Below are 281,840 nucleotides of genomic sequence, written 5' to 3'. Positions count from 1 at the left end.
TTCAAATTTCAGATCACTGAAATATGGCATTTCAAGATAACAATGAATATGAGGATTTGCTTCTAAGTATCTAAAAGGAATTCTGAGGGTTTCACTGGCAATAAAAATTAATGTGAGAGCCAAACCAAAGCCAATAGCTAATAGCAGATCTATTTGACAGCTACTGCTGTTTATATAGTGGTACAGTAAAAATTCAAGGTAATTTATTACACAGATGGGTTCATGCTGAATGCCAGAAAGGCAACTCTTCCAAACAGCACAGCAATTGGTACCCCCAGATAGACACTGACTGCCATTTACTACCATACTGAGTGAGAACGGGAATCAGAAGGAATGTGCCCTTAGCTTAGCTTGCTGTGTGCCATGGAGACAGAGACACGCTGGCAAAATAGAGTTGAGAAGGACTGAACTGATTCAGCCTGCACTCCAGCTGTTATCACCTCCAAGACTCCCCACTTACTGCTTACCGTGTTAAAAAGATGACTGTGAGAACAGCTTTCCTCAGGATCCTACAACACAGAATTTGACTGCATATGGTTGATCAGAAGTGATTAATGTTAAACCACAACCATGTGATTGCTCTTCTGAAACAATGCTGTACTCTGGAAGCTATGTCCTGAAAGTAGCATGACTTTCACTCCATCATGTCCATGGTATTGAGCAACTATTACTCTTTCCTTTATCTAATTCAAATATTGAGTCTTTTATTCCAAACTTAAGGATTTTCTTGATTACTATTTGGCAATCAAGCTGAATGCTTGATACTTACTTCCATTTTCTCATCCCCTTTTTCTCAAGGGAAAAAAAATCATTCTAGAGAATAAAAGCTTTGTAGATGGAAGAACTGTAAAGGTAGGGATCATCATCTTGGAGAAACTAGTCTTAAGAGACAGAGGTCATAAGAATCACAAGTGTTCTGGAGGGAATGCCTAGGGATCCATTGTTGGCTCTGTCAGTACAAAAGCATCAAATGGTACTGGCAGATAGCAGGTTCAGATAAAAGGTGAGGTTTCAGACAAAACCACACAACATGTTGTTACACTGAGCAACTCTTTGCCATGGCATGTCTTGGATTCAAGAAGTTCACGGGGGTTCAAGGGGAGACCAGCAAGTGCATGAAGGGGAACCAGCAAGGGTTACTAAATAAACAGACACTATCCCTGCCTTGGAAAGTCCCTCTAGATGGTTGGAAAATGGGAGAGGATTCAGGGAGTGTACCATTAAAGGATCTCTCTAATCTGAATACCTTGGGTATCCCCCCTTTGGCCACATTTGGAGACGCAGCATTGGATAAGACGGGCTCCGTGTCTGACCCAGCGGACGCGGTCATACATTTTCACGTTCTCTGTGTTCCAGTGCTTGCATTACACCTTTGAACGTTTCATGTGTGCCCACAAAGTCCTTCCCTAATGAAAGGGACCAACTCTGAGTCTTGTAATACATAGTGGGATATTATTCTCCCATAGTATTAACAAACAAAGAGAAGTATTTTGAAAAATTTGAGAATGCAGACTTTTAATGTGTGGCATACACAAAATCCACCTTTTATCTGTTATTTCAACAAAGAATAAACTCACCTAATGATTTTTAGAGGTGTGGATACCAGAACGAAACTTTTCCAACTCTTTTAATGAGCAACTTTAAAAAAATGCCTTCCCACAAAGAGTAGGGGAATTCCAAGATGTTGAAAGGCAAAAAGAGCATACATTCACGAGTTTAAATTTGGGGAATTTCCCTTTGCACTGGACACCGACAAAAAGTCTTTTAAACATCGCATTATAACGCAGCTGCGGCAACAACTACCTATGAATATCTCAAACAAGTTTTTTTAAGTATTCGCTTTAAAGTCAATCTCATTGAAGAGGACAGGTGGAGATACTTAGTTTGGAACTTAAGGAGGGGTTTTGTTTTCTTTTATCCAGTGTTGATGGATGCCGCGATGATACTTTTATTCCGTTTCCTGCTGTTTCCGTGCGCATTTCCTGAGGCACGTCCGACGGGCTTTCAGGTTTCCATGAATCAGAAGCACCCGCGGAGCCGGACAGCCGCACTCGCTGCTGACCCAGCTCCGCACTGCGCCCGCCACGGGCGGGCCGGGCCGCGACGCGGCGGCGCTCGGGCATGCGCAGCGCCGGGGCCGGAGCGTGACGGTGCGGAAGCGGCGCGCGCCTCCGCGCCTGCGCGGGGTGGGCGCGTGACCCGGAAGCGCTCCGGCGGTGCCTGCGGCTGCGGCGGGGCCCTGCACGCGGACAGCTCCCCCCGGCCGCGCGCCGCTCTCGCGCCGCTCCCGCGCCGCTCCCGCCATGTCCCGCGGCTCCAGCGCCGGGTTCGACCGGCACATCACCATCTTCTCGCCCGAGGGCCGCCTCTACCAAGTCGGTGCGTGTCCGGGCCCGCGGGGCCGCCGCCGAATTGCCCCGTCACGGGCCCGGCCTGCCCGCGCCCCGGCCCGCGCCCCCGCCGCTCCCCGCCGAGCGGGGCTGTGGCCAGCTCGGGAAAGCTCCGCCGAGCCCGGCAGCCTGTGTGGAGGGGGGAGACGCGGCGCCTCCCGTGGCTCGGGAGTCTCGGTTCCCACCTGGCCTGGTCCCGCGGTGTGTGGGAGAAGCCTGGTGGGAGCGTGGAGCAGCGGCGGTCCCGGTCGTGCCGGCGTGGGGCCCGGGGAAGGGGTCCTCGCATGAGATAAGGAAAACTTAGAGCCGTGGTGGGCTCCCTCAAGTGTCCCCCGCCACGGGGAGCGACCTCCTCTGAGTCCTCGGTGTTTGATTTCAGATGCTTGGAGACCAAACTTGCAGCTATCCAGAGGCGTTTATTCCCCCTTACGTGTTTCTTTCAGTGAATCTTGCCAGGCCTCGGAGCGCTGTGTTTTGGGATCTGGGAACTATGATAGCGGTTTGAAATGGGATTTGAACTGCCTCAAACCCTGCATGCCAGAGTGACAAAGTCAGTTCTTGGATGTAACTCATGCGCTTTCTTGTTAGACCTGAATGCCGTGTCTTCTGTGCACTGTGGCCTGTGAGATAGCAGCAAGCATCCTTTGTTTTCAGGTTCCTTGGAAAAATCTGAAGCCAAGCTTCAGCTCCTTCTGTAGGCCTCTGTTATTCCTGTTTTTGCAGTGCACCAGGTTGTACGGAAGCACATCCTGGTGCTCCTTGTGTAGAATGCTTGATGACAGCACAGTTCAGCTCACAGTCTGGCAGGACAGTAGTTTGAGAGTGTTTCTGGAGGATCCTCACAACAGGGACAGATGAACTGTTTTGCAGCATCATCCAGATGCTGTCTTCCCCAGCTGCAGTGGCTTCACTGCACATCCACTGCATGCTATGTCCTTACATCTGTTTGTTCTCCAGGAAAGGAGAGATCTTTTTTGCTGGGACCGGATTGCATGAATTGCCCGTGGCAGCCATATAGTTTTTCTGTGACTGCCCTTGAGTTTTTCTCAGGAAGAAGCCTGTGTGGATTAGGCCTCGTGGACAGGTGGCCCAGTCTTGAGCAGTCCTTTCTGCAAGGAAGAATTAGGAAAGTGCCTTTGTGTAGGTGTCTGTACACAGACAGAAAGTTACCTTTACTAGATACCTGCATATGGGTGCTGTCATATATCTGGAGCATGTATAATGCTTGCAAGCAGCTTGCATGGTGAGCCTTATACATAGGGGTGGTAGGGACAGCCCTTGCTCACACAGGGTGTCAGTGGTTCTGTCACAGAAGAGGCCAGGTCTCCAACCTTTCGCTGCCATTAAAACAGGCTGGTTGGTCTGCATCACTTTTCGCTGTCTCTGTCACTGTACTACTCGTTGGGAATGGTTTCTGCATTCTGTAGCAGAGAGGAAACCAAGCCTTGGTTTTCTACCTCTGGGATATATTTAGCCATTAGGTTAATGTATGAGAAGTGTGTAGTACCTCCATACCTCTTAATAGTGTCGTAGAAACAAGTGTCTGCATGTGTATTTGAGAGCTTCTGCACACAGTCTGAAGCTGTCTTAAAGCTATTTTAAGTACCTATGTGCTATAGGAAGAAAAATATGTAGATGTGCATAGTCAACTTCAAGCAAGAATGAGCTCACTTTGCCTGCAGCCAGGCTGGTAACTCGGACGTGGTGCCACATGGGTGTTGCTGTTTCCCAGCATCTAGCCTCAGGCAGAAATCTCATGTTTGCTTGCAGTCAAATGTCCAGGTCTAGGTGGTTTTGTTTTATCTTTGTCCCTGTGCTGGATTAAGATTAGCTGGGGGCTCTCAAGGATGAGCATGGACATGTGCTGCTTTAAGACTGCCTTAAAACTTGAGGCAATTCTGGAATTTCTGGAATTTGGCAGTATGGGAACAGAGATTTCCAGCATAGTGATATTGGACTGAAATGCCTATACTTTGTCTTAGGTCTGTCTTCTGCTTTCAAAGCTCAGAAAACTCATGTGCCTTTGAAGTGATCTCATATTAGAAAACTTAACAGTTATTTCACATTACTGTGGTTAAAATCCCTCAGAGCATCAGTGTTCTCCTGCTACCTGTTAGTTTCTATTTTCAAAGGTGATGTTTCTTCTAAGTGGAGTTTTGGGAGGTGAAGAAAATTACTGCAGTCAAATTTCTGACTGTTGTGATGTATTCAGGGAACTGCAAGGGGCTGCTGTTTTGAGAGAGATTGTCTGCAGTGCTACTGAAATACTTACAGAGCAGTAAACAGACTTAAAACAGCAGTAGCAACTTGGACTTGTTACATTGTAAGAGCCACTTCACCTTTTGGCATGTTTCTTTGAAAACGAGGTGATAATAGTACCTAATGGCCAGAAGGGACTGCAGTTTAGCAAGCCTGGTGGTTGATAGTTGTGAGCAAAAACTAGTTTGTGAGGGCACCTATTCCTGCTGCCACCTAAGTGTCACAGAACCACAGAATGGCTGAGATTAGGACGGACCTCTGGAGATTAGCAGGCCCCAAGCCCCTGCCCAAGGAGGGCCACCCAGAGCTGGATGCCCAGGACTGCATCCAGATGGGTTGTGAGTAGTACAGGCAACCTGTGCCAGTGCTCAGTCACCATCACAGTAAAAACATATTTTCAGGTGTTTAGGTGGACCCTCCTGTGTTGCAGTTTGTTCCAATCGCCTCTGAATCGGTCCTGTCACTGGGCATCACTGAAAAAAGGCTGACTCTGTCCATGTGCTTTACACCCTCCTTTCAGGTGTTTGTGCAGACAAATAGACAAGTGTTGCAAAGCCCGGGCTTGGGGCTTCAAGCATGACCAGTTTGTGGGCAGTGCTGGCTCATGCCTCACTGGGTTTTGTGCTTTGCTGTAGTCTGGCACTGATCATCCCAGGTTAGCAGAGTTTTACAGAGGGAAAGGGAGACCATCCTTTATGGCACGTTTGGGTAACCAGTAAATGCTCTGATGTCTGAGAGTAGTAAATACTGTGCCATAAATACAGAACAATGAGCCCTTCCTTAACACTGACTCAGCAGATTGAATATTAAGATGAAAGATTTGACTTTTTTTCATCTTCAGATTATTACTCTTCTGTTGTGCAATCCCTTCCATAGATCTGAGTGCAGCTTTGAAAACAGACAAGTTTCTTGCTCCCATTATTTTAAGATAGTTTTAGCAATTTGCTATGCTGTTTGTAGACATGTTCTAAATTCTGGGTTCACATGCATAGCTAACAAAAAAATTCACCTACTTTTAGCTGCTGTCTGAAACTTGCCACTCACTTAGGAAGTTCTGAATGTTTATCAAATATCGCCAGACAAACAGTTTTTAAAGTTGTTGTTCCTAAGGCTTTTGAAATCATTAATCAAGGGAAATTTTTTTCATGGATCATTTCATGATCATTACCTCAGTGTTTGCTTCTTAATCCATTGTATTTACATGAATAAAACACTGTTTAGTTGGCATCTGTGTAGCTTTCATTATAAAAAGCAAATAAAAGCATTGTAGTGTTTGAATGTCAAGTCAGAAAATATGCTAGTAAGGTTAAAACCTGTCTCCTTTGCCTCCTGTGTCATCATATCAGTTTCCATCTATATCAGTAGATTAGAAGAGAAGTTTATATCCTTTAAAATACTAAACCCCATGTCAAAAATTCTGTAAGAATTTATGCTTACTGTACATTAAGATTGGACAATTTTGATCAAGTTCAGAATAGCCTTTTTGTTCTAAAAGTTATTCTGTTATTGTTAAGCTTGAACTGAACAAAAAATCAAATTTTAAGAAACATTTGAAGGAAGCAGTGGCAGTGGTTTTGTGAAGAGAGTCAATGCACATTGTACTAAAGACCGTAAGGATACAAAGTATTGCACAAGTATTAAAGTATTAAAAAGGCCATAAGTTGGCGAGATTCATGTGTTGCGGGAAGGTGTGTCAGAGTTTATTATACTAGGGTCTCTGACACAAGTTTTTTACTAACATTTATATATTTTTCTAGAATATGCGTTTAAGGCCATAAACCAAGGTGGACTTACATCTGTAGCTGTTCGTGGGAAAGATTCTGCAGTAATTGTAACACAGAAGAAAGTACCTGTAAGTAGTCTGTTTTTGAGGGGAAGTCTGGAAGGAGAAGAAAAAAAAGGTGGGGGTGAGACTCAGCAATACTGATATTATACTTATTAGCACTGACATATATAGCTGTTTGAACTGAATATCTAATTATCATTCTGCTTTTTACGAGTTCTAGCTCCATGTAGTGCTCAACTGTACATTTTCTCACGAAGTACTGCAATATTGCTTTTCTCTGTAGTTGTTGAAGGGGTAAAGCTAAAATAGAAGTTGCTCCTGCTGAATTGAGCGTGCATTCATTGCTCTGGCTTGTAAGCGCTGAGCTGTCCATAACCAGTTCCCTGATTTCTTTAATTCCTGCTGAGAAAATGTTATACCAATAGCATGTAGAACAGGTTTTAATGAGTGTTTCAGCTCAGTGATGATGTACTGTTGATAAAGTGGGGAAATTCTTTTATGTTTGAAGGCCAGCATGCAATAAGAGAGCAAGCTTTTGTATGTGGGTTCTCAAAGTTTCTTCAGAGAGAAGAGGACTGTGCTGTTGATCATGTTCTTGATCTTATCCTTCTCCAGATACTGTGGTTTTAATCTTCCCCGTTCTCCAATGTCTTCCTTCTCATGCCTACAGCAGTAAAAAGTGGAAAGCCTGAAAGACAGTTTTTAGCTGCTATGGGTCCTTTTTGGCCTTTCTGTAAAAAACAGAGCATTCAGAGTTTGTCTTGGTGTTTTTTTTCTTTTTTTTTTTTCTTTTTTGTCTTTTTTCTTTTTACTTCAAGGACAGTGTTTGCTATTACATTATTTCTGTTTCCTCTTTAGGACAAGTTATTGGATTCCAGCACAGTGACTCATTTATTCAAGATTACTGAAAATATTGGCTGTGTGATGACAGGAATGACAGGTATTTAATTCACCATCTTTTTTAAGTATCTAAAATATGTCAGATTTTTTATGTAGTTTACCAGTGTTACATCATATAAAATAAATAAGTGCTCTAGGAGATTTGTTCCACTCAGTCTGGTTTTGGAGAACTTACCTACTTCTAATGGATATATTTAAAGACAATGTAAAGTTGGACCTGGAATTTATATTCTCAGGCAATGCTAGAAATAAACATGGTACATGTTCAGTGAAATTAATATTAGTTCTTTCTGTCTAGCTGACAGCAGATCCCAGGTGCAGAGAGCCCGCTATGAGGCTGCTAACTGGAAGTACAAGTATGGATATGACATCCCTGTGGATATGCTGTGTAAAAGGATTGCAGATATTTCTCAGGTCTATACACAGAATGCTGAAATGAGGCCCCTTGGTTGCTGTAAGTATAGTGTATGAAAATCATCTTTTCTGTTTCTTGTCTAAGTTTGCAAATTTGTATATAAGAAATTCTCACCCATTTTCAAAATGAATAACTGAGGGAGTAAGAGGGCTGAACAGGTGAATGAGAAAGCAGTGTTTTAAGTCTTGAATTGGAGCAATGATGTTACCATTGACTCAGCATTTGAGATGATGTAGCCTCTCTGACACTATTTCACATTAGTCTTTGGGGACTGATCTGTTCACACTGCAGTGATGTCTGTGAGCGGGAGATGATCTTTATAACCCTGTCTGTTTGTGGTGGTTTGACTCTGGATGGATGCCAAGTGTCTGCCAAAGCCTCTCCATCGCTCTCTTCCTCAGCTGGACATGGAAGAGAAAAAATACCATGAAAGGCTTGTGGGTCAAGATAAGGGCAGGGAGGGATCACTCACCAATTACCACCATGGGCGAAACAGACTTGCCTTGGGGAAATTAATTGCATTTATTAACAAGCAAATAAAAATAGAATACTGAGCAGTAAAACCAGATCTTCAAAACAACTTCCTGCTGCCTCCTTCACAGGTTTAACTTTTTTCCTGATTGTCTAGCTCTCCCACAGTAGCACAGGGAGATGGGGATGGGGTCTGTGGTCAGTTTGTAGCACATTGTTTCTGCTGCTACTTCCTCCTCAGAGGGAGGACTCCTCACACTCTTCCCCTGCTCCAATGTGTCTCCCACGGGAGACAGTCCTCCATGAATTTCTCCAAAGTGAGTCCTTCCCATAGGCTGCCAGTTGTGTTTTCAGACTGCTCCAGGAAGGAGTCCACCTTACGTGGGGTGCAGTCCTTCAGGAACAGGCTGCTCCAATGTGGGCTCCTTTCTCCACAGCACCACACAGGTTTCACATGGGGCCACAGCCTCCTTCAGGCATCCACGTGCTCCAGCATGGGCTCCTCCAGGGGCTGCAGGTGGATGTATCTCCACCATGGATGTCTATAGGCTTCAGGGGCAGAGCTGCCTCACCATGGTCTTCTCCACAGGCTGCAGGGGAATCTCAGCTCTGGCGGTTCCTTCCCTCCTTCATTTGCCTCAGTGTCTGCAGAGTTGTTCCTTTCACATGTTCTCACTCCTCTCTTCTTTGTCTGCAATCTCCTTTTTTATTTCTTAAATACATTATCCCGGAGGCACTACCACCATTGTGGATGTGCTTAGCCTCAGCCAGCAGCAGGTTGGCCTTGGAGCCAGCTGGCTTTGGCTCCTTTGGACATAGGGGAAGCTTCTGGCAGCTTCTCACAGAAGCCAGCCCTGTAGTCCTCTCACTACCAAGACCTTGCCATGCAAGCCCAATACATTGGGTAAACATCACTGTTAAAAGAGAGATGCAGAGTGCAATTATCCTTCTGCAGGTTTTGTGGCTTTTTTATCTAAGTAGTATGTATAGGACAGATCTGCATAATTTTTGATCCTAACTTAGCCATCATATATATAATGTAGAGAAAAAGTGCCTAAAAATATTTCCCTTGCAAATATTTCTGCATGTCTTGTTTTATAGCAAGCTTAAAAAAAAGTTGTGTGTTGAGTCATTTTTTGTAGATATTCCTGGTCATCTGTGTGTTCTGCGGTTGGTTCTGAGTTGTTTTTTCTCTTATGTTTGGCTGTAAGCAAATTATAACTGTGCTGTTAGGCTGTTCAGGAACTGAGGTAAAAGACTTAACAGGTTTCCTCAATTACTTTTTCATTAAACATTCTGTCTGGGTTTCTTTTTGGTTGGTTGGATTTTGGTGATTTTTTTTTTTCCTTTTAAGGAGAATAGTTTCAGAATTGATGAATCACTTCTTGTAATCATAGTAGGCCCTAAGACTTGTGACTAAAGAAGCAACATTCAGGGTTGCACCACAGTTTCCATGATGGGGCAATTTTCCTATGCTTGTGTGCTTGTAGTTTTCAGGAAGGATTGTTTTTTTCTTCCCTTGGCATTTCCCATGCCTTGATACTACTGGAAATTTCTTTTTTAAAATACATGAATAAAAATATATTTTTCTTAACTTCCCTTAGCCTTTTTTGAAAATATGAGGGGATTTTTTTTCTATTGTATTGCTGCTCAGAAGTTTATCAGCTCTAACTACTAGTTAAAAGTTACACAAGTGTAAATAATTGAAAACCATTACTTTGTTCTGTTTTGGGTTTTCATTGCAAGTATTGCTTTTGACTTATTTTTTTAATATACATATTGAGACAATGCAGCTGTAAATCAAGAAGTGAGGGTGAACATAGGTGCATCTCAGTGACGTGGTCAGTTTGTGTTACTTGAAAACTATCCAGCTTCCAAGCACTTAGTCAGATGGTCTTCGAAGACTCAGTTATGTCCTGATGTTTCCAGTTTTCATTTCAGATTTTTTTTAATTTAAAGAGGAAAAGGTATGCAATGCAGTGTTTTTCAGGATTACAAACAAGAAAGATAAATTTGGTCTTTTAATATTTCTATTAGTTTCAGCATGTTTGTGAAGTTGCTTTCTAGAAAAAGACATGGTAATAGAACTATTGTTTACACTTCTGTGTCATATAACACAATGTGATGTGAGCTGTGGCTGGGTAAACTTTGTATCAGGATTAAACTGTTGTATTTCCTGACTTTGTGGTTCTCTACACACTGAGCATGGCAAAAACATTTGTATGTTTAGTGAATAGCCTTCTTTGGGAATGACGGAAACACAGTGTCTGCTAAAAGGAGTTGCACACCTGGTAATGTGATGTTGGTAAGAAATGGCAAATTAGGGATAAAAAGGAAATCACAGCTCCAGGTATGGGACTGATTCCCAAAGATGAACTGCTGTGCCTGCATGTTTTTTCGCAGAGAGTGGTATCCATTCTGTTCTTCAGTTGAATTAAATTGCTAAAGTTGGGGAAATAAATAAATTAACAAATTTTCTCTTCAAGGTATGATTTTGATTGGTATTGATGAAGAACACGGCCCTCAGGTATACAAGTGTGATCCAGCAGGTTACTATTGTGGATTCAAGGCCACAGCTGCAGGAGTTAAACAGACAGAGTCAACCAGCTTTCTTGAAAAGAAAGTAAAGAAGAAATTTGACTGGACATATGAACAAACAGTAGAGGTAGGCCAGCAGAAGGAAATGAAAATTTGTTAAAAGTATTTTTAATGAATATGCTTCATGTAGGCTTGCAATGTAGAGAAATGCAGTTAGGCATTTCCTCTTTTCCTACAGTTCTGTATTGCTGCCAGAGCAAATATAGCTATTCCGACCAGAAAATCGCTTGAAAGTATTCTCCAAGTGTTTGAATAGTCATCTAATCTGCTTTTTTTGCTTTAGGTTAGCTGAAGCAGATTCTATAATTGTAGCACTCCCACTATAGCTAGTGTTTGGTTACTACAGTGCTTGATTTTGAGGATACCAGTATGACTTAACTTTTAGTAACATTTAAAACAATCTTCGTATTAGAAGGCATTTCAGACAGTATCTTTGCATGATAAAATGATTTGGTTTCGTTGTGTTTTTTCTGCTATGAAAACATGTCCCTTTGCTTTTTGTAGATTGGGCCTTTTAGGGAAATGGCTGGAGAGGGACTGTATTCTGTAGCAAGGGGAAACTATTTGGAACTTCTAAGCTGAGATTTTGAAGTGAAAGGAAATAACTTTAAACCAGAAGGAAGGGTAGTTGTTAATGCTATGTCTATTAAGAAAAAAAAGCCTTAGTGCTTTCTTTTTAATGATAGGGGGTTTTGTCATCTTTCAGACAGCAATAACATGCCTGTCTACTGTACTATCCATTGATTTCAAGCCTTCAGAAATAGAAGTTGGTGTAGTCACAGTGGAAAATCCTAAGTTCAGGTAAGTGGTCAGTGTTGATAAAATTTGGTGTGTTTCTCTGGTTATGTGCAATTAGTTTTACCTTCTTGTGTAACTGTAAATTGAGAAAAAGAGATAAATTTCAGAGGTTGAAATTTTGAAGGGTTTTTCACTTGTAACTCTTCAAAATGTGTAGGGGTGGAAAACATTGTCTAAAAAAAACCCCCACAGTTTTAAAATGTGTGACATGGGTAAAGGATTTAGTAGAGAAAAGTGTTCTCTTTCATTTCTTAAAAGGATATTGTTTCCTCTGGTGATTGAAATGTAGTTACATCTGGTGTAGAAGTGTTTTCATGCTTAGAAGCATAAAAATTGTTTGTAGTATTGGTATCTGGAGTCCACTCCCAAATCATAGTAATGCTAACTAATGCAGTAAAGTCTGGTTTATATTATGGAATATTTACAAGTCACTTAAATTCTTTAATCCTTTTCTAAATCGAATCTTTAAAGTATTCTTGCTCATCTTTTAATTGCTAGCATTTCTGAACATCTAAAATGTAGTCAGTAGATCATGGATTTGTATGGTTTGAAATACTGTATTTAAATTTGGTAAGATTAAAAGATCATGGATTTAAAAAATCACTAGTGATTTGAAAATGGCTGAACTATTTACTTTCTGAGTATGCTGCATTCCCATCTAGCATGAAAGCAAGGCACCTGCTATTTCTTCCCTCCTCCATTATTGCCTGCAGTGCACTGTGTGCACCAAAATTGCTTTGTCAGTGTATCAAGATACCTGGAAGGCTTCCTGCTGAGGGCAGGAAGGCTTCACATGGGATACAGTGTACTTGGCAGCCTTCTCACAACACAGTCTATAGCTGCAGAAGTATGAATTAAATGTGGGAGAAAAAGTTTGGGGGATTTTTTATAATGCAAAAGAACCCTCCAAGTTTGGCTTACCTAAAGTTTAGGTAAGTCTGGCTTGCTGCAGAGGGATTCAGTTATTTCTGCTTTAGTCTTTTATTGTTTGTTTTTTTTTTTTTTTTTTTAAAGAAAGAGAGGAACAGTTAAATGGGGGACAGAGTCCTCTGTTAGTGTAGTCTAACTACTTGGTAAGTGGGGATGGAAGAGAGGCTTCAAGCATTTGAGGTCCACAGGTTCAGTGGTGATGGCTGGTTTTGCATTTGGTGGTGTGTGCTGAGGACAACAGAACAGCTCAGTGTTTGTGAGAAAGCACACAGGAGCTGCATGACCCCTTTCCTCCTGCCACTCAAGGGTCAAGTGCTACCTTCTCACTAGGTCTCAACTTGCAAATGCATTACTCACAAAGAATTATTTGTTCATTTTCTATCATTTGTTACCTCCTTAATCTCTAGTGCCTTTGATTCTTCCTTTATTTTTCAAAAGAATTGGAATGTCAGCCTGTGGCCCTGGCAGCAGGGCTTTAAAGGGCAGAAAGATGCATTGCTCTAAAACTTATTTGTATAGATATTAGGTTGTAATATTGGAGCTTAAGGGAAAGAATCATTTAAGCTATTCAAGATTTCTTTTTGTTCTTTCAGGATCCTTACAGAAGCAGAGATTGATGTGCACCTTGTAGCTCTGGCAGAGAGAGACTAATTAGCGTTCCTGTTTCCATTGTCTGTGCTTCTGGCCAGGATGTTTGGTGAAAAGAAAACATTTAATAATGGTTTTAGATTATGGGTGGAAAACAGTGTTCGCTATATGATGTATTTTACTCTGTACAAATAAAACAGAGGTTTTTGAAATTCTTGGTGTCTTCTTTTAATGTTATTTTTTAAACTTCCAATTCTATGAAATTGTCATAAAAATGCTTGATGACTTTTAGTGTTTCTGCGATACTTGCTTGCCTTTTAATTGTATTTTTAAAGAAATTTTATACTCTGATCTGTATTTTTCATCTGAGCTATTTGGCTCCTCATGTAGAATTAATATCAGGTTTTGTGGTGTGTGTGTCTTGAGGTAATTCTTACATTCACATTCATTCTCTCCATGGCCTGATGTTGAAAGCCTTACAACATTACTGGTTTAATTGTGGGGAGGTTAGGAAGACCTTACTTGCTCAGGTTTATATGAGGATATAGTGCAAAAGCTGAAGGAAAAAGCTTGAGCTGTGAGTCCCAGTCCTTTGGACTAATTTATTGGGAGTGCATGTAGTGCATTTAAGAGATGTCTTCTATAATTAAACAGCTCTAACCTGACATTTATTTAGGGAAAATATTCTATATGTAGTGTACTTTGGGATTTTGGCTGTTAGTCACCTACCAGGTTTTGAGGCTTTGGGCAGTGCCAGAAACAATGTTTGGGCTAGATGGGGCCAAGACAAAGTCCATCAATGGCAGTGTTGATGCTGGGAAGCAACTCCCCTTGCTCCTGCAGAGGTTTTGGGTTTGGAGATGAGACTGCAAAAACTGCAGTGAAGAAAAATGCCTTTTTGTTTTGCTTCAGTTGAAGAGGTTCCAGCCTCAGCAGTAAATAGGGAGATGATGAAGTTGTGAGGGAGGAGGCACTGAGGAGAAGGGGAAGATTACCAGGTAGTTTTAGCTGTTGCACACGAGTCTCCTTGAAAGAATGCCAAGCTAATGTAACTTCTTACCTTCATTCCTCTGCTGTGCGTTTCCCATATTGGCTTTAATTATTCCAAAATTCTCTGATTTTTTTCAATGCATTTGGGAAAGGCCTTGTAAGTTGTCAGAAACTGGTTAATTTTTTTCTTTGTGCTTTACAGTTAAAGCCCCTTGAAAGTGTATTTTTCAAGTTCATTGTAGCAAAGAAGATGCAATTCTGTGTTTGGTGGCTTTAATAAAAGATAATGGTAACCTTATGTGATAACTGAGTTGAGGAGATTTGGATGTATAGTGGATTGTTGACTTCACAAAGCTACTTGGGTTTCTATTCGTGCCTCCAAATTTCATCTTCCCTCATGTCAGATAGTGTAGTGTAGATGGTAAGATAAGCACCCCTGCTTCTGGTTTTGGGTTGGTTATCTGAGAATTCTGTGTGGGTTTGTGCAACAGTTGGCACATTTGTGCAACTAATGGCACATTCAGAAAGATCTGTGTTGTTTCAGCTGCCAGTGATGGCTGTGTTTCTGAAAACCTGTAGGGCCTTTCTTCCTAATACTCCAGTTGTATAACAACCTGGAACTTGAGTAGGCTTAGGTCGTGGTTTAGTCTGCCACAAAATACCATCCACTGGTAGTTTGTTCTTGATCAGCTTTAATAACATATAGAATACTTCACTAATGACTTCTTGAACAAAAATTAAAGGGAAGATGGTAATCGGTGATCCATATGACTAGAGCATATTTGCATAGTATTCAGTATCAAAATTCCCTGCAAGTCCTTTAATTCTAAATTTTGGAGCTTGTATGGGGTTGTATAACACAAGTGGTGGTTCTGAGAGCAGTGAGTGTTTGTTCATACCTTGCCTGTTTTGCAACGCAGAACATCCTGTCTTGAGTTCAGAGATGATGAAATAAGGTGTCTACAATATATTGATGGTGAACGTTGCCTTTTTTTATAAGGAAAGTTAAAGTCACAGCAATTGAAATGGCATTTTTGCTAGTATTTTGCCCTGTAGAGAAAATTCATGGTTCTCTTTTCATATTAAGAATGGAGAAAAGTCAAAGCTTTTTGTTACTGAAGAGAAGGCTGCAATGCAGCTGGGCATACCTGACTGAATGGGAAACCCCCGTGTATCACACATAACACATAATTACATTCTTCACTCCCTGGAGCAGATATCACCTGCAACCAAGCTGTACAGCTGTGGCCGGTGCTGAGCTGTACCTGGTATCACCTGCTGTTCCAAACCTGGCACTTCCAAAGAAACTGGAGTATGTGTGGTATGGTCATGGTGCTTCTAGTTTGGGTAGAGCTTATCAAGAGGGATACCAGACTTGGGATTGCTCCAGGTATTTGTGGTTTGTTGTGCCAGTGCGGAAAACTGACAGATGCAGTTCCAGTGTGAACGCACAAGTGAGTAGTTAAACAGGAATAGGATCAAGTTTTATTTGCATACCAGACCCACGTCAGTGTTACCTGTACTAAATTTGAACTGGCTCTGCACAGCCTGGTAACTGTCCACATTACAATACCAGTGTTCTTTATCTGTGGTGTAGTGTAAACATGCAAATGCCAGGTACATGCAGTCAGCTTAGGTAAATCAGTATTTACTGAACTCTGAAAATCATCTGGATTTCTTATGAGTATCCTCCCTCCCCCCACGCAAGTGGGGCCTCAAAGACAGTAATGGTATGTATTATAAACAGAAGTAGCTCAATGGGGAGCCAGCTGCTCACCCATCCCAGGATATGTTTGTCCAGCTGTGTGCTGGACATTTTGTCCAGAAGGATCCTGTGACAGGCAGTATCGAAAGCTTTACTGAAATCCAAAAGAATTATATCACCTGGCTTCCCCTGATCAACTGGGTGAGTCACCTTGTCATAAAAGGAAATCAGGTGTGACAAGCAGGACTTTCCTCTCATGAGGCTGTGTTGGCTGTGACCAGTGACTGTGTCCTTTAGGTGTTCAAAAGCGTTTTCCCAGGGGACCTTGCTAACTAGTTTTCTGAGCAGCCTGACATCTGCTCTCCTCATGTCTAGAGTTTAAGTTTGCTGGCACTTCTCCTCATGTCAACACAGATTTTAGACTCTGTTGCTTCATGGTCACTGTGGCCAATCTCCACTCATAAGACCCTCTCTTAACACACAACAATCCTGTTAAGGCAGGCAGTAGTGAACCTCTGTGGGATTTCAGATATGTCTTAAGAGCATATGTGGTCCTGTGTAATGCACAATGTTTTGCCGTATCTTTTCACTGTAAAGCTGATGACAGTCTAAGGACGGGTAGATGGGGAGTTCAGATGGAGCTAGTACATATAGATAAAACAATTTTAATGACATGGAATAATATGCAGCATTCTTCTCTACCTTCTCTGTCCTGTTTTGCATTAAATCAATGTCCAGGTTTATCAAATAAGAAATATTTTGGTTCAGCACACATTGTTGAAAGTAAGATGAAAGAACTAGGTCTGTCATTTTCTAGCATCTGAAGAAAAAAGTACAAAACTTTCTCATGTTTTTCCCCTGACACAGAAGCAAAGCCTGCTATTTTGAGTTCTGTAAAACAGCAGCCTTACTGGGTCATGAGACCAAGTTTTGTAAAGCATATTCATGACAGTATTCATGTTTTCTTCTAGGAAAAAGGCTACACTATCAGGGTAGTAATGGTAGGGGCATTGTTTTTCATTTTGTAATCAGTGGATTTTTGCTTTTTCAGATGGGAATTTTTACTTGTTCCAGCCAGTTCTTGCTAGTAACAATTTGTTCTGTTCTGTTGTTTTGCTGTAACCCAAACAACTTGGAAACAATGCAAGACATCCTGTGGTTCAGGATCTGTTGGAACAGAGAAGCTCTCATGCCCAAACTAAAACAAGTATCATCACATGCTTATGCAAAGCTGTTTAAAATAGTCTGGACTTTGTTTGTTTATTGTGGTTCTCATATTTTAGAAAACCCCATGAAACATTTTAACCTGTCCTTTGTAGTATATCTATATAGATAAACTTGCATTTTTAAGTGACTGTCAAAACCCTCAGTTATTAGCAGTATTTGCTGCTCTTCACTCGGATTTTCTTAGCAGTCATCTTTTCTGTAGTGATAGTCTTACCCATGTCACCATCTTCTATGAAAATTCTGTGCTGCAATGTTAAAAATGGCAGCTCTAATGTACTTCGCTATAAACCTAATGAATAAATAGAGCCAGCATATCACTAAGTCAAAATCCAGCTAACTGCTTGGCAGAATTGAGTCATCTTCCAAGTAGTGTGTGCTTCCACTTTTTGGGGTTAGTGCTTTTCTCCTGGTTCTTTTTAGAACCTGCCAGCCCTGGCTGATCTTCCTGGCACTGCAGATGCACTACATGGCCATCTTCTACCTGTCATTGTGGCTTAGCTGATGCGTTCATTGAACCACAAGCCTCTGGAATGAAGTTTTCTATCTGAGTCTTTAGCAGCATCGTATGCAGTGCAGATTAGCATACGCAAGCCAAGACTTCATTTTTTTTGCCAGCGAATTGTGTTTGTTTCCTCTTCCAGAAAACTGACTCTTGTGACACCCAGTGGCATAGAGAGTTGTGAACATAAGGTATTAATCCTTTATGAGATTCCTTAGACTAGAAGGCAAGCCTCTCTCAAGTTAGAGAGTCAAATTTGCTAGCTGATGGAGAAAAATGGCATGAATGTGCATGGACTGGGATTGCATGAGCATGAATAGGGATGCCATTCAGTGGCGTCTCATGTTGCTGTGATGCTTGCAGGTGTGCTCAATCTCCCGGTTGTTTGTTTTTTTTTTCCCAGCTCTTCCTTCAGCAAGCACTGGTGCTTATTTACATTTGTAAAGAGCCATTCTCTTTACTTAATTGATGGGAAACATTGGGTATTTTCGTTCAATTCTCTGTTGCATAAGTGACCTGAATCGTCTTGCTCTGGGATCAAATTGGCTGTAGTGCAGGTGTAAAAGAGGGAAGAGGGAAATGGGATTGCACTGCCTCTGTGTTAAGCCACTGAGAAACCACAGCCTGCACCACCAAAGGAACAGGAGTTTCCATAGCTCGTAATCCCCCTGGCTAGTCTTTGACTTAAACCTATATGATGACACCTGGCTCACCAGAGTTGTGTTTGCCTCTGTCAGCAGGTGACTCGAGCCTTCACTTGGGCAGCATCAAGACTACTCCCATTTCCTCTGAGGAAGGTTTCTCTGGGGACAGTGCTGTTACAGCAGCTCCTTCTCAGTTCCTCTGTTTCTGTAACAACTGTGTAGCCCAGAAATTTCCAGGGTTACCCAGGGAACCTGATATGGAAACAAGCTCATGTTTAAAAGAAACAAAACAACAAAACTGAGCCGGAGCAATAGCTCAGTGTGGACACTGATTTAACCTTAATACTGGTCCTGCAATAATAGTACCAGCACAGGGGGCAGTGCAGCACAGGATCCATAAGCAGGGTCTGGTTAAAATGGTGGCACACCTGGTAGGAGTGACAGTCAAAATTCTGCCTTGTAAGTAAATATTTTCTTCGGGGAAAGATGGGATATTAGTTCTCGGAATCCATAGAAACCTCCTTCATGAAATCTAACTGGAAGCTGAGATGGTTGGCTAGGCAGGGGTTCTCTCTGGGCAGTGCACCATTAGGTCATTTAGGGAGCCAGAACTTTCAACAAGGTATCAAGAAAACCTGCAGCAAGCTGGCTGCCAGAGGGGACAGCAGCTGCCTTGCATTGGGTTTTAGCACAAATGGGAAGGGCAGCCTTTCTTTATTTTCCTTTTCTGTCGCTGTCCCTTAAACCACTTGTAGCCTTGCATACCTTTAGGGCATTGTGAAGAAATGTATTTGGATTGAATGTTAGCCTAGTTTCAGTTAACAGTATTTGAAAATGCCTGCTGACAGAAAAAAAAACCAAAAAATGTTTCTCATCTAAGGATGTGGTGAACCTTGAAAATAGGCTACCACGTTAGCTTAGTTATTCACTGCCCCTGAAGGTAACAGGAAGCAGGCTGAGGATTGCTGAAGTCAAAGCTGTTAGCAGAAAGGATGGGAGAGAAGGGAGGATTTTCAGTGATGATCAGGAAGGCTGCCTGACTTGCCACAAGGTAGTGGCAAGTTGCCTGAAACCTCAATCTCCAGTGGATATTTTTCAGCCTGCAGCTCCAGGTTGCTGCACCTGGTGGGTGTCTGCATGCATGAAATGTTTGTTGAATGCTTATTAAAAGATTAGGTGATGATGTTCCCCATTTCTGTCTCCAGGAGAAGTTTCTATTACTAACCTCGCTTACCTAGTAACCAAGCAAGTAAATAAAGTACAAAATAGTGTAGAATTGGCTTTGGAGGTGCAAAAATAGTTATATCCCATGGGTGACAAGAGTACTTACCAGGAAGTAATTTTTTAAACTTTTTTTCCTACTTAGAGTACCTTGCACTGACACCTACATCTTTCTCACTCCAATGCAGGAAACAGACCTGGGCTCTTGTGTAGGTAGGTAGTTCATCAGGGGACATCTGTATGAAGTGCCTTAATGCTCTGCAAGTTCAAAGTCAGGAGTTACAGAGGTGGGCTGCAAAGTAAGTCTGGATGGGGAAGAAAAAAACCAAACCCAGATGGTGTGAATGTCCTGGTATGCAGGTAAGGAAAAGAGAACAAGGTTGTTGAAAAAAGGAAGATAACAAAAGAAATTAATGATAAGTAGCATTACAAGTGGTCTGTATTACATGAATGAAGTAGCAAAGGCCAATTTCAAGAGGGGAATTTAGTTACTAATAGAGAAAAAGAGAATAGAATGGATTTTTCTGCTCACTGATGCTGGACATATTGATAAATAAAAGCATGTGCAATGCATCAGCAGGGCAATTGAGAAACTGCTTCTGTTGATGGAGTACATATTTGCAAAATGATGTTACACTCTTTATTTCAAATGCAGATAATAACGAGTGTGTGATGCTTTCCCACTTTGGTAGCAAATCAAAACACATACCACAACATTACACGGACACTTGTGCTTTGTAACAAGAATCAACATGTGTGGATAGATACCTGCTGTAATCCAGCTCTGCTGGGAACATGGAGCTTTCAAAGGTGCTGGAAAGACCAAGATGTGCTGCAAGTGCAGAGTGGGCAAAGAGCCTTGTTTGAGCTTCTAGGCTCAGGTGCATGACATTAGGCTCTTGGTGTGAGCAGGGCACAGGTCCACAGAGTCAGAAACAGCTGCCTTCAGCCGCTGCTTGGTCCCACACTGCCTTTGTGCTAGCACTGGCATCCATGTGAATGCAAGCTGACACTGCTCAGGAGGCCCTTCTGGGCCAGTACTCATCCCTTTGCTGCAGGATTAATTTTTGTCTCAGCTCAGCTCACTGGCTCATCACACAGTTGCATGGGCTCCAGTGCTTTTAGAACAGAGAGGGATAAGATCTTGAGGAAACAGGGAGGGTAGGACCCAGTTAGCACAGGCTGCTGTTTTATCATCCTGTCAGAGTACAAAAAGCACACCCCTCGATCTGGTTGTGCCACATACTGTGGGTTGCTACAGTTATATTGTGTTGGTATTTGAAATATTTTCAGATGGATTGTTTCCTAGGAGAATAAACAATTGCTTTTTGCCAACATCACGCACATCACTAGCTCAGGGCACTCTCCAGCACTAAAGCACAACCCTCCAGATGGTCCTTCAGCCACTCTGTAGGTGCCGCCCCATTCACAGCCATACAAAGGGCGTGAAACTCCTTATGCATATGCTTCGTTCAGTTTGCGAAAAACCGGTGTTTTGAAAGGGCTGCATTTAAGAGCTGTGGTTGCTGCCTGGAATTGCTCCAGCTGGTGAAAGTCTCCAGCTCCCTCCCTTTGGTCTTGACAAATACTGTGGAGCTGCTGAGACAGGTTAGTTGTGCTGCCTAGTGTGTTGTTTTCTGCTCTCCCATAATGTTCTGATTCGGATGTACCTTAAGGTCTGTTGAAAATAAATAAATGAAATACAGCAAAACTGTATTGTATTGTATTGTACATCTATGCTGAAAGATAGGCATCTAACACAACTAGTATTTACAATAACTGAACAAAACCTGGGCACTCAGTTTTGCACATCTCTTGGTTTCTAGAGCTGGGAAAGAAAATAGCATTGTCCTCAGTAAGCAGGGTCATGTGAGGATAGCTGAGCTAGAAAGGAAGCCAACCCAAGCACTGCTGTGCTCTCACAAGCCTTCTGCCACGGGCTGTGGGAGAGGATTCAGAACAGCATTAAATATAGTTGCAGCAGAACCTGCCTGGCTAGTTTCTCCTGGATTTGTGCTTTGAAATTTTCATTGAAAATGTCCTTGCATGGTGCAGTCTCACCAATAATAGCAGTGGGGTGGACATGTCTCCACCAGCCCCTGAGTCCTGGCTGCTCACCCTGGGGCAGGTGGGTCCACAGGACTTGGTGGTTTGTTAACTCCCCTACAGCTACAGCCTCTCATCTCTGCTGGTTTCTGAAGACCTTCTGCCACTGTTAACAGTGAGAAATATTGCTACCCTTCATTCTTTTCTCTTCTTAATTTTAAATTATGATTATTCCAACCATTTTTTAACATGTTTAGGGAGTGGACTCTGCAAACTGGCCAACTTCTATAAACAATTTTCAGTTGTCTTTAAAAACCTTTCATGCTCGGGTCACAGGCATGTTTTAAGATCTGAGAGAACGGATCAGTTCTCTTTTCTGGAGACAAAAATGATGAGATGTTCTGCTGGAAGTAAATCACAAAAACCAGGATAAGGATAATTTGAAATTTGTTAAATCACTGCTAGTCCTAATCCTGTCCCCTCCAACTTCCATATACTTAGCAGTTAATTACTCCTCTACCAACCTGGGGAGAAACATTTTAAGGTAATTTTCCCCACCCCCAGTTGCTCTGAGGCCCACCCTGAAAGAAGCAGGGAGAACCTGGGCTTGTTTTTATTCGTACACACCTACGGCACCAGGCTCCACCCTGGAGGGAATTCCCACGCTTGGTAATTGCACTTCGCAGCATGCCAGCAAACATTCAACTAGCTCCGGGTTGAGCTTGATTCCAGATCCTGTAAATACAGTGGAAATCTCCACGAACATGCATGGCCTTTTCAGAATCCTTCCCCCTCTGAAGATTTTCTGTGCTGGTGCCTGTGACTCTCCTGCAGCCCAGCCAAGCTGTATCTGCTCAGCACAGAGAACTACCATGGCCTTTGCGGCTGCCTTGGGACAGTGTGGTTTCCTTGGTTTTTTTTCCCTTCCATACAGTGAATAATGGGGTTTCCTCTGATAGGACTAGACTGGTCTGGTCTATGCTTTTACCTCTTGTGGGCAGATGGGCAGTGACATCTTTCCATCTGTAGCTCAAACCTAATTGCATTTCAAATACCACAGTGCAGATAATGGCAAAATTCCCTGCAGATGATATGAGTGGCCCAGAAGCAAATGAGGCAGGAGATGGTTTGTGTGCCTCTTGCAGCTTACAGGATCCCACCTGGCTTGTGAGGGCCTGCCCGGTGATTGCCGTGGGCTGCCCGCGGTGGGGACGTGGCCACAGCCTCAACTGGGATCTCAACTACTGGCTCAGCAAGGAGAAGTAAAGGTACCAAAACCCCCTCCTGGTTTCCCTGTTCCCAGACTTCTCCTCCATTCAAAAGTACCGTGTTTAAAGGCAGTGTCATAGGCTGGGAACCCCCTGTCTTGCACAGTTTCCTTCCGCTTTTCTTCTTCCTGAAATGCAGTGCCTTTGTCATCTCACAACCACACAGTGTCCTCTGAGCAACAAAAAGAGAGAGCACTCGGTGTGGCTCCATTCACGATAGCCTCTGCAGACTCGCCTCCCCGGGAGACCCTTCTGGTATGAAGAGGAGGGAGAAATCCTCCTTTTATCCTCCACCACTCTGTCAGGACAACAGACAGTGCCTCTGGGCACAAGCATCTTGTAAAACCCACAAAATTTCAAACTTTTTGGCCCAAAATGTTCTTGGTTTTAGGCAGATAAGGAGCAAGGGAAAACAAACTCAGCATGTAAATGGAGAAGAGGTGCTGTACAACCAGCACTTAACAGCATTTTAAACTTTAGTAGAAATATTATTTTCACAAAGAGGAAAATCCCTTTAAATACCACAAAACCCCTCAAACCTGATTAGTCATCTGCGGGATCTGGAGAATTAGGACTAGAATCCTTGGTTCTCCTCCCCCTGCTTTCAGCAGGACAGGGACAAGGTGTTACTGTGGACTGTGTGAAATAGTTCATTCTAGCAAAGTGCATTTGCCCCTCTTCTAGAGGTCAGGGATTATTTGCTCACTGCTGAAGGCATCTGCTTTAGCCACAGTGCCGATTACCTTCCTCTAGAAATCCCCCTGAGGAGAAGCTGAGTAAGCTGAACCAGTGGATGCTGAGGCCGTGGCAATACTTTCCTCCTAAAGCAGCTGTTGCCACATACAACCAATCAGAAGAAAAAAAGGACAAAAAAAAGATTTAAAAAAAGGAAGGGAGGAGAAACATGCCCAGGGAAATGTTATGTTACCAAGGTCTCTTGCTGTGTTCAGCTGCAAGGCAAAGCTGGCTGAAAAAATGGGAGGAATGTGCCTTGTTTTCACATAAGGACTGCAGACCATCCATCCTATAGTTCCCATGGGATTGGTTTTCATCCTTTTTTCCTAAATAACCAATCCAACTTACAGATGTGTGTGTTTTCCACCCAGGTCCTGCAGGCTTGTTGGAAACATCCTCAAATGCTTCCTCCTCCAGGCAAATGAGTGGGGGAGATCCCAACTGACACTTGGACTAGGGGAAGACAGCTCAGCTCAGCTCATAGACCAAACCTTCTGCTTCTGCAGTGCTTCAGAGCAGCAGAGTGCTACAGGGGTGTTAAAGGGGACTAGGATGGGGAGCACAGCTGATTGTCACTGACCTTCCAATCAGCATGTGGCCCTCTGAGGCTGTACACTCAGTAGAACTCAGGCCCCAACAGTGTTTTCCACTTTAATCACTATGAAAGTGGGTGAGAATAGCCTTAGAGAAGTTCATATGAACCAGAAAATGGCATAAGGCACTTTATGTACCCTATTAAGCTGTGAGTGATTTTCCCCTCACCCACCTGGAGACACCTCAGTGCAGTGGGCATGGGAGAATCCTCCTCCTGGCCAGGCAGCTTGGTCCCAGCTTGGACTGAGAGCAGTGGAGGACACTGCCTGCTTGCACTAGGGAAGTGAGAAACTCTTCAATAAGAGCCATCAGGTGCACTGTGTTTTCTTTGGTCTGGATGATTCCCCAGAAAACCACAGTCCAGGCCAAATGAGTGGCTTGGCGCCGGCTCTGGCACGGCTCTGCTGCTGTAGTCTTCCATGGGAGCTGCAACAGCAGCTCTCCCAGCTCCTGCAGCAGCCAGGCACACACAAAGCAAAAAAAAAAGAAAAAGAGAGTGAGGTCAGAAATTCTCCCCAGTCTCTTCCTTCCAAACCCAGGAACAGGAGTTTTTCATTGCAAGTTACCATGAGAAACACTCCACTTTCTGAGAAAAAAAACCAAACACCTAAAAGCAAGCAAACAAACAAAAAACTTTAAAAAAAAATTTAATTATCTGTGTGGCACACCCATTTACACTGAAATACAGTACATCCAGGTAGAAATTGCATCAGCTTGATCCAGGTGTAATTTTGCTGTGATGATAGTTATTTCAGGCAAAGTCTTCGTCTGTCCCTCTCTGCCCTGATCTTCTTTGGCTGCCTGACAATTGCCTTTCCCCATGTTCAGTTTCTGTGTTTCTGCCCCCAACCCTGACCCTCACTGAGAAGCTTTTCTGTGTTCTCATAGCTGTTGTGGGCAATGTCATGTAGTAAATTTCAAAACCAGGTTTTGTCTGGCTGCTTCATGGCAACTCCACACTGGCATTTGATTTGGTCCTTCAAAGTGGGATCCTTTCCCATTTCAGTATTTGGATCTTTCTCCTCATAGCTCTTCTGCTGTGCCTGTGTTCAGTGCAGCACGTTACCAGTTACAGCGACTTCATGGCAAATCCACCCCGTAGCTCTCTGCATTCAAAGGAAATGGAATAAAGAAGGGACTGTCCGCTCAGATGTGACATAAAGCATCCATGAAGCAGAGAAGAACAATCAGCTCAAACACTTCCCTTGCTGGCTTAGATAGAGTGGAAGTGGTGAAGCTCTCCTTGATGAGCAGCAACAGGTCATGAGAGCTGAGTCACCAAGATACCTACCTGTCAGCAGGTGATTTGGGACATGTCAGCTGTCTCTCAGAGGGCCCACGTGGGATGGCACGTGCTGCTCACATTGCAAAGATTTAACTGTGCACAAGTTACTGAGGAAATGGAAGGTGGCTGTCACACCACAGTTAACATAAGAAGTGAAGGGAGCCCTGCATATAATGCAGGACAGGTACTTTTACTTTCAGCACTGGTTTTGTTTATACAGCCTGGGTGGAGGCAGGAACCCCACCAAAACAAGCTTGCAAAAGGAACATTTCATTTGTGGAAGGAACATGGAATTTCCCAAGGTAAGAGCAGCAGGTTTAAGTGACTGCATTTCCGTCAAGCAGCTGGCATCCTTTCCAGTGCCCCACCTCCTCCTCTCCAGCCTTGCTTCCTTGCAGGCTGAGGGCAGCTGTGGCTCCTCTGGCTCACAGCCAGCCCTGGAGCTCAGTGCCTGCCTACCTGGAGCCAGGCCTGTTTCCAAGGTGAGCCCTTGTATGTGAGTAGGGGTAACACCTGTGCACTGAGACAGCTGTGCTGCTCCTCCCCTCTCCTCTCCTCCCTGATGCTGGGTGGCCCCAGGGCCTGCAGGGGGCTGAAAATTGATTCTTCCATTTGCCATGGTAAAGCACTGAGAGGCAGCAGACTCTTCTCATTCTTTTGATTTTCTGTATTTCAATAGGACATACACTTGGTAGTGCAAGTTGCCATTTTCCCTTACAGTTTCTCATGGCAGCCCCATGTCCCAGCATGGGCAACATCTATTTCCCTGGTGTCCTCCTGACCTTGATTGCTCACTGGAGGGGGCCCCTCTCCTACCTCCAACCTGCTCTGTGCTCCCAAGTAATCCTACTGGCTTCTCTTGCTCATTCCCATGATAAGCCTTCAAGGCCCTCTCGGTCTTTTTAGATCGAAATTGCACAAACTCTACCTCTCCTTTCCTCTAGGCTCAGCAAAAGCCTCTTTGCCTGCTGCTAGGAAGACTTGCTGCTCCTGCCTGCCCTGGCAATTCGGTGGATTTCTGGGAGGGTTTTCTTTCATGGTTTGGGCCACAAGGACTTTTATTCTTCTAGACCCAGCTCTGGAAGAGGTTTTCAGTCTCCCTGCTCTCACTTACCCCTCCCACTGGAGGTTGATCCCCCTCAGATGGCTGGTGGAGTAATTAGAGTGAAATTCCCTGTGCTTGCTTTGGGCAAAATTATATAGGTTAATTTAAATTAAGGCGCCCTGGCTGGTTCTGTCTGAACCGAACTAGGGGAAAGCTCATGCAATCCTCTCTGCCAGCTGTGATATGAGTGCTGTGGCAGCCAGGCAGACCAGGGTTGTCAGCTCTTCCACCTGCAAAGCTGGGGCTGAGCAAGCCATGTCCTGTGTTGCACTTCTCCAAACGGGGCCAAAACCAGCCCAGCTCTGTGCTAAGCAGAGGTGCTCAGCTGGTTAGCTAAGGAGGTTGGCTGGAAGCACTAGCCACAGGTTCTGCTAAAATATCTGCCTATCCTAACATCCAGACTCCTGAGTCAGCTGGAGCTGGCTGTTTCCTCAGGTCTGGTGTGAACAGCACTGGCTTTCACAGCCTTCCTCTTTTCCTCCTGAAATATGCCAAAGGTAACACTCTGCCAGGTGAACGTAATAAATTTCCAGCTAGGGAATCCACACGAGAAAGGGGTTTTTCTTGTCCTGCAGTGCAAAGGCTGCCAGGCACATTTCCATGCAAATGAGGCCTGACCCCCAGACAGGAGAGTGGGAAGAGGGGCCATGCAGTCTCCTTTTCTTCTCTAATGCCAGAGATTCAGGACAGTGGCACAGGGTCAGGGACAGAGTGCAAGAGTGTGGGATTAAGTTGCTTGGCCAGGAGGGAATAAAGATCCAGCAGTCCTTGAGTGGGCCTATTGAAAGGTCCTGCCCTTGGGTGAGACATGCATCCACGCAGATCCCTGGCTGTTCAGGGGCTTCCAAGCCAAGAGAGAAGCCACTAGTGAGTTGTACACACTGCAGGAGCTATGGAGCTGCTGAGCACAGGCTTTCCAGGTGCTGGCTTTGGATACAGGCTTTGGATAGAGGCTTTCACAGCCTATCAGCATCCCAATGTAGGGTTTTAAACCTCTCTTGGGATCCATGCTCAAGTGCTGATTTCCACTACTGGACAGAAAGTAATTCTTCTTGAAGCTGGGATGAAATAGCTGCTGTATTCCTGTGGCACTTTAGAATGCACTTCTGGAGGCCCTGCAGCATGAGCCCTGGCTGGGACTGGATTATATTGTTCCTAGTTCTCCTGCTGTTGGGTAGTTAAGATAGACACCAACATGGGCAGAAGCATCACCCTGCACAGGCCTGAACTACTAGTTGCCTAAGAGCCCAAGCGATGGTGAGGTTATTTATATCCCTGCCTTTCCAGCACTGGTCATGGCTGAAGACAACACACCAGCCTGGAAAGACCTCTGGGCTGGTGATTGGGGTGGCCTTACTAAGTGTCAAACTCAGCCTGTTGCTCAGTGAGTTGTTTTCTTCATGTAACCCTGACACAGCTTGCAATAGCCTGTCTGGCAAATCGATTGCAGCACAGAGAGCAATGTGAGCAGCTCCTTCAGTGGCTCCATGTGGGCCCAAGGTTGATCATTCCTGGCATTAATTATGGGTTTGCTCAACTCTGAGGATGAGGCCTCTGTTTTGCAGTATAATCACAGGAGCTCAGATGGCCACAAGCACAGCTTTGATTCTCACATTGAGCAAGCATTCAGAGAACATGTGCAGCTGCTGCAGTGCCTGACAGGTAAACGTGCTGGGGCTGATGGAGGTGAGCGACCTTGGAATCTGTCACCACATCCTGGATGCTGAGGATGTTGTAATATCTCCTGCCAGGGGCTTCCCTGCTTGTGTAACTCCTGGCAGCCCCTTCCTGCAGAGCGGTCTCTGGTGGCCAGTAGAGGCTGCCAGCTCCTGAGGCAAGGCTTCTAGGAACAGACCAGTTTATCACCTCCAAGTTGTTAAATTTAATCAAACAAAACACAAGAGTTCAGTGAGCTGAGAAACCTACTTTGCACAGGAACTTGTGTGATCAGAGTGCCAGCTGTCAGAAGGCTGGGAGAAAGAGGGAGATCACTGGGACTGAAACAGCAAAAGCATACCCTGGGAGCTGTGTCTCCTTCTAGGTAACTCCGCAGGCTGGATGGATGCCTGTCTCCAAGCATTACTGTGTGGCTGGAGTGTGTCCCTATAGGTGTTCCAAGAGCTGTAACTAGCCCGACAGTCTGTGGTGTAGGGAGGAGGTGACTTTATTCTGGTGATAGAAAGGTTCAGGGGCAGGGGAATTCCCAGCTTTTCATGTCATTTGAGTTTGGATGGCTGCAAATTTTTGACAACAAAGAAAGCTGTGCCAAAGTTAATGACAAGCTATTCCACACACAGACCACCCTGCTGAATTAGTCGAAAGTTTCTATCCAAACCAGGGCTCAGTCCATCCTTGGCAGGCTATGTGCAGGGGAGGATTCCTCTGACCTTTTCCCTGGACGAGATCCACTGAGCACAGACCAGTAACCCTGAGCTGACATTGAGCAACCCCAGCAAAACAGCAGCTGTGTCCAGTCACCTGAGTGTTTGGAAATCCTGGACTCTTGATTGCAGAAAGTGCAGCGGATGTGCCCTGGCTGTACTGGGCAGACTGTCCCCTCATGTGCTGGAGGTCCCAAGACTGTAACCTGCCAAGCTTACCACATGCATGCAGCTTCTCCCAGCATGGCAACCTTTCTGTCAGGCCAGGAAACCCCAAACAGAAATAGGGCAACCCCTGCCTGCCCAAGCACCTTGCTGGGATTTCTCCCTAGCAATGCACTGTGGGCTTTTTGCAACAAACTATGACCCAGTCACATGCTTCGCCTGGCCGCAGAGCCCGAGCCTTGTACTCGATCCACCTTTTCAGGCAGCGTGCAGAGGCAGGCCCAGCAGCATGCCTGGCTGCCAGCTGCGGGGGCAAGGGCTGCAGCTCCCGGATGCTTTGGCAGGGAGCCATGGCTGACATGCTGGGCAGCCTGCCCTAGAAGATCTTCACGTTTAGTCAGGCAGGAGCAGGCTGAAGTGGTGGGGGGAGTGTTAGTGTAGAGTTCAACTCCAGCTCTTCATGCCAGTGTCACCTAAGCCTTGCTCAAAGCACATCTAGATTAAAAATGCTGGATTCTTCTAGCAAGATATCTATTCCTCTCCTAAGGGGCTGCATGCATGGAGAGTTGTGGTTATGCATTTTCTAGTAGATGAGAGAGGGTCAAAATATTCCAGCTGCTTCCCCCTGCTCTCTGTCCTTCTATGCAGTATGGGTTTCTGCTCCCTGTATTACAGTACCTTGGAGCAAGCCTTGCTCAGTTATTCTGTTACGGGAAAGGGACAGTCTGCTGTCCTAGGGTGTGCTTCTTTCTGCGTGCCTCAGATCAGGGGGACAAAAGCAGAGGCCACGGAAAACATTCTTCACAGAACAGATCTGTCATGACCTCTGATCCTGAGTAACCTCCTTTGCCCTGCTGTGCTGGCCAGCCTGAGGCTGGATGTGCACCTCTGGCCTTGACATTTCCCTTTGCTTGTGTGGCAGCCCCTTGCTCTATATTCTGGGCAGCAGATGTGCTCAGTGGACTCCTGCAAGCTGGCAGGTACACAAAAGTGAGGTGATGCAATGCTTATCATTGCCATGCTTACACCTTTCCAAGGAGCTGGTCTTTTATCACCCAGCTCAACATCCCATTGCCCTTTTGCCTCTGTACACACAGAGAAGTTCTCTGTAAGGAGGAACTGGATTGTCTGGAAAATATCCTGCGATTCACTCTGCCAGCTGGTTCTGGACAACTGCTCTGTGTGGCTCTGCACTTGCTAGGATGTGGTAAACAAATCTCCAAGGAGTAGCTTGAAAGAGAGGTGGGCTTTTTCAGTAGATATAGCTAAGTGCAGGGAAGGAGAGCACAGCAGGGACCTGAGATGGAAAGGAAACAGGAAGACCTGTCACTGCTTTATGTGTTTCACTCTCAGAGCAGCAGTCTTCTGTACTTCCCTTAAAAGAAAGAAAAGGCAAAGATGATTCACGTCCCATTCCCCAGCTCAGCCTTGAAGCAGCATCAGTGTGACTAAGGTCCTTGCTGCATCATTTCTTTCTCCATCTGATGCCGAGAAGGTTGTAGCAGGGCAGATTGTGATTAAGTGGAATTTCTCAATGTTGAAAGACATTCGAGATTTGTCCCGGTGATTAATAAAATTACTTGGGGGGCCATAGGAAAATTTGATCCTATACATTTTTTTCTGAAGAGCATGAACCCTTTGAAAGTCCCATGTGTGAAAGCTTCGAGAACAGCATTTGCATGGGGTGCCTCTGCCAGCAAAGCTGAGCAAAGGTGAAACCTGTCATACCGCAGGGCCCCTGCCAGCAAGAAATCCTCCTGAGTTTCCACATACCTCTGGTTACTGGAGTCCACAGCCTTTTACCTTACCTTACTGCACACCACTGGAGGAAGTCTGCTAATTTAGTAGAGCCTAAAGCATGTGAGGGAGGCCCAGTGCACAGACAACAGCCCAAATCTTGCCAGTCCCAGCAAAAGTCAGAGTGGGTATGTTTGCAGCTGCTTTAACACTGTAGCTGATGGCTTTACCAGCTCATATTCCTCATGGCTCTGCAGAGGAGAGGACAGGCAGCGCATATGCTCCAGGCAGCATCTGCCCTGGGGAGCACCTGCTCTGCAAACACCTATTTAAAGGCAGTCCCTGCCCTGGGGAGCTTGCAGCCCAAAGCTTGGGCAGAGAAGCTGCAGGCCAGAAGCTTGTGTGGGCTGTGACTCCATGTCCTACAGCAACATTCTGTGTCTGCTGGTTTGTGGTGCCCCAAGGTGCACATGTAGCCTGCCTGGGTGAGGAGCAGCCGAGCTGGATGGGGTGGCAGTGGCTTTACACAGTCACACACACGATGAACAGCAGAGATGGAGCCAGACCCTGTCTGTGCCACTTGTTACTAGAAGGTGCTTTGGAGAAAAGGTGATATTTTACTTTCTCATTGTCCTCAGTGCTTTTAAGGAGCAGACAGAGTCCTCCTATGCTGCAGCATAAATCACCGACTAGCTGTACCTCATTTTTCCCATTGGAGACTTAGAACATTTGTACTGTGAGTATTTTAAATGGCTAACACCACATTCGGTCAGACTCTGCTGTTATTGCAATTCCTAATTTACATTACTGGCTGTTTGCTAGCAAAAACATTTCTTTCCCTCTCCCTCATTCCTTTGGTATTGATCAGCCTGATCTGTCCTGGCTTCTCAAAGGGAGGTTTTCTCTCAAGACATCTGCAGCCCCAGTTGGCAGATGCTGGAAGCATACAGCTCTCGCGGAGGCCCCTTCTGGGGACTCTCAAAACTGTGCCAGCAGCGTGTCTGGCATTGTACATGAGTTCTGTGAGGTGCTGCCTACAGACAGAGGGCCCAGCAGGTTGCCAGTTAGCAAAAGGGAGATGCTCTGGATTTATGCAGGAGCAAGTTCATTAGGGATATGATTACAGCTCTGCAAGAAATGATTTAGCTATCAGCTGGAAGAGGGAGAGAGATACTGATGTAGCTGCTGCACTGCATAGGAGAAGAATCATACCATCTGCAGCTTGATGCAGCCCATGCCACAGACACACAGTTCAAACAATTTCCTCTTCCTTCTGCACTTCTTGTAAGGCAGCCATGTGTGTCAAGCTCTCACTTTCAAGGGCAGATCTTCAGTACGTATTTTGATCCTGTCTGAGCAGGAGTCAAAAAAAAGCCAGCTAGCGTTGATGGGATAAAGGTACTTCACTTTGCAGCCAGGGGAGCAGTCAGCCATTGCAGCAAAATTCACATCAATCATAAGTCATAACCATACATTTCAGGGACCACAGGGCTAAGCAGGTTCCCTGCTGAAGCTTTGATGCCTTGCAGATATTTGCATGTATCACCACTGCTTCTTTTTCTAACCTCTGCTTCATAAAAAAAGTTAAAATGAAATTCCATGCAAAGCAGCCCCATCACTATGCCAGCTTGCACTTTCCTTTCTGAAGAGCTCTTGGAGGCTCAGTTCAGGGGAGGTGAGCTGCTCCATTCACTGGAGATTAAAAGCAGGAGGAGTCTCTCTGCTTTAACCCTTTAAAGGGGACATTTTGCAGTGCTTGCTCTCATTTTGAAGCTTGCTTGCTTCTGAATGTCATGACTGCTTACATCCACTATGTGGGTCGTGCCCTGAAATCTGGATTTCCACCCTCCAGTGACAGACTGATGAGGTTCATTGGGACCATACTCTACACATTTCACGGATCTCACACATCTTGTCTTTGACTTCCTACTGTGGTTTACTGAGGCCACTCCTCTATGGCTAGTGGAATACAGCTTGGAGTGCCAGGTACTGGAGGGGACTGCCTGCCCTGACCACGGGCTTTGATGTCAGGAGCACTTGTATCCAATGGCTGGTCCTGTATGCAGACTCAGCTGCCACCAGGAGCAAACAGCAACTGGGCCCAGCTGCAAATTCAGTGAAGCATGTGTCATAGCACTGCTCTTTGGGCTAAGTAGTTACTGAAATGTGATAAAAACTCTGTCCTGTCATTAGGGCATATTTGCTTTTCATTTCACCCTGAAAATACCTCTTTGTGACGGCATGCAGCAGTATGCATCCATTCTCTCCTCTGGCTGGGCCAGGTCCAGACCCAGCCTGGGTTAAAAGCCCTCCATCTCCCTGCAGCACCAACAGGCAGGCATGGGGGAAGGAGGGGACACTGAGAGGCAGGATCATTTGTGCCATTGCCAGCACCCTGCCCAGCAGCAGCATCCTCACTTACTCACCTGCACACCTCAGCTCAGGCAGAAGGCCAGCCATGGCCTAAAGGGAGGCTGCTCCCAAGTTGTTTTCTTGGTGTCTTCGGAGACAGGACTCAGAACCTCTGGGGACTGGAGATGAAGATGATACTTCATGTGCCATTTAGCAAAATTATTCATAAGTCTACACAGACCTGCCTTTATCCTGTGCTTACAAGGAACATGCAATTTCTATTGACAGCATTCAAGGGCCCAGCCATAAATTCAGTGAAGCAGAATAGCTACAGAGACAACATTTTTCTTACAGTGATGTTGAGAAGCCATCTGTGGTGGTGTTTCATGACGAATGTGCTTACAACACCAGGGACTTGCCTCCAGGAAGAGGACACACTGAGCTGCACATGCTTTGTTGCTGAATGAAAGCATCCACATGGGAAATACCTAACACTCCCTAGGTGATGTACATTGGCATCACACCATCGGTCTCCAGATATGGTCTGTCATGGGCAAAATATCTGGCGGCAGGACACTGGTTGGTGTCAGAATCAGCATCAGTTTACCATCCAAAGTCTGTACACTTGACACAGATTGCTTTGCAGCCCCAAAACCTTCAGCATAAAAGTGTCCTCAGGATCAATTTTGAAAATATCACCTCCAATGAGCTGAGTTTTCTTCCTGGTATATTTAGAGCAGCCAAAAGGTAGAGTCAATGGTTAGAGGGAATAGGATGAACATGTGTGAAGGGGGCTAGATGCTGTGAGGGTGAGAGAAAGCAGAGCCAAGCAGACCTGATGGAAGGCTGCTAGCTCTAAGGCGAAATGAAGATCTGCCCCATTGCAAGCATGAGGAGTTTAATAGCTATTATGCAGATGGTAATTGGATGCAAATTTGAGGGTTGGCTTTTCAGAGATGGCATGGTAAGCCCTAGGATGGAGGTATGCCCAGTTCACATGACTCAGGAAAAGAGTGGGAGAGGACGGAAATTCTGCTATGTCACAATCGCAAAAGCTTAGGAGAAAACATTTTTCAGGTGAGTGAGAAAACAAACATCTGAAGTTTCCAATGAGTAAGGAAAAAAAAATGAAATAAATTCTTGTTTTCTGAGTGTAAAGAAGTAATCTCTTTCACTTTACAAGTTCTCAATATGGTTTTAGTCTTACATATTTTTTAAAAAATTCATTGTTTCTAACTGAAACAAAGAGCAAAACATCTGACAGGAGGAAAAGTGCCAGCAAAACCTCAACATGAGGAGAGCAGACTTCAGGCTGGTCAGAGAATTAGCAAGCAAGGTCCCCATGGAAAATGTTTTTGCAGGTGCTGGGGTCCATCAGTGCTGGTCACTTTTTAAGCACTACCTCCTAAGGGCACAGGGGCAGGCAATAGCAGAAGTTAAGGAGGTAAGGCAGAAGTCCAGCTTGGCTGAACAGGAATCTTCCCTTGGAAATAAGGGAAAAAAAGGAAGGTGAATGCCCAGTGGAAGCAAGGTCAAGTGACATGGGAAGAATACAGAGATATTGCTTGCCACCATAGGGAGAAAATTCATGCAGCCAAAGCTCAACTGGAGTTGAAGCCAGAACTGTGGGGGACAATAAAAACAGATTTTCAAATATGATAATGGCAAAAGCAGCACTGGAACAGGCTCCCCAGGGCAGTGGTCACAGCACCAAGCCTGATAGAGTTCAAGAAGTGTTTGGACAACAGTGTGACTCTTGGGGATGTTCCTGTACAGGGCCAGGAGTTGATGATCCTTATGGGTCCCTTCCAATTCAGCATATTCTGTGGTTCTGTGATTTCCTTTGCAAAACAGAATAAAAAAAGGCTATTTTGAATCATTCTACTTGTTCTTCTGATTTTGAGCAGAAAATCTGGAGATATTGACACTCGTTCCCAGGATTCAGCTGCGCTCGCATCTTCTACACATACACACACGTCTTTGGAAGAAATGTCTATGGTCCTACTTGTGGCATGGAGCTGCCATGTGCTCTAAAGAGATGCTCTAATTTTGTATGGTGCGTGGATGCAGCTCAGTCCTCAGCCTTCTGCCCCTCAGTACAGCTGTTTTTAGGGAGAGGCTTCCCAGAGCACCATGTCTAGGTAGGCTTGCTTGGTCATGCCACCATATGCCTGGAACTGCTCATGGAAGGAACCCAACTGCCAAGTAAATGGCCTGGTTTCCCTCTTCTGCTTTGTGTGGACTTCTCTGAAAAAGGAAACAGAATTATCGGTTCCTTACTTTATGAGTCCCTCAGATACAGGAGTGTCTTGTGGAGGGAAGTGGGTGATCTGGTCACCTTGGCAGTCCAGCTGTGTGGAGAAGAGAAACTGGCTTTTTGTGTCATCACCCAGGGCAGGAAGGCAGTCCTGGAGTCCTGGCCTTCCCTGGACCAGCTCACCTCCCTTCCTCTGGGACAGAGTAAGAGGAGAGGATGCTGTGGGGAAACCTTTGAGGCCATGATGACGTTTTGCCTTTTCTTTTATACCCCTTTTATATACCTTTTTATAATTTTTTATATTCTTAGTGGGTTTTAGCCTACATTCTTAGACTTATTTGTCCAGCTAGGAGACTAAACATCTTAGAAGCCTTGTAGTTAGGGATCAGAAAGCCCCAGATACCAAGGTCCTCTCCAGAACACATTTTGTAAACTAAGATAGAACCATCCAGGGGAAGGTTCCTCGGGGAGGGGGGCTCACTGGAGCCTCTCACTGGGGAATCTTTGATAGATATGCTAATTAATAAGACCTATAAGGTTCTACCCGATCTATCGGGTGTGTGCATTGCAGGGTGCATTTCGGTGCATTCCACCCGGGCGTGGTGCACCTAAGGATCCTTAAAATAAATACCAAGGTAAAATCCCTTTTACCCTTCTAACCGTGTTTGATTCTTGATTTTAAGATCAAGAAAAGGCATCACCTGAAGCATTTCTGCATGAAAAGTGCTATGGTTGATCCAGGCTGTGAAGGGAATGAGACTGCCTCAACAGTGGACCTTATCTGCTGTTGCTGGTGGTGTCCCACCTAGCTTTTGCACCCTGGTGGCACTGCTGCCTTCTTGCCATTTTAGTTGCTGAACATGCCCTTGTTTTGTTTGATTGCCTGTTTGAACCTGGCTGACTGCAGGTGAAGCCTACCAGCCTTCCACACAGCTATAGGGCTAACCCTGTTTCCACCTCGTTATTCCAGTTTCCATAGGTCTGAGTGCTGTCTGCAAGAGTGGTTATCAAGGCAGGAGACATGGCGGTTTGAGAGCTATCCCCTCCCATGGTGGGGTAGTCCAGCAGACCAGCACCAGGTGCTTCAGCTTGCTACTGCACAGGCAGGAGCATGAAGAGGTCTGGCGTGGATGGACAGACAGAAGGTGTTGGGTACTCTACTGATTTTCTGTTTTATTCTAGCAGCCTAGTTCATAGACTGTTAGAGAAGAGGTGGAGATCAAGTGTGCTCAAGGGTCAGAGGGCGTTTGAATCCCCTGCCTTGGGAGTGTTTTCCCCAAGCTATGCTTGGCACAGCCTGGGGTAAGGAGCCTCCATGCAGCTTGGGGGAGGGCTTGTTTGTTTGTTTGCTAGGGTAAAACGTCTCAGAGAAGGTGCTGCCAGGGGTCAGATCTAAGTTTTTGGAAGAAATCCAGAAACATCAGCCTTGACGCACACTGGAATGGAAACCCATTCACTTAGAAAAAAAGGAAAGAAAAGAGTGCTTTCATTCTGTGTGCTGCACAGGCTGGGCAGCCATCCTTACCGACTTTCAGTCCTCCTCAGCTCACTATGCATGTAGAGCTTTGACTGAGACGTGGTGTGTCCTTCGCCGAAGCAGAGAGGAAAAACACCACACGGGTCCTCCCAGGCTGCAGGAGCAAACACCATGGCCCGGCTCTCTTTTCCCACTGGTCCGTGCTCCTCGGGGGGGCTGCCTCTCACTTGACCCCGGGCACTCCCTGATGAGAACAAAGCGTTGCTGAAGCAGAGCAGCAGCACTCAGAGTCTTCTGTAGGGCCTTGGGAAACTCCCTCCTTCAAGCTACTGAAATCCAGGAGTAATAATTAACCAAGCTAAGTGTTGCACTGTAATTGTAGCTGTGTGCCCTTCAAGGTGTGCATGCATGTTAAAAAATATTTGTGTTTTAAGGCTCTTTCTTGAACCATACATGTGCTCACATTGTGCTTTCAGCTGGAGAGATGACAAGCTTCCCTTGAAAGATGCACAGGAAAATTAATCTGAAGTAGCTAAAACTGTGAATGGGAAAAGGATTTAATTTAAAGGGGTGCAGGCTTGTTCCTTCAGAGCAAGGAAGCCCCTGGGGCTGGTGGTGGTCAGGTAAGAGGCTGCATTTCTGCAGCTGGAGAGGCAGTGGAGCCCGGTGCTGTGGTTCATGGCCACTGTAACAGGGGAAAACTGCAGAAAGGAGTGAACGGGGAAAATCCCAGCTCTCTTCTGACAGGACTGGAAAGTCCTGTTTGGAAAATTGGATGAGGAGACAGTCCTGGGAAAATTTGAGCACTGGATCATGGCAAGGGCAGGCAATCAAACCTCCAGTGTATCAGGGGGAGTTTCTGTTTCAATCTCTCTGGACTTAAACTTCTTGCATTATGGCCTGATAAATGTGTCAGTATTTAAAGGAAACCTTTTGTTCCTGTTAATGCTTCAAAGAAGGGACAAGGAGGTGAGTGATGCCAGAGCTGTGACAGGCAGTTGCTGGAGAAGGGAAGAGGCTGTGCAGCAGCTGTCCAGCTCACATTTTCTGTCCCAGCTGGCATGAGGGGACAGGACTTTCCTGTTCCCTCATCTCTCGGGATATTGTGCAGTTGCCACTCTTCAGCAAAGCGCTGGTGCTGGGAGCACAGCAATGCTGGAAAAAGCCCTTCCTCCACCCCCCTGAAGTGAGGGTAGCCATTTGTCCGGGGAGAGATTCTTTCCTGCCACACCTGCACTCTCTTCTTTTGCAATTCTCACTTCTAGGAACAACCAGATGCTTAATTATTTTCACAGTTCAGCTTCCAAAGAAAAATATGTGATTCTTGATATGTGCTGGGCCTCTGCCTGGCCCAGAGTCCATCATCATTGAAGATTTCCCATTAAAACAAATCACAAATGATACTTGTCCTCCCCCCTGGAGATCACAGTGTCTTTCCTTGGTTTTTTCTTCTGGATTCACCTTTTCCTTTACTCACCCAACCATTTTGCACGCCCAAATCTGAATGGAAGCTGTGGGACAAAGTCAGCAGCAGTGAGGCTGCCACTCTTAGGCATAAGCTAAGGGTCCTGGTGGCCTCACTGCCTTCTGGTGCATCAGGTCCTTGCAGGAAGACAGTTAGATGTCTCCACCAGCTGCATGCAGGACACATGGTTGATAAACACTGTCTGTTGGCCCCTGCCTTAACCTATAGTTCTTGGTGTGTAAAATGCTAAGCAGTCAATAGGGACCCCTTCCTAATGTCAAAAGGCTGAAGGAGGAGGAGAAGACAGTAAGGCTAAGGCCTCTAAGTTAGACCTCTCTCTGTTTAGGGAGCAGACACACCAACGTCTACACGTCAAACAGCTCACACAGCCCAAGCTGGGTGCAAGGAGCGTGCTGCACTATAACCCTAGAGTGGCAGAACAAGCAGGTGGGAAAGGATGGTGAAAGGGGTCTGCTCATGACTGCAGATAGGCTGGTGCTGGAGCCAGCACGAAGCCTCCCTAGGTGTGGGGTTGCCTTTTGCCCTCGCTTTTTACACTTTCCAAAGCTGCAGGGAATGGAAGAGAAAGGCTCCAAATTACTGGGGGAAAAATCAGGCCTTGGGCTCTGCTGTCCAACATCACCACCCTGGCAGTCCATATTTTATCTGTCACCACCATAAGGTTCTTGACAAGTCCAGGGCTGATGCTGAGAAGGTTGAAAGGCATGGAAGGTGGCATCTTGGTTGTGGTTTGGATGAGAAAGGCCTTCAGTGAGCAGGAATGCAAGGAGGAAGAGGAGGGTGTGGGAGGAAATGAGGAGTTTTGTTCTTTGTCTGTAATACAAGGAAGTATGGGAATATCCCTGTGGGATTATCAAAGAGATTTACAAGAATGGGCAGCAGGGAAAGGCTGGAAAAAAAATGTAACTTCATGCTGTGTAATGTAATGACGGGTGAATGAGCTGGTGTTGCAGGTGAAAAGGGTGGGGGGGGGCATGCGGAAAGGGAGGAAGGGAAAAAAGAACAGGCAGAGGCAGATATGAGTGCCAAAGGCAATAAAAGCAGAGGACACAGGCATGGCATGGGCTGACAAAAGTGAGGAGGCTAATGGAGAGAGGGCCAGTTAGGAAACTAAATCTGAACTTCACAGGACCTCGATCTGCAGCAGCATGGATGCTCTTGAAGCTTGCAGAGCCACACAGGGCACATGGCAAAGGTGCTGAATGTGAATTTTGAACCCTGGACCAGTGTGAGGAGGCACTGGTAGAAACAAGAACAAGCTAGTGGGCTCTGCAAATAGGAGCCATGCTGAATAAGGAAAAAGTGATACTGGAAGAACAAATGCATAAGGAGCTCTTGCTCTGTCTCCTACAAATGAGACCATGCAACGTATCTGCCAGAATGCCAAGAAGACAGTATGAAGGCAGGTCATCACCAAAACCACTCTCAGAAGATCTTTCTAAAGGCATGGGTGTGGAAAGGGCAGAGGCAGGGTGGACATGCAGCAGTTAAGGGCACATGTTCAAAAGTGGGGGTGCCAGGGGGCTGTCCTAAAGTGGACAGTAGTCCCATATCATCTAGTGGACAGGCAAAGCTCTCCAATGAGTAATCCTGCATTAGCAATGCACAAATACACAACATGTCCCAACCTATTTTGCTAGCAAACACACGTTCTCACATTGATCTCTGTCCTACTTGCTCTGCTCATGTTCCTCTGCGGTATGTTACATGGTTACTTTTGCATGACGGGTGGAGGCAAACAGTAGCAAAACCAGCATGTGGTATTTCGGCAATGATTTGTTTAGCTGCAAACTTCCTCGTACAGTAGAACATTTGCTTAATTTATTAAGTCATTGCAGAATTCTTGTAAGATTATAGCAGTGCCTTTCTAGATACTTTGTCTAAATACTGCAATGGGCAGCAGAGAATGTACCACTGCCTCTGAAACTACTCAGCCAGCCTGGTACTACTGATAACTGCATTTTTCTCCATCCCTCTGGCCTTCAAATGAGAAGTATTTGCCTTCAGATGGTATCTATTTAAATATTTGCATACCTGGTCCAGTTGTGTACCCAAGGACTTTTAGACCACTGATAGCTATAGCTGGTGAATGCCTCTGCAGGGCCTTGACAGCATTTCCAGCTCTTGTTCTGCAAGGGGAAACTGAAATGTAGCAAGGCGAACACTGCAGTTTCTATTTCCAGCCGTGGAAGCACTTTGTATTCTTTGCTGGTGAAAAACCTGTAGCAGCAAGTGAGCAAACTCCCACAGTCACTTCTCCCAGCTCAGGTTTAATGGTTGGTCAGAGTGCAAGGTGAGTTCCCAACAAGAAAAAAGCTTTGGCAGATTCTCATCCAGCCCCACACCTGGAAAATGCAGGTTTGCAATGCACATGTGGCCAAGTCTGCCAGAAGGAAGTTTCAGTGCATATACCTGGGGTATGCTCATGCAATGAGAGTGGAAGTGAAATAAAAATTACTCAGGATGACAATTTTATATAATCCTGTCCACAGTGGCTTTTGGCTCCCATGCAAATTAGGAAACACACAGGCAGCTGGGGTGTTCTTCCTCATACCAGCAAACCCTCCTTAGAGCAGGTTGTGTGCCAAGAGCCCCTTGGGAGGAGCAGGACAGAAAAAGGAATGGGTGTCCCTGTGCAACCTGGGGCCACAGTGTTCTCCAACAGCCTGAGCTGGGCCAGGTGCCAGCAGCACAGAATTCCCCTGGCCAACACTCCTGGCAGAGCTCCATCATCCTGCGTCAGCAGCTTTGCTGCTCCCTGTCTCCATCCAGGAGGTATGGCACACACAGGGCATGGTCATCTTTTACACAACCCACCCTTTACACAGACACAGAACAGGCTAAAAAGTCTGTGGCTAAAAGTAGTCCAGCACTGTGATGCACTGCCACCAGATAATGAGGTGGAGCAGAGGATTTGGGCAAAGTGATTCTGTTTGCCTGAATGCTGGAGAGAAACTTGACGAGTAACTGAAGCAGTTAAAGCCACACCTTCATTGCTATGAACTGGACAAGAGCTGTAGCTCCTGCAGTGGGGACACCCCCCCGCCTAAATTTCAGGGGTTCGAGGCAGCAGCACGTTTTCACAGGACGTGTTCCCTCTTCTCACAGAAATCCCCTCTGGAAATTCCAAAGGAGTCAGAGTTCAAACCAAAGCTGGGCCAGGTGATGAACAAGAAGTGAGCAGACACAGGGCTGTGCTGCAAGCCTCCAACCTCCCCCAGCAAGAGTTGTGAAGTATTGGAGCTGGAACAAAAGGTGCCATGAGGGCAGGTGGGTGGGTGCTGCCAAAAACAGCCTAAAACCCCCTCTCTAGTGGGTGGCCAGCCTGGTGCTGGAAGAGAGGGGGAATCCCAGCCCCACGATCCCCCTGCTGCAACGGGTGCAGGAAACACCACCTACGTCTGCTTCCAAAATTAGCTGCAGCAGAAGGGCTGAGAGCTACAAGCTGCTTAGGTGTCTTACCACTGCTAAAGTGAATCACCTAAAACCCCTGAGACTGTGATCCCAATTGGCTACTAGGTGTTAAACGTTTCTTAAAAAGCAAACCAGATAGATTCCCACAATCTCAGGGAGGTAGGCAATGAACCATTTCACAGACTAGGTATGGTAATCTGACTTTTTTTTAATAAATACATATCTCACATGTACCAAAATAATTATAAACAAAAAATGTACAGTATTTACACAATATACAGTTGCTAAAAAGTGTAGCAATTATGACACACATGGTGTGAAACACACTTTTCCAATGCCCACAGTTAACATTATTGCTACTTTTGCCTAAGAGCCAAGAGGACATCAGTCCCTTGGTCTGACTCCTCCACCTGGGATGGCCCACTGAGAGCAGCTGAGGTCAGTCAGAAAGGACAGGGACTGCCACCAGCCCAATGCAAATGAATGCAGTCTCTGAAAAGGGGTGTTGGCATGAGTCCACCTTGCCATGAAAGGACACTTGCTCCATGTAGTACTTAATGCCACAAGAGAGCCTCCTGTAATGAGCAGGTTGGATGTGTAGTCTGTTACCTTCACAGGGCTGAGAAGATTGGCTATGTGGCTCTTTATCAGGTGGTGTGAATAATCACAGGTCTGTACTGATGTTACACATCCCACTCCTCTATTTAAACACAAGGCAGATCCTGGAACTGTCCTGTTAGAATCATGTGCTCCTTCTCCTCGCTGGGCAGCGTAGTACTTCCCTCCTCTTTTTTCTCTCCACATTGTGACTTTCTTTTTAAATGAAGAAAGTCAGTTCTTCTTCTATACATATACATGTATACAGTCACTTCTTTTCAGAGACAGCTCTGCTTTAAAATGTCAGCTGTCGTCCTCCAATAAGGCAATCATCATATATAAGCTGCAAAAAAAAACCCCAAAACACTGTTAATGCAAAAATATTACTTAAAGTATCATATCCACTCTGGGATAACAGCCAAATTCTGCATGCCCAGACTTCAGCAGTGTATAAAATTTCTACACCAAAATGGTTACATATGCCATTTAATGCAGAACTCAGAAAAACAAATTCTAGGGAGGAGAAAACCACCCACTAACTTGAATTTTCTCTGATGAATTTCTGTGTCAGCCACAGAATGGTGTCCAGAGAACCATGTCGCATGAAGTTAACTCCATTCCCTCATGTTATTTTTTACATTTTATTCCTACTCTGTTTATATGCTTGCTCCATCTGCCATTTTGCTGATTGTTGATAGCATAATCTTTTGTATACCTGTCTGTTATACAGCCAGAGGGGCGTGCTATCAGAGTGACACCAAAAAATACCCTGCACAGGACAAGATTTTCCCATTCTCTTGTAAAGATGAGAACTGCTACTTACTTCATCCTCTGTGAACTCCGGCTCCGATTCACTGCTCTCTTCATCCTCGCTTTCTGGCAACATCTGCAGGTCAGCTGTGGTCAGCTGCTTCAGCTGTTCCTGTATGCTTGAGTTGTCTCTTCCCCATGTGAGTTGATAGGGGGAATAGCCCTGATAGGTCACTTTGTTCACATCTGCCCCATGTTTCACCAAAAGCGACACTAGGTCTGAATTCTGCAGATCGACTGCCAAATGTAGTGCTGTTCTGCCATTGCATGGCTCCTGTGTGAAAATAGCGTAAGGTTCAGCATGTTAGGAGAGGCAGAGCCATTGTCAGATCATCATTGATTCTTAAGACTACAAAGCACCACTCAGTTAAATTCATGGTAAAAGTTACATACCTGTGCATTTACATCGGCTCCCAAGGACAGCAGATACTCAACAATACCCAAGTATCCTTGAATAGATGCCAAATGAAGACATGTATGTCCTGAAACACAAAGGGAAAACTTCAGTAACTCTAACTCAATGCCTCATCAGTATTTAAAAGTCAAGATGATAGGCCAGGATGGTATCTAAATTTGCAATTCATTCACAGCAAAAGGGTGTTTTCCAGAAGAACTTTCCAGCTTCCAGTATGAATAAAAGGGCTGGATTTTGAGAAGATTTCTTGAAGGCTTTATTCCAGTGTTTGAGTGCAACTTATTACAACCAAAAAAAGGAGGAGCAGGGCAAAGGCACTCACTAAAAATGCAAAATTTAAAGCCATGAGAGACTATGATCAACAGTGAGAAGGCCTACAAGACAATGGCATTTTAGAAGAGTCAGACACTGCTGTATGCTTTGGGCTCCTCAACTCTCAAATGGGGCATAATAATCCTTCTCCACCTCTCCAGGGACCTTTGAGATCTACCAGAGACCAACCCTATCCTCAGCACAGCACACCAAGATGAACTGTTCAGGAGTGTGCCCATACCGTTGTAGTTGGTTGCCTGCAGGACAGCGAGGAGGTGGTGTGGCTGGCAGTACTGCGTGAGCACGCTGACGCTCCTGAGGGAGCCCTGCTGGCAGGCAATGTGCAGGGGGGTGTTTCCTCGGAAGTCCCTGATTTCCAGGTCGCATCCGGCCTTCAGAAGATGCTCAGCAATTTCAGGCTGATCAGTTATCACTGCCAGGTGAAGAGGAGTCTGCAAGCGTAAGAGCAAAAGCAGACTGTAAGTTACACCACGAACTTGGCAGCAACATCTAGACAGCACACCTCTTGACCACTTGGTGATTTGTGCCAAATCACGAAAGCACGCCCCATAATCTCAGTTCTTTGTGCTTCCCAAGCTGTTGTATAGTTGCCCATTCATCTGGAAGTGATGCACTTTGGGCTCTCTGGATAAACCAACAGTCAATTGGTATGAAGGGTATCATTAACATCTCCATAAAGAGGGATGCAACCCATTGCATCATATTTGAAAAATGTGGGCGTTAAATGCCACTCTCTTGGGGGAGAGGAAGCATTGTACCAACACCGGCTGGAGCCAGCTGGGGACTTTCCTGAACGCAGGCTTTGATTCAATTGATTCCATCAATAAAACAAAAAAAAAAAATTAAAGGGACTTTTTGGGGGGAATTCCCCAGAGGGACTGGGTGGGTGTGGCAGGGGCTGATCCGGATTTGGGGCTACCGAGGTGAAAGTACCTGGCTGAGGTTATTCTGGAAGTTCAGGAAAGCCCGGTCACCGGCTGCCTGCTGGATCACCTCCAGGCTCAGGGCTTTTTCCTCGTGAATAATGGCCAAGTGGAGAAAACTGCAGGGGGAAGAAAAGGAGTAATGAAGCGACACGCGTTAACCCCCCCGACGCTGCGTTCAGCCCCGCGCGCGGCGGGCCGGGCCGGGTCACGCGCGGCTGTCGCAAGCCGGGGCTTTCGGCGCGGCCGGGGCTTTCCGCGGCCGCGGGAGCCGCCTCTGCCTGGCGCCGCTCCAGGGACTTTCCGCACCCCCTCCCTTCCCTCCCGGCGCGGCCCAGCCCGGCGCCGCCCCGCCGGCAGCACATCCTGTCCCGGACTGGTCGTGCCGAGTTCCCAACCGTGTCCAAGCCACCCGTGCCCCGTCTTCGACCCTCACTTACGTGTCCCCGTCCTCCGTCAGCTGCTGTGCCCAGGCGGGCGGCTCGCGGGGCTGCAGCCGTATGTCCTCCAGCTCCTTCACCAGCTGCCGGTACTCCTCCTCCTTCATGGAGTCCAGGCCACTGTCGTGGCGGTCGTCGAGTGGGAAGGCGCCCTGACGCTCCTTCTCGGGGTGCTCGTAGCCGTCCATGGCGGGCGGCTCGGCGGCGCGGCGAGCGCTGATCATGGCGGCGGAGCGGCGGGCACTGCGAGTGAGCGGCGGCGGCGGCGGCGCCTCGCATATACAGCGCGGCCGGGGGATTTCTGCGGGGGAGGAGCCGCCGAGGACGGGAATTTCCAGCCAGTCAAAGCCCGACCGACGGGTCTAGTCCTGCTCGGCGCCGAGGGCGCTGGCAGGGAGGGCGGAGCGGCTCGGGCCGCCCAGAAGGGGCGTCGGAGGGGCGGGAAGAGGTCAGGCCGGGAGAGAACTTGGCGTTTTTCCAGGCGGGAAGTACTCGCTTCCCCGGCGTGCCCGTCGGTACTTCCCTGCCGCGCCCCGGGGGGTTTTCCCTGCCCTGCCCGGTCCTGGGGCTCCCGATGCCTTCTCCCCGGCGGGGTCCCACTCCACCTCGGGTCCTTGCGCGCTGCGGGGCCCCTCGAAGGCAGAGGAGCGCCTCAGTGCTGGGCACTGCTGGCCCTGATTGCACCCTGCATTCCCCCGACATTCTGTCAATTTCGTAAGAGGGGCTGCAGGATCACAGAATCAGAATAATTTGGGTTGGAAGGGTCCTATAAAGAAGATTTTTTTTCCTGTCTTGCAACTGTTTCTGGCCTCACTGAGTGTCTGCGCGTTTTTCCTGCTTTGGTCATTTTCCCATGGGATGGCATTCCTTTGAACAAGAATTTAGGAGAAAATAAAGGCCCGTCTAGACCAACCAGCCTGCCATGAGCAGGGACATCTTCAACTGGATGCCCCATCCAACCTGACCTTTAATTTTTCCAGGGATGGGGCATCCACCACCTTTCTGGGCAATCTGTAACAGTGTTTCACCACCCTCGTTGTAAAAAATCTTCTTTCTTATATCTAATCTAAATTGACCTTCCTTCTGATTGAAACCCTTGTCTTATGGCAACAGGCCCAGCTACAAAGCCTGTCCCCATCTGTTTTTATAGACTGCTTTCAAGCACTGCAAGGCCCCAGTATGGTCCTCACAGGTGTCTCTGGCCAGAGGGCCAGGCCGTAAGCATTAACACTCTTAGAAGCTTCATCACCCACGAGGTGCAGTGTAGCACACCACCTCTTTCTTCCACAATCTGCACAATGACAGATCCCTGAGCTTGTGAGGATCATTTTGAAGTCTGATGAGAGGGACCACCTTAGGAGTCATTAAGCAGCGCTCATTAGAAACAAGCTTTATAACAAGCCCAGGGCAGCGAAGTCCTTCTAAAATGTCAGGGAATCAAATACCACCAGAGCGAAGCTGAGGCTGCTACTGCATCAGTACACTGCGTCTGCCCTGCTTGGCGGGGAGTGTCACTTGGAGAGATTCAGGCAGTATTGCACATGATGGATGTTACGCTGCCACAACGCCTGCAAGTGTACAGGTGTTGCCTGAGCATTTAGAGGATTTTGCATCTCTGGTGTGTAAGTTTTCGCGCTGTTTCAGTGCTGTGGGACCAGTACTGTGAGAATTCTGAGCCACTCCTGTATATCCAGTTCTGGTCCAGGACTGGACAAGCCTCTTTCAAAGGGTACATATCTGTAACAGAACAAATGTTTTAAAGAAGAAATTACATCTTCAGCCATTATTCTTACTTTCTCTGGCCGTTCCTAGTGACGCTTCTCTGCCTTTTTTTTTACTGCTGTCATGCCATCTGTGGGAAATAAAGACTGGATAAATGCAGGATCCCACATGGATAAAAGGCATTGTCTGTCTGCAGGGCTGACAGCACTGAATTTTTTCCTGGTGAATTTTTGCTTCTGCTTCTCAGATGTAGGGGATTCCCAGGAAGAATTTTTCTTCTCTTGCAACTATTGCTGGCCTCGCTGAGTAACAGTGTCTGTGCTTTTTTTCCTTTTGTCATTTTCCCATGGGATGGCATCCCTTTGAACAAGAACTTATGAGAAAATCCAAAGATGAAAGGAAGAGCCAGAGGAGAGGAAGAATGCCTGGCTTTCTGTGAGCAGATGTTTCTAATTTTCAGCCCAGCTGTGCCATTCCTGGGCTTCTTTTCAGTGTTCATCACTTGGCCTGGGACAACCCAGTGGTGCTTTTGGGCAGTTTTAGAAAAAAGCCATACAAGTCTTTCTTTTTTAAGTTAAAGGTTATGAAAGTTTTGTAAGCTTTTTGAAACAGTTCCCCGTTTTTAATGTAAATTGGCAGGGGAAATTTAATTAACAAATTAATCTCCTCCTATCTGCTTCTCTGCAAAAAAGGACGATGTGAGTTGAAAAGCAAGCTCCTGCTCTGCCTAGCAGGGGAATGAGCCCAGCAAGGACCTTGCTGTCTGCAGTTGGGATTTTGCTAGAACCACACAGACGTTGAACTTGGAAACTTCTGTCCTAGCTGTGATGGCTGGAAATTGAGTTCAGCAAAAGGTATTCTTTGCCTCCTTCTATAAGTGACCTCCAGCTGCTCTCACAGGCCATCACAGGACTATTTTTAGCAAGCATTTGCCAGCAGCAGCCTCTTTTCAGAGGCACATGAGATGCTTTTATTTTGTGTGTGTTTTAACTTGGCAGTACTGCAGCCAGTTGTAGGTGGCAGAAAGGTGATGGAAAATGTTTTCTGGATGGAAAGTCATGCTGAGGCCAGCCCACTTCCTGCCCCAGGGAGATGCTGTTGCTCTGCAGCCTGGCCCTAGGCATCATGGGGGGGCCAAGACATGGGCCAGTAACCCTGGGTGTTAGGAAGCCAAAAGCACAGCTCAAGAAGGGATTTAGCCCTAAAACCATAAGTAAAGCAGCAGCCAGCTGCAGATGCAGGGGCAAATGGAGCCCTCATAATGATAAAGCAAATAAAGCTGCTGTCTTCTCTGCAACTCCTCATAGTTAGCATAGTCGTTGTACAATATTTGCCTGAAGGTATGACGTATAGAAGACAGCATAAAGCAAAGGTTTTGGAGTGGTGAAGGTCATCGGTGCTGCTTTGCGCTGTTGAAGTACTGTCCTTTTTCTTTTTTTTTTTGAAAACCATCACATTCTAGCAGTTTTTCTGTACAATTTTCTATATGGTCCACAAGAGGAAAAAATAGAAAGAAACAAACCCAGATTTTGGGATATAGGGTGGAGCCTATCACAACCCTAGTTTCCTGTGTGGCCTCTCACCTAAGTGTTGCAGTTCTGGGAAGCTCAGACATGCCTCCCAGGGCATGGAGCAGCTGTACCTATCCAGGGACAGGGGTTGGCCCTGCTGAAACAGGAGCAAAATTTCATGAACACTGCAGTCATCTGTGCCAACCTGAACCTTCTTTGTCTGCTTGTGTATTCTGGTTTAATACCTCTGCTATGTCTGCATTAATTTCACAAGAGTGTTTTCTGTGCTTACCATCTTGAGAGGAGATTATCATTCTCTGCATTTTTAATTTGGGATTATGTTAACAGTCTCTGCTGCCTGGTCCAGCAGGCACTTCAAGGCCAATGGACTACCTAAAAGTTACTTTAACAATGTAAAAGACTGTAACCATGGGAGGTGGTTTTGCACCTGATACCTAAGAGCTAGGTTTTGCAAAAGTCTCCTCCACTTTAAGTCCTTGAGCACTCAATTGGCAAGGCTGTGCTGCTGCAGGGATGTCATGTTTGTTTTTATTCTACCTTGCAGAAAGCAACTGGCAGGGCTCCTAGAAGCAGCCTCAAGTGTCTGAATACTGAAAATGGGCAGTAGGGTTTTAATCAGTTTTAAAAGTACGTGAAGAATTCTTGTGCTGCTTCCTCCAGCAAACACATTAAATTGTAATTTTCTGATTGCCACGCTAATCATGACAACTGTCTAGTGCTGTTGATTTACCAGAGTTGGTCCCTCAACTTCATCCTTTCGTGATTGCTGCTGCAGATACCCATTAACTGTTTCCTCTCATTTAATCTCGAAGATTGTACATGGCTCCCAGTAAATGTACCAGGGAAACAGCATCCAGCAAGATCTTGGCCCAGGATGTTAAAGCCAAAAGCAAAGCAAATCAGTGAAGTAGACCTGCTGTCTGTACATGCATGTGCACATGCAGATACGCCTTGGAATAAGACTCTGGTTTGTTGCTTCAAAAGTCTATGGACTCTGCTAGTGCAAGGGAAGCCAGGGGACACTTGACATTGTCATTCTGATAATATTTTGCAGTTAAAATCCACATATCTCAGTTTCCCATTTACAGCTGCTACAGTCAGCTCCAAACAATTAGTCTGGTGGTAAATAAGGAAAATGTATTTTCCTCCTGCTTTCGAATAGTAATATAAGTAACTAATTTGAAAGCTTTAAAAAAACCAGTCAAATGAGAGAACAGAAAGTTATGCAAAGTCCATTTTTGTCAGCCAGGATGAGGGCCAAAGGTAGCCACATGTGCCATGTGGCCTGTATCCCTACCTCCCCAAACCTTTTTATCAGAGGTTATTATGGGATGGTCATATACTCCAAAGAACAGAATGGTGGATGCAGTAGGAAGCATTTCTGCACCTTATTTAAGCTGATATAATATCCAAGCAAATAGTGCACAGGGTAATTTTTGGCCCGTAAAGCCAAGGTCCAAATTAGGGCATTTAAAGTCCTACCCATGTGCCACGGACACAAAAATAGAGTTAGCTGCAGTGTCCTGACCGGAGTCTAATGGATCTAGAGTTCTGGTTGTCTACACTAGTCTGTTTTTATTTTTTAGCTGCAGCTTATTTTTGGCATGTCTTAAACTGACATATTGCATCCTTGGGAAGGTCTGTATTTCTCTGTGTGAACTGTGGGCTGTTTGCTTATCAGTTGGCATTTCTGGGGATACTTAGGGATGTGATATACTATATCAATTTAAACTGCTTTTGTTGTTATGCCTTAAGGGTAAATATAAGTCAAGTAATTTGAAATTTGCTACCACTTGGAAGACAAGTTTTCTCTGGCATCATTCCCATTTTTCATGCGGAAGCTTTGTTAAAGCATGTTGCTCAAAAAGCTTTAAGCCGATGCTCACTGCCTGATGCAGCAAAGCTTGCTGCCGCACGTGTTTCATGTAGGAGAAAAGAATCTTGGGGAGGGAGAAGAGAAGTAAAGGCAGGTCTCTTGGGCTTGTTTTACTACTTCCCCTCCAGCAATAACATTGCTCCCCATCAGTACAGCTCCCTATGTGGTTTGCAGACAGAGTGGAAGTACCTGATGTGGAAAATATGAACTGGGACCATGCTAATAATTAAAAAGGGACTTTCCCTCTGCAGACAGCTGTGACATTTGGTAATGTTACAGTCTCTAGTTCTTCCCAGAAAGTGGGGACATTGCAAAGGTGGAGAGGGCAGAACAGTGGGACCATGCAGAAAACTGAGCTGGTGAGCATTTGGGAGGGATAGCTAAGTGGCACTCACCTGGCAGAGTGGTCAAGGTTGTGCAGAGGGGAGAGCTACTTTCCTTTCTGTTTGGATTACAGAGAAAGTCAAAACCGGATCTGGATATAAATTTCTCTGTGGTACTAGATGGTATTTTGAGCAAACTAGGGACCTTAACAGAGTTACTCCAGGACTGTCAGAGCCTGGCTGCGTGTGGGCAGTGAGAGCTGTCTGTTTCAGCATGTGGTTTGCTCTGAACCCCTAATGCTCCTGTGCAGCCTCTGTGCCTAAAGTTGGTGGGTGCAAATAATCCTGGATAAACATAAAAAGCCAGCACACTGCTCCTCTGTGCACAGTGGGAGCCCAGTGCAGCAGACGGGCACACGGCAAGCCTCAATTAGAAGCTGAACTGCATGTGGGCCCAGGGATTTCCCTGGGGACGGATGTGGCAAACACAGGGGCTAATGAACTGAGTGCTGTAGCTGTGTGTCTGAGCTAGCAGGGGAGCTGCCAGGAGAGGAAGCAGGAAACACTAGACAATACTAACGGCATAACCCTGAGAGGAAAAACCCACAACAACAGAAGATGAACTTTGGGCTGTGTGCTTCCTGAAAAAGCCCAGGGACTGCCAGCCAAGGGACTGTCGAGGTCAGCTCCTCCTGTGCACACCCTCTTTGGAGGAAGGCAGGCTTTTTGCTCTCTCTGCCTTCTGTTGGTGAAAGTCCTCTGGAGTCGCACAGCCTGGCAGACTGCATGGCTCCGGGTGTGGTATCCCCAATCTACCATCCACGAATTGCCTGAGGCTGGCAAGGGGTGTCGGCAGCAGCTGCTGCTGAGATAGCTCTTAAGAGGGGCTTGGCTGTTAGATATCTCAGTGCAAAACACCCATCTGGGTGTTCTGGTGCTCTGCTCGGGAAGTTCCCAAGGTTTTAACCTAAGTTTTTTCTGGCATAGTTGTGAGCTGTGCTCAGAGCTGGATCATTGGCTGTGTCATCAGGGAGCATGCAGCATTGTCCAAGGGCTGGATGTGCTTCTGGTGCCATGTCCTGGTCCAGTCCATCCTTCTTCTAGGCGAACAAATGGCTGTTGAAGAGAGTGGGACTGCAGCACGCGGGGTATCAGAGCTATTCTTTGCAGGAGAGCAAGCTGGGAGAAAATCTTCAAAGGAGAGCAAAGAGCTAGACTGCATTTAAAGAAGTGTTAGGTGGTCTGATTTACACACAGAGAGGCTAAAGGCAGGCTGAGAGAGGTTAAATATGTCCCATGTTCTGCATGCTCCGAGTATTGCCTGCAGTCCCAGGACAGAGGTTCTCTAAACCAGGTTATAAAAAAATCCTAATTTTCTTGCACAGCTCTTGTTCCCTCTCATTTTCATGCAGCCAACTGTTTACTCTGAGCATGACCTCTCCCAGGGCAGGTGATGACTGGCAGCAATTTCGGGGCCACCATCACATGTGGGAGCCAGGAAATGAGCTGTGCCATCCTGTGGTACTGCTTCACTTCTGCTGCCCAGGCAGTGGTCAGAAGGTGGCTGTTTCTGCCGGTCCTGTGGTACCCGAGCTGCATGTAGAAAAGGGGAACTGGAAGTAACACTGCATCTTACAGAGTGGGCTGGGATCAGTGGTTCATTATTGAAGCTGTATTGGGAAGAGGGAGCAGATGGAGATTGCAATGCAGATTTTCTAGCCTCTAAGGAGTTTAAATTTATCTCTCTCCAAGGCCATATCCATTTCTGGGGTAACTTTTAATTTAGCATATGCCTTTTAGGGCTCTGATTTCTTTGGATTTCATGGAAGTTATTTACTAACTTATGGTTGTAGTATTTCCCAGACAGAAATATCTCTCCAGGATAAGCTCCTGCCTTTCTTGGAAAGATAGTTCATGCATTGCAGTAAAGTCAGTTCTTCTATTAATCCCCCATCCTGTGCGCATGTTGTGGTGACATCTGGAGGGCCTGCCCATGGCATAGCCCTGAGGGCACATGGTGCTGGCCATCCCTAGATGTTCAGCAATCCTGTATAAATGGTGGAAACTAGTCCTCGAGCTCTTCCCGGACCAAATGACTGAGCAGGCAAAAATACAACTTGCTTGGGAAAACACTGACCTCTGGTAACAGGCTTAGGGTCATGGGCTTGGTTTTATGCTTAAGTCAGGAAGAGTTGTGGAGGCTCTGAAACACATTTGTGGGAAAGTCAGCAAGGGAAGTGAGGTGGGAGGGAGTGATTTTCCCCAGAGCACTAAAGAAAATCTCCATCAGTCTCTCTTTGAAACAACTGTTTGACTGTCACACTCTTTAATTCTTCTTCCTGACCTCACAGACGCAAACCCTTTTCTTGTCTGCATCCTCTGCCTCCCAAAGCCCAGCATCCCACTATTGCACCTACCAGCTGGCAGTTCTTTGGCCCTGCAGACCTGGGAGATAGAAATCATCACAGTCAAAGTGCCCTTGGGTCCCAGGAGCCTGCAGGAACTCTTGCTGCTGGAACAGTGGTCTGCCCATTTGGGCTTTTCCAGAGAGCTCCAGGTGGGAAAACTTTAACATCAGTTCTGATCTCTCTACATTGTCATGGTGCTGTACAGGCAGAACCTTACCTGTGACCTTCTGAATGTGGTGAAGGACACTGTGGGAAGACACCCATGATCAAGCCCAGAGCTTCACCACTGCATGAGCCCTCCCACGTAGGCAGGCACTGTTGCAGGGCAGGGGCTCAGCCTGGCTTTGGGGGAGTGGGGTGAGCCTCTCTGTGGAGGAGGGGCAGGAGGGTAGCATGAGCAGGGTCTTAGCTCATGGGGCAAGGGTGGAGTGTGCTTAAGAGGGTGGAGTAGGAAATAGCTTACTGGGCTGTTGCACTGCTGCCCTCACAAGGTGGCACCCACTCAAGTGGAGTTTGGAAGGAACCCCTTTCAGCTCAGTTTAGCTCAGGTTTTTTTAATCCTTTTGGGGTGAGCTGCTGTGAGAAATCACACCACATATGATCAAGCATGCATTGGCAGAGGCAGGAACATTTCCCAAATGGTGTCTTCCCTAAGGACCATCCAGAGGCACCAAAATGCATTGTCTTACAGGAAGGATGGAGCCCCTGGGAGGTGGATTGGGCAGATAAAAGCCTTCTCCTTGGGAGCCCAACTGCACATTAGTTTCAGCTGCATCATCAAAGTGAGTCATTCAATAAAAACAATTAGCTGAGGAAATATCACTAAACAGTAATAATTATCCAAACGTCCTAGCATTGACCATTTCAATGACTAAATCAACACAATCAATTGTGTTAATGAATGCTAATTCAAATCTAATAACTTTCTGGTTTATTTGATTATGTATAAAGAATTGACCTGCAGTGTTTGGACAGGATAGGGTAGCAGACCAGCCAGATGCTTGGTCACCTGTCTGCCCTGTGGACTCTGTGAATGTGTGATCCCCAACCTGGCAACAGCACATAGCAGTGTCCCCTGCTTAGTCTGCAGAGCAGTAGAAGAGTGCTTAGATGATGTCTAGGTACATCATCTGGGCAGGCAGCTTTCTTGGACTTCAGAGAGACTTATGCCCACACAGAAATGTGGTGAAGCCTCTCAGGAGAGGCTACATTCTCCTTTCTGCCTCCTTGCCTTAAGGGTCTCACAGGGGTCTGAATTTCCTAAACTGGGTGACTGGACAAAGTCACACAACCACCAGATATCCATGTTGTCTGCCTGGGAACAAAGGGGTATGGAGGGAACTCATGCTTAAAAATGACAATTACAGTTTCAGTCAAGAACTTGTAATTCATGTTGGAAACTGACCCTCTGGCTCAGGTTTTTACTCTCTCCTCCTGACCTCGTCACTGGTACCTAGGCTCTGGAGGCACACAGGTCTTCCCTGAAGTGCTTCATGTTCTGGATGGACCGTGATCATTTTATTATGCATAGATGTTGTTTTGTTGTGTCTAGACATTGGTATGATGCTTGCCACCGCAGTATCTAGAAATTATGGATGTTATAGATCCAGTGGGATTCAGCTTGGTGCTGGAATTGCCCTCACGCTTCCCTTAAAGGTGCAGTGAGCTCCTCCATCCCCACTGCCAGCACACCAACCCTTCTTAGTCCATACTTGTAAGTTCTTGGAAGAGATTCATTCAGAAAAGTTTGCTCTTTATTAGTATTTCAAGAACGAAATCAGCAAAGGTACCAAGAAAGCAGCCTGCCCTGAAAACTGATGCCTGTTATACTATTTTCACATGGCTGTAGAAATTGTTACGTTTAGCTGTCCTGCTCTGCAAAGGCAGGAAGGAGTGAGTGTGTCTGGCATAGGGATCAGTGATGCACTTTTGCAACATGGTGGCTAAAACCCAGCACCTCTGAGGTGGGCAGCTGTCAGGCTGTGCTCATGCCCCTCACGCTGATGCTCTGTCCACTGAACCACACTTTTGCCTCAGGTGAAAAGCAGTGCAGGCACCAACAAGGTGAATTTCTCCTGCTGCCTGCTATCTGTTCTCACTCTGGCATTGAAGGGTTTTCTAAGTGGGGCTAACAGGCAGGTGAATCACTACAATGTGCTGCAGCAGGTTTGGCTCTGTCCCTCTTGCACTCACCATCCACAGGTCTAGCAGTGGGAACAGGAGCCATTCCAGGGAGCTGGGAACCTTTGCCATCAGCTGAGGGAGTCTGGCTATGCTGTTTTTAGGAGCAGCCCTTGTACCACAAGGACAGGGCTTCTTGGCTTGTTTGCTAGTATTAACATTCATTTGCTCTCTGAAACAGTCTTGGTTAATTTTTTTTTTTAGGTCATTCTGTGTAACATAATCATATTGGAGTAGAATTCTTCTGCCTAATCAAATGAAACTTCATGTAGTTAGTTTGTCCTTAGCATTTACTAATGAATGTGATTGTGAGGATTTGGTTTCTCACATGGTTAATAGGAAGGCATTTAGATAATTACAGCTGTCTAGTGTCTTTCCACTGCTAATCGCTTTTACTGCCTGGCTCATTTCCAGACCAGCAAGTGAAACGCTGGCACACATTTGTGCAGGGAAACTGGCCCTGTGGTTATATATTGCTGTATTCCTGGTATGATGGTTTGTAGGTGTGAAGTCAGTTCCCAGCTCCAACCTAAATTTCATATGAGCTTCAGAAAATCGCAGCCATGCTGTGATCCTGCTTTCCCGCTTGTCTACACCATGCTAGGTCACGTAGTCCAGCGCTCCCTCCCCGACACTGGCCAACTGAAGACACTCAGAGAAGAAAAATATAAGAAAATATGTAATGGTCCCAGTCCTGGACTGTGCATCTAGCTTCCAGAGCTTTAGGAGCTTTCCATATACCTTTGTTTAGAAGCTGCAGTGAATTTCTCTAATCCCTTGCTGGACTTTGCCACATCTTTGATCTCCATGACATCCTGTGACAATGATGCTGAACAGAAAACTGCACCAAAAATCCTTGGTGTTTGTTTTAAAACTAGTAGGTGGTATTTTAATTGAGAAAATTCAATACTTCAGTGAAACAGGGAATGAGATTTTGTTCATCACCTTTTTAGGGCACCTGTGATGTGACTGAGCTGTCACCACCCTCTGCTGTCTCCTTTCCAAGCTTCAGCTTGTCCTGCTTCTATCCTGGTTATTTTTTTCTCAGATGAGAACATTTCCATACCTAGTTACCTTTTACAGACCCTTTTTTTTTTTTTTTCTGGCTATCATTTTAATACAGAGTGCAAACTGTAGTTAAGAAGGATTTACAGAAAGCTAAAGCGATGTTTTCTGTTTTTTTCTCTGTTTAGTCATATTAATTCTGGTAATTCTTTCTGGTGTTTTGCCCACTATGGAGCCTTCATCTCAGGTATCTGTCATGGCTCTGAAATTAATTTCCTAGTGAAACCAGTTCATTTAAAGTCTGTGGCACATATAGATTTTCCCCCTCAGGTTTTGTATAGTGTATTTGTTCATGTGGAATTTAATGCAAAATCTAACTTCTTATTTCTGTGCTACATGACATTATGAAATGTCTGTACTTTTCAGCTGTAGTTTAATCTTTTCTGAATAATTCTGTATCAACTGCAGCCTTTGCTGCTTTGCCCTTCTCTTCTTTTACTTAGATCATTTATGGATGTGGTAAACGACTTAGCATTGTTTTCTTTAAAGACAAGATCTGGGGGAGGAAACATGCTGTTACATAAGCTAAGTGAAGTGTGTTACAGTGATGATTACGGTAGTGATAATTCTCATAACCTTATTTGTCACTGCTCTGTCCTTTGATAGTTATCTTGTTGCTAGCAAACAGTTCAGTAGCTGTTTGGAACAGTACTACCTTCTTAGGAGCTAAATGTGTCAAGGGGTTTCTGCCAGCAGGAGAGGTTTCTGTACTGGTAAGATGAAGAGAACCAGGAGGAAGCCATTTTTGGCCAATATTAAATTAAAATTAGGAGCTGTGACTACTGGTCTGGGAGAGATGAGGGACCCTCAGAAACTCTAGCATCCCTCCCAGCATCCACTCCTCAGTTTATTATGACGGCATTTAATTTTAATTAACACATTTTCGTTTCTTTTCGTTTCGTTTCGGTTAGTTTAGTTTAGTTTAGTTTATCATTACTTCCCCCTCGTCCTTTCCTGGTTACTCCCCCAGGGTTTTAGTGCAGGACCCCTCTCCGTCCCGCTCCTCCCCCGGTGGCGGAGTGGGGGAAAAGAGGAAGGCGAAGGGGAAGGGGAAAAGGGAAAGGGGCAGGAGAAGGGGAAAGCGCCTCCCCCCCGCCGCCGCAGCCCGGCGGGAGGAGCTCGTCCGGCCGGCGCAGCGCTGCTCTCGCCGCCGCTGTCCCCGCCGCTCGCCCCTTCCCTTGCGAAGCTCAGGGGAGGGCTGAGGGCGGTGCTGGGTTTCCCTCTAGTGGTGCCTGAGCTCTGCAGAGGGATGCAGTGTCCCTTCCAAGAGGCCGTCGCTGCTTGGCAGGAGTGGCCGGGTTAGGAGCTCGCCGAGCTCACCTTTCCAGAGGTACCCGATCCATGAAGATGGGGATATGTCTTCAGGCGAACAGCTCTGGCTTTATAGCAAAAACGGTACAGCCGTGTTTCCTCCATTAAGCTCCCAAGGTATGTCTTTACGAAAGACGCTTCTTCTCTCCTTGACCATGTAAAGTCAGCGTTCTTGTTGCTTTCTTGTTCGATAACGACACTGTTTGGTGCAGTCCAAGTCTGCTGGCATTTGGCGCAGCATTCATGGCACAGCTAAAAAGCTTGTTTCCAGGAATCTGTATCCGGATGAGTTAGGATGCTGAAGCATCAAGCTTGTTCCTGGTCACCTGATGCCTCTTTGGGGAAGTCCCTGTCAGGTTGTGTGACTCTCTCAGTGATTTGCTGCTATCTGGTATTACAAGCAACAGGCAGAAATTGGTAAAAATAACAGTAGAATTGTTGAAAATAACCACACTTTAAGTCTTCAGAAAACAAAGCATTAAACATATGAGAACTGAGGTAAAAAGCCTTGTATGGACAGGAAACTCTTCAGAGATACTCACAGTTTATCACAGAATATTCTGAGTTGGAAGTGACCCACAAGGATCGTTGAGTCCAACTCTTAATCTCTAGCCACTGCATAAACATACAGTAATCTCCTTCTCCACAGCTACTTGCAGGGCCTTCAAGTTTTCTCAAGATGTTCTGGGTAAGGGATTTTCATATTCTTTGAAAAATATCCCATGTCTCAAGGCAGTTGCAGGTGGATAGCTAAATCCTCCAGCTCCTCGTAGATCTAATATAAATGGCATCAGTGAGTGAATTGCAGAGATCCTGAATGGCAACAGCTCAGAGCAATACAGAGCATGCTGGCTTGAGCCCAAGGGTGGGGTGTCCTGCCTGCAGGGTGTCCTGCCCAAGGATGGGGTACCCTATGCCCACCTTCCTGAGAAGTTTGGAGTTACTCTGAGCAAACACCATGCCTGCTCCTCACTGCCTATTCACTGGGAATGCTAGAAAGCTCAATGCAGATATTTTTAACTTGTCCTGTTCACCATTAACCAAACCAAACACTTGGGAGGAGCAAGGTGCAGGACCTGCTGACCCAAGCCTTCAGGTGTGTCTGCATTGCATCATTACCTTGTGCCTCTATGTCACTGTGTTTCAGAGTAAACCTCTCTCCCCTTGCTCAGTCTGACCACATTCTCTTCTGAGACAGGCAAGACTGTTGAGGCAATGCCACCTGTTGTTGACCCTCATTTGACCATCTTGGCACCTGCATACTGGCAATACCACTTGCATTCTCCAGCACGGCCGTTGGCCTTGCTTGCTGCTTGTATTTCCTGCTAACCTGTTATTTTCCTCCCTCTCAGTCCCTTCAGCAGCAGCTGCTAGAAGCCATTACAGGGCTGCACTCTTCTCATCGTAAGTGGGTCTTGTAATGAGAAAAGGAAACGTTGTTTTGTTCCTTGACATCTGGTAGAGGAAACAGGTGATTCTTCTGATTATTGCCCTTAAAATGAATAAGCTTATATTAAGGATGCTTTAAAATGTTATTAGTGTGTTCAAGTAGCAATGTTAATAGTTAATTCATAATATTAATATCAATAATATTATGCCTTTTAAATATTATTATGATTATTGTATTGTCTTGTAGGAACAGCTTTAAAGGTTCTTCATTGGCTTTTAGTTAAGGCAAAGCACTAGCACTGGGAACGGAAGAGCAGTGACTGTGGATGTGCATCCAGCTCTGGGTGGGATACAATCATGGGGCTTGGGCAGGACTCAGACACTTCAGTTCAAAGCTGTGATGATGAAAGCTGCCCCACAATGATTATCTGACCCCGGCCTGAAGTCTGTGAATGCTACACTTCCATGTGGTGAGGAACTTCAGCTGCAGTGTGTCCAGTGTTTCAGCCCCCATGCAGACCCATGGTTCTGGGGATCTTCAGCCCATTATCCTACAGGGCCTGGCTGGAGTGGGCTTGGTATACTGGTGATTTCCTTGGAAACAACCTCTGCTCTCCTTTTCTCAGCAGGTCAGTGGCTATCGCACTGAGGACCTGGGTTGCATCCCTCCCTTCCAATGTGTCTTGGAAGCAGCTAGGCCAGTGAGCCGCTCATCACACACCTTTGGCAAGGTGCTGCTTCGTGTAGGCTCTTCAAAGTTTCTTTTGTTGTGGAAAAAGGAGCAACTGGGGAAAGATTTATGCAGAAGAAGTGGTGTCAGCTCCAGTCCCTGGACACAGCTACTCAGTGGCTATTTCATGGGAAAGATAAACTTTCATTGGAGCTTGGCCTGAAGCCCTGGATGTCCTGCTCTCCAGGCGAGCACTCCTATTTCTTCACCGTCTTTCACAATCTCCTGAAGATGCTGAATGTTTGCAAGAGTTCAAAAGTGAATGAATAGAAAGGCCAATATATTAAATCTATTAAATAAAATGACACCACTCAGGAATTGCCTGAGCCAAAGAGGGCTGTTGAGAGAACATTTAGAGACAGTACCACTTTATGCTCTCCTGTTTCTATATTTTTCTCCAAGCAGCTGTTTTTGGCCACTGTAGGAGACAAAATACAAGATTAGATTGACTTTCAACAAGTAAAAAGGATATTTTTATAAAAATATACATCTATGAAATATTAATTATAAAATATAAAATGCATGTATATTTACAAAGGTACACAGGCCTTTTCTGTGCTGTCTTGATAGCATTTTATAAAATCACAAGTTTTTTGTGAATGAGTTTTGGGCACTGACTCCAGTTGTATGAGAAAGCTTAAAATTAACCAGTAATAAAGTAATGAAAATGAGAATAACATTAAGGTTGCAAAGTTAAGCACTTAGAAGGAAGAAAGTGCCAAAACAAAGGGACTTGTACTCTTAGGATTGTAATTCTTTGAAAATTCCCAGTGTGAGGCCCTGCTGTGTGTATTCGGAGATAGACTTGCTTTACACAGTAATACTCTATTTTTATTAGGCTTCCTCCCTGGTTTATATCACAGTGTGGAGGGTGACTAGCATTGAATAAGAGCACAGAGTGAAGGAGAGAGTAGCATGCAGAGTCCTACCTCCTCCTTCTGCCTGCAAGAGCTCATGGGCAGAGAGAGGAGCTGCTGGTGAACACTGACAATGGTCACCAAGTGCCATGAGATGGTCACCCAGTGCCCCTGAGGGCGTGCCAGTGTGATGTTGGATGTCTTCAGTGAAATCACATTTTTCAACAGAGGGTTTACATGGCTGCTTGTTCTGGGTGCTGACTGAGGGCACTTGGTGCTTAGCTGTAGAAATGTTTGTCCCACCTCACCTCCGGTGAGCTAAAGCTGTGCATGTCTGACAGCCCCACTTATTACTGGTGAAATTTCTATGTCAGGGCCTAGTTCTAAATTTTCTTTTCACCAGAAGCAGGATTAGCTCATAGTATACATAGGTACATACTTCAAAGAATGTATTTTTTTTATGGCAGTGTCCATGCAGACATTTGTAGTTAGGTACTTTACTATAAAAATAACATGAGAACAAGTGTTTTGATACCAACAGCACCAATAACCAGGAAGTTATCTGATGCTTTACATGCAAGTACACGTAAAGGGTGAAAATTGGATGTTTTAGTATAAGAATTTTTCTGCTGTGATCAGATATGCATATACAGATAGCTTGTCATGCTGGTAACCTGATAAACCTGAGCAGACAACAACTGATACAAAGATGGTCTGTCCTCTAACAAATGAGCAGTATTTGTGGTGTGTAATACTGCAACAATGAGCAGTGATGGGTAATCCCTCTGCCCAGGACCTCCCTGGCCTGCTGGGCAGATGCTCTTGCAGACTTAGGCACTTGAAAGTGGAATCTGCTCTTCCTTAACCCCCAAATTTTCATGAGCCACAATGTTTTTTTCTTCCTGTTATCTCTCATAATTTTTTCAGTTCTTTCTTTGACTCTGGTAACGCTTCCACTTGCCTTAGCAGTTGCCTTTCTGCCTCAAATGTAACTTTTTTTCTATTGATCATGTTTGTCAGCATTTCCCATCTCCATTTCTTCTGCTCAGGTCGCATTTCCTCACTAGTGGCACTGTTGTTCTTTGGGGTGATGTTAGGGCTTAGGGCTGTGTTAGGAATGCCAAATGTCACTATGCCTGTACAGAATTCTTGGCCCGCAGTAAAACTAGGAGTTTCCTTAGGGACACTGATGATGTGGAAAAAATCAGAGACTAAGGATGGGTTTGTCCTGCTTGGGCTGAGTTGTTCAAGGGCCACAGAGAGACCAAAAAAAGCTGTCCAAAATGTCTCCAGGCTGTGGTGAATTGCCCCTGAAAGTTATTGTCACATGAAAGGTGCTTTTTTCCCCAAAAAACTCCAAGCAACAAAAACCTAACTGTTTTCATAACCTATTAAAGGATGACTGAGAGTTAAGGAAAAGACTGTATTTTTCTAACACATTGTCACAGTTGTGCCTTGCCTGAGAACACCAATCTGTGAAAAAATACACCTGCAACTCAGCCTGAAAATTGCCTCCCAACAGTTAATGAAAGTATCACTTTCCTCCGGGATGCAGTTAAAATATAATTAAGGTTATGTCACTTTGGAGGAGTTCATTGGTGACATGGTGGGTAAAGGGAGGCAAGGCTGTGGAGATGAAATGTGCTGGAAATTAGCATGAGGTATTATGTACTTATATCAGTCTTTAGTGTGTCCTGGCAGTTTGTCATGAGAAAAGATATTGAAGGAGGTGATGCTTTGACTGTGATACACAGCGTGAAAATGTGCAATGAACAGGAGGGCAGGTATGATGGGGAATTTTCTAGAGTATTTGGTCTAAACTTAATATAAACAGATTATTAGGGGTGGGGGGAAATGTGACTAAATAACTGTTGGCATCCTTTATCGGTGTGGAAGCATGAGAGAACTTCCCCTTGAAGTGAAAAGAGATATTTCTAAAGTAACAGCATCTGAAGTGTAATCTGCTCAGATTTTGTTACTTCCCAACATGTCTAGAGGTTACAGTAGAGACTGCATCAAAAAGAGTAGTCTTTTACTCTTCATTTTTATTGTCCATTTTTATAATTAAAATTGGAAACTGTCATTTAGCAGCAAATTTAAAATAAAAAGAATGTAACTTTCACAAAGTCCTCAAAGAAAACAAAAAATCGTATAGGTGTTGACACATCCTATCATCAGGTTTAGAAGGTAAATACCAGAAAAACGATTGTTATCAGGTGTGAATTAACATACAGTGAGTTTTCTCACAACTGAAGAAGGTGACAGATATAACATATGCATTAATAAAAGTCCAAATGGAAGGTATGGCCATAATTAGAAATGGTACTTGAAGAAATGCTATTGATTCCAGGAATTGAATTTAATTTGATGGCTTTTACTGTAATTAACACAATTGTTTGTATCAGCATAGATCTCTTAACGTTATTATCTAAGTTGACAAATTATAAAATTAAATGTTCATTTAAGATGTAATTCAAAACTTTTAAACGTTTTCTTGAGTCAATGGATCTCAGTTAATTTCCTTAAAGCTAAAGGACCTATTTTTTTTTTTTTCTGCCAGTTTTCTGCAAATGAAGCTACTCCTGATTTATATCAATGCTGCAATGAAAGCAACATATACAAAGGAAACATTCACAGGTTCTGATGAGCTCTTGACAGCCCCTATTGCGTATACTTTGCAAGCTTGAAAGGTATTTTTTTCGTAGCATTAGATTTTAATGGTACTGAATGTAACGTGCACATATAATAACAATAATTCACTTTTCTTGTGTTTTCCCATTTACCTTGTCATATGTCTGCTAGATGCAGGGTCTGGTTCTCTTCTGTTTTACACCTGTTTTACCCAAGGGCTGTTTATTTTGATGCAGTTACTCCTGATTTAGACCTGTGTATATGAATCTGTTATCTGCAAGAGGTAAATTAATGCTTTTAATCAAGACCACTCTTCTGCCTACTCATCAACATCAAAGCCTAGACATGCTATTAGTTATTGAGAAAGGAAGCATAGTGTGAGTAAGCAGCCCTCAGCTATCTCTGGATCCCCATTACCAGAATTTTAGCACCATTACCTCAAAACCATGAATACTTTTATCCTCACAGTCACTTGGAAAGGCTATATATCCCCATTTTACAGACCAAAGCTACAAAAGGACGCAGAATTTGGACAGAAATAAGGTGCCTAAATCCCAATGTAATCCTTAAGACCATTTTGAGCAGCTGCTACTTAAAGTCTCCCTACTTTGAAGGTAGCTCTCTTGTGGATCCCACATACCCGAAGATTTTTTTTTGCCCATACATTGATGGACCCTGATCTTGTCAGGTCATAGCAGCTACCTGTTCTAAGCTTTGCTCTGTCAGAAAGTGGCCTCAGCAGGATTCTCTCCACAGCAGGCTGAATCTGCCACCATGTACTTAGAGTGCGCTGAAATCCTCAAGACAGATTTCACATTCAACACCACTGGTGTCACTTTTTTTTTCTTTCTCTTTAGTCAGATACAGAAAGCTCTGGCAGCCTTATCACTGGGCTTATTTGGTCATTGAATGAATAGATCCGTCATGCAGGATGTAGGTGAGAGAGCAGCAGGCCATTTGGGAGGATTCAGGTCTGTCTGTGCATGCTTTCAGTTAAGTCCCCATGCCAAGAGCTAAAAAGTAGGACTTCCCAGTTTACTAAGATCCGTTAATTTCACTGAGGCCTGGTGAAGATGCAGTGCATCACCTGTTTCCACATGCCATCCACTTTGGTGGAATCAAGCCACTCTGCTGAGCTTGTTTCCTCAGAGATGGGTAAGAAATGTGGGGCTTCATGCTAGATTCCTTGTAGTCTGGGTAAAATATTCCTGTAGGCAGCCAAGCTGTAGGGTACTGTACAGAACAACTGTTGAATGAAGTTGTATGAGCCATTCTTGGAGCAGGGACTGGAACAGGTGGTTAGATTTTCCTCTGGTTGTCTTAGACACCAGGCAACAAAGCTGATCACTCTCTTCCCTCTTCTCTGTGAGTATTTTAATAATTCAAGAGCAGTGACTTCTTTCATACAGAAGGATTGGAGAGTGCCCCAATACAACTAACTCTCATCAGATGGTGAGGGACACTTAGAAAGGGGATGTGTGGACACTCCTTGGACAGATAAAAGAATTGGGTCTGCTTTTCTGTGTCTTGGGTGCATGTGATAAACTGTTGTATGAGGGTGTAAAATATGGTGTAATGCATTACAGAAGCTCATAATCCCTTTTTTGTTTTTCCAAGTACATGGCTAACAAGCCTAGCTTAAGAAGAGGACGTAGGTCTCTGAATCAAAAGTGAGCAATGGCACTTACGTGCAACGCAGTGCCAGCATGCCCAAGTCCTAAGGAAGGTTGGAGGTTACCATGTAGCAGCTACTACAATGTTCATTGGCCCCCTTAGGTGTGTCCCTGCTCCCTGTGACAGCAGCTGTGAACCCAGCCGCGAATAGTCCTCGGCTCTGCAGGTGATGCTGGGCGCTCAGGTGAGGGCTGTGGCACCTGCCAGGGAAAGCTGGCGCCTGTGGGCTGGGCACTGCAGCGGGCAGCCTGCACGGTGGTGGCACCAGCAGTTCCCGGGTGCGCCGGGATTAATTAAGAAGCACATTCAAAAGTCATTTCGGCACTGCAAGATACAGATCGCGTATATCTAGCGGGATGGCGGGCCCACCCGTCGGGTCTGCCCCGCTCTCCAGCGCTCTGGTCATCTCCTTCCCTCTGGAGGGGGAATAGCCAGGGCAGTGGGACCCGCGCCGCCGGCCTTGGTGGGATGGCGAGAGGAACTCGGGGAAGGGCGGCGGAGCAGGGCGGGGAGGGACGGGGGTGGCTGGGCCGATGGCGATGGCGATGGCGATGGCGATGGCGATGCCGGAGCGGGGCCGCTGCCGTGTCCGAGTCAGGGGCGGAGGCGGCGGCGCAGCCCGCGGCTGCCCGGTGGAGCTGTCCCGCCCCGCGGTGCTGAAACACTCGCAAAGGCCTCAGTGCCGGCTCATCCCGGGCCGGCCCCTGCCCTGCTCACCACGGCTCCCCAGCAGGAACCAGCAAGTACTCGGGACGTGATGAACAAGGGCCAAGTAACTTTTTAAAATACACCGTCACACGTGTAGACTGCAGTCTCTTTTTATTTGCCGGCTGATTATAGCTGTAATTGCTTTGCTATTTATCTGTGAAGCATCTTGTTCCATATTGAGGATAACAACATTAGGAATCGTTGTGAAGAATTCTAATTAGTTAAACCCAAAACTTTAAATTTCCATCCAGGCTGAGCAGTGAAATGCTCTGAGGCAATTATACATGCTAAGCTGCTGCCCTGAACAATATTCCTTACCAATGGCAACAGTAGAAGAGAAAATGTGGGAACAAATTGATAAGCAATTCAGCTATAGAATTATTTTAAGAAGATACCTAGAAAAGTGCACATTTTTCAAAACAAAGATCGTGGTCCAATACTGTTGTAATGTGAATTAACGAAAAATTAGCAGTAGTTTAAGAGAAAGCCAAAAGAGAAATAATTCTCTAAGTGTAAAAACGAAAAGCTGAACCCTAGCTTTACTTCTGCACGTGTGATTTTTCAGAGAAGTAATGAATAGAATTATAATTAATAATAATAAAGAGAATAACAAATTTCTATTAATGCCTATAAACACATCTTCCTTAATCAGATAATGACTAATAGAAGCATTCAGAAAGTAGTTAAGAGATATATTTTTTTTAAACCAAGTGGCTAAGAAATATAATCCTACTGTACCTTCGTAATTGTTAAAGGAAGGACCCATTATCATAATTATGTTTCTGGAACAAACATTATTTCAATGTGATAAAGGATGACATGACACTAAAGGTAAAGCCACAGCAGATGTTACATGAGTAACAAGACAATATGCCCACATTCTGGTAATTTCTCCCCCTCCCAGCCATGTTCTCATTAATCTGTGATTAATAGGATTTGAGTATAGTAAATGATGTTGATCTATTGTCTGTCTTTGTCCCACACCATAGAGAGAGCAATTTGTCAGCTCAGCTTTTGTGTGACTATTTAATAGCAAAGAGGGGGAGAGAAAAGACGCTAATCTTCTAATTGGCATCTATAGAGAAAGGTCTAAGAACACTGCCTGCCTGGAAATAGCTGTGTGCAATTCCTATGCCTGCGAGGCTGAGGCAGACAGAGAGCTGCACCAGCCTGGGTACCCATGGAAAAGGAACAGAGTGTACCCATCACACAATGAGCCGCTGGCCAAAGGGAGAGTGGAGAGCAAGGTGCACCGTAGAACAAGGTGCAATTGCTAACTCTTCCAAGTCTGTTATGTTGCAGCGTGTTATGTCAAGGGAGTACTTCTTGACTGGTATGACTGTATTAAAGACAGAAAGCTTCCTCCTTCCCAGAGCAGAAAGCAGAATGAGGCAGGGGAAAAACGGGGCAATGATGAAGACCAGAACAGTCCTCTCACCAGCAAAACTGGAATCAATGGAGAGAACACGAAGTGCCCAAACACCTTTCGAGATGTCAGGTGAACAATGGCTTTTTGCTAATATAGTGCCACTTCTAACCTAGCTGTCTTCCTCAGGTGCTAAGGTTACCTTATGAAATTACTGTCTTCAAATACAAATAATTTCACAATTAAGTCACTGGTCCCAATTCAACAAAACATGGAAGCTACTGCTTAAAACTAGTCATGAGGACAAGTACTTTGTCTTTCCCCCATCCTCAAGTATCTATTTTATGCCCTTCAAAAGGTCAGAATGAAGACTTGGGGTTTGGGTGCAGTTGAGGACTGGATCCCTCTGGCACATTTACATTGCATCAAAATGTGTAATGATTTCTTAAGTGGTGAACATAGACGAAGAGTTCCTTGTTCAGTTTAACCATCTGAGCCATTCTGACAGTACAATATTTAAGATAATACAATAACTCTCTAAAAATATCATTTTTGAGACCTATGTAGTTTTTGTTTGTTTGTTTGTTTTTACAGGAGCAATTTAATGCACATTTCTTTTAGTAGTTTTGTCATTCCAGTGGATGAAACCAGTGAATTGCATCATGAAGGGTGGGACTACCTTAAATCAGCTTTATCACTTGGAAATTGTTCTGTGGACCTGCACATGAAGTTGTTTCCACCTATGTAACTCTTCAATGGATATAGCATAGAAATAGCATAGCATATAGCATGACTCTTTAATGCCAGTGCATAGAGTCAGGATTTAATGGAAACTGATGAAGGATAAAGATTGGATAAATAAATGTTTTGCTAAAGGAAAAATAAAACCACAGATAGAATTGAATTTGATTTAAAATGGAGAAGAGTGGAGGAAAAGCAGTTGACAACACTGAGGTTAAAAAAAGGCTCTCGAAAGTGTGTGTTTAAGTTAACAGTATTTACTGCCAAATTACAAACAATCACATCTCTATTCAAAGCCACCAGAACCCACTGCTCAGGTGTATGAACAGCACTTTGGCATGTACTGCAGACATTGTGTTGACTGGTCTCTGCAGTGAAAACTGCTGCGATTTGGAGATCAGATGTGAGTGTGGGCAGGGACAAAGCAGGTGGGGCAATTTGTACCATCTTGTGTATGAATTTGCAAACCCAGAGCACTTCCCTGCTGCTTGGTGATGTTACTTGGCATGCTGAGCACAATTATCACCAAGCACAGAGTGTAACCCTTTTTCTGCCTTTGGGGGCGAGCACTGACATTTGTCCCCATTTCAGGCATTGCAGAGAGCATGCATCCAAACTATCCCTGTGGAAACACCCCAAAATTTTGCAGTGGAAAGAACTTCTTCAGTAGAGATGGTGGGGCTGTCCTGGATCTATTAATCCCACACTGGGGAGTACAGTGCCAAATCTGCCTGAGCCAGGGCCATATGACTCAGCTGAAGTGCAGTAGTATAGCTGTATCAGCATGAGTCTGTGCTCTAACTTGTCTTTCAGGGAGAGGAAAATGTCCATTTTGCTTCTGAACATGAACAAAATACCAGCCTGTCATGCAATGTAGATTTAAGGTCTGAAGCTTGGGGTCTCTCTGCCTTGTGCTCTGGTCTAGGTGAACCCTGATGTGACACTTGCTCTTTTTAACTGCTTTGATCAAGCAAGAGATTTCATAATTCAGACCTGGAAGGTCTTGGGGCATGCCAAGACATATTCTGGACTAGCTGGTTGACTCCACCACCCTTCTCAATTCCCTTCACAGAGGAGAGAGGAGTCCTGCAGCCTGGTGGGACTCTACTCAACCAGTCTGTTTCCATACAAGTTTTCATAGATTTCCCTATAGTGATCACTGGGAGAAGAGGGGCAGAATGCACCCACCTTAACTCCAGCCTTCTGCCACCATTTGAAGATTTTCTTGGTGTCAGGACATAGTTCCACAAAAAAGCCCTCCAAGACTGCACACAACTCTCTGTGTGCAGGAATTGTGCAGGGACAGAGAAACCACGGGTAGCAAAAAAATGTAACTATTAGTTATACATTCCTTTTTAGAAGTTAGGGTGCTTTATCCTGCTCAAGATACAGTGAAAAATGTTCCAGCTCCTGGGAGTTTCAGTCTAAATCCACACGCTTAGGGTAAGGTCAAACCTTATGTAACACTTTTGTACAAGTATACATTGTGGCCAGGTTCAAATACTGCAAGCTTCAGTTCTTTTTTAAAAATGACATTAGTTTTTGTTTTCTAAAGGCTCAGAGCTGTGAGAATGGGGAGGTTTGTTGATCTTGTAAGCAAATAAATAAGCAAAATGCCCCCAAATGCTTACTCTGAGTAAACTTGGAGGTGTTGGAAGGCTGCAGGTGGCCATCTGTGATCTGGGCTTCATCTGACAAAGCCCTCTGCATCAAGGCATGAATTATTGCATCTGTCCATCACCACAGCTCATTATACGGAACATCAACTGTCACATATTTTCCAACATATTAATCTCTATCTAGGACATGAAGTTGTTGTGAGTGCTATTTGTTATTTGATATTTGATGCTCTCAGCCTGTTCAAAAAGCTGCTTAGTTAAGAAAGATCAAAATTCAGAGTGACATTTCTCTTTAAAAAAACCATTATTATAGAGACACCTGGACTGTTTAAATGCAAGAATACCATGATAGTAACAAGTGTTATAAAATGTTATTTTAAAGCATGACCTGCTTCCTGCTCATCTCTTAATATCACTGTGCTTAGAGGAGGGAAAAGGCTGTATTTGAAACAGTTATCTCCTAGGCAGGCAATAGCGTCTGGTGATATTAAAATGTCATCAAATGAAAATATATGCAACAGCGTCCACTCATTTGAATATGAAATGCAAAGACAATCCAAGGCAGACAACTGCTTGTTTAGAGTGATATCTGGATACAAAGGCTGGATCATCAATAATAGATAAAGGTTTTTGCTTGTTGTAAATTAGAGGTAGGATGGGCATTGTAGTTTTGTGTTTTAATTATTTATCACATTAGCAAGGCTGGCTTTTACAAAGCACCATGCAGAGTAAAAATGTAAAATACAAAGTGAGAAGAATTAATTTTATAATCTGACACTAGAATAAAGCATCCAAGCCCTCTATCAACTACTCTGAAAATTAGATAGTAACATTCTGGTAGTTCTGTCAAAGTCAAATACAGAAGCAATTGTTAAGTGTTGATAGGCAGTGGATAGAAGGTGTAATCCACTGGGAAGGTTTTGATCCAAAATGAAACAGTTTTCTACCCCTGCTACTCAGGCAGAAATCTAATTACTCTCTTTTGATCTCTATGGAGAGGTAAACCAAAGAGTTATAGGTTATGGACAGTTTTATTGATTTTTACCTCAGAAATCAACAAGTGCAGGCTTTACACTTTACACATACTTGCTTAGCTGGTGATAGGATCAAATATTTCAAACTGGCTTTCCCTGCTACCAAGTCAATAAGCCTTTTAGTTGTATTGTTCAAGTTGCACTGTAGATGTTAATATTACAGAACTTTTTTGCACTTAAATGCTTTGGGGGAAAAGATTGCCAGGTTTATATTTGGGCATTTTAAACAAAAATTGAAGCATTTTTTTTCCATCTTCTTATTTCTCTCTTGCAAGACTGCATTGTTGTATTACGGCTGTAACTGGACAAGCAGTTGTATTTTTAGCTCTGCATGTGAGAAAAGGATCTTAATTATAGAGGCAGCAGAACCACAGTCTAAACAGAAGTGACTGCCAGTTTCTGGAGATTTAGGATCCCTTCCATTGACAAGGTAGAAAAGGACAACAGCAATTCAGCTGGTAACAGCAGCTAAAACCATTTCTGGAGTGCTCACAGGACATTTCTAAGGTGGTCTTGGAGTGCAAAGGAGGAGAAGGCTTTCTGTTTCTGGAATCTCCAGTGCACCTTTGAGAAATCAGATACAAACTTCTCGGTTTGTATTCTAGCATTGACATATACCTTGGTCCTTTGTCCTGTCTCTGTGGGTGCAAACATTTCCACAAATGCCAACTCTCATCAACTACAGCTTATGGAAACATTTAATCTTCAAAAATGCTAGCCCTTCTTCTCCAAGCTACTTCCTGTAAATCCTAGGCAATTTTGCAGGATGACTTCAGACATGGGCTGAAATGATGAAGGAGAGAGAATTCCTTGTTTTTTGTGAAGACCCTCTTATGGGCCTTTTTGATTAAGTGTAAATGTGTGTGAAAGATTCCACAGATAGTCTTACCTAAAACTTTGGCATGCAGTCATATCCTCAATCCAGCCAACAGGAGTTGTGCTATTAAGCTAAAAGATGTCAAGATTTCATGCCACCTTTTTGGAGGTATCATTAGTTGTGGTCTGTTGTTAATTCTACATATTCATGGAATCTAATCAGTCTCCAAGAATGTGCATCAAGTCAGGGTCTGCTTGTTCATATACATGAAAAAGCCAGTTGTTCTCATTTAACTCCAGTGTCAGAGCCGCAGGCACAGACACAGAGCCTGGGATGAGTGTAGCTTTGTGATTATTTTGATAGCTTCTCTTCTTCGTGTCCTGGGAGATAAGGCTGTTTCTCCCACAGCTGCACTTTTTCCTGAATGACTGACAACCCCTTTAGAGGAGATCACCCCCTTTTTGTGCCCTTTCACTCACTCGGAGGTTATCAGCTAAAACTGCACTCAGCATTCAATCACATGTTTCCCCTGTGGCTGTAACTCCTGTTAACACAATTAACCTTCTGATGGGAACATAAAATGAATCTAGGGAGGGAAAAAGAGCAGAAATACATTCCCATGTTAAGGATTAAATGGCCTTAGTGCTTATAGCAGTGTTTTTTCACCTCTCTCTCTTCCACAACATTGTGTGTAAGGGGCTATTAGCAGGAAGCTGCCTGTCACAAAATTCTTCCTAGTAATCCCAGCAGCTCTTATTTTATCAGTGGGTTCTTTGGTTTTTTTGTTGTTCTAATTTTAAGGTTAATGGAAAGTATTATGGAACACAAAAATACATACACAAATAAATACAAATTTGTATTTATTTGTGTTTTGGTTTGCTTACCTGCCTTGCCCTCTCCCCCCCCCCCCAAAAAAAAAGTCAAAATCGAAATCTGAAAGATTGTTTGTCAGCCAACACTCCCCTTTTCTTTGGCAGAGGGGAATGCTGGGGACAAATAATACCTGTCTTCTTTTGGGTGCCTTTTTCTATGGCAGCATTTTAAAATGATAAACAAACCCATTGTATATTCATGTTTGTTCTCGTTTCCTGGCTGTTTCTGTGCTGAGCTCTGTATAACCCTGTATGTGTCCCCCAGGTTTGCATAAACACAATAAGTGGCCAAGGCTAGCTGTTAAGGTGTGCCTGCACTCCTCCTCTGTTGGTTGAATGAGTTTTATGCAATGGCTCTGGTGACAGATCTAGGGGACTTTCATCATTGCAGTATCATGTATTTATCATGCAAGTGCCAGATTTGTATTTTCAGCACCATTCTCAGAGGCAGAAGTAATTGCTTAAACAGTAACTAAAGCAGGCAGAGAAAGACAACAAGCCACTCCTTAATCTGTAATTCTTACAGATTTTTGTACATTGTGATGCAATGGATAATATTATATGCACATTATAGAAAGAAATGGACAAGGCAAGATAATTATATTTTTGGGACAGACTTCAATAATGTCCAGTCTGGCTTGTATGTTGTTATATTCCCAAGTTTCTTCCTCAGTTCCTTGTTACAATCCTGTTCCCCAAGTAGGGGGTTAGGGGATGATCCATGTGTGTGTGGACTTTACAGGGTTGCTACTGTAGGTTTGTAAAAGCATCATGAGGCTAAACCTTATGTTGAAAACACCACAGTTAATAATGTTGAAATGTGTCCCCGGCAAAATAACAGAAAGTCTTTGCAGCTAGACACAAGTGCCTTGTGCTGCTGAACAAGAGCCAAGGGAACGCTGTGGAACTGCCAGTTTGCAGGTGAAGCTGCTATAGGGCTTGCAAAAGAAAAGCAAGGAAACACAGCTGATGGGAAAAGGAAAATGCAAGGATACCAGCTGAAAACTAAAGACTGGGCTAAATTTCACTGTAGTTTTTTATCTCTGTTTCATACCTTTTTTCCCTTTTCGGTTCAGATGCGTTAGTTGCTCACCTATCCTTGTCCTGACAATTGATTGTTGCATCCATGGGAGATTGCTGGCATGAAGAAAACACTCAGAGTAATTAAAGCGAGGAAGGCTGATGTCAGGATTGCTTCTCCCTTTCAAAAGAACTACAAAGTTCACCAGAAAACAGTTTTGTTTGAAAGCAAATTTCATTCCAGTGGATGCAGTATCCAACTGACCCAACTGAAACACAGCTTATTGTAGTCCTGTAGCAATGGAGCAGAACTGTGGAGCTCTGTGGTGATCACCCTTAAGGTAAGGATACAGCACAAGAATTGCAAATAGAAAGACCAAAAGGGTGAGGCAAGGTTAATAACATTGTGTGCCTGGCTCACACCAGGATGCTGTGGCTCGCTTTTCACGAGATACCAGTTAGCCATTGTCCTTCCCCACACAACTGCCCCAGTCCTCATCTTCTTACACGTTTCTGCTGCTGTATCTTCAGAGGACACAGAACCTGTGTGTGGTTGGGGGGGGGGTTGCCAACAAGTTGCATTGTGTGACAGGGCAAGGGCTGCACCCAGGATACGGGATGCAGAAATGCTTTCTGCTGGGCTGAGCCAGCTGGGAAGCCCATAACCAGCATGGTGGTGGGTCGAGGGCAATGTCATCAGCTTGGGCTTTCTCACTGGGGAGAGAGACATGGATGTAAACTGAATGGCTGTACAAATGTGAATGCAGGACATACCAAGCAGCTCTTATCCTCCCAAAAGACGTGTGCTGGGGTGTTATGTAAATCTTGAAAGGATATAGCCTCCAGCTCATCCCATTGTTGAAAAGGATTAAGCCTCTGCAAGTGCTGGGCACTTAGGGATTATGGTTCAGCATCCAGAGAGGGATGCACCCGGACTGACTCGCGGTGTTTAAGGGCTTTATGCCTTCACTGAACACCTACAGCTGTTAGGATTTCTTTTCACAGAATTCACAGAATGTCTGGGTTGGAAGAGACGTTCAAGATCATCGAGTCCAACCCATGCCCTAGTACCTCAACTAGATCATGGCATCGAGTGCCATATCCAGTCTTTTTTTAAACACATCCAGGGATGGTGATTCCACCACCTCCCCAGGCAGTCCATTTCAGCACTTTATCACCCTTTCTGTAAAAAACTTTTTCCTAGTATCCAACCTATATTTCCCTTGACGCAGCTTGAGACTGTGCCCTCTCGTTCTTCCTGGTTTCTGGAAATGTCAGGACAGATACTCTTAATTTCCCCATATCCTGTTGAAATGCAGATCATCATGAACTCTCTTTCCCTGGATCCACACAGAGGTGTGCTCCTAAAAAGCAGTATTTGAGACATGGCATCATGTCTTCTCTGCTAAACTTGGTCACCTTTATGCAGAGCAGCTACCATCTGTGTTCTCCTTCACTGCCTGAGACCCACAGCTATACCAGGTAGATGTGTCACCAATCCTCTCCCAGAACAGCCTCACTGTATTTTACAGTCCACAGCACTTCAGGTTCCTTCTTCATATAAAAGTTCAGTGTTGTGGCCCAGCCCTTGGGAATTAGTGTCTGAGCAGGCTCTGCACTGCAGGGGTGATGGGGTTATCAGTCCTTCTGATGGGGCTGGAGCAGTCACTGACTGGTGGGAGGGCTTGTGCATCCCTACATAATACATCAAACCTCTGGTGTGGCAGCTTCTTAGAAGAGGAGATAAATTTTTCAGTGCCCCATGTGCCTCTGTGCAGGGCTCTGTCATTCCACACACCAGGGGTCTGCTTACCAGCATCAGGGGACTCAAGCAACGGTGGAGAAGGTTAGGCTTGGTTATTCTGAAACATGTGATCTGCTTAACACAACTGTAGGCTTTTGTAAAGGAGTCTTCTCATAAAGACCTTGGAGAAAAAAAAAAAAAGAAGAGCTTAACTGGGAAATTAACTGAAACAGTTCTGTAATATAGATTATTTCCTCTTTCTCATCTTCTTCAGGTGGAAGTCGTGGGACAACCTCCTGCACCAGTGACTACGAGAAAGTTATACCTTCACTTCATCTTCTTTTTCATTGAGATGAACTTGTTCCGTTCCATCTCCAGAGTGTAACTGAGGCTGTATGATTTAGGCTGTCCACTGCTGTCTTACACTCTGCATTCAACAGCTCAGAGTCACAGTGGACATCAGCGACAAGTGGTGTCTCTCAAGGGTCTGTATTGGGACCAGTGTTATTTAATATCTTCATTAATGACAGAGATGACGGGTTCAAGTGCACCCTCAGCCAATCCACAGATGTGTGTTATTAACAATTAACAGCTGAGTGCTGCTGTTAAAGCACCTGAAGGATGGGATGCCATCCAGAGGGACCTGGACAAACTCAAGAAGCGAATCTCAGGGGAGATCTCATAAGGTTTAACAAGAGCAAGTGCAAGGTGCTGTGCCTGGGTTGGGGCAACCCCTGGTATCAGCACAGGCTGGGGATGAACAGATGGAGAGCAGCCCTGCCCAGAAGGACTTGGGGGTGCTGCTGGGTGAGAGGCTGGACATGACCCAGCCATGGGCACTGGCAGCCCAGAGAGCCAAGTGTGTCCTGGGCTGCATCCAGAGCAGCGTGGGCAGCAGGGCAAGGGACGGGATTCTGCCCCTCTGCTCTGCTCTGGTGAGACCCCACCTGCAGTGCTGCATCCAGCTCTGGGGTCCCAGCACAGGAAGGACATGGACCTGCTGCAGCAAGTCCAGAGAAGGCCACCAAGACGATTTCAGGGATGGAACACCTCTCCTATTAATGAAAGTCTGAGAGAATTGGAATTGTTCAGCCAGGAAAAGAGAAGGCTTTGGGGTGACCTAACTGTGGCCTTCCAGTACCTGAAGGGAGCCTACAAGAAAGATGGAGAGAGACTTTGTACAAGGGCATGTGATGACAGGGCAAGAAGGAATGACCTCAAACTAAAAGAGAGTGGATTTAGATTAGACATTAGGAATAATTCTGTACTGTGAGAGTGGTGAGGCACTGGAACACATTGCCCAAAGAAATAGTGGGTGCCCCATCTTTGGAAGTGTTCAAGGCCAGGTTGGATGGAGCTCTGAGCAACCTGGTGCAGTGGAAGGTGTCCCTGCCTGTGGCACGGGGTTTGCAACGAGGTGATATTTAAGGTCATTTCCAACCCAGGCCATTCTAGGACTCCATGATTATCTAGTTTTGCTCATCTGAGCTGAAGCTCAGAAAACAATAGAGAAAACAAGGGAAGATGCTACTAGTGTTGAAACTGCTGTTTCAAAACATCTGCTGTTCTCCATTTTTCTTGGCTTCTGCTTCCCACCCCTTTCATTCCAGAATCTCTTGACAAAACAGAAGTAAAATCCACTGGTCTGTATTTCAGAAAGTAGTCTTTAAACTTTCAAGCATGGTAGACATTTTCACCTGTATTTTCCATGCACAAAAACTGCAGTGGAAAAATATCAGAGCAAAATTAGCAGTGTGTGCCTGGAGGTCCCTTTGAAAAAAATGGATCCATTCAAAACTATATTTCACCCTTAGTCCTAAATAACTGGTTTATGTTCCAGGTGAATTTCTGCAGCAATTTGCAGTTCTACTTTTTCAATTATCCATTTTCCCCCTATTGAGATCTTATTCATTTCCATTTACTTCTGCAAAGTCTTTTTTCCTGTTCGCGGTGCCATTATGCCTTTCCTGACTATTTCTTTGAAATTAAGTGCTTGGTGCTTTATCTTTTCATCATTAATTACTGATGTCTTTTTGACCTCTGCTTTGTAAGTGGCCATGTCATATTTCTATTTCCTATCTTTTAGGCTTGTTTAAGACATTTTTTTTTTTTCTTTAACAACCTGCTCTGAATAGCTTTGTTCTTGTTTTTCAGTCATTTCCCAGAATGGCCACATAGCCGAACCTTTGCCCTCCTCTCTTGTTTTTCATCTTGTCTCTACTCTATCAATGGCCTAGTTAAAAATGTATTTTACAGCTCACTGAGGCCAAACTTCACTCCATTTTTAGAATTATGCTGATTATAATCTCAAAACCCTTTTGCTATGACTGTGCGCCAGTTAGAACCTCTCTTTTGAGGGGCAGATGTAGTTAGATGTGAACAGAAGGGGGTGCTGCTTTTAGACTTGGGGTTTGGTTTAGAAGAACACGAACAGAAGCCATGAATGTTGGATTAGTGAAATGTTAGTTTAAATGGCTGAGGACTTCCTCCTCTGTAAAGGTTGTGAACCCTTTTTTTTTTGCAAGCTCTTCAGTGAGATGGGTGATACTTTGGTACTTCAGGAAGACTCAAACCTGTCGTTAGGTATCAAAATTATTTCTTGGACTGGTTCCACATATACCATTTCACCATGCCTTATAGTGGCATTTTCATTTGCTTCCTCCTTCTTAATCATTCTCCAAGGTTTGTTTTTTTTTTTTTTATTTTATAATTGGAAATATTCAAATAGTTCATAAATTATTTTCCTGTCTTTGCCAAATCTCCCATTAGCGTCAGTGGAATCTCATTAAGCAGGCAAGGTTAGACTCTACCATCGCCTCTCAGTATTCCTTTCTCGAGGAGTGATGGCAAGGAAGGAAGGCCATCTGTTTTTTTCAAAACTGTAAGAGTGCTGGGCCTTGTTGCTGAAATATATGTAATATATGTGTAAGGGGAGACATGATACATGCAGGCATTTGCTGTCATTTTGTTCTTTTAAATAAATAACTGAGTATAATGAGTCTCAGCCACAGAATGAATATAATGAACCTCCAAAAAAGATGTTGTCTGAGAGCAATATTTACCACTGACGAAGGGATTGTTACAGAAACGAGAATTGTTTAGACGTTAGTGGGTGAGGTAAGAATCTATTAAAGGAATTAAAAGTAAAGATGACTCATCACACATTTCTGCTTATTTGTAAGAGACACATGAAAGGCAGGGATTTCAAAACATTTGTATTAGAAAAACATCCATAACAAAGCCCCCAATTTAATTTTTCAGTCTCACGGGCTTCAAAAGAAGATGTGACTTTTCCACATTTGCCTTGAAAAACACACAGCACTGGAAACTAGAAAAGGCTTGCTTTACTCTGCTACATTTCATTTTTAGACTGGTCACCTATAGGTGATATTTACACAATTTTTTTCTCTGCAAAAATCTAGAAACTGTTTTTGTTGCTTTGAGAGTGAGGTTTCTGATATGTCTCAAAGGGGAAAGTGCTTCTCCTGCAGCTGTGCCGAGGCTCCTGCAGCTTGCCGAGGAAAGCCCGCCTCACCTCCTGCTCACCACTCGCTCCCACGGACGCTCCACTTCTCCAGACAACCCAGTGCTCTCCCTGCTAAGAAAATCCAGCTGGAACAGGCATCTAGGAAGTCAATCAGCTCTCTGTGTTTTGCTTTCCCTGTCGTGGGCAGGAGATCCTTGCAATGGGGTAGTGTAACGATTTAGGCACAATACAACAGGGCCAGGCTTTTATAAGATTATGTGGGTACTGGAGCAAAGTCTCACAGCACAGCTGTGGTACAAAATCGGTCTTAAAGTGTTTTTCATAGCAAGATACAGATAATATTGATAATATAATATAATATAATATAATATAATATAATATAATTACAGAATTTTTATGGGTACCTTTGCTATAGGAGGATAATAGACAACACAGGAACAAAAGCAAGAAAGAGTGAAAGAAGTGAAAGCATAGGAGAATGTGTACCTAAAGAAGCAAGCTGTTGGCCAGTGCAGTGACTATGTTGGGAAAAAAAGGAGTTACAGTTCAGCAGGTCTCAATCCCTTTCATTGTACAACTTAAGTTCTGCTAAACAATATTATTTCAGATGTCTCCGGCAAATCCATCATCTATTACAACAGCCCTTGAGAAGGAACTGGCTAGTACGAGCTCCTGCTATTTTGACAGGGCAGTCAGTAAAGTCCTGACGTGGTGCAAAGTGGCAATAATTTGCCTAGCACGGGAGAGGTACCTCAAGGACCAAACACACTTGTAAGGCTGTGCAGCAGTTGAGAAAGAGGGAGCCAGGGAGGAGAAGGAAGAGTGTGACCTGGCTGCTCCCCAGGTGAGACGGAGCCACTTGACCGAGCACTGCTGGGGAGAGTGGCAACACTGCTGCAGTGCTGCAGCTCCTCTCCCTTCCTCAGTTCCTGACTTGGCAGAGCCTGGTGAAACTGAGCAGCAATGGGCAGAGCCCTGCAGCTCTCGGACTTGGAGGAGCAGTGCCACACATCCAGGAAAATTAAGCTGTGCTGAGCTCAGGGCCGCAGGGTCAGTGTCAAACTCCTGCCAGACTTCTCCAGTCTGCCCAATGGGCTCATTCCTGAGGATGAGAAGGGTAGGCAGGGGGAGAGAGGACAAAAGGGGCAAGAAGGTTCTGAGATCTCACATCCTTCTTTGAAAGATGCTCTTGGATCTAGCAAGGTCAGCAGAAAGTGAAGGGAGCTACTTCGGGTTGTGGAAGCATCCTCCCCATGCCGTGAAACAGCACCATGTCCTGCATGGGCTGGGTACAGTAGGCACTAAAACACCAACTGGCTTCTGGGGACTTTGCTTTTTAGGAAAGGGTGATCCCTTTCTGATGTGTAACTTCATGGGGAAAAAAAAGAAAATAATTCTCATTTTGAGAATTAAGAAAAACTGTTTATTTTAATGACACTTTTTCTCTTTACTGCATACCACTTAAAAATGCCAAACTACATTTTTCCTCCCACTTAAAGGTACAATAGGCCATATAAGCATAAACCGGACATAGGACATTTCAACCCAGGAACCAACTGTTTTCAGATTCATCATGCTCTAAGAAAAATGCCTTTATCCTAAGAAATACCACCTAGCCATGGGAGTCGCTGCCATGTTTGTTACAACACACAATACTTATTTTATAAGTCCTAACTCTGACATTCTTTGTTTAGATTTTCATTTCTGATACAGTTCTGTTTGTCTCTTTCAACTGAACATATCATGCTTCTGTTTAACTGTCTATTTATAGTCGTAAGAGGAATAAACATAAAATAAATGCATCTTGATGCATAGCTGTGCAGCAGTACAGATGTTTTATTAATGAAAATGAATCCAGCTTTTTGTAAGTCATGGCAGCAATATAACGTATCATTGTTTGCTTCTCTGCTAGATGGTCCCTGCTGTTTTTACATAGAAATTCCTGTAATACTTAAAGGACATCTGGAAGAATTCAGCCAATTAATCGAATTCACGCAGGAGCTAGGCTAATGGCTGTCTGAAAGGCAGATTACATTAAATCAAACTTGCAATATGAATGAAAGTACTTAATCATACATGCAACATTCATTGGACGTGGCACAGCAAGTGTTTTGATTACTTTAATGAAAGATCAGGTAAAGTGCATCAACTAAACAGATTGAAGAGACAGCATGCTTACAAATGTTTGATTATGTTGACTATCAACAGAAACAGTGCCAGTAATTTATAGCAAAACATATTTGGAGGAGGAGGAGGAGAATAGAGCTGGTGAACTTGGGAGGCAAAGTGAAATTTAGGCCTTGCCTCCAAGCACTTTAATTAATATTTAGGATAGAAAGACTTTAATCAAATGTCACAAAAGAAGCACAACAAATGTAAGTGGAGAATCCTGCATGGCAGCTGCTAGGGATCATTATGTTAGCGGTACTTGGAGCCTGATGCTGGTTTTAAGTCCCCTCTCCTGGCTTTGGAGTAAAGAGGGCTAAGTCCTAAATGGAAAAAATATTTTCAAAACAATGAGATACATGCTCGATGATTTTGGCTTGGTGCTGCTTTTCCCCTGGGTTCTGCTGGAGACATCCTCCAGTCACCACTGCCCTTGCCTTCTATGCAGGCACTGGCACCCAGAGAGGGGAGGGAAGCTGAAGAGGAGCTTTGGCTGTGGATCATCCTGAAGCAGTGATGCATTTTCCCTTTTCCTACCTCATCAGCCAGCAGAGCATTTTGTCATTGCCCTGCAGGGTTGCCCATGGGTGTTCACCCACAAAAAACAAAAGGGGAGAGTCTCCATCCTGACACACCTGCCAAGAGCCAGCGCTGCAACCTTGCCTCTCTGAACCTTCGTGCACAGTGGGCATTTGCCAGGTCTCATTTGTGGATGAACAAGGTGGCTGGGCTCACAAGCTGGAGGTGCCCTGTCAGGAAAGGGCAGCAGGTCTCTGGCTCAGTGCTGCCTTTCCTTTGCCCTTCTCTGTCACAATCCCTGCAAAGAGATGGATTGCTATTTCCTTTTGGGAGCTATCATCCTCCTTGTTGCTTTTCTGAGATGCAGGCACCCAGCTCAGATGTGGTTTATTTCCCTGTAATGCAATTTTCCAGCTTGCTTCTTCTGGGTGCTGCTCTGCCCAGCTGTTTCTAGGCAGCTTTCTTTGTTGGTTTGCTTGTCTTCTCCCACCCCCGCCACTGGTTTTCTCTATCAGCATCTCCCATGCTCCATCTGCCCCTTGGCAACTGTTGCTGGCAGTGGTGGCTCCTGCACTGCCATCTATCTGCTTTGCAGTGGCCAGGCCATACCTGCATCGTATTCCACAACAAATCCTGCCATTCCTTTGCATAGGCAAGCAAAGACGCAGTAGCATACTTCTGTCAGGAAGTGCCTCCACTTCTGGCAGGAAAAGGACCTGGGAATTTGGTGTGACTGAAGAAAATGGAGGGAGAAATAGGGTATCATGGAGTAGGGATGGCAGAAAACTCTGGGGAATTGCCTGTTGCACCTCTGAGTCAGAGGAACTTTATTGAATAAGGGGGCCTTAGAGCAGGGGCATGAAAGAATTATTGGGGTTGGGGGGGAAAGAAAAAAAGGTAAATATTTTCCTGAGGGCTCAGCTCCCTGCACCACATCCCTGCAGAACTAAATATGCTCCAGTGCTAGAACAAGAGCAGGATGAAGTGTGACCGTAACAAAATTAAGTATTTGTGGCTGTGATTCATCTGGTGCTGATCTCTGCTCTCTGAAAGCTTCCTAGATTGAGCCCTTTTGGGAAATTAGGCAACCAGCATGTTTCTCTGTCCTGCCTAAACTTTACTGGAGGCAGGCATGGAGTTTCCCAGCCCAGCATGCAGCAGAGGCATCCCTCAGAAACTTCATTTCTCCCACCCTCCTGCTGTCTTGTCTTCTGGTCTCTTCAGTTGTTGCTCTCTTTGCCTACAGAACCATCCACCTGTCAGCACACACACCTGCACCGAGCGCAGCTGGGACTCGGCCTCCCTGAAAGCCACTACTGATATCCACGTAATTAATAACCACTGCTTTCTGGACGAGGAGATCTTTTTTTCAATGAGTTGCAACATATAATGATGCTTGTAGGGAACAGACTGCTGAGCATCTCATGCCAAAAGAAGCCAAATCTTCCTATTTATGACATGGTCAGATCAATACGTAACTCCATTGCAGGCAAATTTGGCAAATGGCGAATGGCTTCAGCCTGTGGGGTATGAGCTGAAATGAGCTGAAATCTGTAATGAAGTAACAGAAGTCATAATGGTCCCATCGAGTCTCCTGTAACTTTTATAGGTTTGGGACTGTCAATCTGCTCCCTGGAGAGGACCTGGTTTCCCTGCAATGGGCTAATGCAGGTGGAGGTGGGGAAGAACCAAACCATGAGATTGTTCCTTTGGCCCTTACGCAGCTGCTCACTTACGGAGTAGGGACAGGAGCTGTGGCACCACTGTCCTCCCAGTATCACCGTAGTGATGGGTGATGTGATGTGACCAGTTCACAGCAGCACTTCATTTGTGGAAAAAGAGGAAGGTTAAATGTTTTCATAGTGTCTTCAAAACCCTTCAAATCCCTCTAACCCAAGTACCTTCACAGAACAGTGTTTTCTACTTTCCCTTACAGAAAGGTTTTTGTTAATATTTGAGCAATGAAGAAAACATAGCAGCTGTTAGCATCATTTTCCTCTTGAAGCAGATTGTCCTTAGGTAAAACAAAACACAATTAAGATACTAGCAAGGTCAGTTATATTAGACAATCCATATCCTCATAATGCAGGTATTTCCTTCAACGTCTGTCACCAGCATCAAATCTCCAACCACAGCAAGATAATTGGCAGCCTTGTTCTAGGGGGAAGATGAAATGACTTGTGTTGCCACCAAAACCAGCCTGGATTTTGTTTAAGTGCTGGAGCCTGGGGGTGGTATCGCTCATCTAGCTGTATTGCTGGAGAGTCATGTATCAAGGACAGGCTTCTGAGGCAGCTTCTGTCTCTCTCCTATTTACTGCTCCATTAATTACAAACCAGATGTCAGGGCAAGATTTAAAAGTCAACTTTATTTGAAATCCTGCAATATAAAAACTCAACCACAACCATTTCTTTTTGTGGTGGGGAGAGGAAACATGAAGGAGAGAAATGCTCTTTAATCCTTTGCTTATAGTTCTTTTCTATTTTATTTTTAACTCTTATTTAAGTTGTGGTTATTTTTTTCTTTTACTAAGTGGCAAAAGGGATTTCTCTTTTTCTTTCTGTCAGCTCAGCCCCCAGAAGAGTTTTTAGGGTTTTCTCTGAGAACCAGACCTCACCCAAGACCTTCTCTCTGCCAGCTGGCATTTCTGTCATACATTCCTCTTGCTGTTTATGCCCCAAGACTGTTCAGAAACATAAATGCAGCTGCCCACTTGCTTGACAATGTGTCATTCGTGGACCATTGAGGTGCAGACCTCCTCTTCAGTGTCTGCACTCCAGGTGTCCAGGAGCTGCTGGAGACATGGCTGGGGCTGAAAGCAATGGGATCCCTGCCTCACAGGTAGAAATGTCAGTCCCTGGACAGCTGGGATGTACAAGGACCTGGGCGATGAGCTTCTAGTGCCAAACTCTGGAGCATCCTGGGCAATCAGATGGAGCATCCTCCAGAGTCACACAATCATGGAATTGATTATGTTGAAAAAGACCTTTAAGAGTTCAACCATTAACCCAGCACTGACAAGCCCACCACTAAACCATGTCCCTAAAAGAAGGCACCAACAGGGAAAGGTATCTAGAGGAATCTGAAGATTGTCCTCACTTTGGAAGGTCCCCAAGAGGTTGGCCCAGCCATCACTGATTCTGATTGCTGAATCTTGACAAGGTTGAATGGGGCCCTCAGGCTTATTTCAGCAGCAAAGTTATGAATAAGGTGCAAGTCCCTTCACACAAAATGAGAAACTTTGGCAGAAAGTGGGGCAGAGCAGTGGTGCTGTACTACTCTTGCTTCCATTCCCTAGCACACCAACATTCAGCCTCATCCAGAGAGGAGGGAATGGACTGAGGAAGCAAAAGATGTCAGAGGAGGAACTGGCTCCTTTCGTTTTCACCCTGCCAGTTCCCCACCAGCTACTGCATTTTTCCACTAGAAGTTTGATTTCCTATTTACTGTGGGATTAACCCTTTGGTTAATCTCAGGTCATACAAGGATGACTCTCATGTAAGCAGCCAACGCTGAATCAAGGCCAACCTGATTTTAGCAGACTGTGGAGAACACAGCGTAAGGACAGAAGCAACAACATCGTTCAGCTCCTTGCTTAGAAAAGCTTTGACCTTAAATAAAGTTCCCCTGTAGTATCATGTCCAGGAGGGTGAGGTGCTGTACTCTCAGCTATGTGATGGGACTAATGGAATGTAATAAGAGAGAGTAAAAAAAAAATCCAGCAAATTTACAGAGGATTTGGGGGTGTGTCCACAAAACTGTTAGCTATTCTTATAAATTATCTGAATTTTCTAATTGTAAAATTTCTGGTAGGAGTAAAGAATGATGGCAAGAAGATAAACCCATGTAACAGTTTGGAAAGCTTAGAAGCTGTGAGAGTCAGGTGTAATGCCAGTCACTACGGTTACATTCTCTTGTAAATGTGGGATGGAGGGGAAATAATCCGTAATCACAGAATAATGACCCTTCCGAGTGGGAGCCAGGGCACTGGGAGTCAGCACTGGCACAGAGACAGCCTGGGAGAACCAGTATGTTTATTGAGAGAAATGAGTCACAAGGTGGCTGAACTGACTTGAATCCACCAATTTTGCTGGGGTTTTTTGTCTGACATCTGTGGGCACTGGCACATGCTGCAGCAAGACCAAGCATGGAATGATGGGTTCTACAGCTAGGTCCCACCTTAGAAACCGATCATAAACTAGAGGCAAGTTTAGAAAGCTACAAGAGGGCTGTGCTGGAGGGCACTGTGAGCAAAGGGGAGGCACAGACGGGCCCCAAATCACAGGGAAGAGCCAAGAAGGGACAGCAGGAGGGACAGCAGCTGAGGAGATGGAGCAGCAATTCCATGTCTGTGACTGTAGGCTACTCCCCAAGCCTTCCCATGATGTCTGGGCCACGTCAGATGATGACACTGGGGGCCTGGAGAAACTCCCTGATGCAACTCCAGCCTACGGCTTTTACTGGAAAAATGTTTGGAGTTTCAGCACTCAGTACACCTGCTTTCCAACTGGCACTCTACCTCCCACTACTCCTGTGTAGGAAAAGGCATTGTTGGATTCCTCACCTCCTAGGACTAGGAACTGAACTGGACATTCCAGAACCGGACATTCCTACTACAAACTCTTTTTGCAATGTGGCAAAAGCAAATGAAAGGTTAATGGGAACATTACAAGGGGAAACTGAAAGAACTATTTCCATATTGCTTTGAGGAACAGTTGATCTGTAACGAGAGATCCAGTTATTCAGTGAGAAATGTAGCTGGGAAGTCCAGCTACAAAGGTAAAAAATGTTGGGCAAAAATCAAGCAGCCAGTGGAGTGACCTAACTGCATGAAAGCATGGCTCATTGGTCCCAATTACAGTGGTTTGTACTAACAAAAGGTGATCTCTAGCCTGCAGAGTCTATAATCTAATCTGAGATTCAGTGCAACCATGAAAATGGAGGAAAATGGGAGAGTAATGTAAAACATGATTAAGACTTTGCTAAGCAAATATAATCAGAGCACTTACACAGAGAAGTGGTTGAGTGTTTTGAGCAGGTGGGGCGAGTTCTGGTCTTGCATGAGGGCTTCATACCTTTCTTCCACTTCTGGAAAGCCCCTCGAACCAGAGGTGCTGTTTCTCCCTTTCTCCTGGTGCTGTCTACTTCCTCCGGCCAGGCGATGTTTCCAGCAGGGTGAGTCCGACCGTCCCACTGTGGCAAGGGCTGTCTGTCCCTGGGCAGGAATGGAGCGAGCCTTTAGCGCGGTCATTTCCAATGGCACGCCATCCCGTGTGCACCGCGGGCAGCAGGTCTGCGGGCGGGACAGCACCGTCCTGCCCCCAAACCCAGGCTCGGGCTCATGGGCGGTCCAACAGGAGATGCTGGTACCGCGCCGTGGGGCCGGAGGGGCTGTTGAGACCCCGCTGCTAGCGCGCTTCATTCTCCTAAAAAGGCGATCAGTGCTTTAGCAAACACGACTGCTGCCGTGCTCCAGGGGCGCACCAGCTGCCACCAGGCTCATGGCACCCTTGAACGGGCCGGGAGGTGCATCGGGGCGGGGTGAGGGGAGGCTCGGGCGCTTTTGCAGTTTGCTGTACCACACCTCAGTCTTGCCTCCCCCGGGCTCGGGAGGCTGCCCGCGGGTGAGGCTGCCGAGGAACCAGTCATGGCCACTACGCAGAGCCGTGATTTAGCATTTTATGCGGCGGTGGCAGCCCTGATCTTGCATTGGGAGCGCGCCGCAATATCGGAGTTTTCTGGCTACTTCTGGGAAAACTCCTGATGTGGCTGTGCAGAAGGACGGGGCCAGTTCCCAGCTCTGGCTCCCTTCAGCAGAAGGGCGTGCGGGGCGGTCCGTGCGGCTCCGGCGGCGGATGAAGGCACCGGCACGAACACCCACGACAGACGCTCCTGCCCGAGCCCCGTCCGGCGCCTCGGCCGACGGGCAGAGCCCGTGACCCAGCTCGGGGTCTCCCCCATCTCGGAGCCATTCCCGGCCCCACATCTCACCCAGTCCCGCAGGGCGTCGCGGTGTGCACTCTCCGAGACACCCCGCCCGTCCCCGCAGCCCGAGCGCGGCCGCCCCGGCGGCGGAACCCCGGCCCGCTCCGGCCACCGCCCCCCGCCGCCAGCGCCGGCCCCAACTCCTCATTGGCCGCGGCCGCCGGAGGGCGGATGACGCCCGGGCGGGAGCGGGTGCCGGGGGTATAAAGGCCGGGCGGGCTGGCGGTGCCGTGCTCCCGCTGCCCCGCGATGCCGCGCGGCTTCCTCGTCAAGCGCAGCCGGCGCCCCGGCGGCTCCTACCGGGCGCGCCCGAGGGAGCGGGACCGGGACCCTCCGCCCGCCCCGCCGCCCCCGCCGCCCGCTGGCGGGGACAGCCCCGCCGCTAGACAGGTAGAGGAGGAGAAGGGAGCCGTCGCCGCTTGCCCCGCGACGTGGCCCCCCGGCGGCGGCTGTGGCAGCTCCGGGCTTACCCCGCCGGAGGGTCCGGCCGCCTGGGGGGCGACGGGGCCGTGCAGCGCGGCGGGGCCGCGGGCGGCTCTCTTCGAGCGGTGTCTCAGCTCCCCCGCCTCCGCCGAGTCCTTCCCCCTGGCCGCGTCCTTCCCGCCCGCCGAGAAGCTGCTGCTGCAGCCGCGGACGCCGCTGCCCGCCCCGCTTCTGCCGTCGGTGCCCGCGCTGAAGCGGCCGTCTCGGGCCAAGGCGCCGGCCAAGAAGGGCAAGGCCACGCGGAAGCTGAGCTTCGCCGACGAGGTGACCACCTCGCCTGTGCTGGGGCTGCGCATCAAAGAGGAGGGGCCCGAGGGCCGGCCGGGGCCGCCGCCGGGGCGCACGCCGCTGGGCGAGTTCATCTGCCAGCTGTGCAAGGAGCAGTACGCGGACCCGCTGGCGCTGGCCCAGCACCGCTGCTCCCGCATCGTGCGCGTCGAGTACCGCTGTCCCGAGTGCCACAAGATCTTCAGTTGTCCCGCCAACCTGGCCTCGCACCGCCGCTGGCACAAGCCACGTCCCGGCCCCAGCACCGAAGGCGCCGCCTCCGCCCCGCCGGGCAAGGAGAACAGCCCCGAGCGGCGGCCCCGCGGCCCCGCCGCACCCCAGCCACCGCCGCCGACTCGTCAGCACCGCGGCGGCGCGGACAGCGCCGGCGGCGCTCCGGCCGCCCCCGGCTCCGGCCCCGGCCTAGCTCACCGCGGTGCTCCCGGTCCGGGTGGCGGCCCCGGCGGGGAGGCGTTCGCCTGCCCCTGCTGCCAAAAGCGGTTCCGGCGGCAGGCTTACCTCCGCAAGCACCTGGGCACCCACGGGGCAGCGCGGCCTGCCGCCTTCGGCCCGCCGGAGCGCGGGCCCCTCACCTTCGCCTGCCACCTCTGCGGCGCCCGCTTTCCCTCGGCGGACATCAGGGACAAGCACCGGCTGTGGCACGCCGTGCGGGAGGAGCTGCTGCTGCCGCCGCCGCCCGCCGGGGTGCCCGAGAGCGGCGCGGCGGGCGGCGAGCGGCAGGGCTTCCCTTGCAAGCACTGCCCCGCCACCTTCTTCAGCGCGCCCGGGCTGGCGCGGCACGCCAGCAAGTGCCACCCGCCGGAGAGCAGGCAGGTCCTGCTGCTCCAGGTGCCCGTCCGGCCGGGCTGCTAGGCCCGCGGCCGCCCCGGTGGGACTGCTCCGAGAGCCCGGGCTAGCCGAGCGAGCCCTGGCCACGCTGTAATTCGTATGGAAAGTCGCGGCTCTCACGGCTACGACGTCGGAGGAGCCGCCCGGTGACTCCCGCCCGCCTTCCCCGGCCGGTGGGTAGCGACGCGGGCACGGCGGCGTGTTCAGCCCACGGGCGGCACTGCCGGCAGCGCTCTCGCCGAGCCCCGCGATGGAGGGAGCGCCGCGCAGCCCCCCTGACACCGGGGCGGCCGCCGGCACGGCCCCGGGCTGGCGGCAGCAGGCGAGGAGCCCCGCCAGCGTCTGCCGGGAGGCGAGCAATGCCGAGGCGTCGGGTGGCGGTCCACCGCCAGTACATCTTCCGTAGCGACGGGTAGAAGTTCAGCTGTATATAGGGTATCTAAAGAGAGGAATTATTTTTCGTGAGAAAAGGAGCCTGATCTAGTGACCTTGTTTTAATAGCCTTAGCCCCCGAGCTTCAACATTCGTGAGGTGTTTTGTTTGCTGTACTCTGTACTAAGATAGCCGAGAAGGTAAATGTTCATACTGTCAGTGTCAAGTCATATAATAGCTAGCAAAACGTATGGGAAATTAATCGTGCTGTCTGCTTAATTGAAATACGAGGTGTTAATCTTCTATGGCTTCTCCTGCTTACTCTGTGTCTCTGTACTCTAGCAACCGTGAGGTAGGCAAAACACACATCTCTGGCAGCTGGCCGTTCCAAAAGCTGCTCCGCTCTGTTAGTGGCTTGTTAGTGCGGCACCGACAGTAGCCAGAAGGGCAGTTCAGTCTCACCAGGCTGGGCAGCGTGTGGCTCTGCCAGCCCCTGCATCGCAGGCAGGCGAAAAGGACCCTGTGTGCGGCTCGCCTTTTCAGCCGACCTCCAACCCCTCGCCTGTGAGCTGCGCTTTCGATGTGAGCTCCTCCGAGTCTTGTGAACAGCTCAAATTAGGACATGAAGCAGTCTTTAGACATGTTCCTAAAGCGCAGGTGACAGGCTACCTTCCTTCTCCCTAATGACACCTACTTTTAGCAAAGCGACCCGCGGTGTGTATTCTCCTGGCTTTGACAGTGCTCTGGCCAAATGCTTTGAAATGCTTTGAATTTACCAGCTACTGACACCTCAGCCAGTATTTGTTTGTTTATTTATTTACTTATTTAATTTCTCCATGAGTGCTTGTTTCTAAATGTGATTGCAGATGAGGCTAAAAATAAGGGCAAGAAAATTCAATAAAAGATTTAAAACAAAGCTCATACCTTTCTTGAATTCAGCAGGGCAAAGTGGGTCAGCTGGTGATTTCTGAAGAACCAAATTGATCCCAGTCGTAGTCTTTGTTCTAACACTCTCTCAAATGAGCACACAAAATATTTCAACCTCTTGATTAGCATCATCTAAAGCAATTATTTCTGTAGTTTCATATTTTGCTACACACAACAAAAGATGTATCATGCCCAAAGGCTGCAAGCAAGCGGTAAGTGATTTATGTTAAATGTGCTTCACGGACTTTGTCATTTTAGTTCCAGAACCTGGACAAATGAGTGAATACAATATAACCTAATGCAGCCAAGATTTGGTTTCTGACAAAGGAGGCTAAACTTGCAACTCACTAATATGCCAAAAATAAAGCATGTTATTTTAAGCTGTGCATTTTTCCATCGTTTGTTGGCAAAAGAGACTTAGGTAAAAATGCCTGTTTATACAATTAAATGAGTTTGCCCCTGGAGAAAGTCACTATGTTTTTTTTTTTAAATCATGGTTCCTCTTTCTCCCCTTGTGTAGTCCAAGATGAAGGGCTCCAGACCACACAAACGTGGTGATTATTAACTGCTCCAACAATTAGCACTTGAACAACCAGCCTGCAGGAGGGAACGGCCTGTGCTTTGTATTACCTGCAGAGCTACGTGCAATGTATCTGCTAGATCTGGGGGAAAGCTTTCAGTTGTGCATTCTTGCAAAATTGTGTGTACTTTTTAATACAAATGAAAACTGTGTATTGCATTTAACTGGTCCATGTGCATGTAATACACAATTCTTCTATAAACTGGACTAAGAATCTAATCAGTGAGGTGAATGACTAATATACAAAAGGTGGTAAGAATAATTTTATTGGATTATTAAATAGCATGTCTTCTCTTCAACCATTACAAATTTGTAGATACTACATGAATGACAATACATAATTTCTTTTTTAATTGTTGCCCGTATGATATATTTACACATGCAGTTAGTACCGATGCCATGCTACATTTTGTTAACAGCATTTTGTTGTTTACTAGATTCAAAATGTGAGCATTTCATTTTCTGTAGGAAAATACCTCGAGGTGGGTGGAACTCGTGTACTAATCTGCGCTCAGAAGGTTGAAATTATTAACATTTCAGGCCAGGCTCCCGGAGCATGTTCCCTTTTCTTCCTTAGTACCCATCATCACAGCAATGAATTTCTATCAGGAAAGTGTTTGTTTTAAATTTTTTTTTAATGTAAGAAAAAAGAATATACATCTAGATGGAGCAGCCTAATGATAACGGCTAAAACTCATGAAACTCAATGGCATTTACTGTCGATACCACTTGGAAAAGCAAACATTATAAAAATATTTGGAAGCCAAGCATAAGTAGGATTTCAGCACAGTGATTTTTTTTTCTGGCATAGATTATCTGCAGAGTTATGAAATGATAAGATCGCTTTATGATGAAAGAGTTGGTGCTATGAGCGAATTATTTCATTTGGATTCTGTAATGCTTGAAAGGCCATGGAACTATTTTATTCTCAACATAAATAATCTGTACACATCTTGTGACATTAACATTGTGACATCTGACAAAGACTTTACAAATGCAACTTCAATTTAAAATTGTACATTCATTTTCAAATTGTACATATTTCTTTCTTTCTTACACAGAAAATTGCAATGGGGCACAATAAATATACTGTAATCCAACTGCAGTCTCCAATTCCATACTGACTCAAGATCAACCAGAGTTAAAACCCAAAGTTAATCATCCATGATCATCCAAGAAAGTAAAAGGTGCAGGATACAAACTGCACTGCAGAGAAAAAAAAGGCAAACTGGAGTTTGATAAAAAAACCAAAGCTAAGATATTAAAGTAAAATTCCAGTGTCACTGTTTAAAATAAACATACAGAAAAGGAGTATGCAGGGCATGGGCGCACACACATGAGACACATTATCCTTGCATGAAAGGTGTGAGCAGTAAAAAAACCCGAAAGGCGGTGAGTCACTGCGAGGAGGGTGGCCAGTTGCTGTTCACTAGAAAGCTGCAGGCATCTTGCCACTTAGGACTTGTTGGCTGAGCCAGAGGAGCGGCGCAGTTTCATGGACATGCGGCTCTTGCTAGTCCGAGGAGACATTGGAGAGGCTAAGTCTGTTCCATCCACCTGTGCTGTTGCTGCTGCTGGAGTTTCTCCCAGCTGAGTCTCTGGGCAGAAGCCTGCAGAGGACAGCAAGAACCAGACGGGTCAGTGCTGCCTTCTGCATTTGCAGCACAGGATCTCTTAGCAAGGAGCAGAGAGGAATTTCAGTGCTGCTGTCACTGCCACAGCATCTCCTAGCCCTTTACCAGCTGTGGTTGATGATATTGCTCATGGAATTAGCAAATGCTACAAATCTACCTCTAGAGAAAAGATGACTCCAGAAACCACTGAGCTATGGGACTGCAGAACCCCCTCGGCTCTGAGCAACTGAGGCAGCACTGAAGTGGGAAACGTTCTCCCGCTAACCAGGAAAACAAACAGCTCCAGTTCCCTTGCAGGGATGGGGAATCATTAGTCAAACCACAACCCAGAAGAATCCAGTCTTTAATGAGAACACGAAGGTTAACAGCTCATTGCACATGAAGGGAGCTCTAGGAATGCTGCTGAAGAGGTGGAGTGAATTGGGGGCCAACTGAGAGAGCAAAACATCTTCTCCCATCCCAACTTTAGTTGGTGCTTCAAAAGACAAATTTCTACAGGGCCCACAAGGCAGAAGCTTGAACAGATTGTACTAAGTGGATGCACTATACGTTAACGTTTCTTTGTAAAAGGAACAAGATGAATTTGAGACAATGATGTGTAATTCATTAGCCCAGTGAGCTACACTCCAGTGGCCCCAGAGTCCTCATTGCAAGGGGACAAGGCTCTTTCCTACAAACAGCCTGTCTCCAAATCTTCTTCCACAGAAGTACAAAAGGAAAAGGAGAAAATATGAAATCAAAATTACATTCTCCTTCCCATAACACAGAAAATTAATACTATGAATTCCCATCCATAAAACTAAACTGCATTTTCATTAGCCATTTACAGAAACTGACAGTGTGATTGAACTCAACTACCTCAGTTGACTCTGAAGGCTTCTGACCCATATAAATTAGAGACAGAAGCCTAGTCCTGCAGGTGTCAATGGGGAAACCCCTGTGGACTGAAGTAAGCCAGAAATCACTTGCTATTTCTTCCACATCATGCTATTAACTGGCAATTTTTTTAAAATAATAATGCAATAATCAGAACTGAAGGTCTCTCTGCCTCAGTATACGTTTCACATACAAAGGGTGCAAAAGTCATTCAAACCTGGTCATGATTTATTTTGAAAAAGTCCTCTAAAATCGAATGAGGTCATAAGGTAAGAAGTCTAGGAGCACATTTAAAAGATTGTTATAAACCTGTGGTATTTAGCAACCTGGCTGTTTTCCTCACCTGGTCCCTCACCTGCCTGCTCCAGAGCAACAGCATGGTACTTTCTATCTTCAAACTGACACGACCCATCAGAGTGACAGGGGAGAGAAAGGGCTGTTATTTGTTCCCCAGCTGGTGACAGTAATTTTGTTCATGAACTAGGTACTTCACTGCCAAACAATCTGGAAAAGCATGATAATGCCTGACTCACTGCGCCTTATAGAAAAAGGCAAGCAGGGAAACATGCATTTGCATTTTCTGAAATTCTATCTTGTTCTGATTTTACAAGAAATTAAAGCATTTCAAATGGTGGAAATTAGAGAATAGAAAATAACCGTTGTTGTTTTGCACAGCATACCATTCACAGCTAGCGTGAAAGACCTTCCGTTTCAAGCCTTTGCCCTTTACCTTGATGTGGCCAATGCTTTCTAGTGGAGGTTTTGGAAGGAGAAGAAATATCACAGCATTTCTTTCTTTGTTGAGAATGAAGAAGTGATGAGGAAGGAGGAGTGGAAAGAAGTGAGGAAGGGGGAGGAGAAAAGATAAAAGATAACAGGTGTGAGACATGAGACACGAACCGCAGAGATTGAAGGGTATTAACAGATGAGCACAGAAAACGGAATTTCGAATTTCATTATGCAATTGCTGCTCATGCTACAGGTTAAAGAGAGTGATGAGTTAGTTATGTGCAATGAAGCAACAGCTCTGAAATCCAGCATCATACTTACCAACTAAGCATTACAAGAAAAAAAAGGAAGGGAGAGAGAAAGAAAAGAATTCTATAACATTATCCAGATCCAGCAACCTTATTAATAGCAACTGAGATACATCCTAAACACTGTCTGAAATGCTTGCTTAACATCTGTGAAAACAGCTAAATACTCACACACATACACACAGTTGAGAAGGAAAAACAAATGGCAACTTGATATATGGCTTCTGCTCCCCAGCTGTTTCACCAAATATTTTAAAATTATAGCCAGTCTTAACATGAGACTCCTGAAATCATGTAAAGAAGAAAAAGCAGCTAGTTTTAAGCTAGTTAGTCTGCATTGAAGGGTTAAACCCTAGTGTGAAATTTTATCATGTGTTGTTGGATAAAGAAAACCTCAGTCTGCCCTATTATTTCAATTAAAGTATTATTCCAGTCGTACCTTAAAATTTTGTTTCTGATTCCTGCAGACAAAAGCACAAATTCACATTTAACCACATTTTTTTAAAGAAACTTAGAGCCATTGAAGAACAGAAGTCATGTAAAGTGATTTTCACATCTGAACATACCACACCAGAAGAGTGAAGAATAACAGTACTTAAAATATATTTAAAGTCTGACAGAAATTAACAGATTAATTAGTAACTAAATTTCTTTGGATTTTAGATAAGCATATATATACATACATACGCTCATACACACATGTGGATATTAAACATGGTATATAAAAATTTTGCAGGTTTTGCTTCCCCTTCAGAGTTTTAAAATTTTCACTCTAAAATGCTATTATCTTTATCTCTCTCCACAATTGTCCTGGTTCTGGTCAGGACAGGGTTAATTTTTGCAGTAGCCAGGAGGAGGTATGGCTGGGACCTGGAGGTTATTCTGTACCACCTTGTGTCATTTTCTGGGGAAGGGCTCACTTCTGGGTCAGTGCAGTGTGGTGCAGGAAGTGGTTGGGTATTACTGGGAGGGGTGTTTGCTTCCTACATCAAATTGTTCACTTCTTTCTTGTACCCTCTGTCATTAGCACTGTTGTTGTTACTGTATGTTTTCTCATCTCATTGCTGTTTCCAGTAAAGATAGTTCTTATCTCTCGAGCTTTACCTTTTATGCCTCCAATTCTCCTCTCCAGCCTGCTGAGGGGAAGGGGAGTGGGAGTGATGGAGCAGCACATGGTTTGGAGTCGTTTCAGTGGGAACACTGAATCGGAGAATACCATTCCTAAAACACAACAGCCTTCTTTGGTGCCCAGTGTGAGGCACAAAGGGTTGAGATAACAACAGATCTGCCCACAGTGAGTTGAAAACAAATTTTATCTAATCTTATTTGATTTGTTGTATTAGATCTAGATCTACTGGTCACAGTGTTGCTTGGTCTGCTCATGCGGGTGCGGTACCTAACCCTGTGCATGTTTCTGTATATGCACTATGTGCTCATAGAGCAGGGAGAGGAATCAGGATTGCTTTGTTGCTGTGCTATGGGGTATCAGTTCATGACATGGTAAGATAAAGGGCAATGAGGGTAATTTGGGATGTGTATTCAGCATTGCTCTCCTATCCTTACTCAGGCACTAGCTCTGGGAGTCCATTAACAATCAAACCCAGTCTGTGGGAAGAACAGGGGGGATGACTTTCCCCAGCTTTTCACCTCCTTTTTCTCCTTCAGACCTGTTAAAACAGCTTTTGAGAATTTAGAATTCCTGCTGGATGTTAAGGAAAGCATGTTCTGGTTGCTAAGTCTGCCATATCTCCTCAGTGCAGTCTACACCGTGTTTAGAGTAGGTCAGGAGTCAGAGATTTCTAGGGAGGTCATTCAGAGATCTGCCCTGAGGGTGGATAGTCATGAGTGGATGGAACTTGGAGAAAATGTCCCCAGTTTTGGGGAAAATTCTTTGCTCCAATGGTTTGGCAGTTCACCTGCATGACCCTGATAAAGTGACAGAATATTTGCAAGGAGAATGCTGTGGCAGCTCCAAAGAGGAGCAATACAGAAGAAGTGTGTGCATCTACATGATGTACTTTTACAGCCAACTTCTCTACGCGGGCAGTGATGTCTTGCCATAGTTCAGTCGCTCAGATGGTTTCCTTTTGCCCTGCCAATCGCTCTTTTTCCATCGTTCTAGCCACCCCACAGAGCATTTGCCACCATCCATGAGTCAGTGTAGAGGCAGAATGCTGGCCATTCCTCTTGTTCAGTGACATGTGAAGCCAGCTGGATGGTTTTCAGCTCTGCACCCTGACTTGATCCACCTTGTCCCTCAATATCTTCTGTGACTCGCCATGTAGGACTCCATACATCACCCTTCCATTTTCGATGTATCCCTACAAAATGCTAGGAACCATCAATGAAGAGAGTGTATCCTTTTTCATTTTCTGGTAGCTGATAATATGGGGGGGTTGGAGTTGGGCTACTGAAGAACACTGCAACAATGGACAGGTGGATCAGGTTGCCAAGATTAAAGTGTCTCAGGTGGATCTGGACTGGCAACATAAGGGTGAATTATTTCTGACTTGGTGGGCCCATAACACCTCAGGTCATGGGCTTGTGATTGAGTGGTGGACACTATATCCTAGGTTATCCGTAACTGTGAAACATGCACTGCAATCAGCCAGGCTAAATGGTGGTGTGGGGGACGATGGTTGAAATATAAATGTGATGAGGCCTGGCAGATTGATTACATCGTACTCCCACAAATCTGCCTAGGCAAGCGCCATGTGCTGACAATGGTGGAGGCAACCACTGGATGGCTGGAGACGCACCCTGTGCCTCATATCACTGGCCAGAACACCATCCTTGAAGAACAGCTAATGTGGTGACATAGCACCCCCAAAAGAATTGAGTTCGACAATGGGACTCATTTCAAAAATATCCTCATCGACACCTGGGCCAGCATGATATTGAATGGGTACATCACATTCTGTATCCTGCGCCAGTCTCTGGGAAAATGAAACAGTACAATGGACTATTAAAAACCACATTGAAAGCAATGGGTGGTGTGACCTTCAAACACTGGGATCTGCCTTCAGCACAGGCCCCCTGGTTAGTTAACACTAGAGGATCTACCTTGCTGGCCCTGCCCAATCAAAACCTCCCTGTACCTCCCTGTGGAGCACATGAGAAATGTGTTAGGGAAGACAGTTTGGATTAGTCCTGCCTCAAGCAAAGGCAAACCCATCCATGGGATTGTTTTTGCTCAAGGACCTGGGTGCACTTGATGGGTGATGCAGTGGAACAGGGAAACACAGTGTGTACCTCCAGGGAGTTTGATTTTTGGGTTAGAACAGTCTGTAATATTGAATTGTACAAAAGTGGTTGCTGAATGACACTGCCACCGTATGCCAGAACTACCATGGACAATGAGTATGAACTGCACCAATTGTAGCTCCTGGTGCAGCTTGCTTATTTGACAAGTGACAAATAACACCTGACAGCACACCAGCCCTCCTGCCCTGGAAGATATCTAGGACAGATTGAACCCACAGTCATTGACTAATGGAAGCCAACAGACACCTTGGAGGGATGGTCATTGACTATGGAAATGATACTCATGCTTACGCATATAGCTGGAAGGTGTAGGATCTGTGTATCAGCAAAGGATGATGGAGATGGTATAGAGTAAGGGGTGAAAAATGTCCTGGTTCTGGCCAGGACAGGGTTGATTTTTGCAGTAGCCAGAAGGGGGCATAGCCAGGACACATAGGTTATTCTAGATGACTTTTTCCAGGTATGGGGGAAGGGCTCGCTTCCAGATCAGTGTAGCATGGCAGAGGGAACAGTCGGGTATTGTTAGAGATGGGGTATGTCTGTGCCCCATGTGAATTGTTTGCCTCTTTCTTGTACCTTCTGCTGCTGTTCATTTTCTTATCTCATTGCTGTTTCCAGTAAATTGTTGTTATCTCATCCCATGCCTTTTATGACTCCAGTTCTCCTCTCCAGCCCATCGAGGAGAGGGAGAGGGGGAGTGATCAAGTGGCACATGGTTTGGAGTGGTTTCAGTGGGAACACTGAATTGGAAAATACCATTCTTAAACCACAACAACAAAATACTTAGTTATCTAAAATATAAACATAGGGTTATATATGAAGGCTTTATGGACAAATGATGTGAAGCCAGAAAGTTCTATTAAAAAAATAAAATAGATATCTGTGGATTCTTAAGAGGCTGAAAAACATTAGGAAGTGATCCGTATTTTTCTCCTCTTAGGTTTGACAAGTGACAAATACCATAGTCTGATGAGCTATGATATTTTGGGGCCATAATGCAAAGCTACTTCAATTGCTTCTAAACTAGGAGGTGGGTCAACAAAGTTGAAATGCGACATTTTTCACACTCCATTTGAAAAATTTTAGAATCTTTTAATGATAGTATGTCGGTTATTTGACTCAGAAATTAACTATTTAAAATGGAATCCTAACTATACAAAGATTAAATTAGAAGTGAGGTGAGATGGAGGAATCTGGAGGTATCATAACATATGCACTGCCATGACTAATCTCGCTCATCAGTGCTGACTTTCCAAGGTGAAAAATTCACCAAGGAGAAGCCTGACAGGTTGCTGCATGGTAAAACTACTCTAAGCACTTCCAGCTTTATCACACATTGTTGTCTCGATCAATGCAGTCCTGAGTGCTGTCTCTGAAAATGACCACAGAGTAAAATACAATTTGTGCATGTTGGTAAATTTTGATGGTCTTCTAAGATACTTCACCACGTCCCATCTGACCTTCAGGAAGAGGGCAATTATTTTTGTACAGCTTATGCCCTTCACCACTCTTACAAATTTCAGTCCAAATCTGGCCAGGTTGTCTGTCATGCTCAGCAGCTTTGCTAGAGTCAAGTCAATCAAGTCTCTCACTAATTTTGTGAAATGAGGAAAGGAAGTGAGAGCAGATTTAGAAAGACTGCAAAAGCAGCTGCAAAGCAAGGCAAAAAGGTGAGGAAGAGATGGTCTAAAGGCCTGAGAGACCAGAACTGGGTAGAAGAGAAAGAACTAAGAGGCATGAGAAAGAACACAGCAAAAAAGATTAAGTTTATGGCAAAACAGCAGCCAAGTCCAAGGCCAGTGAATAATACTCTTCAGAACCTAGACTGAACCATGTGTGTTAGGTAAGCCTATTGCCCTCTGTCAGCCTACAGTGAAACCCACTGGCAAAATTCCCAGTCTTTCCACTACAGAAATTCAGGCAGAGCTAAGAGAGCTTACCATTCCTACCAACTACTGTCCTACCTCAGTCTGCAGGAGGTGGTGGTGCTAGAGGTTGCAGTTTGCTTATGTATCCTGTTAATCAGTGTTACAGAATTTATTTTGCCCTATACTTTATAACAAAAATTGAAGTAATTACACAAGGCAAATGTCACAAGAAAATAAAGTCAAAAATTCAGAAACTAGGAAAAGTCAGGATTAAAATTTAGTTTTGTCCCCTTGTGTGTATGCATGGGATGCTCTTTAACTGAACAATCCTACTCTTTTTTTTTTCAGTAGATCCATTTCATTAAACGTAGGAAGTTGATCTGTTTGGGTTTCTAGCAGTCCACACCGAATTTACTGTCTCAAAATGCTGAGTGGACCTTCACCCAAGTAGTTGACTTTAGGACAATAGTTCAGAAATGCTTCAGCTGTTCCAATACGAATTCTGTGGAAAATGTCAGTAAGTTTTGAGCTTTTGCTCTGATTTGGAATAAAAAAAAGGCCTTCTTAAGTTTGGACTGGAGAAGAGATAATGAGAAATTCTTCCAACCCTGCCAGGCACAGAACCCTCACTTCTGTATTTCAGCTCCACTTCCAATCACAAACCACCACCACCAAGTGTTACTCAGATCCTTCTACAGTGACAAAAGCACCATCATTCTCATCTACGAAGGTGTAGTACAGGGACAAAAGGATTATTAGTTTCACCATTTTGCACCAAGGAAGCAGCGGAAGAAAATGCAAGCTGTTGAACTTGATCTTTAATTGTGCAATGCTAAAGCATCATTACCTCTACATTCTCCTGCTTCCCTGCCTGTATGGTGGCAACCCCACTTACTTTGGGAGTGGGGCAGCAGAACTGTTCTGAATGCAGGCTTGAAAATACAGGGATGATTGTTGGGGCCAAAAAGCCTGATGCTTTTGTCACAAGGAAAATACTATGATTAATGTAGAAGGGCCTCTTCTTTAGAAAATTTACTGTAAAAAGGTACTAGTCTTAGTAGGAAGAAAGGGAACAAAAGAAGACAGAAAAAACAAACCCAAGACATTTTAAAGATCAGAATCTTAGCATCATGAGGTCAATATGTTCTTCAATATAATTGAGCTTATCATTGACAGTTCCCTCAACCTATTCTGGTGTCACAGAGATCTGGTTCACTCAATATCTGCATAGGACGAGTTACTCTATTTAGCAGAGTATTTGCAGTTACTCAATTTAACAGGAACAGCACAAGGTAAAAAACACAGAGGCAACTGAATTGCATTCTGTCATTAAGTACAGGTAAATCTCAATTTCTTTAAATGTACACATTCACTACATTGGTCAGGTTCCCAAACATGGGAAGGTAGATTTGTCAGAAGCAAACTAAGCTTCTAGATAAAACAGCAGCTGCCACAATCACATTGTACTGAACGGTAGTCACAGAAAAAAGGAACAGCCTTTGCTGATGTCTGAGCCTTTGATAAAATAAGTCCATCTGAGAAAATACAGTTTGTTACTGAATGGCATGTTCTCTATTTGCTCTAATTCTCATAGCTCAAATGAAAAAAAAAGGCCAATGGGTCACAACAACAACAACAAAATGATAACACCTGGTGATGGGCTGTAGCAGCCTCATAGTTTCTAAGACCTACCTCAGATGAAAAAAGGTATAGAATATTTTATAAAATTAAACATATTCAGCAGTTGTAATCTTGGAGATCATGATCCAATAAAAGAATTAAGTCTGTAATATCTAAAATGTAGATTTTTTTTTTTCTTAGTCTCTTCTGGTCAATTATTTTTTATTAAAAGAAGCCCCATAAATAAATGAAATATTTTGTATTTAAAAAAAATGTAAAGTATTCTTAGAAGTTGGTTAGAAATTTTCAGATGACATGGACACATCTGGTAGGAAGCTTGCACAGTTTTGTCTGAGTCATCTTGAGGGTGATGAATGCATGTGGGTTCCCAGGCAGGACTACAGGACCACTCCTATGTGTAATCCTGGCATGGTTCAGTGCTCTGTACCTCCTTCAAGAAATTCACCTGTTGCAGGGGCCCTGGAAATTTAGGGGTATCTATTTTTTAACAGCACTGCTGGTGGACTCTTCTTGTGATCATTGGTCCATCAGAAATGTGGGTCATCTGCAGCAACGTAGCTCACAGATCTGCCTCTGCTAGAACTGGAAACCAGTGGTTTCCAGGCTAACCCCAAGCCCTGGGGTAACCTTTCTGGCAGGTGACTGCAGTGTTATTTTATACCTGCCTCAGGCTTTAGAATTTGTGCCCTCTAGAATCAGCTTGGAGGCAGATGGCTCCGTGCTACTCCAGGCACTCTGTCTGGAGCTCAGTATCAGAGTTCCAGGAGCCCCAGATGGAACAGGTGCCAGAGCACCTCCAGCTTCCCCGGGCTGAAATGAAAGCTGAGAGTCAGGCAGATGCGGGGCCAGGTTGAATCTGATGCTGGGCCACACTGTGCTGGCATGTCTGTCCTAGGAAGCTGCTGGCTGCTCCTGACACTGATGTCTCGGTCAGTTCCACTGCACAATGCAAGGTCCAGAAGAATGTGGCTCCCAGGACAGGACATCGTGTTTCATGGTATGCAGACACACATGCAAGTGTGCAGATGTGAAACATATCACAAGCTCCTATTAATGAGATTCCTACAGAAAATTTATTAACTTTGATAGAAAGGTTAAGTTAAAATCAAGTTTCTAAAAAATCATAACCTCATTTCAGATCATGCTAGAAAATACCAAATTTAAAAGAATACAAGAATTGCCACTGTAGAGCAGTGTACTCTGGTGCACCAAACTAGCACAGAAAAGCAGCTTTGCTTCACCCTGAAAAAATGAGTTAGAGGAAGAGGGCAGAACGACTTGGCTTGGAATGAGACTTCTGAAAATGAATAGACAGAACTTCTACAAGTGCACTAGAATATAGAATATATACTATACAAAAAAGCCATACAAAAATGTCTGGTGCTGAATATTCACTAGGTCCATTAGGCAGGAAATGTGGCAAGGACTGGTATCCCTGGTTATTGTTTTTAATGTTTATTTGTTTTTAGTGTTTCTAGTTACAGATTTTTCATATTCAAATGTTTTCATACTTTAAATTATGTAACTAATTTTTATACTGCTTTAGTTAAATTACTTACTTTTAATTTTGTTTTCCTTTGGTCTCAGCTATTTCCACTAGCATAATTATACCACTTACTATACTTTGAAACTGCACCTCATTTCTAGTTATTGTTTATACTTTAAAGTAAAGGAGCCTCAACATTTTAACATCTCTCAGTCTTCTTTCTGTAGTCCTATAATAATTCTTGTATAATTTGGAATTGATTTCTGTATATAATTTTGGAATTGAAAAACAAATTTTCAGATAACAACTTGCCAAATTATTCTTACAAAATTTATTTAATTTAGATTTACAGTTTTTCCATGGAAGCACTTTGATTATCATTAAATAAGGTTTTTCTGAACAGGGAATTTCAAGTGTTACACATTTTTCTTCTCCATCTCTCCTAGGTTATCACTGCAGAATGTCTTACAACATGAATGAAAGACAGTACAGGGTACAAAACACACCACTGCCATCCAGTACTACTTGTTCATGCTGAGAAACAAAGGCCAACACAATAAAGTGTTACTCATTCAACAACTGTCTCTATCATTAGTTACCTTAATCCCAGAACCAGTGTTAGTGCTTCATGCAGACCTGAGGTTAGTAAAAGACTAAAACTTTTAGATGATGTAGTGGTCATTTTTCAATCAGTGTGAAATTCTTTTTAGTGTGAACAAGGGCAACAAGGAAAGTTTGCATACAATTTGGTTACAAGCTTAGTGCTCTAGTAAAAGTAAGAGGAACAAAGGGTTTTTTTGGACACTTTGTCTTACCTTCAGATAAACAGAACTGATATTTAATGATCTAAAAAGAGGGGAAATAAAATAATGAAATAATCATAAGGAGTTCAAGAAATGTCAGAACAGGAAGGCCTTGAGTTACCCATTTTCTTTTACCGATTTTCTTATTAGTAACAAAAAATGCAGTATCCTCTTATAAAACAGGTATTTTACTGGAAAGTAAAAATTACCTTAAAACCAACTTTGTGACTAATAACCTGGGAACAAAATTAAGATTGCGAGGCTCATATTTTCAGTTTAAAACCTTACATTCTAAACATGTAGCGAGCCTTGAAACTTTCTTATGAGGACGGTGTACCTAAAATGTTTCTACCTGAACTAGCCTAAATGCAAGAGTACCAACGTTTCCATGCAGATTTTATACAGGGGATTGTGATAAAATTTGCTGCAAAAATACAGGATCCGGTTGCTATATTAAAGCATCTTGCCAAATCTTAATGCCAAGCATTGGCTCATGATGCCAGAAAATAGAATAAAGATTTAAAGTCAACTTTGCCCACATTCTCAAGCATGTATGTTCTTTCCAACTAATGGTAACTCTTCATGATGTGCAAAGGTCTGAATTTTTAGTCTTTATAAGTAAGGATACTGCATTTCAAGCAAGATTGTATAAGAACTGTTAGTTATTTCTTACCCGTCTCTGAGGGCAAATGGTGATAAGGTGCTGGACAGAAAACCTGAGCAGCAAAATCTTCAAATGTCGTAGGCTCTAGATGATGTTGAACAATTGTTTGCAGGTATCGTGCTCTCTCCTCATAACTGATTTAGCCAAGAATTAAGGATGAATTTATACCATGTACTGTAACTGCTAAATATCAGTATCTAGTAATTCAGAATTCTTGTTTTTGTTAAATATATATCATGCATTTCAGCAACTGTACACAGTTATTTTTAATTCTTTACATGACTGTGATATTGTCTGATGCATTGACATAATATTAAGTGTAAGATAAACATGATTAATGTAAACCTTTTGATTCAACTGTACTTTTTTTCATGTCTGATGCAAAATTTCCTGAAATTGTTTACAAACAACAGCAACTTAAATACTCTCTTAAGTAACTAATTTGCCTGTACTCTGGTCACAACTAAATATAAAAACATTTCAATTTTTAGGAGGTGTAGCATGAAACATACCTTAGCATTAACAAAATAAATGACTTTGCACTTTTCCATAATAAACAGCTTTCATAATCCCTAAACACGCACACACACTTTTAAGATAAATATAGTGAAATTTCAGTATTGGGAAAAACACCTTGTCAATTATGTCATTAAAACAAGCAAGAATATCTGTAAAGAATCCACAGGACCCTTAAATACTGGTTAACAGGGTGTTGGCAGGGTACTGACAGTAAAATACTGTACTTCTTTTTTCCTGTGTTCTCCCCCTCTAATATGACTGACAAGAGACTGGTATCTTGAAGTGTTGTTTTTGAAGAACCCTCTCCAGGCTTCTTGTTCCAGCAGGCCCAATTGTGCTGTTAGCACAGAGAGAGTGAGAAAAAGAGAGAATATTTCTGCTGTTCATGAAAGCAACTATGGAAATGGCTGTCAAAATGTAGAGCAGCAGGCAGCAACATACAATTATCAAGAAAAACTACCATGCTGACTTCATGTTGTATAGTTGCTCAACTGAGAAATCAGTTAACCTTTTCTCATACAACTTTCAGAGTCCTCCAGCTGGACTCAGTATGTTGAATGAGGGAAACCATCTCCAGTTATCTTACAGAAACACAGAATGATCAGAAATTTCCCCTGACATTTACACTTGTGCCCACTTTTTTTCCCATATTTTATTTGCAGATAGTGAGATAATTTTCTCCTTACATAGTTCTGTTTTCTGGAAAAATACCCCAAACAAATCAGCATGCTGTAGAGGAATGCACTCAAAATAGGTTTCTTTAAAGTTCTGGGGTTTGATTTCAGGTCTGCTGCTCTTTTTGGGGGAATCAGGGAGAGTGAGGAAACTACCTTTCTGACTCAATTTCACCACCTGTGAAATGGAGATAATACTCATCTTGCACATATTTTTTAGCAATCCAAACATAAAAACTGTATTACATGTGATAAACACTTTTAATTACTAGTGATAACGTTTAAAATAAATAATGACACCATTTTCAGTTATGATAAGCAATTAAATTCCCAACACCAAATTAAAGCTGGAAACAATAATCTTCATATTATCTTACAAAACTACACTTCTACAATTACAGAACTTTTCCTACTAAATTTTTTGCAGTTTTTTCTGTACAATATTTACTGTAGATTTTACAGTCTATCTAAATATGAAAAAAAATAGAGACTATATTATCTGGAAAAAAGTTCCAGTGAATAAAATTATTTCTGTCATATTTCCTTAGACCATAACTTGGTTACATAGTGAAACCGGGAAACAGTTTTCCCTCCAAAATCCATGCTCTGAATTATTTCTGAATCCAGAGACAGCTAAACCACAGCAGAAGCCTCAGTTTGGAGAAGCTTTAATAGAAGCACCGGGACAAGAGAAAATATAAAAATCTCCCATTGTATCGATTCTTAGGTTGGGGGATAAACACAGTATTGAGCCTGAACAGAGGACAGTAATATAGCACAGTTTTTAAGAGGCTATGTATAAGTGGTAGAGGATGAAACTGATGGTTGAAGTCCAAATAATACTACATATCTCACAACTTGTTGAAAAGCACTTTTTTTTTCATTGGGGGAGGAGATTCACAGCTGCTGAATTTTCTGCAGTTAATAGAGTCCTTTGATTCACAGCAGTGCCCCTTGCACAAAAAATACTGGCCTTTGTGTATTACCAGAAACTAATTTTCTATTTGGCTGAAAAGGGAAAAATGGGGTTATTGCTTCTCCCTCCTACAGAGCTTTTCATTATGCCTGATGCACTCAACTTCTAAGCTCTTCTGAGAAAAAAAAATAACTGAAGAGGCAAGAGGTAGAAAAATGAGCTTGTTAGCACATTAGAAGTGAAGTATCTTGGTGGGCCCTAGAAATTCCCAGTGGTGTGTTAACTTATCACTCTATGCATGCTGGCACTGATAGTCTCCCAATTGATCACTCTCTTTTCGCACCAAAGGTGCTGCCAGGAAGCAAAGGCTGAAGGCCCACAGGAGAACAGGCTGCTATCAAAACAAGCTGTTTTTAAAAGTCTGCTTGAATGGGTAAAATGTTTCATGAAAAAGTAGGGTAGAGACACCTACTTGCTTTTAAAATGCTCTACTTTCAGAGGTCTCTAAAGGAAACCTTTTAGTTTATCCTATTATATCCAGAGCTTATACACAAATAAGGCAAAATGAAGGAAAGTTACTGCTTTGAACATGACAAGGACATTCTCATTCTCCAGCCTTGGTATATATCTCCTAACCAAATACAGAAGTCTTGAGATAGATGCTGACTGAGGACAATAATGATGTTTTTGTTACCCAGTGAAGAGGATATGCTTGTATCAGTTCTAGAAGTCTAATTCAAATGCACACTTAGTACACCCAGAGTAAAGTAATTCAGCTAGCTGGGTTGCTGCTCATCCTAACAATCCACAAAACCATCTGCAGCTTGTTAAAAACAAAACCCACCTTAAAAACAAAACAAAAATCTGAGGCAAATGCTAAGTCCAAAGCTTGCTCTATTCTGCACTAAGAAATTACACACTCTCCTCGGAAGAACTCTGTTTCTGTATTAGAGACTGCATAGATGAGATACTTTTATGTTCTATACATTTATATTTTGAGAACATCCTAGTAATTTTGAAACTCCAATTCTGTATGCTTTTCTAGCTGAGATAATCTAGGGCTACACTGTATTTGAATGCAACTGTCTGCAAGAGTGACCATAAGCCCACTGTAGCTAATTTCTACATTACTTCTAATAGGCTAGACATTTATTTCTTTAAAACACTGCTCTCTAGGAAAGACTTATTAGCACTTACCGATTGAGTGGCACATACAAACCCAATGGCTAGTAATAACAGCACAATGCAAGCTGTATCCTTACTTCGAGTGCATGTTGCCACTGGCATCAGCAATTAAGATGGAATGGGAAGGATGCATAGACAAACCAATGGAGAAAGACTGGCACAGAGAGTGACAAAACACTTAAACAACAGTGAGTATTTTGCTTCTGAAGAAGGTGCTAACTGGAACAAAACAGAATGGATAAAAATGTAAGATACACGTTAATTATACAGGCACTTGCCCAAATGTGTCAGCTAAAAACTTGCAGATTCATAACTGCAAAAAGCGTAACAAAAAAAATCTAATTACTTCATTATACTTTCTCAGAAGAAACTATTCTGAAAAATAGAATCAGTACCAGAAGGAATTAGGAATCATATCTTTACAGGTCACTCAGGTTGTAGTCACTCCAGCTAATATTTAATTTGCATTATGATCCCTTTTACTTATTCTCTAAATCTGTAATAATTTATATTAATAATTATCTGAAAAGATCTATTATCTGAAAATACTGTACTTTCCATTATTAGACCTGTTGACTTCCACTTGGGAACAAGCACTGAAAGCCTGGCTGTCAGATCACCTACTTCTGCCTAATCTTGCTGAAAAACTTCATCTCATGTCTTCACCTAATAGCTCTCCATCTCTGTTGATTGTATCACTTCCAAGATTCCTATGGCAAAATACATCTGCATCTAGCCATCTACCTGAACAAATTACCTAGGCTCTCACCTCACATCTAAGTTACTGCCATATCCTTTTCTCTGGCCTAAATAAATGCATTTTTAATCCTTTTATAACCTACTCAGAGAACTGCAGAATCCACTTTCTGGATATACTACTTAGATGGTGCATTGTCTCACATATTGCCACCAGTCTGCCACTCCCTAGCACAAATGCAGGCTACTGATTTGAACTTGATAGCCCACACCTATTCCATCAATTTTACCAAAACCACTTGCCTCCAGTCACTTAATGCAGTCACTCTCACCAATCTTGACATTTTTGGAAAGGCACTTTTGCACTTTCTTCTATGTGTCTTCTTACGTGTGGCATCAGGTCTCTGCAAGTGTCCACAAACAATCCCCTCCACAAACTCTCCCTTTGCTATGATTATTGATTTTTTACAATTTACTGTGTCATTTTGACTACAAATTTTCTTTCCATTCTTCTTTACACTTCTCAGTTTTAGAGCTGACTAAAATGCATTACAATAAATCTATCTAGTATTTTTTAGTTAAGGAGTGGATGCATGATTACTGCTACAGTCATTGATGGAATACCAATCCTAAAATGACATTAACCTGAGGCTGGAAAAAATTAAGAAAAAAAATAGTTTAAACATAGAATAAAATTTCCAAGACTTTATTCAAGGATATAGCACTTCACAACAATGTAATCTATTACCACAACTACTAAGTGTTAGATTCCCAAATGGGCTGGAGAAGAAATTCTACTGCCTGCTCCAAAAACCATTTGATAACAAATGCTTCCTGAGCATGGACTGGAATCTGGGGACTCTTCTCTCCCAGAAAAGTATCATAATGATTAGACTACATAGATGAGCACTTTTCCTGTGATTCAGAAGAAATCTTACTTTATGAAACAACCCTTTCAGCAGTGTCAAAGTAAGACACTTTCATGAAAGCTTTATTCATAAATCTTCCCTCCTCATACTTGCGTATTTGTATATACGTGCAGTATACATGCGCAGTATACCATAATATTACTGTATATTGGTATGTAGATGCTTTGGTTCCAGAGCTAGGAAAAAATGACAAGGTTTTAATGATTGTCCTGATCTTACAAAAAAAGCTAGAACACATAATTCTAAATAGCAAGATGGATTTTTTCAGGTTAAATTACAAACTACTCTCAGAAATACATGTGCAGCTGCATCCCTGGCAGTTCCAACTGTTAGCAAAATCATCTAAGAAGTCAATATATATTGATATGATTGTGGAGAGTATGACTTTGTCAGCCAGGCATTTGGAAAATAATTTAAGACAAGCAGAAACTGAACTGCTGCTCCATCCTTATCTGGAAAATGAAAATCCTGCACCTAGAGATACTTTCTTGTAGGATCAATGGACACCTGCAACAGGTTTTTAATTGCACATATACACAATTTATATAAAAGAGTTTAACAATATTTTAAGAAAAGCTACGTAAAAAGGAACTCTCTTATTTACTACATTTTCCCCTTCAGCAAATTTAGAAGCACACATCATTTTTTATAGAAAAAAACCACCAAATCTGTAGTGCTCCTGGGATAATAGGGACCAAAGCAAAAAAAGAAACAGTAAAGCACAGTGAATAGCATATGTCGGTAAGAGATTTTAAATTTTTTGCTCTCTGGCCCAAAAAGGTGTGCAAACCTCAGAATTTATTTTATTTGGCACATTTTTCCTAGTAAATTTCAATTCCTGACATCAAAGTGTGAAAGGAGAATTGCCTCCCCTATAAAAATAACAAATACAGGTTAGGATCAAGATTTTAAGCTGAAAGGAAAACTTAGCCCCAGCAGAATTTGACTTCTACAGGAACACTGGACAAAACCCACACATCACAGAAATGGAATTTTTTCTGGGAAATCTCACTCTAAAAGAAGAGACTGTGCAGTGGTTGTCAAACCAGCTGAACTCATACTGAGTCACAGCAATTTGTAGTCTTTGTTGGCTCTCAGAGTTAAGGATGTAAGTTGGGCTGCTATTGATCCAGTGCTGGAAGCCCTGCAAGTAGCTGCGTTTTGTATGTAGGTGGGTGATGAGTATCAACTGGCCACACTGAGAGGAACAGTTAAAGTTCTCTTATATTCTGAAAAGTTACTCTGTAGAAGTGGTATCATGGTGTTTCCCATTTATTGCATTTCAGTAATTTCCACATCTAGTTTGCACAGTATACAAATAAAGAGGGTTTTTTTCTTCCAGCTGTATCTTCTGTTTACTCAAGTCACCTTGATATCTCAAAGTCAGTCTGGGTTCTTTTTTTTCTTAACTACTACCAATATTGAAAATGGCAAATAAGTATTTAGCTAGGTACATCTGTTTAGGCAGCTATGCTCTAAATGAAAGAAGCTTCTGCACATACAACTGGACTTAGCCACAGCATGAATGATTCATAAGACAGAATTCAGTTAATTCTCTTAATCTCTCATGCAAGTTATTTAGGTTAAAGAGAAAAAAAATTACTATGCTTGACACTACTAAACAGGTGAAAGAATTAAAAATTTTACAGTCTTTTAAGGTGATTTTTTCCAACTGAACCATATTTTCAAGACAGCTCTTTTGCAATAAAATGTAACAATATATTTTCTTACTCATAAAAATATGAGATAAACCTCAGAGAAATGAAAGGTGTATTTCAAAAGTAAACTTGTTGCATTTGGTGAAAACATTTTAAAACTTCACAAGGGGCTCTACTAATTATCCAAAATCAGTAATTTAGTAAGTAATGTATATGTTACAATCTACTAATTAATGCAGATATCTCTCTAATAAAATGAGAATGTATATGGAAAACAAGTAACAGACCAAGACTGTAGAATTTAAGCAAGCCTAAAATGTATTATCTAGTATATTAAACGACATTCTTTTTCAACTCCAGTTGTAACTGCGAAGGGCTTTTTGAAGCAATTTCTGAGGTATATTTCTTCATGAAGAGAATAAGGGAATATATAATAGATAAATCTATACAAACTAATCCCATCATTCCAGATATTGCAATTTGTTTCCAAAACATAGTTGCATCATTCTTTGAATAAATATAATGAAAATTACTTCTAATTTTTTACACTACTAAACAGTTAAATAAATCTGTGATAAATTAAGTATTATCAGGCACTTTTGCCATTTGGAGGAGTTTTTTGTTTAAGATTATTTATCTTGTAGTTAAAGGAGATAATTTACATTATATCTACTCCATGGTTATATGGTTAAAAGTCCTGCAAGGTAAGTGTAGGCTAGATAAAGTTGCAGCCATTGAGTGTTTCCAAGTCAATGGTATTGTTTTCTGCCTAGTTTACTAACACACTACATATTGAAAGGCCTTGACTTTATTTGAATTTATGTAAGAATCTTCATTTTTACAGTGTGGGCAGTTTCAAAATTGCTAAATTACTGCAAGAAATTCTAATTGATGCTTGCATTTTCATTAAAAAACATTTAACATTCTGCAACACTGTCCTTCTAGGAAAATCCTTGTATTGTTTACTTTTATGTTGTTCCACCAGATCTTACAGCTTGCTAAATTCATCAGTGGTTTATAACATCTTCTAGGAAGAAAAAGCTGTGATTCATCAGTGCAGACAAAGCTGGGCTTTAATCCATTTCTATAACCATATTGCCAAGTCTATATTGTTTACATTGCGTCTCAATTAAGAGACAGGCAGGACACCTGGTACTTCTTTATCTAAGTCCCACGGGCTGCCAGATGACTCAAAATCCATAACAGGTGCTAAGGCAGTGTGAGTGGAGCACCATTAACACAAGCTGGAATTGGATAAAATTTGGATTGTGCTTAACCACTTAAAACACTCAATTATGAAATGAAAAATGTAACCACTCTGCACCAAGCTCCTTTACAGAAGGCTTATAAAGATATGTAGAATTAAAGTGCAAGTGAGCTGAACTTAAAATAAATTTTAATTTCAGTATATTCTTTAGAATATGAACTATATAAAAACCAATTATATAAAAAAGTTGGGGTTCTTTTTAAGATAATCATATAAAAAGAAATACTGAATTAATTATAATTCTCTTCATCTGATTAGGCAGCAAAAATGACAAAAATTATGCTCAGACTTCTAGCAATTTCAAAGTTAAGGGGAAAAAAAATCAAAATAAATACTACTTATCAAATTCTTCAACTCTGTAGAACCCAGAAGTTATTTTATTTTAAGGACTTTGGCAAACGAAAGCATCTTATGGAAGGATTTAAAAACCAAGAAGTTCAAGTGAAAACCTGTATGACAGAAGATACGCCTTTGCACCGAAACATCCCACTGCAGATTTCTTTTCAGCAGTTTTTCATCTAAAGTGACTGAACAACATATTAAGCTTAGACTCTGACAGAACACACTGCATGAGAGAAAAAATGAGTATCAGAAATTTTACAGTGGACAATTACTTAAGAACTATCTGTATCTAAATGTGCAGTAATCCAATTAAGTTTCTATTTAATATTGTAATTATCAAGAACACAATATAGTGATTTTATTACCAGAGTAAGCAGCTACAAAGTACAGTAAACTGTCATTTAAGACAGTGTCAGAGTATCTATGATAAGCAGCACATTGGCTTAAACTAATGCACTATATGCCTCTAGGGAATGACAGGCTCAGAGACTGGGTTTTAACATCAGAATCTATCCATTAATCTCGACTTAAATATAATCTACTCTGCAGTAAGAGGAAGAATGGGCATTCAATGAATTATCTGTTTGAAATATAGCAGGAGCATACTAATACAAACATATAGAAGAAAGTACCAGTTTCGGCACCATTTACAGTGTATTGTTGGTTCTACAAACCATGAACTGCATTTTAACATGGAGTTAAAAAGGAAGATCAAATGGCTAGCAGGATTGGAAGGACAACACTATAACTCTGGCTGGGTGGCTGGATGAATGATGACAGTATTTAAAAATACTCCACTTGTCCATGTTTTAGTAACAGGCTAAGGACATGAAAACAAAGCAGTGAAGAAAACCATGCTGAAGCCCATATGTAGGCAGAATTCCCATCCTGACTTAGAGGGAGGATTTGTCTTACTAATGTATCCAAGATGGGAATCAATGAATCTATAAGGTATGTTGTGCTAATTGTTTTGAAGCCCATTACAGCTGCCACTGCTTCAGGCTCTCTCTGGAGTGATGGAGCGCTGATCCTGTGGTCAGACAGAAGCGCTCACCTGGCAGCTGTGGGTTTGCAGGAGGCAGTAGGGGAGGCACAGGGCCACCAGCCATGGGACTGAAGTTTATTAAAGCTGTTGTACCAAACAGACCAACGAGAGATGATGTTAAGGTGTGGGCTGAAGTGATAACTGCAACAAACATGGAATACTACAGGCCAGAGGGGAACTGCAATCACACAAACTAACTCCTGATGTTGGGAGAGGGATTTATCCTCATTTTGACATCTGGCATTACATCAGTTTTAACTCAAGTAACTAAGGTTGATAGGTGTAAAGAACACGGAAGCAAAACTAGTTCTCTTCTCTCTGGTATTAGCATGAATGCTTAAGCTTACTGTTTTCATGCATTCAAATATTTAAATTTCTACTTTAAATACCTTCTCTGCAAATATAGACATATTAATTGATGAGAAAAACAGCAAGTGTCTTTTCATGAAGAAATCACTACAAACTGCAAAATTACACAAAAATTATATTAGTATTAAATACTGTCCAGTAAAAAAACTGCACATACAGGTACATGTTCATTTGCCATTCCACACTACTAGTAACAAAAGAAACTTCTCTAATGAGAAATTCTGTCATTAATTCCAATATGTCCTTTAATGAACTTTACAACTACCTTTTTAAAATTTTATAGTTAATGAGAAGGTTTTCTCTTTACCTTGGGTTGCTGCAGTACCAATAGCAGATAATCTACTTACAAGTCTCTATGGAGGGCAGCAAAGTCAAGTTTAAAAATCATTTTTAAAACTCAAAGTCAGGCTTCTATTTAAATAGAGAAAACAAATACGAATTTTCAGATATTTCTCTCTTTTTCTATTTTGAACAGCAATTAGCAAAGCAGCCCCTTCGCCCTCCTCCCAAATGCTGTCAAGCTGTTGAGAGCAGTCTGCAGCACTACAATGGTACTATTGTGAACACAGCCTGGGCTTCCTTCCCACAGAGAGTTAAGTGGGCAGTTCCTGCTGCCCATGATTGGTGTCCAGTGAAACAATACTTAAGAGCCAGGTTTTATCAGTTCCACGCCAAAGAAGTGAAGCCAGGGAACCCAAGCCTTCATATCATGCTGAACCATATGCCAACCCTGCTGGCCCCTAAGGTTTATCACTAAGAATCAGGATCCATCATGTCCCCTGTGAAATTTCACTTCACATACCTTCTGTGAAATGCATGGCTTTGCTGAAAACTGACCTTTTTCCACAATTGGCATGAACAGATGGATGGTAACTATGGTTTAGCAAGCCGAAATTAAGTGATTTTCTAATAGCATGCATTCTTCTGTGTTTGGGAGGAGAAGCATTCAGAAGGAGAGAGATGTATTTGTGACCCATGGATCTATTCAGATGCAGTTAATCGGCAATTAAACTATTTTCTCAATGTCTAGAAAGTATATTGAGATTAATTTGATTGGCCAGGCTATGATTAGGACTCATGTCCTTCAGACTGCCATATGGTAATTCCAATTACTGTAACACTAACTTTTAATCCTTGCTTTATGTTAGCTTATTCCATTTTCCTACTACGTCTGTGGCACATACGGAATAAACTATAACCTTTGGTGTTATAATTTTGACCCTGGTGAATATTTTTACATGAAGTACATTCAATCTCCAGCTAGATATTTCCACATACCACCAGGTATTATATACAAGCCCTTTTTTCAGTAACTGAAATAACAGACCTGCAGGAGGACAAAGCCAACCAATGTGCTAGTTTCTACTAATCTATTTTTTTTTGGTACCTATCATCTTCTAATCTCTCTGTTGGCACTGGAAAGCATGCCCCAACTGTTTTGATTACCATATGCAGAATGATGCAGAAACAGTTTGCCAATATCTTATTCAACTCATCTGAAAACATTACTCTATCTCACGTCCATTACGGTTTTGCCAGTTTTGATTGTTATAAATACTCTCCCACATTTCCTACCAATTTAAATATCAGAATCAACCAAATGCAATGCCATATACTTATTTTTATATATACGTGGGTTTTTGTGTTTTAACATACAAATATTGCAAGTTGTTTGCACATCCCTTATCTATTATGAGAATTTATAACAAGAAAGGATTAAATCAATACACAATGCTGGTTTTTTGCAATGTAAAAACAGGGCTTAAATAGTTTAAAAACATTTCTTTCTTTACATCTTAGAAATATCAGGAAAAATTGTTTAATCTTCCAGGCTTTTATTCACAGACTTCTGAGAGGCATCAAATAAATCTGTATGAATTTTAACACCTTAAGGGGGCAAGAGCCATAACATTTTAACAAAGGGCTTTTGTTACCCCAAATATTTAATTAATTAATAAGGTTAAGTAGGTATTAACAAAAAACCTGTCACTTTGTGTTACACACAAGGCAATCAACTCTGTGTAACAATGGATTAGTTTATCTTTTTCATTCCAGTTTAAGAACTTGTAGCCTTCTCTCTGCAAATTTTTGTTTAAGAAAGGGATTTATAGACTTCTAAAACACATTTTATAATGAGCAATTTCACTACTAACTTTCAGCTTACAGTATACAAAAATTTTCTCCCTTAAAAATATGTTGTAACAAAGAAAAATTCCCTTCTGTCAAGTGATCTGTACTGACATATCCAGACTCAGAAGTTCTAGGAGGCTGATAAAGCACATCACTGCTTTTCAGGATAGATCACTGTCCTCCTTCTATGCTAAAGGAGAATGCCACCAGCATATTTTGTAGAGAAATCAGTAGAACCAATATTTCTCCTTCAGTTGGATAAATTATATTTATGAAAGAATGTAGAAGTAAAAGAATCTAGAATGTATTTTTCCAAACAGTACAAAAATATTTGAGTCTCCCCCACAACTGTCCACAACATTAACAGAGCACTCAGGTCTTTATAAGTGCAATTAATAGTATAAAACTACATTACTACAGTCAATCAGTTTTGCATACTTGGTATTTTGTGTTTTTACCACTTTGAGGAAAGTCTCATGCATTTCGTTAGGGAAGAGTAGCTAATAAATAAAGTGGTACTACTAATTAAAATACGCTGTAGATATCTTGTGATAACAACAGCATTATTAAACCCATGCGCTTAAACTGCACCTCTTTAACATGTGCTTCAGGCCAGGCAGTTTCACCTCAGTGCCCGTCAAGGTCATGGAGCAGATCTTTCTGGAAGCTATACTAAGACACATGGGAAATAAGGTAGTGATTTGAGACAGCCAACATGGCTGTCCTAAGGACTAATCATGTACAAATTTGGTGGCCTTCTACTACAGTGTTACAGCACTGGTGCATGAGGCAAGAGCAACTGATGTCATCTACCTGGATTTGTGCAAAGCATCTGACACTGTCTGACATGATATCCTTGTCTCTAAATTTGAGAGACATGGATCTGATGGATGGACCACTTGGTGGATCAGGAATTGTCTGGATGATCACACTCAAAGAGTTGTGACCAACAATACAATGTCACGCTTCCACTCACTCCTCAAATTAAAAATGCATGAAAACCAAGTGAAATTTTGTGAAATTATGTTCACTACATGAAAATGTAGCAAACGCAGCAGCTTGGTACACACATCTGCAAGTATTTCTCCAGCAGTTATTTGAAGTGTCTATATGACAAACACTAAGGCAAGAGTTTAAAAGCCTATCACAAATGCTGGCTCAATCAGTTGTCTCTAGTGGCTAAAATCAAAGGCATTTAAAGTGATGCTTTGGAATTATTCATTGCAAAACAATCCTATTCTTTCAACAGGTAACTAATAAATGATGGCTGAGAACAGGCTTGCACTACCTCTGAGGTCCAATTGTTACTCAGAACACTGCCTACTTTTGCTCCCTGGTGTTGCATTTTAACTCTAATTGCATGATCAAGCCAATAAATTGGACTCAGGGGACAAAAAACCCTACGAAAGTACCTACCCTGACAAAACCAGAGGTTTCAAGAAAATGCACTTCAAACAGAACTGAGGCAAGACGAGACAAGCAAAAGGAGAGGTATCAAGGCTTGAAAGACAGTCATTAATACTGACAGATTACTGTAATTCTGGCTGTCAAGGTGATCGATTTAAGCAGCATATGCCAATCAATACTCTTCTCATTTACTGAGCAGCATGAGATATATAGTTAGGCAAGATGTCCCTAAGACAGGATTTCAAACCATACTTAATGAACATAAATAGCACAATTTATGCTTTGGAATCTTAGCTCTTTTTTCATTTAGCCTTTTTTTAATTGGGCAAACTTCAACGTGATGTTATCCATACAAAAATTATTTCAGATTATCCTATTACACTGCATTGTCATTGTGTATACAATTCTTTTAGATAAGATATTTCAAACGGTACTAATTTTCCATATAACATATTAAAACATTAATCTTGAGTGTGAACATTCTTAAATGCAGCAGTTATTTAACTACTGTGCATTTTGCTTTTTTTGGCATTAGTGGTTTGCCATTCTGAGCACTTTAGCCATTCATGGTCACACAAGTAACCTGGTATTATATCTTCCTGGTGTTTTCCCAGCAATTTTCCTTAAAACAGTCTCTTTTTGTTCAAAAATACTAGTGAAAACACAGGAAAATACATTAATTTGCTGTATTACTTCAGAGGAAAGGTAGTGTAAAGGTAATAAAGATATAGCTATTACAGGCATTGCAAGGAGACACACAGACACACACAAACACAATTCTATAGAGATATATACAGATACAAGACTTTCCTCTTATATTTAGGTTTCTTACCACGTGCAGAAAAATTGTTACATGACTCCTTGAAACTGAAATACCTGAACAGTCCATTTAAACAATCATATACTCGTACACCTCTTGGAAATCTTTGGTTTTTCATGTTACATCATTGTATGCAGGCATTTCATTTATCAATCACATTTATAATTACTAAAATATCAAGTAAGTTGTCAGCGGAACTAGGATTTGGGAGAACAGCACAACTGAGCAATTTGAAGTACAGGAAAGACTGAAAATCATATTCTGTACCTTATGATTCTTGCTTGAACTAGGAAAACAATTTCCACTGCTAAGCAGTAAAATAGGTTTCAGAAATAACTGTATTTTCTTGTGGAAAAAACAGCAGGGGTCATATGATGAACTCATCCATGGCTCTTACTTGAAATCATATCAGATAAGGCTACAATGGCAGGCATCAGGGATGGAATAAATATTCACTGAAATTCTGAAATTTTAAATTATTTGTATAAAATACATGAAGTAGTTTTTAAAAAGTTTATCAAGTGTTATTTTAATGTTATCTTCTCAGCTGTGATGACAGAAAAAAAAATGACGAACAGCTATGTTAAAACCTTATTAAATGTCCTGTATCAAAAATATATCACCAGAAATACAGCAAACTTTGCAGTCTTGGCATATGGCAGATGAAAAAAATTCTAAACCAGAAAATACTAGAAGAGCAACTATAATTTCATGCATTATTCCTTTCACTACACCAAAACTACAAGAGTGAGCAATCCTTATGCCCCTCCCCTTTGATTCACAGTTGTCATTGATGCAGTATCACTCTATTCACTTTTTTTCTTACAGATGCTCATGGAGCTTTAAGACAGAAAACTTATTGGAAGAAGGGAAACTGGCACTGCCAAAATCAGTGCTATCCAGTTTTAACTTCTAAGTTCCTGTACTAGTGAGAAATCTTCAAAATCCTCATAAGTTACAGTTTGAAAATGCAAATAAAACAAATATTCTTAATTAAGTGAAACAAATGTTGCCAGAAATCTGAAGAATACCCTTTTCTCACTGCATGTCATTAATAAAGAACACTTTCTTCACTTTTCCAGTGCCTGCAATTCTATCTTGAGGCAGGAGATGGTCAAGCAGGCACAACAGACAGCGACACTACCAGTTCTAATAAAACCCTTTCTTGGGGCAGTTGAGTATCACCTCAAGAAAAAAAGCTTTTTCTGAGCAATCAGTTTCTAATACAGAGCAAACTTTTAACAAACCACTCATAGACATTATTCATAAATAAGTTACTGCCTTGTCAGACACCACATGGGATTAATACCTTCCCTTTCTCTGGAAGACAACTGTCAAAAGATTAGTTACAATACATCAAGTACCAACTGATAAGTCATACAATATCAAGAAAGTTAGAAGGATGTCAAATTTTCAGTTTTGATAACAAAGATTAATTTATCTAATCATTCAGATTAAGATTTACTCTATAACATTTTTTAGATGGAATAATTAAAGCAGCATTATTTTTTTTTTTTTTTGCTATTTAAATTAATTGGTTTCATGTGACCAAAAAAAAATCTCCAAAAAGAAACACCAGTTCTTGGCAATAGGTCAAAGGCTGCAGATTATTAGAAAGAAGTGAAAATTATGCTATGATGATTAAGGATAAAACAGTCATGCATTTTCCAGGTATTCTAAAATGTCTATAAATTTCAGATTTAAAAGATGTTAAAGAGGATTTCTTACTGTGTGTCTAGCTTCTTACTATGTGTCTTAGGTAGCCTCTGTAATAGGGGAATACTAACTAAGACAGAAAGCACAGTGTCTGAATTGCACTATCTGAAGTGTAGATAGTTTGGAATAATTGTTAACACTCCAGAATTTGTGTACAATGAAAAAAGTGACACTAATTGTTGCACAATTGCAATTTCACTCCCACAAGGTTTCTAGTATTTGTCCTGCTTTGTTGCAATAATTGTAAAAAGCTGAATCATTGAAGGTGCCTACCATGTCAAGATGTACCTCTTGGCATCTGGCTGACATCTGCTGTTTATTCAGGAAGTTCAAATAAAATTTTACATGAAGCCACAATTTCTAATGTTCCAAATATTTAGTATTGATCCATTTCCCACACATGGTTGATTCTGAATTCAGAATGTGACAAAGTGCTTGCTCTGAGACATAAGCCATGAATAAAACTATTCATACAAGAATTTCAATGCAATGTAGTAAATAAAGAATATTTAACAATCCCTAAATATTGGCCTTCTTCTCCATCTTAATGAAAATGTGATTGTTCTCAACATTTAGTTCCATTATTGCACCTGCATTTATGAGTGGTAGAAGTTTTCCTAGCATATATGCAGCTGGAGCATACTCAGGAGATAAGCATGCACTTCTTAAGACAATGGTAAATGCAATGAGAAGAAGAAACACATCAGCTATGAGACAGGGAGGGAGGTTACTGCTGCTTCACTAGCAAGACACCGCAAGTATTTTGTCTTTGTCACCTCCTTCTGTGTGCATGTGTGCCACCTGTTCCTGAGGGGCTACTAGTATAAGAGAGCCAGGCCACCAAAAATTATTGGGGGACCAGAGAACCCCTGAAGCAGAAACTAAAGCAAATTCTACACACCAAAGCAAAAACTCCACCCAAAATAGCAATATTCTCTTCACACAGCTGCAGCAGTGAGCATGTCAAGAACCAAATAAAGAAGGACACCTGCCATGCATGACTAATGTTTGCCAAAGAATTTAGTAAATTTTTAATCTTAGAACATGACCATACGGAAACATATTATAGTATTCTGAGCAAACAATAAAACCACAGAGCAGATAAAACCTTTAAAAATCATTAACCAAATCAAACCTTCAAAGTGTTTTGCTATCTAAGTATCCTATCAGAAATGTCAAAATCATGTCAGAAAGAAGAAGCTGATTGACAGAATATGTCAGTCTCAGAAAGCTACTTCAGACTGTACAACACATACTCAAAGTTGGAGACGGCAGTAAGAGGGAGATGAGCAGAATTTCTGGTATCCATGCAACCATTATTATACCATTCACACATACTACCATTGCCACATTGTGATTAACAGACCAGCGCATTAAGGAAAAAGTTGCAATCAGGTTACGTGAAGAGGTCTGAATATCCCTGCTGATTACAAATGACAGATGATTTTTTCAGTCAGGTCTGCACTTAGAAAATGCACTGTTTCGGACGGTAGATAAGCTCTCCTTGGAAGTAGGAGGGCCAACCTCAGTGCCCATTTTTTCCCATCCCATACGCAAGCAAATCAACACAGTCTTTAATTAAGAGTTTACAGTGATCTGTCACCACAAGATCTACAATGTGATACTATAAACATTCTTCAAAAGTGGATAAGCATAGGCCTACATATATATCTTTAAGTCTGTACTACGTTAAAAAGTGCCCACCATGTATTACACACCACCATAAAACAAACCACATACCTGCAGACAGAGAGATATCCGTACACTGATGCTGGCTTTCAAATTAACTATTTCTGCTGGTCTACTACTGTAATAAGAAGAGCTAATACAGAAATGTAGTGCCTGACATCTGTTTTGTTTGACAAGTCTCAAGTACTCTTGTGCCCTTAACATCCACATTCAACTGGATATCATCATCTGAGTTCCTAATAAACTAACACTGCTCAGTATATTAGACACTCATAAGTAAGTAAATGAAGATCAGTTTCAAGAACATGATGTCCAGATTCTCTTTCACTGACACTGTTATGGTCCTGGACTTGTGCAAATCCTTGATCATCAGCTTCAGTTTTCCATTTCATGTACCTTTTGAAACAAAGCTTTTTTGTTCCCTTTTCCCTCCCTCTTCAAATGTATTGTTTTCATCACTCTGAGAGCTCTTTTTCTTTGCTCTGGCAATACTCCAACATGAGGAAAGGCCACCTTGATTAGTGAATCCTGTCTGTCTTCTGCAAGAGACATTAATTCCAGTAGTGTCTCCAGAAAAGCTATTTAACCACAGACCATAAAATACGCCTGTTCCCCACACCCTTTAGTCGACTACAAACTTAAAAGCCAGTGGTGAACTGCTGCAGCCATAGCTAAAATATCCTGGAGGAAAAAAGCAGGGGACAATAAAGACAGTCCTTGACGTCTTCAGCTCTGTGCTATTGCAGGAACATAATTAGATTCAACTTTCAAATGTTCCTAGATAACAGGCTATGTCCATGTTACAGGAAACATCCACCAGTCTTAGCCATTCTTGTATGAGGGAAATTCCTTCTTGGCCTCAAGTCTGGCCATAGGTTGAACACCAAGAGCATGTCCATGACATTTTTAATCAAGAGGTTTTTAAACTACTGAGACTTAGGCCAGACTTTAAAGTTAGCATTTTTTGCTGTTCTCCAGTGACACAACTGACTCCACCAGAGCCTAATTCAAGCCAGGAAAGTTTGAGGTTTTTTCTAATTTCACACCAAGCAAACAGCTTTTAAAGAACTTCCCACAACCCCATTTTAATTTTTAAATTATTACACCAAACAGTAAATCTAAGATTCTCCAAGCCAGGTGGAAAAAGAATTCCACTGACGACTCAACAAAGCCACCCTTTAGTATCAGTGCCCAGCCAACTGGTACTTCGTAGGCTTACCAAGTGATGACATGAAACCCACCAACCAATGCTACCTAAAATCAGATACACATAATGCTTTCCACTTACCATGCTAACCATACTAGGAGACATATCAGCATTTTAATGGAGGCCACACTATGTCATAAATGACATACTGTGCTTTGATGCATATTAAGAAGTGCAATTTGGAAAACTGAATTAAAAACGCAGTGCACAGTTCTCTGGAACTGGCTGATTCCTAGACATTGAGCCGGCAAGCTATATCCAAGGAATTTAACAAACCTTTCATATTCTGTGAAGTTTAAACCTACAAGTCTGTGGGGTTCTTTTGGTACTGCAAGTTTACTGTTTCAAAGTAAATAGTTTTCCAATTGCTCATCACTATACATCAATATAATGCTCTAAACCATCACTTTTGATGGTTGTTGATGACGATAATACATTTTAAATTCTTTGACTGAGCTACTTGAGTAATGACAGAAAGATCGGACCTTTCCAAACATGAAAATACAATGAATCAACGTGTCATCTACAGAAATGGCACAAACGTCACTTAATGTGATCACATAAAACACATCCATCATTCATCTGTAAATCCATTTCATCATATCTAATCCAAAACTCTGCAAGTATTAACAGTCACCAATAGAAAAAACAGTATTTTAGCAACAATCTATCACATGACAAGTATTAGTATTTACAGCTTGGTTGGAAAATAAGCACAGAATTCTTTTGGATCAAAATTTAAACTTATCTTTCAATTTATGAAATACAAAAACTTCTTGTTGATTTAACTAATAAGTATATAACAGAACTCAATCTTAAATAGGGAAAAGGGTATAAGTGACTGACTTACCTTATGTTTTTTAATTTATGGTTGATAAATCTATTCTTCCAAGAGCAGCCCCTCCAAAAATACAGTTACAACAACAACAACGAGACAGCCTTTTCTGACACATTTACAAAGACACTAACATGATTTCGACATCAACTTTGTATTCTGAGCTGAGTAACAAAATCTGTATGACAGAAGTTTAATAAACTTCTCGCCTTGAAGGAAAGCAGCATTCTTGGAACTCGAAAATAAAACTAAGTCACACTAATACTGGATAAATACCTAATATCTTAAGGAAAGAAGGATTATTAACATCATGATATTGCTATTTTAGAAAGACTACTCACAAAAAAATAATTTTGTTAACAAAAAGTGACAAGTTCATGTTATAAAACATTAGGAACAGGCAATTATTCAACACTTAATCTATTATTTATTTAATTTTAAAAAGGTGGTCTTCATCTGAATGCTCTTCTATGGGTTTAAGTTCCCTAAGGGCACCATCACAATTTAAATACAATATTTTCCCTATATTAATCTAAAAAAAAAAAAGAAAACATGAAGATAATATCTGTAGAACTGCAAGGGAATGTATATGCCTTGGAAACCATTTGAGTGAAAGGATACAAGTTTTGGTATAATGGGATTAATGATTTCAATGCACGGCTTGCATTTATAGCTGTTGCACGAACCATAATAGGCAGAATTTTTCCATTCACAATAGCACCATCAAAGAGTGGACCAAAAAATGGAACCTGAATAAAAAATTAAGAAGTTCAACATAAAGTAAGATCGTAGCTATAACAATTAGCAATCAACATTAACAATAGAGCACTCAAATATATGTCTTTTTCCCTCCTCATTGCTAGATAATCAAACCAGTTATTGTGTTGCAAGTCAGACCTTTTCTCTTGTGGAAATATACAGCCATATAACTGCTTGATAACCTTGGCAACAGATAACACAGCATTTGAAAAAAATTAAGCAACTATTTGAATACTATGTCTCATCAAAGATCATTTCCAACATCTGCTGCAAAAGTCCTAGGAACAGTCGTGCATATGATGTGTATGAAGTTGAAAGGCTAGATGATAATATTGTAGATGGTAGGAAGCAAAAGAAATAATTCAAATCTTAAAAAAATTTTTATCATGGCTCTAGTTCTTAACATGTCTATAAGGACCAACTTACATACAATTATTGGTGTATTGACCCTCACCTCCTATTTTCTCTTTTTTTCTTCTATCTGTTCTTCTTCCTTTCTACATTACCTAAACAAAAAGACTATAAAAGCCCTTTAGAGAAGAAATCCGTGGTGAATGTTTAACCTCTCTGAGGACTAACTGTAAAACCTTATTCGTGAGATCAGTGGAAAACCTCAATATTTAGTATAGCTAGCCCCCAAAAGGTGAACAGAACAGATAGATCTTATGTTTTGGCATTACATTTCTCTCTAATCAATCATCATTTTGCAATTATAAAAAAAAAAAAAACCAAAAAAGCATTCAGTATTAAGTATCTTCATTTCCTGTACATGTGAATAAAGTTCTGAAGCTGCTGACGTAAAGCAGGAGAAGAGCACCAAAATTTGTGCATCAGCTCAGCAAAGGGACCAGAGTGTACACTCAATATTCTTCCTGCTAAGAGGAAACAAATGCTGCAAAGGAATTTTAGACCACTGTATTATTTTTGCCATTAGTCATTTAACGTAGTTTTGAGAATACTGAAATCTAATGGAAGGCACTTTTTTCACATACAAGGACTTATTTTTGGACTAATAATAATCCCTGTTTTCAGCAGTTTTTGCTTTCCTTCTTAACCTGCATGCTCCCAATAATAGAACTATTTGTACTTAAAGTAGTAAAAGAAAGAATATACTTATTAGTTAAAAATGTAAGTAATCCAACAGTAACAAGACTGATTATCATTTTGGGCCTATCAATAGATAGAGGCAATCATCATAAAGAGGTAATCCTATTTATGTCATACCTCATTTATTAATATTAGTGCTTGTAGTAACAGTTTTAATATTTAAAGTATAGAAATTCATGGCAGGTGACAGCACACACAGAAGTTAGGTAGTACAAAATACTCATGACTACTTTTACTCAGTCAGTGCTCACTACCCTAAACCACTGTTTTAAGAAGAGGGTCAGCACTGACATTTGAGGAACAGTCATTAGAAAGAATGTGTGTTCATATGCCTAAGGGCTGAATGGTCTTGCTTTACTGAACTCATCTCCAAATTCTTGTGTGGAGTTAAGAAGAAAGTAAAAAATAGGTTTGAGAGGAAAAAAGGGGGAATATGATGTGGATGGAGGAAGTTGGAACAGGCCATTATTCAACTACCTCAGTTATGTATCAAATTTGATAAAAGATTTGACAAGTTTACTGTAATATTTAAATTATTATGCAGAATATTCTAGCTTTGTTTCCAGAATATGTTGGTAGCAGATATACTTTACAGCATCAGGCCTTTGCAATTTCAAGTTATGTATTTTACTATGCACTGTACTCACTCAGCTCTTCCTTTTCCCTCCTACCACCACTGCAACTGTCTATCACCTTGTTGGATCAATCTATTATACCAAAACCTCCGATTCTAAACAAAACTCAGTTCATGTTAAACACATGAAAGGAACACAAAAGAAAACAAACTCTTACCTCAGGCTTTTTCATGATCTGGATACTGAACATATGGTTTTTCATGGGATAGATAACTATAAGAACATCACCAAATTCTGTTGGAATTATTCCTCTTCTATAATCTCGAGTATGTTCTGACCAGACAATGTGTACTTCATCATTTCCTAAATGTCTTAGCTGGAAAACCAGGGATAAAATGCCATCAATTTAAATATTCTTAATTAATATTCTATAGCCACACAGCTATATTAAATGTACATATTTTAAAAGGACAAACCCACTAAAAACACATGAAGAAAACTGAGTAAAATAAGCAAAGTACAGTACAGTTCTTTTACAATTTCAGTGTATTAGTTGAGAGTACTGGTTTGTGCTACAGATTTTTATACATTGGTGTTAATTTCCCTTTAATTTAACATATATGTGAATATCCATTTTCTGCTGAAAGCTAACATTTTGTTGATACTATCTCAAGAATGCAGAGTGGTTCAACCTGATTTACTAAAATGTGTTCAAGATTGCCATCACTGATAGGCAGAAAACTATTAAATTCTGTATGAACTTCTAAAGTATACGAATGAACATCTGTTTAAAAGCTACATATCTGAGAAGTTAACCTCATCATTCTAGCCAAATTCCAAAGTGCCTACCACAAACAAAAAGCCTTTAAAGGAGAATAGCTACTGCATTCTCCATAGCCCCCAGAATAACTAAGATTAAATGCTCCTTTTCAATGAAATCTGTATCCTTTTGTAAAATAACACCCTGCTCCCCCACAAACTACAGAATGGCTCTTGATCTGGCTCAGAATGGCTGAATGGGTTCCTCAAAATCCATGCTGTATCCTCAGATGTAATCATATAACCAGATTAAGGAATTCCTTGAACACTCTGGAATTATCTGCATTGAAGATCCAAAACACTCCTTCTGATAAACATTATCATCTGACAACAAATGTTCACATCATGGAGAGAGGCTTTATGTATACTGATCAAATACATTCAGATTATTAAATGGGAGATTCTTTCCAGTAAGGGTTACTTCTGAAAATTCAAACTTGAATATCTTTTTTATCTCCTAGTGCATCACTAGTTATTGACAAATGTCTTCACCCTCAGTTTTCAGCTTGTTTCCACAGCTTTAGGCAGGTGGAATTTGTCAAACAATTGCCTTGATATTATTCAAAGGACTGCACTGTGAACTGCTGCTAACAGGTAACATAAAATTCCAATCTGAGCACATACAAGAAGCTATTCTATATAAAAAGCCAACAATTTGCCATAGCACTTTCAGAACCCAACTGCACTTTAAATAAAAGCAAAACACATGCACAGTCTTCAGAGAAATTTAATTGCAATTATTCACTTGTTTATTTTACGAAACCTCCTGGAATGCTACCTTTGTCTTATCGGAAAGCTTACACCAGTTGTCAGTAGCAGACTTAAAAAAAACAAAAAAAATGAAAAAAGGGAAAAAGAAGCTGTCTCGGCTCTTCTCTGTTAGCTTTAAATTGTATCAGACTGAAGAACGGGGTTGTATTTCTACAAAAAAAGGATTTTCTTCCATGTTGGACTAGGCAAAGGACAGGTGGCTTCAAAACCCTATCTCTTCTTTGATGCTCAACAAGTCATTTGTTTTGCCTGGACCAGATTGTACATACACCTACACTACAATGGCTGTGGTGCCTTTGAAGTCAGCTGTTCTTGCATCTTGTGTAGATGGCTGAATTATTTTGAACAACACTTAGTTAGGGATGCTCCTGCACCAACACTTAAACCAAACTCAGCAAAAGAATAGGTTATAACAACAGTCACTACACTGAGCTTTATTCTACTAGATTAGAATAAAGCCAGACAGCAATCTGAATGGCTGATGTGCAACATGCAAACAGCAGCTGCAGGAACCTTGGATAATACTTAACAATGACAAACATCATAAAAGAAAATTAACTGCAAAATTGAACCTCTCCTACCTTAGAATCATAGAATCATTTAGGCTGGAAAAGACCTCCAAAATCATGAAGTCCATCTGTTAATCTAACACTGCTAAGTCCATCACTAAACCATGTCACTAAGCACCACATCAATATTATCTTTTAAATAACTTAAGGGATGACAACTCCACCACTTCCCTGGGTAGCCTGTTCCAATATTTGACAACTCTTAAGAAGTTTTTCCTAATACCCAGTCTAAACTGCCCCTAGTGTAACTTGAGGCCATTTCCTCATCCTGTCTCTTGTTACTTGGGAGAGGAGACTGACCTCCACATCACTACAACCTCTTTTCCTGTAACTGTAGAAAGCAATAAAGTCAATAAGTACAGTAAGAGAGTGATATGAAGCACACTTAGTTGTTTTTTTCTTTCCTGGCTATAGCTTGGAGGACTTGATAAGATAAACTTCAAAATACACAACAAAAAAACCCTCCAACCCCCCAAAATCACCAGAAAAGCAACTTCGCCTTCTAACCTTTTCATTTTGTAGCAAAACATTAATTAAAGAAACCTTGCACTGTGGCACCAGAACAACCTCATCCATTGATTTTCATCAGGGTAGAGTTCTATCTTTTAAGTTTACACAAAGCTCAGCTTCACTTCAGTCTCCTCCAGCATCGCTGTCTAATAAATTGTTATCCTTGGCCTCCTCTCCTTTGGCCACAGTTAACCAATTTCTCTCTTCAGGCATGAGATAATTTTTCAAATGGATCACAGATGTGATCCAAGTGGGGGAAATACATGCCAGGTTTTTGTTTTAAATTCAGCTCATTTCACTGTACTGGTCTCAAACATAGCCCAAGAAAACAGCTTGTTGGCACCTTTTTTTAAAGCATGACAGGAGTGGAAAGCAGGGTTGTCACATCTCAAACTGGTTTTATCACCAGAGAAGTCAGTGAGGAATTGCACCTCAGATTAAAAAAAAAATTCCCATTTTGCTTCCTCAGCGAAGTGATGGTCAAAATAGCTGTTGAAATACGACAATGATAAGGTATCAGGGATTGACTGGCTTGCACTTAGAGCAAGCAAAAAGCTCAAGGAGAACGAGGCTGCCTAGCCAAAGAGAAAGCATGAGGCAAATCAGTTTGGACATGAAGTGTTGTGGAATGTAAAAAACCCACATGATCTTGAGGGATGGCCATCTGGAGCACGGACTGAACTCATTGAACCAACTGCCAAAAAGCAGAACTGGCACCAATACACCATCACTGCACTGCACCATTCATAATTCAGCAGTATTGAACTATTTACTAAAGTAATTATTCCTCCTTTACTTGCCATCTTTGGACTCAGAGACAATAAACTCATAGACCGTTAGAAACAAGTGATGGTAACAATGTACATGCCAAATAAATAGCTTTTAACTCCAGAACATATAGAGAGTTTAGATATTGCAGCTTCTTGAGGGCATCACTACCTCTGAATTGAATTTATCAGAGGTTGCCCCTGTGTACCTGTTACTGATACCTGCAGTTAATCAGATAGGACACGAGTTCTTGCACTTCTGTGAAAGCTACCCAGATGGAGCAGCACTACTGATGCATGCTTTCACATTAGACTGATACAGATTTTGCCGTGATAAAAGTGTACTGTGTGGTTATTTCAGCAGGATTACTGACAAGGGACACATATTTTTGGATGCCAAGTGTACCAAAGCCATCAGCAACTTTTCTTTCCAATTTCAAAGTTTACTTAATACTCATATATATGTGTGAGAATACATTCCAGGCTAAAACCAGAAACTTCTTCAGAGGAAAAAGAAAATGAATCAGATTATTTCAGAGTTCCAAGTCTTGTCAAATGTATTTCACCTCATGATTACTATCCAGAATGATCTGGCAAAGACCCAGTTTGAGTCAAATGTAGAATGGCATCTCTGTGACATGTAGTGCATTAAGAGTCAAAATCAGAGGGTGCAAGTAGGCGGATGACGGTATAAAGTATGAATGGTGGTATATAACAAAATGAAAAGTACTCAGGATCAAAACCTTGCTTCTATTATAGGTGGTCACATGACTGAAAAAAAAAATAGACAAAAAACCAAGGTTGTGTGTTGCTGATTTAATATTTATGTTTGGAGAATAACTAAGTTCTAGATAAGTCATTCTGTTCTTTTTTCAAGATTAGATCAGAATCAGCTCTGACACTACTAACACAGTACTCCTTACTGCTTCTTTCAGATGTCCTCGCCTCGGTCAGCAAACAAAGCTTCTGAAAAAGCATGAATGGTGGTAACTTGACTCGTCAACAACACTCGATTCATGGAAGAGATCTGATACCTGAAATTGACTTGAAAAGCTTTCCTGGCTTACTTCATCTGCTAAGTTTTGCATAAACTTTTTAGAAAGAAGAATTTCAAATTTCTTCTCAATTTTTCACTTGAGGACCTTGAAATTCAGCAGCGCTAAACAACCAAGATCTCCTACAAGCACAGCAAACACTTTGAGAATCCATCATTCACTGTAATTATTACACCACATGAGAGCCAGGGCCTGACCTCTTTCAACTTTAACCTGGATTCTTTATTTCTTTGTATTGAATTGGAAGCATCCCAGAATTCAGTGCCCTGGACACAAGTAGGACAAAGATACTGAGCTACAACCACCTCTGCTCATTGAAACCTTAAGGACAGACAAAACCATGATTTCCCAAGAAGGTGTGGTCCCAGTGTTATCTAACAGAATAGGATTTAGTGCACACAGAATAGACAGCTGTCAAGACTGAGTTCTGTGTTAATGGTTATTCAAAACTCACCACCAGTTGTCTTCACACTTATTTCCTGACCTTGCTTTCCTGAATTTACAACTTCTTATGTACATACATCACAGTAAGCCTAACAAAGGGCAAATCAGTAGCAGAGACATAAATCACTGCAGTAACATAAATAATAAAAAGTCCTAAAATAATGTTATACTTTGAGCAACTGATAATACACTGGAAACACCTGGAACTATAGGTTACACACCAGTATCCTAACACTCTAAATGCAGATCAAACTGCCCTAGAGAGTTTATTACCTAAGCACAAGACATGACACAAAATGGAGATGGACAAATGCAAAGAAGCTGTAAAAGGTGTTAAAGATTATGAAAATGTCATTTATATCAGCATTCTTCAAGAATGAAAGTGTCAAGACCAGAGAAAGGAAGGTTCAGCAACCAAAACAACACTTTACGATATAGAGAATAAATTTTAACTGTGTGTATGGAAAGGCTATGTTGGAAAAAATATTACGTGGGAAAAAGAAGAGTTGTAAGCACAGAATGAATGTAAGAATCCAGAAAGTGGACCAAATTAAAGATTATTTCAGGCTATGGGCACAAGTGACAGGCACAATGGTCATGTTATCTGTGATGATCTGGAAAGGTGGCAATGAGAAATAGATTAAGAGCTCTGTTTTAGCCATTTTAAACCTGAGCTGTCGGGAAGACAGCCCTGAGGAGATAAAAGAGAAAACAGATTTTTTTTTTCAGGCTTGGTTTGAAACTCTACTCCATTAGAACAAATATATAAAAATGACCGACTGTTAGGTTACCTGAAATTTCAAATTTAACTCAAAATACTTTAAAATATTCTTACTCTATAACCATCATCATGTGTCAGCTCTCCTAATACATTTATGTTAACTGAATACAAAAGAAATGTGAAATAAATATAACCAGGAGGGATGATCAAATCTAATTTTGATACATTAGTGTCATATGCTGTACATGTTACAATAGCAGCCAGACTTTAAACTAAGCTGCAGGCTATACTGAAATTTCCAAATGGCAGATTGTTCTAAGCGATACCAAGTATAATTGAAGTAATAAACGATAGTAAAAGCAAAGCACACTGTCAGGAAGAATTTAAGTATTTACTTTTTAAAATTAAATGAGTTAGGTTTGGAAAGGCAGGACAAGTGAAATAATGCAGGGCTCAATTTACAGAAAATTCCTTTTATTTATCTGTTACATTAACCCTTGAACTCTTGCCAAAATTACTGTAATTTCTAATACCCACTTACCTAAAGGAGGGAGAAAAAAAGCTATTATATTTTCTTCTGATAGAACAGCTAGCCTCAACTTCTTTCTTCTTCAAAAATGGAAGTGTTTATTACAAAAAGAACAAAAGCAGCAGAGATATATGAAGTAATGGCTTTATGCAGCTACTTTTGCCCATTAGATATTAACAGTACTACTGTCTACAGTCATGTACCATCCAGATGAATTTTTCACAAAACTTTGTCTCAATAACTATGGTGTGTTTGGGTATTTTGTTTGGTTTGGTTTTTTAGCAATATGTGTATATAATTGTAACTCAAAAAAATACTGTACTAGTAATTCACATCTATAAACCTTCAGGTACCCAATACATGTTAGCAACACAATAAAAAGCCATAAGTACTGGGAGCTGTAATGATTTTATGTGGTTAGGATCATGTCATGCACAACTTAGAATCGTGTAATACACCAAAAGCTCAAGATGAATTAGTATTCAATCATTAACATTATTACTTTTTATTTACATACTGTGTGTATAATATTCTCACTTACAATGCCTTCGCTTCTTTAGAAAGTTCCTCCTAAGGAAGGAGGAATTAGACAGGTGATTGCTCATTTATGTGCCTCTACAACCTTTCTCATTCTGTGAACTGAGTCTTCACATTATTTAGTCCTGATATTCTCTGCAAGCTTGCTCTTGTAAGCTTAGTGTAAATATTTTTTACTCTAACCTTTAATTGTAAGAAAACCAGAACAAATTGCATTATCAGCATTAAACCTTTGATTTAGTATTTGCAAATTAAATATTTTATATATGTATTTCAATGTTAAGTTCCTTTTCACAATCAGAAGTTTTTTATTGGTTCTTGAATTCATGTCTTTTTTTGCTCTTGTTCACATCTTCAGAAACAAATGCTTGTTAAGTGTATCAAAACACTTAAAAGTTGAATTTACTACTCTCTAAGAGTGATGGAAAATCAGTTTAAAAATGGCTTAGCCCCTGAAACAGCAGAATCTTGATTTTGCAGTGGCTCAACTGGCAGGAAGAAGTTTTGTTTTAATTTAATTTAATTTCCATTTATAAGAGGAACTATCATGTACCTCTAGGCACATTTACAATATAAAAACCAGCAGCCAAAGCCAACTACTGCAAGTTTGCTTGTTTTTCTCCCATTGAAAAAAAAGACAAAAAAATCACACTGAAGACCTGGAGAGAAGCTCAAATCTCGAATTTCTCTGAAGGTCATGAACAGTACGTGCATTCAAAACAATTAGAACTGTTAGCACTCACATGGCTCTCAAATAATTTTGATAGTGTGTGTGAGCTGAACAGTATGTCATAAAATACAATCCTTTTGCTGATGTGGTGAGTCCAAGCAGCATGAGTAGTTGCAGAAATAGTAAATGAATTGAGACTGTTTTGTTACTCATGTCTCCTGATAGAACTTGCTAGTTTATCCCAAGATGTAAACTTCAGCTGATGTTTCTCTCAAGTTTAAGATGAATTTCTTAACATCTCTCTTTGCTGCTGGTTCTTTGATATCTAATGCTTCTTCTCACGAAGTCTTTACTTGCAGAGTAGGAGCACTGAAAGTCCCACCCACTCTATCTCCTTCACTTAGCCTATCATCATTAAACATACACAAAATGAACACCTTTGAAACATGTTTCTATTAGATTGGAATGGGCCAAAAACTATTAGGGAAGGGAGGAGAGAAAGAGAGAGAGGCTCCCAAGCCCCTGTTCTTGGGAAAATGTGCTTAAAAATAACAAAACCAACATACTGAGGAAGAACAGAAAAGAAAGCCACAGAGAAATAAAGTAGCTTGATTAAACAGTCAATCAGTTGCTGAGCCACAAATATAATCTCAATCTATTGATACACGTATTGATATCCATATCAATTGATATCACTTATCCACTTCAATTCATATCATATCCACTTATTGATACACTTATTGATATCCATACAGATATTTCAAATTATTGACAAGTGAGATTGTTGGTAAAGTAGGAGAGAAACAGGCCTGGGGCACACTGGAATTGTTAAGAAGCCCAGCTGACACAATTTTCACAAGCTGAGTCACAGGAAGCCTGGACCAGCACTGAACCTTGCCTGGCAAGAACAACTATATGTAGATGCAGGGTGCTCTGTGGTGGTGTATTCCTCCCTACCCCCTTGGACTGCACTGTCATTTTAGAAATGCTCGTTAGGCCTTGGCCTTGACAAACCACCTGGGCTAAGCTCCTCTTGAGCTGATCAGAAACAGAAATCACTGTCTAGTCCCAGGAACTTGTGCTATCTAATGAGCTTCTGTTTTTTAATGAACAACCTTGGAAACTTATTTTTCTTGCATGAATAACAGCCCAAGTGGAACTGGTAACTGAAGTTGTAATCGAACTTTCAAAGAAAGTTACCAACCCAAATTGTGGACAGAATGGAAAATTACTATGACTAAATTCAACTCCCTTGCAGCCCTATAAACAGCGGTGGGAAGTGAGACCCTTTGAGCTCTCCTGGACCACCAGTCAGCGGCAGCCAGCAATCTCCCTCTGAGTGACACACCTCTCAGAGGCAGCAAACTCTCAAGTTTGCTGTACTCAGAGGACCATTGGAGCCTGGGCTGATAACCCCCACTGCTCGAGGATCAACCCCTTCACTTGTTGAGAAGATGCAAAGGCATCTGACATGAGTAGTTCACTGAACTCAAGGGGAATTTTTGACAGGTATATACCTTCTACATAGTCCTTTAGATCTGTGTGCATGCAAGTGCAAATGTGCTATACCAACTGTACTATGAATGTTGCTCTTGGATTAAGTACTTTAGATTTGCAAGTAAGTTAGGCCTATAAGTGAGTTAGTGTTGTGCTATAGTAAATTCTATAGAATCTTTTGTTAAATTGTTTAAATTAAGCTATCGATGTTAGGTGCTGTTAAGTTTACATGCTGGTAAAAGCTTTAAGCCTAAACCATCATTCAAGTCTGGGGCTAAGCTTAGCAAGGGGGTCCAGTCCAAACCTTGTGACTCATTTGGAGGATCTTCCTCATTGCTTTTTATCCTTACCCTTTCCCATCCTTACCCTTTTTTCATCCCCAGCCTCCACATAGATCATACTTGGTTGATTTTAGTTTTAGATTGATTGATTTTACATTTTAGTCTGACTTTTCTCTGTGTGCTTTAACCATCCAGTAGGCAGTAGACCAAACCTTGCCAATGAACTGTGTCACACTTTTATTTGAATATTAAACCTGCTTTTGCTAATGCCTTTGCTGGTCATTCTTTGAGGTACCTAAAACACTCATTCACTATATGCTCCTAGAAACAGACAGGAGACCTTGTCTCTGTGTTCTGCTGAAGTCCATTGCATTATCAAATTATTCACTTTTAATTATTTTTCACTGTGGCCCATCTTCCCCCTTTTCAACACTCTGTAATGGTCTAATTCAAACAGATTACAAACAAACATTGTGAGGTTAATTACAAGCTGTATTCTATAAAACCAGGTTTTTGTTTAAAAAATATAGAAGCCAGTCAACTTAAACCCCCCACCAATGTTCTATACTAAAACAGTAGCAATAATCGAATTTTTAAATTAGTTATTTTTGCTATTAACCACTTTTATAAATAATTTAATAACCTAAGTATTACCCTGACTCTACTTCAGGAAATAAAGAACAGAAAGGATGCAGCATCATAGGCATACAAGCAAAAGCATTTTTAATTCAAACACCCCACACCAACCAAACCAACCTGAGATGAACAGTGAGAAGTTAGAATTCATAGTCAGTCTATAATAAGAACAATAATATTTTTTCTTCAAGTTGAACACAAAGAAAAAGAAGTCATTAATAATTGAAGCTTGCCAGAGGCATGGCTATTTCTCTCTTTACTAAATGTCTACCATCTAATTTAATTACAAGTATTAAAGTCCATGCTGAGGTCAACCAGCTTCAGTTCCTCCAATATTACACTTCAACCAGTGCTCATTAACGTGTCTAGTGAATGGATTAGCACATCTGAAGATGTATGTATGCAGGATGGGGGCACAGTCTAAGGATGGCTAATTGTTCATTTATAATAGGACACATGTTCAAGACTGTAACTTATTATTACTAACGTGGAATTTATTAAATTCTAAAGAAAAAAAATACCAATACAGAAACCCATTTTTTTCTTCATGCAGCTATAAGAGATCATATCACTGTTGAGCGTCTGTGCCTCCTCCAAGACAAAACACCTTATATACAATAAACATTGTCTTCATATTTTTAACTTTTTTTTTTTTTTAAAGGGAAGATTATGTTAATAACCAGCACACGACCCGTAAGTACATAAAAAGTCATCTCAGAAAGTACTCACCACATATACCTTAACGGGCATCCCAGGTTTCAAAAGTACTAAGATATCATTGGGATGTAATACTTTTTCTTCTACACCAACCATTACTTCCCTGCACTTTTCCCCACTTTACAATATGCTCCTGCCAACAGTTGCAATGATGGTACAAATCATCAGTATGGTAAAATCAGAAATTGGTAGAGAATATACCAACTTAGCAGGTAAGGATGTTATGATATTTTATGGTGTTTTGTTGTTGAGTTGGATTTTTTTTTTAAAGTTATTGGATTTCCTTTGACTCTAATTTGTCTAGGTTTACTACCAAGAAAACACTATTTATTCAGAGACACCTACCTTTTTTGTTAAAGAGTCATCTGAATCAGAAGGCATTCTTGTTGACACATGGAACATTACTTCTACTGTTGAGGTAGCAAAATATGGAGTGGTCAATCCAGTGCTTTTGTTTTTTTGCAGTCCTCCCATAAAGCCACAATGGTTTGTGAGATTTACCTAGAAATAAAGACCAGGAAACTTTACAAGAAAAAATTATCAGGTAATAAATAAACCCTTTATATGTTAAAATGCACTTTCAACTGAACTTTAAAAGTGAAGATCCTTTTCACAACAGTATAGTTACGTTTTTTTTCTAAAAGAGCTCAGACTTGCTGACTAGAATGGAAATCAACTGCAGTGCACTAGCATTCTATATTCTGCGGTCACAACAGAAGCTACTGGAAGGATGAGGTTAGAGGAAAGGAAAGGTTGTGCAAATAATATTTACTGCATTATTCCCTGACCATTTGAGTGCGGTCACTTACATGTGCTTTTTGTATTTTTTAAAATTCTCTGATACTACATCAACCTTGCCCTGAGCTCTGGAAAAACTCTGTGTAAGAGCCAGGTAATTTATTGCCTTCCATATATTTTTTTGAGAAATTTTCATTATGTGAATATGAAAAAAAATTCACATGAAACTAACTGATTAATTTGTAAGTAAGTTTGTAAGTCTTAGATATATGGAAAATAGTCTGACACTGAAGTAAGTAAGCATGTTTAATGTGCTGCTTCACCTTTAAAACAGTGACTACAGAAAGTTGTATTTCAGATGTGAATACATTTAATCTCTGCCCACATGGGATATATTCGGGTTTTTGATACTAAAGGATGCAGAATTTAATGTTAAGATGTTAAAATACTAGTTGTCTCATTATAGAATATTAATCCAAATTAGCAACTCTTTAACTAATAATGCCCAAGAGAATTAAACCACTAAAGAAGGATATTTGATGGTACTAATGTGGGGTTTTTTCTCCTGAATGTGGGAAATAAACATCTATGTTCATGAAAGTCAGCAGACTTGTAGCTATTTTCCTCTGTTCCTGTGGAAAAGTCAGAGTCATTATCCACACAGTTAATCTAATAGTGCCCTTTTATACCTAAGGAGTAAAGAAACACAAAGAACAAATAAGATAGACACTCATGTGGACACTCCTGATGAGCACAAGTCACAAGAGGAACAAAAAACCTGCAGCTTCTTATACACCCAACCAGGACCAGAAGCCATTCAGTGCCAAATTGAACTTTACAGTAGTAATTAATCCTGTGCATTGGAAAGAAAGATGAAAAAAAGGAAATCCTTGTAACAGTATCAAACAAGTGACTAAAGAGCTGCAGGCCCACACAGATAATGGGGTACATCACAATATTTCTGACTGCTGGAAGAGAAGTAGAGTGGAGTGTGTGAACTGATACATGCCTGCAGTGGAAGGCAGGAAGAAGAGAGTATGTCAGAAGCTGCTTGTCTGTACTTTTTGAAGTCCCAAATCTGAGCAAAGTTCAAACTTCAATGGACTTAACACTTTACAAGCTAACAGGGAAATCAAGATGCCTCCTAATCAGTCCATGAAAGCCAAGTACAGGACTGCACATTAAAGAATTATCTTTGCCTGCACAAACTTTCTTCAATTGTTAAAAGCTTAAATTTAAATGGCTAGTATTGCTAATGAAACTAAAACAGGAATTCTTCTCTGAATCTCATTTTTAAACCACTGTATTTCAGTGCTTGTGAGTAATGCTGAAGAGCCAAAGACTTATAATATATAAAGGGATCCGTAATTTTCTTTGTAAAAAAACCTAGGATAAAAACATTTTAATAAATACCTCCCAGCCAAGACCAGCTACAAAATCCTCATAGGCTTGACTTCCCCCAGTATTCGTAAGAATGGAGTGTTTATCTTCCTGTCCTTCAGCAACATAAAACACTGCAATCTTGTGTGTCTCTCGGCTGTAAAACAGAATGGTTATTGCATGACAGTGCCTTAACTAATATGAAATGAAAATATGCAAACAGTACACACAGAGCATGGCTTTCAAAGCATAGAAAATGCATAGTGGAATTACAGTACAACTATATGGCTTCTTTTTGGATGCCCTCTATATTTTCATATTCTCATTCTGTCTTTTCTAGTGTCCTCTTCTCTAGGGCCTTAAGTTTTGCTATACATGAGCAGCATTTACCCCTTTCACCACTTCTAAGATCCAGGATGGTGCTGGCTGTACCAATTGCTAATGGAATAGCTGGGCTTTTGACATGGGCAAAACCTGTCACATGGGCATTATACACACCGCACTGCCCATTAACAATGGCTTCTGAACACTGTGAAAATGCAACTTGTGCAACTGAATGAAGAATCTTTACATTTCTTTTAAAGATCATCATCATTTAAATGTCCTCTATTGACAGGTTGCTGTTAGACATTGGAACAAGTGGAGGTGGTTTCTCACACTTCTAAAACCTCCACGGGGTTTTGTTTCAACTTCTACAAAAACAAGTCAATTTTTAATTCTGTGCTACAATTCCCACTAGAGGTCTGTGTCTTCAAATACCGGGACCATTTGAAAAAGCCAAACAATCAACCAAAGCTTAAAACGTGGAGACTTTGATATATCAAAGTTTTAAAACAATTCAATGTTATGCATATAAAAATGCTCATAATTTTACGTTATTTTGAAATTTGTTTATCTCATAGTATTCTACATGCAGATTTCGACCCTACAAATAAAACCAATGCAACTTCAATATAACAGAAAATACTACAATACAATGCAAAATACATGAATAATTAAAAAAACTATTACAAAAGTCAGCTCAACTCTCACATCTATGCAATTAGTGCCATTTGAGTAAAAGCACACTTAAAACAAGTAAGTAGGCAGTCATTAAAAGAATTTACCATTGTCTTGAGTCCAAATTTCTGAGTTCTCGAAGTAACTTCTCATTTTTCTTCAGGAGATGAAAGCTCCTTCTAAACAGAGAAATTTGTAACTCTTTTATCACCTCTTCACTGATGGATACAGAACAGTACAAGAACAGTACAAGAACATATCCAGGTCCACTCAGGAACAGTCAACAAATGCTTCTGCCTTTTCAACAGTCCTTTGTTAATATTTAAAAATTAAGACATCTTTAAAAAAATATACAAGCAATTTTTCTTACTCCAGCAAATCTTCTATACTCATTACAGCCCTGAGTATAACTTCTGCTTCACTCCACTTTCTTCTGTCAACCTGTTGGATCTGACTAGGATCCATTTCTTCTCTGCAGAAGAACAGAACTCCCTTTGATGCATACATAAGCCTCACACTTTACTAGACCATAATATATATGCTTAGTGACAAAAGACACTCCCATTAATCTACTGTTGTAGGGAGTTGGTGCATTCAACATAGAACTTCTGCTATCCTGAACTGCACAGCAAAACTTAGCTCAGTGATCACCCAGCCAGTTTTAACAATTAAAGAAAAGACAAAACCAATATGTTAGAGCAAGAAAGACAGTTTTCATTTCTTTTCAACTGTGCTTAAGATGTTTCCCACAAAATGCTGTGGAATTAAGAGCAGTCCTGTCCAAAACCAGACTGCCTTGAGGAATGAAAGACGCAAATAAGAAGGGCTGTAACACCAACATTTTGTCTGATTCCAGTGATATCTCAGTGACACAGATTAGTTTTGTTTTACAGAATATCCATTTCCCTTCATAGTAGGAAAATATATCAATGATTCTAATATGGAATTTGACAGCAATGGCAAAAAAGTTCAGAAAGACCCATAAATGCTAGGATGCTAATATTTGTACATATCCACATGTATATGCAGACATGCACTTAACGACACCCACACAAAAATAATAATGTAAAGAGACATTATTTCTGTAATTGAACATGGCTTCTCTCCTGTTGTTCTAAACCATATTCAAACAATACTCAAGCACAGCCAGTGTTGAAATAAACACTAGAGGACACATCTTTCTCATTAGCTAACACACATGCAATGCTTTGAGGCTGCATGCAAGAATGCTTTTAGCAGACAAAGCAGCAGGACACTGTCCAGCGACACAATAGCTGAGAATAGGACACTTTCTGAGTATTATTCTGACATAGAAAGGTAACAATTTTTGCAGCAACATACATGGGAAGCAAAGAAAATACATCACTCCTTCAATTTGCCTTCAAACACTTTCTAAGGAAAGAATATGAATCACAATAAATGCAACATGTTCCTCCTTTCTGTCTCTCTAAACGACAGGCTGAAAAGCAGAAGAAAGCTGCTATTTTGCCCCTAGTTGCACATCCGCTCTCTTTTGTTAGCTGGCCTGGAATATTTTTGGCTTAACAAACTCTATGATCAAGGTAAGATAGAACAATTCCTTAAAAAAAGTTCTTAAAATATGAGTCGTTTTACCTTTTATCCCATGAATTCATTCCCAGGATACTGAGAAGTAATCTACAGTAGTAAAATGCTGACTGTGGCTTTTGTGAGGTTGGCTCATCCTGCTCCATAGCCCTCATATTTACATCATTGAAATGCTTTTCAACAAACTCTTTCTCTTCTGTGTGCTGTTTCAGAATTGCATTGATGACATCGTTCTCCTGCTTTTCTGAGATGCAGACTGGTTGAGGAGCAGGGATGTTGAGTGAAACACCAGTTCTCTGTAAGCATTCAGGGCTTGTAACACCTAAATACTGCAGTAGCTCATCAAGAGCATCTTCTTCATCCCTAATTGTATCCCATGTTGGTACAGTGTCTCTAAATTTCCTTTTAACTTGGAGTGTAATTCCATCTCTTGCTGATACATCCTCCACATGCTCAAAAGATGAAAGAGCATCTTCTGGTTTATCTTGCTGAGATAATGGAAGTGCAAAAGACGTTTGTTGTGAAGATCCACACAAAGATGATGGTCCGTACAAAATGGCCGAATCCCACGAGTATTTGCCAGACAGATCACGCACTATAATTCTAACATTTGAATTAGCAGACGCAAGTCCAGCAGACAGTCCTCCCCCAGGCATGTCGTCTTCTGCTTGGATTTGTATGCAAGACACCAGGGAAGTATTGTTTAATACAAAGAATTGGAGATTTGGGTTCTCAAAAAGTTCAGGAGAAAGCTCAGGACTTTCACTGTATGGATTGTCATTGTTTTCACACACTTGACTGGTCAGCATAGCAGGACCTCCACTCATAGGATAGTGGCCTAAGTGGTTGACTAGATGTGTTATCACAGTGCGAGCAGCAACAGAAATTAATCCTTGCTGCATGTGAGTTTTCACTGCAAGAGAAAGAGCACAGGTTTTAAACGAAGAGTTCAGAAAACAACACTGAGATTTATGTATTTCTTTTGGTCTCTTACTGAGTTTTAAACAGAGAATGAGCAGTGCAAGCTGAGGATACATGCAATTCAGTAAGGGAAAATATGTATTTTGATGATCGTTCTCTTGTATATAAATAGGATGAAAAATCCTGAAACAGTTAAAGAAGAATCTTCATTATTTTATAGCCAATCATACTTCCTTTGCTGTAGCTTTGTTATCAGCATTGTTCTTCTAAAATACACTATTTCTTATCTAGTGAAAATAAATCTTGAACTGCTGTTGAAGTAGAGATCATAACTGTGTTGCTAGATGTCCATTCCAACTGCACTGTATTTTTATATTTATACACATCATTACATTGACAAATACAAAGGAAGATAGATGCACAAAAGGCCTAATCCATCTTAATTTCCCTGGGGAGCATATAGCTGTAGGTTAGCTTGAGAATAGCACTGGATAATTTTAAAGTACAAAATCAAAAACCAGGCTGTCTATATTGAACACAATCTAACATTATCAAAATATTCAAAAAGGAAATCTCATGCCACAACTGCATTTTAAGAAGTTTCAGGTTAGAAAACCTTGGGAGGGAGAAAGAGGAGTTAGTTGTGCCCATCTTACGTGAAATTCATCCTGTGAGATGCACTGGTATTTCAGTATGGTTTTTGCCACCTCCTTCTTTGCTGCACACCTTTCACTTGCACATTATGTCATCTAAATTCACAAAAGATATTTCTAATGCTTATATCACATCCTGCTAACCCAGTACTATATTGTTATTGAATTATTTTTATCAAGTCCAGTCTACAGGATGTACATGAGCAGGACAAAGTGACTCTCTCAGGCAGAGAACTGTCAACTGGTTCAGGGGACCCACTGAAGAACCCATACCCAAAAATATTACACTACAGAATAAGACTGCTAGAAGAGGGAACAAAATCAAAATGACAGAGTACCTGTTTTCTGTATCCTCTCTCTTGTAACTGGGCAAGGATGCCCTGAGTTTGGGATTTACAAAGAGAAGATAAAATACTGTATTCCTCAGGGTTACATGACGTATTTTAAATTACATTAAACATTGAAAACTGCTGCAAATGCTTCCCATCTTCTTTCTCACTAAAAATCCATCAAACCAGAATGTTCTGAACAACGTTACTTTTTCATTCAGTATTTACTGAGAATATGCAACCTCTTGGACACAGAAGTAAGGTATAATGAAACCATCTCTCTTTATGTTGGATATTTATAACCTGCAAAACCTAATGTTTAATAAACAAATTTCTTTTTGCAGTTTCAGATGTCTTAATTGGCTTAACTGGAAAAATAAAGGCAAATTTGTGCCGTGTACTGACTACCATTATAGATCTTCAGTTTCTGAAGATGGATGCATTCAGCATCTGCAAAAATAAACAGGTAGTATATATTTGCCTTTTTTTTTCCCAAAAGGTTTGGGTACAGCATGTAAGAGATGTTTGGGATTCTGGCTATTGTCTTCCTTTAGGAAGCACTACATCCGAAAAGGGAAACATTTCATCCAGTTAATAGGTGGCAAAATCAACATAATATTTACACAATTCCAAAACTCATGTCAACTCAAGTATTTTAATAAATTAATGCCTTGACAACTAATGTAAGAAAATTAGAGATTATATTTTTATTGTCTATAGCCTTCTTGAAGTTTAAAATTAACAAATACAAAAACATTCAGTGATGCTGAATTAAGTGTCCAGATAATGGCAGCATACAAGGAAATTAAGTTATAGCGCCATCTGCTGAAATACAAGAAGGAGCTGGAAGCAGATTTTATACAAAACAAAGAGAAAATAAGCTGGGTGCTCAAAGAATCATTTATCAGCACATTATTGACTAGCACCTGGACAATGCAGGGGGTGGCCCATCTTTGTCAGAATATTTATACCAAGTATTTAGCACTTGCCACTGCACAGATAAATAAGGTAATACTTTTCTCAGGTTCTGAGGAGCAGAGACATACAAGCTTTCCAGATACCTGAAGTCCCACTCTATAAAGGTTAAATGTCCCCTGTTAAGTTCTGCTGAGAAACCCGAAGTAATAAGAAGGACCTTCTAGCATGTAAGTTATTACTATCACTGTTGTGTGGCAAACCCTAAAGACCTCAAACTTGACCATGGTTGTTTTGTGCCTCTGTGTGTGAATTTACTCCCTCAGGAGCCCAAGGGACATATGGAAAAGGTGACACAGTAGTACAAAGAGGGGAACATTAATTTAAATTTGGAAGATCCATTCTCTAATACAGCCTTTCCCTGAAAACTTTGCACTTGAATTAAAATCATAAATCTGTCATTGTTTCTTTTATAAAATGCAAACACTTGTCTGAGTCTTCACTCAGAATACAGTGATGTTGATCTAAAAATGACACAGAAAACTTAAAGTAGAAGTATCAAGAGAAGTATACTGAAAAGCAAACTACAAGATGCAACCTGTTACGTTGAAATAAAATAAAGCAATCTTGAAACATTTTTGCCACACAGAAAATCAGATTTTGGTGATGGTTTCCTCAGGAATTAAAAAAAAAAGAAAAAAAACAATCCCAAGACTAGTAATGCATTTTGAAATTATGAAAATTTTAAATTAATTTTGCAACTTAATTTATTCCTTGAAGCACATTTCCTCCATCAGGCATAACTGGACATTCAATATATTAAAATCTTAAAACATGAGTATCTAAACCATGCTCTTTGTTTCTGGAGGGCAAATGAAAATATGTAATAATGCAAGCCATCACAGCTTTACCACAAATTCTACAAACTAAGTCTATCATTACACATTAAGACAGTCCAGCTCACTGTTTGTTGACCTGTCTTTCTGAGAGAACACATCGCTGCTTTCTTTACAATGGTACTGTCTCTGGCTTGGGCAATGTAATTTAGACGTGTACATGATCATCTGGTTATTTACTAGAAGCATGTTACACTATTTATTTTTCTCAGTCTTGAAATTACCTCTTTTATGGAAAGGCTGAAGGTCCATCACTACTAATCTGTATCTGTGGCATGAATGAAGGATTCCTGAATTTCCTTCAGATGTGTTGTTAAATTTTAATTCAACTTTGGCTGAACAGTTTTAAACAACTATGGTTATGTAGTAGAAGTAAAAAAAAATGACTGAGAGTGGAGTTTAACTCTCCTCATCCTTTTAGCTGTCTAAAGAATGATGACCTGTACAGACTGATTAATCTCAAATTGGAGCAATGGGATGAATCGCTCTCTAAAAAATCTTTTTCCTTCATTACATTTAGAGAGAGCCTAAGAGTGCTCCTCTTAGCTTAGTTTCCTGTATTTTACATTAGTTTAAGCAAGTCTCATTCCTTTCTAATTTTAAACTTCAGCTATATAGACATGCAGGTACAGAGAACCCATCTCTAGAATATTCCCCACAAAACACAAACTGTGTTAATCTGGATGCACTACGTATAAAGTATTTTTTTAAAGTGTGCATTTTGTGTCCTTTCAGTAAAATGGCAAACAGCAAAGCCTTAACAGAAAAGTACTTTATATTTCTACTTTTTAAACAAAAGCTAAAACTAGCCATCAGGCAGGGAAAACTTTTTCATTAGAAATTGAAAAATATTAGAAAAAAATGATCAATCTATGCAAAAGAGTTTAAAATATGTTTGGAGAAATATGAGGAATGGGGGAAAAAAATCAATCAAATCAATAACTGATAGGCCACTGTATCTATGTAATGTTACTAGTACCTTCCAATCACAACTATCTCTAACATATTTGTGATCTACGAAGAACAGCTTTCCAAATGTTTTTGTCTATAATTGCAAAAAAATTCTCCTTCATATATGTTTACGCTCCTGAAATGAAATGGAAAAGTTCAGAAGTTAGCAGATAGTGGCACTATGCAGTCCAGGTTGGCTTGTGAAAATCTAAGCTGGCTAGTTAGGTGCAGTTAATTAGAACAGTGGGTTTGTGTGGCAAGGTTTTGGTAGTGTGGGGGTTACAGGGGTGGCTTCTCTGAGGAGCTGCTAGAAGCTTCCCCTGTGTCTGATGAAGACAATGTCAGCCAGCTCCAAGATGGACCTGCTGCTCACCAAGGCTGAGCTGATAAGTGGTGGAAGTAATGCCTCTGGAATAAGAGTTAAGAAGGAAAAAAATTATTGGGCAGAAGGAAATTGCAGCCAGAGAAGAGCAGAGTGAGAATATGTGAAAACAACAACTCCACAGACACCAAGGTCAGTGAAGGAGGGGCAGGAGGTGCCCCAGGCACCAGAGCAGAGATTCTCTGCAGCCTGTGGTACAGACCATGGTGAGACAGGATGTGCCCCTGCAGCCCATGGAGCTTCACAGTGGAACAGACATCCACCTGCAGCCCCTGGAGGACCCCATGCTGGAGCAGGTGGAGGCCCAAAGGAGGCTGTGATCCTGTGGAAAGCTCACACTGTACCAGGCTCCTGGCAGGAACTGTGGTGCTGTGGAGAGAGGAGCCCATGCTGGAGCTGGTTTGCTGGGAGGACTTGTGACCCAATGGGGGGGACCCATGCTAGAGCAGCCTGGGCCTACAGGACTGAGCCCCATGGAGGGGACCCAGAGTGGAGCAGTTCATGAAGAACGGCAGTCCGTGGGAAGGACTCATGTTGTAGAAATCTCCTGTGTGAGGGCCCCCATGCTGGAGCAGGGGAAGAGCATGAGGAGTCCTTCCCCTGTGGACAAAGGAGCAGCAGAGACAATGTGTGGTGCATTGACTGCAGTGCCCCAGTCCCCATCCACCTGCACCACTGGAGGCAAGGAGGAGGTGGAGATTCACAATGAAGTTAAACCTGGGAAGGAGGAAGGGGTAGGGGTATGGTGTTTTGAAGACTTGGTTTTATTTCTCATTATCCTATCCTGATTTGTTTGGTAATAAATTCAATTAATTTCCCCAAGTCAAATCTGTTTTGCCCATGATAGTGATTGGTGAGTGATCTCTTCCTGTCTTTATCTCAACCCAGGAGCCTTTTGTTATATTTTCTCTCCCCTGTGCAGATGAGGCAAATAACAGAGCGGCACTGGTGGGCAGCTGGCACCCAGCCAGGGTCAAACCACCACCGACAACACTTGTATGCCAGTACTATAGCTAGAGCAGGTTGTTGCCAACACTAGCTAGAGGAACAGTTAATCAGCCTTCACACAGACAAGCCTGGTAATTCTTTAGATGTATGAAAGCATCACAGACTTGCTGTCTGCATGTTCTGGTGGTGCAATAAAAGCTTCCTACTGCTGTCCTTACTGAGAGCTGCTAAAAGTTCATTCTGGTTTAAATGTAACAGTTTAATATGCTTAATCCCTAATTTCAAAATTATTCTTTGTATATCTCATACTAAAACCTACCACTTCCAAGCTACAGAGAGGAGAACAAAGACAATTTTACAGATAATCCTAAGTTAAGAGCTTCCATGTGAGAGACAGAACTTGGAAAGTTACTGAAAAACAGAAGCCAGTAATCATCTTTCTCAACACCTGTTCCCAGAGGATTTAAGGAATCTTTGCCCTGCTGTTCATTGAATGGCTTGCTCCAAACCTCCCAGTAGATCCTGTCCCCACTACAGAGCTGTGTCACTCTAAGTCCTGTATCTTTTTGGTCTCATACCACATTACGCTGTGGCTAAGTATCCACAAAGCTTGCGCTGGATCTGACCTTGAACAATGGGAAGCGTAACAGGGTAAATCAATTACATCTGTTAAAGCACCTTGTCTTAAGAATTCTGTCATTTCAGTACTTTCAGCTTTGCTTGTGACCTAAGGAAAGAGTCTTGCAATTCCTACCCTGTCTTTGTAGAACTTCTCTGATTTCCCTACAGCTCCTGCCCTGCTCATTTCCATTCCTTCAAAAAAGATACTATGATAGCCCTTTTACTCTACTGAAAGATGTTGACCCATTGGCATACTGTTCTGCTGGTAGCTTGTACTAATTGACCCTCTGTCTTGATAGAGACCCAGACTGGTCGTTATCCACTAGTTTTACTCCTCTCACTCCTCCAACAATGCCAGGGCGAACAGATGCTGTGCAATTGGTTAAGCACTGCCAATTTTATTCTCTGCCTGGCAATGGGGACTAGAAATGCTAAGGTTGCAGGACCAGGGTTGCATTATAATGCTGTAGTCTGCCAATTAAATTTCACAGTCTAACTTACAATTCCAGAGCCCTGAAACTTAATTTATCTGGAGAGATAAAAGGAACATCTGAAATTACTTTTATTAAGAAATTTAACAAGAAATCATAAAAGAAAAGATCATGGTTGGAAATGCAAAATGAAGATATTGATGCTAGGGCTTTGTGCAACCGTATTCATTTAAAGAGAAATCTATTCAGGGTTGTCTTTTCAGATTGTCAGATTAAAAAAGCCACACAGCATTTGCTTCTAACCCATAATTACAGATTATTATGGAATACAAAAGATGCCAGGCATAAAAAGCTACTACAATTCACTACACTGTAATAGAACATGCAGTGGAAGTAAATTTTGGCAAATGCTTTAAATATTAGCTTTACATAATACGTATAGGTGAGACTGTAATTAGGACAGAATGAATCCTCCGAAGCCTCTTTCATTCTGACCTTGCAGATGATTACTTTTTACTAATAAGGCCACAGCCATTTGACGAAAAGCCAACTATAGTACCTTGCTTCATTCTTCAGTAAATTTAATAATTACAGCTCCTCCTGCCAGTAGTTCTCAGATCAGACTTGTTCAATCCAATACTGAGCTTATTAGGGGACAGCTCTATGTTTAGAATTCTTTGGCCAAAAAAGTACTTGAGGATGATGAAGCATGCCTTAGACAAGGGCACAATGATTAGCCATTTTCTCTACATAAAAAACAGCACGTAGTCACTACAAACCACAGAATCACCTGCTGTTAGCACACAGCTGCTACAAAGAACTGCTGCATTTATCTGGTTCTTAATACCCTTAAAAAAGCCTAAATGGAACAACTTAATACAGAGGCAGAATAGCACTACACAAGAGTTCCTTGTATCTTAATCTCATATTTTTCAATTTTCTTCCCTAGGTAGCCATTTGATATTTGCTAGATACACTGCATAATACATGACAGTCCTCTGTAGCTGAGATTCTTGATTCTTTATTTTTATTTTTGAGTTGTGAAGAAAACGTTAATTCCCAGCTCTCCTAAGGTTCTAACCAGACGAGAGAAAATTTCTCTCTTTTTAGACAAATCTGTGGTTTTAAGTAGCGTAAAAAGAGATCAACAACAGATTATGATAGCCTAAAAAAAATCACAGAAAGCATTCAATATTGCAATGTCAAACAGGAACAAAAATCCAAAATACTCCTATTTTGAAAAAAAAAAGCAAAATTAAGAAAAAATCAAATTAATTTACTGAAAGTAAAATGAAAAGCAACATTTATCCATGTTGCAGTACTTAACACTTCTGGTGATACACAGAGCACGGAAGAATCCATATCATATTGATCTTGGTGTTGTTCAGAACATACTTATTTCAGTTAATCAAATGGTAATAGCTCAAAATTACGTTTGCTCATTCCATACTAATGGTTCTTACCTAGTGTCTACATGTAGCCAAAAACCTGTGCTTTAGACCAACACTTCAATACTGAAAACCAAGATAAAATCTTTTTGAAAGAAAATGTGCTTAGGCAATTAGACAAACCTTCAGTGACTGGCTGAAGTTTAGAAGACCTCTCCGAGTCTGGAGAATGCAGTGGTTCTGGTTCCTTTAAGCTTTCTAAATGCATAAAAGGATCATAATCCATACATGCCAGATCAGAAAGGCTTAGAGGAAAATATTTAGGGTTGCTAAAACACTGAGACCCATAGACACATCCATGTAGAACCTAGAACAAAACCAGAATTTCATTACATTAACTACTGAAATTTATACTTGATAGTTTTACAAGAAATGAAGTTTATTTTTCTTTACATTTTAAAAATTGATTTGTTAGAAGGAACATGACAAAACGTTGGAAAATTTTAGATGTTTAATGTTTACAGAAACGAACTCTGGTCTGCAAAGAAAATTATTAAAACAGAGTCTACACCAAAGTGGAATTTAACAATAAAGAAACAAAACTTACAAAAAATCATTACGCTACCTTTATTTTTAGATCTCCTATCTTCTTTAATTACATATGCTAGGTCTAAGCTGCAAGAGGTTTTAATCCCCTTCCCTTGCAAAAAAAGATAAAAACCCCTATCTTTCTTCTGTGTTCCTAAAGACACTAATTATAACTTATTGCTTTTTGCTTTGCTTGTTGCTAAATGAAATTGCTTGATATATAAAAGTTACATCCTTTTGTATTACATGTATAGCTAGTCTTCTACAATACAAGCATTTGCAATCCATGACATACAAAAAAAGGGCTTGGTTAACCATCCAAAACGTAAAACAAAATCTACTATTCCAAATACACCAAAGGTCAAGCTGTTACAGTGAAACATGCAAGAACTGAGCCAGCACTCCATATTTCAGGAGCAGAATGGAGGTCAGCTTACAGAAAACTTTTGCCTTCATTTCCATGAAAACTGACTATCTCCATACACAGAAATTCTTAATAAGTGAGTAAAGAAACATGTACCTTATATATACAATTAAGAACAGATCTTTCAGTCTTATCATTTTCTGCTCCTGTAGTGTGAAGAGGCTGCAGCAGAGTCTTTAATGGCAAGGCCATTATCCAGTCCAATAAGCACAGAAGTAAAGAAACCACCAACTGGAAAAAACACTTTCCATTACAAATCAATTAAGCCAGCACCTGCTACTTCATATTTATCACTTTATTTTATTTCTCTGTTTTGCTTTCTTTTTTCAATTCAGTAAAGTCAACTTTCTGCAGTAATGGCAGGTCTCACTTGTTAACCACTGTATCTTCAAAACCTATGGCATCACTGAAAACTTAGGCTACTGAGGTATTTAACAAAGGTCATCCATTCAACAGTTTCTCATCAGGGTAAGACTGTGAGCAGATACTATACTTAGGAGGATACCCAGAGTTTTCAAAATCGATTGTAGAGTGTTGTTTTTAAAATGACAGATAACACAGGTCCAAATAAGGCTGATGCGCCATTCTGTACATAAATTTCACTGTAAAGTGAATCAAGGATTACACAAAATGGAACTCTTTAATCTGTATTTAGTCCTTTATAAATAACACAGAATGTTTTATACAACATATCAAGAAAGTTATGCAGCACCAGGTATCATCTGAAAGAAATCCAACTGCTTTCTGTATTGTAGGGTATTCAGCTAGCAAAAGAATCAACTCCCTCTCGGGATGTCTTGAAAGACTCTAGAACTGAATTAGATTAAGACACACATCCACACCAAATTATTAATAACTTATTGACCAAATAATTATTTTTGATTTTTAAAACTCAGCTGTGAAGAGAAGATGATTCAGATAAATAGCGGCAAGATTCTCTAAAATATTTCTCAAGTTAAATAGATGTCTTTAAAAAGAAATCCATTTACCTAATTTACTCATTTCACATAATGCACGACAAGTTTGTCTCTCAAAAGTATAATAAACCTAACGAAGGGAATTGAAGGGCACTTTTTATTTTTAACCAATTTTTAAGAAACCCATTAGGACTACATTTGTCAAAATAGCAAAGACAATTTTTCACATGATATTTGATGTCCAATGATCCACAGTAGTTCATGGGGAAATGTGGTCAATTATGGAAAGCATCCTCAAGTGAAAAAGTGGCTAGCTTGGCATATGAGTGTAGTCTACAACAGCCCATGACTTCTTGCAAACAGAAACAGGAGATGAAACAGAGCTCTGAAGGCCAAAATGAGCAACAGATGATCTCCAGCTCCTTGTGGGAAAGGTAGCCCAGAATGATGGAGCTGTCAGCAACAAACTGCACCAAAGTGCCCAAATTTAAATGATCCAATGAGCCCCAGAGCAAAGCTAATTCATAAGAGACACAGCTTTCAGGAGGCAAAAATAGAAATTTCATAGAAATGAAAAATACTTACCCTCTTGTCCTGCTCATAAGAGGAAGCTTCTGTACTGGGTAGCAGATGTGTAATAGTTGCTATCAGAATCTGGGGAAATATACCATATTTCTTTTAAAACGTAACCTAAATATTTAAGTTTAAAATAATTTTTAAGCAGGTAAATCTGACATAATACTAGCTTCTCGGTTAAATTCCATTACAATTATTTTGAGACAAGTTACAGTATTCCTTCACAATTTTTTTAAAAATAAAAACACTTTTAATTGAGTTTTGCAAAATACATAGAAGGACTATGTTCTCTTTGACTGACGCAGGTGCCTGAAGGACAGTGAAATTACACAGCTGTCCCAAATATTCAGGCATGAAGAGAACATGACTCAACACACTTGTAGGATGCGGGAAGAAATCTGATACTGGTTTGCGTAGGGTGCTATCTGAGCTACATTATTTCTTAGAACTACTAATATATACTATATACTATACTACTTGTATATACCCTATCTCTACTTGATCAAAAATATGACTGCAGAGGAGCACAGAAATGCTTGCTGTATCTCTTAAGAATCTTTTACATGAAAAGAACCTGGGAGACTTGTGTCTTTTCTCTGTGGTTCAGACTCAGAGAGGTTCAGACTCAGAGTCTACCTCCTGTTATGGGTAGCGTATTCAAAATATTATTTTTGCTTTATACTAAAACTCTTTCATGGATATGCAAAATACAACTGCAGATCCATATTTTAGGCAATAATTTTTCTCTCTGAACATAAATAAATATGTCTGAAGGTATCTAATATTAAAAAAAAAAATTGTACTTTATTGGCAACATTCTCATGACATTTTTTCTCTGAGAAAAAGCAGGCATGATATAGACACATTACATGTCAATTACTGGAGTGAGGAAGTTAAGTGTGCTGCAATTCCCTACCGCTAGTGTTAAGTAAGACTGTTTATACTAATTCAATGTTTTGCAAAACATGATTCTCAATATACAGGTGTTTAGAGTAATACATTGTATTATTTCATTTAAAATAATTGAAAATTTCAAATTTAAAAAGAAATTACTTACTTGAATAATTCTTAAAGGTGAATCAGCTTGATACAGTTGAAGTCTATGCACATAATGTATCAGCATGTTCAGCATACTGCAGGCAACTTGGGCTACTGTTTTATTTGGAAACTAGAAAAGAGAACACAGCACAGTAACAATGAGAAAATGATTTAATGTAAGAGTACATTAGGTGGTAGGATGGTCACAAATTTCACAGGTAGTTTTATACATATAGTTCCTTAAGTACCTATTTACCAGAGGAACAGAATTAAATTTTACAAACTTAAAAGGAACTATTTTATATTCATAAACAAATGTTAGCAGTTAACACCAAAGTTTTGGGACAGACATCCAAGTGAGTTGCACACCGGAAAGGGGAGAGGTGTTGCCTAACTAACTTCAGACTGTTTAGTACAATATCACGAAGCCAGGAAGAAAGAATCAATTTTTTGTTACCTTTATGATTATTAATATTAATGAATCACTGCAAAACCCCTCCAGGATCTAACTCTGAAAACAGAGGTCTTTGCTGAGAATCAAGGCAGGTGAAGAGCCACATGCCCAAAATGCAGCCTGTAGTACTAAACAGGAGATTAACTGTTCTGCTATTTGCCATCAGGGAGGAAGTTTTGATCAAGAATATGGGGGTTGGTGAAATAGATTGGACCCTTCATCTGCTTCAGAAAGCTGTCCTAGCATGGTCAATATATCACATTTCAAAAGAATGCTGTCGCTAGGGTAGAGTTAATTTCCTCTCAGAAGCTGTTGTAGTGTTGTGGTTTGGATTCGGAAAGAAAATGGTGTTGATAACACACTGATGTTTTGGTTTTTGCTGGGCTGTGTTTATCTGAAGTAAAGGATTTTTTTTTTTGTCTCACGCTGTGCCTGTGAGAAGGTGAGCAAAAGAAACTGGATGGGAGCATAGCTGGGATGGGTGACCCAAACTGACCAAAGGGATATTCCACACCATAGAACATCATGCCCAGTACATAAACTGGGGGGAGTTACCTGGAAAGGGGGTCAGTCTGGGTCGGGAAGGGAGTATTGGTCAGCAGGTGGTGAGCAAATGTATTGTGCATCACTTGGGTTCTTTTCTTCCATTCTCTTTTTATTATCATTATTATCATTTACCATTTTTACCCTGTTTTACTTTGGTTTTGACTATTAAACTGTTCTCATCTCAAAATAAAAGTTTTGCCTTGGTTCTCCTCACCATTTCACTGCAGTGGGTGGGAAGAAAGGAGACTGAGTGAGTGGCTGTGTGGTGCTTAATTTCCAGCTGGGTTTAAACCATGACAAACACTCAGACACTTTACAACAGACAGTTACGAGAGCTGTGGGCTCTGGAAGGACATTTTCCTGAACTCAAGTAACGACACTGAGTATGTGCCAGATAGCGAAACTATTCACACCCAGTCATTTGGTTCTGACTTTTCCAAGAACTTTCAGAGGTGGCATGTAAACACCTGTGTGATGCCATAAACATTCCACCTGCCATTCTTTGTCTCTGGAAAATGCCATATGTTATAAAGCATAAGAATTCACTACTTTTATATTTAGTAGTGTAAATTGTGGACATAATTTTGGAACAGTTACTTGATGGGGGGAAAAAAAGGTACCAATGAATTGGCACTTTCCCAGCTCTTAGGGTTTTTATTGGAAAGGTAGTCTTACCATCTTTGCAAGGATCCATTCCTTCTGGATGTTAAATCGGGAATTTAAACTTGTCCATACTTGAAAATAACCTATATTTAGCAATCATTCAACTAAGTCTGTACAACATAATTTTGTGATGTATCTGCAGCATTTTTGAGAGAAGCATAATAAAATCATAAGTCTGGACGGCTGGTTAGGATCCTTTGTGCTCAAGCTTCAGCGGAGGTTGATGCAGACAGAGTGGTATTGCCATACAGCTGGGAGAATTTTTGCTATGTCCAAAGCAAGCTGCTGAACTGCAGTTCTGAATACGCTACTGGTATTTCAAAAATAAGCATATAATTGCTGCTAACATTTCTATTCAATGTTATTTGCTCAATTGAACTTATCAGTAAGTTGGACTAGGCCTATAGATCCCTACCCATTCATTTCTCCTGAAAATAAGAAAATAATCCATTCTGGGAATTCAAACCTCTGACTACTTGGTAGCCAGGAGATTGCTTAGGTAACAAATTAGAGCTAATTTATTTCTCCCATGACACAGTAATGAACTTTTCATTTCATTATTAAACTCAATTGTGAATGTATACCATTGCTCAGAACTGGAAAAAAAGACAATGTGCACAGGATGGTTTTGCCACACAAAGCAAAGCAAAGCAGAAATACAAAGATCTTTGTTTTCTCATTCAAAAAGTAATTTATGTTTAATATAAATGAGATACAAATAATTGGTTTAATAAATATGTCAGAGAAAAAGAAGATAAACCACTATGAATTTCAGGATTAAAAATAGCTCAAATATTGATAAATTGAAGCAGCAAGATAAAAACCTCATTTGCCTCGTACCAAACTTGCACAGGAACTTGATAAAATGCAAAAGTTAAGTGTTATTAAAAACCATGGGGAAAAACCTGGAAGAGGGTATTAGTGGAGCTGCAAAGAATGATGTGATTTTGCAAAACAGGAAATTGCAATTTAGAGTCTAATACTAAAAAGCCCTGCAGCTAGCTTAATAGAGACTCAAATCCTGCTTCACCGGATGTGAGCAGCTGATCTGCTAAGGTATTTTTCAGATTCCCGTTGCTTAAAAGAAAATAATAATCCCCAACATCCAACAAAAGTCATATGTAACAGGTGTACACTCCAATTTTTATCAATGTGTATATACAGAAAGACTATTCATAGAATTTTGATGCAGACAAAAAGCATATAGAAAGGTTCTGAAGATAAACTGGAAAACATTTAAAAACTTGAAGCTATTGCTCACAAACATGCAAATTTGAAAACTGCTTAAAACCAAGATGTTTTTACTAATATTCTAATTATTCTATAAAATAAGAACAAATGCAAAAAGATTTAAACTAGTAGGAAAGCAAAAGCACTCATCAAGGAAAAAAAAGCCAAACAGATGCAGCTCCTAGAATAAGCATAGAAAAGGACTCTGCCACAGCAAATTAAACATCCCCCAGTGCTTCCATGCATACAGTGTAAGTACCTTGCATTCCTCTCTAAATATCTAGCCATACCTAAGAAGCAATACTGCATAATGCAATGACTCGAACTCAGAAGTGAACACACAGAGAATGTTGCGAGAATACCATGGTAGGTTAGAGCGGCTAGGGATACATAGTAAGATAAAGATCCACTATCTTATCTCCCAGCACACCATCCCCTCCAAACTTAAAGAAGGGTAAAGAACTTTGGACATTTCAGAGACCCACTCATTAAACTGAGTTCTCTCTTTTTTAAGGATGGTAAATGAAACTGCAAAGTAAGGACACTAAAATGTCATCATGACTTTGAAAATGCAAAGTATCTTTACACATAAAGGCAATACGCATTGTAAAAATTTAATTCTCTCACCTTTAAAGAAACACAAATCACATTCAATGCTTCCTTGATCTGAGGATGATGTGATTCATGAACTAGCTCCTCACAGATCCAAATACCAAGGCTGCAAAGAGCAACACATCTGTAAAATAATGTTGGAGGGCAAATGGTTGAGAAACATCTTACAAGAATATGCAATTTTTATGACTCATTATGTCTTGCTAAAGACATATAACAACAAATATGCTTTTAATATTTCTAAAACAACCCATGAAGACCTTTACAGTGCTGTAACTTATTTAAAAATGAGCAAGAAATCCAAAGTATGCTGGTGAAGGCAGAGGAAAGGGCAGAGGAAAGGGCAGAGGAAAGGGCAGAGGAAGTAGCAGAGGAAGCACCCATCTGAAAAATCCAAAAGACATCAAGAACTCCTGCATCTCTATGTGTGTTTTGATTAAAAATATTACCTGAAAACAATGTATGGGAAATTCTTATATTTTCTTAAGACAAACTAAAAACTGGGGTGGGAGCTTCGTCCTTCCCAACACAAGAGATTGCTCATATTTAGAGCTTCTGAGACACAGAGATTAGAGGGGAATGTTACTCTCTCACAGGCATTCCCATTGCTTTAGATTGACAATAAACAACGATGAATAGAGGAGGGGTAAATGTATCCTATAGACAGTATATGTATCGTGACTAAGCACATCAACTTTTGTTGTTTCTTCACTTAAAATCAGGAAATAGAAAAGAAGTGCAAAGGTAAAGAGTATTTAGATATATGCGTTCAAATCAGCAGGTGGATTAAATTTGTTCAGAAATGTTAAGGAGCTAGCTTAAGCAATCTCTGAGTCATTAGTCATTTTCTTTGGGAACACAATCTATAAATATTTTGGAAACAACTTTGAAATTCAAAATCCTAGATAAAATTGGAGTGCAATCCAAAATTGACAAGAAGAAAGCTGGTCATGTGACCTGCAATGCATTACATCTGGGAAGGAAAAATTGTAGGCTAGAATAGAAACAGAAGTAGCTATGAAGCCTGTGCTGTAGAAAAAGGATTTTAAGGCTACACAGAATAACGAAAATGCTTACAGATAGCAAAAATACATACAAGACTTAATTGTACATTATAGTGTAAAACCACCCTATTTTGTACATTGTCACTGAAAGAATAACTGAAAAATGGAGTGTTATGCCTTTTAGAAATCAGTTTTGTAACATGAAAAATTAAATTAATGTGATCTCAGGATATTCCCTCCTTTTCCTGTGTTGACAATATTATCAGCTCAAGTGAAGCAAGAGGTAAGTGGACTGATGAAAACTGCTCTTGGTTTTCCAACAAAATGTTTAAAGATTCAATAAGCTGATCTTTCCAGGTTTGTAGTTTTTCAGGTATGTAGTTCTAGTATTTTTAAGTGACAATATATTAGTTGGACATATATATTCTTTCCGGATATATAAAGCACACAAATGTGCTCTTCCTTGGTGGGCATTAGGGATTCCTGTTCCAATCCCATACACAGGACTGTGTAACTGAATGCCTCTGAAGATGGGTATGGAGGAACAAAATCCTAAGCAAATCAAGAAACAGAAGAGAAAACTGGTAACTATCCTCTCTGAAATCATTTATTTGATGAAGATGCTTGGGTTTAAGCATCAGAGCAACCATTCCCAGTTTAATGCTTAGCTCAGTTTTTTCTGCTTCTTGTCCATACCATAAAGAAGGGCTCATGAACACTGGACTGTTTCTGTTTTTCAAATTAAATAATGTGATCCAATAAAAAATAACTACCCCTCCCTCATAAATAATCTTGTCCTAATCAAAGTAAAACATGCCTCTCTAGTCCAGAAAATCCCTGAGCTGAACAGCAGGGTAAGCTGGGAAAGCTTATTCTCTTACCCATATTTACACCCTTTCCCATCAGCCACTACCACAGAAAGAACACTGGACTAGACCAGCCCAGTCTGTTCTTTTAATATCTCTATTACAAATCATTTCAAATTCACATCATGGACCACAGTTTCGATAGTGGTGAAGAAAACCATTAATAAAATGCAACAAACTTTTACTTTAAGCTCTCTAATATATTCACCTCAAAACAGTCTAATAAAGAAAAGAATCTATTAATGTAGAAGCTCTTTTTGTATGACCTACCGTGCAGGACCAGATGGCTCCTCTCTTGCCGAACTTAACACAGTTTTAATTATGAGTTCCTAAAATGAAGAGGAAACACTCACTGATTTACAGATAACTCAATCACATAAAGCATCAGAATATTATTATAGTGCACACAGGCATACTGCTTAGCTGAGTCTCTAGGTTGTGGTCAGGTGAATTGTCTGCTTACCACTACTCTAAACATCTAGCCTGTCCCAGATAATCATTACTGAACTACCCCAAGAATATCCTACAAGTTACTGTCCTAATTTCTGCTGATGAGCCATTTATCCAATTCTTGTCAAAACACTTCCATAAAATATCAAGGGTAAAAGAAGAAACAGCAAAGGACTCCCTGAAGCTAGCTCTGTGAATAGTGCTGAAGGCTATGACAGAAAGAATCTTTTACTTTGAGGTTTAAACAAGCATTTTTTAAAAAATTAATCGATTTAAAAGGTATTTTCAACTAGTTGCAGAATAAGTGCCTCCAGTGCCCTAAGAACGCTGTCAAGAAGAATTTTGACTGAACTACAGTGAAATGTCCCTAAAGCTGTAGGGTGCCCTTAATAAAATTCAAATAAACAGCCATTCTACAATAGAAATAAGAAGGAATGCAAAATCATTCTCCAAAAGGGAGCAAGGTATAAAGCAGCTCTCAAGCCATTATTTCTCCCTAAATTGAAACAGTTTGGAAAACTTAAGGGGAGCCTTTCTTAGACACACAAACTGAGCTCTGTGCCATTTCAGTATACTGCCACACTACCTAATTCTGTGTTATGATAGACAAGGAAACGACTCCATTAATATTTGCCTTTTGGCTAAAAGCACTGCTGTACAGAAATTTTTTAAAGCCTCTAGGAACACAGGAAGATTTCACCAGTTGTGAAGTCTTAATAAATTAAATAATGAATCTTAAGCCTCTCAATCTTCTCATCTCAGCTACTTAAATCTGTGATACCTGCAAATAGCCCTAGTGAGAGGAGGCTTGAAAGGGTGAGATAATGTATTATTTCCTTCTAAAAACATAAGAAAACACTTAATTATTAATTTAACAGCAATTATAAAGTATGTTTAGAAGTATAAAGTTTGACAAGACCTTATGGGATCTTGAGTCTTATAATCTATTTGAAATTACTTTTGAAAAATTTTAGGATCTTAAAAATCTTAGTATTTTCTGGGAAAGCACAATATTAAACATGTATTTGGTAACAGAATACTACCCATATATTCTTAAAATTCCTACCTTAACATCTGTAAACTGAGACACAGCAACGTCAGGAATATTTGGGTGAAGAGCTGGTAGTTCACGATACAAATTGGGAAAACAGACTAGAGATCCTAAAAGAACCTGTGCTTCAACTCTTGGTGCCTAAAAAAACAAGAAGGTGGAGAGAAATATATATTCTTACTGGTATCAGGAAGCTGACATTTCTAACTGCCTTAAAAGAGAACAATGGCTGAAACGGTATAGAGCTATTTTCTTTCTCCTGCAAATTCTGAGCTCCTGCAGAGCTGAGTAAACAGAGACCACAGCCCCTTGGACTGCTACTCATGCACATCCCTGCTCTCATTTTCCAAGACAGTCAAAAGGAGGCAGAGGAATTGTTAGAACTACAGACAGACTGAGCTGCTAACTAGGCTGAGGTCTAAGCTTCAGCTAATTGACCAGAACATGGAAAACTACTAAATGTGACATGAGGCATTGCTGAACAGGAAAGGCTACAGTGTAAGAAGCTGACAGAGGCTTCAGACAGTACCTTGAGGGAGGGCTGGTTTTTGTAACTGGTTAGAGGGGGATTGATGGGAGAAACAGTCAAAATTCACAGACAGTTGGAGGAGATTGTGGGGGATTTGAGAGAGTACAATATGCAAGGCCAACAGCACCTAGGTAATCACATCAGTATTACTGTATAAGTCTAAACTTGCCTGAGTAAGAAAATCAGAAACGTGAAAAAAATTCCAAATAGTGCAAACACTAGCAGATTTGAGTTCTCAAGCATGATCATAAAAGTCATTGCATAGCAGAGAGATGGAGGAATAAGTACGTTTTTAAAATGAAATCACAGTCAAAGTGGACATTTACTTTAAAACATCCTCAAGCACAGAAGAACGGCAGTCTCAATTTTTGTAACTCTAGAATGAAAGATTCTCTGCTTCAACAGTAATTTTTGCATTCTTCACATATTTTCTGGAGAGGCATGTGTAGTGTTCTAGAACAAATCACTAACATTATCTGTATTTGATAACTATTAGATTGAATTTTGGGATCAATTTAACACCCTAGTCAAGGAAAAATATACTGCTCAGTATTCTCTCAAATTCTTCCTCACCCATAAATGAGAGTTAACTGATGAATACTTACATTGAGGAAAGAAGAAGCAGCCACTCTTCCTGCTGCTACAATGAAATCCATAATAAGCATGGTAGCACCAGGCAAACCAAGTGAAAAGAACTGAGGAGAGCAGTGCTTGATGATTGTATTGACAATATCCTCGCAGAAAGAAAAGGAAAAAAAGGAAGAGTATCAACACGAATCAAGATGAAAAATGAATGAAAGAAAGCAGGTATTTAACAAAGGTAGAAAGTAAAAACATGAGAAAGAAAACTCATTGTGGCCAGTAAGACACTCATTAGTGAGTGCAGAGTAGCACAAAAAGATGGAATCCCTTAAGTATACTCATATTAACATAGGTAAACTGTGGTATACTTTAGAGATCAATTTAAGCTTTGACAATAGTTCATATATTAATTTACAGTCAGCTTTTAAGAGTTCTGTAACTGATTAACCATTCATTTGGATAGGTATAGAAGAGACAGAGTAAGATAAACAGCTATTATACCTTAACAATTGCTTAATCCTCTCCAACAAGTATTGCCTGACTATAACTTTAAAAAAGGCATTAGCCTCTTACATACCCATATGGAACCAAAATTTAAAGAAAGATAATAAAATGTTTAGTAACATTTCTGGTATCTAGTTAATCAGCGCAGCATATTATGTTCTGGTAGACTTAGTAAGGCACTTTTTAAAGTTATTGTACATGATGCAATTTTTTCAAAAGCACTTGAAAAAGTGTAATATGTTTTAATTGTTAAAAAACATCCCAAGTTTACAGATAGGCACCCCCCTCCTTTTCTCCTTTGAATAATTCTCCACTAGTAGTAATATCCAACTAAATGGCAGTGTGTCATAGGAAGATCTTCAATCCAGCAAGAAAAGCAGCATTAATGGTTGTTAGAGGACAGAAGTTGGAGATCTGTCCTATGCATAGTCATCTGTGGAATACTTTTGGACTAATTCTATTCCTCCCAGTTAGAGAAAACTGGGTTGTTTGAACCTTTGATCTCCCCATGCCTATCATCATTCCTCAAAAAAGTTCACAAACCCAACCTTTTTACACTTCTGATGCAAACCTTTAAAAAGTATTTAAGCCATACAATATTTTCAGACTTCTTAATATCAAAACCTATGAAAAAGGTCTACTCCCACTGATTAGATACGCTCAGTACATCTCAATTTACTGGTTCCTATACTTGCTGTAGAAACAAAGTCCTCCAATGTAGTGAGCACAATTTACTAGCTAAACTGTTGCATCAGGGAGCAAGTAAGAAGAACAGTAGACTTTAGAGAGATCTGCTTCCTCCTCTTTCTTGCATACTTCAATCTGTAACATACAACCAATAAAAAATGAGAGAATACCTTTTCTGCCCTCATAGTTGCTTGAAATGGACTACAAAAAAAGCATTTCTGAATACAACCAAGAACTTGAGGATCATTTATCAAAGTTTTCTTTTTAGAAAAAGTATCAGTCACATCACTAATTTCAAAAACAAAGTTAAATTATCCAGATGAAAATACATTGACTATTTTTGAGAATTTTATTTTCAGTCATAACATTTATATTATCTTGAATTTCATAATTAACTTACTTGATCAACATGAAGAAGTCCACAGTGCATTATATTGTAGAAATGAGTTAAAAAATCCCTGTTCGGAGAAACATCTTGTCTTCGTTTCATTGTCTTACAAATAAGCTTATAAGCATGTAGTTTTCCTTGTTTGTATTTATCAGTCAACATTGTTGCCTACAGTTTTAGAACAATTTTTATTATTCATAAATTTAAAAAATGACAGTAAACACTCTTCTATGTTTACGTTAACTTTTATTTCTGTTTCACAGTTTAGTGCTCAAATTTACCTTGAAGAGCCATGGTGTTAGAATTCTCAGTGGTGGAATTAAAACTGGGGGAGATGGTGAAGTTAGGTTATCTATTGAAATACCAAGATTGTCTCTTATCTGCGATTATTAAAAACAAAACAAAAAGAGAATTAATTAAGGGAAATATGTAAGGTGGTGGTTTTTTCTTTTTGAAAATCCTGCCCAAACAGGTCAGGTTGGAGAAAAGGTTCCGTTCTTTTACCTTGGCCAGATTCTGCCACAGTTCACACAGATAATCAAAAACCTGGGCATGAATCTCTGGATCCATGATGCTGTTGACATCTCCCAGAATTCCTAGCATCCTCCTCCACATCACAGTAGCAACATCTGCGTGCCATCCTGTAAGTGTTCCCCCCGCCATCACACTGCAACATTCTGAGGGGAATTCACTAGTTTCTGTAACAGAAGAGAAAAAGTATAGTGAGATATATCTCTTCAGAAAAGGAAAAGTTCTGATACAACTATTAAATACAGAGTCTTCTTAAAACTAAAAGATCGGGCTTTCGGAATAAGCTATTTTTTACCCATTCAGCCACCTCAGCACTGTATGTGATAAGGTTTGTCTTTTATAAATTCTGTAGAGGAAGAATTGTCCAGTTTCTTATTCTTTCATTAAGTAACATTTAAGGTCACTACTGGCGCTCTAATACAGATCTGATGGACCCAGTAAGGCCACTCCTTTTGTAAGTCTTTCTTACATTCTTTGAGTCAATGAATCTCCAGAACTCCACTTGCCTGCTTTCAAGTAAAATTCCCTTTCAACTTTGCATTTTTCCTAATAAAACATGAAGACTATTTTTCTTAGAATCTACCAGGAAAGCATGTTATTGCAAATCGAAGAGAAAAGTATAAGTAAACTTGTCTCTAGCTACCATCCTTTAAACAGTAAATTTGTATGAGTGGAGAGGCAACATTCAGTAATTTAGCACCACAGTCCTAACACCCACCTAGCTCTTGCCACACATCAGTGCTATATGAATAAACATTCTTTTTTTAGGTGGGAGATGATTAATCTAGACTGTCCACATAAAGAAACCTTCAATAGATTATGATGTCTCAAGTCTACTCAGGTCATGCTTAACTACCTAAATAGCCACAAAAAAATAGATAATGAGCCATTTTTAAAGCAGCAGGCATTCAGAATCTTCTTTCCACCCCTTCAGATGGGTAATTCGCTGGGATCTTCTGAAAATCTCGTAGCTCCCATAGGCATACCAAATCAAAATTAAATCTGAATTCGGCCTAATCACATAGCCTCTTCTTTTGAACTTCTGGGCCACTGTGGCAGAGACACTATTGGTTTCTAGGATGTAGATTTTAAAGTACAAAGCAAAATGATAGTATTTCTGTCCATCAATAGGCTACTTAAGGAAATAGGGTCTGAAATGCATATCAGACACTCTTTTGTTTCCAAGAGACCAAATGCCGGAGAAATGTGCACATCGTATTTACAAAGAGAATGAATCTTAGAATTCAATAGCTAAGATAGTTGACGTAATTACAAATTTGTTTAAAAATGAAAAGGAAACAAACCAAACTTACAAGGAGAAATGATAAGATTACTGAAATTGTCTTATTATATGTACATCAATGATAAAACAGTCCATGGCAGGACCACAATTAAGCTGCCACAATTCTAAGCAACTAAAAGAATAAATATAAATATGTGGACTATTAATCCACTGCTAAAAATTCCAATGAGATCCAGGTTAAAATGCAAAAGGTTTTTGTTTGCTTTTAAAAGAAAGCACTATAATTAAATATTCTTTGAAGTGCAGATGAAATAGCCATGTACAGGATTGTTTACAATTCATGTGATACTAGCTACTTCATTATATTGCATTAGAAAGAAAGAAAGAAAGAACAGGTTTGTATTTTCTGTTCCAGATATTGCCTAGGTCATCTGGCGTCTGTAAAACAGAGTGGTGGAGCTTCTCATCCAGCTGCAGATCCTTCTGCTCAATATGATCTGCATGAAGAGTGGCAGGAGAGGGTGTCTGTGATCGGGATCCAAGAGCAGATTGGATTGGAGAAGCACTTTCAGAGCCTGCAAATGCAATTTTTAACAGTTACCTTAAAAGCCTTTTCTATTTTCTTGAGCTATTGAAATGTTGTCTAAATACAGCATTAACAGAAAACTGAACTGCTTTTATGTATCAAATTGGGCCAAGAAAAGATATAAAACAGTAAGCAGATCTCCTTGTGAATGGTGTTCTGAAAGAAAACAAAGTACATGCAGAAAAGCTGAAAGATGAACATCAAAATCGGACAGGTAAGTGGACTAGCAGACCTCTATTTTAGGTCCAAATAATTCTAAATGTGTTTGTTTTGCAGCACATTCAGTGTTCTGAAACAGCCAAATCTCTCATCACATTCCCTCACCTAAATTTCTCTCCAGCAAAATGTTTAAGCAAAAATTTTCCCGGAACAAATCCTTTTCCAGGATTATAGATGCATGCAAGTTAATTTATAAATAAAAACTGAAACCAGTAATGGATAATCTTTGATGTTTATCTACTCATTAAGCTGAGAAGATCCATATGATGGGAAAGTTCTGTATAGCCAGAGGAGTGTTATTTCCTCTAAAGCAGTGCTACAAAGGCATTTTTCTGTGATTGTCTCTGAGCAACCTCTCTAGGCAATTACGTGGTCTTTACTGAGTAATCTGTGGAGAGGGACTAGGTACTTGCATTTTCTTCTATACTATCTTATGTTTCACATCCTGAATTTGTCTAAAGATCCTTATAAATAGCTGTGGTTAGCCAGAACAGTCACATGGCAGACAAAAAGAGAACAAATATTCACCACAGACTTTTCTACACATCAGCACACAGAATTCCTATTAATTTCAATTCTTAGATAAATGTAACAAGGACACAAAAATATTATGTGTGAAGTTCAGTATTAGTGATAAAGTGAACTTTAGGGACAGCAATTGAAAAGTGAGTCTTTTAAAATAGTAATTTTCCCAAATTACTGTGAGAATAATTGAAGAACACTTCTCATTTGAGAGGAATGTTCTTTCTTATAAAAAGAACAAATTGTTTAAAGAACTTGACAGAAAATGTTATCGGTGTTATCAGAACAGAAATTGCAGTAAACAATCTTTATTACATAGTTAAACTGCAAAGGTCTCTATCTCCTTTAAATGACTAAGACAATGAAGCTTTTACTATCAATTTAAATCAACATTTCTATTCAGGAGAGAGAGACACTAGTGCTTCACATACAGACTATTGCTTCACATGACAGGTAACAATCCTCTCTTGCTACTGACCAGTAGTTTTCCACACGCTTACAAGGATAATGTAAATACACCCTTCAAAGATGTTCAAAGAAGTATTTTCTTACTTCATTTTCATTCTGCTCATTAGTTGGGGACAGATAAAAGTAGTTCAAAAAAAGCAGCAAGAAAGAATGATAGGGAAGAGAGAAAGTGAGGGAGAGTGGGATAGAGAGGGAAAGAAATTGAATGAGATGGAAAAGAAGACAGGCAGGGAAGGCAGGGAGCAAAGGAAGAAAGGAAAGAGATCTTCATATGATGAAGAGAATGGACAGAAACAATCATGGAAAATTTGCAGAACTACAGGAGTCTGTCATTAAACGATACTCCAGCATATGAGGATCTGACTTTGACTGAGACTTCCATGGGTACAACTTGTTCTAGAACTAGTAAACAGCAGTCAATAGTCAACTTTATCATTTACTTAGAATATGAAGTAATGACCATATACCAAAAAGAAATTTTCCTTCCAAAACCCTTCAGATTTAGAAAGAGTAGTTTTCTGATCAGCAGAACCACTGAAAACTTGTTTATTATGAGTGTGTTTCAAGGTTGAGTTTCTGCATTGATTTGCCAGCATCTAATACAGTGAAATTCACATTGCAGCTTCCATCATGAGAGTCTGCATACATAAAATTTTCACTAGATAGCTGCCTATCTTTCATAAAACATCAAAGAAAATAACATCCTTCTGTTTTCTTATATGTCAATTTAGCAAAAATTAGACAATAGGCTCCAATATTGTTGGGGTATGGAACAGTCAGAAACAGACAATACAATTGCACAAGTATTGCTTCCTCAGGAAACCCAGCTAAATGCATGTGACACACAAGAGCTGCCTCTTTAAAATGGTGGTCCAAGCAAGAAGAGATAACCACAGAATCTCTCAATGGACAACTCAGTCACTAATTGCAATCTTATCAATTCAATTATAGTGCAAACTTGGACAAAAATACCAAACAGTAATGAAATTATTAACATATAAAAACATACAAACAAACAGAAAAAGAACAGATCTACAGCAAGGACTTTCAACAAGCACACAGCAAAGAGAAAAATGAAGAGAACACAAGCTGAACATTGTCGAACAAGCTGAACAACAATGTCCATGAAAGCTAATACCATGGTTCTTTCAGTGGAAGGGCACTTTTAAAAAGTGAAAATTACGGCAGAGGAAGTAAAGATGTCTTTCCATGTCTCTGAAAATGCAGAGGTTGATTTCTAACAGCGAACAAGATACAATATGGAGGTATAAGCTTTCACAGAAATATAGATACTTGTTGCTACTTGTTACAGCTAGGGTTGTAACAGGAATGGTAATGTATAACAGCTATGGAACAAGGAGTATGAAAATGACTATGGACATCTTTACTTCTCATGTACAAAACCTGGCAAGAGACCATTCTTTCAAATCATCCTCATAGAGAAGCATTCTCTCTTTGAGACAGGAGCCCATTCAATTTCAGTTAACTGCATCACTTTTCAGTTATACAAATGGAAAGTGATGTTACATGGCCAAATAACTAACATTTTGAATAATAAAAGCTCTCAGTTACACAACAGACAATATAAAGAGATATTAAGATGGATGCATATAAAAAGAATCCCAAGATACTTCAGTGTGATACGCTGGTTTGAACAAGCACTGTGAAAACCATCCAAAGCAAAAACATTTCCTGAAAATTAATTATTTAACTACCAGTAATAGAAGGACACTTGTAAGAGATCTAGCATACATTATGTGGTAAGAGTTTCTCCTTGGTAATTGTATAGATTTTCTCATGAAGGGTTTCAAATACATTTAGGACCATGAGTAACTAAGTCAGACAAAGGTTTTCCACTTACATTATTTCACATACTACTTTTCAATAGCAATCAAAAATAATTGAAATAAAAGAATCATTTAAAATAGAATATAGATTCTTGGCAGAAGCTGGAAGTTGCATTCTTCAGGATGGGTGAAAAATTCCTGAAATAAATACTTTTTTTTTTTTTTAAATCTACTTTACCAGTGATAGTTGCAGCTTCAGCAGACAATGGTTGCTGATTGAGACTACTTGTTTCTGAGTCTATGTGGAGTGTAGTTAGACTGGCCACTTCTTGTTCCTCAGCACTCTGTTGCTGTCCTGAAATTGCATCAATGTCAGTAGAAGCTGGTGTCCCTGCCTCAGTGCCAAAGCTGAAATCTGTATGAGGAAAGCATTGTATTAATTTACAACACAAACCCACCACTAATACGTAAAAACCCCAGAGGCCCAGGATCTCCAAACCAAACAGAAACCTTGTATGTGCATCTTCTGTGCTACTAGCACACTGTTGCAAAATTTAAATAAAATGCAACAGCAGAAAGTATTGACTATTATGAATATTCTCTTTCCTGTCATTAACCCATGACTTCACATCTGCAGAAGACACTCCTGTCACATGTCTGTGTTCTTAGTTGCTGTTAAGTGCAGCTACATACGAATAAAGCAAAAATAATAGACTCATACATTAAGGAATTTATTTACAGGCTGGAAGAAATATTCAAGCTTGTTGTAAAAGCACTAACTTCAAAATAAAAATATTACAGCAAATGGTACTCTAACAAACATTACTTTCAACACTAATGAAGAAAATGTCAGGCTGAAATGTAGGTTTAAATACCATAACTTATTTGCATAATGGAGACATATATAAAAATTGTAATTTCTTCAAAAAATTATACTATATTAACATTATTTTTATCTTACATAATACATGATGTTATAATTCCTAGCAACCATAATGACCCCTTCTGTTAAACAAGAGTGGGAATGGATAAATAAAATGAAGGAAAAGCATTATGTTATTAAATAAAACACAGTAATTTTAACAAAGCATACTAATTTTACCATGATATTACACTTAATATCTTGAGTAATCTATAGCTACATAAAGACCACTGTAAAAATATCAGAAGCCCTTCTTTTACGTTTTACCTAAGTATTTTCAAAAGAGTTAAAATAATTTCCAAGCTTTAATTTTTATATTTGGTGCAAAACAGATGGATACGCTCTACAGAGAGACAATATTGCTTTCTAACTTCTGTTCAATTATGTTCTGCTCTTTGCATAGTAGTATTCCAGGGCTCTTTTTTTTCAGTATACTAAAAAAAAAATAGCCTCTCGTAAGAACTATTCTTGCTCCATTAACTTGCTAATGATTTCAATGGAAAATCAAAACAATCTCTCTCTACAGAAAACTGCTGGCATACAACTTTATCCAGGGGAAAAAAATAAGACAACAACAAAACAAAGGAAATTTGCAATACATTAATCAAAAATGCTATTACTTTTGGAAAAATATACTTGCTTTCAAATTTGCGGCTCTCGTACTGGAAGGCGCTGAAGGAGTCAGAGTGGCTGTCTGAGCTGATGAGGTCACTGCTGCCCGCGCTGGCAGGTGACGTCCACTCGGACGGCACGCCTGGGTCATCTAACAGGACGCATTGGTTCTGCTTGTTCAATATATCAGGTAGGTCTTAGGAACTTCCAAGCTGCCAGGACTGCCTTCCTCTTCTTGTCACATTCTACACATTGAAGATACATAAATAATCTTAAAATCTTGGATGGCTTATTTATATAAAATGGAAAAAAAGCAATTCCACATTTGCTGAAGTCAGAAGCAACAAACAGTTCTTAAGTACCTAAGCCAGAAATTGCCATCATACTAAATACCAAGACTTTCCATATCCCCACATGAAGAACCCACGCAGTCACAGAATTTCATAACTACAAATTTTATTTGCGCAGTGGACTTTTGGACACATATCGCAAAAGGCTAGGATTCAGACTAGTACCGGCCTCATGGTAGGTAAGATGTGAGAGAGAAAACTAGTTAAGTATATTACATCCAAATAACTAAAGAAAACTTGTTTACCTTGGTTTCAGACACAATGTCTTTTCCGGCCTATAGGCCACCATGCTATAATCAAAAACTTAATTTATAAAAGGAGAAAATTAACATACTAATTCATGCATTATTCCTCTTATGATTAAAACACAAAAGACCACATATAACAAAGGTAAGGCATGCAGATTTACTCATGTACAAGTAAGGTGGTGGTCTATTTGAAGTCTTTCTTTAAGGTAAATTTTTCCACAGATAAGACTGTTCGCTTGAAAGGGAAGAGATATCAAAGTAGAAAAGCCATTTTATGAAATGGCTTGAAATTTGTATGCATTATGAGACTAAAGATGCCGTCCTTTTACACTAGGCCCAGTCAGTTCTGCATTCTTTTACTACTCTACTACTAATTAGAAGTTAACTCAGACTTACAAGCTTTTCATGATACGGTTTTAGCATTCAATAGATATAGCAACCTAAAACTAATCTTAGTAAGTTGGTACTGTTTAAAGAAGGCATATCTATTCTTGTGCACTAATTAAAAAAATGAGTGGTAGTTTCAGAGTATTTACTCAAATTTATCTCAGGTCTTTCCTGCTACCTGAGGAAAGTACAAATTCTCAAAACAAAGAGTAATCCCTCCCTTTCTCTCTTCTAGAGCCAGCCGTGATGACTTCTGTTTCATTAATTTTCAGACTAAGTTAACCTTTTTCATAGACTACAAGTTAGCATTTTGTCGTGTAACTCAAGACTTAGTAACAAGAATACTCTGTGCCAACAATCAAGTTTCATAAACGAGTTCAATACAAAAGACAAAAGTACACATATCTATATACATCTATAGATCCTCTCTTGCCATTTTTAAAAGGTGATGATAAATAAACAATTTTTTTAATAACTTAGAAGAATCTTCTTCTGCCCCTTATTATCACCAACTCCTTACTGACAATTTTCTATAGGAGTATGTCTTATAGGAGCATGTCTTAAAATGACCTTAAAAACTTCTAAGAAAAAAGAACTAAACAATTTTGAAACACTATCTTTAAATTGTTACCCATTCTGTTCTTAATTTGAAACTTTTTTTTAGTCTTTTCCCTTTTGTTACTCCTTAATAAGCACTTATCTCTTCAAATCAGTTGTCTCCTTTTGTAAACATTCAACAGTAACCAAAAATTCTTGACTTAAAATTGATTAAAATTTCTTATTATGAATGCAATTCCAAACAACACGACACTTCTGGAAAAGTGTAGGAAGAAAGCATATGAAAAGTTGGTTCAATTAACAGAGCACTATTTACAGGAAATTATTCAACACTTGCAAGTGAAATAAAAAAATAAAATATATTTGAGTAGTTTTGTAGTGTGTTGCATTGACTATACCTGTAGTAAACAGTACTGTACTACAGCATGTTATTCAATTACTTACCATGCAAATTTACATTTAAACTAGTACTCTGAAAATACAGTATTCTATGTACAGATATCTTTGCAGGTGCAATTAAGGCTGTTTAATTCCATGAGACTGTTCATCAGACAGTAACTTCTGCATTGCCTCCATGATGAAGATTTAATAAATACGAAAACACAAATGGTATAAAATGGCATGAATCTATGTCAAAGGCAAAGCATAATTAAGCAATATTCTTAATTCTGATTCATAAAAGCCAGAGAAATACTTTTTAATGAACTGATTTATCATGTCATTGACAAGTTCACACATAATGGAGACCTAAGTATTGAAATGTAGCAAGTTTAAAGGCTTACCAGTGCATTACCACTGCGGAGCCTCTCAGCTATAAATTCATCCATGAGGTCAGGAACATTTGTATTGCTACTGCCAATATCACTATCAATAGGGTGCAACTTCTGACTCATGTCCTCTCTATTAGCTAAAAGCAAATGAACAACCATTTATAGTAAAGAATGCATCAAGACATTTTCAAAACAAAATGTAACAAATGAAAAAATCTGCTAATTAACAGAAATTAAAAAATCAAAATTGCCAAACATGCATTTTAAGAATGTCCCTCTTTTAAAGCAGATTCTACTTTCAGAATTAGTATGGCTTCTTCTTCCCACTAAGCAGGGGTTAGTTGATTTCCAATTCCACCTTTAAGAGCAGGAAGCTTATAGGTAAGCACTACTCAAAGTTGTTAATGCTTGCTTTAAGGATAAAGCGTATGTTCTTCCTCCATATCACAAGTAAGTAACAAATTCTTAAAAATTATGTGACTCCTTCAGGCTCCTTCTTCATTGCATTCCTGATGAAAAGCAATGTTGTGGAAAAAGTAAACTAGGTTGTAATATATACTAATGACAAATGGCAATGTGGCACTGTATACAGTTAGTATAAATAGTGCAAAGAAAATGTTACATAATAAAATTACATGCTAGTAAATGGAATGAAAGTTCTAACTCTAGATGATCAATGGTTATGAACAATTAATGAAGTTCACTCCTTTATTAGTGCTATATTTTTGATATAGCTACACTGTTCATATTTAGCTGTGGCTGTTACACCTCACTTTATGATATCCGCCTTTAAAGTCTTCAAGCTATTCCAGTTCATGTTCTCTTTATACAAATTTTTCCCTCAGCATCATCTCTCATGAGACCACAGTTTAGTTTACTCTAACAATGAGGCTCTGTTAAATGCTGGATTTTAAATAACAGGTACTTCTAAAATTGGTGCTTCCTAGATATCTCTTTTTCAGAAGTCTAGTTTCTGAAGAGCAGCAAATCATTTTTGTGAGACCGATGACAGTACCGCTCTCAGGTGCTGTGCTTACAGAGACTGCCCTCAGGTGGCATTAACATCTCAGTGCAGGATGCATTGCAGACTCCTCTGTTAATCATGCCAGCATAACAATGGGAAAAAAGGAAAACCTGCATTACTGCTGAAAGTTAATTTATTGTTCAATTAAGGTTATGTGAACTATGACAATGTGTATTAGTCACAGCCTTCTTTTTTGATCAGTCCACAGAGGTCTCACAGTTAGCAGGAGAAAGACTATCACAAGACCTTCATGAACATCCATGATTCCAAGAAAAAAAGAAAGCAATGGAAGATGTTGCCAAGATGTAACTGCAGCCATTTTGATGAATGAATATAGGAAGGCCTATGATATGTTTTGAAAAAGACACAAACAAAACCTTATGATTAGACTCAGAGAACTGCTGTAATGAAATCATTCCAGTAACAGCAGATTGCTATTTCAGACTATTTTTTTAAAACCATCTAAAATGACCTCCAAATGTAAATTTGAGGGGCTGTTTTTGTTTTTGTTTTTGTTTTGGAGGAGGAAAAGGAGGAAGAGAATGAGGAGGAAGAAGAAAACACACTAAATGAACCAGAAATACAATTAGTTCAACCTAGTTGGTTGAGAGCCAGGTCCTTCTGACAAAAAAACTACACTTAGAGTGGAATACCACACTCTGATAAAATATGCAATGCCAATCATTCAGTAGGCTTAATTTGAAGACTCTGCATGGTAGATGAAAATTCTAAAGTCTCAAGGCTTAATCCTTTATTAGGTCATTTACTGTCTCTTCCTCTTCCCTAACCTGATGATCTTCAGCAGCAAAGAGGTTCAACTAAGTATCTTGAAAAGAAAAATTAGTAATTTAAAGTATGTAAATGTAACTTATGCTGGGAGAAATATCAGCTGGCTATAGGCGCATGCATAACCAAACAGGGAAAGCAGTGATCATCCCAAAGCCTTTTGATTGCTTATCAGAGCTTGCTTCAGTTGCATTAAGCCAAACTGGTGCTGCCTTTCTCCTTTTGCGCTCTGCACACTGTTAGTGCTCACCTGCAGCTTTCCTTCCAAAATAGCCCATTACATGACTGTACAGATCCCTCAGTGGAGCCTCTGCTGGCATTCTGTTCTGCCTCTGTGGGGAAACATTTGCCTTCGGCTTCGAAAGAGCATGTACAACAGTTTTATAAACACCACCCAGGGAGCCCTGCTGTTGTGCCGACTCCTGACCTGATGCTCTAAAGGCACTACGAGATTGGAACTGACTAACTGCAAGACTTTTCTTTCTGCAACACAGCTGCTTGAGTTCTGTAGGTTCCTTAACTTGCTTGCTGCCAGCCGAAGCAGCATTGATTGCATCTAGATGTCTATATATTCCAGGTCTAACCAGCTCTGTGGCAGCTGATGAGCTAGTGCTTGCACTGGTACTGTTGTTGCTGCTACCACTACTGCTACTACTGAAGCCACCAAGTTTACGAAGTCTTGCTTTCCAAGCAGCCTCTTTGTTCTCAAGGGGATTGTAAAATTGAACCGATTCTGTAGATGGCCTAAAAGTAACATGAACGCTGTTTCTTTTTTTAGTTGTTATTTTCATGATTTTGGCCCTATGAGTTACGGTTTCAGATATACTTCTTTTAGTTGGTGCCAGTTTGCTCGTGCCTGCGATGTGAGGCATTTGAGGATCAACTTGTGGTTTAGGAAGAACTTTCTTTGCATGGACAATACACGAGTTGGTCGCTTTTCATTAAACTGGGGCACTTTTATTCTTTTCAGCTACTGCTGCTTCCACAACTAAATCTACATCAGCTTCAGTGGCTGCTTGCCTGTACAGACATCTCTTCCCTTCTTTACTGCTAGGACTACTTGACCCATGATCAAACATGCTTTCATATTGTTTATCAATATCTAATTGTCTGGCTTTATTAAGCGCTTGATTTCTTGTAAAAAAGTCTACTTGAGTAGGTGCAATATTACTTATGAAGTCACTTGGGTTTTGTTCTAGGTGCAGCTCTGTGTTATTGGCTCTTTCTGTAACAGTGATGCTAGTTGTGCATTGACCAGTCTGATCTCTCTTTTCTAATCCATCCAGGGGTAATCTATCGTTCCTACTTACTGATGTATCAACTTCATGAGCAGAAGCCTCACATTTATCTATCTCAACGTTACCGCAAAGTTCTTCTTTCTCTTTAATAAGATATTCTCTCAGAGAGGAAGGAGATCATCTTCCACCTTCAAGGTCAACATATTGGCTTTGTTCAAAGGCAGTGTTTGCAAATTCTACCGGCCCTATTAAATGACAAAGATGGTCATAAAATACTATCCCCAACTTCCAAGGAGGACTCTCTGCTATTTGTATCAGTGATATGGCTTTCAGTGGATCCTATGCATGAAGAGGTCTCAGTGGAAACTCTGTAAAGCTTGGAGCATGATGGGATGAACTGTCAATGACAGGAAACTGCACCTTGGCTCGTTCAACTGCGAATGGTTCCAGGATGTCAGAGGTGCTGCTGCTTCGTGGCAGTGGCTGTTCTTCATTTAATGCACCAAAAACTTCACTTGGAGCATCCTCACTCTGAGAAAAATGTCTGACTCGAGGCGGACGTGGAAGAATTTGAGTATCATCAATGTCTGTAGGAAAAAAGTATATGTAACATGCACAAAAATTTACGAATAGAGACAATATGTATTTACCACTACATCCTAATTATGTGACTTTAAAAGCCAGAAAAATCCAGAGCCTTGTTTTCTTAGGTACAATAAAAACACTTTTTCCAATACTAGAGTGTTAAAAACACACGCACATAATATCCAGTACAGAATGTAATATGAGTTAGACCATCAGAACACAGTTTTAAAAGTTAACATGCATGAGAACAAACAGTGAGGTCATGGAACGTTTGGAAATACAGTTAAAGCTAGAGCTGTGCCAATAAGTTCAATAATTCAACCAATATTATTCCAGCTAGCTTGTTCAGGAAATGGTTATTGGAATACAAATTAGCTAACAGTAGAATTCCCTGTGTGGAATTTACATCTTCAGAAAAATGGGGCAACTCCAAAGAGAATAAGGATGTTTTTTGGAAAATTAGGGTTGTTTATTGAAGTCACAAACCATTAATTAAAAAACATATATATATGTATATATACAAATTACTTAAATATCAGAAAGAATACTATCATACCATTATAAATACTTTGGGATATGCAATATAGCGTATACCTAAAGACTAAAGCTTTTCAATTACAAGGAAGAGCAGGTCCTATACAGAAAAGATGACTGTACAAAATGGACAATTTAAAGATATACCCTTCTTCCCTAGAAGGATGTTTTGTCTCTCGTCTTCAAAATATGAAACTAAATACTTAATGAAGGCTTACCTCTCCCTCTTCTTCCAGTTTTACTCAGCCAAATGTAACATTTATGAGAATTACAGAATTAAGTACTCTGATACCAAAAAACATCCTGCAGCCTCACAACAGTTAACATTAAAGACACTTTTGTTTATGAAAAGATCAGAATTTGTTATTATCATTTAAATTAGTGATTCCTTGTCTCTGTTGAGACTCTTCCTATGTTAGTGTCAGTACATACCATAGTTAACTGTAATGAAAGCTGCAGTTCCAACATGGATCACCTACAAATTGTATGGAAGTATCAGCTGATTTCACATTATCCACAAAAATAAAGAAACTTCATGTATCTCTTCAGATTTCCTACTACGTTATAGGAATACTATATACTATCAAATCACCAGTGCAGGCAAGACTAAATATCCCTTACAGACAAGTCAACTAACTGCTATCCTTGTAGTCCTTTTATGAGATAAGCACTTTAAACAGCAAGGTGAAACCAGTTTACTCAATTTTCTGTGGGCTTTCTTTTTGATAGAATCCTTTATTCCCCAGACTAATTTTTACTACCTACTACTTAAAAAGTTGTAGAGATGCTTTCAAACTCAGGAATAACAGTAAATAGCTTAAATGAAACACCAGCAGGAGTTATTTGCCACATATAAACAGACTTACCTTGTTCTATCTAGAAGGTTTAAACTTCATGAGTGCAATGGTGAATTTACTTAATATCAGAACAAAGTTTAAGCCCCTTTCCCTCCCCTAACTTTTATGTGTTACAGCTAAAATAACTATGTGCATAATTACATTTTAAAATATTTCTATTACTAAATATTATATACAAATATTACTAAGTATTTCAAATTATTACTACATTGATCTCTCTATATATATAATCTGAAGTCCCCTTAAAACCTGTTTGAACTGCTTACACTTTTCTGAGAATGTTAGAGATGGAGCTGCATTTTCTCATATCCTCCTTCTCAACAAAACATATAAACCAGAGGAATGAGATATGTTGTACTTAACTAAACATATGTGTTCCAAGATAATGAAAAATGCTATTTCCATGCTCAATTTTTCAAAGAAGTTAAAATTCGGAAGTAAAAGTTTTACCTCATGCAAAGTTTACTGAACTGTAAAGAAGCTATTAGACAGGAAATTGAGAGATCTATATTGGAAAAAGAGAATGACATCCAAGCTATCTCAGAAAATAAACATGAACTGAAAAATCATCGAATACAACACAATCTATTATTCCTTTTCTCTTCAGCTTTGATAAACAATAAATGTCCCATCATTGCTCTTGTTCAACTTATTACTAACTACACGAACTAACACCCTCTGAAACGAATGGTGTCTCTCTCTAGTTGGAACTGTTATTTCAAACTCCCTACTGACTTAGGCAGAGATTTTATGCTAACATAGTCTCAAGCTACTTCTTACAGCTGCAAAGAAAGGACCACAGAATTCGGTCAAAAGTGTGCATGATGATATATATGAGATTAATACATGCAACTATGATACAGTGACCTCAGATTGAGCCCTCAGTATGCATTTTTTGTATCTATTATAAACTCAACCTTATCTAAAGCAGCAGCCTAGAAATCCCATGCTGTGCATGCATGCAGTGATCATGACCTTCTAGGATGTTAAAAACAATTGGACAGAGAACTCAGAATGCACAGAAAGCAGCTCCACACATTGAAATAAATTCAGCTAGATTTATTTCAATGTTGATCCAGAATTAATTTTAGGTGCTCACATATTCATGACAAGCGCATACGAGTACACATCTTCAAACTAACATGTGCTTGTGCCAATGAAGATTTCTTTTTTGTAGAACAGGAGGAAACGAAGGAAATGAAAAACGTTACTGCAACACCAGCACTGAAAACACAGACAATACTTAAAAACCCAAATGAACTGCTTCTTTTACAATCAGGGCTCACCCTTGCACACAGGTATTACAGTCAGACTGGGACACCATAAACTCTCAAGGAGTTTGTACATTGCAACTGTGTGCCAGCAGGCTGACCCTGGGTATCTGACCCTGCGCACCCTTAGGAGAAAAATTGCCGCGGTTCCTCATATGGTACAGTAAGGAAAAGCTACTGGTACATCTGGCCAATCTCAGCCAATCACAACTTTCCTAAATCAACCTTGCCTCTCCTTTTGCTGCTAGAAGGCAGAAAGAGAAGGCAGCTTTTCAGCATCAAGTGTGAGATAAATATGCTAAAATACAGACCCATGGAGAGACACATTCTGACAAGACAGCATGAGTGCTAATAGAAGATCCCTGTGTAATGCTGGGACAGGTTTTTATTTCATCATGCAAAGTCAATTTGGGAAGTGGAGAAAAAATAACATTTTGCTTCTGAGTTTTCAATAGTTTGTTGGGGATTTTTTAAAAGAACACAGGCATTCTGTGAGTTTCTGAGATTAAAGAATAATTACAGCCATACTGACATTACAATTATGATTTCTTTATATTTCATCTTAATGATTACTTAATGATTTGGGAACAAGGTTGTAAAGGCATAATATGGATCTCCCTTTCAGGTTAATATTTGATTCTTTTAGTCCCAGTGGATAAGGAAAAATCTCCCACCTGCAATTAATTAGTTTGCCCACTGCTTCTAGGAATCTTGCCTACATCTCATTGACACTTTATTCCAGGTCTTGTACCTGAAAACCCCCAACAGTTCCAGAATGAACCATCATTTTACTAGTTATTTTGTACATGTGTAGGACTGGAGGAAATTCTTTTTAGAAATATTTCAGATTTGCAACAAATATACTGTAACAAATCACTTTACTAACTAAACACCTTAAAGCATAAATCACTTTCACTTTCTGGATACTACTTGAAAAGTTGCAAATATTCTGCACATGGAAATACAACGTTACAGAAACGACATGAAGGAATTACAATCTTAGCAAAAGCATCCTCTATGACACTAGACGACTGGATGTCAATATTGAACTTTTGCAATATATTTTATCAACCTACTGATTGATCTTCAAGCAGAAACACTATGTCTCACAAATTATAGTCAGGTTTTCTGCCTTACTCTTGAAAATTAATATACAGTACATAAAGTAAAAGTTTGGTCATGAATGCTTTCTGTTAAGACTACCTGTCCAGATTCACGAGTGTTCAGTGGGTCCACCTTTCAATTATGAGTTTTACAGCTAAAAAGGAGCTGAATACTACTTCCAAAAACTTAATATTAGTCATCCTATTATTCTGGAATAATTTGAAATGTCCTCTCCTTCAAGCTGTGTTGGATCGTAAAGTCATTTTGGATAACAGGGATATTCATATAACCCTGTAATAAGATGACGGGCTGTCACAACTAGCTAAACATCATTCATTACCTAGAACGCACTTACGATAGAAACAATTTGATTACTTTCCAAATTACATGCTGTACATCTGGAAACAGAAGGCTTTCAGAAAATAATATATTTAATGTAAGAAGAAAAGACAAGGAAAATGATAAAGCTTCATGTTAAAAAAAAAAAGGAAGAAGAAAGAGAGCACAATTTAAAATGCGGAAAATTAAAAGAGCAAAGTGCACTCTGATCCAGTGGACAGTGTTTCCCTTTCTCTGCTACCTCCCCATCAACACTCTTAACAGCTTGCTTTTCTTCACTAGAGGTTTTTAATTTTCTGGCAATGTTCAAGATTCTTGGGCACATCATGAAGCTGCTGCAACACCCATCTGTTTGAGAAGACATCAAAACCAGGAAGGGCCTAGGACTTTTTCTATGTCAGAAGTGCAAAGGTCTGTAACGTCACTTTACTTTTATAATTACATTTGTCATACAGTTTTTCTATTGGATGACTATCAACATAAAGGATAATAGCAAGAGAGCCATCAGGTCTGGGACACATTAGAAGTAATATGCAAGCCAGGACTTTTCAGAAACATGGATGATAAAACTGACTACAAAAGCACTTTTGCCTTGTTTAAGAGAAGATAATTAAGTATCAGCAATTATGTGATGAAATAATAGTCCACTGTGAAAGCTCATAACCCTTCTGTAGGTGTTCTTAAGGTCTCCATTAAGCATTGACTGTTTCCAACAATGCTATGGCCAGGTAGGACCCATTTTCTAAAAGGTTGTTCACGTATCATTCCTAGAAAAATCTCTAAGTTATAATCACTTGTATCTCAGAAGAGATACTCTTTGCACTCATACTTTTATTAATTTATTACATATTATTTTTATTTTATTAAATTTTGTTTGTGGTGTCAAGAATTGCATTCAAATATTTCGTAACTGTTCATTGTGAAAGTCTGGTCTCTCTAGAGTGGGCTCTTTCCTGATTGTCCATTAATGTTTTCAGACTGAATACTAAGGCACCAAATTTCTGTTTCACAACAAGAATTCTGTCACACATGACACATGACTAAATACAATTATGAAGATACAGTTCTTGGCACTTCTCAGGTAACAAAGGCAGGCAGGAGAGACAGAAAAAAAAATCTTTCATAAAACAAATACTGTCATGAAGTCCTTATATTTGTATGCCATTTTGACTATGTCCTCCCACTGTGCTTTAATTTTTTTTTCCACTCATTGATAAAAAGGCAGAACATGATTGTCAGCCTTAACACATTACTAATTTATACCTATGTAATACTTGGAAAAATTACATTATCTGAAAACATGCATTTTTAAAGTCTGTGCTAATTCTAATTTTTGAATCTATTTGTTCAAATAAAAGTATCCAAAGTAAGCTACTGTCCAACTTGTAGCCAAACACCCTGCTGGACGAAAGAGAATGTTGAGGAAAGCCACAATCCTAAAAAATGGATCATTTGGAAAATAATACCAAAACACCACACTTGAGAATTCCACACTACAGATTTTTTTCATGGTTTTATATAGTAATGAAAACCAGTCACACTCCAAAGCATATTATATGATACCATATTCTTTTTTCATTGGAGCTGAAGTGTATCATCATGGTTGTTCACACCATGTCTATGACACTGAATTAAAAAATTTACACAGAAATATGTAAGTGGCAAACTAAAGTAAAATTAAGTTCTTCCTTTCCCTCCCTCCCTCATCAAAAATAAAAATTTTAGATTAGTTGTACTCTCTGGTAGACAGATATTATATTGCTGCTTACCAATAAATTGGAAAAGTGAAGAGATTTCTCAAATTTTCTCTTTTATGATAGTAAACATTGGCACAGCACTAACTTCTAACAGTTCCAGAATGAATTGTAAAATAGCATGGTATCTTACAAAACTCAAAATATTAATTCTTTATCTCTTCCCCTCTCCCACCATCCCCAAAGTATTTTTACTTTGAAAAATTTAATGGTTTAGCAGAATTTGAAAGCAGAAGGTTTAAAAAAGTGATAAAGGGGGTGCAGAAATTAGCAGAGGTGGCACTACCTGAAAGCTCATCAGAAAGGGGAGTGAGAACAATATCAGGCAAGAAGGGTTTGGAAGTATGGATCAGAACAGGAGCACTTTTAGCACTGCGTATATAGGCCGATGGCAGAGCACATTCACCAATGGATCGGCTTCTCATGGCTTTAAAAAGGAAAAGAAAGAAGTGGGGAAGGAAAAAAGAAGAGTGACTATAATGAAAGGCTTGTGTCACAGAAAAAGCAGCAACAGAGAAAACAAAGATAAAAAGGAAGAAAATTCAAAAATTAAAACGTTTCAGCACGGCAGATATTGGCAGAGCTGTAAGAAAGAAAAAAATCAGTGGACACATAAGACATTCTGAGTTTTCAACTTTTATGTAAAGCAGCAACAATGCCTTTATTATGAGGATTACAGAGATTTTGCATTTGAAATCAATAAGGTAATTAACACATTTTCCTACTGCATCAGGGGTTGAAAAATCAAAGTTAAAGTTACTCCGCACGCACTCTGGATTTGATTTTTTTTAAACAGAAAAAGTAACTTGTACTACATTTGCATTTTTCGAATTTCCTTTGATTTTATCCTGAAAATGCATCTCTGTATTATAGAAATACCCATACTCTTGAATTCATCTTCTCCAGAAGAGATTCAAAATCATAAGGAGAAAATGATCAGTTCTGTGTAGAGAAATTTGCAATAAAGCTTGTTATAGCTCCACATTAAAAATGAAATGACTGAAGTGAAATGGTTTGACAATGAAAAGCATTAAATTGTTTTATCCATGGGGCCTGGCTTTTAATTGATACTGGGTAAATCTTGCTAAACTAAGGTTAATTCACCTTTTCATATCTCACATCCTGCCAACATTCCTACAGAATACAAAACATACATAAGAATTGTAGTATTACAATCAAGGTTATACTGATACTGCATTCAACCTCAAGGTACACTGAAGGTCTTCAAAAAGTAATATTCGTTGCTTCAGGCAGCTTCCTTTCAAACTGCTGTAAATTTGCTAACTTTTAAAAAAATTATTGGTGATAAAATTATTGTTGATAAAATTCTTCAAGGAAATTTCAGAGTATCTTACATAAATATTTTCAGTGCAATACTTAATTAGTCTGAACTTTTCTCTCTATATGTGTATTTTCAAAACAACATGGAATATAGACTTAGAATCTTAGTGCTCCTGATCTGCATGGCAATCAAATGTATGTGAATAGAGTGCAGTGAAAGTTGAGCACATCACACTTCTAAACCAGGTTAAAGAATTGTTGCTAATAAACACATGCAGATAACCTGGAGGTCACACAGAGCAGAAAATACATTTGACAAATGCAGCACAACTTAAGTGGAGTCTTAAATTCAGTTTGAAAAAACAATTCAGAAAGACAGATCTTTTAAGACTGAAGCAATGCTCTAGTAAACTTTATATGACAGAAACTATTTTTTTAAAAAAGGCAGTTACGTGTAAAGCTTTAGAGTCAGTTTAAGAGATACAGTAATAAAATTCAGGATACAGTTATAGTTAGATGCATTACATTCATCACTGGGAATCTTACAGTGAATGAAGGCAAGAGAAAAAATAAAAACTACATAGTAAATGTTAAGGAACTTTTCCAGCCTAAATTATCCTAAATAAATCAAGTTTTTGATATTGGATACTGTGTTGATTATAAATCTTAACATAAAGTGTCCCTTTTAATTTGACTAGATTTTTTTTACACCATATTACATTCAATTAAACAGTTGAGTGGAGGCAGACAATATCAGAACACGTAGATATTTGATAGTTTATAATCTTCCACTACTGTCTATACAAAAGCAGAATAATAGGTAAGTAAATTCTTTCTGATACAGTATTTTTATAGGACTAGAACCTGCCTAAACTCCTCTATCTAACCTTACAGATTTTTCAACCCATATGCATACTATGTTTAAAGGCCCTTTCCAAAAAATCACTTTACATAAGTTCAGGCTAAAAATGTACACACTGCGTATCAAAAAAGCTGTGATTTTTATTTGAGTAACACGCACACACACATATTTGGTGCAGCAATAAATGTGTGCTGGCATGATGATGACTCAAAAAATAGAGGTGCAAAGATGTACACAAAATGTGTACAACATAAAACAGATGAAAAAGAAACTCCAGCTTTTTCTTACCATAAAATATTCAACATCCACATCCCCCTTACTCAGATATTAAGAGTATATGTTACTCATAATCAAAGGGAATGTAATACATATCACGTATCATGCAACATATTTAAGGTCTGACTCAATTCCAGACTTAGCTTGCAGACCTAGCGATAAACTGAAGGAGAAGATCTGACCAGCAAAATGTTCTAGATTTTACTTATTGTGGCTATTTTTTTGTAATTTGACCCTGAATTAATGGCACAGATTAAGAAGCAGCTGAACAGCCCTCTTGGCAGACCTGAGGGGCAATAACAAACAACCGTTTTCAGGCAGTTAAGATATATGTAACATTTTGTAACATTTTGCTCATTAACACTTAAAAAACCTGAAGTTTGGGATTCTAGTTCTGGCAACTCTTTTTGGACTTACCGTCTTTTAAAATCATCCTAGCAATGCTGGGATGCTTGTCCACAGTTGGTATTTTGCAACACAAATACAGTTGAAATTTTAACTGGTTGCAGTGATGCAAACTTGGCTTATTAATATCAAATATGTAAGATAATTGGAGGAAAGAAACAAAACCATGGAAGCTAAAGTGCAGTGAAACTAAAATCAGATTACTTTGCTGCTAACCAGGTCAATATAAAGCTTGATTAGGATAAATTCCAGTCATTTTAAGGCTAACATCATATAAATAGCCATCTTTTCCATTGCAGCAAAACAAAATCATTAATAAATTGACCAAACAACATAACCTTCTGAATATCTGAAATATTAACAATTTGTAAAGGAGAAATTTTAACATAAGCTTTATCTTTTAAAGACAATTAAGATTTAAAACAAAACCACCATTACTGTTAATCACAGACTATCTACAGAGAAGCAGAAATTACATTTAAAGGATCTGTGATCCATCAGGAAAACTAGGTGCTGTCAGCATGAGATACAGGAAAAGCTGTGTAGCATTTGAATGTGCAAAAAAACCAGGAAATTTTGGAATCGGGACTTCATTTTTTCTCATTTCTGTATGCCTTACAGGACAATTAATTCTCCCAAATCAACAGGAGCCTTGGGAGAGAAAAACTTTTTAAAATGGAGAATTTTGAGGCATATTCAAATAAAAACTTTGTCTAAATAACCTCTGTGACTTAGAAAAATTATCTTCAAATATTTTTGGAAAAAGAAGGAAAATGTCAGTTTCTGAAACGCTAGCACAATTACATATTCAACTGCCAATATACATCCCAAATTTTTAAAACTGTGTCAGAATGTACCTACTTCCAAGAAGTATCAGTGAACACACAACACACAATGACCAAAGCTACTACTACCATAAAGATAGTAAAAATGTAAGAGATATTCCTTAGAAGGTTCTTCTTTTAAATACAAAATTAGAATCAGCTTAATTTTCCTTCACATAAGCAATAGCACTGAGATCATCAAGATGAGACAACAGAGTAAAGAAATTTGTAGTTCAGTTCCTGTTAACATAGTCTAAGAAAATCATATGAACATAAATGAGTCTTCTTTTGAGGAGTTCACCTAAAGCATTGTTCAGCATAACTCATTTATAACACAGCAAAGAGTATCTGCAAGTAATAAAATTCAGAAACAGGTGACTTCAGAAATGGAGAATTGCACACATCTGTGTCAATCTTTCATTATTGCAATATTCAGGGTATAGTAAAAGACAGCACATTTTACAACCTATGCAGACTTACACATATTTTTCCCAGTTTCCTTTGTACAGTTTGAGAATACTCAACCCATCTTCTGCAGTTCATGAAAACACATACTTAAGAAACCTTCTCTTACCCACCTATCAGCACCATTGCTCACACCATTCCAGCTTTTTTCTCCTTCATATATACACAACAGTATTATTTCCCAATCCAGCTTAAGCACGTGATCAAACTCATTAAGAATTAATACAGCAACTGCATTACTTTCATTTGCAGTAACTGTAATTCTAGTAACCACAAGCTATTCAGCTACCCTCAAAGCACATAGGGCTGCATAATTTACACATTTAACTAATGTGTAAATCATTATAGATAGTATACCATTGTGGAAAGAAGCTATCCATACTGCTATAGAAATCAGTTATCAATTCCTTACCCTTTCTCAAATGTAATTTTTATCAGCTCTTACAGATACTTACCAACTGTTTTCTGCCGTACTATGCTCCTTGCCTTTTCTGTTCCTGGAGAGCCAGTGGTTGTAGCACTGCGTTGTCTCATTGGTGCTTGTCCAGGCTGATCACGGCTCCAGCCTCTAGAAAAGGACTTATCAACAGAAGACTTTGGGAATTCATGCCCAACTCCTGCAAAAATAAAATTGCAAATCTATTCACTTCTATTCTGCTATCACCAGATGATTGTAGATGTGCTCTTCCAAACAATTTTAAACCTTTAAATTAAGTTACCAAAGCAAGCATGAATTCAAAAGCTAAGCCAGCACTAACACTGAGGGATACCCAAACTTTTTCAGAAATGTTGGTGCTATTAAACCACTGTAATTTTCTTTTCTGAAAAAAGGGGCTTACAAAGGTTGTAGTCTGATAATATATGTAACTTTTTCTTTGCTGTTCCTACCAGATAAGACACACAAAGTCATACATTTCAAAACATTAATATTGTGGGGGGGTTTCCAAATAATTTTGCAACATTGAGGAATATGAAATAATGATAGCATAATTTTACACAAAATGCAAAAGCAAAAAAAATTTGACGATGGGCTCAGAGAACAGGGCTCTTCAGAAATTGACAGAAAATCCTATAGTAAGATTAAGATGGAACAAATCAGATTTGACATTTACATTGAAGTAAGTAAAGCTCATATGAGAAGCTATCAAAAACAGCTAGACACAAAAAAAGAAGTGAAGAATATTTGCAATGTATTTCCTTATCCAGACTGAGCTCATTAATAATCCAAACTGACACAATTACAATCATTAAAGGGGCATCTTTTTGGAAAAAGAGAGCCCTAGTCCAACATGTTCATTATTATTAGCAAACAAACAAGGACAAAGAAATTTGGCATAATTTGTATGATATCTATTAATTCTAAAGCTGGACTTGACTCTGCAACTCACATTTAGCAATGGAGGCTTTCTCTGAAACTCTGTCACTGAAGGTTAACATAAACTTTTCTCATCTGGCTCAGATGATTCAACATGCTTTTTAAAGCATATATTCAAATAACTGTACACGTTCTTACTACACATTCTTATCCTATATCAGACTGCCATTCTTTGTTTCATTTTTGTTGGGTTTTTTGTTTGTTTGGGTTTTTTGTTTTGTTTAACCTGTGTTTTTTTAGTAAGAAAAAGAAGAAAGCTGTGTAGTACAGGAAAACAAATAATGCATGGTCTGGAACAACCTCTCAAGGTTGACTACAGAGAAATGTATTTCCAGTTGTCACACAGCAAAAAACCAAACCAAAACTGTGAATGATGACTGCTTAAGATGAGGCATAGAAGCATGTGAAATGTTTTAGCAAAAAAAAAGCTTGTAGCAACATCCTCTTTAAGAGAAGGAATCCATATACGTTACTTCTCCATGACAAACCCTATGATAGCACTAGGAATTACCTTCCCTCAGGTTTGATTGGAGAACCACATCAATCAGAACAGAGAGAGATAAAAAGTAGACTAAAAATTACATGGTTTTACATCTTTATTACTCACCCTAAATATAATCCTGCCTCTCACTATTAGATCACAATGCACTTTTTAAAGTAGAATATTATCATTATCCATGTTTTACAAAAGTGGAACCAAAGTGACTTCTAATGGTCACATGCAGAAGGTCTGTCTCCAAACTGAGAAAAGAATCCAGGTTTTGCAATTTTCAATCCAGTCCTCTATCAAGGAGGACAAACTTCCTGTGCCTTAACAATTCCAGAACTGCACCATTATAAGCCACCTCCTCTCCCCATATTCTGTCTTACAGACTATTTTATGCATTTTTTAGGAATCATTTCAAAAACAGGTACCACTCATATGGATTATTAAAACTATACTTTCTCTTCAGTAGTCCACAAGGTTATCTTAATAAAAACTGTCTTCACAATGGGCTAGTGATCAATTAGTGCCAAACAAAACTATGTTCACCTCACATTTAATCTTCTAACATTTCACGACCAATATTCCAATTGTGCTTGCAATGGCTTCATTTTCACCAGATGAATAGCCTTTTTTATTTTCAAGAAGTTATGATTGGGACTCAACTATTTAATTGCTTTGATAAAAGGATAAAGGTATAACCCACTACAGTGCAACATTTTAGTTTAAATTCAACACACTTTCAAGAACTATATTTCATATGCACCAATTTGCAGAAATGAATCTTAACGTGATGATTTTGTGGTAGTTCTAAAAAGCAGCTTTACCTTAAAGAAACAGGGCTATTTCAGGTGATACAGATGCCTAATTAGGTATACAAAAAAAGCTAAGACCAAAATTATCCTGGGCCCAACACCTCATTACACCAGCTCAAATTCAAATTATGTCTATACAGTGTTGTCTTACCTTTGCCTTTGTGTTTTTTCTGCTTCTGCTCACTTAATTTATCCAATGGCAGGTCACTGAGGTCCAGGCTATACAAGTTTCTAGCTAATACTTTAGTAAGTGTCTCCATTGTCAGTGACCACTCAGTGGCCAGCTCTTCCCAGTACGTCAGGGATGACATTACAGACAGCAAGTCATCCCAAAGTTCTCGAGAAATGTACACATTTAGATTTGCTTTGATCCAAGCTACTATAAGAGTCTAAAAGAACAGAGAAAAGTTGGATTGTGAACATAAGTTGACAACATTCAAATGTTACTATTTAAAAGGAAACTTCAAACTGCCACAGAAATTTCATTGTAGTCCCAACATTCTTTTCCTCACCAGTACACACAGATTTTTAATGAATTATCAAGTGTTAACACAGGGTTCTGACTTACATACAGAACAACTGCTTTGACTCATTATCTTCTGTATTCTTTTTTGTTCCACTAAAGAAACTGGAGGCTCTACAGATCCTAGTCACTGAGAACCCACCAAACGGCACTTTGCAACTAAAAGCTTTGAAAGCATTTGCTACAGCTTTTCGTGAGGAATTACAGAGTTCTCTAAGAAATAAAAAAAATCCATCGATTAGGCAGGGATTCCACAGAAGACTTCATGCCGACTTGAGCTAATTTTGCTACGGAAGCAAGCTAAAACTGCACACACTGCCAGTTATCCTTGCCAGTTACTCCAACTCAACTAAAGGACAGCAATTATTGAATTTTACAGTACCTCAAATACTGTAGTCACAGTGTCACTAAAATATAGGACAGAAAGTAACAAATGTAACCAGCTCTTTGACCCACACCACTCACATTATCTGGGTAATGTATCAGCCAACAGTGGTTGCTGTATCTAATGTATTCATGAAAATTAGGCTGAATTAATTAAAGTGAATTTATGTTTACTTGCCTGGAAAAGAGGTCCTGCAAGTCTTCCAGCTAAAGTGGAGTTTTTTCTTCCTTGATATTGCAAGAAAGTTTGGGGTGGTATTTTCAGCACAGATTCGGTTACCCTGAGCAGCACAAGTAGCATCTGTTCCCTGCAAAACAGTATTAAACTTAGAGTTATAATTTTGTTATTCTTCTGTATATACCAAGGTATTTTTAAAGGTAATAATCAAGCCTGATTTGCTCAAACACATTCCAAAAAGGAAATAATGATTACAAAGGGCCTAACTTGGTTCTTGCAAAAGAAATTATTCCAATCTTTTTTCACACTTAAGAGTGAGGAATCCCTGTGGCCCTCTAATACCCTCTTCCAAGTCATTCAACTGCTACCACCTTCAATGGCCTGAAATTAGAGGCAAAGTTTTAAATGTATTTTCAATCTGAGCTTTTTCCTCCTATGTATTACAGGTTTTGGCAATTTTACATTATCATTAACATCATCAATTATTTCGTGTGGCACAATCTTTTCCATCGTGGTCTAGAGTCACCTCTTTACATTGATGTGAAACTGAGAAAGAAAATACCAATCTAGTAGAATCTGTTTTCTATTATCACTCCCAAATTTCCCAGTGGCTAGCTTGACTGGCTCCTCAGAAGAGGAGACAAGCTTCACACGACACATGGTGCCAGTTGTACTTACCCAGAGTTCAGGAAATACTACTGACAGATTGAATGCAAGTCAAGTTAAAATTGAATAAATCGGACATTTGAAACCCCCTTGCTACTTCTTCCTTGTAATGGAGAATGGTGGCAAATACCACCTGATTACAGACTACTATTTAGAAGAGTGGGAAATGATAGAAATTCCTTTAAAACAGGGTCCCTTGTACCTGCTAGGCACTGTAAGCACTGGAAAGGAACAACACAGTTACACAGTACACAGACTCCTGTATACAGTTACAGGTCAAGAACAACACACGCCTGATTGTAATAGTTATCCATGCTTATCTGGGTTTTTTTGTTTATTTTTAAATAAGGCTGTGAAACTTTGTATGTTTTCATATTTTAGTGCTTTGATACATGGGTAAAATGCCCTGGAAAAAATCATCAGTAGCTCCTTAATAGCAGCCTATATATCCCCAGCTTAGTCCTTTTTTGCACTGAGGGCTAAGCTGCCACAAATTAACTAGGAGCTTACTAGAGGCTTTAAGAAAGCAGATAACCTCCCCTGTGCTAAGTTGTCTGTGATGTTCAAGTTCATGTACTTCCTGATTTAGAGGAACTGGTTCATATAACCAGTACTGCTCTACTGTGTTTACTACCAAGTAAATTTTCACATTTGTGTTGTGAACTAATAATCTAAGATAAAAGCATTATCATTTTACCATGTCTTCTTGTCCATAGTCACTTGGACTACCATGTGGCGGTAGATATTGAGAATGCGTTTGCACATATCAGTGTGTTCATCCAGCAGAGCTTTAAATTCATTTGCAGGTTCAAGAAAAAATATATTTGAAGAATTTATTATAAAAACCTGCAAGCAGAAAAGAGTGGATGTTATGAGACTGAAGCACTTTGATGTTTTCAGCAATTCAGTTGACAGAACCAGGAAGAAAAAAATCTATAACAGAAAATCTTTATCAGAAAAGGTTGTGTATGCACATGGAAGTGTATGTTTAAATATGTTAGCTTGCAGTATGATTAAGCAACAAAGAGACTGATCTTTTTCCCATTTTTTCTACAAAATCTATTTGTATATTTTTGTTCTCATAGACAGATGGTACAACAGACTACTCAATATGATTAGTTTAATATGATGGACAAAAATGTCCCAGTAAGAAATCCACCGCACAAAGTTCCACCTGTAAGCCAGGAACTGACTAGTACAATACATGCTGAACTACTTGAAATACTCCTGGTACACAGCATGTGTTTCAGCATGACACGGCCTGTATTATGTTCTGAGAAACTAAAGCATTCATCCCACTGGGATCAGTGAGGCTTACCAAAAGCAGGAAACAGGACACATTCCCCAAAGTGACTGACTTCAGTGGACAGTGAATTAGGGCCTTCAGAATGAAAATTATGGAAAAAAAAAAAGTAGGCAAGGACATTGTAGGAGCTAGAGAAGCAACTACTGAAGTGTTACTATATTTTTATGAAATATGAAAAAAGTTTAGAAAGCACTTGAATCTCAGGTCTAGATTTTCAAGTATTTTTGTGTCTTTTCTAATCTACATGTAGAGGAAGTCATTGGTACTAAAGTCATAATTTCCCTCTACTGACAGCCTTGGATTTTTAATAATTAAAAGCTATTAGTATGCAGGTTTACATTCACTAGCCTCAACTAATGAACCTAACCTACACTAAGTGCCTAGAAATAAGTCTATGCAAGCATTAAATGGGAAAAAAACTCAAGACAGAAGTCTTGGATTATTGATTCACAGAGAAAAATCAAACGTGGTTCCAGGTCAGGAAATCTCTCAAACTGAGACATGGTACTGTCTTAGAATGATGTCTTGACTCTGTTTCAGGCTAAAAAAAAAAAAGATATTTGGTAGTCAAATGAACCTTTGTCTAAAAAAACTTCAACGTGAATAGTCTTCAAGACATTGTCAGAAGCGTAAGCCTTAGTAGTGTACTGCAAACCAAGACACCTCGTATTTCTTTTCTCAGTAACACTTTATATTCTAAAAAGTTGTTGAAAACAAAGATTATGAAGCTTAAGTTATTGTAACATATTTGAATTTAAAAGTGATGTCAATTACAAAGTTAATTTATATATGTAACAGCGTACAGCACAAAAGAAAACCCTATTCAGAAAATCATTCAAGCTGTAGTAAAAATGAGTTTTACTTAGCATGGTCACACACAGCAGAAGTGCACACAATAAAGTGGCAAATGCACATGTCTATTTTATTTAGTTCAGAATCAATTTTCTGCTGCATAAAAGAGTATTATGGGGGCTAGAGTCATATATGCACCTATATGAATGCACGTACACACACATATACATAAAATGCACACACTTCATTTAACCGTAAGAGCATTTCAAATACCCTCAAATTATACCCTCTTGATTTTCTATAGCCTCAACATCAGTGAAGCATTTTGCTAAACATTTGAAATTAACACAATTTCTACCCTGTCAAACTGCTTAGAAGCAATGAAAAAACTTCTGTTAGGGTACAACTCCAACTCTTGCTTTCCTTAATGATATCACTGCAGAGTTATGGTGTCTCATCAAATTTTTCAAACGTGCTGCAAATTCAGAAAAAGATGAAAAAATATCCCTGTACACCTTATTAATCAGACTACAAAAACTACAGGATCAGATGTTTTGGGTTTTGTGAGTAGTAGTGTAAAAGAAAAAAGCCTCTAAACATTCTTACAAAACACTTAATTAGAATTATTTGAAGATATTGAAGTCACATAAGGATTATTTTTTCTGTAATATAATGCAGAGCAGAATGCATGTTCTGATGCAAAATTAGCAGATTTTTTTTTTGTGTGTGTGTGTTATCCAATACTGGTCTATACATTGTCCTACTTAAGGTCAATAAAGATTTAGTGAACCACTGTCATTAGTCTAACATTTATCATCATAATTGTTACATTTTAGAAAATAATTTTAAAATTTAGAGATGCTTTAGTGATGCATGGGATTCCCTGGCAGAAGTATTGCACTACATTCCACTCTTTATGTGCTGATAACAAGTATTTTAGGTAATTTTAGATAGATAATTTAGAAAAAATTAGGTATCAAATCTGTTTCATACCTGCAATATTGACTGCACTCCAGCTCGTACATTTTGCTCTTCAGTATCAATTTCAGATGTTTTATGCAAAGTGTCTTCATAACACCCATTTCTTGTCCAGTTTGAATTTCGAACATGACTGGGGTTCATCCCTTTTTCCTGAAAAATATTTTTTCTTAAAATTTCACAGATATTTAGACAAGAATTTTGGCTTTATATTAAAGGAAAAAGGATATAATAATAGACAACGGCAGGCAAATGCACCTAAGGCACAACAATATTTCATGAGGCTTGTAGCAATTATCTTAAAGTACCTGAATCAAGTAAGTACTATTTTTGTCATCCTTTTATTTATATATAATTTTTACACAGTTGAAAGGTGGCATACTGTATAATCCACATCTCAAAAACAGTTCATAAAATGATATAAAATTTTAAATTGAACTAAGCCCATTAAAAAGCTACAGAAAATGGATAAAATTGGTAGCTCATTCATACAGTGTTTTACCATTGATTTTCCCCAGAAATGCTCTGACATCAAAGTAAACCACGTAAACTATCAAGGAAGCCACTTCTCTGTCTACTGGCATATTAATGCACAAATATTAACCAACAATATTTTACCTCTTCTCTTTCTTTTCCTTTCTCTGATGAATTATGGTCAACATTTTCATCACAATCTACAGTTGTGCACTGCATTATTTCTTCAGGTTCTTTCATAAATAAAGGTTTGTCTTCTTGCTGAATCCATTCCTGATACACCTTCACCACCTTCCTCATGGCAGCTGCTTCACATATCGGCAACAGAAATGCCTGCAAGTAGAAGAAAAAAGAAACAAAACACAGTTACAATACTTGAAATAAGTTGGGCTCTATAATGTGTAAGTTCTAAGAGAAAAGGGTGGAAAAATACAGCCACTGTAGGATCCTAACATACAAATTATTGCTAAACCTAAATGTTTGCTCACTTTCTTCATATGTAAACTGAAAACATGAAAAAACCTCCACATTTAAACAAGAAAACTTACCAAGAAATACTTTGAAAACTTAATTGCCAAAGAGAGAGAGAGAGATGAGAATCCATGCAGGCTTAACTGCTTAGCACGTAGCCTGCTGAACTTAAGACCCATACACTCATCAAAATATGCAAAATGAATGAGCAGAAGCTCCTATTACAACATCTTCCATTCAGAGGATTTGGAAGAATGGAGTTAAACCAATTCTAAACGACTAAGAAAAATTCAAGTGACACACAATACTGGTAGTCATCTACCTTATTTTTAGCTAAGTAAAATTTTACAAAACAGTATCCTTAAAGTAAATGTCTCCCTGAAAAGATTTCAGAATTACTGTTTCTAAAAATCATGCATTTGAGTTGGTGTGATGGCTGATCAGTGCCCTCTTCAGAAGGTTTTCTGTATTGGCTGTACTGGTAACAACTAGTCATAGACCAGAAACTTTTAACATTAGTCAGATTTTAACTACCTATAAATACACTTACCAAAGACCATGATGCCCTAATTATATTTTTAGAAGAACAGACAAACTACACTAACACACAACTTTACTGGGTCCATGCTGTGACTGTTGAAAACTAGTTGCCCATATCTTTTAAGGAGGGCCCACTTAACACCAGTAGTATGTTCCCTCCGGAAACAGACATTTCATACCATTTTCACACTAAAAAGAATTCAGCTTCAACTGACAAGCTCAGTCATATACTTGCTCATCAAGTCTAACATTCTTCTGCAAGCCCATATACACTTTTTTGTACCCTCAAGTCTAAAATGGACAGAACTTGTTCTCTACAGACAATCTTTCCATCACTCAGTCCCACTGAAACCTTCTCTTGACTGGAATAACTTAGCCCTAGTGTTTTACAAACATTACAAACACCTTGTATATTAGAAATTAATTTACACTGAAAACTCCTGGCTAAATAATGATGTAAATAAGATCTCATACTTGCACATGAAAACAAAATAATCTACATAAATTCATGGAGTGACTTGTGAAAAGAATGAAGAAAACTGCCCTTGCTTCTTTTCACTGTGGGGACAGTTTCTACATAGACCATTGATAATTTAGACTCTACATTCAATGCCTCAGACTCTGTAAACTCTTGAGTGTCAGCTGAATTCTGGTAACTCTGCCATGTCCTTCAGTAATGTGTCCAAGCTCTTTAATACAAGGGATGCGGATAAGCTTCTGACATTTATTTGCCTCATTCAAAAATACCTATTTCATCCAGATAAAAGATTTTTAAAATGTTCCGCTTTCTGCTGTTTAGAACAATGAGTGTTGTGCATTTAACTTGAAACTTAGTGTATTTTTCTTTACTATTATTCAGAAAACTCTCTTGATCTATAGCATGGGGCATAAAGAAAGTTTATCTTGTTCTATTCTCCCATATTGAACTCAAAGTTACTATTAATAAAGACTCCATATTCTGGCATATGTTCTCAGTTTAAATTTGTTCAATAGTTTCCAGTAGAGAAACACTATTTTGAGTATGCTCAGCTAACATTTCTGGTTGCAGTAAAGGCAGAAACAGAAGCTGCTACCTTCTACAGCCACCTGTCCTACTCTTCTGATGAACACTGTCAAGGTAAGGACATTTAGATGCTCCTAAAACAGCTCTTTAACAGCTGCAGACGCCCACAGGAGGCTTATGTTAATATGGTTGGTTGTGAGTTCTAATACTTACAGCTTTGACATATGAAAAGATTAAACATTCCCGTCTATGGGGAACTGTGAAGTCCAACTTAAATGTTGTTAAACTGGTTATTACACATATAAAATTAGAAAAATCAGGAACTGGGGATATTCTACACAGAAAATATTTCAGAATTTTAGTTTTTCGATTTCTGAAGGCAAGATGACAGAAGAAACCTGTAATTTGGTATAATGTTCTGCTTAACAAGTGCTCTAGAAAGAAAACCATGACATAATGAAAACTTACAATACAACAGTCAAGATTCTCGCATTTAAAATAGAGTTTTTTACCTGTCGAAAAATCTCAGTTAGAAAATTAACATTGCTTCTTTTAGAAGAAAAGACTTTCCGGACAATTTCAATATCAGTTAAATGCTCTTCATCAATACTGCAGAGGCTAGAAGAACTTGGTTCTCTCTCTGTTAGAGTGCTTGTGTTAGAATGAGATTGTTCTGGTTCTGCATTTCTATCCTGCTTATCAGTACTGTCATTTTTGCTGTCCTCCCTTGAAGCCATGCTGGCAGCTGCTCTCTGAAACAAAATTTTAAAATATTCCACAGTTCATTTTTAGTACAGCAGTATAACAGTACAATTTAAGTAAAATTTAAAACAGCACAAAGAATTAAAGAAAACAAACAAACAAAAGGATTTACTGCATTTTAAGGCTTCTAATGTCTAGTTGATTAAAAACAAATAGCAGAATTTGAAAAAAGAAAGCAGCATTGCAGGTCTTTTCAAAGTGAATTCACAAATATACACTTTGTTTAGAAATTCCTTTTTTTAAAAACTTTTCATTAATTGTAATTATTGGAGGAAAGCATACTGCTGACATAACAATTAAGCCAAAAACATGAAAACAAATACATTTTTGTGTATTTAGTTTTACCTGAATATTCTTTGGCACATTTTCACCTTCCATCCCAGGAATATGAGGTCCTGTATGAGGTTTTGGCTCAAGCCAGAAAGACACCAACCATCTAATGACAATAACACGAGCCTTGATGAAAGGTTCCTTTGTGCAATATATTGCCTCATTGGTTTCAGCATCTTTCTTAACTATTACGTAGTGTGGCTTTGGTCTCATTTGTGGTATATCTGTAAGAAAATAAAACATCTCAAAAATATGTGCAGAGAGAAAGATCTGCATAAGAAAGAAATCCTAAAACCATAACCAATACATATGAACTTTCAGAGGTGTAGTTTTGTTGCATTCACTGTTGCACCACTCATTCCAAGATGCGCTGGAATGGATGCAACAGAGAAAATGTCAAGAATTGTAAGACATCAAAACAGTTGAATTTTCTCCTGAAGGGAGACAACACTGTTGATCCAAAAGACAGACACTTGTATCTGTTATGAAGAACCTTTAATTTTTTTATCTGAAAGTGATTTCTACAGCCTCACATTTTTGCTTGCATTTCTTTTCTATGTAAGTAAACACATTTCATTATTTTCAGGTTCTTTTAAGCTACATCATCCTCAATATTTAAAGATAAACTTCAGCAAACTCACTACTTCAAATTTTTACTGAAAACTACAAAGTTCCGAGTAGCAAAATAACTGTTAACTAGACTATGACCTATACAAGAAAACTACTTTCATATAAAATTAATATATTGTCAAATTTCATCATGGCTACAATGGGAGATATATAATTCCAAAATGCAAATGCAATAAACACAGCCTCTGCTGGCCCAGCAAAAGGCGAAAGATTAATAGAACAGAGAAATCCTGCTCCGAAGCCACATGAGCTTTGCAGCTTCACCTAGCGCCCCATCTGCACTGGCTAATTTTGCTGGACTTTGCTGCCAGACCACAGGCACATACATTCTCCTATGATTTAGCTGCAAGATGACTCTGTGGCAGTAGCTTCTGTACTGGCTTGTAGGGAGTGTAATGAAGGATGCTCAGGGGCACATCAGCTGGCAGGAACTGTGGTTGTTTGGGGACTGTAACTGACAACTCCATTTTTGCCATCCCATGTTCTACATGATGGTTCAGAACTGTTTAACTTTTCTGGTTCTCTACTGTGCTAGAGTCATCAGTACTCCTGACTCTACTTCAGAAAAAAACCCCATGACAGTACTTAGTAACTTGGTGTGGATGGAATGAACATGTGTGTTAAAAGCATTACAAAGACGGGAATACACATGGATCTCATTTTTAAATTGGGCATTTTTCTGTGACTTAACAGTACAAAATGTTATTTCTGGGTTTTACAACCCAAGACATGGTGCAGAATAGTTCTGCATTACCAATCATCAACCTGAAGCAGCAACGGTACTTTCATGTGCAAATGACATTTCTGTGCAAGCGGCATGGCAACCAACTCTACTCCTTGTTCTAAAAGGGCAAATATGAGATGTGCTCCAAAACAAAAAGAAGATGAAGATTTGTGTGAGTACTGATTATGGTATGTGCTGTCAGGACACCCTGATGCTGGCTGATGTTTTAGTACCATGATTTTCATCTAGTGAGAGCAAAAAAAAACCCCAAGAAACTCAAACCAAAACAAACACAAAATGAACAAAAATCCAAACCAAAAAACCAACTAACAAAAAGAAGGAAGCATGGAAAATAATGGTCCTATCCATATACAGAGAGTGACAGATTGGACAGAGATGGTATGTAGGCACCTCAACTCTTCTACAGCCTGCAGTACATGAGCAAGAGAGTTCCATGGTTTTACAGGCCAGCCAGAAGGCAGTTCAAGGATACTAATGGTAAAAGTCAAAAAACATTTTAAAAAGTCACACTGAACAATATAAAATTATTCCCTGACTGTATCTTCCTAATGCAAAGTCAAGAGTTGTTTTAAAGGATCCTGCGTAACTTTGCCAGTTTATGGTGTTAGAATCCAAGAGGGACAAATCTGGACAGCAGTGAAGAAATAATCAACTTTTGTCTAGGCAATTATATTATGATAGCCTTTTTAAGACATCTAAAGTGAAACCAGCCAACCTGCCAGACTGCTGTAAAGATTTCCTTGTTATCACTACAAATACACAAAATCTAGCACCTGCACTGAAGATATCCATGCTGGTCTATCTCGGTGTCATTTCAAAAGCCACATACGTAAGTAGTGATAAACCCATCACATTGCTGCTAAACCGAGGAATGTTTCCTCTACAGACTTCAAAACCACATCCACACTTTTCAATGGAAGCATTATTATTAGAGGAAAAAATCCACATGATTCTTGCATACCATCTACCTACATAAGTAACAAATGCACAGAATACTCTTTGACAAGTTTACAAATGGTTTATTTACTGCAAATAATAAAACCCCAGTATATTGTTTACATTCTGTGGAAAGGAGCACGTTAATAACAAAATTAAAAACTAAGATATCTTAAACAAGCACGTATAACAGTACAATCTGTGAAAAAGGAAGCAAATGCCTGGTAGCACAGCATTTAAATACGCAAAAATCAGTGCTCTCTGGTATCTACTAGCATTCAGCAGAGCACAAAGACTGCAATACTGGCAGTATTTTCAGAAGGACTAAACATGCAGTAAACACGTTTTTGCAGCACACTGTCTCCTTCTTGTTTCATGATAACCTCTCAGAACATCCTCTTTCTATAATTTGTTTCAACTGCACTATGTGCTGCAGCTGCTTCTCAAATGTATCCTCCTTCCAGCTGCTTCTCGTATTTTCACATTTCTGTCCATCTTGGAAGAAGGTATCAAGGCTTCAGATGAGACCACAGACATAAAACCAAAGCAAAACAGAGCTTGTTAGATGGACTCAAACAGTACAAGAGGAAATATTCCCTTCCCCCAACTTTTCATTTTTTCTTTCTACTGTGTTTTGGGCTTTCCCCACCCCCTGCCCTTCCCCCTCTGGGAACCTGATGTGAGCTGATGGCAAAAAGGGCAGGAAGCTGCAGGTGGTGGAAGGCATACACAGGGTAGAAAATTAACAAGCTAGCAAAAACACAGTGAACACCTGTAAGCTTTGACCATGCTTAATTTTTAAGACAATAAAGGGTTCATAAGGAATGAAGAGCTGAAGACAGCTGTAGGACAGCCCACTTTAGTGTCTCCCTGTAAATGAAGGAGCCCATCTAAATGGCTTAGAAACGGCTATGATGGAAGAAGCAACGCCCTGGAATATTACTGCCAGATCTACAGTTCTTCCTAAACAGCTTTTAACTCAATCTCAACAGATATTTAACAAAGACATTACAATCAAAGTAAACACTAAGGCAAAAAAAAAACCCCAAACCAAAACATAATAAAGCAAAAAACTCTAAACAAAACCAAACCAAATGAAACAAAAACAAACAAACCAACCCCCTCAAAAAACTATCTCATGGGCTTTTCTAATGATGTATTCCTCTTCTAAGTCTGTAATACTAAAGCCAGAATTTGAAGGAGGCACATACTAGCTTTCTTGTAACTGGAATGCTTGGTGATTGTTGCTGTAACCAACATATTTATCAGGAAAGAAGGAAAGAAATCTCAGTCCAATATACTATCTCCAGTAAAGCCTTGTATCAATGCTTGCTTATTAAAACTACTGTTCTGATTTGTACCTCATGACTTCTCCTAAATTAAACATTACACCAGTAGCATGAGAACTGTTCTTAGTAGCAGGCTCAGTGCCCAAGTTTGCCCTGCTTTCAGCCTCAAGGCTGTAAATTAAGAACAAGCACAGGATTATTTCCAAATAGGCTGGGAAGATGCATGCCAGAGAACATCTTAGAGGAGAAAAAAATTATTCAACTTACCGTGCTTCTCTTCTTTTCATCACTGTATTGTTCCAAAAATCCTCATTATAGTTGCTCACTGTGCACAGTTATAAGGCACTCACAGTACTTTTGGAGATCTGTGCACATTTCTTCCTGTTTCTCATTGTCCTCTTCTTTACTAAGGCCTTGGAAGTTTCTTGTTTACAGTTCACAGAAAAACAGAGGACTAGAGTAACACTTCTATGGAAGACTCAATCAAGATCTTCACAGAAAGAGAAAAATAGCATTTCCATATTTCTTGTTCTGGAGCATCAAGCAATGGTAGGTTTGCTTTCTCAGCACTGCTTACTATCCCTCGTGTAGCTATTTTATCGCTGAACCTTTTCAGCATCTGCCCAATAACTCCTATTCTACTGTTACTTATGGCTGTATTTATACTGGCTCTTCTCCCCTAGATGAGAAGGCCCACTGTTTGTCTTTCCCAAGAGAACACGATTTTGACACAACCATCTCTGAAATCTAAAATAAATAAATAATCTGAAATCTAAATAAATATACATGGACTGGAAGAAACTAAGACCTTTTCAACAAACTTCCCCAACGGCCTGATTTTAGATTATGGAACTGTGTCTGGAGATCGCTACTAGTTCCTTTGAGATGCTGCATCAACAGATAAGAGGAATGGTGATGTGACTGTATTACTCAAGTGACGAAATGATAATTTAAAGCCTGTGTACAAGGTATTGCTTTGCAGAGTCTTGAACTCTGTTGGCCTACAACCAACATGTGCATGAGTGCATGCAAACCTTAGATAAAAAAAAAAAAAATCAAGATTTGCAAACAACATTCTGGTTTAAAATGAGCTAAAAACTCTAAGTAAAACTCAGGTTTGCTTAGACAAAACCTAACATTCCACTCTCTATATGGAAAGATACATTCTAGCACCATCAGCTTTGAAGAGTGTGCTAAACCCTAGCTTCCTTATCCTACTGCAAGCTCCTGATAAAATGCAGTTGGCACAAAAATGTAACTTTGCCCTGTCAGAACTGTGAGCAAGCACCATGTAATCCAAACACTGGGATTTGTACAGATAAAGCCAACACACCCAAAGAACAGCACACTAACACCTTTTATTTCAGCAGCAGTAGCTTCTCTTCAGAGCACAACTGAGATCAACAATATAGGTCCCATTAAAGAGCAATTTTACAAGAACATTTAAGTTACCTCATTGAGGCCAATATAGCAAGATTGACTCTAATGAAAGGGTCAGAGGCTTCCACAAACAAAGAACTGAAAACCACAAACAGGAACCTTAACATGTTCTTTCATGACAAATACTTTTGGAGAATACCCTTCATGGGCAACATGACTCAAGCTAAAAACTGCTTTGCTATACTGTCTTGTTAGGAGTTAGAGAGCACAATTACCGGTCTCAAACATTGTTAAGGCCACAGAAGGGAGGAATTTGTGACAGGAAGTTGCTAATTCCAGGCCTGACAGAGGCAAGATCTGGTTAGCACATCCTGGTTAACACACTTCCAACTGTAACAGACTGTGAGAAAAGAAGCACCTGCTTATATGTATATCACCAGTCAAAAAAGCATCATCCCAAGTTATAGGACAGGTGGCATCTGTGGCCACCAATGGCCACCAAAGCTCCCCTGAATATGCCTCCATGGACACCCAGAATTTGGGCTGTATAAACACAGTACAAGATGTACTGTGTTAGGATCTAGGGAGAGGTTAACAAAGCTTAGGAAGAACAATGTATTACTGATAGTGGATACATAGAATACAGAATTTAGGGGCCACAAGGACATTTGCCAGAAGGTAAGGAAGAAATTATTAAAACCATCTCAGCAATTCTGCTGAAATCAGATCCAATTGGGTAAAAGGTAATTTCGCTGGGGGAGATTGCGACCACTGACTCACCAACACAAGAAACCCACCATCTCAGAAGAAGAGAGAGACTGAACATGCAGACTAACTACATGAGCTGCATTTAACCAACAGCAGATGGAATACTAATTAATAAGAGAACTATATTACTTGTAGCCAATAAGTATTAATTCCTTTGTTTGCTAAAATGTATAAATAGTGAAAAGATTTAATAGTCAGCGGCAAACCTTGTGGACCCAGCACACCTTTCAGCACAGAACTTACTAACAGATGAACAAACCAGGACCTGCACCCCACCACCAAGCCCAGGGTGTAGAAGGACCAACAAGACACTGCTGGATCCATGGGCGGTGACTAGCTTCCGCTCACTCTCTCTCTCTCTCCTTTTCCCACTCTCCCTCTCCCTCTGTCTTTTCTTTCTTCATGCACTTAGTGTCAGTACTGTTGAACCAGCATTTGGTCTTGTTGGCACCCTAGGTTGGGTAGAGGCATCTCTCACTAATCAGATCATAACATCACTATCAGATAAAATGTAATGATCTTATCAGCTGTGTTAACACTTACCAAGTATAGGGTTATACAAGCTGGTCTCCTTACAGATGTTTGGGAAAATAGAAGGTAAGTAGTACTTCTTAAAATTTGAGAATAAAAATGAAAATCCCTTTTCCTGGTTTTCCTTGTTCTTCCATTCTAAACTCTTAACCTTAAAAAAAGAATTTGGACAAAGTAAATATCTACAAATAGAAGAGACAGGTAACTGATAAAATGTCCTCTTTATAAGGTATTTCTTTGAAACAAAATCATATATATATTTTAATAAACAGTTTTAGAAAAATGAAACAGAAACTAGCTGGGAAATGTCAATGAAACAAAGACTGTTCTCTTCCAAAATACTGTTTGAAAATGAACACATAAAATACTGAAACCAACAGAAATACATTCGCTTTTGCAGACATCTTGCCAAATCAGGGAGTAAGCCCAAATTGACTGTTTTTAACAAAACTGTTTTTATACTTCAAAAAGTTTTATGAAAAAGAATAATTACCAAATAAATAATTCCAAATAGTTCTTCAACAACTTTTTCTAAGACAATTTGACTAACAAGTGTCCATATAGTCGTTATAATAGGTACTTGGATCCATTCGTGTAATTGGCAACACAAAACAGACAAATTTTTCAACCACAAGCAGCAGAAGATACAACTCTAAAGTTGAGTTACACAAATGTCCTTTCAAGGATTGTGATTGCTAAACATTCCCCATTATGAAGTGTTTTCCTACATGGTAAGTACTACCAAGCATGGTAAGTTCTCCTCAAGAAATCCAACATGCAGTTTCCATCTTTGTTCCTGAGAATCCATCTGCCTGCAGAGCTAAGTGACCTGCCAAGTCTATCATAAATAATATAAAGGAAGACTTCCCTCTCTCTTTTTTTTTCCCTTTCCCCTCTACTTCCCCATTTCTTACTCAAAGGCCACAGTTCTATTATGATCCATTTTCAAGGCAATGAGTAACTCAGTACAACGGGTGATACATATCATTCAGTGACACAAAGTCCTTTAGCAGACCTTTGTATCAAAGGAGCTAGCAAATATCAGTGCCTCTAAAGGGACTTCAGCAAACAACTTCAGAAGTCACATAGTGAACAAGCTCTATGACACCTATCTCAATGACTTACCTGCATTTAAATATATTACTAACAATTTATTACAGAAAAATCTTCAAAAATATAAGGGCTATTTTTCTTCAAAGTAAATAGCTTACCCTACAGATCACAAGTATGAAGACCTCTGTTCAAAGTGGGAGATGCTGGAAGCAATAAAATGAGGTTGAAAATTATTCCAGCATGGCAAGTTCACAGAGAAAGATAGATAAAGGGAAGCCATGAAATGTTTAACATTTGTCATACATGTACACTGTCCATCCTCTCTAGTAAAACCTGCAAAAGTGTGAAGAAAAACTTACAGATAGCCAACTGGGTTCTGTGGGACAAGTCTGACCCAGAAGGAAGTATGCAGGAATACCTACCATGTCATGCAGCACATGACAGCACAGCAGGCTCAGAAGCAGCACATGCTAATTGGCCAGCAAATCAATTACATAACATATAACAGCTGGGCCACAGTTTTTGACAGAAGCTTTTGCTATGCCTTGTACTGACTGAGATCATGGAATTGTCAAACTTCAAAGGGAAGAACAGCGTGTGTGTCTGAGTTGCACACCATGGACTAAATACTCATTCAACTCTTCATTTTCTGCACACAGTTGATCCAACTGTTGGTTGAAGACAACAGGACAGGGAAGGGGAGATGAAAATTAGAAGGGAGCTGAAATCAGCATTGCTAGAAGTGACTGAAAGGTCTTGTTTTGTCTCTATGCCACAGTCTGATAGAAGATCCTGTGGTAACAGATCTAGGAATCTTCACACAGAAGACAGGGGAACATTCTTCTAGAAGAATTTGCTTTTAACAAAAAAGGGAGCGGCAAGGAGGAAATCTTTAAAATATTTTTATATACGTTTGCAGTGCTACAAGTAAAAAACTTACTATAAAGGACAAAGAGGTGTTACTTGTTTCATACTTGTTTGCTTGCAAACTATAGAACATACCTGAATTACCATGTATTTCAAAAGTGCTTCTAAAAAATAGCTTGTTAAATCTTCTTGTCCTTTATCTCCTGATTGTGGAGGAACAAGTGGAGTGATTTCTTCTATAGTTACTTGAGCTATTTAAAGAAAAACAGAAGTACATCTAACATTTAGACCATTTCTTCTCATGCATAAACATCTACCAAGTTATGAAAGTAGAAATGCACTGCAGCAAGCAGAGACAGTTACAGGTAAAACAGTCCACCCATAGATTAATGAAAATCAGGAAATTTTGACTAATAAACCACCATGGAACTAATTTCTTACACATATAAAAAGCACAGCAGACAGTAAGTAGGTTTTCTCTATGCACTTTTGGAATCTACCTGCAAAACCCAAATTTTTCCAAAAGGTGTAATTAATTTCTTCTGGAATTTATGCAAACAACAGTGTAACACTTATGGTACACAAATGCCAAATCTTTATTTACATCTTTTACCATTTTCCCATTTAGCAGTTGATCAGTTACATTTCCTTTAAGTTTTACTAGCTGTATCCTTCTTTGCCACAGTGAAGCTAGTTCAGAGTTGATTTTTCTCCTGTTCCTGCAGTTAGATGTTCACATATAATTCCTTGCACTTTGAATTTCACAAGATAATAATAAAAAAGGGCTTAAGTAGATAGCAAAATTTTACTTGCAGAGCTATCCTGCCATGAAATTTGTCTGCTGTGTTTCAGCAAATTTAATTGCTAGTCATGGAGACACTGCTTTCCTCTACAAGCAATAAAATACTCAAATACTAAGAGAAGATGGAAAGAAGGCAACAGCACAACACCCAGGGGAAAAAGCGTTCAAGTTCTTATTCCCATTTATGTGAGTGCACAGTTTGCACTTACATTCAAAGACCCCATCTAACTGCAATTCATTAATAAATGAGTTTCAAATCCCACTATCAAGAATAAGTTGAGTTAGGAAGCACTTAATACTAGAGTGAACAAAGGAAAAACTGTCCTAAGAATCATCTTAAGAGAAAAACCATCCTCACTCTATTGATTAGGGCCAAGATAATGACCTTACCATTAAGAAAAAAACATCAGAAAGTATAAAAACCTCATTTCAGCATGCTCAAGTTTTTCCACTGATGCAAACCTTTAGCACCTCAAGTTTTGCAATTCACAAGGTCTGATTATTTTCAAAGATTCCAGGTTGCAAGAATAGGACAGCCTTAATTGCCTGGTCATACACAGACGCATTTGTCCTTACACATTGCCCTAACAACCACTCACTCTCTTGAAGGCCACACCAGAAACTGCTTTGCACAGCCTGCTCCCTGGAGTATGAACAAAGCCAGTGCAAATGTTCGACACAAGAATTCACCTGTGCAAGTTTGCAGTAGATGCAGGATCCTCTTGCAATTCTCAAGAATTACACACAATTGGTCAGTTTATTTTCACCACTATGTGTTAAGCTACAATAGCCTACCTGGGGGGAAAAACCCCAACAACCACAAAAAACAACTCCTCCTGAAAAACAACAGAAAAGACAGAAATTGCTGCAGAAAGAAGATCTGACAAACTGCTAAGAAACTCATCTCAGCTCCATCACCTCCCTGGGTACATATGCATGTCAGTTACTTCAACTTGCGTTGTCTGTGACAAGATTTGAATTATGTCAAGAATTGAGTAATATTTCCGAATTACTTACTTTCTTGGACATTAAGGGGAGGGTTAATGAGATTATCTAGTGTTCTGGGTCCATATTCAGACTGTGGTGATGAAAATCCAGGAATCAAGCAAGAAAACATCCATAATTGTTCTTTACTACAGTTATTCTGAAGTGCTTGCAGCCACAAAAGAAAGAGACGCACACCCTCTCGACGTATCTTAAAGGAAAAAGCATGGAATAAGTTATCTTGTCCTAGAACAAACAAAAGCATTTCCATTTGTCCTGGAGGGAGAAGGGGAGCAATAAAAAAATGAGAACAGACAGTATGACCCCCAGCAATCAGCAGAGCCAAACTAACAAATCTGCTGCTCCTGATGAAATGCAAGGGCAAGCCTGGCACCTTCACTGCTGTTTGCCTCAAAGAATTTTTCACAGGGGTTTCTCTGAAAGAAGAGAAAGAAAACCAACACATATCTAGTCACTTGCTTGACTACAGCACTGCGAGATGCCACATTAATTTTTCAGAAAATACAAAGGTCAACATAAAATTTCTAAAAGTGTTCATGAATTATAACAACAGAGTGAGCTTTCTGTATCAGAAGGACCAATTCTACCTTCTTCCATTTCTCCTTCAAAAAAAAGGTAATGGACTCCTAGAGCATTCCCTTCCTGCCTCTCACACTGGAGAATTTCAGTACCAGAGGAGCCTGCAGGTGGTTTACAGAGGAGCTGTACAGCTGTTTTGTCCCATGGTCAACCATTTAAATTACTCTACCCACCAGCAGGTCTCCCTGGCATAGATAATCTTCCAATTCCAAGGTAGCCTGAGCCCTAGCATCAGCTTCTTTGCCTCTAACAATGAACAGTTAAGGCTTACTATTTTGTTAATGCAAAATCCTTTAAACCACTGGCTACTCTATATAAACACTTTACTACTGTGAGTAGTTTTACTGAGATAAAGCTGATGATTTGAAGTCATTCTTTCATGACACACAAGTCATGATCTGATTCTCACTCCTATGCTTTTACTGTGAAAATTTGTCCTTATGTTCTTAATTGTATTTTTAAGTATTGTAGGTAAAAGACCATGCAATTTTTTGCAATACCTTTAATGAATTTCCAGTGTGAAGAAGCTTCTTTAAAATCAACCCTAAAAAAAAAAAAAGAGAAAAAAATTTGCTTTTGTTCTTTCTTTTTATATTAAGTAAGATGTCAGAGTTCTCGGTCAGACTTGATAGTGACTTTTAAACAAGTCCTTGGCAATCTCCAATTTAATCTTGGTGACCTTGATACCTTCAAGCAATTGACTCAATGCCAGAAGGAAAAATAACCAAATATCACCTTTCATAGCTTCCTCATATAATATCTTTCCCCAAAGATTTTTGAGATGTGCACATTAAAAGTAAGTCATCACTACGCATAGAATCAGGATTCCCTATTTACAAATACCTCATGTGAATTCTGAAATGTATTACTAAGAGAAAAAAAATAAGGAAAAACATAATAATTAAAACTTTAAACTTTTCACCTGTTCTTTCTCAGCCACTCTTCTATTTCTATATTCCCAGATTTAAATCTATCTAGAAGAGTATTCACTACATCGGTGAGGTTTTTTGTCTGTTTCTCTTATTTTCTTTTTTATTTTCCTTCACCCAGCTTTTTTCAAGACCAAAACCCCTGTTAAGCCACTTTAACGAAATGAATGGCATAGTAGCCACTAATTAGTAGCTATAAACAAAAAGTAAAATGAAAAAAAGAGGGAAAGAGAGAGGGAGAAAGCAAAAATCAACTTACCAATACTATGAAATTGCCATCTCTGATGAATCCTTTCAGGGAGGAGTTGTAAAATTTTCTATAAAAAACCAGAACCCAAGGATGTATGTTGTAGATACCACTCTTGAAAGACCAAACAGCCCTTTCACGAAGGCTACAGATCAGAAGCTGAAGCACCAACTTAGAAAATTCCCACAATGTTTTCCTTGGAAGCATTATTGTCCTTTCAAGATGATCCCATTCCTAAAGCTAAGAAGCCCAAAGGCTCTGACAGACTGTCTCTGAGTCCTGCATTGGAGACTTTAGATGTTACTGCAGGTCATTTGGCTCCACTGCCTCTCTGATGGATACTGCTGCTTACAGCAGAGGGAATGGGATGGAATGGGATGGAATGGGATGGAATGGGATCAGTTGCCCTGGTTCATAACAGATTGCATTAAGTTATTCCACCTTTCTAATGGCTTCAGCTAGGATGTTCAGCTGTCAACTTGCCTCTGTGGCACAAGCAAACATTTGCTTCAGCCTTCTCAACCAAGGGGTAGTGAGCTACAGCAAAACAATGAAGACAAGACCTCTACAAATAGAATGATCATTTCCAGAGACAAGAAACAGAGCACAGTTAGTAATTAAAAATCTATCGTGTAGGACTTGCAACATTTACACTAAACGCATTTGCAACTTGTAAATAACCCGATTTCCCAAATGAATTTCTGGCTGTGGCCCTCCAGCACACTGTGCAAATGCTTCCAAAGCACAGATCACCTAATATTCCTTTATGCAGGAACTAGTGAACAAATGAACTAGCTCTCTTTCAGATTCAGCAATGTACCTCACTAACAAATAAATAATAACTGAATTCATATTCAACCATGTGATAAACATCAATAAGCTTTTAGTTTTGCAGATTTTTAAAAAGCACAATGCTTGTTCTATAATTATAGAAGCCTCCATCAAAAAGGAAAGATGAAAACTTGACAAATATAAGCTGTTTCTAAACTACAGTGTCTGCTTAGAAATGTTCTAATTTTGCTAAATTATTTCATTAGTATCTAATTAATCTTGATTAAGATATGCTTTAAGAAACAATATTGTGAGATGCAATTTTCAAGTAATGAATATATTTTAAAATAAGGAATATTTTTCAGAAAGGATCTAGAAAAAAAATGTGCAGTAGCAATCTATTATGAGAGAAATCAGAGATAATATGCAATCAAAAGGTCAAAAATAAAATGATTAAACAGATATCACCTTTCTAAGAATTTCAATGTGTATAATACATTATGCAGAAATACCACCACCAAAGACTAATCAACTATCTAGAGACACAGAAACATCTTTTTCCAGTTAAGATATCTTCTTGCAAAACTGCAAGTCAAATTTTTATTTTTCACACAAAGCACATAAATGCAGCTCTATGCAAAAGGGAGAAGGAATGCAGTTAAATGCAAAGTGTATTTACAGACAACTGTAGAATAACAGGACTTAAAGCAAAAAAATTCAAAATATCTTACCTCAAAAATAAAAAGAATAGAATCTAATTCTTCTCTCTGAGACTTGTGACCTAGTTGCAAAAATAAATAATTAAAATAGTTAAATAGTTAAAAATAATCAGAAGATGCACTTTCTTTATCAAAACAAAGACCCTTAAATGTGTAAAATGAAAATCTGCATTTATACAACCATAACTTTGCACTGCTTCTGCAAATAAAAATTATACTCCACAAATACAAGTTTATAGCAGCTACAATTTGTATAACTTCCTATTATGGCATCTACAGCTGGGAGAGATTAAGTTACACAGTATCTTGTTAAAGAATAATTCCACAGAACACAAAGTATAACACCTTAAGAACCCTCACTCTGCAAAAGGGCAAACAGAGTCATCAGAGAATAAACACTTCTTCCTCACCTCCACTGAATGCACATCTCATTGCTCTGCCTTTATTTGCAAAGTTAGTTCTTAGACATATTTCTGCATAGCTAATGTTATCATTTGTGACCAAATAGAGCTTTATTTATAGCATCCTGCTTTATTTTATAACAAAAACACAAGCATCAAGACAAAAAGAGTTCTATCTGAAATACTTACCTTTTTGTTTAAGGTTCACTTCAATAGTCACAAAGTTTTCAAAGAACACATAATATATATGTGAAAAATGTAGGTCAAAAAACTGTTTGAGATCAATTGATTCTGCATTCTCTGAAAAACAGAACAGAACACTATTTATATTTCTTTCAAATATTCAGAGTCAACCATTATCCAGTGGTAAGAACTGAAATATTTAAAAGAAAAAATACTGGTTTTTAAATAATTAAATAACTAAATAATTAAAGAAACTATTGACGTTTTCATTCTTTACACTGAGGCTAATGAAATTCAGTATGGCATGCTGTAAGCGCCTAGTGAATTTTAAAGCAGAAAGCAGCATCTTCTTGTACACCCATTGTCTGCATGACAGTAATGCAAACAAACGCCTGCCATGAACCCTAATTCCATCAAGACTAGCACTGTACAGATCAATTTGGTTTTAATTGTCAATTTAATAGAACTAAAGCTAGTGACACTGCCCAAACTCTACAACAGAAAGACCATCACAATCCCCAACAGTAGTTACTAAACACAACTAAGCTTAAAGAACGTGGAAGAAGGATGTTAAGTGAGGAACACATCTGCTCTGTAGAGAAACAAGCTGGGAAGACACAAACTGCAGCACTGGATTCCCACTGTTGCTTCCTTATTCCCTCCGACTTCCAACACACACTTTACTTTGTAGTCTGGCTCAGTCCCCCACCCTCCTTTCATTGTGTGGTCTCAGGAGATCAGAAGATGGGACCTCAGGGATACCCTCAGGTATCACTGTATGTATAGAGGAATGTGCTTTCTTGTGTACCCCAGGAAGGTTTCCAGACTCTCTTCCCACAACTCTCTAGATGGTTTTCTGCAAATTCCCAGTAAAGAAATACACAGTGACTTATCTTGATTAATTTTAAAGTGATCATTTTAAACAATCAAGCCTTAGTACACACTGAAACAAAAGACATTCCCTCTCCTGTTATTCAACTACATAAGACTTGAGAAACTAGGTGGACAAAACAATACCATGGAAGCACAGAGGAACAGGAAGACAGCATTTCAAGTGGCAAAACTCTCCTCTTTTTCAGAATACTCATGGGAAACAAACAAAACCAAACAAAAGCAAAACATGAAGAAAAGTGAGGCAAACAAAACTTTTATACCCTTTCACCAGCTGTATACACTGAGACATCCTCTTTCACTGTAGATATATCTTCTAAACAGCTCCTTCTGTGTTGGATCACAGGGTTTTTAACCTGTTTTAGAATTACATCAATCTGTATCATCTCACACAACTGGATGTACAAAAATGGCAGAGTATAAAGACAGGAACAATCAACTGAAAGGATGGCCAAAAGCATGGCATATTTTCAGTTATGTTTTCTTATGTAGCTCTAGAGGAGTATTAACTCAATTTTAACACAAATTTTGCCATAAAAGTTTCCAGTACAGATTTAATTTTTGCTGTATCACAGCATTCTGCCAACATCTTGCATAATGAGCGTAGTAGAGCCAGGGTGCTCTTGGAGCAGTAGGGCTACATCAGCAACCAAGATCAACTCAAGCAAGGCAGCTCAACTAGGAATAAACAGCGGTCCAGAGCAGCAAGCGTGCGCCTGACCATCTACAAGCTTACCAAACCCCCGGGTTTGCAGAAACTGCCACATCACCTACAGATCAGCAGCTCAACTGCTACAGTTTAGAGACACAAATGCTAAATGACAACAAAAACCAATTCCACTTGAAACAAGCTGAATGAGTATTTTCAGTTGATCAGGGAAATGCACACGAAATGGAGCTATGACTAGAGCATAAGCACAACAACTACAACCATTTCCGCTCGTGGGCAGAGCCTTAAGTCAGTCCTAGGCTAGGGACAAGTAAATACTGGAAGGAAAATAAAGAGTTTGAGATGGATGGATTAAACAAAAAAAAAAGAGAAAGCAATGATTGAGACCTTCAGGAGAAAGAAGGGTGACAGAAGATATCTTGTAGTCCATATGTTTATAGGACTGTACAGGAATTGCACGTAGAAAGCAGTGGAATGGTTCACTCAATACAAAGGTGCAGAAAACACTAGTTCCAAATGCTAAAGGGATAGGAAGCAGTTAAACAGCGTCCCTTCCAGTCAAAACACAGAAATGCTGCATTTTTGCAGGCATGTTAAATGTTTCATTTCCTGAAATAGGCCCTCATTCTTTCCTCAGACATGGGTCAGCTCTGAAGCAGACCAAAAGAAAAAACCCGAATGCCTAAACCAAATGTATTCTTTAAACACTCAATCTAAACACAAGAGTCAGTATTTTTGGAGATGCTATTCCTAAATTCTTCAGGCAACAAACTGAAGACTTGTCTACATAACCAGCTGAACACTGACTATCATTTTACCACGTAAGTGCATATGTACAACTGGTACTGTGGTAAGGCATTCCATCTTTGGGGTGCGGGATGAGGAGGAATTTCAGAAAATTGTCCTTTTTTAAATTTTTTGTTTGTTTTCTACTTATTTAAGAATAATATGGTGTCAATCATCTCAAAAAATGCTTGAAGGAGCAGTGGTAGACCTGTATTACTACCACTAACACCCAATTAACATTAAAAGCATACCCTCAGAATACAGTTAGAGCTTGCAAGAGTAGGAGGAGAGTAAAAAATTCCTTGACTTTGCAATTTCTATAGCAAATGCATTTTACTCTGATTCCTTCCTAAGAACACACTTGAGAGCATAATCAAAAGCAAGTTTTTTAAATTGAAACCAGTTAATAACTGAATTCTTGCAATAAATACTATTGCTTCAGATGGAAGAAAATGTAACATTTTATTTAATGGGAATTTTATTCTTTTATTACGTGAAAATAATACTTTTTTAAAAACTCACTAACTATTTCTGTTAATGCTGAAAAACAGCTTTCCTCCTAAGGGAGGGAAAACACAGTTATTCATCTGACAGGCTTGCCACCTACAGCAAAAGAGAACATCTGCTCATCATCAAAAGGCACCTGTAGTGATTCAATCAGCTGCTAGTGCAGAAATTTGGAACCTTGCATTGGTCAAGAAGTTTGGAAGTCATTAAGAATACCCTGACATGAATTGTGGCAAGAAGAAGGAGGGGGGAAATAGCAGATACAGCATGGAGATAACAATGTAGACCTTAAGAGAGCTTGATATGGCCACCTGTAAACATCATTCCATTTCACAGCTACCTCTACACTGAACAGAACCCATAAGACTAATACATGTATGGAGAGACTACTGCTCTCCTTGATTGCCGTACCATTAAAACTTCCAGTTATATGCTGCTGTTACAGCTTTCTTCCTTAATCAAGGATTTGATCTTTTTCCTAATGTCTCTAAAATTTTCAGTTTACCTCTAACCTTGTCATCAGCTGAAGGAACAGCTCCTCAACTCTCACATCATAAACCATTTTCTCCAACACCAAGTCACTGTCTCTTCTCTATGCTCTCTTAAAGTATCATGCATATTGCATACAGGTAAAAATCATTTCTTCTACAAGCAGCATAACCTTTTCAGACAGCCTTGAACCAGGAATTTGCAGGAAGTTGCTTGTCTGCTTTGACTAGCTAAATATTTTCTGGCTTTTTAAGAAGAGAGACAGCTTTTTTTTAATGTAAAGTGTAATTAAACAGAAAGAGGCTTTTCTCTACAACTTCCCATGCATTCCTCTTTTTTAAACAAAAGAACTTTACATTTTTCCACCACAGGTCATGTAACTAACACAAACTAAAGTATTCCTTCTGTTCTTGCTTCTAAATCTGGATTGGGAGGAGAGAAGGACTCAGAAATAGAGCTGGCATCATATGAAATAGTTGGAAAAGTTCCTCAGAATGTGAGAGGGAAAAATGGGATACTAGTGTATTTCAAAGGGATGTAAAAACTAAAGTTTCTACTGTACAAAGCATAGTTTCAGTACACTAAAATCCAGATTTTCAGCATTTTATGAAAGCTGGTTGTCAAGAAAATGCAGTTTTCTTCACAACAGCAATAAACATGGATCTTTGCAGTTTTTTCCTTAATAATTTTCTGTAACTTAGAAACTGGTACCAATCTGATCTCCATACTAACTCTGTGTTCGGTGGTGCTATTTTTTGTTAAAAGAAAAAGCCCAAATCTGTTTTGGCGGGGTCCATTTTGTTTTAAGTTCAGTATTTCAATTGTTTACCTTTAAAGTTCTGTCCTGTGCAGAAAAGTACTAGCTTATTTGCTTTATAATATTTTAATGTCACACAGTATGTTGTTTCTTTGTGCTTAAACGCAACTTTCTCCTTAAAACAAAGCAAACCCCACCAAAACAGATTTTAGACATATATTTTAACTGTTCTGAAGAGAACTTTCATCAGTTCACACCGCATCGCAGGAATTAAGAAAATAGTCTGTATGATTACAGATTAAGTTGTGGTTAATTTCATGCTCTATTTTAAGAGTTTTAGAATTTAATACTATGTTTATACATAAAATTGTCAGAGCAGGTAGTATAATGAAAATATCCTGCCTCCTTCCAAGACTTACTGGCTTTTAAGTCACTTTCCCTTGCCCTTACCACAAACCAAACTGACAACTGCAGCAAACAATGACCTGGAAGATGGCCAGACTTCTGGATCTATTTCTGTAAAGCAGAGGCCTGCTATGAACTGACAAGGTCAGTATTAATCCCTGTAACAAACTGGTGCCACTAGAAAGCAAAGGTTTCCATGTCCTCAATGGATAATCAAAATTATTCATTCTTAATTCTCCAAGCTGAAAAATTTAAGGGTGTAGTGAGTTGAACCTGAATTGATGGACAGACTTTTAGACCAATACTGTTTCTTTACAGCAGAACAGTAGAGAGATTTGGTTACATAGGGACTGTCTCGAATAGAAAAGCATGTAACTGAGAAAGGTTAAGTGGAAAACCTCGGGAACTAACTGGTAGCTTTGGCATAGTTAACAGACTGTCAAAGTGAAAGAGCCCTGATAACAGACCACAAATGCAAATCTATTAAACAAAGGCTTCACGTTAGCCCTTACTGTTTCACATCTAACTACAAGCTATTTAGCAAAACCATTTTTTTTTTTAAAAGGTAATTCTGTCAAAGAAAATATTCTTGAAGGTTTTGGTACTGAAAAAGGAACATGACTTAAAGAAATCTTCTAATGGACTTCTATTTTGCATCCAACAAGTCTGAACTCCTGATCACAATCTTCTAGATACAAATGAAAAAAAAATCACAAATGAATAAGCAGGTTAACAGCACCAATGAACATCATCTGCATACAAACTCTTACTATACCAGTGCTCTACAGGAACGAGCAGAAGCAGCTGCCAGCTTTCCAAGCTAATTCTCTAAGGGTGCTTGCAGAGTCTGAGAGTTACACTAGCAAACTTTTAAGAAATACTTCCACAACAATTCACGTGTTCCAGAACTTCAGCTTTTATTTGAGCAGCTTCAGACACTTCCATAGTAATGTACTTATCTTCATTCCAAACTGTCAGAGCTAAACCCACACAGACCTTTCCTTTGCAACCAAGTGGTCAGAGCCTCCCTTTTGTCTATCCTGGGGCTTTGATCTGGCTCCAGCCCTTAGCCTTGCAATTCAGCAGCCCTGGCCACTGCTGAACTCTGCAAGTCGAGTGTAACATTAACCAAAATACTAAAGCAGAGTAAATCTTCCCCCTCTGCTCCTGACCAAAACATAACATGTTCAGGGTTAAGTCAAGAGTGACAGAACATAAAGACCAATTTCTTACACTGCATGCAACCCACATCCAGATCCATGAGTTATATGAGCAGTGACATGACCTCTGTAGTTAGACTAACCAGGAAAGAGAAAAAAAAGTCTACAACTCTTGCCAAAAATAATACATCTTTGCACATCCACAGAAACTCCAGGCAGCTAGTTTTGTTGCATCTTCTCATTTGCTGTCACTTTAACAATGATAAAACATTTTTCATTTATGACTGATGTTGATGATGTGCAACACCAATGAATGCCATCCAGCTGAAGCATTAGGGCTAACTGCCAGTGAAATAGATTTCTTAAATTAAAATCCCTTTAGATGAATACAATCTCTGTTTAAATATATTGTTTAATATTAAATGATATATCAGAATGGTATATCATTTGACTTTGAATGTGGTCCATTTCATTCTATCCCATATAATTTGACTTTTCCCTATCAAAGACTATTTACATGAGATGTCCAGCACTAACCAACCACCAAGAATAACAAAACAAAATAATAAAATAAACAGCCTACACTTTAGATACTCTGTTCTCTTGCATTTTACAAGTATTCTTTCCATGGTTTCAGAGATAAAAGCAGTATAGTTTTAGATATCAGATACAAATATAATAATTCATGAGAAACAATATATTTCCTTTTTTCTTTACTCTGGATTAACAGATCATAGGCCTATAACTTCTACTCTACAAAAAAAGTGAAAAAGGAGGGGGAAAAAAACCCACCCAACAAGAAAACAAGTATCTTAAAAATTCAGGCCTATAAGTAAATTTTAAACCAAGTATATTCATTTGACTTACTTGCACAGTAGGATTTCACAGAAATCATTAAATATTTAGAGGTTTTAGCTTTTAAAAAAAATACATATATTTCCAAATTCTGACTGAAACTTCAAATTCAACAGGCAGCACCAACATATGTGATATCAAAACAAAAAGTCACTATTATTAAAGTATGATCTTATGAAAGGTCACATACCTAGTTGTCTTAATTATTTATAGAATGCTCAAACTCAAAGCACTGTTTTAGCAAAGGACAAATAAACCAAGATCTCATGCTTGAAAGATTACTAGAACAAACTTTTATAAAAGACCATTTTAAAATCATAGAATTTTAGTTTGATGTTGAAGTCTGATTAAACAGTGCAACATTTTAATAATAACGCCATATTATTTCCACTTCAATGATCCTAAAAATTGCAATCAGCTGCTAATTGACTGGGGACTGCTAAAAATATGTACATATATATATAGATATCTTTTCTGGAAAATCATTGTACGGGCAATACCTAACTCTGTAAGGTACATGATGTGCCTCCCTTCCATCAGCTAGAGAAGCCTCAGTGATCACACCTGCACCAACTGCAGCTGGCAGCCTTCCTTCCAGCAAGGCCTCGCTGCTGCCACACAGACCCCCAGGGAATCCTGTCCACCATTCCCGCCCAAGGTTCGGATGCTCTAACTACCGCAGTCACACACAGCAAACAAAACTTACAGCATTTCCAGCATACAGGAGCAAGACAGCACAACAGTTTGTTAAAGAGTCACACACTGACCAAATGAGCACTGGGGAACTGTATGAGACTCTAAGGCACTTCCCAGAACTGAGAAGGAAAAAACCAAATGGAGCAGGGTGGGGTAAACGCTTCCCTATGCGAAGAAACTAATACATCTCAGAAGAATAAAATCTATTAAACCAGATAGCTGCAGTTGTTTCAAGAAATATACTGCAGCAACATAACAATGAAAAGCAGATTACCTTTGCTCATATACTGCTAAGTCCCAAGATATGAGACCTCAATCTTTCCAATTTTTCTTAGCATTTCTTAGCAATAATAATATTTCTTACTACTCAGGGGTCTCCTAAAGGCTTTAACTTCTACTAAAAAAACCTTATACCTATGACATGCATAAATTTATCATATATTGTACTTACTTTAACAAATAATTTAATCAATTCTGAATTAGTCACCTGAATTTCACATAATTTTCTCGGGTTCCTGAATGACAAAAAAGGCTGAATAGAGCCAAACTGAAGCAGATCAGAGAATCAGAGACAGGATATGGGACTGAAGTGGAAAAGAGCAGTTATCTACTAAAGAGTTTCAGAAAAAAAAATAAAACCGAGAAACAAAACCAAAACCCAAACCACAAGAAAAGCATTTTCCCCCAGTATGCCCATAACTGATTGCTAGCCTAGCATTCAAGAGCTTCCCAAGACAAAAATAATTTACTGTAACTTGTAACTTCAAATTTGATAAGCCTTAATAGATGTTATTTCCTAGTCTTTTTCATATAATTTTTCACCCTCTGTCCCTACACAAAGGAATTGTAAAGCTTTCAGTGTCTTTCCACATTAAAGTTTTACTCTCATCTAAGTCATTCCCATACCTAAATCTTCTATACACTGACTATAACAACAAGACTCCTAAAGCTGCAATGATATTTGGTACAATGGAACACCACTGCTTTACAAAAGACACACAATTTTTTATATATCCTTATGCAGACTCATTTGCATTTTTTACTAAATTTAAACTGAGTTGTCACCAATGACAGGATACTTTTTCTTAAAAGAATACAACTCACTTCATTCTAAGCTATCTTCTAACAGACATTTCAAAAATTCCACCTAATGTACACTACTTTTAATTTGTTAAAAATAAAAGTCACAGCTCTTTGTGCTATCCATCCGCTTAGCTTTGTATTGGGTTCTTTGATATTGTTCAGTCTCTTCTGATCCTCACTAAAAATGGCATTATACTAATTTAAATACTTTTAGATATGCCTGACTTGCACCATTGCCTTGCAGGATGCAACTCTCAGTGTTTTCCCATAATTAAATTTTTTTGATTTCTCTTTGGCTAATGGACAGCCATCAGTCTATAATTCACGAGCACTCACCTCTATTCATGACTATTCCATTATTTTGGCTTACTGGTGAACTGCTGCTTTGGATGCCTTGCTAAAATAGCAGGGAAATGAACTAAAACTCCCTTTCCTCCCCTCAAGTTTTAACCATGAATCCAAGGCCATACCTGTTTATTGTTGCTGAACCAAAGACTAAAATGTACAGCAAGAAAAATGAACTCTGGTCCAATACGCCTTGCAGGCCCACTGAAAAGATTATAAATTAAAGAACAAGAGAAAATTCTCTCCTTCTCCTGTATGTGAAACCGCAGAAAATTCTCTTCTGGGTATCTTTTAGTCTCCAGTGTGCAGAGGCTAAGAGCAATAAACAAAATAAATCATTTTTCCTTCATGAAGATGCTGAACAGACATGACCTAAGATTTCCTGCCCATCCCCTCAGATAGTCTGTTGGCAATAGCTAATTTGGCTCCCCTGAACACACGGAAATATGGCAATTATTTTTCTGGGGGAGTTGTCACTGAGGACAAAATGATACACAGCACTTCACTGCTCAAGCTGTGGGACGGTGCCTGTATGAAAAGCCACCTCAGGGAGCAGTCTGTCTTATGGGGGCTCCTTAATTTTTTTTATCTGGTCCTGAAGATTAGTCAAAGAAACAGCTGGAGAAGAAAGGCCCATAGATCTTATGTTTTGGAAGCCACTTTAGGCAGTAGAGAAAGGATTAAGGTAAGGAGCTGATCACAGCAGAAGACAGACTTCAAATACTTCTCTTGCATTACAGTAGGAATATGTATGGAAATACCTTATTCTTCTGCCCTAAAAAAACCCCTGGTTTTGTACCTCATGAACCTAAGAATATCTGCATAATGACAAAATCTTGTAGATGTATCCAAAACAGACAAGCTGAAGAATACTGTTACACCTTTGCCTAATTATGCAGTCACTCACACACTGTGTTCTCCCAAACCTGGAGAAAGGATGTGTGGGAGCCGTGCTTCAGCAGCTGAGATATACACATGGTGGGGGGGTAGGGCATCATATGAAAACATCCCCAGCAAATTTAGTCTGTCCTACAGCCAGTAAACAGAAACCTTAGATTAGATAAGAATGTCCGCTTGACATTGCTTATGGCTTGCAACTTACAGAAGGCACCCAATTATTAAGAAAACTGAAGGAAAAAACCTTGTTAATAAATTGCAAGCAACATAAATACAAAATCTAGAACAGATCAGACCAAAATCATTCAGAGTGTTTTGCAGACTAAAGCAAAACTAGAAATATTCAATATACTTTAGCCAGGAAATCTAAATTCAGAGGTACTTAGCTTCTTTAGAATGTTTTTTCCTCTTAAGTTCTAACTGAGGAAGTAGCAAAAAATCAACACAGAGCAAGCTACAACTGGCTCAGTACAGCTAGTTAGGAAGAGTGGTACATTCTGAGTGAGGCAAGAGGGTGCATCTGACTACTGAAGTCTCTTAGATAGCTAGCTACAAAACTATGCTCCATTTCAAGTCTAGATAATTACTATGTTGCAGAAAATAACTCATGCAGAAGCAGATGGTGCAACATGGGAACACCTGTTCCTTTAAACACCAAGGCAAAAAAAGGGAGAAATAGCCGTTTTCCTTTGAAAGGAAAGAATTCAGCTTTGGAGGACAAGATACATAAATACCACCAGACTGTGGGCAGAACCCAGAATAATCCATTCAGCATTCTGTGCTAAACACGGAATGCAGTTGCCCTTGACCCAGCCCTGCTCACATGTTGATAAACTGTCAGAAGCAACACACGCATTTACAGGACTGAAGCGCCCAGAAGAGACTCCAGAGCAAGCTTCTTCTTTCAAGGACAGCTTGATGACAATGACTTAGATTTTTACAAACACATGCAACTAACAGATATCTTGGCATGGTTAACTCGAGGTTTGTTTTTGTTTCCCCCTGGTTTTTTCATTAGGCAATTATGCTGTATAATCACAGTTTCTAATTCACTGGTCAGGTTAAATGGCAGCTCACATGGAACTGCAGCAGCATGTAAGGGCTTGTGTGTCCTCCTTTACCAACTGGCAAAACAAAAGTGTTTTAAATCTGGCTCTATAGAAGCTCATTCACATCTACGCTAGTGAGCACTTACTGCTGTAGTTCTTACCTTGAAAACGTACCCAAACATAAATTGTTACTGTAAGAACGTAGGGGAAATGGATTCGGCAGTTACAGGCATCATTTGCGCTCACCAGCCACTTTTATTCATGCGCACCAACTTAGCAGTTTGTGTATTCTAGAGAATAATTCACACGCGAAGAACACTACTTTTTCGCCTCCTTCCACAGTTACCAAAGCAATTCCACCTTCAGACGGAAATGTCCGTGTTTCAGTACAAAAGCGACGAGCGAAGCATCCCGCGCCGCGCCCGCGGGGTCCCGCAGCCCCCGGCACATTGCTGCAGTCTCGCCGCCGCCGGCCCCGCCATGCCGGGCGCGGGGTCTTCCCCTGCTCGCCGGGTGGGGTCTCCAGCCGGAGCTGAGACCCGAGTCCGCCTCCCGCCCCAGCGCCCAGCCGGTCCCTCCAAATTCCCGGTCTTTCCCACGCCGGCACCCGCGGCCCCCGCTGGCACACTCCCTTCCCCCCTCCCGGCCACCTCACCGATGAGGACGCGTAGGTGCTTGAGTCGGGTGAGTGGGTCCTTGCGGGTGTCCAGCACCTTCTGCGTGGATTTCCGCACGTCCCCGTGCGGCTTCTTGGAAAACATCCCGCCGGGCCCGGCCCCGGGCCCGGCCCCGGCGCCGCGCTCCAGAGGCGAACAGCGGCCTCCGGATCTGCCCGCTCTGGGGCCCCTACATAGCCAGAGGCGGCAGCGCCGCCTCCTCGTCCTCCTGACTCCGACTGCGATGCGGCGAGGGCGGAGGGGCGCGGCACGGAGCCAACTCCCCGCGGGCCGGGGGGCCGGGCTGGGCCTGGACTCCCCCTTCCTCCTCCCTCGCTTTCCTCCCGCTGCTTCACGACAGCCGTCAGGTACGACCCCAGGCGTCCCCATGGCAACCGCGTCGCGACGTCACGGCGGCGCTGCCCAGCGCACCTCCGAGTCGTGGTGGGTGGGGCCGCGCCATCTCTCGAGCCCCTCGCGGAGGATGGAGAGCGGGCCCCAGGGCAGGACATTTAGGGGCTCGCTGCAGGATCCTCTGAGCAGCTCGGCAACAGTACCTGTGTGGGAAACTGTACTTATACTGTTTGTAAGTAAAATGTAAAGTTATCCCATTACACAGCTACTCTGGCTGTACAGAGACGCTGCAGTGTAAGGGGGCAATCCTGTGAGCAATAAGGAAATAAAATCCAGGTGGGGACCGTATTCACCACGGCAGCGACTCCAAACCTTTGCTCAAGCCTCAGTTGTGCAACCAGCAACGATGTGTCTCATAGTTCCTCTTTCCACACTGGTCCTCAAAGTGCTGCAACTCCTCACTCCGAGCTCCTGGCCAAAGTTGCTTCTCCCTGATTTCACTGCCCACGCCTTCAGCTGCAGTGCTGGCATCGAGACTGAACCATCAGGCGTGTCTGGGTCCCTCACCATGGTCTAAGGCATCCTCATTTCTTCTGTGCTGTAGGACGGTCCTGTCCCTTCTGCTCCTACAGCAAAACCAGATGAGCTCAAGAGACCACGTTCGTTCCAGTTCCATGCACAACCTCACCAGTGAGGCCCACAACACCCAAGGAAATGGATGAGGTGCCATATCAACTCTTGCTGAGAACTGAATTACTAACATTGGAAAAGTCACAAGTTTCTCCTAAATGTTTGTTTGCATTCATGAGACAGAGAATTCTCAGACTTTCCAAAAGACATCTGCTGTAGTACCATTTAAGACTCTTTCCAGTATCTCTTTGCTTGGACATTTTTAAACAGTCAGTGGTGCTCTGTTTTGGATAGAGGATATCCGCTTCCCTGAGCTAAGAGTCTGATTGCAACAGCTGGAGTTTTTAATATTGGCAATATTTAATTATTTGAGACTTGTTTTAAAATTCCAAGAGTTGTCAACATTTACAGACCTATCACATAAATAACATAACCCAAGTGTTTAAATTAATGACAGAGAACAGTTAGTATTAGAAGCACAAGGGCAGTGGGATTTAGTCAGCAGGCCATCAGTGAGGGACTCAGTGTTGTCTGCCTGACTATATGGTCTGTTCCCCAAAAATTAATATTCTACCATCTCTGTAAATGAGATCTGAAGATTAGCAATGTTAGGTAATAGCTAGTATTACAATTATTTGGTTTACTATAACACAGTATATTTTAGCTGTTTAAGATCTGACAATGATACATTGATTTATGTGCTTTGTTTTCTAAATTTCATTAATTCTAAACACAATTTTGCATATTTAAAAACTTTGAAAGATACCTTTTCTTTGGAGAATTTGCTTGTTTTTCTGTTAATTTTTACATCTTTAACTCAAGACGAGATTAAAAATAATAGAGTAAGGCATCACGAAAATATTAACTGACAGGAGGGAGTGGTGTTAACCAAGATAATAATGACTTCTATAGATAACCTCCTCGTGCAGACCACACCAGGCAGGAAGGGCATGTTCTGTGCACAGGAAAAGCCATGATCTTGCAGAGGCTTGACTTTGAAGCATGTGACTTCGGTTCCTTTGAATATGCATGGCGGACAAAGTTAGAAAATGGCAGGATTAGTTAGGCAGAGGTTAGGTTCTGCTGCATTCCAGGCTGCTATTACTGTGCCAAATTCTTCGCATTTCCACTTTAAAGAAAGAACTTTTAAAATATTCTTGTCCAGGTGAAAGGGGACTGTCATAACTAAGTTTAACTGAACTTTTAGAGGAGTACTGTAGACAATTAAGTGCTGCAGAACTTTATTCCCTCCTCCTATTAACTGTCATCAAGCCTGACAAAATTCAGAAAGCATTTGGGTAATACCCCCAGGCATATGATGTGACTCTTGGGGATGGTCCTGAGCAGGGCCAGGAAATGGACTCGATAATTCAACTCATCAGATTCTGTGATTCTGTAACCTCTACAGGATCCCATAGGATAGTCAAAGTAGTGGGGGCAATTGGGTCACATTCATACCATCAAAAAACTTCTCTCAGTTTATCTAGGATTTATGATTTCCTAAGATTTTAGCTGTTGCCAAATACTTAAAAAAATACAGGTATTTTTTAATATATCCTAGAGAGTGCAAACCCTTCAGTTGCAGCCTGATCCAACAGTTCAATGGATACATTGTTTTGAATTCTTGCATACACCTACAGATATCTAAGTTTCTGGAATTCTTGCCTTACTATTATTTAAACCACATAAGTGTACATGATTAAAAGTGAATTAAAATTACTCAGATTTTCACTAAGTATTTCCCATCTTTCAGGTAGCTAGTATAAATCTTAAACCTGACCCCTCTGAAGTGCATGCACTGAAGAGATATTTGCCCACATGGTCCTTCAGGAGAAAAGAAGAAATTTAAAAGAATTTTTAAAAAGTGTTTCACTGCTTCTGATAATTTCATATTTAGCTCACAGTGTCCTTCCTATGAGGGTTGTCTTGCTTTTGAGAAAGAAGGCTCTCTAAATTCTGCTGTGGCCATTGGAATGGTGTGCTATGAACCTCTGGCTTTACCTGTGCAGCAGTATTCCTGTTCATCCTGAGTAACAAATTTTTACTTAATTGGCAACTATTTACTTTATGAAAAAGGCGCCCAAAATTAGATTTAAGTTTTAATAGTCAAAACCACAGTTCTGTACAATTTAATACTCTAGTGCAATGTGTTGATACTAGAGATGTTTACTACTTTCACCTAAGCAGTCAAATATCAGGATCCTCTAATATATTTCTAGTATAAGAATCATGGAACAGCTAGCTGTCCCTTCAACAAAATCCTCTTCCTATGAGAAAAACCCCATAATTTCCCATTACATTTGCACAACTCTGTGTCTCACAGATGTAATCTGGAATTTATAAACTTCTGTGTTTAAGGGAAGGAGCTTTTCATGAGCTTATACTCTGCTTTTGTTTTGTTAAGCAGTGTATCAGCATTAATACCTCTGTGTGATACAAAGTCAGAACACTGCAGTCTTTCCAACCACCAAAAATCCCAAGTTTGAATAAACTCTTCCAAGAACTACGGAACTCATGAAGCCAGATTTCCTCCAAATTTGTATTCTAGCCACTGAAAGCCATGAGCCACCTCCCTTCACAACCATAAGCCTTCCTTTGTTTAGTCCTCCCCTACCTATTTGGGATGGGTAAGAGGCTGGACTGCAGTTAAGTCTTAACTACATGCGTATGGGTTGGCAAGCTGTTGTCCCTTGGACAAAAGCTAAGTGAACACATATCCCTCTCTGGGACATTACTAGTTTTTATTTGTTCCAAATGCTGTTTCACAAAACATGCAGACATCTTTAATATTCATGCTCTCATGTAATATAAGATCTGAATCAGACAATGGCTTCAAAAACAACAGCGAGAGTGCAATTGAAAAAAAAAAAACAAACAACAAAACCCAAACCAACCAATCAAACCACCAAAACCAACCACGCAATCATTACCTAAGCTTTGTTTCCTTAGCATGCTAGCACTGTGTCAGCCATGCTCAAAGAACAGAAGGGGTATACGGCCTATCATGATGAGAAACTTTCGCACACTTGGAAGTTATTTAAAACTGGTTATTAAATTCATCATTACTAATTCGTGGCCATCAGTGCCAGAGAATTTAGACTTTTGCTATGTAAAGTCACCTCCAACTCACAATGTTTGAGTTCTAATGTGAGCACTAGCACCCATATCTGATGTGAAAGAGCTTTTGAAATGTGAATACTCTGATACAGTGGAAGTTGCAACAACTTTTCTTTTAACCAGAAGTACTCAAACACTCTCTCAACCACTGAGATGTTTTATTTTTCTTTCCCAACTTATGAAATAGTTTTGCAATATTGGCAAATGCACAAAAGAAACCCTGCATGTCTGCCAGCCTCTCTAGGTGAGAGACAATTTTGTACAGATTATTTCCTTTCTATCAAAGGAAATATTTTGCCCCGATCTCTCCTGTTATGTCACCTGCAGGAGTAAAATGGATATTTTAGAAATAGGTCATATCTTTTTGCGTTTATTTTGATTAGTACAACTTTACACCTTTTGCAGCACATATCAGAGTATTTTGCCTAGAAAAAAACATGATCTGAGGAAGGAACATCATCCAATATCCTTCAAACATAGCTCATAGCTTGCACCCCATGACTGCTACTTTAAATTGCTGCTGATCTTGACCTGCATGCAAAATAGTATTTTCAGAGTTCTTGTGACCTACCTCCTAATATTGCACTTTCAAATTGAGGGTGAAGAGTTAGAGTTAATAAAGTATTCAGAGTATCATTTTTTAGTGATAAAAAGTGGCATAGTCTGGTTTGCTAGAGTCCAAACACCCCAGGGCTACTTTTTTCAGCTAATATGTTGCTGTTCTGTCTCCTTTGGAGGACCTCACACCAGCAACCAGACCTGTGATGACCAGTCCAAGACATATTAAATCTTTGAAATGGGAGAGACTCCTAATGAGAAGGTATTTCTAACACATGCTAAAAGCTTTTTCATCCCTGCTTCTCAAGGTGTCATCTATACCTGTATCCTAATGACTCACATTATAAATATTCTCGGTTTCTCCCTTTACAATTTTCTTCTTGTCAGAAATACTCAGTTACTATGCAGTTACTCACTAAAACAAAAGCTGGCAATCAGGTTTATAATCAGAAAGTTAGTAACTGCTTTTCAGATTCTAAAGGGATACATGTTTCTACTCACTGCCTCCATGCAATAAATTAGGTGTAAAATTACAGCTGTACTTCCTAGGTTTTCTGAAGGTGTCCCAAATTGGGAAAGGAGATATCACCATCTGTATTAGCCAGCATTTTATTTATAATGATTGTTATTGCATCCAAATTTTTTCAATGCCAGTTTTCAACAGAATTTCCAGTTTGGAATTTTTACATTGTTGCCAACTGGCCCTGTTAATTCTAATTGTTGGAATATACCACAAAAAACTCCCCCGCTGTTAATCCCCACTTCCCCATTAAATGCAGAGCTGAGCAGGTGAGGATGATGACAATCACCTTCTTAATGGTTATTTTACTTTAATGAAGGGCATAAATCATGATTCAGAAAAAAAAAAAAGCCAAAACAAATAACACCTTTGTAGGCACCTAACACTTTCTTTCACTTATCTTGATGAAATAGTCATTCTACAGACTGGTCCTCTGGTAGCTGGCTGGATTAATAGATGTGTGTATACACACTAAGCAAAATTATTTGCAAGTCCTCTAAAAGGCTGGATAGAATTTCTTCTTTTCCCACTCCTAGCATTTGCCCCTAGAGAGCTGATTAAGATAGGTGTTGCCACTTTATATGTTAAGGGCTTATAGGTGATCTGATAAATTAACTTTATAGTCTGGAAATAAATGATAAGCAGCCATTAGCACTATGCCACCATATGTAGTGCCCAGAGGTACCCTTTTCTCTTAGGTTTTCTAGCACTCTATTTGGGCAGTCAAGTTAACTTCAACGAGTAGCTTTTTTTTCTCTGCACAACAGTAGATGTCTATATTGCTTGAGCTGGGTAATCCCCCCCTCTCCTGGCTATAAACAGAAGAGAAGCATGTAGAATTGTGTGTTATTAAAAAAAGTTTCTGGCTTAACTCGTCATCTTGGTTGCTGATTTCCACCAGGGCATGGGAACTTTGATTTCCTTCTAGGGTTTATTTTTAGCTCCTTTAGACCTAGTTCTAACTGTTTGAATAGGAAATGACAACCAAGACAAAGGTTTCCTGTTTTCCTGCCATTCCTTTCCCGGCAACTGTTTCCAGTAGCTTTTTTTCTAGTCCAGAACCTTTGATTTCTAGTCTTTTTATCTTGCTAGTCCAAAAGGCAGCACTTGAATTGGGGATTGTTAGGCATTTTGATTTCCAGTTTTGTGGTTTTTTCCCTTCTGAATCCCTCTAGATATCTTAAAAAAAAATTCAGATCCAGCTTGTGAAATGTCCTGGTTTTCTTCTGGGATGTGTTCTGGTCTTGTTTCAGGCCGTCTCCTAGCTCCTTTGAGCCATTTGACTATCACCCATCATTACTAACACTATTACCGGGCTACCTCAAAAGAATGCCAGCCTGGGGGGGAGGGAAGGGAAAAAATATTCCTTGATAACTGCCTCTATCAGTTTTTAAAGCTATATGAACCAGCACTTGCCCAGGCTTCGGGGACTCACAAGTTCCCCGGGAAAAACCTGGGGACAAGGTCAGCTGCTGCTGCTCCGTCAAGTAGCCAGAGACATTTAAATACCCTGGGCCGGGCCAGCTCCCTTCCGCCGAGGTCCGGCCTGGCGGCCGGAGCATGCGCGGCTACCGCCGCAGGGCCGTCCCTTCCCTCGGCGCCGTGCTGGGAGCCGGGAGCAGAGACCCCGCGGAGGGGCTGGGAGGAGTGCCTCGAAGGAGTGGACACAGAAGAAAGAAAAGCCTTCCGCAGCTGCACACTGCTGCGGATCTAGGAAAGGACTCGGGATTCCCATGTGGGCTACAGTTCTTTTAAAAATCGTAGGTTTAGATTAGATGTTAGGAGAACATTCTTTACTGTGAAGGTGGTGAGGCACGGTAGTGGATTATCCAGAGAAGTTGTGGCTGCCCCGTCCCTGAAGTGTTCAAGGCCAGGTTGGATGGGGCTCTGAGCAACTAGTGGAAGGTGTCCCTGCCCATGGCAGGGGGGTTGGAGCTAGATTATATTTAAGGTCCTTACCAACCCAAACCATTCTATGGATCTATGAAAAAAATGACGAAAATTGTAATGGGTATGGAGAATGCATGCCAAGTTTTGCTGTGTCCCTGGTTGACTACAAAGCCGGAGACAAGAAAAAGAGAAAGGATGGAGTTTGCACACTGAAGGATGGGAGGTTAATTTTGTCTACTATTTCTCTCAGTGTCCTTGGAGAAGAGGTGGGACACCTACATACACTGCTCTTGGGGGAGATTCAGGGAAATTATTTGCATTGGATATACAGAGATGTGGAAGAAAAGAAGTGACTAATGTACAGCAATGGTTATTGTGGTTGAGGCGGGCAGCTATTGCTACAGAGGTGGAAATCCATAGGGAAACTCAGAAGTTATTAACTGCTTCACAATATAGCCTCCATAACATCCATCCACACAGCAGAGAGGGGCCAAATTTGGATCTCAGTATGAAGAACTGCTACTGCCAGGCACAACCTGAACTTCTTTGGAGCAGCACATCACATCACTGAGACAGACTGTGCTTTTCTACTACTTCAGCTGGCCTAGATTTCCAGAGTGAGCCTGTGCAGTACAAGTAAGCTCACCTTCGCCCCAAAGATTTCACCCACATTGACCTTCAGGCCACCACCAGCTCTGTATTTCAGGACACTTGAGGATCCCTGCCAGACTTCCTTGTACGTGCGTATGTCCTGAGGTAAAGCTAATCAGTCCCTCAGAGCAAGGGGACAGTTGAAACAGCTTTTTCCAGTAAGTGTCACTTGTATTCAGTACATCTTCTGTAGCACAATTAACAGCAATTGGCAAATGAACAGAAAAGTACTGATACTCAAAGCCAAAAAAAACCTATCCCAACCCTGCACAGATTGCAGCGTATCTGTTTAGTCCCTTCTCTTATCCACTCTCAGTGGACAGCTGTCAGCTTTAGTTAAGTCTGATTTAATTTAAAGCATATCACACTGATTACAGGACAGCATATAATGGGAAGAAACAAGTTTTGCTGGGGAGGCCACTATTCATAGAATCATAAAATGGTTTGGGTTGGAAGGGACCTTAAAGATCATCTCGTTCTAAGCCCCCTGCCATGGACAGCGACACCTTCCACTGGTCCAGGCTTTCCAAAGACCCATCCAGCCTGGCTTAGAACACTTCCAGGGATGAGGCATCCGCAGCTTCTGTGGGAAACCTGTTCCAGTTCCTCACCACCCTCAGTAAAGAATTTCCCCTTAATAATCCCAAGGGCCTCTCTCCTCTGAGATCCGAGCCATAAGGGACGTCTTGCCAGGATGCTCCTCCTCGATAGGAACCAGGCAGGTGGTGGGGGCACACGTGAGGCCCCGCGTCGTCCCTCCGCTACTCCGGCCCGGAACGGCAACGATCGAACCCCGGCGCCGCACAGGGCCACAGCCTCGCTCGGCCGGCCACCTGCGCGAGACGCGGGCAGGTACAAAGCGCTCCGAACTCTGCTCGGCCGCCACGAAGCCTCTCCCGGTGACGAGCAGTCCTGTGAGTGTCCCGAGACGGGAGAGGGGCGCGAGGAACCCCCGCTACGCGCCCGACCCCTCGCAGCGCCTCGCCAGCTCTCTTTTCTCAGGGCGGACCACAATTCCCAGAACGCCGCACGCGTGGTGACGCCGGACGGCGGCGGGACTCGGCCAATGGGCGGGCGCGCAGGCGCCGGGCGGGGCGGAGCGGCCGGTGGTAGCGGCGGAGCGGCGGCGGGAAGGGCGGGCTCGGGGTTTCACGGCAGCGGCGGGGACGATGCCGGTCCATTCCCGGGAGAAGAAGGAGAATAATCACGATGAGATGGAGGTGGACTACGGAGAGAACGAGGGCAGCAGCTCTGAGGAGGAGGAGACCGAGAGCTCGTCTGTCTCCGAGGAGGGGGACAGCTCAGGTACCACGGCCACCCGCAGGCAGCGCCGCTGAGAGGGCGCCGCGACGGCTCCCTCAGCGCCCGGTGCTGCCCCGGGGCACACCGGTTCCGCCCCGGTTCTGGTGGCTGTCGGTGTCACCCCCCCTTCCCCTCCCCCCCGTGACCCCGCCCCGGCCCAGCCTCTGCTTCGGCTCAGCGGCTCCTCTTCGGGCCGCCGGCCGGGACGCAGGAACGGGGCGGGGCGCATGGGCAGGGAGCCCCGCTGAGCCCCGAGCCGCCGGCTCCGCAGCAGGCTGGCACTGGCCATGGCGGACTGGGCCGCGGTGCTCCGCTCCGTGGAAGAGCTGTGGGTTGTGCCCTGCTGGGCTTGAGTGCGTCCTTGCAGAGGGACTCCTTGCTGAGGTCTGCGCTTAAAGGCGTGTGCATACATGAACAAGTGTGTACGTACATATAAGTACGTATTTCCATGCAAGTTCATGAATTTCAATTAGGTGTTTTGAGACCTGTCTTTGAGGGGATATTGGAAGCCCTGTCAATACCACTGGCCTCTTTTGCCGATCGCTTCAGGCTCTGCTCAGCTGAAGGTTCCTTCCTTTTTCCGTAGCTTTCCTCTGGACTGTAGATTTTGAATTACATTAGTAGCTGAAATCAATCTTTAAAAGGATTCCTTTTACTATGCTCAATTTACACTGTGTTATTAAGAAGGTTATTATTATCTGTTCAAGCTTTCCTTGCAATTACTATTTTCTGTCTTTGATCGTAAAACATATTTCCAGGTGATAACTGGTAGAAGTTTGTGGTGCCTTATTTGACTAGTGATGAGATGCAAGCCGGTGGTTGGAAAGGAAGGTGGACAGGGTTAGTGAAGTGAGAAAAGTCCTGATATGGATGCGGACCAGGGCCAGTCCTAGTCCTGACATGTGGTTCTGGCAGCGTAGTGATTTAGTGCTGAGGCCCCTATATCACCAAATTAAAACCATAGAATATGCTGAGTTGGAAGGGACCCAGAAGGATCATTGAGATGAACTCCTGACTCTGCACAGGACACCCCAAGAATCACACCATGTGCCTGAGAATCTTGTCCAAATGCTTCTTGAACTCGGTCAGGCTTGGTGCTGTGACCACTTCCCAGAGGAGCCTGTTCCAGTGCCCAACAACCCTCTGGATGAAGAACCTTTTCCTAATATCCAACCTGAACCTCCCCTGACACAATTACAGATCCAGTACTGGGGAAGGCTGATCAGTTTTTCTTTACCCCCATTCTCTCAAAGTGATTCTGTTGGAAAACAGGGCCAGAAAGATGTGCTCAAATGGTCTTGGCTCGTTTTGGTGAAACCTAAACTAGGTAGCATCTGTGTGTGCTGGTGGTTATGCTGGAAAAAAGAAAAACGTGAGTGAGGCTACCAGGGCAAGCAGCTGGAGGTAATCGTGTTGGAAAAGCATACCTGATTTGGATATATCCTTGTACATGTCCTTGTTTGCATAGCAACTTGCGCTATTCCTTTGAGATGTGACTTATGAAAGCATGCTTCAATTCTTCTATTGTCAGAATTGTACAGGACCTGAAAAAGGAATACTGTATTTTGGATAAGAAATTAATGGAGATAGCTTTTCAAGAAGTTCTGATACATGAAGTTACACCTTTCGGGGAAAACAGAGAGAGAAAAAAGGAGGAGTATACAACCTTAACGGGTGGTAGGTGGGTGAGACACAGAGTTGCAAAGGTCTCTTTGATGAGGTTCAGGAGCAGCACTGCAACAAAATCCACTACTTTCTTGCCTGATCTTAGCCTTCCAGTTTGTATTGTAGCTAGATACCACGTGGGAATGCCCTTTCTTAATTTCTTATTCTAGCCAATATTTATGTCTGAGGAAATGTAATTTTCTGTATGAGGGAGTGAGTTTGGTATAACATATGTAAACTTAACTTTTTCTCTCCCAACTCTCTGGCTCTAGTGAAGAGAGAATTGTCTCTGTTAGTTCCAGCCTTGAAGTTTGCTCTTTTTCAAAATTTGTCTTGTTTCCTGTTTGTAGTTCTGTTATTTGCTATTTTTAAAGAAAACTTTGAAGTTTACTTGACGTCTAAGACACTTTGGCTGATTTTTATTGAAGGCAAATATTTATATGGTTTTGTCCTTATCTTGGTTTCTTCTGGGATTAGGAAGGAGTGTGTTCTAAGTGAATGTAGTCTGTGCGTGTTTCTTTAAAACAATACAAGAAGCTCTCCAGATAATTTCTTTTGCATTCCATGGAGAAATGATTTTAAGGGAGCACTTAAAATGTGATGATTACAGAAAATTACATGCTTGTCTCAGTGTCTTGACCAATATGAACATACTCCTTGGAAGCATGTTGTTCCTACAGACTTAAAATGATTAGCACCCCAAGAAATAAGTCATAACTGAAATTAGTAAAGATTTTTTTTGGTTAAATTTGTCATTTGCTTAACTTGCATTCAGCCTTCTGTTTTTGTTTTTTTTTTCTCCAGTAGATGCCTGAGAGTACAAAAGGTGCAGTTAGAGGAAGCATGACTCGTCCTTGAGAGCTGGCACTCTATCTATCCTGTTCATTTTGATCTTATGTATTTAGTACAGGTGTTTTATTGACTGGGGTATAGAATAGTTTGTTAGAGATGAATTAAAAAAGCCACAAGTTATGCTTACCATCCCAGGGGAGAATTTGGCCATTTTTTGAAGCACTTTATACAGGCCACAGCTTATTAAAAAAAGCTATTTTAGGTGCTGTTACATTTCAACTGCTGTGTGGATTTTTTAATCTTTAAACCAGGTTGCCCTAATTACTGTGTTGGACTGCTTGAGTATGGTAGGAAAAAACAACTGTGATTTTGAAAGTGTTTAAAAGTAGCCTAAATACTTTCTGCAGTATGAAACTTTGTGGTAAATCTGAAGTTTTGAGACAGGATGGGCCTATCAGCAACTGTTTTAATAAGAAATGAGCAATCTTCCACCTCCTGTCATTTAAATTTTCAATTGGAAAGCCATGAGATTTGATCTTAAAACATTTTACCTTTTCAGCAATGCATACATATTACATAGTCTGTATGTTGTTTAAGGTCGTGATGAAGAAATTCCATAAGTGGGGAATTAAAGATGTTTCAGGACTCTGAAAATCTTCATCATTTTATGAATCTTATTGGAGGAAGAATAAAGATGAAACAACTGAAGAGCAACTTGGCATGTGAATTGACATTCAGTATGAATGATAGCTAGAATGTAGACTGCAAGGCAGAAAATCAAAGACTTTTGAGGGTATTTGCAGCTGAGAGGAGATTGGAGAGAGCTATGTGTTATTTCTTTATCTACAAGAAAATCATCTATGCCCTCAGATGCCAATGAATAGCAATTTCCTTGCAACACAAGTTGCAAGTTAAAATGTAAGATGCAGTCCCCTTCTGCTCCAGCAGTGGGTGTGCACTGATCCTCAGCCAGGGTTACAGTTGTAGCTTTCTTTGCTTTGTACTCCCTAAACATACACAAACAATAAAATAAATCCACGTTAATTTAAGAAAAGCTTATCAATGAACTCCTTACTAAAACATACTTAGAATCAAAAGCATAGCAGAACACATCTGAAGCATGTTTGAGAATAAAGGGGAAAAACTGTAGGTATCCCAGTGCTTGCTCCTGTTTGGTTTTACAGGGAGGTACCGTCAAATTTTAAAGAAGCTTTAGTTTTGTAGCACAGAAATGCTTTAGACAACTGAGTAATATGATTGCCACATTCCTAAATCTGGCCAAATTATAAGTTGCTAAATCGATTTTGGCTTGGTTATTGTGTTAAGCAGTCAAATAAAACATTGTTCTCTCATATGATTTTCAGCCTTATTTTGGGTTTATGGTTCTGCCTGACTTTTGAGAACAATATTTTAATATAAATAATATCTCTTAACAGCCTGATATGCTCTTCCCCCACCCTCCCCATTCAATGTATTTTTTTAAAGTTCTGTCTTTAAATTTTCTTGCTCTGCTTTCAAATGCTCCAGGTTATATTGTGTTTTAAAACTCTGTACACTGTCTTTTTTGATTGTACTAACAGTAGTATGACAGACTGCACTGGGTCTTTAATTTGGACTCATAGATGCCATTGTAATACTGACTGATCTTTCTGTGCTGACTGCTGGTTTTCATATCCAGGCAGAGAAGGCTAGTGTCGTTTTTAGTCTTAAAAGCTTGTGATGATTTCAGGAAGAAGTTAAGTGCAGAGAGCTTCAAATATTGAGAGGTCTGAGTTGACAATCTGATTTAATCAGATCCTTTCAAGTAGCTAGTGGCCCTGAAGCTACTCCTTTCACCTCATGAGCTTTACAAATTGCCATACTGTTTTGCAAAACAATAAGAATGGAGACTTGCACACTGCATTCTGTAGTTGGTGTAGGAGACAGCATAAAGCAGTTAAACATGTTGTGAGTGAGGAGGAAGCAAAAAGCTCAGAGTTGTTTATAGCCTAAAAGAGTGATTCCTGCTCAGTTTAGGATCCTACTTTGCCTTTCTGTCAGGAGGTAGGGTTTTTCTTATCAGAGTAACTGCTTACATAAGTAAGGGCTCCTTAGGACAGTGCTTTCTCTCGAGCATTTGGCCTGTTTGCACCAGTTCAGTCACAGTTCTGAGTGCATGGCCATTCCTTCTGCATGCCTTCTACTGGTTGATAATGGGTCAGTTGTAGTGTAACTGTAGAGAGCTAATTCCTGCAGATACTGCTGTTATAAAGCAGTTTCATGTATCTGACTTTTGAATATGGCTTAACAAAGTCTCTTTTTTCTCTTCTTCTGGGAGTCAAGAATTTTTTATCACAGTTTCTCAGTTTTCTTGTCTAAGAAAGGCCAGTGGAGGTAACAACTGATGCTTAGTAACATCAGATGTTTCACTGGCAGTGTCAAAAGTTTTGGCAAAAAATTGTATATTTTTGTTGCTTTATCTTCCCTAGGTAAATTAAGAAAAAAATTCAGGAATATAAATTAAAATCTGTGAGAAGAGTTTAATATTAACTACTCTTGCTGCATAGAAGCATAGAAAGTTAAGTATCTGCAATGTTCTAGACTTTTCAGGTTAAGAAATGTTTCATTAGAGTAATTTCAAATGGTCATTAAAATGAACAGCAGATATTTTTACATTAATATTTCAACTTCAAAGAACTTTTCCAACTGGACAGGATGAAACCTGTTTCAAAATTATGTGTTACTTTTTCTTTAAAGAATATTAATAAAACAAATCTTGAATTTTATATGACAAATGTAACACTGAACCGTGCTTGCATTCCAGGGATTGCTTTTGTTTGTACTAACCCAGGATACACTTGAATTTTCAGTGGTGGCTGATAACAGCTCACACTTAACAGTGTCTTTCATCTGGTGTGATATGCATTGTTTAGTTTTTCTGTTTCATGCATTCTTATGTATTCTTTGTATTATCAGGCATGAAATACACCTCTTGAGGTCTTACAGTGCTGTTGTTTCCTGTTTTGAGGAAGAAGAATTGCTGTTTATGGGGTTTATTCTAGAATTATATCGAGGTTTCTAACTTTGTAGCTCATGTGCCAAGTGATTTCTCATATTCTGCTTTGTGAGAATAATAATAATATGAGAGAAACTGCTCATGGCTATAATTTGGGTTTCTTTCACATTCACTAGAAACAAAATATCCAGTTTATTTGGTTATATATTACATTGTTAACTTTTTTTTTTTTTAAATTCTTAGAAATGGATGATGAGGACTGTGAAAGAAGAAGAATGGAATGTTTAGACGAAATGTCCAATCTTGAAAAGCAGTTTACAGACCTTAAAGATCAGTAAGTATTTTAATGTTTCAAGTGCCTCATTTGAGGATCCATTCCATGAAAATATCGTGCAGCTGGTGTTTCTTGTCTTTTGTATATGTGGATGCTACTTTTGGAGAAGAGTAGGAACTGGGAATTCTGAAATTACTTGCAGCAGAATACTTCTATATATTCATGTATTTTTTGTTTTGCTGTAAGGATGGTTTTGAAATGTTGTTCCTGTGAAGGACTAGTCTGGGTCTATTGCATCAAACTCACTAGTAGAACCAAGGAATTGTGATTTTAGGGAAATTTGAGATTTTGTTTAATTACTTATTCATTCAATATCATTCTCATACTTTGATATATGTGGGACAGACCTAAGTGCATTGTCTTTGCTAAGTAAGAAATTAGGTTTGGTTTTTTTTTCAGCAGTAGTTTTTATAGTTGGTACTAATGAAAGTTTCTTGTGATTACTGCAAACCAGATACCACTACTAGATAAAATAAAAATACTGTTATCTCAGTCTGTAGTTTGCCATAATACCTGCATAAGTAGCTAATAAAGACCTACTTAAAAGAAGAGTTATTCAAAAGTGATTGTCGTTTGTATTACAGCCTATCGTTTGTGTCATAGAATCATTAAGGTTGGAAAAGACCTCTAAAATCATGAAGTCCAACCATTTACCTAACAGTGCCAGGTCCATTACTAAACCATGTCCCTAAGCACCACATCTATGCATATTTTTGAATACTTTTGGGGACAGTGATTCCACCATTTTCCTGGGCAGCCTGTTTCAATGCTTGAACACCCGTTCTGTGAAGAATTTTTTTCTAATATCTAATCTAAACCTCCCCTGATGCAACTTAAGGCTATTTCCTCTAGTCCTGCCTCTTGTTACCAGGTAGAACAGACTGACCTCCACCTCGCTACAAACTTCTTTCAGGTAGTTGTAGAGAGCAGTAAGATCCCCCTTGAGTCTCCTTTTCCCCAGGCTAAACAACTCCAGCTCCCTCAGGTGCTGCTCACAGGACTTGTGCTGTAGACCCATCACCAGCTTCGTTGTCCTTCTTTGGACAAGCTCCAGCAATGTATGTGAAGTTAAATTTGTTTTCATGCATGCACAGACAAGGTTTAAATTGGTGGCAATTTGGTAACTGTTAAGTGAAATTTTGAGAAGACCTGGTCTGTGCTTGGGCATATGCTTTAATTGAAAACTTAGTCAGTTGTTATTATGGTTCAGATGCTTATTTATATTGTGAGATACTTCTTTCTGCTACAAAACAGAGATATATAACTTGCTTTGCATAACAGGACACTATGAGGTCTGGAAATAATAGGGTCTGGAAAGAATTGCCCAACAAGAAATTCCTTGCCATAGTGTCTAGAGAGGACTGTTTGTCCTGCTGTTCTTTGGGCTGAGCATGGGAAAACCTGGGAAATGCAGCCAGCTGATGAGTACTGAAGCCAGTTGGCACTGATTGGTTTGGCATTTGGAAAACTGTCAGCTTTTGAGTTCAGCCCTACTCTTCCATCTGTTTGACAGCTTGGATGACTGAAAACAATTTGTGGAAACAGATCTTTAAGGAGTGAATATGAAAGAGGGTGGTCTTGAGAGGAAGGAAGCAAGTATTTTTGGGGGCTTAGGGCTTACGAATGGTATTTGAGAAGTGGTAAGGCTGTGGTATATGGAGGAAGGTGTTGTGTAGACACATTGGTTAGTTGAGAGAGAGGTATTTGTGTGGGCTGGAAGAACAGTTGGTGGAAATACTGGAAACAGAGCATTAGAATGGTGGAAGAAGGATTATAGGGAGAAGTAGCTGTGAGTAGGGAGGTGATGATGTTTGGGAAGTAGAAAAAGATGCATAAACAATGGGATTTTTGTCGCACCTAACAGCGGAGATGATGTAATGATTGGGTCTGCCTCCTCATCCATTTCAGGGAAACTGAATTTGGATGTTGTAAGTAGCATTTACAGTGGTTTGGTAGCATTTATGCACTTTAGACAAATCATTGTTTGAAAGTACTGGATAAATAGTTGTAGTCCGTCAGCTGCTGCATGGTACCAAGTGCTGACAGCACCCAGTCCATAGCTGCTTGCTCTTATGTAGCTGGTACTTAGTGCTATGTAATCAAACTTTAGTGACTGACCCAGTCATGTGCACTGTGCACCCAGGCTTATGTTCGAGCTAAATAATTCTGCTGCAGCTCTGTGTTAACCACCATGTGCACAGCATGCTCATCAAGGGTTAAGCCCAGCAAACTGGGTTTGATCAGCTGCAGGCGATGTCAGTTGACTGCAGGACAGGTTGTGCATATCATACCCTTAACTTCTTGCAGGTAAGAGGGAGGGCAGTGATCACTGATGACAACTCTATAGTGCAAATGTGTGTACCTAACCTAGCTAAAGTCAAAGTAAGAGGATGAGCAAGGTGGTGGCAAGATGAACAGGCAGTTATTTCTCAAGGAGGTCTTGATGTGTCAGTATAAATGAACTTTATTTTGTCTAATTAATTACTTAACCTGTGCACTTTAAATAAGTAAAAAGCAGCATCCTTGTCCCGAGGACGTCTGTTTATGTCTGTGTAAACAGATAACATCTGATGTGTTCGTAACAGAGTTTGTACATGTTTGCTTTAATTTTACACTTTTTGATTGTGGGGTGCAAAGTGAAAAATGAGAACAGGAAAAGTTAGTTATATTGATGATTCTAACATGGAACACTATCAGTTACAAGTAAGCAGACCTTTATTGAGATTGAAATGTTTGTAATTGATATTACATCAAATTCTTCAAAGTGCAGGCAGATTTCTTCATTGTCTGCCAGCAAATATCAGCTTTTATGGAATGACTGAATTTCAGGTAAAATAAAAATATTTTAATTACACTTCCTTTTGGCAGGACTGTAATATGTGAGTTAGAAATTATCTCATGATATTTATAATCGTATGCAACAGGTAGATTTTCACAGGAGATGAAATGAGAGTTGCTTCATTAAGTGCCTGCATCTCTTTTTCCTTGGTTTATGATGGCAGGGGAGCAGATACATGAACAGAAACGTGAATGATTGATTGTTTCCATCCACAAACTTGTCTTTCTCATGACATAACCCAATTTGTTCTTACATACTGTAGTACTTTTTTGTGTCCCCTTCCATGTTGATTTATGTCATATTATTAACAGATGTACAATTTTTTTTTCTTCTTCCTTAGAGATGGAGATATGTTTAATTTTATCCTGACTTTCTGCACTTCTGATTGTTTGCATTTGCTTTTCAGAAAGGCTTAATAGACATGAATAATGTTGTTGTTCAAAAAGAAAAGATGTATTGCAAAATTTAAATGCTAGCAAATCTTCATTTTATTTCAGTGTTCCATAGCATTAATAAAGGGATGACAAATAGTTATTTTAAAAATATTTATTCTAACTTCTGTTCTATTTTAAATAAAATCCTAATAATTCCTATTATTTTAAGACTTTACAAAGAAAGATTAAGCCAAGTGGATGCAAAGCTACAAGAGGTCATAGCTGGAAAAGCACCTGAATATTTAGAACCATTGGCAGCTTTACAAGAAAATATGCAAATCCGAACCAAGGTGGCAGGTAGGCATGCAAAATGAGTATTGCTGTTCCAAAGTATAAACTTGCTATGCGTTTTAAGGTCAATCTTCTCTTTTCTTCAGAATTGTTGAAGGAGTGTGTTTTAAAGTTAGAAATTCTGTAGCATAATTTTAAATATTAGGCGGTTTTTAAGTCAAAATGAATATGTTGCTTACCTCCGTGCATACGTTGCCTGATAACATCACGCTAAAAGTAGATATTTTTTTTATCTTTCATTTAACAGCTGCCTGTCTTTGTGCAGTAAGCACAAAATTACTGAGTAAAAGCTAATGATTTTTTAGCCAGAAGGTTTGGGATCAGGTCTACACAATGGTCACTGTTGAAGAGATATGTTGGTGCTATCTCATGACATGCTTACTATCTAATATGATCACATTTTTTCCTGATCTTCTAGTCTGTGTCTCTTCTACTCCTCTGCTTCTGTCCTTCTGTTCTGTCTAGGGAAAGAGGAAAAACCTCTTGTCCTTGGCGCTTTTCTCTAAGCTCAATTTTAATTATTAAAATTAATGTTTAGACGGGCTTTTGTGCTCAGAAGAAGGCGGCAAGAATATTCGTCTTCTTGTATACAACCATATAACCATATGGAATGGTAATATAGGAAGACAAAGTTCTGCACTTCCCTACTTTACTTCCCTAAATTTGTTTCATGTTACAGCTTGACTCCTTTAGGAGGATTCAGCTAAGGGTTACCTAACATAGGCTGTCAGGGAGCCAAAAGACAGACACCTGTGATCTCTGTAGCCAGAGAAGCTATACGAGTGTCTTTTCTAAAAAATTTAGCAGAAATGTGGTGCAGGCTAACTGAAAAATGACAAACCAACTTATACTTTCTATAATACTAGTGCTTTTTCAGTACTACTCAGTATGTCTTCATTGGTACTTCTGACTTTGAGAATTTGAAATCTTTTGATCTACTGCATTTCTTTCCCTCCAGGTCTTCTCTGGAATGCTTTTTCCCAGCTGCTGACCCAGCATTTCTGGGTTTTAAGTTCTCAGCCCAAATTTACATGATTAGTCCTAAGTAGCCCACTTGGGCTTTGCAGAAGGATCTCAGTTGAACTTGCAAAAAGGTTTGCTATAAAAGCAACCTTAATCCAGGCTTTTGATTTTAAGTTTTAAATGTGGCTGTCCATCAGTGCTTTCATGTAGGTGGGTATGGGATATGCAGCATATTACACATTCTCCTGATTGGTCTTCAGCAGCATTGAAGAGCCATGTTTCAATGTAAAAAAAGCCCAGCTTCAAGTTTTCTTGAAGTTGTGACTAGAAAACAGGAGGTTATTTCGCTTTCATCCCCAACTGAATAAACTTGATGAAATTATTCCAGAGAAGGCAAGAGCTTGCAGAACTGGCTTATTTGCTTTTACTGTTTGAGAGCCTTGACAGAAGTTGGTAATAGCAGGACTTGAGTTCCAGCAGGTAACCAATAAGGACCTACTGTTACCTGAGAGAGGGGAGGAAGTGGTGAAAAAAAACCCCAAACTAAACTATATTTAGCTAAACCTTGGATATAATTACATCTGTGGTAGAAAAGAAACTTCTGTTCCTCAGCTCTCTAAGGCACTATTCAAACAAAATGTGGATCTTGGCTATTATAGCAAGTCAGAAAAACAACTGTTTCTTCTAGAACTGTTGATACCTATATTGTTAAATTTCAGGCAAGTAAACAGTGACCCAAATATGCCAGTCAGCCCTAAATACTAAAAAAATAAAAGAAACATAACAGCAATGTAAGAAAATAACATTTTGAATTCTAGAATAGCTTCACTGTGGAAAGGTGATTGACGTAATACTTTGTGGTTTGTTTTTCAGAGGAAGTGCTGGTAGTAATACTGTTCCTCTAGTACTGTGTTCATTTATAGTCAGTTGAATTATAAGGGAAGTTGATTTTGAAAGTTCTTCAGTTGCAAGACACCACTACTGTGTGTGCAAACTTAACTCCTCATGTTTCTAATCTGAAGTAATTTAAATATTTTGTGTTGAATGAATTGAATATATTAAATGAAGTTTTATCTATGCTTGCTGGGTATTACATTTCAGATATGTTTCAGATTTTTTTCAGCTGTTTAGTGGACACATTTTCAGAAATGTCTAAGAATGCTCCTAATACTTAGAATCAGTATCCTTTGTATCACAAGGTGATTATTTTTAAGAATGGATCAGTCTTGTTAATTAATTTAATTTATTAAGGTCATGTATTATAAAGTAAGTATTATTCCAAATACTAATTTGTAAAATCCTTTTCTTTCAATCAGTTTTCTAGCTATTTTAAAACCCCAAAACCTTATTTTAAACTCTAATTAGAAAATAGAAGAGGCCATTTAGTACTTAAATTTGGAAACTGATGATATTCAGGATAGCTCGATCAGAAATATGAAATAGACATATTTTCTAAAGTTAGTATGACTACTGGTGTACTTTTTGACTGATGGGAGAAGGAGTTAAAATATCATTTAGTTTTGCTCAGATCTTCAGAATTAAGGATTTACTTGTTCTTACTTTTATTCTTTAAAGCAGCCAGCCACTCTAAGTGCCTAATGTAATATATCTGTATTTTCCACTATGTGCATGTGTTGGGACTTGCAGGCAGTCTTAAAATAGAATTCTGAAGTTGGATATTTGCTAAAGAAAGTAATATTGCTGTAATTTGTCTGATTACAGGTATCTATAGAGAGCTTTGTCTGGAATCTGTGAAGAACAAATACGAATGTGAAATTCAAGCCTCTCGACAACACTGTGAGGTTGTGCCAGATGTTTCACATTGATAGCTAATCTCATCTAACTTTACTGTCTGTCATGCTTTTCAGGTTCAGTGCATGTTTTTATTATTTTAGTTATTTGCTATTTGAGTGCAATTGCCATGTAACATTTAAGCCCATGGAAGAGTTTATTCAAAGCATCTGAAAATTAGAATCGTAGAATATGTTGAGTTAGAAGGGACCCATCAAGATCATCTACTCCTGGCCCTGTGCTGGACATGCAAGAATCAAACCATGTGTCTAAGAGTGTTGTCCAAACACTTCTTGAACTCAGACAAGCTGGGACCACTTTTCTGGGGAGCCTGTTCTAGTGCTCAGCTGCCCTCTGGGTGAAGAACCTTTTCCTGATATCCAACTTAAACCTCCCCTGACTCAGCTTCATGCCTTTTGCTCAAATCCTGTCCCTGATCATGAGAGTAAAGAGATTGGTAACTGCCCTTCTGCTTCCCCTTGTGAGGATATTGGAGACCAAAATGAGGTCTCCCCTCAGTCTCCTCCAGGCTGAACAGACCAAGTGACCTCAGCCGCTCCTCATACAGCTTCCTCTCCAGAGCCTTCACCATCCTTGTGACCCTCCTCTGGTCACTCTCTAGTAGCTTAATATCTGTCCTATATTGTGGCACCCAAAGCTTCACACAGGACTCAAGGTGAGGCTGCCCCAGTGCAGAGCAGAGCAGGACAATCCCCTCCCTTGCCCACCTGGCAATGCCGTGCCTGATGCCCCCCATGACACGCTTGGCCCTCCTGGCTGCCAGGGCACTGCTGGCTCATGTTCAACTTGCCATCGACCAGGACCCCCAGGTCCCTTTCCATGGCACTGCTCTCCAGCATCTCATTCCCCATTCTGTCTGTACATCCAAGATTACCCTGTTTCAGATGCAGGATCCAGCAGTTGTCCTTTTTGAACTTCATTTTTGGCAATTGCCCAGCCTTCTGATTTGTCAAAATCTCTCTGCAGGGCCTCTCTGCCTTTGAGGGAGTTGACAGTTCCTCCCAATTTAGTGTTGTTGGCAAGCTTGCTTAGTCCTCTTTGAGTCCCGTGTCTGAGTTGTTAATGAAGTTGTTGGAGAGATTTTTATTAGTTTGGCTTTGCATATATATATATATAGCTAAGTCTTCTTATTTTTCATTATCAAATTCTTATTAATAGATTCCCACATGATTTTTAACCTTTGTTTTAAAAAGATTACCAAGAAATTAAATAAATGTGACATAATTTTAGCAAGAAACACCTTACATTTTAATAACAAAACCAAAGGATTCTTTTTGAGATGCATTAGACAGCTAGTGATAGAGTTGTCATTTCAAAAGCAGTTACAATAAAAATAATATTCCTCTCCTTGAACATAAATATTCCTGTTCACATATCTAAATGCTGGATACTGTAGTACAAACACTCAAGTACATGTATGTCCAATGCTGTACATAGCTGCTTAGATCCTGAGTTTTTCATCATAGTACTCCTCAGCCCCCTTACAGTTGCTTAAAGGTGTTTTCTTCTGAGTGGTTCACCATATTCCTGAATTCCTGGTTCCTACTATACCAATAAAGCAAGAATATGCATGTGTACTTCTGAAAAGCTTTCCATTTTCTTGATGCCTTGGGAAAGAATTAGGTATTATGAAGGATGACTCATTATTAGCTGTCTTTGTTCCTGTGGATACTCCTGAGGCTTGACAGAATCCTGTAAGACTTGCAGGGTCTCTTATCCATGATTGAATGATTTGCTTTGGCTATGTATTATTCCTCTTTAAGGTGGTCTTTGTCCCTTGTTTTGCTGTTATGTGAAACATTCGGAATTCAGATATTCACCATCCAATAAAAGGCTCTTGGGGGGAAAAAGCTCTATTAAGTCAGAAATGCTGCTTGTAGAATCACTGTTGCACTGGAGTATAACCATTCAGCAAGAATGCCTCTGATGCCTGTAACAGCTTTTCACACCTTATTGGTTACCAGCTACCTGAAGCAGAACACGTCTAAACACAAATGCTATTTAATTTTAAAATGGAATTTTAAAATGATCTCAGAAGAGGTAACACTCATTTGGCACCTCAGATACACATAAAGAGGCATCTGCCTTTTAAATTCACCTGGGAAATGTTTTTTATAATGAGGGGTTGAAAAATATGTGAAAGGAGGTTTTTAGAATTTGCATAGTTTGTAACTTGAAGAGAATGGTAAGCACGACAGACATTTAGTGGAATAGGATTCTTTGTCCATTCCTCAGCTGATTTGCTTCATTCCAGAAAACTAGCTTGAACACTGGTAAAAGTAAGTTTCTGTTACTGTGCTCTGCTGTGGGCAAGAGCAGTTGAGGTGCAGACATCTGCTCATTTGGCTGTAGGGAACTGCAGCTTCTGACAGAGACACAGTAGCAGATATCTGGATGCAGTGGCTTGAGCTGCTTATGCTGTTTTTTCAGTAAGTCCAAGCTCTCTGTTTTCCAGAGTTGTTGAAGACATTGCTCACTGAAAGTGAATGTTAAAATCTAACAATTGGCTGTATTTTCTACTCATATTTTTGGAAATGTGCAAGCTTATGAAAGAGCAGTAAAGGTATTTCCTTGAGGCTTGAAACTCAGCTTAAGTCCAAGTTACTCTTTTAGAGAATTCAGTGGGTTTTGACGCTGCCTTTAAAAGAGTAACTGTTCTGTATAGGTACTGTGTAATTTAGTATAGGAGGTAGCTTTATAAAAAGCTTTCCATGAAGACATTAGCTTTTGTAATTTGTAATGGAAGGTGGCATAGATGTCACTACTTTACAGTTACCCGTTGTGAATAAATCTTTTCTATACAGAAGAAAAATACTGTGTTTGTGTCAAAATGCAAACAGTTTTTCTGGAGAGCTAGCTGCATGCTCTTAATTATTCTTGGTACCAATAGTTGATAAATATGTAATTATATTTTCTCTTGTGCTAAGTGAGTGTGCTGTCTTTAAGGAGCTAGGATCTCATGCTAAGGAAGTGGATACAGGGAGATGTGATATGCTTGGTGGCTTCTGGAAAATCTATTCTTACGTTTCTTCCACTGATGCCTTAAATTGTCAATATTTAGATTATTGAACTTAGTAATGTAAAGATCTGCAATCTTGCTTTTTTAGAGTGAGAAGCTTCTCTTGTATGATACTGTGCAAAGTGAACTGGAAGAGAAGATTAGAAGACTTGAAGAAGACAGACATAGCATTGACATTACCTCAGGTGGATGGAAATTCAGTTTGTTTTTTTAAAATTTGTTTGCTTTTAATCTTCTGCTGGCTACTGATTAGTTGACTGTACACATAGTATGTCTGGTGAGTTTTAGGTGATCTGTTAGAATGCTATTCAGCTGTAGACTTCAGGCAGAGGGTTGAATTTAAACTTAAATCAAACTTTGCTTTAATAATTGTCAGCATCCCTTGTGTGTTTTGAGAGTATTAATCTATGCCTACATAATCATGTAACACCTTTATTCTGTTCAGAAGCAGCATCTCACCAGAATATGTTATTTTTCATTTTTGGACAATGTTTTCTGCTATAAAAAGAGCTAAACATGTAAATGTTTCTGATTCATAGCATGTTCTTATTATATCTTTTCAGAATTATGGAATGATGAGCTCCAGTCCAGGAAGAAAAGGAAGGATCCATTTAGCCCAGATAAGAAGAAACCTGTTGTTGTATCAGATATCCTTTTACTGAAATCGTTGTTCTCTCTGGTAGTGTTTGCAGTTTTCTAGCTAATTTTATTACATGTGTGATTAATATCAAGTTGAAGTGATAATGAATTATCAAAACTGATTTTTGCATGGCAGACATTATTCTAATTCAGACTAGAGAAACCATGTTGGCACATCCCATTATGAAAATTGAAATTAAGATTCTCTTACCTAGCTACTAGTTTTATGTAGAAAATGTTTCTAAAAGTTGATTTTTCTAACTCTTAAAGAAAAATAGAGTTACAAGACAAAAGCAGAATTAAGTTAGGCCGCTTGAGCTTCACCAACTGACCATAAAAATAGCATCGGATTCTGTGAATTATGAGCTACCTTGCTATTTTGGAGTATATTCCAAACCAAAAATACTAATATAGTGTTAAGTATAAAATCTCAGCAATTTCACGCAGTTTATAAAGCTGAAAATCCTTTCAGTCGTGAAGTAAGTGAATTTGTTCTTTTTGGTTGTCGTTTAGAAATAGTTATGAACTTGTCAGATCTGTGTAAAGAAAATACCTAGACATTTTACATGTCTTTTGATTTGTAATTTTTTGCTATTTAGAGAAAAACAGATTTGAAAGAGGTTTAAGATTTTTAAAATTTCAAATGGAATTTTAAGTTTAGGCTTGGTGTCCATTTTAGGAGATTTTTTTTTTTTAAACATCCATAGCACCTTTTTCTAAACTTGTTTTTCAGAGATGAAATGGGGAGAAACAAAGTAAAAAGTGAAGACTGTTGTAGTGGAATAGCTGTACTATATGGAATTTTGATTTGAAGTTCATGTATTGTTCTAATACACATTTTTTACTTTGCAGTTGATAGTTTAAGGAAGGGGGCTTTGCCTTTCTACTTCCTGTGTTTTGGATATTTGATATTCAGATATGTGGTGCTGACCATACTTTTTTTTCTAAGATATATGATGCAGGGTACTGTAAAAATAATTATTTCATTTAAGCTGATACTAGTGTAGGTGCTGTTTTGCAGTGGTACGTTGAAATTGCAATGAATTTTAATTGTAATTTGAATTATTGTGAATAGAATAATTTTTGAACTGTTAGGAATGGAATGATTATATCTCAGTTGTTCATCTTATTCCTTTGTTGAACTCCTGTAGTCTGAATATCTACATGCTATTATTACCTCTTTTAATAATTCTTAAAGTGCATTTCTAGGTTGCATAATTCAAAGATGGATGTGTTTGCACGGAGCTTTTACTTCATGTGGGTACTCTTTGTGTGAAAGACAGGCAGAAGAGAGCTATTAATATCTTTCTACAGTTGGAATATTTTTATTATTTCTGTTTAAAAGAGTTTTCCCTAACATTTCCACGCCCGTATATAGTTTATATGTTACAAGACCTTGATATACTTGAAGACTGGACAACAATAAGGAAGGTAAGATGAAAGGATGAATGCCAATGACTGTGGATTTAGTTGGGTTCATATCTAGTCCTTTTGTTACTTAAAAATATGTAACTGGATTTCTTACATGGTCAAAATACTAAGTAGATTTTTATTTCTTCAGTAGTCAGTTAGTCCTTTCAATTTAATCTGTGTTATTGCTACTTCTTCTGCTTCTACCTAAATCATACAGAGGAATCCATTAAAGGTGTGCAAGAGGATATCTCTAAAAAGGGGAGTCCATAATTTTCCATGAAAAAGCAAGCCTAAAGCCTGTGTTAAGTGGATCTGCTTTCTCATAGTCTAGCCTAATTGGATAGAAACTGTTATAGGATAGTCTGGTAGGATTTTGCTTTATATGAAAATTCTAAAAAATGTATCTCATATGGCGTGTTTTCATATAGTAAGTTTTCTATTTTAAGAAGATTTCTGTCCTTGGACCTCTTCTTACATATTTTTACATAAAATGGGAAGCTGTGTTTTTCTCAGATTGTAATAGAATCATGGTTTATAGGAAAAGAAATTTGTTTGATCAATTGATATATTTGAAAAAATACATCCATCTTTTAATTGCGTAATGCCTTTTTTAGATCTTTGTAAGACTGTTGAAGGATCTTGCTGTAATGAAATGCTATCCTTGCCTGGCACCTGCAGTCAGAAAGCTTCCCCTAGTATCCTAGTGCATCCCAGCTTATGGAATAGCAAACTACTTAGGTGAATTCAAAAACTTGGTGAGGAATTGGCTCTGAGTCAGTTTCTATCCTGTTTTTTACCTTGTACCTATTTCCTAAACAAGAAGTAAAATGTGACCTTTACGTGAGAACTTCTCTGACTTTTCTCTTTCTGTTGCTTCAGAGGAACAGACATAAAATATCTTTCCCTTGAGTTCTTTTCCGTAGTTTTACATAGTTTTAAACAAGAGCAACATACCCAGGACCTACTAGGGATTTTGCCTTTTTTGGAAATAATTTAAAAAAACCCCAAAAAGCAAACAAAGAAGTGAACCCCCAAAAACTCCTGAGTGCTTTTTTATTTTTTCAAGTCTATGTGTGATCTGGAGCTTGCATGAAGTAAGTTGTGAGCTTATAACATATAAATTAAAAGACTAGATTGTTCATGCAGCATTTTGTTTTTCAGAATGAGTTAATGTAATTTTGTGTTTTCTTGACAGAATTACGTAAGAGCAATTTTGAGGATTTAATTTAGAAAAACTTCAGAGTTACTTGAAATCAAAACTTATTAAAGAAGGTGATTTTTTTCACCCTCAAAATGCTTTTTTGTTTAGCTACCGAGTCACCATTGAACACATTTTTATTTTAGAATTCTCATTGTGTTTTTTGCATGTAAATGCAAGTGTATACTTGCATATAAGAGTAAATACCACTGCACGTTACTTCACAACTAAAGCTGGCAGTTAAGAAAAAATGACTATGCTTGCTGACTAGCTTTAATTTTCTTTTGTGTTCCAAGGCAATGGCTACGCTGGGGCCGCACAGGGTAAAGCCAGAACGTAAGTAAATATAGTCTGGTTTCATAAGACAGAACTTGCCATGTGGAATGATGCAAACTGCATCCAGGCAGATTGCATTTATTATAGTACTGGTATAGTGATGGAGGATGAGGTGAAGTAGCTGGAAGATGTGGCTGTTGTCTTTCCCCTCTCTCAGGTGCTGATACCTGTAGCTTGATTGCTGTTGTTTCTGTTGACACAAATTCTAGAAATTTAGCATCAAAAACTCAGGCTTCCAACAGTGGTTTACAGCAATTCCTATGAGCAAACTGTGCCAGTGTTTGCACAAGGTTAAGCAGAAAACTGAGAGCATCTGGACCTTAGAGGTGCATTTCAAAAGATGCTCAAATTGACTTCAAGCTACAACCCTGAAAAAGCAGAGCTATGGGAAAGGAGGGGTATTCATATTTGGCACTGAAGTGAGAAGCATGTTCGTGCTAAGTAAAATCACATATTTGGAGGTGAGTAAGGAGGAAAAGGGACAGTAGGCAAGTAGGTGATAGTTTCTATTAGAAAATTAAAATATAACTTTTAATTATCTGGCTGGAAATAAAAAGGTATATTGCTTCCAGTTTCCATGCAATTATTAGGAGGCGAACTGTTGGAAAAAATGTGTATTCTGTGTAAATAACGTGATGAAAGTGTATTTAACCACCTAACTGATTTCTGTGAAGTCAATATTAAATCACTTTTATTACTTAATTTAGCACCTGTCAAATTAGAAAAGCATCTACATAGTGCTAGATCTGAAGAAGGAAGACTCTATTATGACGGCGAGTGGTATGGACGAGGGCAGACGATATGCATTGATAAGAAAGATGAATGTCCTACAAGGTAAAGATTATTTAGTTTATGCAGCTCTGTCCATTTATGTTAAGCAATAACTAGGATGATGGCATTGAAGAGTAAGGCCTATGTGGAAATACTGCCACCTCAGTAACATTTACTAGTTCACCTTAATTATGGAAATTCATACTTAATTATGGAAAAACACTTTATACTGTTTAAGATAAGCGTTGTTTTCTGTTGATTAGTGGTCTGAAAGAAAAGAATTGGACCTTTTTAATGGTATTTCTTTCTCTTAAGAAAGGTTCTACCTGGGAACAGTCTAAATATTAGAGTGCAAATTCAGTTGAACGTTTAAATGTATTTTCTCTATATGGATAATATTTGTAAATTCTAAGAGTCTGAGTGTATTTAAAATTAAATGTGTATCTTACCTTTTACTGAATGGGGCAAATAAGTCTAAGCCCAGTGTTGATTAAATAGGCATGTGTACTCAGGAAACTTGACTTTAATTTCATATATCAGTAGTTTACTGTAGAACTGGCTGTTTCTCTTTTTCTTTGTGTGTTGTGAAGAGGAGCAAATTTTGGTGATTTTGGTATTTGTTCAGGGCTGAAACAGGAAGGTACTTTAGTAAACTATAGATTGTGTCTGAAATTTAAAAAACTTGGAATTAATTTAGCAGAACATAGCAGTTATACTGGGCCAAGTAAAGATCTTAGTATCTAGTGTCTGACAAAAGCCAAAAGCTGATGCTTAACAGGGCAAGCGTGCAGTGGAGCTTTCCTGGGCTTTCAAGATTCCAGCAACTTCTAAGACTAGAGGGAATTGTCATGCTCAGTAAGCAATAGATCTTTATTCTATGAACTGTTTTAATCTTTGGTTTTGTCCTTTCTGTTTTCCCCATCAATCTACTTTAAATGATATTTTTTCTGTGGGGTGTGGGGAAGGGATTTTGTTCACTGTTTGTGTTAAAGGTTACCACAAGAAGCATAAAAACAGGGCTCGTTTAACAGTGAGTTGGTAAATCAGTTTTCAATTTATTTCTTATGGGCTTGGTATAATGAGTAAGAGTTGAAGACATTTTGTGCTTTAAATTGTGGCTTCAGGTTGTTCAACTGTTTTTCAAGTACTTCATATTCGATGTAATTTCAAGGCTTTTCTTGTTTTTTTACTATGGGTGGTTTATTGTTGTGTTTTCTCTATGTGACTGTTGTTCTTTTAAACAATTAAAATATTTGTACATGTTAGGGTTTTCTTGTAAGAGAATAAAATAGATAGCTACCTTCACTAAAGACACTTGCAGTTGCCAAGGGATTCTGTTAAAACTATCCTTAGAGTGAAGCAGTATCTTTGGGGCCTAGCATTTAGAACTAATGTATATTTTCATTTACTGTGTGGAAATACAGCTGCAGTTTTGAGGTTATTTTTAGCTTATAAGCTTTCTAAATTCTTCTTGTTTTTCTTCCCCTGACCCTTCTTCCCTCATTTTCTGTAGTGCCATAATTACAACAATTAACCATGATGAAGTTTGGTTTAAAAGACCGGATGGAAGCAAGTCTAAGCTGTATATTTCTCAGCTACAGAAAGGAAAATATTCAATAAAGCATAACCACAACTGACCATTGCTCACCGGATATGAAACAAGTGGTGTTGCCATGCATGATGTGCCATGGGGTGAAAATTGTATTTAATAGTGTTTTGTATTCCTATATATATATATACAGCAGTATCTAATGTGTATCGGTCGTGCTGTATGTAAACTTTGTATGGACGGCCTTCAGAAACCTGAGGAGAGTAAATCCTGTTAACAGACATTTTGCCTCTAAATTGGGTCCAGTGCCTAAGATATGAAGTATGCTCTTCAAGTATAATGCTTCAAAACTTACCATATTTGTAAAATGGAAAAAAAAAAAATTCTTCTTTTTCCATTGCTGACCAGTTGGTGTGAAAAAAATGATAACCATAATTACCAGCAACTCACTTTATTTTCAGTGACTGTGTCATGCTTCTCTTGTGGATGTAAATTTAGCCTGCTCAGCTGTTGCTTTTGAATAGATTGTAACATGCATAAGCATTCTTTTATCCAAAGTGTACTGATTTATTAAAATTATTGTCCTCAACAGCTCTGCTAGTACTGACTGTGTTATATTTTGTAAGGTTTAATGTATTGCTTGTAATGAGACAAAGCCAATATTTTGAACTATATTTTTTGAAGAGCACTCTTCTAGTGTAGGACCCTATTCTATAGCAGACAAATCATTGGTGATGTTTTTTCTTGATTGCCAGCAAAATTTATGCATAAGGTAGACAGTGTTGCTCCGACCTGTGTTACATGTAGCCCTCAAAGAACGACTGCGGGGATGGTTACATAAATGCTGTTGCATGGCCTGCATGTTTGGTCCACAGTTGTATGAAATATGATGAATTTTTGTTAGAAAAGGAAAATATTTCCCCAGAAATCATATATCTGGGAGAATTCACACTGAGTTTTTCACCAAACATTATTTTCAAAATTTTTGTACCCCATTTCATCTTATTGTACACCGGAAGTATTTCATGCAGCTTAGGAAGCTGAATGTCTTTTAAAGTCTTGCTCTTTTAGCCACAGAGGAAAGTCCTAAATCCTTGATGTTACTGTGATGTGCTTCAAGCATCTAGAATGGTAGATGGGATTGTTGAAGAATTGTTAATGCATTGTTACGTGCACTTTAATCTCCACTTATGATGATTCTTCTTGGAGAAAAAAAAGCATCAATTTGCTTTAAATGATCACAGCAAATAAATACTTTTATTGTAACATATAAATTAATCGTCTCTTCTAGTGCAGGGTGGTAAGTACTTTCCAAATGCCAAATCAGTTTCTGCTGAGTGATGCTTTTCTACAATTGTATGACATTATAAATCAAATGTACATAAAGTATCGATTGACATGTTGGCTTTTAACAATATGAACTGTATGTATACAGTTGTTTGATAAACATTTTGTAATTAAATATTTGCATTTTTTTTAACTTAGTGTATAAATAAATGATCTGTGGTAGTGAACATCTTTTATGTTGTTTCGCTTTTTGATTTTCTAGTCTTGTTGGAATTGTTGATCTACCAAATGGCACAGGGAAATATTTTTAAATAATCAGAAGGCCTAAAGCTTTTTAAAAACTTTGGATCTTCACTTTTTTCTTTTGATTTTTGAGAGTTTGTTTGTATAGATTCTGTTTGTTTTTACAAACTTTTACAAAATACTTTATGGAAGCTTTATACTGTGACATTTATAAATCGAACATAAGCACTGTTAAGAATTTCATATCTGTTGACATGCTTGAAATCATTTGTATTTAGTCCATGCTGGGCACTCTAAACTGTTTTTGTGATTTACCCCTTTCCTTTTTCCTCTTCTGTATTTTGCATCTCTCTAGCTGCGGTTGATTATTCCTACAGCTTTTGCTGATCTGATCTTGTACGAAGCAGAACTTTGCTTTGTACGGCCCTGCAGTTTGGACTGACACTCAGTGAGTGTGGTTTCTTAATTCAGAATAAACATAATTCATATCAACATGAGAGGTAATAATCATAGCAGTATGGATTAGTGATCAGGCAACTGGGACCTACCTGTTCCATTACTAGAAGTACAGGAAACTGAGCTTTAGCTTTCCTTTTTGACATGTAACCATTTCTGCATATGTGATGGGAAAGCTGTAAGGTTGGTCTTTCTTTATAACTGGTTAGTTGTTTCATGATTAGGTGAATATTTGGTACATGCTTTGTATCTTTTTAATATTTGAATAGTTAATGTTTTGCTTGATCCAACATAAAATGTAAGGGGTGTCTTCCACAGATTTTAGTCCTTTGAAGTACAGACATTGTTAGCCTCTTGTCATCTGTTTCATCTTTTATGCCACTACTTTTCAAGCCTTGGTAGCATTGCTTTAACCTACAAATTGGATTTAGATCTGTAAAGTGCTGAAAGGAATTCTGTGATATATAGTGTGTGAAAAGGGAAATGAAGAACAAGAGGCACTTAGTGACAAAAGTAACTTTCTATACATGTGTAGAAAAGGCTTCTCTATCAATAGTTATGTTTCAGAGGAGATGCGCTTTGGTTTTTGGTAAACACAGCAAACGGATCTGCTCATCTTTCCCACAATGAAGTATCTGGTATATTTAGTTGGAATGCAATTGATCTAACCTGACAATACTTACTGTGTAAGTATAATGTGGAATTTAGCTTAGGTATTTCATAATAAGCAGGTCTTAAACTTCCCAAATGCATTTGAATTTTGGCACTTTGTTGCAGTGTGTTTGTTTTTAAACTATAAAAATTGACTATTTATAGTCCAGGAACATCTTGCTCTATATTTGTAAGCCAAGGCCTGCATAAGTAGTTCGCCACCCCCATCAAGTGGTAAGAGATGATTAAGTACTGAAATTTTCATTCATTTTGAAAACCTGTGCTGTCTTCCAACAATAGGTTCAGTTTGTTTTGTGCGAGGTTTTGTTTGGTTTTGTTCTTTTTTTTTTTTTCTTATAAGTAGAAAGAAAAAAACAGGCTTAGACTTCTAGCAAAAGAAAGATGTGCTAATACAGCTTCCCGTCTCCTGGAGAAATTCTTCAAATATTACTGTGGGAAAGAACAGCCTTCTTTCCCCTCCTTTTTTAGAGGACAAGGGAGAGGTAAGGAGAAAGAAACTATGTGTTCAATAGACTTTGCATTTAAATAGCTGAAATCTTCAGTGCTTTAATCCATATGAGGCTTTGAGCAACCTGGTCTAGTGGAAGGTATCCTTGCCCATGTCAGAGGGGATGGAACTTAGATGATCTTTAAGGTCCTTTTTAACCCAAACCTTTCTATCAATCTGTGATAACAGATTGACAGATGACAGCCCTGTCCAAACAGCCTTTACATGTGGCAAAGGAAGCTCTATTCTGAGGGCATGTGATCGTTCCTAAGAAAGCTCTTTACTATGCTATTCTCAGGCAGAGGCACAGTTACTGCTGCAATTCAGACCAGGTAGCCAGTATATTACCTCTGGAATGGAATTTGCAGTCTATAATTGAATCAAAGGCACAGCATGTATTCAGTAAACCTGATATTTCCTGCCAGCCTAAATGTACTTGCATGGCATTATGTATGCTTTTGTTTCTCTGTATGGAAAATGGTCGTGATGGATCAGATGTGTCTCTCACCATTTAAGACTCATTGCTGTTTTTTTCTGGAACTACCAGCCTGGAAAGCTGAAAATTGATGTTTTGAGTTGACTCCTGTTTCAGTGTGCTGGCAGTCCTGCAGACCTCACTTCTAGAAATTTAGCTTTACCGGATGTGGCATGAAGGGTTTGAAGGCTGGAAATAATGACAGATTCACTAGCAGACAGAGGACCCGAGGTTAAGTGTGGTGCTGAATGCAATGTTAAAAGGAAGAAATTCCTACTGCAGTATAAAGATTGGTTGGGTAAATAGAATAAATGAAGGCATGAAGTGTGCTTTAAGCACTAACATTTTAAAAAAATTGGTAAGATGAGTAATTTAGCCCTAGTTACCCTAGGCACTGAGACAACATCAGTTTCTGACAGGAGAAAATACTGTATGATTTTGTAAGTTAGGATTGTTTCAGGTGGTAATGGGTTCAAAAACAGGCCTTGTAGGTAAACTTTGTTTGATATTTGTAAGATTTACAAGTGTCAATGTTGCTCTTTCAGTTTGGTTTTCTGTATGAAAGAATATAAATGTATAGGACTGAGGCCATTTCGTAAGGCAGTAATCTCCAAATTTTCCTGGAACAGGTATTTTAACCACAGACATGATATTTTTGTAAGACTTGACTTGCTAGATTTTTAAAAAAATCTGGCTTAAATTTTAGAACATAGTAATTCCTTTGAAAAATAGAAGAATACAGAAAGCACACTGTTCAAGAGGTGGTTAGCAGCAGTAGAATGTGTGTCCTTTATTACAGTGTCAATTCAGAAGGAAGATCTTCAGACATTACCACGATCTGCATAAATAGAAGCAAGCTGGAATAGAACAACAGAAATTAAAATAATCTGTATTATTTAATTAAACAGGGCAAGATTAGTGCATTCTCCTTTTCCTATACGTAAAATAAATCTGAATCAATTGGCCAGAGTTCGAGCATGAAACTTGCTTTCCCTTCGTCCCCATGCTCCCGTGCTCTGGAGATCCGTGACAGTGAAAACCTACCTGCAGGTGGCAGTAAACTTACGTTGAAGTTACTTAATGGTAGTTTAGAATTTTCTGTCTAGATCCTGTTAGATTTTTTCCACCGTTTCTCTTAGTTATGGCACAACTACAACTGGTTTTAATCCTAATGCATACTAATTAAGGTATATTTGGAAAGAACAGTACTAGGAGTTCTAAAGGAGGATTATCTTTTGCTACTACACTCTGAAAGGAAATTGCTATGTAAAGGCTTAGGAAGGAACAGAAATGGATTAGATTCTGTCTAGTTGCCATAGAAACAAAATATGTAATTAAACAAAATGAAATATATTACATCTCTTACACTGATGAAAGTGCTTAGGAAAGGTGGGACAATGGAATGTGTGTTTTAACCTGCAACACCAAACCCAGGAATAAACAGAGGGTTCAGGTTTATTTTTCTAATGCAATTTTCACTTACTGTACTTTTTGTGTTTGGTTAACTAAAACCAAAAATGTTTTGCTTTCTAGGGTGAGTCTATAAAAAGGAATGTCAATAATAATCAACAATAAGTAATGCAGTGAAAATTTACATCAATACTGTGTCAGATTAATAACATTAATTTTATGTGATACTAATAATACAATTAAATGAATCTTAAGCACATGCCTTTTTTGGGAAAAAAAAAGCCAAACAGTATGAACAGTTTAATTACACTTTAAAATAATTTTTAACAGATCACTTCAATGCTTCTTATTCTATAAGATTATCTGAACAGTTTCATGCCCTTGCTCTATAGCTAATAGAGACAATTTCTTAACAAAAAATGTGTGTCAAAAGAACTTCCTTTTAGTCAGGTAGTAGGTGCTGCGGATTTAGGATGTTTCAGAGCCGCAGTTACTGCCAGGTGCCAGGAGAGGGCACTTAGAGGTTTCTCTTGAAACGCTATTTTACTTTAAAAAGTTTAACTCGAGTTCTCAGACTTCTCTTTTTCATTCTTCTACCGTAAAATTTCACTGCTTAAAGTTCAGAAATGTAGCAGTGACTGTTACTTCTCTTTGTTAGCTTAACTCCTAAGGTGACTACATTCTGCTGTTTATAAATCGAGGAGGCTTATTGCCGTGGTAAGGTCTCTTATTTAGCACATCTCAGTGTGTGGCCCTGGGAGGTGGATGGAAGGAAATTGGTTAGCTTTGTATTTCACACTACCAACGCCATCCTTCCAAAAGAAAAAAAATAGAGAATTATGGTATATAATTCTTACCTTTATTGGTCAGAGTGAAGGAAAAGAAGGAAAAGAAAATCCTGCACTCAGTTCAATGTATGACTTCAAGTTCACGTGATTATGCCATAACCTGGCTAAAATATCAGAATCTACATTATACAGACAATGTTGACCTTGGAAGTACTTTATGTGGCACATCTGCATTTGCTTGCTAGGCTTCTATGTGGAATGAATAATTTCTTACAATCCTGCTGAGGACGTGGCAGCCTTGATTTAGCACACCTATTTCCAGGGCTCTGCACCTCAGGGTGGAAACAAACAGGAGGAAACATTGAACAGACACAGAGAGCCAGCTCTGCTGCAGAGGCAAAGTGTGTCCAACATCCCTCCTCACTCAAAACCAAAAGGAAAATAGAGAAAAGGGAGAAAAAGACTGAATTTTTAGCATTTTCTGGGGTAGGAATTTATTTGAGATCTGCCTGACTTTTATTCCTCAAGCAGACTGTTCCTTCATCCTCAGGTGAGTGTGTTGTTATGTTTGGCTATATTTACACTGATTTCTAAAGCATCTGAAACGTTAGTCCAGCTAACAAACCCTATCAGTGTAAGTATGTTTAAAAAAAAATCTCCCCAAGCCCTAGAAAAGTGCATTGACTTTCCTCCCCTTTTTTTGGAGGAGGGGGGAGCAAGGCTAGGGTTAGGTTGGGGGTGTTTAAGCACATTTAAATCCGCAATATTTTTGGATACCTGCCACTGCTAAGACTTCTGAAGGCACAGTTCTTCAGGTTTTCAACAGACAAAGTTGCTTGGAGTTTTTCATAACTACAAAGCCTACTGTAAGTGATAAACTGTTTAAGTGTTATCACTAGAAATTTTGTATTATCTCACAGTAATGAAAAATTGTCACGATTTACCTCTTGCCTTATATTAACACCATGTTGTGCTCCAGCAGTGTGCTCAGGATCTGTAAAATACCAAATGCCTCACTTTCTGTGGCTAACACTACACTGATGTTCTTGTGCTTACTAATGTTATTACAAATTACTTGACTCCGAAACCATCTACAACTTCCTAAAGTTGAATTGAGACATTTCAATGTTCTTTTGATCCCTGACTTTGTTTTAACCAACCAAATAATTTCTAACCTTTCTAATCTTATAAAATGAGAGGTAGGGAAGGGCACATGCCCCAGCCCCCAGGGGACCAAAGTTGAAGGTCCTTTTTCAAGCCTCTTTTCAGCCTCTTTTTCAAGCCTCAAGCAGTTGTGCAGCTCAATCTGTTCTCAGTGCAGCTGCTGCCGTGCTAAGTTGCCTGAATACTGGTGGTGCACTAGAAATTGGAAATTTAGGGGAAGCTCAATCCCCAAAACGTGTGGGGTTTGTTTGGTTTTTTGTTTGTTTGTTTATTTTCTGCCTAACCCCACGTGGCTTGTTTCTTTCCTCTGTTGCCAGGCTTTCTGAAGCTGGAGACAGCCAGCAGAAGGTGTTGGGTGCTGTCTAGTGGCAAAATTGCACTTTCACTTGTTGAAGTTGTTGCATATGTTATCATTAATGTTTACTAGAAGTGCTTCAGTATGTGGTTACCACCAGCATGTAGGGCTTTTGCATATTGAACAAGTCCCTGAGGTTTGGTGCTGATGACATTCCCTGCAGGTCTGGGATACACAGCCTCACCTCTTCAGTACCTGTCCAGAAATGGGTGTGTGTTTGAATCAGAGGTGTTGTAGTCACCTGCAGGCGATGACTCCATCTGTGTCCTTGCTCTTGCCTCAAAATTAGGTAAGGCGTTACTACTCGGTTCCTAGGTACTATTGAGATTTTGGCTCTTAACCTCTGCACTCAGCTGTCTCCACTTGTAAAATAGGACTTCCTTGTGGGGAAGCCATGAGGTTTAAGGTGTTTGACATTGATTTATCAGATTATGTGGTTGTGGGGAATCCTAGAACTAACAAAACCAGACAGTTATATTGCGCAGAATGTATTTTGAGCCCAACATAATAAATAAGTTATTTTGCATTGAAAACTGTGAAGCAGAATCTAGTTTTAGTCACTCAAGGATTATTTTATTGGAATGATTATAGGATTGAAGAAAAGAATAACTTCAGCAAGGCAAAATCCGTGCATGGTATGTAAACAGTAGCTGACTTTTTCAAATTTTTTACCATTTTAGCAGCAAGAATCAAATCACAAATCTGTTTTGTGAGTGTATAATTTCTGTCTCCAAAGCTCACTTGTGATGAACAGCCTAAAACTCACCACCTATGGAAAAAGTTTTGAGAACATGTGTTAAAATATATTATTAATTGCACAACAGTTACTAAATTCTCATCTTTTTCCAGGGTCTTTCATTCTCTAATTATGTGGTCTTGCTGCTTTTATCACTGGAGTATTCATTATATCTCTAAATAGAAACCAAAGGAAAGCTTTTTGGGATGAAATGCATTTTTGGTTTATTTTGTGGGTTTTTTTTGTTTGTTTGGTTTTTTTTTTTCCCCAGTTGTTCCAGTGTTTGCATTTTAAATAGTTTGAGATGCATATAAATATTCCTAATGATTAGGCAGTAGTCAGCCAACTCCAACTTGTCTACAAATGAGCATTTTTAATCAGGCTTCATCTGAATGGGGCTCTATCATAAAAATTTCACACACAAACTTGTTTCTCATTTTAAGTAATGCTCATTCTTTGTGGGTTTCTGGTTGGTTGGTTGGTTTGGTGGTGGTGGTGTTTGGTTTTTTCCCTTCCTGGGATATAAATAGCCCAGTATTGTTTGAAATTGTATAGAATAATCTTTTTTCCTTGCTATGTAGTATTGAGGGTGTGGGTTGCTTTATTACTCTACTTTATAATACAAGAAAGATTTTTGTTACAGAGGACTGACCATATCCCACTCATATTTTATTTTATGAAGAAGACTTTCACAGCAAGGGCTATCTCCTGATACCTAATATCAGGCTAATGTCATTATCTCCAATTTTAACTTTGGAAATATACACAACCAGAATGTTACCAGTCATATTTGGTGATAATAATTTGGATAAATTTTCAGCATTACCAGCTTTTGGGATTTGGCATCCCTTCCTCAGAAGGAGCAATTCCAATGTGAGTGGGAAGCCGCTTCCCTGGCCTTAAGGTTACAACCCTCTAGCCAGGACTGGGCAGCAGAAGCACTCCTGATGCTTTAAAGGCAAGAAGTGGAAGATGTTGTAGTTGGTGGAAGAGGAGCAAGAATGACATTAGCCTTAGCCCTCAGGTCCCCTCTAACTGCCTCCAAAGGGAACAACAACGTAGGCTGTTACCTCCTACCCACATGTTCTCACTCACTGTAGCAAAGTGCTTTCCCTGAATCCTCTTGCTGCCTTGTCTGATGTAATTAAAGCTGATAAAGAACATTTTAGAGAGAAAGGACTGATGGACCAACAGGAGGTGTTGAATCAGTTGAATCAGGCTCATTTGCTTGGAAAACTGCGCTAGGTATGTGTATTTATTATCTAAAATAGTGAGCAAGGAAACCGAAGTCAGAAATAGGGTTTTGTTCCTTTTGCATTTTTTTCGTAACTTTTATAATGATTTATGCGTTAAATATAAATTTAATCCTAAATACTCAAAGTATGCCTGCTATTTTATTGGTATCTTGTGGTCTGAAAGTTCCTACAGAATATATCAATTCTTTTCTAAACTGCTAGGAAGTAATCTAATTGCAAAAAGAGTATTATGGCAGTATTTTAGGGTTTTCTGTGCACATCAGTGTATTTAGAAATTTGGTTTTTATGGTTGGTGCAAGAAGTTTAAATGTGTATAATAGATAATTATTTTCTTTGAGTTTTTTTGAGTGCTGTGAAGAATTCTTTAATAAAGCAGAAAAGTAAACAGGCTTTGGTGATGCTTGACCAAGTGATGGGAGTTTGCCTGAGGAGCTGCAGGCCTGTGCTGCACCTCTTTAGCAGCTTACATACTGCATTTATAGCTTTGCTTTCAGAGCTGCATGTGCACCTTGGCCACAGGATAAATGTTGCCAGTGAACTGTGATGATGGAGTGTGCAGGCAACTTCCAGTCAGTACCAGTGATCACACCACCCCGGTGTCTGTGTCTTTACCTGAAAATGTGGCAACAAGTTCTCCTGTGGATGCTCTTTTTGTTTGACAGTACAAATGAATAGAAATGTTTGAAGGAAAGCCCATAAAAGCTTAGAAGTCCGAAATGGGGTAGAGATCAGTGCAGCATACAGAACACCGATTGGATCCCCGTCTGATGCTGTGCAGCTCAGGATTCCCAGTATCTGAAGAGATGTAAAATCCTTCATACTATCCCCAGCTTTTTTATGGTATTAGCTCTGCTGAGTGGTATTTTAAGTGATAAATCAGAGTGTCTGGGTGCCTATCTTATTGGGATCATAAGAAACCAGGACCTCTTGGCCCAGAGCAATGGCACGCTAATTTTGAGAGAGAAATGTAAACTCAAAGGATACCGGTCTGTGTTGCCAGTATGACTTGCAGAGGGTAGAGAGGAGTACTACTATAGTTGTTTTGAATGCCTAGTATTAAATTCCAACCATTTAGCTTTTATTTTTTTATGCTGTAGATAAGCCTATTGATGTTATTTTAGCTCTGTACATATTAGGCACTGTCAAAATAGGAGGCCTATTCTCTCATACCTGAGAATACTGTGGATGAACTTTGCATTCCTGGAAGGTCTTGCTTACATGGAAGTAGAACTGCAGAGGTATAAAAATGGCTTTTGTAGATGTGTGAGTTCTGGAGGATTAGGCTTTTGGTGTTTAGGAAAGAGGGAGAGCTATCTGCCATCTGTCTGATTTTATATTTGGAACTTCTGTACTGCTGTGATACCAAAGCTACTCTTTGTGTTATTGATAATATCCTTCAATGCTGGTAGGTACAGGTGTGAGCTATGGCACAAATCAAAATTTCTGTTGACTTTGTGTAAGATATAATTTATCTTTTAATGCTTTGCATAAGATCTGTGTAGGAAAGCTATGTTTATTTGTTCAGATTTATTACAGCTCCAAAATAATCTTATTTCAAGAAATGAAGTGTTCTTTCTGTGACTGCATGATAGTTTAGGACATTACTATGAGGACTATTTTATAAGCAAAGTTACTTGGTGCAGGATGTGCTTGCCTGTAGAACCACAAGTTTGGGTGCTTCTTGGTGACTCCATAGCAAAATCCAAGATCTCTTCCCACAGGTACCTCGTGGTGCTTTGCCTTTCACACAGGCCTTTGCTGACACATGAGCCCCCACCTGAGATATGGGCAATGGGAATGGTGAGCTTTTTGCTGCTGTCTGAATTTGTCACAGGTGAGCTAGTGAATGCTCTGACAGGTGTGGAATGGCAACGGTGCCCAGCTCCAAAGGGGCAGCAGATCTCTGCCCTGGCTGATGACTATAGCAGGAACACAGGAGCCTGCTGGTGACGTGCTGTTTTCAACACGTTGAATGATGTATTGCTGTACAATGTGGTAAAGGGATGTTTAAGTTAATGTTGTGTTGATCTGACTTTTTTTATTCTTTTTTACCTTAACAAAGTTTGAACATACTCCCTCCTTTGCCTTACCTGTACAAGCTAAAGGTACAGCCTATGTATAACTGTATCTGAAATTTACTCATCAATTTACTGCTGGCAGCAAAGGCCATGTGTTCTATGAACATCCCACTCCTGGGTGCAGTACAGAAATTTATAATATTAAAAAATCCACATACATGGGACTTACATTGGCAATTTATAGTTTAGAACAACAGTATGTGGCAACTTCATATTGGAAAAAAATGAAGAAATAAATATGTATGATTTTGCTCTTAGACACATGCTTTTCCTTTTTAGAACTATTTCATTTTAACAGTCAGTGCACATGCTGCTACTCAGCTAAAGAACACTTGAAAAAAGTTGTGTGGCACAGGTATTCTGACAGAGGACTTTTGCTATTTTTTGTTATTGGATGCTGTATTTTCACTTTTATTTCCAGTATTACAATGGTTGCATTTTTCTATGAAGGACGACTAATGTACTAAGCAGTCAAACCCAGGGCAGTAATTGGTCTGGGAGAGATCGAAGGGTGCTCTTCTAAATCCCAGCAATTTGATGGTGGTGAGCAAAACCCACAGTCTTTCTTTTGCCTTGGTCTCCTATTAATTTTCATTCTTGTTTTCTGCAGAGTAGGTGCTTTCTTGGCAATCCAGTGCACTGCTTGAAAAAAAATCCATTTGGATGTAACAAATGTAATTTCAATGGGCTTAGTAAAACATCTATTCTTTCACTTAACCTTTCTCTTCTGTGAGTGACTTGCAGGAAGAAGAAATTCCTTGAGCAAAGGTATCTCCAAAACCCATCAAAATGCAATACAGGAGGAAAGTGTGTCTGAAGCCAGTGACATGTTCTGAGATATGTATTAATCTGGGGCTTTGCTGAGTGATAGCACAAACTGTGTGTGATTTAAAGGGGGAAAAGAAAAAGAGTAAATATGAAGAACCCAATACACTGATGAGAAGTTGCAGGGCTAGAATGGTAGTACTAACAGCCCCCCCCTAGTATTGTCAGCAGAGAGATTTCTTCCTTAATGTACCTTGCTAAGCTAGGTAATTTCTTGAAAACTATTTCAGCCCAGAATTTTCATGATTTCATTACTTCATTGATTTGATTTCATGATTTCAGTATCTCAGTCTTTTGGTTGCTACTTGAAGTCCTGTTCTCTCTCCTTTCTCTGCCCTATTGTCTTGGTTTGAAAGACAGCTCAAGGAAGGCAGGAGCCACCCTTGAAATGGAAAATGTAACCCCCTTCCCTCCGAATTATAATTTTGAAAGGGGCTTTCAGGCAGAGATATGAGGAATAGGAATAACAGTTCTTTACTGATATATATATATACACATATATAACAAGGCAAACAAACAACAACTATGGCGGTAACAGAGCTACAGACCCAGTGACAGCCTCCTCGGCTGTCAGGCACTTTCCCCTTTGGTGTAGTTACTGTCGCAGCCGGCAGGGGCGCTGGCGGCTCCCGGTGAGCGGGATGCGATGGTTCTGTCAAAGCGGTGATCCTGGAGAGAGGTCTGCTCTTCCTCAGAAGGTCCAGTGGCGGCTACGTAGCTCCTGTCCTCTGGGAATCCAGTGAAAAGGTTGCCTGTGGTGTTCAGAATCTCAGACTATATCCAGGATGGAATGCTTGGTTCCTCCCTCTGGGTGGAGCATCTCACAATGGGATAATGAGTCATGAGGCCAGGTGTTGATCGACTCATTAACAGAAGATGGTCCGGAGGGAGGAGGCAAGGAAACACTGCCCCACCTGGTTTCAACAGCTCATGAGGATGGTAATGGAATACACTGTAACCCAGGACGCTCATATTGTCAAGTGGGTAGGGCAAGAAAAGAGGTTTGATTCAAGTTCCTTTTTCTTTAAAGTAGAGGCTACTGCTGCACTTTGCAAGAAGAGAGATGATGGGAGCATGTCTGTGTTCCTGTCTGGTGTGGATGGAGAAAGAAGTGACAGAAAAGGAGATCCTTGCCCAACAAGGAGGAAAAGGTAAGATCACCAATAACCCCAATGCTCCACTACGGGAGGAAATGACAGAGGGAATTTTGCACACTGGAGCAGAGGATGGCACAGAAGTTGCAGGATGCCTTAGGATGAAGTGGGGTGAAAAGAAAAGAGCATCACACTGCAAAAAGCATTCTACAGCCACAGTGTTTCCTTCCCTTTACTGGTTGTCTCTCAGCCTGCCTAGTGAAGAATATTTTGATAGTCTCTTGCGTGTGAGCGGGAGAAGAAGAGATGGGGATGGCTTCTCTATGGGCTTAGACCTCTGCTACTACATGCTGGTCTGAATTTTGATCCCTGTGGGATTCTCCCACTCTCTGGTTTTATGTGAACTGTTGGTAGATTATAGAGGCAGTGAAAGGCCCTCAGCCCTTGCCTGTCTGGAAACTGGGTCAATGGCTTACTAAACTAAGACAGTGCTTGCTTGCCTCTAGTATTGGTAGAAGAACTGTTACTCACTCCCAGATTTAATTCTTTCAGGACAGAGTAGCTGGAGTCAAATACTTCTCCCTGTTTCAAGTTTGCGCTGGAATTAGAACCTGAAAATACTAACAGTTTGCAGTTAGCTAAGTACATGGAAAAGCCCTCTGGTCATCACATCTTTCCCACAGAGATCTGTGACCATTTAAAAGTCTGCCCATTTTCTTAAGTATTTTGTGAATTATAGAAATCCACTTATGTTTTTCCTACAAGTTATCCATAGGCATTCTTTGCAACAGGGTTTTTTTTTTTTGTTTTTGTCCATGCCTTTGTATCACAGAATGTTCAAGAATGGGATCAGCCCTGATTTGACTGGTCTGTGCTGATGGGAGAACTGCACCTTCCCCCCAGTCTGCAGCATGTTTGTATCCTGGAAGGCCAAAAAACTTTTGTTTTCTGGACACTGTCACATTGGATACAATTGTTTTACGGTTGGAGTGGGGTTGTTTTGTTTTGTTTTCTTTCCCATTGAATGCAGATATTGTACACCATTGAACATTGTACATTGCATTGTCAAATGCTGGGGCAGGGGTTACTTTCTTGCTCTGTATCAGGTGGGCTGACTGAATCCTTACGACGTGAGACAACCTGCAAATAAAGTCAAATGGAACTGAACTCTGTCACAGCTACTGTTTCAATGGAGGTTATTTCAGCAGGGATACCAGCTGTCATTTTCAACTTATGAACAATCTCTTTGAGTTTAATTTTTGAATTATCAGACAATTGTAAAGACATTTAATTCCGGTAGCCAAAATGCAACTTTTTTAATGTGATATGAAGGCTTTTAAAAACAGTTCTTTAAAAAGGAGTCCATTTGTATTAAAGAAAGAGCACATTTTCGCTTACTGCTTAATTTCTCTTTCTGCTTCTAATCTGAGCTCCTTTGAAGTGACAACATCTGAGATCTATGTAAAGCTCAGGTGCTGTGTATGTTTACATGAATGATGTGATATTAAGTTGTTGACCTGCCTATTATAGAATTTGTAAGGCACAGAATTTTTTATTGCACAGAGATAAATTTCACACTAGGGAGAACTGAAGATGCTGCTTCCCAATAGAAATGAAGCCATTTGTAAGCCAGCTGTAATATTTTAACACAAATATTCTTTGCTTTTTCATTAATATAGAGAGAATTAAATCTTGATTTTTTTTTTTTCTCATCTTCTCAAGGTACCAACCAGTATTGTAGGAAGGGATCTGGCTTTATATTTGAATACATTAAAAGTACATTAAAAAGTGTAAGAAAAATTATTCTAGCCAAAGCCTGCTGTAGTTAAATGAAGAATTCCTTCAAGTGTAAACAGACAGTGTTAAGCATGTTTGTAGGGGTGATACAATACACATACAATCTTCCAGGCCTCACTATATGTTCTCTTGCCACGTAACACAGTGAGAAGACCTGGGTGAACAGAAGCAACCAGCACTGTAAATCCTAACATTCTGAAAAGCAAGTAGGAGCTATTAATTAGTTAATTGTGAATTTTAGAAAGACTAAAAAAAATAAATTAAGAAAATAAATGTTGTCCTGTAAAACACTTTGGCATATACATTAAGACCAAAAGTTGTGTAAAAAGGGCCATTGTACCAGCTAGTACTGAAGCCTCCTGCTCATTCCTCTGGGAGAGGTATCAGGCTCCTCAGTGTAGAATTAGAGACGTGGAAGGAGAAGACCAGCTGTGAAACTATTGCAGTTTGTGGTTTTGTACACATTTATAAAGACATCGAAGACTAAATCATACAAAACAGCAGGAGTTTCTTTCCTGATTTAAAGTTCCACAGAGGTCTGCAGAGCCTTTATGGTCATAGGCATAGAGACAAAAGGAAGGCAGAAATAATGAAAAGCAGGTGATTCTGTATTAAGCGAATGGAGTTTTCCTTGGGGAAAATTAGTTCGAGAAAGTTTCTTGTGTTATTCTAGTAGAATCTTTTATGACATCTCTTTGAAATTGTATAGCAGCATTTAAGGCCAAAACATGAAAAAAAAAATTATACTTTTTTCTGGATTGAAAACTTCCGAGAAGCTCCAACTGTAATGGAAGCTATTGCAAAATGTGTAATGACGATGAGCACTGCTTAAGGGGTTCTTGAAGTCTGCAGGTTAGACATCTTCTTAGACAAAATTTCTGTTAAATTTTCTTGAACATTTTTATGCTGGATGTGAAGTGGAAAACAAGTGTTATCAATTAGCAAACAGTAAAGTACTAGGGAAAACATTTTTTTTTTATCAGAATATCTTTTCTGTTTCCTTATGTCTTTTGAAAGCTTAGAGAGAGCAAGCAAACATGTCAAGTTTCATGCAAAGGGCTGTAGAAAACCTGATGTAAATGGAAAGATGTCTGTAAAGGGCTCATTTATATCTTATGGTGATTTCTCTATATACTTATAGAATTTAAAGCAAAACCTCCTTTTATTCAGTAGATCTTCCTACTGCTTTCAATAAGTAATCATATATCCCACAGACAGGTTGACAATCATGATTTGAAAATGTTATCACTCTGTATCACAATTTTTAATGTTATCAGCCTGAGATTGTAATAGTTTAGTTATCCACAAGTGAAGAACACATCAGTAAGTAATGCAAATCATATTCAGACTGTTAAACATAGAAATAAACTAAAATATTAGTTCAGTGATTGCAGTGATATAATGAATTCTGTATTTGCAATAATGGATTTTGAAAAAAGTTACAGCAGCTCGGGGAAAAAAACACCTTCTGATGGTAAATCTATGCCCCAGACCACGTGATGCCAATGGGAATATCCCACCTGTGTCTTGTTAATCTCAGCACTCTTTCTCAATTCTGTCATTATAGTGGATTTGCTTTGCATTGGAGCAGAGAAATGTTGAATCTGTTTCCTGTGCAGAACTGGCTACTTCCTACTTCATGTTTCTGGTCCACAGTTTCTCTTCTGTCTCCATAGAGTGGAAGGTGTCCCCTGCAAGTGATTCCAATGAGAGCCAAAGTCCAAATAAGAGATTTTTTCACCCAGGTTGGACTGCAGTGGAAGTTTTCCTCGCACCTTTGTAGTTCTGTGCTTAATTTTCTTCCTAAAATCATCTGGGGATTGTGCTTAACCAATTCACTGCAAAGACCTAGAACACTGGTATGTTCTTCTATTTCTTTGTGTGATTCAGGGTCCAGGGTTTTGGTTTTTGGTTAGTTTTAGAGTTGAGAAAAGCTTTCTGGTGAGTGATCTGCATCTATGACCTGTGGCCTGCCCTGACTGATTGCCTGTAATTGTGGGAACCCCTTTTGGAATGAATCCTATCTCAGACTCTTTGAGTGATGGAATTTCCCCAGGCAGAGGAATTTTCTTTAGTGTTTTTGTTTTCTCCCCTTCTGTCTCATATGAAGGATTTGAAAATGAAAGCAAGTCTTTAGGCCTAAGCAAGGAAGATGTCTGTCTTGTTCAGGAGTAATGTGTTTTGTGGACATGTTTACTTCCCTTCTGCTGCACATTTACCACCTACTATGAACACAGCAATGGAAATTCATACACAAAGTTATGAGTTGTTAATTAGAGGAGAAACTGTGGCAGTTCTTTGCCTCAGATGTGCTTTGCAAATTCACTTTGTATAGATGCTGCATTCAGAATTGTTAGAAGCTCTGTTTTTATTGTGTTCTGTTTTGTCTCTGTAACATTAGAGGTGAACATTGTACTCAGCCGAGAAGAAAAGATATTCATGCTCATAGTGGATGTGAGTGCAACTATGTTTTGATTTAATTTCTTTTTATTTAAATAATCAAAATAACTTAGTGTTCCCTCTAAGAATGAATCAAATGGTGTAATAATGTGTCCTGTACTGTTGTGAGTACTAAAGCAGTTTCCATTCTTGCTGACAAGGTCCAATCTTGCAGCTCAGAAAAAGTATGGGAATTTATTTATGTGTACGTTAAAACCCAAGTTTTCTGCTTCGCACAAAATGAGAATTTAACATTGCCTACAGTTGGTGTGAATAGTAAAAGGAACAGGAAACAAAAATGTCTTTTGGAGCTTGGTTCAAGGGGGTCTGACACACTACAAGAGATCCGCATGACATCTGCACATTTTTCTGTACGTTAGCACTGGAAAGAGGATAGAATTACCAGGAAATGTTGCCCTGTGGTTTCTGCATTGAAGTGGCTCCATCTGTGCCACCTGTGGATGACATGATTGGAGCATTAGTTCTTGCTCTGCCTTAGCACTATTGATAACTCTGCTTAACATCGCCACAGGGGAGGCTTTGTTGGAGGCTGCAGTCACTTCGCCTGAGCAATGGTGTACATTGGCTCCTCCATTCAACCCTTTTTTCTGACATTATCGCATTTGAATGGGCCACCAGTGAAGCCATTCAGTGAGAACATGCAGTGGGGCTCCTGGGTGGCCCGGCACTGAGCCCAGCACCCCCGTTAATGGACTGCCGGCCGCAGCCCATTGAGCTCCATGAACTCCGTGACCAAAGAGAAGTGAGACAAAGATGTCCCTCAGCGCAATGTGTAGGTCAGGGCTGGACAAAAGCAGATAGTGACAATCAAACCTGTTTGATTGCTCCACTAAAAGGGGACGCCTACCACCATGGACCACCGTTCCTGCAGGGGCTGCGCCCTGGACTACTCTCTGCCCATCACCCGAGCCTTGGGGCTGCACTGGCACGGCAGCTCTGAGCACCTAACTGAGCTCTTGCTCTGCTCACAGCAGGCTTTGCATTCTCCTTAGGTTTGCAATCAGAGTAATTATCGCTGCAGTTTGCTTCTAAGCATGCATATAACCCTCTTGTTTGTTCACCTATACAGTGCACACACACTTGTTCTTACATGAAAGGTCAGAGGCAGGTGAGTGAGTTAAGTACAGGATGAAATTTCTCTCATCTGGCTATTTGTGCGTATGATTTTGATAAAGGTAGCAATGTTTTTCAAATGTTCACCCAAGATTGGTGAATTCAAGATGGAAAGTGGCAGATACTGTGTTGTATGTCTCACTCCCTTAAATAAAAAATACATTCAATATAAAAATCCCTTCTGCTGAAAGAGGGGTTTTACTGCATTTTGCTGGTGATCACAAACCACAGTTTTAAAAAATTTCCTGGTGGTTGTTTTACTTCTAGCTTACGTCTGCTGAAATTACCAGCTGCTATTTACAACTGTTAAAACTATTCTCTATTCTGTTACATTAGTTGGACAGCAGGTAGTGAGAGCTTTTCCTCTAACAATTAAGGAAAAAAGTTGGAGGTGGGAGTTGGTGGCTCTGAGCTCTGTACTGGCCTACATCTGAGATAGTCTGATTTGGATCAGTGGCTTGAGAACTGTTCCTTGGCTTGGAATAAGGACAGTATGAAAGACTACACCTGTCCTTGCATCTTTGCAGGCTCTTCCTGTACTACTTTGGACAAGAGAGAATGGTTTTCCTTGAAGATTAACAGAGCTGTGTTAGAGCAGCTAACAGAGCTGTGAAAAACATCCTGAACTCCAAGTAGAGGTCGAAAGTTCAGTTGTCAAATTTTTTTGTTTGATGAACTGGTTGGAGATACATATCTTCTATTTATCTATGTGTATCTTTGCTTTCAACGTTGTGAAAATATCCCCTCAAAAATTTGTATGGGTGATAAATGTCCTGCAGCTAGGGGGAACCATGTACCTGCCTCTTTATATTTCATATCCGGCACCTCATTTCCCACTTGCTTCAGAAAAAACCCTTAGGGCTGAACTGATACCCAGATGATGTGTATTTGCTTGGTGTAATCCACCTCCCATGGAGCTAACCTTGCCTTTTCTAGATCACTTCTCCTGCCTTCAAGGTGCATGTGAGTTTTCTGCTGCAGCAGATAATATGACAAGCTCTCAGCCTCTCATTGGTATCAAATTTCCATTTTGATTGAAGATGAAGGACAGGAAATAAATGAGTAATTTTCATCCCTTGATATTATAATACCTTATAATATCAAATATTCTCTACCAGGGTTTTCTTCTTCTTTTGAGTTTTACCAAAATCGATCTAGCCTTAAAGACCTCAGAGAGAAAAAGGGAGGAATGTGGATGTAGAGGTGGAAAAAAGGTGCTGAAGTGGTGAAACTTAGTTGAAAAATACTGTGGGCATTCTGACTCCACACTTCATTAACTTTGAATAGACTTTGGTTTCTGGACTGTGAAACATACATTTGAAATTGACAATATGAGAAGAGAGTTCTAGGAAGAAAAGACAAGAATTGGAAAGAAGTCCTTTCAGATTTCTGAAAAAGACAAAGGGAAAAGGGGACCAAAATAAAGACAGTGAGACAGATAAAACAGAGGAGGAGACATTTGAGACTTCTTTTCTCAGAGGAGATTAGAGAGATCTAATGAAAAAACAAATACATGTAGAATGGCAGGAATGGCTGAGACAGTGTGTCAGCTGTGTTTGAGCCCAGAGGTCTTGCATCCTAGCCCTGGTTTTTTAGTGATAAAACAATTTCCTCTACTACATAAGCATCCATGACTTTGTACGCCTTTTGGTGCCATCGCAGTTGTGCGAAAAGCATTTACTGCGTTTTCCAGACCAAACAAATACTTAGCAAGAGAAGATTTGGAAGAATGAGTGGGAAGCCTTCCTCACCTTGGTATGTTTTGATGATTGCTAAGCAGATAAGATGCCATCAAATCTCTCATGCTATTATTTTAAACACAAACAGTAAAAGCACTATGGGGGGCATGTGGTTCTGTATGAGAAAACAGTAAATATTTTTTTTTTTTAATGACTGCAGGTAAATTGGTACCTTCAGTTATAGAGTAACAAAAAGCAGAGGATACTGCATCTATCTATTGCCTTTAGAATAAAATTTCAGCTGCAGCAGTAAAGAAAATTATTCCTTTCCCTCAAATGACTATTGAAGCATACAAAGCTCAGAACTGACTAGATTAGAGCTGTTTGGGCCAAGGGCAAAGCAAGGAGGCAAGATTTTGCTGTCAGTACTAAAAAAAGTCAGTGTTAAGAGAAGCAGTGCAGTCTCTGGGGGGCAGCACACTACCACCTCCCGTGCCTGGATCTTACAGCACTTCAACTGCATGCATCATCTTAGAGGAATAATTGCTTCTACTGCTAAGTCTTCTGAAAACTTGGCTTTGATTTCACGAGACTTCCTACCATAAGTACCTTGAATTTATTTTTATACATTGATTGTGGGACTTTGTTGCTTAAAATCTAGTGACTTTGCAAATATTACCAGTTTTATGCATGCAGTTCTGTTATGTTCTTGCCTCCTGTAACCACTGTGGTATAAAATTACCTGTCAAAAATGTTTCTGGTAATTTTTTTCCTGCTTCATGACAGATTTTTTCCATTAGGGTCCTGACACATGGAAAACCATCCTTTAGAAAGGATGGGGTTTTTTCATTTCTTGCCAAGTGGTTTTTGTATTGGGTGTTATGAGATCTCTTCTGCACACATTACTGGAATCCCAGAGGGGCAGTTTATCTGCTTGGCACTCCATAAACCTAGTTAGAATCAAATGGGCCTATGGGATTCCCAGCATATATTTGTTCTTATGGTGTTATCAGTAATCTAGAACTGTGCAATGAATAAGGAAGGATCCAGGGGCTGATTTAAGTCAGATTTTTTTTGTTGTTATTATCAGCTATAACTGAAAAGGATAGGAGATGAAGGAGAATTCCTCTTCATCCTTTAGTACTTCGGACAGTAAAGCATCCTGCTATAAAATAGTAGAACTCTCTTTGTACCTGGATATTTCTTCAGTTATTAACCATGGTTCTCAAAGCTGAAAATGAACACAGAGGGTGCTGTCTCTAATTTGGTTAATAATGCATATGCCCAATAGGATAATTTTTTTCAGTTGAAATTTTCAAGTGAGAAGAAAGTAGAAAGTGGAAAGAAAAACTATGCGCGTTCCCGTGAAATTTGATCCATTGGTTTTGGTTGAATACAAATTTTAAGGTGTTAGGGAGCATTCACAGGAAGACCAAGGAGAAAACTCCTGAAACTATTTATAATCAGTAACCAAGACTCCTACCAAGAATGTAGAAACCTACATTCTAATCTCCATGTTGTTTGATTTAGGAAAGAGGTTGCAACCCAGATCTCCTCCACTGGAGACCTCTTAATTACGTGAAAAAAATCCCTCTTTCATGTATGAATGCTACAGAGATTTTCTTCAGAAAATGTAATGGACTCAGGATTGCTCTTTTCTTTTGAAAAATATTGCATTTCAATATGCAAATTAATTTGAAAATAATTTTAAAATGAGTAATGTAAAAAATCTTTTGTTTTTCTGTGAATGACTGTAAGAATACCTCTTCTGTTGTGAGATCAAGAAAACATTAAAAAAAAATTGTTCTTTAAAAAGTGGATTTTATCTGGACATATAAGCATTAAAATCCCTCACCATCAATGAGCTCCTTTACAGTTGTGGAAATTTTTCATTTTCTCATGGTCTGCTGTAGCATCTACTGTTACACATTTAAGAACAAATTCTCAAAAGTCTATATATATATAACTCTAATCTTCAATATCACTCCATGGAATAGCTGCAGGTTTCTTAACTTGGCCTTGACAACCATATTTGCCAAATCAGAATCTCACGATTATTAGTTTGTGTTATTAGTTTGTGTTATTTCAGGCCAGCGTGTAAGGCCCTTCAATACGAAAACAAAAGGCTTGTAACAATACCCTAGATATTTTCACATATTTGGATTTATTTCTAGTGTGGTTTACCCTGATTTTCCAGGGGTTTATAAATCTGATTTTTAGAATGGTTACAATTCAGCCCTGTAATGATTTTACCCTAAGTCATTGCATCAGGCATTTTAACTTCAGCTCCACCTTCCCAGAGTTTTTATCTGTCAACAAGCAATGATGTCTGCCTCAGAGGGAGGTCCAATGCATGTAGGTTTATGTATAATTTGCAACATGAAACCCTAAAGACAAACACAATTATATCTAAGATTTTTATAAATCTAGACTGAGACACCTTTTTGTTGCTCAGCACCAATCTTGGTATGGAACTTGTGTTGTCCAAGGGTACTTTTTTCATAAAGGTTCTATGGTTATAAGCCAAGACTTCATCTTTAAGAGCATGTTGAGGTGGGACTTAGCATTCTGAGAGCAGATATATGGTAAAGAAGAAGTTTGTAGAACGTGTCAGAGAAGAAGGATGAATAAGGGTCAAAAGTTAGACTAGCGATGTGAGGTCTAGGACCTCAGGACTAGAGAGGGTTTGAGAAAAGGGACAGGCAGCGATCAGTATTGCAGGTAATTTGGGAGGGATATATGTAGGTATCTATACTGGGAAAAGATTATGATGCCAAGTTCTGTCACAGTGGAAGCTGGAGCAAGCAGGCTAACCCAGAAGCTGTCATTTTGGTTAAAGTAGGAAGACAACAAATGAATTTGTTACTGAATTAGCAACTTCTCAAACACTAAATCCACAATTCATGAAACAAAAATCCTTATGAATGCTGAACAGCTGGTAAAGGCAATTGTTTTTGCCAAAAAACCCACAAAACAAAATTTCCCAATCACCTCAAACTGCTGCTTTGTGTAACCCAGAAAGGCTGGTTTTAACAGGCAGCCTGCCAGTAGGGAGAGCCCTAGATAATAAGCATAAAAGATTCAGATGTGTTAGTGTGATAGTTGCAGGATTTTTTCCAATTGGAGACTTTGTGAGCCTGACTTGTTTGGATTCCAACTCAGCTCTGGCTCATGGTCACATCTTGGCCCAGGTTTTGGAGGTGCAAATAATAAAAGCTGCATAGGATAATTTGGGGGAGCTGATGTGTAGAGTCTGTCTGCTGCATTTAGTATTGCACACCTTGTATCAGACTGAGAACTTCATTTTAAGCAGGGATTTCTTTGCCATCTGTGCTGTGATGATATGCCTCCAGGTGAGAAGCCAAAGCAATGGATCCCACTGGAAACCCTGCTACCCAACAGTACTTCTGTGAGGGGCATCTGACAGAGGAAACTGTTGGTAAAATATTAGCCCAGCGTGCCCACAACTTTGAGCTCTAGAAAAGCTGTGCTAAGCCAGTTTGTGGGGTCTAAAAGGAACTGATGCTTCACATTTCAGTGGAGAGGTTGGAGTGTCTTTGCATCAGAGTTAAGCCCATGCCTGCATTCAAAATCACTGATAAGCCACAACCAACATACATACAAAATCTGGGCTTCACCACATCCTTGAGATGAGCTTCCAAGTGGAAGCATAAGGTGAATTTTCTTTTGCCTGTCCCTGGCCCTACCTCAACAGCAACATATGTGCACCATGTCTGAGTACAACATTCCTGGCCCATCACCAGTGCACACATAATTTCCCCTTGTTGCAAGATAAAATGTTTCAGAAAAAGGATGCGACTTCAAACGTCATAAGGCAAACAGGATTCACAGAAAGCTTGGATTCTGGCTTCTGCATCCCCATGCTGGCAGTCTCTGCCTCACTCACTGGTGCTGCATGGGCATGAGGACAGCAGCATGGAACTGTCTGGGGGAGTACAACAGGGTTTGCTCTCTCCTAACTCTCCTGGTTTCTATGGGGCAATGAAGTAATGGCCTAAAGACTCTTTCTGTGGACCATTTCTGGTGGGGGAGCAGGCTCACACACAGCACTCTTGCAGATGTCCAGCAAGGAACTTGTAGCAAGCTTTGTGGCACTGTCATCACTTAAGAAAAAGATAGTTAACATATTTGTTTTACAAAATGTGCTGTGGCAGTCTGGAGAATATGAGCTAGTGTTGTGGCACTCTAGTCTTTTATTTGTGGTAGGTAACATTTCCTCATATGCCTGACTGTGGATATAAAGGAGGACAAAGATCAGTGCTTCTCTGGGAATCTGAGTTCAGAGCTCTCCTGTCCCTCTGAGAGTCTCTTTTGGAAAGCGATGGCTGGCATAGGCTGGTAAAATGTGGCAGTGAAACCTGTCCCTATTGGCAGCTTCTTAAATTTCCAAGGGGTTTTTCCAAGCTGCAAAATAAAACTGTAAAACCAGGAAGAACAGAACTGTTGTAATCAAGTTGGGAAAATCTCAAGCAGTCTAGTTTTCATTGGGACAAGGGAGCCACCATAACCCAATTCTGCAGTTCAGGGTTTGCAGAGGAAAGAAAAAAGGTGCCAAAGCTCCTTGGGACAAAGTCCTTGAGTGGATTTGCCATGTCACTGCCCCACTGTGCTGCACAGGACTGATGTGAAAGGTGGGTTGGCAGCGCAGCACAACAGACCAGGTCCTCAGCAGCAGGACCAGGTCCATCAGACCACGCTCGCAGAAGGAACATGGGATCAGAAGCACCTGGAGGAGGACAGGGTCAGGTAAATTGCTAGAGACTCCATTGGGGAGGTGGTGCTGGCTCTTGTGAATATATTTTTACTTTTTCTTTTTTCAATTTTTTTTCCACTTAAACAAAGCCTGTTTAACTCTGCACATCCCACTCTGCTTGATAGTGGAGGTGGATTGTCCAGAACCCAAACAGTCCAGGATGGTCAGGATAATATTTGATGAATATTCCCTTGCAGTCTACCCTGCAGTAGTTTTAGCAGCTGTTCATACATTTCTAAATCTGTTGAGATTTGGAAACTAAAATAGATGTTTTGAGTTTCAGGATAGCTGTTTTCTTGAGCTCACTCCTGCCTGGCCCCAGCAGAGTGCCCCGGTGCCACTGCGAGGAAGGAGAGTGCAGGGGTGAGCCTGCAAGGCACAGGAAGGGCTCCATGTGGCATTGTCCCTATCTGTCAAGAGGTGGCCTTCCTGTGCCAGGTTTCTGTGGAAAGGAGAGTCTGGCTTGTTTAAGTGTTTCAGTGGTTTGGGAATTGAACCTGGCCCTTGTGGCTGCCAGGCACCAGTGTCAGAACAATTACACAGAAAACTGAATCACTCAATTGAAACACCTCCTGAAATGGTTTCGTTCCTCCCATCAGTGCAGTGGGAATGAGGCAGTAAATACCTGCTGTAAAACCAGCACAGAAGGTATTTGAGGGTGAGAAAGTTTGGATTTCCTCTCTGATTTACTGCTCTGTAGTAGTCATGGGTGATGTTTTGCCCATATTACCCTCTTTGATCTGTTCTGAGTAAATTGCTGCTGCCTGCTGAATCACGAGTATAAATTTCTTTCTTATGACTGTAACCCTAATTTTTTCCATCTAACTCTTTATTTGATTTAACTTGTTGAACCGTTATTGAATTTGTACTATGTAAACATCTATCTGTGGGAGTCAAATCTGACAGAAGAGAAATCAATTAGGGTAGGAAAACCCCCCATACTTGAAGAAGTCTTGAAGGACACTCAACTATATTTAATATCCATTGTGGGCAGGGAAGCTTCTATAAGGTGACTGTTCCCTGACATTGGAAGTGTATTTACTATTAAATCATAATTGGAATGCGAGATTGTGTTTTATTATCCAGATCTGTTAAAATGTAGAAAGGTTTTATTTCTACTGCAGGTCAGAAAGGCGTAATAGTAGGTCATACATTTTGGTACATTTATGTCTTGAAGAGAGTAGATAACAAATATATTTTAAATACTTTTCTTCCAGATATTGTATTGAAGCCAAACAGTATTATCCTAGGTTCATCTGTATTCACAAAAGGGCTGTATGTTTACTTGACGATTTGAATTTGCATGGCATATATCCTATGCAGCCTTATAGAAGAAATATTTCCATTTTAGAATTCAACTTTTGTAACCTTTGGCAACATGTAGTATCAATGGCTCTTTGTTGCTTAAAAAAAGTGAAACTGTAAGCTATCCACAAGGATATGCAGGGCATTGCTATAGCAACACAGCCTCCCTTCCAGCACTAAGAGAAAAGTCATGAATAAAAGATGGAGTTCTAAAGACAACAAAATAGAAAAGGTTGTTTCAACCCTTCTAATACCTGACATTTGCGGTTATTTTGTTAAATGCAAACCAAAAAAATGTTAGGAAAGGACATGCCTTTGTTGAAAGTATGCATTTATATATTGGGAATGTCACCAAGTAGATATACACTTTTTGCATTAATCAACTTAGAGAAAGGAGTAGAAAGCACGAAGCTGACAGCATGCAATTTCTTAAAATTTACATAAAAAAATAAACATCTTAAACATCTATCTGACTTGAAAAACAGTGTTTGCTTTCTATCCGAATTAGCATAAAGAAAATATAATGTTGGAGAAACACCACCATTTTCTGGTGCATACTTGAGGTTTTTAAAAAATTGAAATGGAAATTGTACTTCAGGAAAGGAAAGACTTCCAGCCTAACCAAATTCGTATTTTCCTTTAGCTGAATAGAGATTATAATGAAAGTAAAGCTCAAACTCATTTTCCTCTGTGCCCTACTCCACTTTCTGGCCCTTAGTATTTTTCATGGAAATTATTAAAGAACTAAGTGTGAGGCATAAGGACAGCTGTATGGTTTGAAAAGGTCCTTTTAAAAATGCATGTTATTTGTAACTGCATTTCAATTCAGATTAAATCCAAAAAGGACAACAAGACTGTTTCCTGGCTATGGTCTTGTTTACTAAAATATGCTTATAAAAAATATATTTTCTTTAGAATAAGAATGATAATCTTGGTTGTTTTTTTGTTTGTTTTTTTTTTTTTTTTTTGAGTAATCTGCAGTGTTTATCTGCACCTGGACTTATTCTATTTGAAATGATACCATAGTGAGGGATGACTGTTGGTTATGCTGGCTAATTTTCACTGAGTAACTGCAAATGCGATGGAGGGAGCAAAGTGATCCAGTAGTGTTAAAACCCTCTCATCTGTCCATCCCACATCTTGGCTTCAAAGCTGGGAAACTCACTTCCTGCAGTGCATAAGTTTAGTTTGCTTTGGGGACACAATTTGCTTATAATTAAATCCTTCCACTGAACAATACAAGTATGAAGAAAGATATAGAATAACATTGCTCCTCACCACTAGAAAACCCAACTAATTGGTTTTTGTTCTGTTTTTTTCCACCCATTCCAATCCAGTCACTTTTCTGAGCTTTGATACAGAGCAAGCAGATGAAATATCATCCCAGAGGATCCTGAGAAGTGCTTTAAGCACTTTTATAACCTTTAAATATGGCATTAATGGTCCTTGGGCTTGCCAAAAAAAAAAAAAAAAAAAAAAAAAAAAGCTTATGCGGGGAAATGGTGAGATAAGTCTCCCTTTGCATCCCTGCTGCTGCAGAGCTGCTGGTTGTTTCCATTCTTCAAATCCTCTTTGTTCCTCTTTGTTCTGCTTGGTGGTTCTCTGGTGTGTCACATGTTGCATTGAAAGCCTTGCCTTGGCAAGACTTGTGGCTCTTTCACAGCCCTAGACACAGGACTAAAACTCAGTTCTCTGTGTTCCTGCAGAATTCTGATTTCATGCAAGTGACCTGCTATAACACAAACTGGAATGGAAAAAGGATATATCTGCATTTAATAATTCTGGGAATATTCAGCCAATAAATTTGTTTCCATTTGGACATCTCAGGATATTTCCTTTAATCACAAAACTTGTAAAAGGTGTGTTTTCCCAAAGAAATATCTCACCATCCATCCCAGATAGCCTTCACCTACATTATTGAAGTTTCTCTAAATGAAAAGAAGCACCTCCCATCCAACTCTGGCAATTCTGTTATGTGACAGCATTACCTTGGGAGATGAGGGAAAGGGGAAATATCACTGACAGGACTGGTGGGGGGGAATTAAAATCTGCAGTTGCTAGCATGTTATTATTCTGATCAGCAAAACTGTGCAGTGCCACTGTCACAAACAGTTACCAATATGATCCCATGCCAGTTGTTAAGGGTATTTAAATACTCTGTCTAGTACAATTTCATGATGATTCCTCTCTCCAGCCCTTCTGGTGACAGGCATGCTCAGACAAAGAGCAACTATTTCATGTTCTCTTTGCCACTTTGAGCAAACTTATAGTTATCTAATCCCACCATGCCATGTTAGAACTCTGATTTTTGGACAGCCCAAAGATACTTCCTTGCTAAAACTGTCAAAATTAGCCTGTTTAGACTATGCTGTTGAGATTCAGTTTTGTTTTGAGCAATTTTCTGTCTAATGCACATTAAAAATGATCTGTTAGTTTATTTTTTTCTCTGGAGATATTGAGAATGTTTTTGTGTTGATCTTCTATTTTCTATTTTAACTGCAGCTTAAGTTGTCCATGCCTGTTTTGTGACTTATTAAAAAGGAGATACATACTTTTCGTCTGCTGTCTCCTTTTTTCTGGCCTGTCTGTCAAAACAAGGTCTCCTGAGCACTGAGAATGGTCACTGCTCTGATCCCACTGTCTGTGTACGTGAACACTAGGAAAAGACAAGACAAACTACCTGTAAGCATTGAAGTGGACTAGCAGATCCTTTTTCATATTAGCCGTTGCTGCACAAATTGCTTTTCCAACTCTCTTTGTGGGAAAAATGATTAACACTCATCAAACCATTCCTCACTGCTACTGAGTGAGCCAGCTCTAACATATGTTCCAACAGTGCTTCTTAGCTCATGGATCCCTCTCATAGTTACTAGTAGCCTTTGTAAGATGTGATATGGTTTGCCTATGTCTTACCTCTCACACTCATTCATTTAGCACTGAACCTCCTCACATGGTTGTGTGGAGCAGATGCTTCCTTCTCTGGGTCCAGAGCTCTGCATGTCCTGGCACTCTTGACCAGGGCAACTTTCTTCCTGCCTCCTATTGGATTTCTAGGTACATCACTGTTTTCTTGTCTGGTGGGATATAATAAGCACATAGCCATATAAATCAGCTTTGCATATAGGTAATAAATAACACAAGAAACTAACAAAAGATTTTTCAGAAACTTCTATTAGTGTATTGGAAAACATGTTGCCACATTCCACGTGTAGCTTCTGCTTCCAAGGCCTAATAAGTTTTGTTTTAAACATGAAACTCAAAATAAATCCAGAATTAAAGTCTCTGTGGGAAGCAAGATATACTTTTCTTTCTGGTTCTAGGCTGCACCTGAACAGAGGATGATTACTGCTTCTTTGTCATGGCATGTGGCTTCACTTGAAGAGTCTCTAGACAAAAAACATGCCATAGCAAGTAGCAGAGTAGCCAAAAATACTGCATCTAAAAACTGAAAATAGACCACATTTGAAATTAAGGCTAGGTGGAACAATGAGACATAACTTGAAATGTGGCAAATATGTACAGGTACCTATTGCAAAAGTAAAGCTGTGTGGGTTTTCTGCTGTGTCAGGACAATTCTTTACCAAAAGTATTCCAAAATAACTGAAAAACCCCCATTATATCAACACAAAAGAAAACTAAACTGCTCTGACAACATAACAAGAACTCTAAAAGGAAACAAAATGTGATTATTTAATCAAGTAGTAAAGAATTTTATTTATGGCTGCATAAATAACAAGTAATAAAGGCCATGCAGTGCATACTATTTCCCTAACTCTTAATGGCAAGGAAATTTCAGTCTAAAAAAGCTGGATAAGTGTGCAGAGAAGAATTAAAATATAACCTAACCTGCCTGGCCACAAAAAAAAAAAAAAAAAAATTCAGAAAGGGAATCAGTGGCAATCCAACACTTAAACCAAGAAATAGGCAAAATAAAAGGAAGAACTCTGTTCGAGGAGTTTATCCACTACTTTATTGCCCAA

At 40.1% G+C, this 281,840-nt stretch overlaps 5 protein-coding genes and 1 long non-coding RNA gene across 6 annotated transcripts; 3 read left to right on the top strand and 3 right to left on the bottom strand.

Moving 5' to 3' along the window:
• The first annotated feature begins 2,205 nt into the window (after positions 1-2,205).
• PSMA6 (proteasome 20S subunit alpha 6) lies at positions 2,206-13,350 on the top strand. Its single transcript, XM_032112499.1, has 7 exons — positions 2,206-2,379; positions 6,407-6,501; positions 7,294-7,375; positions 7,634-7,789; positions 10,708-10,886; positions 11,526-11,620; positions 13,141-13,350. The coding sequence occupies exons 1-7, from the start codon at positions 2,304-2,306 to the stop codon at positions 13,196-13,198; spliced, it is 741 nt and encodes a 246-aa protein (XP_031968390.1). The 5' UTR covers positions 2,206-2,303; the 3' UTR covers positions 13,199-13,350.
• A 28,561-nt stretch (positions 13,351-41,911) lies between these two features.
• On the bottom strand, positions 41,912-45,560 carry NFKBIA (NFKB inhibitor alpha). The gene is made up of 6 exons (XM_032112855.1): positions 45,242-45,560; positions 44,812-44,920; positions 44,099-44,309; positions 43,524-43,612; positions 43,144-43,404; positions 41,912-42,663 (listed from the first exon to the last, which is right to left on the bottom strand). The coding sequence occupies exons 1-6, from the start codon at positions 45,463-45,465 to the stop codon at positions 42,616-42,618; spliced, it is 942 nt and encodes a 313-aa protein (XP_031968746.1). The 5' UTR covers positions 45,466-45,560; the 3' UTR covers positions 41,912-42,615.
• Positions 45,561-87,184: 41,624 nt separating this feature from the next.
• INSM2 (INSM transcriptional repressor 2) lies at positions 87,185-91,743 on the top strand. The gene has a single exon (XM_032112674.1). The coding sequence runs from the start codon at positions 87,268-87,270 to the stop codon at positions 88,639-88,641; it is 1,374 nt and encodes a 457-aa protein (XP_031968565.1). The 5' UTR covers positions 87,185-87,267; the 3' UTR covers positions 88,642-91,743.
• On the bottom strand, positions 90,747-221,688 carry RALGAPA1 (Ral GTPase activating protein catalytic subunit alpha 1). The gene is given in 43 exon segments (XM_032112672.1): positions 90,747-92,106; positions 103,779-103,903; positions 123,795-123,922; positions 125,832-125,990; positions 136,483-136,638; positions 138,289-138,412; positions 139,362-139,433; positions 140,869-141,733; positions 149,439-149,622; positions 150,364-150,498; positions 151,770-151,838; positions 152,818-152,928; positions 156,319-156,427; positions 158,444-158,502; positions 159,690-159,815; positions 160,809-160,937; positions 162,377-162,532; positions 162,646-162,744; positions 162,869-163,062; positions 164,561-164,713; positions 167,959-168,135; positions 169,283-169,499; positions 171,580-171,704; positions 173,628-174,885; positions 174,887-174,985; positions 174,988-175,202; positions 181,346-181,486; positions 185,628-185,789; positions 187,998-188,235; positions 188,932-189,061; positions 190,295-190,443; positions 192,689-192,826; positions 193,292-193,480; positions 195,674-195,913; positions 196,269-196,477; positions 202,545-202,683; positions 204,588-204,703; positions 206,272-206,449; positions 207,339-207,382; positions 208,027-208,084; positions 209,517-209,566; positions 210,095-210,205; positions 221,334-221,688. Coding segments are annotated over 43 exon segments (7,797 nt in total). The 5' UTR covers positions 221,440-221,688; the 3' UTR covers positions 90,747-91,951.
• Positions 221,689-230,146: 8,458 nt separating this feature from the next.
• On the top strand, positions 230,147-252,924 carry BRMS1L (BRMS1 like transcriptional repressor). The gene is made up of 10 exons (XM_032112415.1): positions 230,147-230,359; positions 236,052-236,142; positions 239,585-239,712; positions 242,392-242,471; positions 245,589-245,685; positions 246,064-246,147; positions 247,506-247,570; positions 249,047-249,086; positions 249,794-249,920; positions 251,371-252,924. Exons 1-10 carry the CDS (start codon positions 230,224-230,226, stop codon positions 251,492-251,494), a joined length of 972 nt encoding a protein of 323 aa, XP_031968306.1. The 5' UTR covers positions 230,147-230,223; the 3' UTR covers positions 251,495-252,924.
• Positions 241,883-243,025, bottom strand: LOC116445610. The gene is made up of 3 exons (XR_004240822.1): positions 242,923-243,025; positions 242,749-242,752; positions 241,883-241,894 (listed from the first exon to the last, which is right to left on the bottom strand). It is a non-coding gene; the product is annotated as an uncharacterized LOC116445610 (long non-coding RNA).
• Positions 252,925-281,840: the final 28,916 nt, after the last annotated feature.

The sequence above is a fragment of the Corvus moneduloides genome, chromosome 6, assembly GCF_009650955.1.
Source record: "Corvus moneduloides isolate bCorMon1 chromosome 6, bCorMon1.pri, whole genome shotgun sequence".
Taxonomy (NCBI): Eukaryota; Metazoa; Chordata; class Aves; order Passeriformes; family Corvidae; genus Corvus; species Corvus moneduloides.
Note: the sequence above shows the minus strand (reverse complement) of the source record. Positions and strands in the feature narration are given on the sequence as shown.

Coding starts and splice junctions, on each gene's coding strand:
- BRMS1L (XM_032112415.1), top strand. CDS start 230,224: ATGCCGGTCCATTCCCGGGAGAAGAAGGAGAATAATCACGATGAGATG. Junction 230,360..236,051: donor CGAGGAGGGGGACAGCTCAG/GTACCACGGCCA, acceptor TTAAATTCTTAG/AAATGGATGATGAGGACTGT. Junction 247,571..249,046: donor ACTGGACAACAATAAGGAAG/GTAAGATGAAAG, acceptor TTGTGTTCCAAG/GCAATGGCTACGCTGGGGCC.
- PSMA6 (XM_032112499.1), top strand. CDS start 2,304: ATGTCCCGCGGCTCCAGCGCCGGGTTCGACCGGCACATCACCATCTTC. Junction 2,380..6,406: donor GGGCCGCCTCTACCAAGTCG/GTGCGTGTCCGG, acceptor ATATTTTTCTAG/AATATGCGTTTAAGGCCATA. Junction 10,887..11,525: donor CATATGAACAAACAGTAGAG/GTAGGCCAGCAG, acceptor GTCATCTTTCAG/ACAGCAATAACATGCCTGTC.
- INSM2 (XM_032112674.1), top strand. CDS start 87,268: ATGCCGCGCGGCTTCCTCGTCAAGCGCAGCCGGCGCCCCGGCGGCTCC.
- NFKBIA (XM_032112855.1), bottom strand. CDS start 45,465: ATGATCAGCGCTCGCCGCGCCGCCGAGCCGCCCGCCATGGACGGCTAC. Junction 44,921..45,241: donor CTGACGGAGGACGGGGACAC/GTAAGTGAGGGT, acceptor TTCCCCCTGCAG/TTTTCTCCACTTGGCCATTA. Junction 42,664..43,143: donor CGGAGTTCACAGAGGATGAA/GTAAGTAGCAGT, acceptor TTTTTTTTGCAG/CTTATATATGATGATTGCCT.